Genomic DNA, 278,467 nt, shown 5'->3' with positions numbered 1-278,467 from the left:
ATGAAACAAGAAAATGAGCTCAAAAAAATGACCTTTTCAGTTTTGGTCGGAGCTCAAATATACAAGAAAGAGAGGCTAAGAAATGTTGCAAAAATGAGCTAGAAAAGAGGGAAAGTGAACTTACCCTTGAAGACTTGACTTTGGTTGCCTCTTGGCTTGAGTTTGTGGCTCCTTAGGCCTTGGAGAACACCTTCAATCTTCTGGAATGGAGGATGGAAGGGTGGGGGGTGGTGGTGTAGAAGGAATGGTGGTGTAGGACTTGGAAGTTTTTCAAGGAAATGAGAGAGATGAAGAGGGATTCTTATATTCAAGCTTGAAGAGCAAATTTTCTAACCCCTAAGAACAATGCTTGCAGCTGGTTATAAGGACCAAAAGGAGAGGGAGCATGGAAGGGAATGGTGGGGGAAAAGGACCAAGGCTTTCCCCCAATAAATATCCCCCGGATTGAGATCTTTTCTGGGGAAAACAGCTATACAGCTGTAAAGTCCCTTTTGAGAGGATCATGGCCGGCCAGTTCAAAAGGGAGAAAAAGGTCAACCACCATGTAAGTGGCCGGTCGGCCAGAAAAAGTGGCCGGCCGGCTAGGTCAAAGGGAAAAAAGTGGCCGGCCACCCCCTAGGATGAAGCCCCAGAAGTTAGCTTTCCAATGGCGCAAACCTTGCATTAAAATTCCTCCTGTAGAAAAAGTTATGCCATTTTCCGTGAAGCCGCGCAGATTCGGTCCAACCGGACTTCAACCAACCACATCTCCCCCCCCCCCCCGGACTTGGACTTGGGAGATTCTTGAGTGCAAAATGAAGCCCCGGAAGTAAGCTTTCCAATGGTGGTGGCCTCATATCTTAATTCCTCTTGTGCAAAGAGTTACGCCCGTTTCGGTGAAGCCGCGTAGATTTTTCTCCTTCCCGGATTCATGCTGAACCACTTTTGACCAAAAAGAAGTTGGCTTTTCGGCAAAATTGCTGGCCTCCCACCAACTTTTGGTGTCCTCCCATGTGTGTATATCACAAATATGTGGTTTGGGGTTGAAGGAAGTGGCCCCAAGGTGTTCAACATTGGCTCAGAAGTTAGAAAAACGGGCACTGGGGGGCGAAAATGGAATATAACTGGTTGCTAAGATAATTGCTGGCCTCCCACCCTCCAGTGACCTTCCCGATGATAAAACAGAGGTACCTGCCAAAAATGAACGAAAACCGTTGCAAAACGAATGCTCGGGGGCCAAAACATGCAGTTCGGGGTCCCAAAAATGGACTGTTAAGCACCGAAAGTGGCATTCGGCCACGAAGTGGGTTTCTCAGACCCCAGTGTCTCTCAAAAGGGAGTAAAAAGGAAGCATGCCAAAAACCGGGGCAAACGGAGATGGTTAGGCGGTCCCGAACTGAGGCACACGGCCAACAGTCCCGAAAAACCAGAACCGGGCTCCGAAATGGGCAAAATGGCCTACGGCCACAAAATGTAGCCCATGGCCACTGAGAGATGGTCTACGGGACCTCTCCCTCCCCTCAGGAGAAGAAACAGAGAAAACCGAGTCTGGTTCGCAAACCGAGGCAAGGCACAGAAGAGGGTTCAGAAGTCCGGAGGCAGGGCTCATGGCCAAGACTCTAAAACTTCTGAACGAGCACATTATGCAATATCACCAAGTGCTCAACTGGTGACGTCTGAGTCTCAAGGTCGGTCAAAAATGGGGTGTCTACATGTACTCATGAGCTCTGACTGAAACAGTACAATCCATTGTGGGATCGGAGACCAGCTCATCCGAATTTTAATCCAATCGTTGAAATTCCAATTAATTGGAGTGTCAGAGTATCAAGTGGAGAAAAACTAGGCACTACATGGAAGATGGCATAAGGAAGGATATAAGATTTGGTAATCAAAAGAAAATTAATCTATATTCACACAAGAACTTTATAATAGAAATTTCATTAACGTGACAGCTAATTTTGAAATCATGATTCAAAATGGGTAAAGAATGTTTTGGCCTAAAATAAAAGGACAACACACATTGACAACATTCTATATAGAAATTTTGTTAAAATATTGTGATTTTATAATAAGACCTACCTAAAAATGGTGTGAAACCTTGCATGCATGGGGGGAATTCAAAGTTATATACGCATATGGATTACAAATCTTAACCAAACCAAACCCATTATTAGTGATGGAGAAACTATACAGACATCAAATCCACACCCCCAAATAGATTGGACAAACTTTCATTGGCCTGTTTATCAATTCATTTCTCTCATTGTTTTCTTTGATCAATTCATTCTTTCTTCTTCTTCTTCTCTCTCTCTCTCTCATATTTCCTCTAGGGTTTTTCCAAGGCGGCAGCGGTCATTATCTTGACTGTGGAAAGAGGAGAGGTAGAGGAGAGAAAAGAAAGATTAAAAGGAAGTAGCAATGGTTAACCCACATTTCTTGAACCAGACAGATGCAACCCCATTTTGGGGTCTTAGAGCAGGTGAAACCTACCAATGTTATGATATAAAAATACTGACGGGCAACCACACGGGTATCTGGCAAGAACAAGACCCTGTATCGCATTCCCTTCCCATCTTCATCATGCAACTCATCATCATTACTTCTCTTACCCGCTTACTCATCTTCATCCTCAGACCCTTCCGTCAACCCAGGATTGTACCCGAGGTCATTGTGAGTTCACTACAAAAAAGGTTTCCATAGTTGCTACAAACTTCCCCTATATTTTTAGACCTTGCCATGCTTTGCTAATAACAATTTTGAAAAGAATTTACAGTCACATTCGATTTGTAACTAAAGACAACCTTGAGAATATCTTCCATAACCTTTTTACCAAAATATCCAAAACATATACAGTGTTGACAACATGAAAATATTGCATTATTCTAAATAGGACTCGCACTTTACCATAATGAATGCAATGTTGCTGCCACACTAGGATACTTTGTTTTTTGAAAAATTTCTAGATATTTATATTACTGTTTGATCTGAAAAAAATAGTAGGAGGAGGAGTTAAAACAGTGCATTTGCACACACTTTTGGTTATTTTATTTATTTATTTATGTTTGTAGGCTGGTGCCTTGATGAGTCCATCTATTATGGGGAGGATAAGCAGAAATTGTGCATTTTTTAAAGCTGCTTTCTCTGTATCTGGTGTGATGACCTTAGAGACAATGGGAAACATAGGTCTCATCTACTTTTTGTTCCTCCTTGGGTTGGAGATAGACTTAACCACAATTTCACAAGTCGGAAGGCAGGCCTTTATCTTTGCCCTTACTGGAACTATTGTTCCCTTCGCCATTGGTGTGGCCTTGTATTACCTTTTCCTTCCAGAGCTTGAAAACGTGTTCCAATTGGGATGCATTGTTTGGGGTGTTTCTCTGACTGTCACAGGCTTACCTGTCATTGCTCAAATCCTCACAAAGCTGAAGCTTCTCTATACTGATATTGGAAAAACAGCTATGTCCTCAGCTCTTGTCAATGAGATGTTTTCATGGATTCTTCTAACAGTGGTGGTGGCACTAGGCAATAGTGAGGACAAATACCTCTTGGTATTGCTAGGAACGATTGGTTTTGTGTTATTTTGTACTTTTGCTATCCGCCCAATCATCATATGGAAACTTAGCCAGTCCCAAAAAGGAGGATACCACAATGACGAGACTATTTGTGTCATTCTCGTCATGGTATTGGCATGTGGGTTAACCACAGATCTGTTGGGAACCAACTCTCTAGTTGGTGCATTTGTGTTCGGACTTATTATACCGAGTGGATTGCTTGGTCCGAGATTTGTGGAGGTGTTTCGGGGTTTTGTGGAGGATTTTTTGATGCCGGTGTTCTTTGCGATTAGTGGGTTCCGAACCAATTTTGATTCTATTGGGAGAAGTTCGACCTGGTACTTGGTTGGGTTAACTATGACTTTTGCTTGCCTGTGCAAGGTTGTAAGCACTCTTGCCATATCCTTCTTCTTTGGCATGCCGCTTAGGGATGGGATGGCTCTTGGAGTACTGATGAATACCAAAGGCCTTTTGGCTCTTATAGTTATCAACTATGGGCGTGACCGTATGGTAAGTACTTTATTTTTTTATTTTTTTTTCTTACCATAAGTTATCTCTGTCACTTCCTAGTAGAAACATTATGTACTCAAAAAATGTAAATGTAAGGGATTTACGTATAAGTTCTAATAAGTGTATAGTTTAACAAGTCCTATGATAATTAAAGTCACTTTTCATCAAATACCATAAAAAAACATTACTAGTTGTTACTTTTCAGTGACAGCACTACAACAAAAACATACTTTAGTGGCATTACATTAGTGGCATATTTTTAGAAAGTGTCACAAAAAATGATATTTAGTGGCACGTTTTTTAAAAATGCCACAAAACAACAAACATAAAAAGCTCTAGTGACATTTCAATGAACAAGTGTCACAAAACTACAACAAAAACATACTTTAATGCAGCTTGAAAATTTTGTCACACAAAATGTCATTAATTATAAATTTTAGCGACAATTTCGTCACAAAAAAATCACTAATTGTAAATTTTTAACTTTCAGCGACAATTTGAAACTCGTCATAGAAAAATATCACTAATTGTAAATTTTAAAAAAATTTATAAAAATCGTAACAAAAAAAGTCACACATTGTCAATTTTTAGTGACATGCAAAAGATTGTCACAAAAAATTATTTTTAACGACAATTTTTTTGGGAATTATTTTCAATAGGACTTGATGGGAATTAAGTCCAACTATTATGACTTATTAGTAGTTTACCCAAAAACGTATATATATATACATAATTTAAATTCAAATTTTGACACATTTTAAATTACATTTTATTCCTCATTACAGTTTAATATGTTATGAATTTGTTGGAGAGTTCTATATCTTTATTATGTGCATATCTGGATTGTTCTAGTTAATCAAACCAGATTAATATCCCCTTCATTAGAAGCTTGAAATGAAGTTTTATATTTCAATATATATGCAACTTATGAACACATCATTAAAATTTAAAATTCATAGTTTGTAATTAACATATCTATCACATACGTTCAGTTCAGTATGATTTATGCATATATAGATTGTACATGTGAAATTAATGTAGTTATGTTACTGAGTGAGTGCAGGTGTTGGAAGACGAAGCATTTACTGTGATGATGATTTCAATTCTGTTGATGACAATGGCGACACAACCCATCATGAGCATCCTTTACAAGCCCACAAAGCGTTTCTTGTACAACAAGCACAGGGCCATCCAAACACTCAAACCAGATGCAGAGCTCCGAATAGTAGTATGTCTCCACGAGTCTCACTCTGTTTCCGGTGTCATCAACATCCTCCAAGCTTCTAACCCTTCCAGGAGGTCCCCTATCACCGTCTTTGCCCTCCAACTCGTCCAACTCACCGGACACACCACTGCCTTGCTCATTGTCCATGGCCCAACCCGCTCCAATTCCCAAAAGAACAACAGCTATGAAAATGCTATTGCTGCTCGTATCCTTGATGGCTTCGAGAGGTTAGAGGAACAACACAGTGGTGTCTCAGTCCAGCCAATGACAGTCGTGTCCTCTTACACCACCATGCATGAAGATATCTGCAGCATCGCGAAGGACAAAGGCGCTACCCTCATCATCCTTCCTTTTCACCAACGCCTCACTATCCATAACAAAATGGAAGACATACACCATGCTTACAAAGATGTCAACGACGATGTCTTGCTCAATAGCCCTTGTTCTGTTGGTATATTGGTTGACCGCGGCTTCGGGTCTCTCACAGAGATCGATGCTGAAGCCATGACGCGACATATCGCCATGCTCTACATTGGAGGCCCCGATGATAGAGAGGCCTTATGTTATGCTCGAAAGATGGCAGGGCATCCAAACATTACCCTAACTGTTGTTAGATTTGTAGAGAGTAAACATGATGTGGGTTTAAAGCTTGCGGACTTCATAGAGGACACCGATGATGATGATGAGGACAAGGACGAGGATAATGAAAAAGATGACAATGAGGACAAGGACAAGGACAAGAAGGTTTCGATCACCGAAACCATAGATGTTGACGCTGAAATGCGGTTGGATGAAAGTTTCATCAGCGAATTCAGGCACAGGACAACAGGTGACAGATCAATTATGTATTTGGAAAAGGAAGTAAGTAATGGGTCAGAAACAGTGCAGACCATAAAATTAGTGAGTCAAGGTTATGATCTTTTTGTAGTAGGAAGAAGGGCAGGGTTCTCGTCCTGGTTGACGGAGGGGCTAGATTTATGGAGCGAGTGCCCGGAGCTAGGGACTATAGGGGATCTTTTGGTGACATCGGACTTTTCATCCAATGTTTCGGTTTTGGTGGTGAAACAATATGTCGGAGCAAGACTTGTGGAAGAAGGGTTAGGGACCTCGGGATTAATAAATCCCCAAACAAGTGTGAGTAGTTTTGAACCGATTTCCATGTACAGAGACATGGATGGAGCTCACTGAGATTAATTGTACAAGTTATTCCATGCCTCAGGTGTTGGAATCTCCGAAGTTTTAATTGGTGATTGATAAAATGGTGGCAGTCTTGATTTTTTTGTTCGGAGCACAGGAAATAGCATAGCACGGGCTATGTGTTTGGTGATTGCTTGGTAGTATGAATCACATGGTGCTCCTTAAGTACCAAATAATTTTCCTATTCGTTAATGCTCTCAAGCAAGACCATGGGTCTAATAAGTATGGATCCAGGTACAGATACACGATACGATACAGGTATGACACGGATACATCGATACGTTCATTTTAAAAAATACAGAATACGACACGTGGAAGACACGCATAAAATATAATTTTATATATTTATTATATTATATATATATATATATATGAATATATTATTCAAAAATAATAAAAAAATACAATATGAGACTAAGTCTTATAAATTTATATTGTTTTTTGTTTTATTATTATATCTTAAATTGTTTTATTCAAACTTATAATTAGTTACACTTGTCTCTAATCTGTTTTTAAACGATAAACATGTGTGTCCTTCAACTATTCAGAGTGTCCGAGTCTTTAAAAAAAAAAAAAATAAGACACATTTTGAAGAGCGTCGAACACGTGTCGGGAAAGTGTCCAAAAAGTGTTAGTGTCCGATACGGACACGATACGAATACGTCACGTTCTTATAAGTGTCCGCACTTCTTAGCCACGAGTTGTCCCCAACTTATTATTGTTATTATATTTTGGTTTTAAACCATGTGATTATCTACTTTTGTGTTACCATTTAGAGACAAATGGACTAGTATCACATATTGAATAATATAAAATATTATTCCAATACCATCAAATAATTTATTATCAAATGGGTTTACGTTTTTGCTCTTCGTTTGGGTGAACTTAATTCAAACAATTATTGCATTAATGGAGACATGATGTAGGGTTTCTACTTTGAATAAACTCATAATTGAAACAATTAACATGATTACACATTTTTAGATTAGAAACAAAATTTCTCTAAACTAGGAGGAATGTGCTTGTTTTGATTATTTAATAGTACCATCACAAAGGGAGAAGATTGTTACACATTATGGAAAATCATAAACAAATATCAAAATGATGTGATAATAGCTTTCTTCTTTTCTTTTTATTTATTTTTCATATAAGGCAAGTCTTTATTTTTAGGACAATGTTATATAGATAAAATTTGTATTCAAAATATTTTATAAAATCATGGATCCACATTCTCTGCATTTTATAGATGGAATGAAGGTTTCTATTTCATGATTGTGGGATCTCTTACCGGAAAGGGGGAGCTCCCTAAGCTCCTTCATAGTTAAAAACCCTCTCGGCCTTGCTCACAAGTGTGCAATGTGAGGCAAATGAGGGTTCGAATCTAGCAAGTCCATAGAAAAATCCACAAATCATGAGAAATGACAAATAAGGACCACGTCACCAGACTCAAGAGTCGCCACATAATCTTTTTGGGGAAATTATGTGCAACTCTTGTGGTTTATAAGTCCTTGGCATGTATTTAATTCCATTATTTTGTTAGTGAAAACCCTTGGTTGCTGTGTATTGATGTTGGTTGAGTGAAAAATCTGATCTATACTTTGATTTGGATGTTTAATTTTGTTTAGATCTATCAAAAATATGCTTTAGAACCTTCAAATATTGTTTTGGGTGTCGACACTTGCTCTCATTCCTTTCTTCTTTGACTTGTCGTTTACGGGTGCTGACACCCCCTCATTTTGGTGTCGACACTGTCTGGTCTGGAGTGATCAAGTGCACACTATATCTCTCTTACTTTTTGCCTTACTTTTTCCACTCTCTCTCTCTCTCTCTCTTTCACTGACATAGACTCTCTCTTTCATGCCTCCATTTTTCGAACTTCAAGCTTGGGTTTCATCTACTTAGGGGCAAAATCAACCCCTTGTTCTTGAGGAGAAAAGTTAGAGCACGTCAAGGACTATGTTTTTTTGGATCAATTGGATCATAATTTCATCGTCATCATAGTTTGGGTCTTCAACCCCACTCTCTATCTTGATGTAGGAATACCTTTAACCTTATATATCTATATTTTGACATAAATACGTGGTAATTTCTTAGATATAATGATGTATGAGATAAATGAGTTTGATTAAAGAGGTGTTGGTGTTTGAAAATGGGGTTTCACTCAAATACTTGAAATATTTTTCGTCTTTGTGTAAAAATAGTTAATTGCTTGAGGATTCTTCAATTATGAAAGAAATGAGGAAACCCCCAAATTTTGCTAAACCATAGTTTGTGATCTTGGTTTTAAAAGAGGGATTGCAGAATAAATTGATATTTATGAGGATGTTGAGTTGATATTAAATGGATATATTTTGAAAATCTTGAGATGACATGAATTTTGAGAATTTTGTTGTAATGATGGATGGCTATGGAAGTTCTTGAAGGCAATAAAATCGTGACTCCTTTTCTCTACAAGTATTATAATGTCTAATTCTTTTAAAGTTAAATGGAACTTTAGGCAAAGTGTTATATTTTGCACACTCATGCATCACATTGCACTTCATGGCTTTTGATTCATGTTGATTTGTTGTTTTAGATGTTGGAATATTTGAAAGGGGGTAAATGGCATAGTAATCTGGCTAGTAAGTCGGTTTTGAAAAATGTGTTGTGTATTATATTGGGAACTGTGCGGGGAGTCAAGGTGCCTAATTGCCTTACTGCGTGCTTGATGCCAGATAAATGTGAAAATTGATATTTTCTGGGTACCGAATTGCCTTTTCGTGCTTGATGCCGGTAAATGTGGAAAAATGTTTGTTTTAGGTGCCCAACTGCCCTTTCATATTTGAGTCGGTAAATGTAGGATTATTTTGATATATAAAACCTATATATTACATATTTGACTCATACTTTGGGATTCTAGTGCGCGTTTACTACCCCATATTTGATATTGGGTCGTTTTTGGAATAAAAGTGCATTGATGCATCATTCTTTTGTTAAGAAACAACGATATTGATTTTGGGCATGATATTACATTGGCATGATCATACTTCTATCAAATGTTTATATACCTTGTTAAATGTACTTCTACTAGGAAATCTTGCTCATTCCTATGATAAATAACATTTCAGGTCAAGATGATGTAATTCCACCCTGTTAACAAGAATGTAGAAAATTGGATGGAGCACAGAGGCTCGTTTTGATTGCTTACTTGTGATAGCTATAGAGCTTATATGTTTGGAAGCGTGTTCCACTTTTGTGTAATTAAGACCCTTGTCTTGAAAGTTGCAAGCCATTGAGGCACCTTTATTCGAATCTCTCTAGCTGTTTCAACTACTTATGTAATTGTTTGTAATCTGAAAACATCCTAACGTAATGGAAATTTGAAACATGTTTGGGAAGTTCAATGAGAAAGATAAGTACTTTTAGGGAAATGGGTACAAAGTCTATCCAGGTGACCGCCTGAGCGCAAGAAGTGGCGCTCGAGCGTAAAATTGTTGCTCCTAGTATCTCGCGTATTTGCAGGCGGGCCGCTCAAGTGCAAAAAGTGTCACTCGAGTGTAAAAAGTGAGATTGCCCTTGAAATTTTTATTAGTGTATTTGGAGTCTCCTTGTTTTATTTTGGGACATTGAACGAAGTGGTAACATGATGGTAAAGTAAGATTGGACCAAAAGCTTTAATTCGGATAATCTTCCTACAAGCAGCCGTCACTCTTTTGCCCTTTTCTTTTTCCATACTTTGAATTTGAATGTGTGGTTTAAACCATTGGAAAGCTTGTTTCCGGGGCTTCAATTTGGACACAAGAACGACCCTAAACGGAGTCCGGACGAGAGAGTTATACCTGTTTGAATTTTGCATTTCTGTGTTGGAAGCATGCTCACTCGAGCGAGCTTTTCTTCGCTCGAGCGAAGAGTGCATTTTTCAGAGAATCTGAGAGCTTGTTTTCTATGCTCGAGCCAAGCTTCCTTTGCTTGAGTGACCAGGTCACTAACAGACATTATAAAGTGACTTTTTGGCCCAAAAATTATATTTTTTCTCCCTCTCTCCTCCTCCCATCTTCCAAACCCAAAAACCTAACCTTCCAAACTCTTGATTTCTCTACTTTTTACCAAAGATTCACCCCAAATCTTTCAAGAAGGTTGAAGAACAAGCATGGATCAAGACTTTTACCTATTATTTTGTGATTCTATTGAAGTTTGAAGATGGGTCTTCACCCATAGCTTCCAATCTTGAAGTAGGGGTCCTAGTTTTTTTTCAATACTTGCATTAATAGATAGATTTGTGGTATTTTGATTATATAAATACAAAATCTACATTTTTGAGCATATAGTGTTATATCATGGAATTTTGGGGTTTAGGGTTTGAAGTGTTGGGGTTCAATTGCTGGGTTAAAATTGTAGATTATGAACCTTAGGTGTATAATCAATGGGAAAATTAGAATAAAAAGTAGTGCTGTGAGAAGTTTTAATTTTTCTTGAAAGTCTTGATTTTTCTTAAAAACCCTAAGTTGACTCTGTAGACACCCCATTTTTGATCGACCTTAAGACTCAAACGTCATCGTTTGAGCACTCGATGATTGTGCATGTTTGTGCTCGTTTCGAGTTTTCGAAGTTTTCGACTGAGTGCCTTGCCTCCGGGCCTCTGAACTCTTTGCGTTTTGGCTCGGTTTGAGGACCATGCCTTGTTTTCCCGTGCTTGGAGGGAGAGAGAGGTCCATAGACCACTTTTGTGGTTGTAGACCACTTTTCTCTCTTATAGGCTAGTTTTCGATTTCCGGAGCCTTTGGTCGTGCGCCTTGTCTCGGGACCGCTTAACGTTCTCCTCTTGGCTTGGTTTTCGAACCATGCCTTGTTGCCTCTGCCTAAAGGGACATTGAGGTCTGGGAGACCATGTTTTGTTGTCGTAGACCACTTTTCCCTCGTAGACCGCTTTTGGCGCCCGTAGACTAGTTTTCGAGACTTCTGGCTACGCGCCTCGACCCCCGAACTCTTGTCTTGCATCCTTTTTGGTTTGTTTTTGACACAAACGTTGTTTTCCTTGCTTGGAATGTGGAATAAGGGTGGGAGACCAGTTTCTCTCCCTGAAAACCACTTTTTCTCCCCCGCCAGCCAGTTTTCTAATCGGCCAACTAGTCTTGGTGAAAGTGGCCTCCAGCCATGCCACCACCTTGGTTTCTTGGTGGAGACCACCTCTCCCCCCTACCGACCACTTTGTTTCCTTGGAGACTACTTCCACTAGTCGGCCGACCAGTGTAAGTAGCTGGCCGACCACTTTAGTTGGTCGGTAGCTTTCCTGCATTTTCTGCAGAGTTTGTGAATGCCAGTTATGCCAACTGGAGAGCACGGATTGCATCCTCCATACACGTGTATGGAGGGATTTAATCAAGCTTCTAGCTTCTCTAAGAAGCTTAAAGTTTGGAGTTCTATAAGAGGGAGGCTCTCTCTCCCTCTTCCGGGTTCAGAAAAACTTCATTAGAGATATACATATATCTCCCTCTATATATCCCTCTCTCTCTCTATATTGGTGCCTTAAAGTGTGTTGTTTCTTCACTTTTGCACTACAACTCCTAGCCACACACCACCATCTCTGAGCTGAGATTCTTAGGGGTGGTATTTGGGTCATAAAAGCTGGTTTTGGGCTGAAGAAACAGTGCTTCAAGGGCAACCCCTTTTCCCCCTTTTAAGCTTTGTTTTGGTTACTCTCCTAGCCATCTTTGCATGCTTTGTTTGGCTTAGTTTTCAACTGTAAAAAGCTTTATTTTCCAGTGTTTCAAATGCTTGTTTAAGGCCTCTTTGGTGTTGGGGTGGTCCACTCCCTTTTGTGCCTTATTTTGCATTGTTTTGAGCTCTCTCTTTAAGCCTTTGAGATCACCTTCTCTTGGCCTTTTAACCATTGAAATCCAGTGGATTTTCAGTGGGGGAAATATGGTTTTAAGGCTTGAAATGAGAGGGGGTGGTCCCCCCTCCTCTTGTCTTGTTTGTATGCATAGAGGGCCTATCAAATGAGCATGTTTTTACACTTCTGTGTGGTTTGTTTAAGCTTGTTTTTGTGACTTTTTGGACCAAATATGACTCCATTTTTGGCTGTTTTGGTTGTCTCTTGAGTGGTTCATACACTTGTAGTGTAATTCCACATTGCTAGCCTAATATGCTCTATACTTTGGACCATCTTTCTAGCCTATTTTGACTATACTCCAGCATGATTTTATCCATGTTTTGCCATGCTTAAACTCTATTTTAAGTGTTTTGGGTCATGCATGCCTTGCTTTGTATAGCCATGGTGCAACCTTGTTCATTAGCTTTGAGTTTCAAAGTCTCTAGCATGCTTGGAATGTGATGTTTGCATGGTATAGCCTCAGTTCTCACATGATTTCAGAGCATATTTCATTGCCATACTCTCACATTTTTCACTCCTTCAATGTGTTTGAAAGTTGTGCCTTCATGCCTTGTTTGTGAGCCAATGTGCATGCATGTTTGCCTAAGCTCTTGAGGTCCATTTCAGCATGTTCTTGACCCTTAACTTGGCATGGTTAAGCTCTGTCCATAGTTGGTTTAGTGGTTTAAGCTTAGTATTGCATGCTCCTTGTGTATTGCTCTTAACTAGCCTTATGCGCTAGGCCTTCTAGCATGCCTCACTTGTGTTGTTTGGATAATTTGGCATCATTTAACACTTCATTTCAGAGCATATAGCATTGTCATATTCGCATGCATGTCACTATTTAATTACGTCTAAGAGTTGTGCCCTTATGCCTTGCTTACGAACCATGAGTTGAATGTGCATTCCATGCTCTTTGTGCCTAGGTTTTGTTGAGTTTTGGCCACTGTTTTGAAGTATCCCAGGTCTGTCCATGTTTGGTTTGACCATTTGTGCATTGTCTTGCATGCTTCATATATGATGCACTTCATTTGTCTTGAGGCCTTAGCTTTTAAGTTTGCCATGCATGCATTGTTTGCATGATAGAATCTCGAGCATGCCATTCTAGCACTCATAGAAGAGCATGTTGTTACCTTGCATTGTGGTTGCATGTTGCTACCTTGCATTGTGGTTGCATGTTGCATTGCATTGTGTTTGTATGCTCATGTTGCATTAGCATTGTTTGCTTGCCATTAGTATTGATAGGTTGAGCATATTGCATGCATTGCATTGTGTTTGGATCGGGCCTTGATCCAAACACGAGAAACGAGGGACTTTTCATACTTGAAGTGATGAAACGTGCCTCAATTCTCGGTCGCCGACCCTCTTGATCATGCATGATAGAGGTTAAGGCTCTTATGTGTCATTTGTGCATTCATTTACATTGAAATGTGCAATCTCGGCTTCTCGGCCATCGTGCATTGCGATGCTCAGTTGGTAGCCCGAGAGTCGAGAACTACACTCCCTTGAGCTCATGAAATGATAGGGAGGGTGGTCATGCAACATATCTTGCAAATACACTACTGTGCCCTTTCTTGTTCTCTGTTGCAGCAAAATGGGGCTTGGCAGGATTTTCTAGTAGGCAGACTAGAAAAAGTGGCTGGCCGACCACTTTTTTATGGTCTGCAGCAATTTTGGGTGGTCGGTAGGTGGTCTATACCACCAAAAAGTGGTCGGCCATGCTCCTGAAAGTCTCCATGATGGAATAGAAGCTATCTGGAGGCTCTTGAGGTGTTCTGAAATCAAATGCAAACAGAGACAAGTTAGGGCACATCGATGGATTTCCGAGTGAAGCGACCAAGCATGCATCCTTTATCGTTCAAGACAGAGCTGAGGCAACCTACTTCATATAGTTTACATGTTTAGTTAGTTGCTAACTCAGTTAATTTGTTAATTAATTAAAGTTGTGTAATAATTAGTTGTAACTAGTTATTCAATTTGTTGTGTAATAATTAGTTTAATTAGGTTAATTAGATTGGCTAGGTAGATTAGCTTAGATTTGGCTAGTTAGCTTATCATTCGGACCCTCCGTCGAGAGGACAAATTTTGTAATAAGTGTGCATGTGTGTGATGCATGTCTTCCAACCCCACGTCTTTCTCCTTTTTATTTACCAGCTTTTTATTGTTAGTTTTAGGGCATGTTTTAATTAGCATCCTTATGCTAGCATGTTTGCATTCATTCATTCATTTTGCATGCACCGAGCTCAGCGCATCATACTAACTGCATTGTATTTCAATACCAATTTGAATACATGTTATCTCGTCGCATTCACATGACATCTTAGAATAACCGAGCTTATTTTAGTTGCATTTTTGCATGTATTGCATTAGACATTATTGACAGAGCTAGGATCATGCATTGATTACTAACTAGCATCTTTTTTGGCTCGGAGTACACTGTGAGTGTTTATGCATAAGCATCCTTGCATGCATGTAAGTATTGCCATGATAGCATGCTTGCTATGAGGCTAACTGCTTATGTGTTTAAACTACGTGAATGCATGTGGATGGAGGCTTCATTGCTTGAATTGGAACAATTCATCAAAATGCATTTTTAAGCCCACTTGAAAGTGGCAAATCATGTTTCTGAGCCCACTTGTGGGTGGCAAAATCCGCGTCTTAGCCTACTTGCGAGCAGCACCTTCAAACCATTTTCAAACAAACAAACATGAGATGTTTTGTTCCAATTTAGGTGATCTAGTCTATACTTGTATGTTGTGCGCATCACATAGTAAATTAGGCTAATAAACCGAAATAAGAGCACATGTGTTTTCAAAAATAACATATCATGTTAGTAAAAGTCGATCCTTCGGTCAGGCGAACAGGGATGCTCATTGCATGACCTTCCCTCTCGTACCCAAGTTCCCGAGCCGAGGCAACTTTGGTGATGACGGACATGTGGCCTTAGGCACGAGTCAGGGTTTCCTAAATTTCCCCAAAACAAAATATTTAGGTGGCGACTCTGAAATTTGGCAAAGCAGTCCATGTTTGGTGTTTTTTGATTAAAATCGATTTTCCAAAACGATTTGTCAGATTTGGACTCTTTAGTGATTTATCAGTCTCAGATTGCACTTTGTGAGATTAGGTTCAGAACTGTGACATGAGTCCGAACAGTAGAAGCTAAGAACAACGATTCGCGCCCTCGCGCGCGGAGCGGAGTTCCGGGTGGTCTATAGACTCATGATGATAATTAATGATTTTACCTAAATTGAAAGTAGAATCATGAAATTGAGAGGTTGAATTATATATATACAAGTTTAATTGAATTTTGGAAGTGTTTGAAAATTATGTCAAAAATTAGCGAATGAACCTTTATTATGGATATTGTAAATCATGCTATAATATGAAATGAAATTTGGGAAAAAAGATTGGTTAATGATATGGATGACATGAGACTTGGGATGAAATGATGAAATGGGTATTTAAGAGTTCACCTTGAATTATGTTGAATTACATTTAGTGGTGTTGAATTGAATCATGTTGAATATGTTGAATTGTGTTGAATTAAGTTGAGTTATGTTGGGTTGTATTGAGTTTGGGTTGATATTTGGAAAAAAATGGAGTTTTGCTCTAATTGGATGAAATTATTATTTTGTATAAATAATTGAAATTGTTATTGTAAATGTGAAATCAGAGGATTATTAATGATGATGGTGGAGCTTGATATGTATTATCAATCCCATATGAGATTTTGAAAAAACGTATCTTTAAAGGAATTTATTTATCGGTTTAGATATATTTGTTCCCATATGAGATTTTGAAAAAACGTATCTTTAAAGGAATTTATTTATCGGTTTAGATATATTTGTTTTGGGCTATCAGTGGAGGATAGCTATGATTGTTGTAGAAATTGCATGTTGACTAGGCAAACCGGACTATTTATAAATCATGCATATCATGGAGCATGCAATGGATTTTGAGAATTTAAACTGTATGTTTTGAAAAGAGATTTTGGAAATTGTTGTGTTATGTTTTAAGTACACTTGTTTCATTTTGAAAATCATATTTTGGATCACATGTATTGTGCTAGTTGAAAAGAGTAAATAATATGATAAGTCTGAGAAATGGTTGCCATTGAATATGACCGTGTGTTTTAATACATTGTGTATGTCTGATTGTTTGGGAGAAGAAAGGGAATGTACTCCATGTGTGATTATGTGATTAAATACATTGTATATGTATGTTTGTTTGAGAGGAGAAAGTGGATGGACTCCACTGTTTGGGAGGAGAAAGGGGATGGACTCCATTATAACTAAGTTGGCTGGAGTATCCTAGGTGAAAGTCCCGAAATTTATACACGGGTGCCGATCCCGCGGACGAAATATCTGTAAAATGGCAGTTTGAAGTGTTTATGTGTGTTTTGTATAATTGGAAAACCACTGAGTTGTAGTCTCAGTTTGGTTATTGAAAGATAATGAAATTGACTCATGAATTGAGAATAATAAATGAACTGAAAATAAACTGAAGGAAAATGGATTAAAGATTGAAATTGGCATCATGTAGGTAATTGGATTAGGGGCTAGTGATGATGAACTCAATGGATTTCTTGTGACAAAAGGGAAGATTATGAGCTTTGTTTTGTAAGTAATTGGGAAATTGAATTAAAAAGGATTTGTGACTCTTGTGTTATGTTTGAACTCTAATCCTTTGGATTTTGATGTTATGGAGTATGGTAATTGGAAATGGAAATGAAATGTGTAATATTAGAATGGAAATGAAATGTGGAATATTAAAATGGAAACGAAATGAGGAATAATTTGGAATCGGGTTAATAAATTTAAGACGATGTTCTTCCTTAAGTGTACTTATTTTCAAAGAGAATTTATGGCTTCCTAGTGATGAGAGACTACATTTATGGCAGGGAGTTTTCTTAAAGGTTCATGTGAAATTTTAAGAAAAGATACTTTTCGTATAAAATTTTGAAATTACAAAATGTCACCTTACTATATGGTATCACTCTGCATGCATGATCATTTTTATCTATGTGTTAGCTATTGTTGTAGAACTATGAGATTCCTACTGGGCATTAGTGCTCACCCTTCGTTGTTTTATTCTTTTTCAGGAAGGGAATTTCGGATTCATTAGTTAAAGAGTATGGATTCCATGTACCTTTTTGTATGATTTTATCATAGATGTTAAAGGAATGAAAAATGTATCTTGTGGTTTGTAATTATTTATTTATAGCTTCGTAGTGGAAGCTCAACATTTGTTATTGTTATTATTGTATTCATTGGGAGAGACAGAGAGAGAGAGAGAACATGTATTATTGTATTTCTATTACTCAGGGGTAATAGATATAAAATTAAAAAAAAATGGACCTAAATTACAGGTTTTGGTAATGTTTCCGATTAATTAAAATGTTAGGCCATAACAACTTGGTATCAGAGCTAACCGGGTTTGAACACCTGGAGCTTGTGGGAAGTGATTTTTACCACAATGGGTTGGCTTCGCTTGGTGAGGACATTTGCATGTAGAACATTTTGTGTTACATTGTGTGAACATGGGTTGAGCTTCATGGATAGTGCTTGTGGCCGGCTAACTTGCTTTGAGATCTCATTGGAAACACGTCTGATCAACATGGTTTCCGATGAGAGTTCCTTGGAAGTTCCGGGATAAGTGACCATCCTTGTAGGCTTGACTCAATCATGTGGTTTGTTGCTTAAAATTTGTTTATGTGCTGTGTGATTATTCGTTAAGTTGGTTTGTGTCTTGGTAGGAGGAGTAAGTGTCTCGGGAAACGGTTAGAGTTCAGTTGATCGATGTTTGAGGTTGTTATTGATAGAATGTTAAGGCAAGCTAGAAGAGGTCACGTTGGGACTAAGGATGTAGGTAGGGGACATGTAATTGAACTTGGAACTTGTTTATAGTGGGATGTGTTATAAAAAGTTATACTTTTCAATTTTGTTGTGTAACAGTTCCTATTTTCCAAATGGGGTATGTATTGATTTATGAGCTTTAAAAAAAAATTAAATTAAAATGTTTGTGTAAAGTGGGAGTTGTATGGTTTGCAAGGGAGCATAGTTGGGACAAGGGGGAACCCTAGGATGGTATGAGGTTAGTTTGAGTTACTTAGCAAATCGTGAGAATGCTTGGTGGTGGTATGAAAATTGTGCTTCATGGTGATAAAAGTAGTGCTGGCATAAGGTGTTGTGAGCTAGTGGTTATGTGTGTGTAAAGGAGTTAGCAGTATTGGAGTATGGGGTTCATGAGTATGAACAAATGCTAGAAGTGGTTCTTAGGAGGAAATATGAGTCGTGTTTCCTAGTAGTGAGTGTTGTGCGGGTGGTAATTGTTTTGTGTGACTCGAAATAGGTGTTATTATATTGGCTTGAGAATGATGAAACTATTGGGACTGGTGCTAATGCAACTCATATTCGAGAAGTCCAATGAGATTCTAGAAACGTATAGGAGGGTGTATGAAGCTCCATCTCGGAGTAGACGGAGTGAAGTAACATGTAGGTATTGGTAATCCGAGTCTGGAGGTGGTGTGTTATGAACTTCTTGGCTCTGTTTGTGTGAGAATAATAGGTGTTGATGATTATGATGATAATGAATTGTGAATGTGAAATGATGTGAGTGTCGTTATTTGAACCATGAGAGTGGATAATTGGTAATTTGGACTAAGTTGTGTAGAGAAGATGGATTCTTGTAGTCACTTCCTTTTTGTGGGATTTAAGGATCGGTTTGGGTTAGTTTTTTTTTTGTTTGACTTGCAATTGGTGGTTTCAATAAATGCTATTTGAATTCAATTGATGCCTAATTATCTTGGGATTTGCTTTGTTTCAAATAAATAGAGATATGGTTGGGTAGTGCCTTAGGTGGCACATGAAGACACTGGATCTTACTCGTATATATATGTACGTTGTTGATGTGAAATTGTGAAACCACTCTAATTCTAAAAATGTTAGAATGTAAATTGTTGTAAGCGCACCTATGCCTATGTATATCTCGATTGCTAGTGTTGATATTTGCAATGATAGAGAGACTTTTAACTTGTGGGAAGCCATATATGCTATGCTACTTTTTGGATGCACTGTAATTGTTTTTATTTTTTTGTTAACACAAGTATGTATGGCCAATGTGTTGTGATGTCACCAGATGGGTGGCGGGGGTTATTTGGTGATGATTGGAATTCACCTGGATAATGTTGAGATTGATGTGGAAAATGAAATTTTCTTTTCCTTGTGTGTGGCCTGGGAAAGCACGGTTGAACTAAATGTTAAAAACTTAATCTGAACATGTTCATGAATGATTTTCACTGTTCCACTTTTAAATGCTACGTTGAATAAAGAATTGATAATGTCACTAAATGAGATGCAATTGACAATTGCGGTATTGGACCATACAATGTGATATGTCATTTGTTTTCGCTTGTGTTGACCTGGTGTTTGGTTTAACAGTAGTTTCCTTTTTGTATGAAACTGAGTTTTGGCCGTTCGATAGTCATTGTTCGTGTTGTTGTTGGTTGGGGAATTATTAAGGACTTTGGGATTATAAGTGGTTGATATTGCTCCTTACCCGTTAGATTCCGATGTACGTGTTGATTGAAAGGTATTTGTGATCTCTCCCTTGTGATTCTTCTTGTTCAGTAGTCTTTGGGGCATTGAGGTATTGAACCAAAACTTGATAATTTATCTTGAGTGGAGCCTAGCTTTTGGTTGGTGGTGATGTGTTGCCATTGGGTTTGAGTAGTTTTTGTTTCACCTCTTATTTTAAATTTGGGAAAAACATTTCAAGAGCGTTAAGTTAAGAGTTGTGCTCCATCCATGGCGGGTTGACTATTGTTTTGATTTCTCTAAATTTCGGGGACGAAATTTCCCAAGGTGGGGAGATTGTAACACTTTGTACTTTTGGGTTTAAAATTGATATGAGGTGTAATTGAATGTTGTTAAGGATTGATAGGTATATATATTGTTACTGTCATGCCTTGTTATTAGATTGGGGTTTGTTGCTATGTTTTGTTATGGTTTTGAGAACGGATGCAATTTTGGGGACGAAATTCTCTAAGGAGGAGAGATTGTGACAATCTGTCTAGGTGACCGCTAGAGCGCAAGAAGCGGCACTCGAGCGTAGAATTGTTACTCCCAGTATCTCGCGTGTTTACAAGCGGGCCGCTCTAGCGCATAAAGTGTCACTCGAGCGTAAAAAGTGAGATTGCTTTTGAAATTTTTATTAGTATATTTGGAGTCTCCTTGTTTTATTTTGGGACATTGATCGAAGTGGTAACATGATGGTAAAGTAAGATTTGACCAAAAACTTTAATTCAGATAATTTTCCTACAAACAACCGTCACTCTTTTGCCCTTTTCTTTTTCCATACTTTGAATTTGAATGTGAAGCTGGAACCATTGGAAAGCTTGTTTCCGGGGCTTCAATTTGGACACAAGAACGACCCTAAACGGAGTCCGGACAAGAGAGTTATACTTATTTGAATTTTGCATTTCTGTGCTGGAAGCATTCTCGCTCGAGCGAGATTTTCTTAGCTCGAGCGAAGAGTGCGTTTTTCAGAGACTCTGAGAGCTTGTTTTCTATGCTTGAGCCAAGCTTCCTTTGCTTGAGTGACCAGGTCACTAACAGACATTATAAAGTGACTTTTTGGCCCAAAAATTATATTTTTTCTCCCTCTCTTCTCCTCCTATCTTCCAAACCCAAAAACCTAACCTTCCAAACTCTTGATTTCTCTACTTTTTACCAAAGATTCACCCCAAATCTTTTAAGAAGGTTGAAGAACAAGCATGGATCAAGACTTTTATTGATTATTTGGTGATTCCACTGAAGTTTGAAGATGGGTCTTTATCCATAGGTTCCAATCTTGAGGTAGGGTCCTAGTTCTTCTTCAATACTTGCATTAATAGATAGATTTGCAATATTTTGATTATATAAAACAAAATCTATATTTTTGAGCATATAGTGTTATATCATGGAATTTGGGGATTTAGGGTTTGAAGTGTTGGAGTTCAATTGCTGGGTTAAGATTGTGGATTATGAACCTTAGGTGTATAATCAATGGGAAAATTGGAATAAAAAGTAGCGGTGTGAGAAGTTTTAATTTTTCTTGAAAGACTTGATTTTTTTTGAAAACCCTAAGTTGACTCATGATGATAATTAATGATTTTACCTAAATTGAAAGTAGAATCATGAAATTGAGAGGTTGAATTATATATATACAAGTTTAATTAAATTTTGGAAATGTTTGAAAATTATGTCAAAAATTAACGAATGAACCTTTATTATGGATATTGTAAATCATGCTATAATATGAAATGAAATTCGGGGAAAAAAATTGGTTAATGATATGGATGACATGAGACTTGGGATGAAATGATGAAATGGGGATTTAACAGTTCATCTTGAATTATGTTGAATTACATTTAGTGGTGTTGAATTGAATCATGTTGAATAGTGTTGATTATGTTGAATTGTATTGACTATTTTGAATTGTGTTGAATTAAGTTGAGTTGTGTTGGGTTGTATTGAGTTTGGGTTGAAATTTGGAAAAAAATGGAGTTTTGCCCTAATTGGATCAAATTGTTATTTTGTATAAATAATTGAAATTGTCATTGTAAATGTGAAATCAGAGGATTATTAATGATGATGTTGGAGCTTGATATGTATTATCACTCCCATATGAGATTTTGGAAAAGCGTATCTTTGAAGGAATTTATTTATCGGTTTGGATGTATTTGTTTTAGGCTATCGATGGAGGATAGTTATGATTGTTGTAGAAATTACATGTTGACTAGGCAAACCGGATTATTTATTAATCATGCATATCATGGAGCATGTAATGGATTTTGAGGATTTAAACTGTATGTTTTGGAAAGAGATTTTGGAAATTGTTGTGTTATGTTTTAAGTGCACTTGTTTCATTTTGAAAATCATATTTTGGATCACATGTATTGTGCTAGTTGAAAAGAGTAAATAATATGATAAGTCTGAGAAATGGTTGTCATTGAATATGACTGTGTGTTTTAATACATTGTGTATATATAATTGTTTAGGAGGAGAAAGGGGATGTACTTCATGTGTGATTATGTGATTAAATACATTGTATATGCATGTTTGTTTGGGAGGAGAAAGGAGATGGACTCCATTATAACTAAGTTGGCTAGAGTGTCCTGGGTGAAAGTCTCGAAATTTATACATGGGTGCCAATCCCACGGACGAAATATCTGTAAAATGGCTATTTGAAGTGTTTATGTGTATTTTGTATGATTGGAAAACCACTGAGTTGTAGTCTCAGTTTGGTTGTTGAAAGATAATGAAATTGACTCATGAATTGAGAAGAATAAATGAACTGAAAATAAACTAAAGGAAACCAGATTAAGGATTGAAATTGGCATCATGTAGGTAATTGGATTAGAGGCTAGTGATGATGAACTCAATGGATTGCTTGTGACAAAAGGGAAGATTATGAGTTTTGTTTCGTAAGTAATTGGGAAATTGAATTAAAAAGGGTTTGTGACTCTTGTGTTATGTTTGAACTCTAATCCTTTGGACTTTGATGTTATGGAGTATGGTAATTGGAAATGGAAATGAAATGTGTAATATTAGAATGGAAATGAAATGTGGAATATTAAAATGGAAACGAAATGAGGAATAATTTGGAATCGGGTTAATAAATTTAAGATGATGTTCTTCCTTAAGTGTACTTATTTTCAAAGAGAATTTATGGCTTCCTAATGATGAGAGACTACATTTATGGCAGGGAGTTTTCTTAAAGGTTCAAGTGAAATTTTAAGAAAAGATACTTTTCGTATAATATCTTGAACTTACAAAATGTCACCTTACTATATGATCACTTTGCATGCATGATCATTTCTATCTATGTGTTAGCTATTGTTGTAGAGTTATGAGATTCCTACTAGGCATTAGTGCTCACCCCTCATTGTTTTATTCTTTTTCAAGAAGGGAATTTTGGATTCATTAGTTGAAGAGTATGGATTCCATATACCTTTTTGTATAATTTTATCATAAATGTTAAAGGAATGAAAAATGTATCTTGTGGTTTGTAATTGTTTATTTGTAGCTCAGTAATGGAAGAGAGAGAGAGAGAGGGAGAACATGTATTATTGTATTTTTATTACTCAATGGTAATAGATATAAAATTAAAAAAAAATGGACCTAAATTACAGGCTTTGGTAATGTTTCCGATTAATTAAAATGTTGGGGCGTGACAGATAAGGTATAAGGATAAATAACATTTCAGGTCAAGATTTAATATTTCATGATACCTTTATTTTGTTGGGGAAATGGGTATAAGGATAAAGTATTGAAAATTATAATATGAATAAAAATATCAAGGTGCTACACAAGGAAACCTTGACTCGTGGCAAAGATCATAGTCCATTGTAACCATAGTATCTCAGCTCTGGAGTTTAGATATGAGAGGGGAAGGTCATGAATTGAGCACTCATTTTTACCCAATTGAAGATTGGCCTCTACTAATTCTTCATATGAGAATTATTAACATAATATTATCATTTAACCCATTTATTATTGTAACAACCCCGACATGTGATTAACTTTTCAACCATAATTAAGAATGCCTAATAAGTAATTAAGAGAAAATATTGCGTTAATGGCATGCATTATATGTTAATTGCATTTATATTTGTTCATAGTAGGAATATCTGTTTGTATTTTCGATTCGACATGCGAATTGAAGGCCTCATTGGCATCTGATCACAAAATTGACTTGGTTATGTGTTATTTAGAATTTTTATAATTTTATAATAGGTTTAATTGAAATTCTCTTTGGAACCAAATAATTAGAATAACATGTATAGTTGATTAACTTAAGCATACATTGATTAAGCTCCCTAATAAGCTTATATAAGGCCATTTCCAACACCTTTGATACATTTTACACTCTCAACCCCTCATCATTGAGGCTAAACCGAGAGAGAGAGAGAGAGAGAGAGAGAGAGATCAAACAAGGGAAATTGAAGGGAATTTGGAAGAATTAGCTTGGAAACTCAAACAATTAGTCATCTAGAGCACAATTGAGAAGCCAAGGTAAGAGTTAAACCCTTTAGTTATATAATTGAGTAAGCTAATGTGAGAATTCAAGTGAATTAAGAGATAAATCAGAAGAATTAAGCTAAAATTTAAGAATTAAAACTCCAGCCATGCATGCATGCATATTCATGGAATGTTGAAGTTGTTTTTCAAAGAATTTCCTCTTGCATGTTCTCGTTTTGGTTTTGTTCTACGAATTCAACATGTATTTGAGTTAAACACCTTATTTGATCATGTTTTGAAAGCTTAGGAGCCAAGACAATTCATGCAATGTTATCTTCATGTTATGTTTTTCAAGTTCCAAGTTTGATTTTGCACAATTGGCATACTTTTGGGCTTTGATTTTGCGAAATAATTTTGAATTCACCATGTTTTACAAGTTTATATATGTTTCCTCAAGTTTTTGGCCCAAAAGGATGTGTTTTATTGTGAGCTTTGTACTTGAATGTGCAATATGAAAATTCCAGAATTTGCACCATCTGCTCGAGTGGTGGGGTCTACGCTCGGGCAGAGAATGCGAGCTCCCAGTATATTTGCAGAGTTTGGGGGTTGGCTCGAGCGGTAGAATATGCGCTCGAGCAGCCACCCTATTTTTGACCTTCTGCTCCAGCGACTGAAGTTGCGCTCGAGTGTAAAATAAAAGCTCCCAGAAGTTTTATAGACTTTTGCAGATCGCTCGAGCGGCCGAAGTTGCGCTCAAGCGGATACCTTTTTACTCAGCTTTGCGCTCAAGCGATCGTCGAGCGTCTATTGAGCGGAAAATTCAAGCAACCAGTACTTTTGCAGACTTTACAAACCACTCGAGCGACGACAATTGCGGTCAAGCGGATTGCCCTGTTTTTGAAAGTTTTGTTAAGTGTTCTGAAGTACATTTTGGCATCCTCATTGCATCTTAGGTATTCCTAAGCCTTAATTAAGACATACTAATGAGGATAAAGGCTAGAAACACACTAAGAACGAAACAAAATAAGTCAACTGTTTTTTGAGCTTGTGTTTCAATGTGTATCCGTTATCTATTTGTGCAGGTCACGTGCCATGAGCTGTTTGATTCATTTGTTCTGTTGTAGAAGTTACCTGTGAGTAATAACTCTGTAAAGCTATGTTCAATACAGAATACTTTTTGAACATTATGATACGATATGATCAATTTCTAAAACGAATGGTACTTTTGAGATTACATGAATGATGGATCAATTCTTTGAAATGTATTTGTGGTAACCTTAGCAAAGGCCCTCGCCCAGTAGAGATAATACTGTGGCTTATGGTCATAATTCCCTCACCTGGGGGAAACAATATCGTGGCATAAGGCCCTCGCCTGGGGAAACATTACTGTAGCCTATGTATGTGATATGACACCCAGTACTAGAGGTTCTGTTATGGGACTTGATACGAGTGACCAATGTGATTTGTTAACGCTAATGGATATGCCATACATGATTTGAGTTTGAATATGTATATGACTCTGTTTCTGATACGAATATGAACGTGATTAGTTTTTGATTGTTAAGGGATTTGAAATATGATTTCTGAATTTATTATGGACATCATTCATTAAAATCTTTACTTTGTTATTATTCATTGGGCTCCATCTCACCTTATTATTATGTATATATGTGGGTGACCAGGCGCGTGACCCGGTTTAGAGTTGATGACCTGGAGTTCCTTTTTGTCAGCCAGCTATAGTGCCTCCCGAGGAGGTTCCCTTTTTGCAGTGGTCAAGCTTTTATGAATCATGATAAAGATCTTTTGTATTTATTTTGTTAAGTTGAACAAGTCTTTTGTTGATCGATATGTATGAATGGTGACGCAGGCATGACATCTTAATTATGGAAATTAAGTTTTAAATTTTTTGTCCCATGTATGTCAGCATAGCTCAATGGACTATGCATGTTTATATATCTGCTTCCACAGCCTCTTATTATGAGTTAATTTGTTCAGAGGCCTTTAGTAATCCAAGGATTACTAGCCAATTAAGACGCAAAACCTATAGGAGCGGGTTTGGGTCGTGACAATTATTGCTTTCTTTATTGTGAAATATGCAAATAAAAACCAAATCACCTCCTTTGGAATGCTCAAATCTTTTTCCATTTGAAAGGGTTTGAAAGCAAAAATCTCATGAAAAATCAAGACAACTATCATGCAAAGAGATCGACGTTATTCCAACTTAGGCAATAAGGCCTCCATACAATGAGCAATCATGGAGATATTTCACATAAGCACATAGCCTCATGGTAGTATGCTAGATATGATAAGAAGCAATCACACATAGGATGCGAAGACGAAAGAGGCTCGCGTAGTACTCCTCTGCACCATACCGTTAGCATAAAGGATTAGAAATTGATGCATGATCCTAGATGTTAGCTTAAATGATATGCAAAGGGAAAGTAAAAGAAGGCTTACTGAGAAGTTATTTGAAGTCATTCCATGTACCGAGACTCAGAAAGTTTTGTTGGCCACCTATACCTTATAAGACGAAGCCCGACGTTGGTGGATGCTTGTCCGTAAAAGTAGTGGGCCTTTGACTTAGGATCAATTCAAAGAGATTTTCTACAAGAAGTACTTTTCCCATTGTTTTCGAGACTACAAGGTGTCCGAATTCCAAGAACTCAAGCAAGGCAACATGTCTGTAGCTGAGTATGAGGCTAAATTCACTGAGTTAGCCCGATTTGCTCCTCACATGGTGGATACGGACGATAAGAAAGCTCAAAAATTTGAAGGAGGGTTGGATCTAGATGTGTTTGATCGGGTTCGTGTATTGACACTACCTAAGTACGTTGATGTGCTTAGTAGGGCTCTAATGGGTAAAGCCAACTTAGCCGCAAAGAGACAGACTAAAGGCCCAACAATTGAATGGAGAGCTAAGAGATTTAAATTCAATTTCAAAAAAGGTTGGTTATTTTCAAAGAAGCAAAACATGGGATCCTCTAGTAGCTCTAGTCAAAATAGTGGGTATACACCTATCTGTTCTGAATGTGAAAGGAAGCATAAGGGTGTATGTTACCGTACATCTGGTGCCTATTACCGGTGTGGCAAGGTTGGCCAAATGATAAAAGATTGTCTTCTTGGGTCCAAGAATGCCAATTGCTCTGTAGCAAGTTCAGCTGAATCTGCTTTTGTATAGAGGTCAAATGCATAAACTAATGCTAGAGGTAACACTGGGGATGAAACATTAAGGTAAGGGAGCGTGTTTGGACTGGTACCTGCTGACTAATGCTAGAGGTAACACCGGGGATGAAACATTAAGGTAAGGGAGAGTATTTGGACTAGTAACTGGGGATGTGTAGAACACCAAGTCTGTGGTGTCGGGGTATAATTTCCATTTGTTCCCAAAATGCATATGCTTTGATAGATTCTGGTTCTACACACTCTTTTGTGTCGCATGCCTTTTCTAAAAAATTACTAAGACTTTTAGAACCCATGAATTATTTACTGTCTGTATCTACGCCATCTAGAGGTTCTATTGTGTGTGGTTATGTGTATCCTGCATGTGACATCATGATTGAGTATGTGTTATTATATGTTAATTTGCTACCATTGGACATTACTCATTTTCACTACATACTGGGTATGGACTGGTTGACGAAGTACTGTGCAACTATTGATTGTGTGAATAAATCTGTTGTGTTTTGTCCACTTGGTTTACCTGAGTTTGTGTTTGCTGGGAATGGGGTAGTTTCTCCCCCATATTTGATTTCTACCATAAAAGCTGTTAAACTACTTAGGAAGGGATGTAGGGGTTATCTGTGTTATGTTTTGACTAAGACTTCTGATAGTACTAATGTGGAAACTATTATTGTTGTTTGTGAATTTCCTGATGTGTTTTCGAATGAATTGCCTGGGGACTTAATTGATAGGGAGATTGAATTCACTATTGATATAATATCTGGAATAAAATCAATTTCCAAAACCCATATAGAATGTCAACCTCTGAATTGAAAGAATTGAAAACTCAACTGCAGGAATTGTTAGATAAGAAATTTATTCACCCTAACACTTCACCTTGGGGTGCTCCAGTTCTGTTTGTCAAAAACAAAGATGGATCTTTAATGCTATGTATAGACTATCGGGAATTGAACAAAGTAACTATCAAGAATAAATACCATTGCCCCGAATAGACAACCTATTTAACCAACTCCAGGGAGCACAAGTGTTCTCTAAGATAGACCTTAGATTCGGGTATCACCAGCAAAAAGTTAAAGTAGAAGACATAGAGAAAACTGCATTCACAACTTGATATAGTCACTATGAGTTTTTGGTAATGCCATTTGGGGTGACTAACGCACCTGCTGCCTTCATGGACCTTATGAACAGGGTGTTTAAATCATATTGTAGACACCCCATTTTTGACCACCCTTAAGACTTGGGTGCCTCAGGTTGATCGCTCGATAATGAAAGTTACACTATATAAACATTCAATTTCTTCAGCAAGAAGAGCTTCAATCCCAACCTTACATCCCATTTTTTACCAAAACTATTTTAGACATTAAACCCTCTCTTTCAAAATATTTTTCCGAATGTTTCTACGATGTTCCGAGGCTCGCATTTCTTTAAATGTTACACTTTTCGGTAAACCGAGAGAGGACCAAGTGGAAATAAATGGAAGAGAGGTGAACTCTTTGAAAAATATTTAAAAACTTCTTATTTATAGGTTTGGAGTTGAAGAAAATTGGAAGAGAGGGAAGAAAACTAGTTAGGGAAATAGTTGGGCATCGAACCGTTAAGGAAAAACTGAGCAGCCTTCACTAAATCAGGCCTATCTCTTTGTACACTTAGAATTTAGTTGGGAGGCCACCTCCATTGGAAATTAGACTTCCGGGGCTTCATTTTAAACTCAAGAATCTCCTAAGGCCAAGTCCGGATGAGGGATATATAGCCGTTTAAAGTTACGCATCAATCTAGTTAAGATAGAAATGAGAATCCTTCATTAAAATAGGCATATCTCTTTGCACACTTAGAATTTATATGTGAGGCTAACACCATTGGAAATTATACATCCGGGGCTTCAATTTAGACTCAAGAATGACCTAAAACCAAGTCCGGATGAAAGAGATATGCCCATTTGAAGTTGGGCCTAGAAGCAGATTTTTGGTGGCCAACAGATGGCTGGCCAGCCACCAATGGTGGCTGGCAATTTACATTTCTAGCCTGCTGGCCACTGGTGAAAGACACAGATATTTTTGGCCAGCTGTTCCAGGCTTGATATTTTCGACCTAAGAGGCTATTTTTCTATATATATGGGGCCTTCCTTCATGATTTAAGGTTACAAAAAAATCCTTAAGGGCCAAAACTTAAAATTCTCTCTCTATCTCTATCTTGCAACCTATACACCCTCTCTCTACACTTCCTAAACCATTATTGAAGCTCTACTTATTGAGATTATCGAGTCCTAATTTTAGCCCTTGAAAATGAGAACTTGTTGCTTTGTGAACAAAAGTGTTATTCCTCTTGAAGAGGTATAATTTTGAGCATCTTTGCACTACTTCTTTTCTATCTTTTCTTGCTGGTTTTGAAGTGTTTTTCAACTATTTTTAAGGGCTGAAGCTTGTGGTTTAAGGTTATTAAAGGTAGAGGGGTTAATCACCCTTCTTTGAACCTTGTTCTCTAAGCCTTTACACTTGTGTTTCCCATTTTTTCATCAATTTTTTTTGAACTTTTTACCATTGATTTTCAGAGGTTAAAAAAGTGATTTTGAAGTCCCAAACATGGAGGGGTTAGCCACCCCTCCTTTGGCTTGTTTACTTGCTTAAATTGCTCCATGTTTTAGCTTATTATTTTAGCTACTTTTATCTTCATTCCAGCATATTTTTGTACTATTTTTGGGCTGTTTTTGGACTATCTAAACTCTGAAATTTTGGGCTGAAACTTATGGTTTAAGGCCAATAAAGAGGAGTGGCTCACCATTTTTTCTACCTAGCTTCCAAGGCCTTTACCCTTGTGTTTCCCACCTTGTTGTCACCTTTTTTTGAGCTTTTAAATACTAATTTTTCAGAGTCATTTCAGTGGCTAAAATCATGTTTTGAAGTCCAAAATGGGAGGGGTTAGCCTCCCCTCCTTATATCTTGCTTACTAGCCTAGCTTGGGCCATGTTTTAGCATATTAATCTAGCTATTTTTGTCTTAATTCCAGCATGTTTTAGGACTGTTTTTTAGACTATCTCAGCATTTTTTTTAAGTGTTTGTTGCATTTGAACTTTGTTTTGCATGCTTGTAGTGTAATTATCTTCATGAGTTTGGTGTTTTAGGCCTTAGACATCGTTTTATTTGAGTTGATTGTATTTATTTATGGCTTTACATACTTATGATCATTCTTAATCACCTCTACAACCTCCCTCCTTTCTTGGCTTTTTTTTTTTTTTTTTTTTAAGTGGTTTCAAACTACTTGTTTGTTTAAGCATGAGATTGAGGTGTCATGCTTAATGGTTTAATTCCTATGGGGTTTATTACCAATGGTATGATGTCTCTTTCATGACCAAAGCAACTCTTGGTTTAAGCCATCTTTCCATTAGAGGACTTAAATTCACCTTTTGGACTCAATTAAACTAAAGAATGGATGGTAATCTAAAATGAAGTAATAAAATTGAGGCTAAAATGATATAAGATAAGAATTTGGTTTTGTGTTCAATCAGACGTTAATTAAACACATGGAAGCTTGAGACATATCCTACTCATTAGTAATGAAATGACTCAAGTTTCCAAGGTTACCACTTCCCTTGATCAATTCATAAAAGGGAGGAGGTTTGAGTCTTATTTTGTTGCATTTATTGAACTTGCACATTTTGGTTCATAAGCCATCATGCAATGAAATTGCTTGAGTTGGTGGTTTGTGGACCAAGTTTTGTCTCTCCTTTAAGTTGTTTGATGAAAAGGAGGGGTGAGTTGTGCAGACAATCTTTGAGAATACCCTGTGCATGCTCTGTTTGTTCTCTGTTATAGCAAGATGAACCCTACAACAGTGGCCGGTAGGCCACTTTCCATGGCCGACAGGGCCTCCCTCCTGGCCGGCCGGCCGGCCACCAATGCAAAATCCAACAGTGTGATTTTTGAGCAGAGCAGAGCTATTCTGGAGGTGGTCAAAAGTATAAGTGTTCTATTGTGTAACAGAGACCTTCTAGAAGCAAAACAGTGGCCTTTTCGGGTGGAAATCAAACACGTGCATGAGCATTCCTCGCATATCGAGCCTGCTTAGTTTAAATATTTAGCTTAGATATTTGTTGTAATTAATTTGTTGTAGCTAGTTAATTTTGTAAAGTGATTTAATTATTTTAATTAGCTAGATTAGTTAATTAATTAGTTCATTTGTTGTTGTAATAATTAGCTTAGATTAGCTAATTAGCTGGTTAGTTTATTCGGACTCTCCTTCGTGAGAGTGAAATGTTGTAATAATGTGTATGTTTTCTAACCCCACGCCTTTCTCCCTTTTACTTACTAGTTTATGATGGTTAGTTTAGAGACATTATGTTTTGATTAGCATACTCCATATTTGCATCCATTTGTATTGCATGCATTAGGCTCGATTCATCATTCTAACTTGCATTGTTAGTTTAATATTCTTTGAATACGTGCTTAGACCGCATGCTATCAAATTCATTCATATGTCACGTTAAGTAGCCGAGCCTATTTAGATTGCATATCACATGTGTTGCATTAGTCATATTGCCTAGTTAGGATCATGCATCTTTCTAACATTATCATCTTTTTGGTTTGGAGTACTAGGTGAGCCTTTACTCGCTTTAGCATATCGCATGTGTGTGATTGTTGCCATAGTTAACATGCTAGCCACGAGACTAATTGCTTAAGTGCTATAATTGCTTGAATGCCTGTAGATGAAGGCTTATTGCTTAAACTGGAATAATTTGAGTAAATGTTCATATGAGAACTTTTTCAAGTGGTACATATTCAAAACAATTTAAAAAACAAAACATGAATCAGATGTTCCAATTCTTGCAAAGTTAGTCTATACTTGTGTGTGTGTATCACATAGTAATGCTAGCCTAATAAACCGGAACAAGAGCATATAATGTAGATAAGATTCATATCATGATTAGAAGAGGCCGATCTTTGATCAGGCGAGCAGGGGTGCTCAATTCATGACCTTTCCTTCTCATACCTAAGTTCCCGAGCCGAGATAATCTTGGTGATGACAGACACATGGCCTTTAGCACAAGTCATGGGTTTCCTAAATTTTCCAAAATATTTAGGTGGCGACACTATATCTGGGACAGCAGTCTATTTTTTGCAATTTGATTCAAAATCGATTTTTCAAAAGATTTGTCGGGTTGGGACTCTTTGGTATTTATGTATTTCACATTGCACTTGTGAGATCAAATTCAGAACCGCAGAAGTCTGATAATGTAAGGCTTATTCGACTTCCAAAAGGGAGCGCAAAGAAGTCGAGCTATAATTTCTAGCGACTCTGCTAGGGAAATTAGAGAACTTGACTCGAACTTCATGATGTGAAATTTTATCTAAAATTATATGTTTCTTTGCATTGCATTTGCATTGGTGCATTTAAGTCACTGTGTTTGTCATCTGCTATTCCTAGACAGTTTGCCGGAGGCTTGCCTAAAAGCTTGCCAAAAGGCTGACCGGTCACGGGCTCTACCATGATAGGAACACAACCCTTGGATCTAGACTACCGCTGTACCGCTTGATCCTCTTTCATTTCTCGGTGTTTGGTGTGAGAGGTATATTAGGTAGTCTTGTCGAGGCACGCTTTTTGACCATTTGGCCTAGTTGCATATAGTAAAGCCATAGAGATTGTTCCAACTTAGGACAGGATACTCTCGCATATGCAGGATGATGTGATACCGTTTGTTTGAGTAGTAAAGCTATAGATCACTCCAAAGCTAGGACAAGGAAATCCTAACCTCTCAAAGGGGTGTTTTGAGTGCTTTTGTGCAAAATGTGAAATCTTTGGAAATGCGTGATGCAATCCCGGGAGTCTTAATCTTGAGGTGATTTGTTTCAAACCTGAGGATCATATTAGAATTAGATTTGGGTCAAAATCCTGGGGTTTGTGTTTAATATGGGTGAATTTTTAGCAAAACCAGAACTAAGGCCAAAATTGTATCTTGCTTTGTTTTGACCGACATACCCGGTGTCCTGATCTGATGGGGAATTTTGTTTTTAATGCCAGGTTTGTCTGAGCCAAAGAAGGAGCAGTACCCAACTCAACAAAGGCCAAATCCACTCTAACCCAGAAAACCTTAATCAATCATAGTCCATCCAATTATAGAAAAAAAAACCCACTCAGCAAAGGCCCAGTCTACCTGATCTGCAAAAGGCCAACTCAGAAAAGATTCATCCATTGCCGAAAGACCCATTCTAAAAACCCAATCCAGTCAAACCAGCCTAGACTAATCCAGTTCAGATACATTAAGTATAACCGGGTCGAAATCCTTGTTAGTCAGCTCTCAGCTTACACCCATCCATTTCACCGATTGATAACTCAGCAGACCCATGATGGCTCAGAGTCCAGAAGAAGTCGTGACCATGATAGCAGCGTTAAACCAGGGAATTGCCACACAGGATGAGACCAATGCTAAAATGTAATGCCCATCTAGGGCATTTACTACATATCCAATCTTGGGCCCCCAGCCGAACTTTGACCCATCTCCGCCAACTGAAGATTTGCACGGCCCAAATCCTCGAGAAATGTTGGCTCAAGCTTGAGTTTTCAGACCCCTGGTGCAGCCTCATGAGGGGCTTTATCACCTTGATACTAATAATCTCAATCCAACCTTGGTAAAATTTGCTAACCTTGAGGAGCAATTCAAAAAGGCACAGGGATTTAATTCCATTCTCACATTCAGGATAGGTACATCGAGGCTGCCGTAGGACTCCCAAATAGATTCAAAATGCCACATATTGACCGTTTTGACAGGTCTGGAGATCTTATGATACATATTTGGCTTTTCTTGGACATCCTAAAACTGATGGTTCTGACTAAGCCTCAGAAACTCTCTCTGTATGGAAGAGCCCTGTCAGGCATAGTAGCCACTTGGTATGCCAAGTTGGAGGATAAAGTGAAGTAGAATTAGGAAGAATTGGCTGAGGCGTTTCTCAATCAGTATTCTTACAATACCCAAATTGAAATGACCACCCAAGACCTTGAAGAAACCAACTAGAATCCTAAAGAGTCTTTTGTGGAATTTGTTGCAAGATGGACAGCAAAGACAACACAGATGACAGATTGCCCTTCTGAGAAGGACCAAGTGTAGATAGTGGTGCAAAACCTTGAGCCTGATATGTTGCAAAAATTGATAGTTGCTCCACTATTCACTTTCAAAAGTTTGCATAAATTAGGAGTTCGAATTGAGAGTGCATTCAACAAAGGGATTATTCCTAGAATAAGCGAACCAACAAGGAGAGTGTTTTCAAGGAGTACCAATGCTAGCAATAGCACTATTCCCAAACCTACTGAAATCAACACCATCGCCAGTCCCAAAATTGCTGACCTTTTTGCCAATACCAATCCATAAACAGCTAGCCCAACCCGAGCTCAGGGCAGAACTTTCACCCCCCTCCATATGAGCTTAACCAGCGCACTAAAAATCCTGATGGAAAGAGGGTATCTCAAACCCCTCGATCCCCAACCTCTTCCAGACCCACTCCTTGCTAGACATAACCCCACCAAATAATGTGTGTATCATCAGTAACGCGATCATGGCACCGATCATTCCTACCGCCTTCGTCATGAGGTTCAGAATCTCATTGACAACTAGATAATAGCCCCACCTTAAGAACCCAATGTTACCGCCAACCCACTTCCCATCCATGAGCAAGTACCTTCTCCTCACCTTAACCTCATCCACACGCTCTTAGTTACCTTCAACCCCAGCATATACATCACCCCGACCCATTTACCCAAGCCTAAGGTGTTCTGCATGATAGATGCACCTAATCCGGTTCGAGTACATCAAGAGCGCCAAAAGGCCGAACCCACTACTGTTGAGATGTTGACAATCATTGAAGACCTTCAAGGAATGGTGGCAAATTTAACATTTGGAGCCTATTTGGCCAAGTAGGATTGCTCTTGACACCATTATTATTATACTTGGAGCCTATTTGGTTCATTTTGGGATATTGATTGAGGTGGTATCATAATGGTAAAGTAAGATTGAACCAAAAACATTGATTCGGATAATTGTCCCGTGAGTAGTCTTCACTCTTTGACCCTTTTCTCTTTCCATACTTTAAATTTGGATGTAAGGCTAGAACCATGGAAAGCTTGTCTCCAGGGCTTTGATTTGGACACAAGAACGACCTAAAACGGAGTCCGGACGAAAGAGTTATGCCTATTTGAAATTTGAGTACATGTGTTGGAAGCAAGTTTGCTCAAGCAAACTTTTGATTGCTCGAGCAGTCTGCATGAATTTCAGATATTCTGGGAGCTTCTTTGATCGCTTGAACCAAGCTTTGACCGCTCGAGCGGTCTGTTCGCTATCAAGTATTTTTAAGTGAGTTTTTTACCCAAAATCATTATTCTTTCTTCCTCTCTTCTCTCCCTCTCCTCCATACCCAAATCCCTAGAGCTCCAAACACTTGATTTCTCCAATTTTTCCCCACCGTAGATCCTTCAAGAAAATTGAAGAACAAGTCTAGTTCGATATATCTACCGATTGTTTCACATTTTCATTGAAATTTCAAGTGGATTTCCATCTTAAGCTTCCATTCTTGAGGTAGGGGTATTTTTAACTTATTATATCTTTAATTTGGGGCCCACATATGGTAATTTCATTAGATATTCACCTTTGTAGATATATATATATATATATATGTGTGTGTGTGTGTGTGTGTGTGTGTGTCTAGATTATGTTTGTTAATAAATGATTTGGAAGGATGTGGGTAATAATTCATGATTATAGATGGAAGTATGTCTATTATTGAGGATTAGTGCTGTTGATGATGGAAATTAGTCTCTAATTCATGAAAGAGAGAAAACCCCTTATTTTCTACAAACCCTAGTTTTGAAACTTGTTTAATAAAGAGGGGTTTTGCTCAATTGATTTTTAAAACATGAAATTGGGCGTGTTTATTCGGCTTTGAGGTTAAAATATGAATTATTGGATTATTTTGATACTAATGTGCATATTTACTTGACTTTGATGCTGAAAAGTTAGACTTTGAGACTTTTACATCAAAATTGGAGATGATGATAATTGTTATGAATTGAAGAATCTTCTCATTGTTGACATGTAAACTATTGAATTGTTATGCATTGAAATCATTTTAGAGGAAAATGAGAATTTACAAATTCATGCATCGTATGCATTATTGAATTTCTTTTCTAATACAATGAAGATTTGAACGGTGGAAAGTTGAAAGAGGGTGAATAGTCTATGAGTCCAAGTAGTGAGTCGGGTGGTTTTGAGTTGTGTTTTGTATTTGGTATCCGCTGTAGACTTGACTTTCTTCGCGCGCGCGCCCCTTTTGGAGAGGTGTGAATTGGTCTCCTATAGTTCGAACTCCTATCACGGTTTTGAATCTAATCTCACAAAATGCAATGTGAGACTGATAAACACCAAAGAGTCCAATCCGAAAAATCATTTTGGAAAATTGATTTTACATCAAATAATGCCAAAACTGGACTATTTTGCCAGATTACAGAGTCACCACCTAAATATTTTATTTTTGGAAAATTTAGGAAACCCTGACTCGTGCCTAACGCCATGTGTCCGTCATCATCAAAGTTGCCTCAGCTCGGGAACTTGGGTACATGAGGGGAAGGTCCTGAAATGAGCACCCCGCTCGCCCGATCAAAGGATCGGCCTCTACTACCATGATATGTTGTTTTATTGTGACAACCCTCACCATTGTTTACTGATAAACCACTGATTACTGTTAAACTGAGACTGATTATGATAATTGACTGAAATCCTGAACTGATTGATTGTCTGTATCTGTTTAAGTGCATCTCTATCTGTTCGATTGTAAAACTATCTGTTTATGTTTTATGTTTTAAACTGCAAATTGAAGGCTTTATCGGCGGCCGAATCTAAAATTGATTAGTGATATGTGTTAATCATAATTTATGTGATTTTATGGCATATTTATTTGAAATATGATTTGGTATGATTAAATAGATTAAAATAAGTTAAATTGCACAAGTTGCATTATTTACAACTTTGCCACTTAGTGGCCCACTTCATACCATATGTTGAGACTTGAATTATACATTGTTTAGCATCATTTCCTTAGCCATTCCTTGAGTCCTTAGCCAACTAGAGATAGAGAGAGTGAGGAAACTTGAGTTCAACAATTTTAGCTTGGAGAATTGGTAGAAGATTTGCAAAATTGAGCTTCTAGGCTTGGAATTGGAGACCTAAGGTAGAGAATTCAACCTCTCTTTAATGTTTTTATGTGTTGTCTTGCATGATCCACGAGAAATTAGAGATTCTAGCTAAGAGTTGGTTCATAATGTTGAATTGTAGCGTATATCATGCATGCATGTCTACATTGTTGCATTTTGAGGTTGAATACATGGAATTTGGTACATGCATGTTCATATTATTGTTATAATCCATGTTTTCATCTTGTTTTTGGAAGTTGAGGCTCATTTGAGCAAGTAATTGAAGCTTTGAGTTGGTTTAAACTCATGCATGTCATGTTTGAGTTATGTTCATGAAAATTGGTTTGAAATTGGATTTAATTGAACTACCTTTGGGTTTTGATTTCTCAAATTGATCTTTGAAACATGTTATATTATGAGTTTTGAAGTGTTTTCTAGAAAATTAGCCCAAAAGGATCGAATTTGGTACATTGAAACTTGTTTTTGAGCTTGAGGTTCAAATCTGGAAATTTCAGATTTTGGACTCATGCTCGAACGGAGTGACTGGCGCTCGAGCGTGAAATTTGTGCATCCAACACTTTACACTGTTTTATAGTTCACTCGAGCAGGGTATTGGATGCTCGAGCAATGACTTGTGTCACACGCTCAAGCGGGTATCGAGCGCCCAATCGAGCGTGATTTTCACACATCCAGTACTTTTGGCATGTTTTACAGTACGCTCAAGTGGGGTAACTCGCACTCGAGCGGAGTATTTTGTTTGCCTGTACGCTCGAGCGGGACCTCTATTTTCTGAAAATGTTTTTAAAGTGCATCTTTGCATCCTCATTCCATTCTAGGCATTCTTAGGCCTAGTTTAAGGCATCTTAATGAGGATATTGATGTAGAACCACACCGAGTCAAGATAGGGATTAAGTTATTATTTCCCAACTGTGTAGCTTAGTGTGTGTTCACTCTGTAACTGTGTAGGGTTGGCATCCGAGAACGCGTACTAGCTTATCTGTAGCCCAGAACTCTGTGAGTAACAATGTTGTAAAGATATGTTCGAAAATGAATATTTTCTGAATGATCAACTGAACTGTTTTCTGAACTGTTTACTGTTAACTGAATGAATGTTTGTCCTCTATTCTGAACTGTATTGTGGCATCCTTAACAACTATTGTTACTGTTACTGCTACTGTTACAGAGATCTCTGTCAGTTCCTATCTTGGAACTTTTGTTTACTATTACGATGGCCATCATTGACTGTTCGGTCTTTTAAGACCTACTGTTTACTGTACTATTCTGCTAATGGATATACCACATATGACTGTTATGACTGAATGACTGATATACTGATTCAATGAACTATTTTTGTTACTGTAAGGACATTCATTCTTAACCTCTTTACACATTATGTTATTCACTGGGCTTTAGCTCATTGTTTATATATATATGTAGGTGTTCAGGCACTAGACCGGAGCAAGGAGCGTGGATTAGACTCCATTTTGTCAAAGCCAACCATTGTACCTCACTGCGAGGTTCCGAGCCTGTCAAGCTACGGCTTTTGGGGTGTTTTAATTTTCCCCCATCTGTCTCTATACCAGTTTTGTAATACTGTATAGACTGGTACTGCACTGTGATGATAGGGATTAGGTCCCTGTCCTGGATGATTGTACATGTATGTATAGACTGTTCTGTTATGAATGTTCATATGAATGAAAAGTCTTTTTGCATACAGACTGTCACAACTCATTGGACATCTTTTAATTACTGTTTTGGTTTCCACCAGCCTTTGTACTCTGTAATTCTGTATTACTGTTAAGCAGGCCTTCGGCAGTCTCGGATTACTGGCCGGTTACGGTGCTAAACCCATAGGGACGGGTTTGGGTCGTGACATTTATAAACCTCATGTGTTCTTATCTGGTTATTAATCTAACTTTACTATGTGGCGCACATATACAAGTATAGACTAAGTCACGAGAATTGGAACAAATTCGACTCATGTTTGTTTTCGAAAATGGTTTAGAAGTGTCACTCGCAAGTGGGCTAAAGCGCGGATTTGCCACCCTCAAGTGGGCTTAAAATATGATTTGCCACTTCGCAAAGTGGGCTTAAAACTCACAATCATCGGATTGTTCTAATTCAGGCAACAAAGCCTTCACCCACAAGCACTCATGCAGTTTTAACAAGTAAGCGAATAGCCTCATGGCAAGCATGCTATCATGGCAACACTCACACTCATGCAAGCATGTTAAAGCATAAAAACTTATAGTGTACTCTAAGCCAAAACAAAAAGCTAGTTAGAAATATGCATGATCCTAACTATACAAGATGCCTAATGCAACACATGCAATAATGCAACTAAATAGGCTCGGCTATCTAAGGTGGTATATGAATGCGACGATTTGATACACGTATTCAAATAAGTATTGAAATACAATGCACTTTGAATGATGCGCCGAGCCTGGTGCATGCAATACAAATGAATGATGCAAACATGCAAGCATAAGGTATGCTAATCAAAACGTGCCCTAAAACTAACCATCGAAAGCGGTTAAATAAAAGGGAGAAAGACGTGGGGTTCGAAGACATGCACACACACACATACACACACACACACACACTCATTACAACATTGCGCCCTCTCGAAGGAGGGTCCGAATAAATAAGCTAAGCTACACTAAGCTAAGCTATTTATTACAAAACAACTAATTAACTATACAAAGCTAATTAATTACAACACAATTGAATAACTAGCTACACAAACTAATTATGATATTACAAAAGGAATTAAATAACTAGCTACGCTAAGATATTTAAAACAGTTTAAATAAAGCGAGTAAACGGCCTCATAGGCAAGGGAGACATGCATGCTCAATTGCGTCTTCCCGAAAATCCATCGCCATGATCTCTGTTGCCTCTGTTTGCACTCGCCTTGATCTCTGAACAACGCACCAATCTTCCAGACTACTTTTGCTCCAACACAGGGTCATTTTTGCACAAAAATGGACTGGTGGCTGCCGACCACCTTAACTGGCTGGTCGGCCACCCACACTGGCCGGTCGGCTACTGTAAGTGGTCGGTCGGCCACTCCTTTTTCCAGGCTTCTGTTTTTGCTACAACAGAGAACAACAGAGGCACAATAATGCATTTTTCAAGGAATGTGTATACTGCCACCCTCCTTATCATGTCTCAAGCTCAAAGGAGTATGGCACTTGGCTCTCAAGCCACCAATTAAGCATTTTTAATGCATGATGGCCAAAGAGTCAAGCTTGTACGAGCTTAATGAATGCACACATAGACTCAAAGGACCACCACCCTATCATGCATGATCAAGGGTGGCGGCGACCAAGAAATGTGACACGTTTCATCACTTTGAGTATGAAATGTCCCTCATTTCTTATGTTTGGATTAACGTCCGATCCAAACACATGCAATGCAACACAAATGCTTATCTTAGCCATGTTTTACTTGTCCAATTCTTGTTTACACATTTTAGCATTACCAAACCATTCTTTAGTTGGTTAAGTCCAAAGTGATTGTCCTCTAATGAGAGAGGGGTTAACCAAAGGATGGTTTAAGAAATGAGAGAGATCATGCCTTTGGCTAGGAGGAACCGTCATAAGAGGGCTAAAGTAATTGAGCACAAGCTCTATCTCAAGCTTAAACACAATCATAAGGTTAACCAACCCTCAAAACGAATAGAAAAATGAAGAAATGAGGGATGTTGCAGACTTTTTAATGCTGAAATGGTATGCTAAAGACCTTAAATCATGCAAGCAATACATGCAAGACATGTTCAAAAGCTAAAAGCATTAAAGCTAGTGAAGAGCATTACACTAGAGGCATGCAATATCAAGATTAAATGACCAAACCAGCTCTGGACAGAGCTTAAACATGCCAAAACAATGTCTAAATCATGCTAGAATTGAAGCACAAAAAGCTATAAAAAAAAAAAACATGCTCATGTATTAGCTCGCAAGCTAGGCTCAAAACACAACTCTCAAAACCAATGAAAAAGTGAAGTATGTGTGAGTGTGACAAGGCTATGTACACTGAAATCATATATAAAATGATGCTATATCATGTAATCAACACATGCACAACATGTTAGATGCCTTAAAACACAAAGCTAGTGAAGGCATATTACACTATAGCTATACAAAGCAAGCCTCATATGACCAAGAAAGCTCAAAACAGAGCTAAAGCATGCTAAATCAGTAACAAAAACATGTTGAGATAGAGCTACAAAAAAGAAGAAAAACATGCTCACATGCTAGGCCATCTACACTTGCAAACATGACACAAGGAGAGAAGGCCACCCCCTCCTATTTTGAACCTCAAAACATACTTTTTGCCACTGAAATTCCCCTGGAATTTAGTGGTTAAAAGGCCAAAAAAGAGTTGTTTGAAAAGCTTTAAAAGATGGCTCAACACTTAGCAAACAAGCTACAAAAGAGGGTGGACCACCCCTAACTCCAAAAAGGCCTTAAACTAGCATTTTTAAACCTTAAAAATAGAGGTTTTTGTAGTTGAAAACTAGGCCAAAAACAACATGCAAAGGTGGTCAAACAAGTGTGCAAAAATAAGCTTAAAAAGGGTTAAGCCTATACCTTTGAAGCACAGCAACAAACAGCCACTTTCTGAGCCAAAACCAGCCTTGACAGCTCAAATAAGACCCCTAAGAACCTCAGATACAAGGTAGTCTAATTTGGTTAAGGGGTTGTATGCAAATATGTAGAGAAAACTCACTTTCAAGCACTAAATAAGAAGATAGAGAATTCTAAAGAGAGGCAGAAATTTTGCTCACAAAATTTTGTCAACCCTCACAATGGGGGAAAGACCTCCCCTTATATAGAGATGCAAGCCAAAAGCTTGCTTCCATCCTTCCATACACGTGTATGGAGGAGGCTTTCAGTGATCAACAGTTGGCACAGCTGGCACATAAAATATCTGAAAAAGGAGAAAATTGGCCGTTGGCTACTTCAAGTGTCTGGCCGGCCACCTCCCCTAGCCGACCGACCACTTCAAGTGGCCGACAAGGAGGAAAAGTGGCCGACAAGGCCTTTCCACCCTCTAGGCAAGAGGCACCAAGGTTTGGCCCAAAAACAAGGCCAAAACACAGAGGGTTTAGAGGCTCAAAGATAAGGCACTCAGCCGAGAACTTCGGGCACTCAAAACGAGCACACAACGTGCACGATCATCGAGTGCGCAAACGATGACGTTTGAGTCTTAAGGTCGATAAAAAATGGGGTGTCTACACCCGCGCAGGGAGTCAAGGTGCCCAATTGCTCTGTCTGCACATATCACCGAACGAATGTGGAAAAATATTTTTGGGTATCCACGATCCTGCCATTTCAAGAGTCGGCCAATGTGGAAAAACATGGTTTTGGGTGTCCGCGGCCCCTCCGTTTCTGGAGTCAGCAAATGCGAAAGAGAAAATTGTTTTTGGGTGCCCATCGCCCCGCCTGGAGTCAACAAATGTAAGACTATTTTCAGTGTACAAAATCTATATATGTATGTATTTTGAATTATGACTCTTACTTGAAATCTCATAGTATATTTACCGCCCCTGAAAAATCAAGAAATGCTTATTTAACCTTAACATTTGCTCATTTCATACTCATGCATAAAGGTATTCATATGCATACATAATAAAATTTGTCAAATGTTTGCATTGCATGATCATGTGTATTTCAATTAATCATATAATTTGTTAAATATACTTCCTACTGAGCATTCGCTCACCCCAAAAACTAACCATTTTTAGGAAATGAAGTTAACGAGCCATCTAAATGATTTACTATGGAAAGCAATTTGGATGAGGCATGAATGCTCACTCGTTTGATGTTTTGTGTTGAAGCCTTGGGGCTATTTTGTGTAAGTGTGAAGGATTTTCTTTTTAAATCATGGACACTTTTGATAGAGTGTTGCATTTTTTCTTTTTCTTTTTTAATTTCTCTCTTTCGTATAACTTCATAGCTATGGAACTATTTCCTTTTGACTCTGGGTGTAAGTAGACTGTATTGAAGTTTTGGGGAATAGTTCAATAGGGAAAAAGTGCTACGAAATTGTATTATTATTTCTTTATCTGCTGGTTGTTTCCATGCGGATTGAGATAGGGGAACAGGATTTGGAAGGAGTTTTTCCAGGGCATTACACTAATTAATTAGTATTATGGTATTAAAAGTGATTCCTAAGTTACCGGGATCAATTAGGGTGTGCACGGTTCCGATTGGGACGCATTTTTTTATATTCTGGGGTTAAAATTGTAAATAAACGAGGAATCGAGAGTTTTCATTAAAATAACCCAAAAGTAAGGGCCTTAAAAGAATTTACAAAAATTAGGAGTCTCACAGGGCCGATATTGTATTGTAAGAGTATGTGTGTCGTCTCATGCCCGATCTAACTTGACATCGGGTCTAACCTAGCCATTTCAAGCCCGACCCTACATAATATTTAAATCCTAAGCCTGCCCATTTAACCCAATATATATGAATTTTTTTTTAAATCTTAAAAGGCTATTAAATTATTTAAACCTTTTTAATAATTATTTGAATTTAAAATTTTAATAAAATTTAATTATAAAATAAATATAATCTTTTAAGAAGTGTTTTAATTTAAGCCATAGAAGAAGTATATATGTATTTTTCTTTATCTTTTATTATTTTTTTTTCTAATTTATTTTGTAACTAAATAATATAAAAATTCAAATTAACATTTTTTAAATAGGTAGGCCGGGTCAAGCTAGGTTAAAACTATTTATCATAAACCTAGCCCGAAAATTAAATAGGTTCAAAAATTTTGTCCAGTCCAGCCTTATAGATTAAAGAAAAAATTACCAAGAAGTCTTTTTTGAAAAATATGTAGTCTATTTAGTCTCATAACCTTTTGTTTATACCCAAAAGTCCTATAACGTCATTCTTCTTTTCTGCCTCTCTTTTTCTCTGCCTCTTTTGCTCTTTGTGATTTCCAGTGATCGTTGACGGTTAACCATATCTTGGTTCTTCTCTTTCTCTTTCCGATATATAGTCACCGGCGACTGACGACTATTATCGATTGCGATTCACCGGCAACCACCGACCACTGACTCCTTACTTCACCATCATCAACAGTAAAGAAGATTTGTTTCCAACGAAGAAAATGAGTAGATCTACATCAGATTTGGCTATATCTAAACAAAAAAAAGTTGTCGGAGTACAATCATCTCTCTATATCCGCCTTTCTCCTTCGATCTCTTATTTTTTTCTACATTTTCTCTGCTATACAATTCTCTTTTTCTGTTCTAATGGAGAAAATTTTCAAGTTCTGAACAAGTTGTTTTCGAGCTTTAGTTACAGGCGGTGAAAATTGTAAAATTTTGCAGTTTCAAATTTTTTTGATGCTAGAAAGAATCATGGTTTAAAATTGTAAAATTTTGTAGTTTCAAATTTTTTTGGTGCTGGAATGAATCATGGTATAAAACTGTAAAATTTTGCAGTTTCATAACATTTTTTCAGTTTGATTAATAAGGATAAATGCTTAATAGATTTTTACTTTGAAACTGTAACATTTTACAGTTTCAAAACTTACTTTTCAGTTTGATCAATATTGGAGATTATTTGCTTAAATCTTACAAAAATTGAAAAATAGCGTATGTTTTTCCTATTATTGATGGTTTTTGTCGTTTCATTTTTTTTCCTTTAGCTTATCAATATTTAGCACATTTTGCTATGTTTTTTCGCTCCAATTTCTCCATTTATTCTTTTTTTTTTTCGACAATATTCTAAACATTCCGATGAGTCTCCAATAATGTTCTTAACGTCTAGTGAATGTTTTGAACAACCCGGTGACTTCCATTAACGTTCTTAACACTCCGGTGAACTTCCGGCGATACTCCGGCGACTTCCCGGTGATGTTGAACATCCCGACGAGTCTCTGGTGACCATTTGACGGAAGTCTGACGGTAGTATGATGTAACAATATTTGTAAATTAAAAAAAGAAATAGGATTTTTTTATCATAATTAAAAATGTATAAGACTAATTGGTACAAGTATTTTATTTGAGAATTAGATGGATCTTGAACTTTATTTATGAGACTTATTGATATGTTTTCCTAGATTAAATATTATTTCCAAGACTTAAAAATATCAAGCTAGGCTAGACTGGCCGGGTTGGATGGGTTAAGTGGAGCCGATAGCCACTCCTAATTAGACCTAATGGCATCTCCCATAAAAACAGACTTATGACCAATAAACCCTTTGTTTTATTATTATTTTTATTTTTAATGTACTATACTTTTTCCATACTCTAAAAAAAATGTAAAATATTTTTAATTTTTTTCTAACTGATTAAATTGATTAAACTACAAGAAAGTTTGGGATTAAGAACGTTATTCAAATCCAAATATTTTTATTTAGAAAAAATTAATACCAGATTTGATGAAGACCCAATTATAATATTTTTTTGCGACCCAATTATAATCTAAGACAATTGTTAGACTTGGGTCTCTGTGAAGACTTTGAAAAGTCAATCCTCTCAACTTTGAAAAAGCCTTGATGTCCATTTGTTAAGAAATTTATGTTGTTGTGTTGAGCTGTCGTATGATTATTCTAGTGATGTTTCATGATTCATGTTTTCTTTGTTGAACATGTCAAACATGAATATTTAATGGGAAAGAACAAAAAAAACAAATAAATAAATAAAAATCTAATTTTGTAACAAAATAAATTTTTAATTTTATCTATTGAAATTTATTTTTGATGTAAATTATTTGTTTATTTTGGTTAAGTAATATTACAAAGCTAGAATCTTGAATTTTTTTTATTTTTTATTTTTATAATTTTCTCATATCTACATAATTTCACATGTAATGTTGTATTACGGCCATGGTTTGTTTCTTAAAAAAAAAATCAATTTTTTTTTTTTTTTTGAAAACATTGAAACTAATTTAATAAAAATAAATATTAAAAAATATTTTTAAATGTTAAAAATTTATTATGTCCTCCAAAAAGATAAAAATATATAAAAATAATAAATATTTATTTATTTCAGTAAATTAACTTTTAATAATTATAAAAAATTCTAAAATAAATTTCCGAAAACAAACCAAACATTAATCACATCAATAGTTCTTAGGTTCCATTTGGCATATCAATTTAGAACTCAAAAAGCCACACACAAAAAATAATAAAATGGGCTAAAAGTCAATAAGATAAAAAATTACATTTAAATCATAATCATTTCACTTTTTTCTTAAAAAAAAAAAAAAAAAAAGGGTCAATTTCCAACCTAAATGAACTTTTTAACCTCTGATTAAAAGAGAAAAAGTTAATCCATTTCACAAATGAAGGCTTAGTAGGCTTAGGATCATAGTTATCATATAGAGGTTAAAACAAAATCGAAAAATATTAAGGAAACAACAAAATATAAAGATTCAAATGACAAACTTATTAATAAGAACCTTATTTTAGGTTTTGTTTGGGTTGTGAATTTTTTTTGACTTTTTACTTAAATTAATTACAAAAAGATAAAATAAATTAAAAAATTAATAAGACGAAAGTTTACATCTAAATCATAATTATTTTACTTTTTCTTTTACAAAAGTCAAAAAAATTAATCCAAACGAACTTTTTAATTAGAGTTAAAATAGTCAAAAAAAAATCAAAAAATTAAAAAACCAACTTGACTTCCCAAACGAAGCCTTAAATATTGTAAAACAAATGCATGTTTGTTTTCAAAGATAGAATGTAGGGGATTGATAGGAAGGGGGTTAATAGTGAAAGGATTAAGTAAAATTGTGTTTATTTTGATAATAACGGTTAGTGTGGAAATTATTAAATTATTTTATATAAAAGAAATATAAAATAATAAAATAAATAAAACTATGATTTTTACTTAATAAAAAATACAAAAATATTAAACATTAATGTTTAAAAAAATTACCTAACATGTAAAAATAAATAAATAAATAAACTAAGTCAGAAGACTAATTTTCTAATACCAAACCTTTGGCACTCATCTCAATCCCAACATCTAAGACTCATTCTGATCTGAAAACTTATAAATTCTTCTCTATTTCTCAAAAAAAAAATTAATATTAATGAATGCCACTTTTATCTCAATCAGATCTTTTTCTCCATCTCCTAAAATAAACGCACCCAAAGAGTAAAGTGGGCTTAGGATCATAGTTATCTTGACCCCGGAATCTGCCCGAATGACAAGGCCAACTCAGAACAAAAAACAAAAATATTCTGGAGCTCTGATAGAAAAATTTTAATTTCTGTGTTTGGTTTGAATTTTTTAGATTAAATTTTTTAAAAATTGAGTTTTTTAATTTTTATGTTTTTTTTATTTTTAGTGAATATTTTTAAAATTTTAAACATTTTTTTTACTTTTTTAGATGCACCTTACTTAGATGTGTCTAAAAAGTAAAAAAATTGTGAAAAAATATTTTAAAAAATTAAGAAATACATAAAAATACAAAAAATGTACTAAATTCTTGTATTTTTTTGTATTTTTGGTATTTAGTGAATTTTAAAAGATTTTTTTTACTTTTTAGGTGTATTTATGTTAGGTGTGTCTAAAAAGTAAAAAATTTGCATAAAATATTTAAAAAATTCAGTAAAAACAAAAAAATACAGAAAATAAGAGTGTAGAATTTTCTGAAAACAGTTTTTAAAAAATGGAAACCAAGCAAAGTGAATAGCTCTAATGGAAAGTGATTTCACTGTAATAATAATATTTGTATCGTGTAATTTTTTTATTTTTTTATTTTTGAACTTTTCACATTATTAGAGCTCATTAATTTAGAGGTATGTATGGAACAAAAAAGAATCCGGATCCTCGGTGGCACTTTCCTGCCGCACATACCTGTCGCCCTCCAAAACGACGTCGTTTTGGAGGGTTTTTATTTTCTCTCTCTCTTTCTCTTTCTTTCTTTCTTATCTTCAACACTCAACACTGGGCACTGTGTTGCTGATACATCAACATTGGTATGTTGCGCTCTCTCCCTCTCTCTCTCTTCCTTGTAATAAAGTTTGCAAAATTGTGTTAATATGGGTTTATTAGGTACTGTTGGTGGAGGTGGAAACGATAGAAGGACATGAGGCCGGTGGCGCCGAGGAGGAGGAGCACGGAGGCGGTGGAGATTCTAGCAGCGGCGATTTGGGGGATAGTGAGGTGAGGGGATTCGGAGATAGTGACGGCGGCGATGGATTTCATGGGTTGGACGGGCATGGGGGGTCCGAAGAGGAGGCCAGTGGAGATGTAGAGGGAGGTGAAGATGAGAGTGGTGGAGAGGTCGAGGTGGGAGACTAGGGTTAGGGCTAGGACTATGGGGATGTACGTGCCGAGGGCGCCGACGGAGCCCCGAGTTCGGACCAGATCGTGGTTTTGAGGCGGAGGTTGGTGGCACATGGGAGAGTGGTGAGGCGGTCGCATCGAGGAGATGGGTGGCTTGGGTCGATGATTGTTGCTCATCTTCCTCCTTCATGCCTCTCTCCGATTTAATTTGCAATCTGAAATGAGGAGAGAGAGAGAGAGAGTTATCAGTGAGGTCACCAAGTTGATTAACCAACGCAGTGAGGTCTCTAGGTTGATTAACCAACCCTTCTTCAGATCTGCCTCTCTGTCTCAAAGGCGAGGGTTCAAAAATGAGAAAGAGAAAGCAAAATAAGAAGAAAAAAAAAAAAACCTCAAAACGACTTTGGACGACGGCAGGGGAATACGATCGAGGATCCGGATTCAACAAAAAATTGGTCCACGCTCTCCCCCTCTCTCTCTCTCTCTCTCTCTTAAAACCATCTGAAAACAGTCCTCTCTCTCTTCTCTCTCATTTGCTCCTCTCTTTCTCTCACCACACCGCCACCGCCTATGATCCGACCACCACCACCTAAGATCAACTCTTTCTGCCTGACGTTAACCCTCATCCCCCTCACCTTCTACACCTACATCTTTCCAGATCTAATTTGGGCGCCACCGTCAGCCGCGTTTCATGTAAAGATGAAACCCATACATCATTGGCCCTCCTGCACCATACTTGCAGAATTCCACCGAAGTTTACATTTTTTGTATTTCAACTAAAAATGGGCGATGATGGGTGGTGAAACGATGATGACGAAAAGAAAAACCCAAATCAGAAATAGAAAGAGAAAAGATTGTGAATCTATCGATGGCAATTAGGTGAAAAACAGACAACTACTTGACCAATTGATGATGACCCACGACTCCATGGACAAGCACCACCATTTTGTGAATCACAACGAAAACCATCAAACAAAATGCCCAATTTTCAAAGAATTCCCTTGTAGATAATGATTTTGTAGCTTTAACTTTTTGGGTCTCTTTTTTTTTTTTTTTTTTGAAGCAATCTAAGAGAAGCACAGAAAGACAGGACCAAACAAGAAAGAGAAGCACCACATTGAGTTGCCCGCGTTCCTCAAGGTCTGGGCGATCCCTCAAGTGTGATTTGGAGGAAGCGGGCAGAGAAGAATGGGGGGAGAGAATCGGTGAAAATGGGCAGACGATGGGTGATGAAATGATGATGATGAAAAGAGCTTTGTAAATTCTCGAAGAAACACGCTGTGTTTGGGGACAACTGGGGCAAACACAGCCCCAAACTCATCCAGCTCATTCGGGCGAGTTGGGCTTGCTAATTTTTGGTGGATGTAGCGGAAAACCAATCAAAAATTTTAAAGAAACGCAGAAATGAGAAAATATCAAGAATCAAATGACAAATTTAATAAGAATCTTACTTAAACTATTGTAAAACAAAGAGTAAACCTTTAAAAACATTATTAAAAACTTCAAAAAAAAAAAGAAAAAAAAAATACTTGACCTTCTTTCCCTCTTGATCTCATGTGGCTCTGCCAAACAAAAGTATAACAAGAACAAAAAAGAAACAATAATGAAATACTAGAATGTCACTGGGAACATTTTCTACAAGTTCTAAAAATAACTTCAACTATAAATACCGAGGTAATGTAAAATAAAAATATTAGACACCTTAAATGAATTATTAAATATTTTATAGGATCTACGAGGTAATGTAAAATAAAAAATGTTAGAGACTGTAAATAAATTAGTAAATATTCTACAGAATCGCATAAATTCTGCATTCACGTAATTATTTAATAAAATATCTAGTAATTCATTTAGAGTTCCTAATATTCGTGAATGTAGAGATCCCTCTCTTGTAAGGTTGAGTAAGGAAATCGAAAAATCTGCAAATCGAACCGGTGCAAACCAATCTTGTAGGTTTGGTTTGGTTTGGTTTGGTTTTTTAATTCGTGGTTTGGTTTTTTTTACTTTGTGTCCGGTCCTGATTTGGAAAATTAGGAAACCAATCTCCTTAGATTGGTTCTGGATTTAGGTTTACAATTTCATATTTGAACCGAACCATATAACTTAAACCATATATGTTTATTTGCTAGATATTGCTTAAGTTGGGATTCTGTTCTAAATGAGTTCTTTGGATTATGGAGTGTGCTTCTACGGTGACCTTTTCCATATTTGTGAATGGGGAAAACCGTATTAGTTTCAAACCCTCTCGAGGCCTTCAACAAGGGGACCCACTCTCCCCTTATTTTTTTCTGGTTGTGATTGATATTTTATCTTGGTTGATTGAGAAAAGTGTTCAGGATCAGCTCTTGTCCGGCATTCGAGTCAGGCGAATGTGCCCTACTCTATCTCATCTTTTGTTTCCGGATGATGCCTTACTATTTGTTAAAGCACAGGAAAGCGAATGTTGTGAAGTTCTTTGTTTATTGGAATTGTGTGGGGATGCATCTGGCCAGTCTATTGACTTTCCTAAATCGGGAATTCAATTCTCAGCCAACTCGAGTTTGCTATGCCAGAAAAGAATTGGGATGTTTTGGAGGTTTCTCCAGTTAATGTTAATGCCATATATTTGGACTTGCCTTCCTGTTGGGGCAGATCTAAATCTGAGGCTTATAGTTTCTTGATTGAAAGGGTTCTCTCCAAATCAAGTGGGTGGAAGTCTCAGTTGCTTTCTCAAGCGGGTAGGGAGGTGCTTATTATGGCTTGCTTCTTGTTCCCAAAGAAGCTTTCTAATAAGCTAAACTCTTATATCCAAAACTTTTGGTGGAAAGGAGATCCAGGAGGTGGGGGAATTCATTGGGCTAAGCTGAGCAAGTTAACACTCCCGAAGAGCCGAGGAGGATTGGGCTTCAGGGATTTTCAGACTTTCAACAAAGCTCTGCTCGCTCGCCAAGGATGGAGGCTTATAAAATTTCTGGAATCCTTTTTTGCTAAGTTCATGAAAAGGATTCATTATCCTCACTCGAACTTCATGCTTGCCTCGACAGGGGCTAGAGCGTCTTGGGTCTGGTCTAGTATTATTAAAGGTCGAGAGGTATTGCATCCGGGCTCTAGATGACAGGTGCACAATGGAGCCTCAATTAATTTTTGGGAAGACAAATGGATCTCTACCGTTGACAACTTCCACATTCAATCTCTTAAAGATGTGGACAATTCGGATTGCTTTGTCAAAGATGTGATTGACCCCATTTTTAAGCTGTGGAACAAATCCAAGATCAGAGAGCTAGTAGCTAAACAGGAAAGGAAGGCGATTGAAGTCATTCCAATTGCTATAGAAAACTCTACGGATCTAGTGGTTTTGCATCATAATTCTCCAGCTTCTTATACTGTTAAATCTGGATACCATTGTGCTCTAGATCTAGATGCCCTTCCCTCCGCTGTTGTGTCTTCTTCTTCCTTTGCTTGGGCGGCTGATGATTAGAAATTCATTTGGAAGCTTAATCTTCCTCCTAAGTTAAAGCATATTCTTTGAAGGATTTGCAATAATTTCTTAGCCAGGAGACTTAATTTGCTGACTAACATGTGCCAAGTGTGCTCTCAATCCCCTGAGTCTATCGAGCACCTCTTATTTGGCTGTCCATGGAGTAAGGTTCGGTGGTCTTGTGTAATGTGGTTTAGATCTGCTGGCACATATGGAAAGGAAGGAATGAAAAGCTGTTTAATCATTCTCCGGTGGACCCTGCCATTGTTGAAAGAGCTAAGAGGGACTTGGCTGAATTTCTTGCTACTATCCAGAATATTGCGGGGGCTCACATAAAATGTAATTGGTCAAAATATGTGAATTTCATATCCATAGTGTAATGACCCATCCAAAATGGTAAATCCCATCATTCTCAACTCTACTATTTAAGCGGAACCTTTCTTTTAGTTAAAGTGTCGAAAAGTTACTAAATTAATCAAAAAGTCAATAATTCATACAAAAAAATCAAAAAATCTCTTCTCTCTTTATTTTTTACACATCTTTTTTGTAAAAAGTCAAAAAATCATCCAAAACATACTAATTTTTTTTAGCTCATATTTTAGCCAAATAGCTAAAAAATTACTAAATTAATCTGTTCCCAAACGAGGACTAAGTGTGAACAAAAATGGAACTTACATTTAACATCATTGTAGGATACATATCCTCATTTGAAATTTTAACAATAAATTAAAAATCATAATAAAAAACACAACTAAAAATATTCACAGTAGATCGAAACCAAAATACACAAAAATTTGAACATGTACTAAGTGTGTTATAGAATACATCTCAAGATCTAAAAAGTGAATTATCAAGAGACCTAAACAGGGTTGGAGACAGAGAAGTTTATAGCAAAAAATACCCATTAGGCAGTCCAGTTCCAAACCTAGAAAAATCCCCAACAGTTTGCCATTTGAATAGAGCAGTGCTAGGAATACAGAATTGATCCGAATAATATTTCTATCGCTTCTCTATCTAACCCATTCTCTCTCTCTAGAACGAAACAGTCAATACATGTTAATCCAAAACACAGACAGACACATAAGATGAGATGAGACGAGTGATCAAACGTGACAACCACAACAGAGGTAGAAGAAGCAGAGGGTTCCGAGCACAAGAATGGCTTCGAAGACAGATAGAATCTTGAAGAGAAACCCGTCGACGAACCAGTGCCGAAAGTTGAGCCCTTTCCACCGAAACCCAGAGCTCCTGAACCTCCAACACCGCCACCACGACCTTGACGAACCCTTCTTCTTCCTCACCCTCTTGAACAAGTACAAACCTGCCTTTTCCTCATCCATATCTTTCTTTCTTTTTTCTTTTTTTTTTTTTTTTGGTGCTCTCTCTCTCTAATATATGTATATTGTTTTCTCTTTCTCACTCTACAACAACGATGGCGCACACAGATAGAGACAGAAGAGGCTTTTGGGTGTTTGGTTATAAGGAGTTTGGGTTCTTGCCTAACACGGTTTCCAGAGAGAGAAGGAAGGGATCATAGTTGAGGGTATTTTCGGCATTACGTATTAGTGTGCGCGTGTGGAATAACCGTCCCGCGTTAGTTAGTGGACAACGTAGACCGGTCCAGAGAGACTCCATTCTCTAGAACAAAAAGCTGATTACATTTCCAGCTTTGTTTTTTTTTTTATTATTTATTTTTAAAGAAAGGTTCAGGCGTGGGTGACAACCTGGTAGGGGCCGGGGCTTAAGCCCTTAGGTTCTGGGTTTAATTTTTTTTTTGGCTAATTTTTTGAGCGTAGCACAATTGATTAGAAAGTTGATCTCAGAATGTCTAATCAGCAATTTGTATGGGTTTAATACTTCCCGCTGTGCGAGTTTTGATTTAAGCGGAGCTTGTCTTGGGAGGTCGGAACAAGCTTCCAGGTTATAGTCTCTTACTCGGAACGCACAATAGGACACCCTGGTGATTTCCTCAAGGGGTGCTGCCTTAGACCTGCGGGAGAGTGAGAGGATTTTCCTGTAACAAAAAAAAAAAAAAAGAGGTTCTAGATTTGTATTTTATATTTATATTTATATGGGTTAATTATATGAGTGTAAGAAAAATGATTGGAAGTTCTAATAAACGAGTTCTAATAAGGGAGTTTTAATGGGAGTGAACCTCACTATGATATTTTGGTCTTGATTTTATTTATTTTTATTTTTTTTATTCTCTGTCACATCATTAAAGCTCAATTAGAACTTCAAAACTAAAGGGATGTATCATTGCTCATGAGTGTAAAAATGGCTCATGACCCGTGGGCAGTTTAAAGTTCACTCGTGGCCTGGGATGGGTCCAGCCATTTAAGCCTATTTGGGCTCAGCCTTGAGCTCAACCCGAGACTCTAGGCCTATGCCTGGGCCATCATTTTGAAGTCCGACTTGACCCACCGACCCACTTAAAGCCCACTCAAGGTTTGGTCCGAGACTCGACCCGCCTGAGGTCTAGTGTTTTTTTTAGTGAAAAATAATAAAAATTTGGTAGAAAAAATTTAAAAAAAACAAAAATATTGTTCAAGCCCAAGTCCAAACCTAGGCCCACCAGCCCGCCCAAGGCCCGAATACCCCTGGGCCTCAGCCTAATTTTTTGGCCTGTGGACCGGCCCGCTCTAGTCCTAATTTTGGAGAGAGCCCGCAAGACCAGACATGGGCTAGGCCAGGCCAGGCCGGGCCAAATGTACACCCCTATCTAATTATACCAATTCTTCTTCAACTTGATATTTATATTTAGGGATAATGAGAAAAAAAATCTCTATAATTTTAGCATTGTAATAAAATAAATCTTAAATTTTTAATGTTGTCAATTTAAATAATAATATTTTGATTTTTTTTTTTAGTCTAAACTGTTTACTTATTTTTGTAACATAAAACTGATAAAAAAAAATATTATTTTATCGATTAAATTTAATATAAATATACATGAAACGAGTAAAATCTTTTTTTTTATTGATTTTAATGACTGAAATACTCATTTTTTTTGTCGATTTTAATTAATGAAAATAGGCAAAAAGCTTAGATTAAAAATTTAAGATTTAAATTGATAAAATTTGTAGAGGGTAAGAAATTAAACCCCAAACTAAGTATGGACCAAAGCACTAAGATCGCCCTGAGAAGGCGGCCAGGGATAAGAAAGGAGTGTGGGCCAAAGCCCAAAGGAAACGGGCCAACAACTGAGCCGAGGCAGGTCCGACCCACCAAGGCTCCTGATGGACTCAGCAAGGAGAAATGCCCAAGTCAAGTTGCAGAGGGAACATGTGCAGCGGCAGAGTTGCAGAGGCACTTTGCCTCAGTGTCGCCATTCCTATTAACTTCTGTTCCACCGCCATTTGAAGTTGCCGAGGGAACATATGCAGCGGCAGAGTTGCTGATGCACTTTGTCTCAACGCCGCCATTCTAAGTATCTTCGATGCCGCCGCCATGCCAAGTAATGTCGGTGTCACAATCATCTGGAGTTGCCGAGGGAAAGAGAAGACCGAGGCAACTAAGTTGCTGAGGCAATACTTCCAGTACTCAAGTTGTGGAGGCATTCTGTCGGCACCGCTATCTCTAATATCTTCAGTCATGCTGTCTGAACTTGCCACGAGAAATGACTAATGCAGCAACTAAGTTGCAGAGGGAATATCCTGCCAAGGTGATAGCAGTCTTTGAGAGAGGCTTCCCTCTACAAGCAGAGGCTAATGCCTGGCGCTGACAGCAGGCCCCAAGGCATTACTAGCCTAGGGCTGATAGCAGGCCCAACAGTTCATTTAACTTGGCGCTGATAGCAGGCCCAAAGACTTGCTGGTTAGAGTTGATAACAGGCCCAGAGGTACCAGTTTACCGCAGCGATCCCGCGAAGATGGGAATAGGGTAGCCCGAGCATAAGGGACTCCCTTTCCATTACCCAGGTCATGGACCTGCCTTGGTCGCATGGGCAGGACTAAGGAAGCCCCCTTGGGCTTGGTACTAAGGCACAGCATGGTTGATAACAGGCTTAGCTGTGGCCTTCGCCCTGGGAAGCTGGGAAGTTTGTGTTTAGGTGGCTAATGGTGGAGGCTTCGCTGAGGTGAACATAAATGTAGTCGATAGCTAACTAATGGAGTCCTGAGAATGCATGTACTAGGCAAATAGAACTGAGAAGGCAGGTGCAGTGGCAAGGTTCACTGCTGCAAGTCCACTTGCTAAGGTTCAAGTTGAGAAGGCAAGTGCAGAGGCAAGCACTCCCGTCGCAACTACACTTGCTGAGACTCGAAAAAGGTAGTTGTGGAGGCAAACAGATAGTACACAGTACATGTAGAGGGACACGTGACACCTTTAGCCTGGTGGCTCAAGGTAAAATATTCCCTGTGATCCTCTAGAACACATGCCTTCTCTCTATTTGGCCACTTGGTGTCTTCTTGGCACCAAGGAAAAGCCTATAAATAGAACCCATTTCCTAAGGTTCACCAGGAGGAATTTTGGGGATTTGGGGAAGATGCTGCCCAATTTGGTACTGCCATACACTTCTTCTTGAGCCACTTGTTTCGCTCTCACCCTACTACACACTCTCTAATTCCCAGATAGTTGCTGCTGTTCATTCTCAAGCCACTTCCACCATCAGTCGACCATTAGCATAGTTTTGCCTCTCTAATCACCCCTCTAATCTTGAACCCCCTTACAAAATTAAAAGTGCATACTTTATTTTGTTATAAAGCTCAAACTCTAGCATTTTTTAAATATTTATATGGGTTAATTATACCAATTCTTCTGCAAGTATCATCGAGTATAACTTTATTTTCTTTATTCTCTATCTAGGTATGTAATTATGGCCTGGCCAGGCTCAGGCTCGGCTGGCCTGTTGTGGGCCTCGCATGCTCCTGTCTCTATGGTGGGTTTGGCCGAAAAGTGAAGCCCAGGCCCACTCAAAATAGGGCTAGGGCCATGACGGCTTTTTTTTTCAAAAAATGAATGATAAATATATTATGTATATAGATTATTTATGAGGAATAAAAAATAAAAGAAAAATTGTACTTGGGTATTTTAATTAGGAAAATGAGTGAGAGCACTAATTAGTGCTATCACTAATAATGTGGCAGTGAGCCCCACCATGAATGATTTGATGTTTTGGTCTTGGTGTTGTATTTTTTTTTTTATTATTGAGTGCCATGTCATTAGTGATCTTTTTAGAGCTCCAAAATTAGTGGTCTCTATCATTGTTGTTTTAATTAAGATTAATGAGATGTTTGATTATGTTTCATGTGTGGTGGTATTTAAATTTAATTATCTTATATTTTTTTAATTATGAACTTATGGCTAAAAAAGTGTGAAATTATATAATTTTCTTCTTTTGAAACTTTCAATATTACAATCATCAAATTAAATATATAAAATTTATTGAATAAATAATTTTTATCTCAAAATGAAATAAAATATTATAAAAATTTATATCATTAAATAAAATAGATGTAAATTATTAATGATGGTAGAGCAATTACATCACTATAGGTTAAGCGCATCCTAACTAGGTTGGCACCTACTAGACTACCAATCATTTGCATTACACATCACCTCAATAATCTAATACAAATAAATAATAATAATAAACAAATAAATAAATAAATAATAATAATAAAAATATAATAATAATAATAATAATAACGAAATGAAATAATGAAAAACAAATTGTTGATCAATCATCAAAGGAGGCAGACAATTCACTCGCGTTGTTCGAGGATATGTCATCCAAATTGTTTTGAATTCTATCATTTTCATTATAATTTTATCTTCTTGTAAGTGCATGCATATGATCTCTGGATATCATCAGTGCCTCAACCATTTAGAGCGAAAGCCTACTACAGTAATTGCTCAGCACCTGTCCACCTATACTAAAAACTATTTTCAAAGCTACTGTAGAAATATGAACAGTTAGTATATCACAGGCCATTTGTGAAACCACAGGCCGCAAAGTCTCATTTTGTTTCCACTAATCCAAAATGTCAAAGTCATCGAAATGATCCACTGATGGGCTTTCCAAATAACATTGTAGTTTAGAACTACTTACGCTTCTATATTAAGATATTCTTTGACTTTTTATTACTTAAAAAACACTTAATCTCTCACCTCAAGATGAGGCTGTTAGTGTAGTGTGTGTAGGTGCATTTGCAAATGCAGCTATCCTGTTTCTTCAAATAATGTTTTGCATGTTTGCATAATAGGTACAAATTGTTTTTTGTCAGTGAAAATACGTTCTAAAAATTTTTATAAACCAATTTCTTTACACCTATAATCAATTGTTATGGCCCAACCTAAAAGAAGAGGTAATAGATCAAAATATTTAATTTTTCTTTCATTGAAGTAATAATTGTTACATAATATTCATTATCCATATATTTTACGAAAATTTTAATTATTTTTGCTAACATATGTAATGGTGAAGTAGGAATATATATTTAAGAAAATAATTTTATTACAGTATCAAAATTTTTAAAAAATCCTTATACAAGGTTATTTTGGCGCAAATTAAGTTTTGTAGGACTCAGTACTCCTCATATTGATGTTGTTGCAAAAAATAAATCAATTGCTTTTCTTTGTTTACAAGTTTTTTTAACATATTATACGTTGAATTTCACTTACTGTCTATATCTAAAATTAATTTTTTAAATGGCATACCTTTTCGTTGACAATTTTTTTTGTATTTTGAGATTGTTGGTGAAAATACTAAAAAAAATATATTTTATTAAAAATAATGCAAAGAAAATGAGATACAAATAGATCAGGCTGAGGCACAGATATCTCGTTTTCTTTGTATTATTTTTAATAAAATATATTTTTTCTAGTATTTTCACCAATAATTTTAAGGAGATCAAGCCCACTGCGGTAGAAAGAACCCAAATACCGATGCAGCAGTCACAAAATTATGACTTGTCCCCTCCAGGATACAACAGTCCGACCACTTATCATATGGTTCAAGCCAACTATGCACAAGATGGTGAACCCAAAGCTCCACTAAGAAAAACACCCTTCTTTGCTAGTAATCTCTCAAATATAGAAAATAGTTGGTGTATTGGTTTAGAAAAGAGTAGAGAGAGGAACTATTTATAAGCCACTAGGATATTACAAAATACACCAAAAAATAATAATGACCAAAGATCATTTTGAGTATGAATACGAATGTGAACATGATTATAACTATCAAAATTACCGCGGATTTGATTAGACCAAAGGTCATTTTGAGTATAAATACAAATGTAAACATGATCATGACTATAAACGTGTTCATGAATATGAATTTGGAAATGATGGACCGGAGGTCGTTTGTACATGTGTTTTGAAGGACCTGATGGTCATTTGTGTATGGATCCATTAGACCTAAGGTCAGATTATGAATGAATATTTTGGACCCAAGGTCGTTTTGATTATGAATGGATTGGATCGAAGGTCGTTGTGAATATAAATGTATTGGACCAAAGGTCATTGTGAATATGAATGCATTGGGCCAAAAGTCATTTTGAATATGAATGTACTGGACCGAAGGTCGTTTTGTATATGAATATGTTGGACTCAAGGCCATTTCATCCCCTCGATATATTCTAAGTATAATGGATTGGACCCTATGTCATTCTGTTATGATTTGCTTAAGTCTTTTATGAATGAGAATTGTGTTTCATATGTATTAAATACAAGTATGATTTATTTAATTAACGAATCTCAGTCATTAACCTCTTTACTCTGGTATTATTCACTAAGCTTTCGTCCACTCCGTTTATATATATGTATGTAGGTGAGTAGCTGGATGTCCAGCCCCAACCTTAGTGAGACTGTAAAAGGTTACCGAGATTTTGGAGTCAGCCAAGGTTGCCTCATGCAAGAAGCTTTGTTTTTAATCTTTTGTTTTGTCCTTGGTTTACTTTTGTTGGTCACGTACGACCACTTTTATATATAACATTTTGGCTTGGAAGATTATGTTATAAATGATCCTGGACATGTATAACTTGATTATGTATGTGATGTGTGAGTTATTATATGTATGTGAAAGGTTTTTATTTTGCCATATATACACAACTCATTGGACAAAATTTATTATTCTACTTCTGTTTTTGGCCCCCTATTATTAAATATGATTTGATTTTAGTCTGAGGCCATAGGTAATCTCATGATTACTGGCCAATTATGATTCTAACCTATAGGGGCAGGTTCGGGTCACGACAATTTTGGAAGGAGAATGTAACACTAGATAAATGTCCGGCCTGTAAGACATCTAGATACAAGATCAATCGTGGAAGAGGTAAAAAAATCCCCCATAAAGTATTGTGGTACTTTCCTTTGACACCAAGGTTGAAATGATTGTACATGTCAAGGAAAAGGACTAAGGACATGAGATGGTACAAAGACAAACGAGTGGACGATGAGGTATTGAGACATCCCGCTAACAGTGATGAGTGGAAGGAATTTGATGCACAACGTCCCGAGTTTGCCTTAGAGCCTCGAAATGTGAGGCTAGGCTTAGCCGTTGATGGGTTCAACCCTTTTGGGAACATGAACAACCCTTATAGTTTGTGGCCTGTTATACTCATTCCATACAACTTGCCACCTTGGTTAGCTATGAAGGATCCATTTTTCATGATGTCATTACTTATTCCTGGAGAATCATAACCAGGGATTGATATTAACGTCAACATGCAACCATTGGTAGATGAGTTGAATGAGTTGTGGAGAAATGGTGCACTAACTTACGATGCCTCTATTAATGAGACTTTTCGAATGCGCATAGCTTTGTTGTGGACAATACACGATTGGCCTGCATTTGGTGGCCTATCTGGATAGAGAACAAAGGATCATTATTCTTGTTACACTTGACATGATGAACCATATTTTGAATTTTTGAGAAGTAAGATTGGGTACATTAACCATCGATGTTACTTGCCTGAGGACCGCCCAGAAAGGCAAAAGTGTAGGGCTTATAATGGTAAGATTGAGAAACATAAGAGATCTTTGGAGTTGCCAGTGGAAAAGATACAAGAGCAATTGGACAACGTGACGGTATCATATATGGAAAGCATCCAAGTAATAGGAAAAGGCCCCGTCAAGCACCCAATTGGACAAAGGTAAGCATCTTGTATGAGCTACCCTATTGGAAGAAGCAAAAAATTTCAACACAACATTGATGTCATGTATATAGAGAAAATTTTTAGTGAAAATGTTTTCGGAACTATGTTAGGCATTGATGGGAAGAACAAGAACACAAACAAGGCACGGTTAGATTTGGAAGATATAGGTATAAGGAAAAAGCTATGGCCAACACGACGACTTTCTTTGAATCTTTTAAAACTGTCAAGTATGCAGATGGGTGTGTGGCAAACATATCCAAATCAGTGAATGCAGGAAATGGTAGATTAATAGGCCTAAAAAGCCACGACTGCCATGTACTTATACAAAGAATTCTTCCCATTAGAATGCATGATTACGCGGATAAAGAAATTAGCACAACACTTTTTGAGTTATGCAATTTCTTCCAAGACTTATGCTCTAGGACACTAAGGCAGAGTGAACTAGAGAAATTAGAGGAACACATAATACACATTTTATGCAAGTTTGAAAAGATCTTTCCTCTGACCTTATTTAATGTGATGATCCACTTGGCTATTCATTTGGAGAACCCATGCAATATTGATAGATGTACCCAATTAAAAGGTATTTTTTACAATTATACTTTGTAAATGAGATGTGCGTAATTGTGTCACATGTGTAACTATACTCTTAATTGGTTCTCTCTTTAAGGTTTCTTGGTGCATTAAAAAACTTATGACCAACCGAGCTTGACCAAAAGGTTTAATTGCCGAGACTTACATTGTCAAAGAGTGCATTACTTTTTGTTCAATGTATGTTGATGGGATTGAAACCATGCATAATAGACCAGAACGGAATGAAGATTGTGGTGAACATTAACAAGGGTTGACAATATTCACAGAAACTACACGTCCAATTGGTCTAATCACATGGGATACTGAAATATGTCAATGAGTTTGTGATATTGCTCAGTGGTTTGTGTTGTACAATAGCCCAGGGATAGAGAAGTATTTGGAGTATGTGTTTCATTGAATTATATTTATGCTGAGCTTTTTTATTAGTGGTACATAGTAATCACATTTGTTTTGAGTAGGGAACACAAAAATCTATTTCAAACTCAAGCTGGACATGACATAACCCACATACAACGACAAGAATTTTCCAAGTGGTTTAAAGAGAGGGTAAAACATTTATAATTTTTTGACATTTACAATTTAAACAAAATTAAAGTTTTATAAAATTTTGTCATTTATAAATTATTTACTTATTGTTTGTTACATGTAATTGTAGATAAAGAGTTGAAGAGTCATCAGAGGTAACCAATGAATTGTGGTCATTAGCAAATGGTCTTAATTTTTTTAGTGAAACAATACTCAAGTTGCATAATCAATAGTAGACGGTTCCATACTAAAGATCTAGACAATCATCGTAAGAATCAGAATAGTGGTGTGCTTACACAAGGGGATCACAAGGGAAAATTGCATGACTTTTACGGTCACTTGTGCAAGGTTTTGGAATTTGACTACATATGTGATAAAAAAGGTTATTTTGTTCCAGTGTGAATGGTACAACACCGGTAACACTAGTAGAAACAGAACAATTCAATTTGATACATATTGCACAAGCATTGATGTGAAAAGTCAATGGTACCAATTTGACCCGTTTATCCTACCTACTCAAGCTAAGAAAGTCTTCTATCTAAATGACACCAAATTGAGTGACCCTTGGAATGTTGTGCAAAGGGTGCAACATAAGGATGTCTTTGATGTTCCAGAAGCCAGTGATGTAGAATTATCGAATTCTTCAGAAAATAATGATGTGTTCTAACAAAAAAACATTACTAATGTTGTTCTAATTGACATTGACCCAATTGTTCTATATTGTATGGATGATGTTGAATTCAATGTTATTTCGGCAGTAGGGTCATTAGATGAGATAATGGAAGAGAATAGAGATGATGAAGGAGATGAAGAACATGACATTCCTAATGTTGATATGGATTATGATATGTAATTTTTATTTTATAAATTGTTTCTGAATAGATGCTATTAATTAATGTATTTTTTACTTTATATATTTATGTTACTTTTTTTTTCTTCTTTTATTTAATGGTGCATAATTATTTTGTCTACATTTTCCAATTAAAGTTGAATTATGTTATATAGTTGTAAAAAATAGTCAAAGGCAAAAAACAATGGCTGAAACTAGGTGATTTGAGAACTAAGAAGCTAACAGAATATGAGAAATAAAGAAATAAGCAAATCAAGAAGAACTATGTAATAATGAACAATCTTGGAGTGAAGAATATTACAAATTCTTTGGGGAGTGTCGTTCAACCCAAATTTGCAAAGGAAAAGGGAATTAAGGTTGAGGTAGATGATGATGATGAGTATAAACTGTCAGAGAGTGAGGATGACAGTGATGATGAGCTATTGGTTTCCTTTGACAGTGAGGTATTATATACATTGTTTTATATTTGTGTGTGAACATATCCTTTACTATTCAAATATCTTCTTCACATATCTTAAACATCATATATTTTTTAAAATATATTTTAACTTTGCTAAATATCTTCTTTACTATTTGATTATGTTATTTCGGGAACAAGAGATGCCACGAGGACTCCATTTGCAGTCTCATTCAAGGCTATTAACTCCTACCCCAGAGGAGGGGATGGATCCTCCATGTCAGGAGGTTGGTACCCAACCCTTACCACCTCATAATGTGCAACCTGAGCATGAGTTGACTGCCTTTAACAGTGTTGGTAAGTTTGCAAAGTTGTTTATATTCAATTTAAGGTCTAACTTGCATTTGTTTACTTACTAACTCAGTTAATATTATGTCCTTATAGCATTACGTGACAAGCGTGGTTGTGGCCTGACACGGGCATATAGGCCCAACGCATTGTCAATAAGGAGAGAAAGATGTTAGTTCCTGTACTTGAATAGTTCTGTGTGCCAATAGGAGATAAAGCCTCTAAGCTAGCCTCTAAGATTGGTATAGAGGTTCGAACGTAGTTACTAGACCTGTGGAAGAAGGTTAACGATGCTGATAATGAGTCGATGATTCAATGCTTGGCGGTAATTATTGTCGAACTTTTGGTAAAAACCTAAATATGACAAAAAAAAACCATATATTTCCTTAAAAATCGGGGCCTATAAATCACATAGTAGCCTCCTTTGTTTTGTATTTGAGGCTATGTAAGACATGATGAGAGAGATTGTAAGAAAAAATAAAAAGAAAACAAGTAAAAGAGTTATGACACATGGAAATTGAAATTGAAACCCTTCTACTATTGCCTTCTATATTTTTTGAAATTGAAATTAAGGTGATTGATGGAAAGGAGTAGAGAAGACTGGATCTTTGTTTTATTTATTTATGATTATTATTATTTGTTAGAAATGGGTCACTGTAATGCTAAGAATCTGATGTTAAATACTTCTAGTTTCAGACAATTATGGATTAGAGATTTCTCATCTCTGCCTCATTGTTTTTCTCTTCCCAAATAGAAAAGACAGAATTTTGGAAAAAATTTTATGACTCACCCTGTTCATATTGGACCTGATCTATTATATATCAGTGGTTGACGTACCAGAATTTTGGAAAAAAAAGTTTCTTCTTCTTTTTTTTTTTTTTTTTTTTTTGAAAAAACAAAAGAACTATTGTTACATTGCATGGTGGCTTACTCTTGTCTTTGAAGTTGTAGCATTGTTTGTGATAAGGCTTCAAATAATAGTGTAGTATAGTTGTTTATCTCAGTTTGTTGTTAAGCCAAGGCTTAAATATCAAGCTCTGGACCTGTATTTATTTATTTATTAGTGTTATAGTCATGTTACAGCCACGAAAGTAGGTAAGTATCATGTATGTTGTGAACTTAGATACAAGGTTTGGGCACATGATTTATCTGCTTGTTAAATTTACCTTACCTCATCCTTAAATTTCAAAAGCTATGATTGTAGTTTGTAGACGCGCCCCAGGGGCCCTCATGCTGCAGTTTGGACTCGTTTGTCACGGTTCTTAATCTGATCTCACAATGTGCGATGTGAGATTGATAAATCACCAAAGAGTCCAAATCCGGCAAATCATTTTGGAAAACTGATTTTTAAGAAAGAAGTGCCAAACATGGATTGCTTTGCCAGATACAGAGTCACCACCTAAATATTTTATTTTGGGGGAATTTAGGAAATCCTGACTTGTGCCTAAGGCCACGTATCCATCATCACCAAAGTTGTCTCGGCTCGGGAACTTGGGTACGATTGGGGAAGGTCATCTATGAGCACCCCCGCTCGCCCAATCAAAGATCGGCCTGTACTAAACATGATATTTTGTTTTGAAAACATATGTGTTCTTATTCCGATTATTATTCTAAAATTACTATGTGATGCGCACAACACACAAGTATAGACCGGATCGCCTAAGTTGGAATAAAACATTTCGTTTTTGTTTATTTGAAAGTGGTTTGATGGTGCTACTCGTAAGTAGGCTAAGACGTGGATTTGCCACCCTCAAGTGAGCTTAAGAAAACATGATTTTGCCACTCTCAAGTGGGCTTAAAACACACATTTTGATGAATTGTTCCAATTCAAGTAATCTAACCTTCACCCACAGGCATTCAGACAGTTATATCACATAAGCAGTTAGCCTCAGAGCAAGCATACTATCATGGTAACACTCACACTCATGTAAGATGCTAAAACATAAATACTTACCTAGTACTCCGAGCCAAAACAAGAAACTAATTAGAAATCATGCATGATCCTAGTTCATGTTAAGATGGCTAATGCAACACATACCAAATGCAACTAGAATAGGCTCGGCTAATCTAAGAATGGCATGTGAAATGCGACAACTCGATACACGTATTCAAGTTGAAATTGAAACACTATGCAATTAGTATGATGCGCCGAGCCCGGTGCATGCAATACGAATGAATGTATGCAAACATGCTAACATAAGTATGCTAATTGAAACATGACCTAAAACTAACCATCAAAAGCAGGTAAGTAAAAGGGAGAAAGACGTGGAGTTGGAAGACATTCACAGACGCACGCGCACTTACTACCAATTCGCCCTCTCGACGGAGGGACCAAATAAATAATACAAACCCAAATGATTAATTAACTATCCTAGCTAATTAATTATTACAAACCCTTAATTAATTAACAAATTAATTACAAAAAGGAGGCTGCTGCAGCTCCACCTCGGAATGATTGAATGATGCATGCTCGATCGCCTCGCTGGGAAACTCGTTGCCATGCCACATGTTGCCTCTGTTTGCACTATTTTGCATCTCTGAAAATTGTGAAAATCCTTGGGATGCTTCTGAAACACTCCCTGAGCACTGTGGGAGGTCACCGGCCAAGAGATGAAGTCACCGGCCATGGGAAAATGATCATCGACCAAAAGTGGAGCTCTCAGCCAGGTTAAGTTAGCTGGCCGGCACTAAAGATGGCCGACCGGCCATCCCTTCCTGCAGAATGCTATTTTTGCTACAGCAAAGGACAGACAGTGCATGGCAGAACGTTTACAAGACAATGTGTGCACGACCACCCTCCCTATCATACTATGAACTCAAGGGAGTATGGCTCTCGACCCTCGGACCACCAATCACGCATTTCAATGCATGATGGCTAAAGGTGCCAAGTGTGCAAATCAATGTGGAGTGAATGCAACAAAACACATGAATGCCTAGAACTTTATCATGCTTGATCAAGAGCGTCGGCGACCGAGGATTGAGGTATGTTTCGTCACTTCAAGTACGAACGTCTCTCATTCCTCATGTTTGGTTTGACACCCCAAACCAAACACAATGCAATGCATGCATGTCAAACACAATGTGACTCAAGTATGCACACAAAGCTTAATGTAGCAAACATGCCAAATGTAATGCAACCTAAACGTGTAAACATGCAACGTACAAGACAAGCATGCAACAACATGCGGAGATGGACTTAAACTGACATGGGAAGACCTCAGCCATACCTAAAACAGTGGCCAAAGTCGTGAATTGGGAGCATGGAAATGCAAAACGAACATGCACATGCAAATGGCCCAACACTTAGGCAACAATGCACAATCTTCAAGCATGAGAAAGATGTGATAAACATGAGAGTATGGAAATGCATTAAGCTCTGAAATCATGTGAGGAGTGATGCCAAACCATCCAAACAAAACAAATGTAGCATGCAAGGAGGCCTAAAGCTTAAGGCTAGTGAAAGGACTTGAACCAAAGCTACACAAAACAAAGGGCATATGGCAAGCATGACCCAAAACAGTCCTAAAGCATGGCAAAGTAAGCCTAAAACATGCAATGACCAAAACCAAAACAAGTTAAGACAAAGGGGCAAGAACATGAGGCATGTAAGGCTACCAAAGAGGTATTACACTACGCCTAAGACAACTGAACATAACATGTTTTAAGCCAATAAAAACAGAGTTATGGCATGCCAAAATGAGCCCAAAAACCCGCTTAGATGGCATCCCAGAGGCCTAAACATGATGGCATACACAATGACACATTCATGAGGCACAACATACCAACTCTTTAAAACATTAAATTAGTCATAAGTGCAAGCATAGGAGCATACTATATGGACTGAAATAACATGACAAGTGATGCCAAATCACTGAAATGGTCGAAATAAAGCATGCTAATGACTTGAACACTCAAAACTAACAAGCTAGATTGCATGATGGCTATACAAAGCATGGCATATGTGACCCAAGCAACCAAAATCAGACCTCAAGCATGGCAAAACAAAGCTAAAAGCTTCTCAAAGTTAAGCCAAAACATGTAAGCATGGTGGTCTAAACACAAGGTGCATGTTAAGGCAAATGAGGGGATTGCAAAGCAAGTATATGAAGCATGTAAGAGCCGACTAAACCCACCCAAAACAGAGTCATGGCATGCTAAAACAACACCAAAAACCCACTGAAATGAGGTCAACATAGGCTAGAAAGACATGCTCAAACATGAAACATATAAGACTAGTTTGTAAAATTTACACTACAAGTGTATAGACCATGCATGGAATGACCAAGATACGCAAAAACAGTGGTATATCACAGCAAAATAACCACAAATACCAACTAAGACATGGCCAACATGAACTTAACGAAGGTGCTCACATATGAGGCAAATATGACAAGTATTGAAGACAACAAGGAGAGGGGATGGCCCTCTCCTTCTTAGGACCTCGAAACACCATTCAGTGGTGAGAAAGCCAATATAAGGTGGTCCCAGAGCTCATAAAAAAAGGCACAAAAATGAGGCCAAACAAGGCTTAAGAAGGGATAAACAACCCCAAACACAAAAGTGATCTTAAACAAAGATCAAAAGTATGTAAAAATAGAACTTTTTTCAGTTGGACACTAAGCTTAAAACAGTATGCAAGTGTTGCTAAAAGCTTAAGCAAAAATGAGGAATAAAAAAATAGTTTCTCACCCTTGAAGAACACTTCAAGAACACCAACTCCAGCACCTCCTTTTGATAAAAAACAAGTCAAAAACTCTGAAAACAACTCTGAAAACAACTCCTTAGCACCTCAGTAACTAGGGGATAGTGTACCACTAGGTGCTTTAGTGCAAAAATATGAACAAAACACCCTTTAGAACACTATTACACACACAACTATATAGAGAGAGGAGATATAGATAGAGTGATATATATATATATATATATATTCTATATCAGTTGGCTGAACCCCTAAAAAGGGAAGGGAGGCTCTCCTCTTATAGGAAATCTAATTCCAAGCTTCCAAGGGAAGTTAAGTGTAAGGATGAAATCCCTCCATACATGTGTATGGAGCACAGAGTTTGTGCTCACCAACTGGCACAGCTGGTATGCACAATGCCTAAAAAAGGCAAAGAAAATGCCTCGGCCAGGAAAAGTGGCCGATCGACCAAGAAAATGGCCGGCCGACCAAATACAGTGCCGATCGACCAATACATTTGGCTAGTGGCAAGAAACAAGGCCAATGGCCTCAGGCCATGGCCGGTGGGTTGAAGGGATGGCTAACAGGCCACTTTCTACCCTCAGAAGCCAAAAACACAAGTGTTTGGCCCACAACCAAGCACAAAACAAACAAGTTGAGAGATCTTGAGACAAGGTGCGCAACCGAGACTTCCTAGAACTCAAAATGAACACAAACATGGATGATCATTGAGTGTTCAAACGATGACCTCCAAGTCTTGAGGACGGTCAAAAATAGGGTGTCTACATAGTTGAGCTATAAATGCATCCAATTTTGCTTTGAACACCTGTGCGCTATGTTACATATTTCCTCTCAAGAGGGTTGGTATGGAAGAGGCAGTTTGTTCCCTATTTGGCATTTATTGATTTGTATAAACCTTTGATGAGTCATATGACATGGTTATTGGCATGCTGAATTTGACAGACCAGATTGAAATCAATATTCTTTTTGATTTCTTTATTATTTCCATAACATGTTACTGGTTTTGCTATTGCTCTATGGACTGGTGGTTGCTCCTAGTTAGTATGTGTATGTGTTGTGCTTCATGCGTGTTATGTGGACAGCGATTGTGGAGTTACTTCTATGGCCTAGCTGTTGTGTTTCACAGTTGGTTATTGCAACGCCTAATTGTGTATGTGAACAAACTTTAGGATATTTAACTTATGAAAAAAAAAAAAGTGATTTGATTTTGCAGGATCAGTTTGATTTACAAGGCAATCCGAGTGATGTAGCAAGGACTTTAAACACACAACTTGGTCGGCGAATGAGTGGCTTCACCTATAAGTTGCACAAATAATACAAGAAACTTAAGGATGCAAGAAGGGAGGAGTACGCGAGAAGGTACCCACATGCAAGTGTTACTCTTAATCAGTGGACATCTTTAATTGACAAGAAGTGGAATAGTAAAGAATTCATGGTGAATGGTTTTATGTTAATTGTCAAAAACTAAGTTTCTTCTTCCTAATGTTAAGTTTTCTTGTTTTGATTGGTGTTTCAATTGTGTAGAAACAATCACTAACTAATGTGAATAACAGGATGCGAATGCAAACAAAACATAGATGTGGATCAAAATCAATCCCGGTTAAGGTGCACAGCTCTATGCGTTCTACTATTTTATTTTATTGGATTAGTAGGCTCTGTTATTTAAATATTTGAAATAACATTCAATAACAAATGAATCAGATAATTGCAAATGGAAAAGTGCTCGATTTGGTAGAATTTTACAAGTCCGTCAACTATAATTTAGACACGCATGAATGGATTTTGTTGTAGAGCCAAGCTAATTATGTATGTACTAGGCAATGTTTATTAATTTTGACAAAATTATTTATTTTGCTTTGTAGGGTTGAATAACTAATAATTGTTTGATTTATTTCAAATTAACATGACAACATGATACAAAAGCAAGCAGAACACCTCTCACAGATTGGTACGATCCTAGAGTTGTCGGCGGTCAAGGTGCTTAAGCCAAGGTCAGGTTATGTGAAAGGACTTGGCATGAGGCTTTCCTCTTCTATGAAGACTACTGTTGAACTTGTTGAAAATAGTGACTATGTTCAACGCCTTGAGATGCAAATAGCACATCAAAATGAAAAAATTGTAAGATTTCAAAAGTTAAAGAAGAAATAAAGCAAGAAGATACAAAGTATCATAGAATGTTGAAGGCAGAAAGGTATCAAGGGAAATTTTGAGAGTGGGGAAAGTTCAAATCTGATGGACAAACTTCTTGGTTAGTATACTATGTTTATATGTTAATTTAGTAGAAAATTTTTTCCTCAACTAGGGTAGAATAAAAAACTTTGAAATTTAGGCACAAAAGGTCCCGGGAAAATAGTGAAATATGGATGTAAAGGCCCGGGAAACATCACAAACACCTTGAGACAGAGCAACATAAGTTGTGCAAACTTACAGAACAAGCAGGTGGCTCTCAATTTCAAAGCTACTTTGCAATTTGCACTATCCCAACACTTAGGCATGAAAATAGGTCTTGGAAAAGGGGGGAGAAGCTTGAAATAGGCACGAAAAGGCTCGAGAAATGTCACAAACACCTCAAAAGGAACCAACATAAGTTGTGAACACTACGGAACAAGCACATGACTCCCATTGGAACAAGCACATGACTCTTAGTTTGAAAACTACTTTGAATTATGAATTTTTCCAACACTTAAGCTTAAAAATAGGTCATCGAGGGACAAAATAATGAAATGTGAACAACAAGGCCTTGGAAACATCATGAGCACCTCGAAAGGAACCAATGTAAATTATGAAAACTTATAGAATAAGCACGAGACTCCTAATTTAAAAACTACTTTGAAATTTGTAAATTTCCAACACTTAGGCATGAAAGTAAGCCATCGTGGGGCAAAATCGTTGAATAGGGACAAAAAGGTCTAGAAATTATCATGAACACCTTGGGAGGAATCAACATAAGTTGTGAAAACTTATAGAACAATCATAGGATTCTCAGTTGGAAAACATTTAGGCTTGAAAATAGGCTATTAGGGAGTAAAATCTTGAAATAGTCGTAAAAATGCTTGGGAAACATCATGAACACATTGGGAGGAACTAATGTAAATTGTAAAAATTTACGGAACAAGCACGGTAAATTTTGGTTTGAAATTTACTTCGAATTTTTTATTTTTTCTCTTCTAGGTTGCATGTCAACATATTTAGTGAATGGCTACTTTAACATTTTTGTTGTTGTTGTTGTTTGTTTGTTTGTTTGTTTGTGTGTGTGTGTGTTTTTTTTTTTAATTTTATTTTAAATGGCAGATTGGAGATGAACGGATTTGGTAACTTGCATAGCAAGAGTTTTTTTGTTAATATTACCAGACACGTATCCATCACAGTGTAGTTTTACTTTTTGTTGATATTACCAAACATGTATTTTGACTATGTTGTCATGGGTTATGATTATATTATGATGGATCTTATCTTTTTGTTGATACTATCAAACATGTATTTTAACTATATTGTTGCTTTATGCAAATGAACAAATTTTTGTAATGATTTGTAATGGATATTATATTGAACTGGTTATTAAAATGCACAAGTTATTTTGATTGTGTTGTTGTAGTTTTTAGAATAGATGTTATAGTATGGATGTTTTATATTAATTTCTTGATACGATCAGACGTATATTTTGCTTGTGTTGTTTTATGAAAATGAATAGCTTAATTTTATATTGATTTGCATTAGATATTTTATTGAATAGATTATTCAAATGCATAGGGATTGTTCATTGAAAAAAAAAATATAAAAATTGCAAATATCCGCGCCCCTCACACAATTTTTAAAATTTATTTATCATAGGCGACAAAAAAAAAAAATTGTTGCTAAAACTTTCTAATCCCAACAAATAATTTCGTCACATATGTTTAATATTTTGCCACTAAATTGAAATATTTCTTAACAAAAATATTCGTCACTAAAGGGTCTTTTTTTTGCATCTTTTGGTGACGAATATTTTCATCACTAAAAATTCTATCACTATTTTTAATGACGAAATATTTCGTCACCCAAAACAAGTAGAATAAAATTTTATTTAATTCTAGTGACGAAATAGACATTATAGATGACAAAATATTTAACATTTAGCAACGAAATGTTTTCTCACCAAATTCTAATAATAGGCGACAAAATAAAATTTTGTCACCAGGTACTTTTAGCAATGACCAATAGACGATGAACGTGGTGACGAAATTATTTCGTTGCAAACCAATTTAGTGACATAAATTTCACTATTGGAGACAAAGTGATTTTGTCATTAAAGAACCATTTTGTTGTAGTGTTCCTGTTCGCCGGAGCGAGACGAAGCTTTTGATGAAAGCGAAATACTTAAGCAGTCGTTGGAGATGATGATCGAAGGGAGTTCCAACAATGGAACTCGAACATACAGCAATGGAGGTTAGTGATTCTAGAGAGGGAAAGTTTGTGTGAGGAGAGAGAGTTTGGAATAAGAAGTGAAGGGGCAGAGAAAGAGAATGAAGGATTTTGGTGAGTTGAAAAGGGCGATAATCGAAATGATTTAAATTTCTTGGAAAACGTGCAACAGTTGGTGTCAGGTGACGTCAGACAGCATGGGTCAAGAGTGATGGGACACATCTGTTGATGTGACAGGTATGGACCAGTGGGGAGGCGTGACATCATTATGTTGGTTGTGGAGTTTGTTAGAAGAAACTGACTTGAAATCTTGAATTCTTGAACTAGCATGTGATTACCTCGGCTAGTAGTGTGATTTCTATTGAGATGTTAGGCATCAACAAGATAGAGCATCTTGGTTCTTGGTACTTAATGAGTGGACGGTTGTGATTCCCTATTTATTGAAGTCGATGAGTCATGATCTCGGTTAGATGAGTATCCTCTAGCATGTTGTTTAGCTGACATGTTGAGAGGATAGATGATGTAGGTTCCTGTCATGACCCAAACCCACCCCTATAGGTTTAGCATCGTTACCGGCCAGTAATCCTAGGATTACCGAAGGCTTCTGAGACAAATTAACATAATGTTAGGGGCTAGCGGAAGCAAATAACAAATATACAACATCCATTGAGCTATGCAGACTTATATGAGACAGAAAAATTTTAAACTTTTTATATACATATATACACATCATCCCTACGTCATAATATATATACAAATCAGACAAAAAGGACTTAGCCCCTTTTTCAAAATACACAAGATTTGTTAACCAAACAAGAAAACAAAACTTAAACTTTAAATCACATAGCGATAATCACTTGACATATCCGGAACCTCCACGGGAGGCACATAGGTTGGCTGACAAAAATAGATTTTAGACAGATGCCTCTAAGCCTGGTCGCGTGTCTGATCACCTACATACATAAATAATATAGTGAGCTAGAGCCCAGTGAATAATAACAGAGTAAAGGGTTTTAATGAATGAGTCCATACAGATTCATAATTCATAATTCAGTTTCGTATCAAATTCATAATTTGTCCAGATCATATACAGAAATCATAAGTCATGCGTAAGTATACGTGATACATCCATAAGCCCTAACAGAGGAGATACATAACAGATGCAGACACGTGAGGGTTACGAATAACCAGTTCCATAAAGGAACCTTCGGATTCGGGTAACAGAGAATAAACACGTTGAGCCCCATAATGGAGCCTCCGGTACGAGTAACAGAGTGCAGACAGATTAAGTTCCATGATGGAACCTCCGATACCGGGTAACAGCCAACACATATCACATGATACTAAGGATGTCATGAACATATATCAGAAATTGGAGAATCATTCATTGTACAGAACATAACATTTCAGAAAACAATTCTTATTTCATCATACAGAAAATAAATAAGGTTGAACATAGCTTTACTATGTTATTACTCACAGATAGCCACAGAAGCAAATCAGACGGACTGGACATATTAGATAAATCAAGCAGACAATGGCGCGTGACCTACACAAGCACATAACATATACACATTGAAATACAATATTACCCCCTTGATCAAACTTGACTTTTCTAGTCTTTTCCGTTTAAACAGTCCGAAGTTCTACTACGCTTATTCTTTCTCATTCAAATAAACCGGATTCTTATTTTACATATTCTTTCATTACTAAGCCCTTCTTTTCCAAATAGATTGATCTTTTACTTGGCTTCTTAAGCAATTACCACTAGATCAATGATTCATTCTTTAACTAACTAATCTATGTTGATTGGTAGCTTATTAATCTTTATTGAGTCATAAATCATGTCTAGAATGCTTTGAAAAGAGATGAGAATAAAAATGTGAACTAAATGCAACTTTCCAAAATATGTTGAGCGGACTATAAAATTTGAACAACTTCTGGGAGCTCGATTTTCACCCTCGAGCAAGACTTTCCTCGCTCGAGCGGACAGCGTAAATTTTGGAATTTCCAGAATTGCAATTGAAGTTCAAATTTGATATTCAAAGCCTCAAAACATGTATTTTTGGTACACAAAAATGGAGATCCATTGTATGATTTAGTAAACATTTTTAATTAGAAAACATTCATTCAAAATCATGTTCCAATTGCCCAATTTTAGTTTTAATTCATCTTATTAATATCAACCCACAATTCTAAAATATAAATTAGACGTCCCAACCTCTTGAAATTCCATGATGTATGTAATACAAATAGATCTAATTTTACTATTAATAACAAAATCAACTTAACTCAGTTTTTAACCAAATACTTAATTTATAATCATGGGTGTTCTAAAATGTATCTAAATTGAATAATATTCTTAAATTACATCACATGCATGGATTAAATAAAAATCTAATTATTAAATCAAAACTTTAGGATTAATTCCAAATTTCCATAAACTTGATTTTCTTAAAACATTTCCTTTGTCTCTTCAAAATATGAACTTGAATGGCTCAATTCCCTTAAAACTCATGTATTACAAGATAATACTGCAAAATTAAATAAAAAACAATTAATTTTCCAAATTAATTTCCACAACTATGAGTCTACTTAATTTCTTACTTTAGATACTGGCTGCGTTTCCGAAATCACATCAACGGTAAATTCAATCTCCCTATCAGTCAAATCCCCTAGCAGATTATCTAGAAAAACATCTGGGAATTCTCTGACTATAGGAATACTGTTCACGTTAGCATTATCATCAGTAGGTACAGTCAATACAGAACACAGATATCCCTTACACCCCTTTCTAATCAATTTAACAGCTTTCACAGATGAAATCAAGTACGGAGGAGGTACTACTCCAACCCCATTAAACACAAATTCGGGTAAACCCGGTGGACGGAAAACTACTTGTTTCGTTACACAGTCTATGGTAGCATGATATTTCGTTAACCAGTCCATTCCCAATATTACATCAAAATGATTAATGTTCAGGGACAGTAAATCAATAAACAAATGTGCATCTCCAACAATAATTTCACAAGCAGGGTACATATATGCGCAGGTCATAGATCCCCCAATGGATGATGATACAGCTAACAGATAATTCATGGGTTCTAATGACCTATTCAGTTTTCGCGAAAAAGCATGCGACACATATGAATGCGTAGACCCCGAATCAATCAGTACATAAACATTTTGAGTACAAATAAAGAGAATACCTGACACAACGGTCTCGGTATTCTGCACGTCTCCCGATACTAGGGCGAACACTCGGCTCTGCCTCATGGGCTCTTTCCTGGTAGCTTTGGGGTTCGATTTTGGTGCAACAATTGATGCTGCCACGCTTGGTGCAGCTTTACTACTGGCTTGTGGAGCAGAGGGGCAGTCTTTAACCATGTGGCCCACCTTGCCACACCTGTAACAGGCTCCAGATATTTTGTAACAGACCCCTTTGTGCTTTTTGCCACACTCAGAACAGGGTGGTATGAAACCACTCCCTTGGCTGGGGCTAGTTGTTGACCCCGTATTTTGTTTCTTGTTCAATGGGTTATGCTTGCCTTTCTTGAATTTAAAGCCCTGCCTTTTACCATGCCATTCAGATGCTGGTGTTTCAGTTTTCAGTGCTTCGATGTTCGATTTAGCCATCAAGGCTCGGTCAAGAACATTTACATAATTCGGTAATTTCAGAACATTTATTCTGTCGAGTATTGCAACATTAAGGCCGCCTTCAAACTTTCTAGCCTTCTTATAGTCAGTGTCAACCATATGTGGTGCATAACGGGCAAGTTCAGTAAATTTTGTCTCATATTCAGCAATGGACATTGTGCCCTGTCTCAGCTGTTCGAATTCAGTTACTTTTCTGTCCCTAACACACTGAGGGAAGTACTTTTCAAAGAAGGCTCCTTGGAATTGACCCCAAGTCATAACAGTATTGTCATTACGGATAAGCATCCACCACCTTCTAGCTTCTTCTTGCAAAGCAAATGTGGCCAATAGCACTTTGTGTGCTTCAGAGCACTGAAAAACCTCAAACAATTTTTCAGTCTCGAGAACCCACGCTTCAGCTTTTAATGGTTCAAGGCCTCCCTGGAAGGATGGCGGTTTCATTTTGCTGAACTTATGGGTGAGAGCAATTATGTCCCCATCATTAACATTCACATTCTGCTCCGGCTGTACCGGATGAGGAGGTGGGGGCTGTTGATTCTGTTGTTGATCTAATCTTTCAGTTATTAGTTCCATCATTCTTTCCAGTCTTGCCATTCTTGCCTCAGAGGATGAGGATTCAGATTCATTTGCAGTTCTTGCATTATCCATTTCACTATAGGCAGTTATAACAGTTATCAACATAGGCAGTCATTTGTTTAAACAGATTAACACATTAGCATACATTCAGTCATGTCATAGCCACACACTTATCATGCTCATGTAATGCCCTAATCGCTTTTCTAGGACATCTTATAGCTCATTGGGACACGTGTGTGCGGTATAACTCGTGGTAAGTATCGCTCTAATACCACTTTGTCACAACCCAAACCCGCCCCTATGGGTTTAGCACCGTTACCGGCCAGTAATCCGAGATTACCGAAGGCCTGCTTAACAGTAATACAGTAAAACAGAGTACAGGGGCCTGGCAGAAGCCAAAACAGTAAATAAACAATGTCCAATGAGCTGTGACAGTCTGTATGCCAAAAAGACTTTTCATACAAATATATATACAGTCGGACAAAACAGCATGTACATATACACTCATTCAGTTCAGGGACCTAATCCCTATTAAACAGTACAGTACAGTAAACAAAACAGTTACAGAGATAGAAGGGGGAACTAAAACACCCCTAAGCCATAGCTTGACAGGCTCGGAACCTCGTAGTGAGGCATATAGGTTGGCTTGACAAAACTGGAGCTTACCCCGACGCTTCTAGCTACAGTCTGGTGCCTGAACACCTACATATATATATATATATATATATATGAGCAGTGAGCTAAAGCCCAGTGAATAACATAATACGTAAAGGGGTTTAGAATGAATGTCCTTATAGTAATGAAAACAGTTCATTAAATCAGTATTTCAGTCGTTCAGTCAGTACAGTCATATGTGGTACATCCATTAGCATAACAATACAGTAAACATTAGGTCTTGAAAGACCGAACAGTAAATGATGGCCATCAGTCAGTAAACAGTAGTGGTTCCAACAAGGGAACCGACAGAGATCTCTATAACAGTAACAGTAAACAGTAGTTGCTAAGGATGCCACAATACAGTTCAGAATATAGGACATATATTCATTCAATTAACAGTATCAGTTCAGAAAGCAGTACAGTTCAATTGTTCAGAAGATAATCATTTTGAATATATCTTTACACAGTTGTTACTCACAGAGTTCTGAGCTACAGTAAAGTTAGAGCGCGTCCCCAGTCGCCAACCCTACACAGTTACAGATTGAACACACACTAAGCTACACAGTTAGGAAAGATAATAACTTAATCCCTAATTTGCCTCGGTATGTTCTACATCTATATCCTTCTTAAGATGCCTTAAACTAGGCCTAATAATGCCTAGGATGAGATGAGGATGCAAAGATGCACTGTAAAAGTATTTTCAGAATTTTCAGAAAACAGGGGTCACGCTCGAGTGTATGTTACTCCGCTCGAGCGGACATGCAGACAAAGGTTTCGGTTCGAGCGTAGAACTACCCGCTCGAGCGTTTAGCAAAACAGTCAAAAGTGCTGGATAGGTGAAAATCACGCTCGATTGAGCGCTCGACACCCGCTAGAGCATGAGACACAATGTCCCGCTCGAGCGTCAATTATTCCGGTCAAGCGGACTTCAAAATAGTGCAAAGTACTGGGAGCACGAATTACACGCTCGAGCGCCAGTCACCCCGCTCGAGCGTGATTTTAAAATATGGAATTCCCAGATTTGAACCTCAAGCTCAAATTCAAGTTTTAAAACATAAATTTCGATCCTCTTGGGCCAATTTTTTAGAAAACATCCCAAAACTCATAGTTTAACATGGTTCCAAAGCTCAATTGTAAAATCAAGGCCCAAGGGTGTTTCAAACAACTCAATTTCAAACCAATTTTCAAGAATATGAAAAACATGCATGAATTTAAACCATTTCAAAGCTCAATTTCATGCTCTAATGAGCCAATTCTTCCAAGGGCAAGATGAAATCATGGACTTAAACACAATATGAACATGCATATAACATTTTACCATGAAATCAACTCACAACTCAACAATTCAAACATGCATGCATGGAATGAGCTCCAATTCAACATTATCGAACCAATTCTTGACTTAACTCTTTAATCTACCATGATCCATGCTAGAAGGAACTTAAATACACAATAAGGAGGATGAAATTCATACCTAGGTTCCTCAATTACAAGTCTAGAGGCTCAATTATGCAAGAATCCTTCAAACTCTGCAAGACTCTAAGCCAAATTGTGAAGAACTCAAGCTTTCTCTACGTCTCACTCTCTCAAGTCGGTAAGAACAAGAAAGATGGGCTGATGAAGTGTTGTAATGTTAACATTAGAGATCAACTAAGAGGCTCAAGAAAGTCCACTAAGTGGCAAAATGGCAATTAAGTCCAACTCTTGCAATTTAACTCATTTTAATCCAATTTAATCATACCAAATCACATTTTAGATAAACACACCATAAAATCATATAAATTCCAATGAACACAAATCATCAATCAATTTCAGATTCAGCCGCCGATAAGGCCTTCAATTCGCAATTTAAACACAAAGACATGAACAGATAATTAAACAGTCAAACAGATAAACATGCAATTAAATAGATACAGTCAATCGATTCAGTTCCAGATTTCAGTTAGTCAGTTCAGTATTTCAATCAGGTCAATTACCAGTCATAATCAATCTCAATTTAGCAGTAAACGGTAATTAATCAGTAATTAGTGACGAGGGTTGTTACATGGTGCATTTATTATTTCCTTAACTAATTAATCTTGCTTAGAATACTTAATTGAGATTAAACTTTAATTATAATTAGTTTAATTAACCATCTCTTAATTTAATTAGTTGTGTAAAATCCTAACCCAATTAATCATGACTACGTACAAATCTCACTTAACTTAATTAGTCTAATTTGACTTCTTTTGGAGCCCAATTAATTATATTTAAATTTATCATTCTGAATCAGATTTTTAATCAAACTCTCAAAAGGCTACAATTATTAAATTAAACTCATTTTCATCCTCAATTTTGGTTTCTTAGATCATTTAATCTTTCAATTTCTGATCAGACTTAAAATTTCCGTCAATTAAATTACATATTCAAATTAGACACCCCATAAATAAATTTAATTCGTAATAATTACAATTCTCAATCTTCATAATTTAATTAACTTGATTAACTCCAATTAGGATCTAATTAATCAAATCTCAATTTTACTAAACTGAAACGAATATTTAATTAAACTCTCAAATGGGTCCATAATTAAGATTAAATTGATTCAACTTTCTTAACTTCACTTCCTTAAGCCATTTGAACGCTCAATTTCTAATTTCAAAATAAATCTTTAACAGAATCATATACGAGTCAAATCCCACAATCTTCATAAATCCCAAATTAAATTATAATACTCGGCAATTAAATTTCAAATCCTTTTAATTACTCAAGTACTAATCATTATACGTGATGGGGTTGTTACAGTTCCATCACCTCAATTTACCAAGGTAATAGAACCTAGGAGTCAGTTATGGGGAAATATTTTTGGGTTGTCCACGTGGCCTAGTTGGTTTAGCTGAGGTGCCACGTGGGTGGTCTTGGATTGTCGAGATATGGTGTAACCATATCGAAGTTTGAGTGTAGCTGGTTTTTTGTGCTCCTCGGAGGGGTTTAGTCTCCTCGGGTACGACAGCCTTACAGTTCGGACTCCCGTAGTTCTAAATCTAGTTTCACAAGTGCAATGTGAAACAGAAAACAAACGAGAGTCCAAATCCAACAAATCATAGAAAATCCATTAATCATCAAACATGCCAAAAAAGGATTGCATTGCCAGATTTCAAAGTCCCCACTTAAATATTTTTGAAAATTTTAGGAACCCGTAACTCGTGCCAAAGGCCATTTGTCCGTCATAACCAAAGTGTCTCGGCTCGAGAACTTAAGTATGAGAGGGGAAGGTCATGAATTGAGCACCCTACTTACCCGATCAAAGATCAACCTCTACTAATCATGATGTGATTCTTATCAACCCTATATGCTCTTGTTCTGATTTTATTATGCTATCTTACTATATGAGGCACATAAGTATAGGTTGTTTCGCTTGCTTTGGAAATGACTTTGATTTTATGTGATTTTTGTAAAAGAGTTTTGAGTGTACACAACTCAAAAGGAAAGAAATGAGTTCATACATACATTTTGATCAAAATCATCCGCAATGCAGGTAAAATAACCTTCATCCACCGGCATACAAACAATTCATTTTGAGTAAGCACGTAGCCTCAAGGTAGGTGCTAAGTATGGCAATAATCACACACATGAATATGCTAAAGCTAAAAATGTTCACCTAGTACTCCGAGGTAAGCCAAAGAAAAAGATACAAGAATACAACTAGAAAATAGGAAATGATATAATTAGAAAAATACATGATTCTAACAATGCATATGACTAATGCAACACATACAAGAATACAATTACTAGGTTCGGCTATTTAACATGTCATATGGATTAACTCAAAGCATGTGATAACGCACGTATTCAAGAAAATAGGAAATGACAATAATATTCAAGAATGATGAACTGAACCTTATGTATGCAAAAATAGATACAAAGCATGGCAATGATATGAAACGAAAACATAACACTACATGAAACCATGGTAAGCATATAAGTAAAGGGAGAAAGAAATGGAAGTTGGAATTCATACAAATATTACAAATATGCCCTCGCACAAGAGAGTCCAAATGAATGTCCTAATTAACTAATTATTACAAACGCAAATAAATTAATTAATTAATTAACTATTACAAATTCGAATGAAAGTAACTAATTAATTACAAATGAATCTCGAAGCTAATCTAATGGACGTGAACGGGAGGCGAGGAACCACATGTGCGCAACCGAGAACACCCCCCGAAAATCTCTCTATTTGCTGCCAGAACCTGCTCTGTTTACAGTTAGAAAATTGTTTTGTTTTGGCCTCAGGATCTGTTCTATTATGCTGTAAAATCACCACTGCCGTATAAAATGGATGACCAACCGGCCAGATCAGGTGGTCGACCGTATAGAGTAATGGTTAGTCGGCCTGATCAGATGGTCGGCCACTGTTTTTGAGGAATACCCTGCTACAACAGAGCTAGAACAGAGCAAGACGAGTGTTTCCAGGAGGTGTTTATCCTATCTGCCCTTCCCTATTATGAAGATGTTCAAGGGAGGAGTAGATTCGAATCTCAAATCATCAATCATCATCAATTTGTTGCGCGATGATCTTAGAAAAGATAGGACAAGAGTTTAATAAACACAACAAAAGATAAACAATACCTTCTCCTTATCATGAAGTTACCTCAAGTGAGGGGGTAGACTTGCCTCATGAATCATCGAACATCACTGAAATAGTATTCGATAATTCTAGAAGTAATAAATTCAATATAACGTCTGACTGAACCTAACCAAATTTTATTATCTTTTTATCCCTTTTTTACTCCAATTTTATTAGCCTTTTTTACTTTACGTTTCCATTTTCTTATCTTTTTTGCATTCTTGTCCAAAGGTGATGATTACGTCCACTAAGTCCAAAGCAATAAAGATTAGCAAGCATGACTTGACCCGAGAAATGAGCTTTTCAAGCCCTTTTCTACATGGGAAACTACAAAGGAAGAATCAAACCCATTTACGAGCGATAATGAATTCAGAGTCAAACCCGAAATGAACGATAATGACACCAAATCCAAACCCGATAATGAGTTATAATGAATCTTTCCTTTATGATTTCCAAGGGACTAAAGAGCAAGTTAGTCCCTTAGAAATAATGCACCAGGAGGTATCGAGCAAGAGATTGCGCTTAGCATAAGAAAGACGTGATGCCCTAATAATGAACCTCCAAAGAGGTTAAACCATTTAGCATGTGGAATCCCTTTCTTATGTTGTGATCAAAAATCTTTTGGTTGATGTAACCCTCAATCAAAATAAACAAAGAAATGAGTGAGGTTGCAGAGTGTGAATGAAAAGTGGATGATTACAATGATTTGAATATATACATAAAAGATATTGAAAGGAAAACTATCAACTCAAATGAATTGGTGGCTATAGCCTATACACCAAACCCATGAGGACTTACAACAGCACAAGTATGATATTCAAAGAATAAATTAAATAGACACATTAAATAGCCCCTAAACTCAAGAAAACAGTGGCCAAAATCAAAAGAAACAAAGTAGAAAATGCAAAGTAACAAGCTATGGAACAAGGCCTAAGGAAGGGTGGCTAGCGCCACCTCTTTTTGTGAGGTTTTAATCGCATTTTAAGATTAAAAGCAACTCTAAAATTAGTATGAAGTACAAGAAAAAGAGAGAGAAAAAATGGTTGAAGAGTTCAAAGATCGCCTTTTGAAAGAGTGGATGCTCTTCTTAGTTCACAAACCACAAGCTATGCACTCTCAAGGAACTAAAATTGTGTTCAAGAACCTCAGCAAAAGCTTCGAGCTTAAGCTTGTAAGGTGTATGTATGGTGTGTGTATATTACAAGAAAGGAGGGAAGTGTGTTGTGTAAGCTATAGGCTCTTGGCAAATTTTTCTAACCCTAAACCATGAAGGGGGGTGTTGTATTTATAGAAAAATAGGTTCTCACGTCAGAAATATATGTATCAACGACAGCTAGCCCAAAGCATGTACGTGGGAGCAGGTGGCAGTTGTCAAAACATCTGCTACGCTGAACATGGCCGGCCGACCAGGAAGGGGTACGGCCGGCCCATTGAAAATGGCCTACTGGCTATCTATTGGCCAGTTGTTCTCTAAGTGGTTAGGCTACAAAAAAAAAAAAAAAAAGATTTTGGTCCAAAAGGGGTGCAAGGTTTAGGTTTTAAAGCTTGAAACCGAATCATTTTGCTAGAGATTAGAATGATTACATAGGATAATATTTCATCATCGAGTGTTCAGAGTGAGACACCTAATTCTTAAGGACGGTCAAAATGGGGTGTCTACACCGAGATATGCGGATAAGAGACAAGAGTCCTATTGATGTTGGACTGCCTGTTTGGGTAAGGATGGACTCATGAGAGAGTTTGCTTTCATCTAAATAGGAGGAGTCATGGATAAGTGATATTCTTATAAGAGATAAAATCTTATGAAAACTTTTAAGTGACGATGGCACTATTCATTATAAAAGGAAGGCATCCCTGTGGGTCTAACATATGTTTTACTTTTTGAGTACTGTGATTGAGTTATTATTTTTGAGAGATAAGCTAACTGACTTGATTGTTGGAGTGCCTCTGGATGAATGAGCCACCGGTATTTGTTGTCTTTTTGTGTGTAGGTATTGAGCTTCTCTATATCTATCGCGTGCTCTTCGACTTTGTTTTCTAAATTTCGACGACAAGATTCAATTGATTGTGAGACCAAATTTCAATACCCATAGTTGAGCACCGAAACAAATACATTAATGATCACACAACTAGAGAGAAGCAGTGGAAGCACGAGCATAAAGGCAACGATGAGGAAGTACACCCTTACATCATCATTAATGTGATTGACAAAGAGCCACAAAGAGCCTTGTTTGAGGACAGTAAGGGTGTGTTTGGTTTGGTTTGGTTTTGAGAGATAAAATTTTAAAAAAAAATTTGGGAAAAGTTTAGAAATTATTTTGGTTTGTTTGGTTGTATATTTTAGAAATAGTTTTAGAGTGTTAGAGTTTGGGATGATTTGTTATTTTGGTGTAGTTGAGTAGATGTATATAAGAGAAAAAATGATTGAGAAGGAGAGAGAAGAGAGAAAAAGTGATTGATTAATGTATAAGAGATAGAAAGTGTTTTTGGAAATTTTTTTCCAAAATCACTAAATCAAATAAAATTTGAAAAAAAAAAATTTCAAAAATTATTTCTCAAAAACAAACCAAACAAACAAGACCTAAATGAAGCCATAGGGAAGATGCATAAAGTCGTTTACCTGAAACACAATGATGCACTTTATAGCAGGTTTGGAGTGAATTGGGTTTGGGACCAAGGCAGTGTAATCGAGGTGATGCATTACAACCTCTTTAGGCAACTTTGCTAATGAATAAATACTTGAAGAAGGTCATTGCACCGGATCCGGAGGTGCTGCTGCGAGGGGCTCCCAGCAGTTACTGCTGTGAGCTGAAACGACGTCGTTTCATGCATATTCAAAAAAAAAAAAAAAAAAAAAAAGAAAGGAAAGTTTGGTTTTTTGGAAGCTTGAACCCGGACAAGTTGAAAAAGCAACAGAGACCTCAACAACTATACTATTTAGGCACCGTTTGGGAAGCCAAAGCTGGGCTGTTGAAAAAAAAAATTAAAAACATTTTTTTGGTTTTTGTTAAAATATTTTATAAAAATAAATTCAAACTCTATTTATAAAAATATTTTTAAAAATTTTAATATTTTTGTTATGTATTTAGTTATGATTTGAGTGTAGAGTTTTAAAAGTAGTATGGAGTTTCAAGTTATGTATTTGGTTATGAATTGTAAAAATAATTTACTAATAAAATTTTATTTTATGTATTTGGTTGCGATTTGAGTGTAGAGTTGTTTTTAAATTAAAAATATTAACATTTTAAATTATTTAAAATTTTTGAATATTTAAATTATTTAAATCTTTTTGTTAAAATAATTTTTTGAATATTTAAATTTTTTGCAAAATAAATTTGTTAGATTATTTACATTATTTAAATATTTAAAATAACATTAAAATTAAAATTAAAATTAAAATAAAATTCAAATTCAAATTCAAATTCAAATTAAATTAAATTAAATTAAATATTTAAAAGTAAATTAAAATTAAATTATTTAAAATACACATCCTAATAAAATAAAACCTCACTTTTTATCATTTCACCGAAAATTAAAATAAAAATAAAAAACACATGAAAAAATATTTGCAAAAAAAAAAAAAAAAGAACTTAAAATACATAAATTATTAACAATAATTTATTAATTGAGTTTTATTTTACGTGTTTGTTTACGATTTGAGTGTAAAGTTGTTTTTAAATTTAAAATATTAACATTTTAAATTATTTTTATTTTTTGAATATTTAAATTATTTAAATTTGTTTGTTAAAATAATTTTTTGAATATTTAAATTAAACAAAATAAATCTTTTCCACTGTTATTATGTTTTATTTTATTTGTGTTTGATACATAATAGAGCATCAAATTATACAAATTGGATATCAATTCAAGATTTATTTAAGGAGAAATCACTGTTATTATGTTTCATTGTATTTGTGTTTTATTTTATAAGCTTTATTATGGCTGCATAATGTAATTTATTTTTTTTTTTTGCAAGAATACAGATTGTAATAATAGCAAATTGTAAATATTTTTTTAATGCTGAAACATAGATTGGAGTAATAGCAGATTGTAATTTTTTTTTTTTTTTATGCTGGAATAGAGATGGTAGTAAGAGCAGGCTGTCAATTTTTTTTTTATGCTGGAATAAAGATTGTAATAAATATAATATATAGCCACAATATCAAAGAGGAGAGTAAGTCGCACAGTGGTTGAGGTCTCTTTTGCTTTCCAACTTGTCTGGGTTCAAGCCTCTTAAAACCCAAACTTTCCTTCCTCTTTTTTTTCTCTTTTTTTTTTCTTTTTTTTTTTTTTTTTTTTTTTGGGTTGAATATGCATGAAACGACGTCGTTTCGGCTCACAGCAGTAACTGCTGTGAGCCCCTCGCAGCAGCACCCCCGGATCCCATTGCACCATTCCTCGAGTCCAGATCCTCTCCTGGAAGGATTTCTATTTGGCTCTTTATTTGGTGAACTATTGGACTCATTTTTAGGTTTAATTTTAATAATTTGAATCGTTCACATTTGAAAATTTGTCGAGTAGAGTATACCTGTAAAAAATCAAGTCAATCGGATATCAAAAATCACGTGTTCAGATTATCGAACTAAAAATCGTTTTATTAAAAAATAAAATTGTTTATTAAATTTTTTTAATAAACAATTTTTAGTTTTAATGATTCAAATATGTGGTTTCCGATATCCAATCAACTTAACTTTTTATTGATATAATATACTCGATAAATCTTAAAATGTTAATAGTTTAAAATATCAAAATTAAGCCTAAAAATAAGTCCAATAACCTAGTATGGAGCCAAGTGCACACAGACTCTCATTTCTCGACATCAAATCCAACCTACACCATTTGGAGAAAGGAAAATGATTTGTCCCCCTAAAAAAGCCCTCCCTAATCCTCCTAATTTCCAAAACGACGTCATTTGGGGCAAATTTTTTTTTTTTTTTTTTTTTGCCTTGGTTTGAAATTTAGGGGGATTAAGGGGCAAAAAATTAGGGGATGTAGCAAGGTCCTTTGGAGAAACAAGTTTACCAGTCCAAGTGGACTTCTTAGTTGTGGATGAGCCTTTCCTTATACGATGCCATTATGGGCGGATTGTACTTGCTCGAACTCAAAGGAATATTGTAAACTTATGAAAGGAAATATCATTTCGCTCTATAAATTATTATGCAGAAATTAATTTGACATTGAGATTTTGTATTATTTTAATTTGATCCTTAAATTTTTTTAATTTGATTAATTTATCTCTTGTTGTCTGTTTCAGCCTATAATCAAACAGAACTTGTTGACATGGCACCAAACTTCATTTGGAATTTTATTTTACTCTCCAAATTATACCTTAAAAATCAATTAGTCCCCTAAATATAAAAAAATTAAATTTAAATATTTAATAAATAATTTTTTTATCTCAATAATGAAAAAAATAAATTTTAAATAATATACTTTGCAAAAAAAAAAATATATATATATATAAAAATTCTCATTTAGAATTATTTATTTAAGTCTCAAATTATCTCGAGTTGATCTTGAAAAAACTAATTAAGTCGAAAAATTTCTTAACTACTCTATGTGCGTGCGTTTGCAATTCTAACTAGGTTATTTCTCAAAATAATTTCAATAGAATTGATCGACTAATAATAATTTCAATAGAATTGATCGACTAATAGTAATTTCAAAATTGAATGGGTAAAAAAAATTAAAATACAATTCACTGTGTTTGGTTTGAGTTTTTTGGATTAAGTTTTTTGAAAATTGAATTTTTTGATTTTTGTGTTTTTTTGTTTTTAGTGAATATTTTTTAAATTTTAAACATTTTTTTTTTACTTTTTTAGATACACCTTGCTTAAATGTATCTAAAAATTAAAAAAATTGTGAAAAAATATTTTAAAAAATTAATAAATACATAAAAATACAAAAAATGTACTGAATTCTTGTATTTTTTTTTTTTTGTATTTTTGATTTTTAGTGAATTTTTAAAAGATTTTTTTACAATTTTTTTACTTTTTAGGTGTATTTATGTTAGGTGTGTTTAAAAAGTAAAAAAATTGTTTAAAATATTAAAAAAATTCAGTAAAAATAAAAAAACACGGAAAATAAGAAAGTAGAATTTTTTGAAAAGTGTTTTGGAAAACTAGAAACCAAGCTAAAGAATACTTAATAGGACTAATACTCAATTTTTTTATTTCAAATTTATTTTTTTCATTTTTGAGATCAAAAATTTAATTATTATTATTATTATTATTATTATTATTGGAGGGCTCACTACAACATTTTCTTAGTTTAGTGACATTTGAAAGTGCCACAAAACTATTCTTCTAATGACATTTTTTGGTCTTGTGGCATTTTGAACAAGTGCCACTTCTATCGATGCCACGGTAGATACGAGTGCCACGGTAGATACTTGTAAGTGCCACTGCACCATCATGGCTGAAAACTTTCAATGACATTTTAATGTCATGGTAGATATTATTTGTGGCACTATCAAGCGCCATTAAAAAAAGAGTTAGTGACACTTGTAAGTGTTATTACACCATCAAGACTAAAACCTTTCAGTGACACTTTAATGTCATGGTAGGCACTATTCGTGACGCTATCAAGTGCCATTCATGATGATAATTCGTTGTAGAACAATTTGATCTGCTCTTGCGAAGACTCGAACCGCCAACCTTCCGCACCATAAACCTTATACACCACACTCTTCCCACTACACCTCTATACCACCACATGATTATGTATGCAACATATATTATTTATATAGTACATACATCCATATTAATATAAAAGTATATGTTCAAACATAATTATTTTATTGAACATAATTTATGTAAAATAAACTATTTACTACCAAAATAAAAAAAAAACCACTTTTGGCGACTAAAAATATTTTTTAGTCGCCAATTCTATACTTTTGGCTACTAATTATTTTTTAGTTGCTAAAAAACTTAACTTTTGTCGACCAAAATCGGATTTGGTCGCCGAAGATGCATTTTCAGCTACCAAAATTTTGGTCACCAAAAAATTTTATTCCCGCCTTAGGATTTTAGTTCTCCCGCGCTAAAAATGACCATTTTTGGCGACTAAACTTATTTTTTAGTCGCCAATTGTAGACTTTTGGCTACTAAAATTTTTTTTAGCACCAAAAAGCTTTACTTTTGGCTACTAAAATTTTTTTAGTTGGTAAAACCCATATAATCAGCGACCAAACTTATTTTTAGTCGCCAATTGTAGACTTTTGGCTACTAAATTTTTTTAATCGCCAAAAAGCTTTACTTTGGGCTACTAAAAATTTTTGTCACTAAAACCCATATAATCAGCGACCAAACTTAGTTTTAGTCGCCAATTGTAGACTTTTTGCTACTAAAATTGTTTAGTCGCCAAAAAGCTTTACTTTTGGCAACTAATGCTGTTTTGGTCGCTGAAAGCTATACTTTCAGCGACCAAATTTTTTTGGTCAGGAAATTTAGTCGCCGAATATGCTTTTTCCTGTAGTGTATATTGAGTTTAATTCATTTATTTTTAATCATTTACTGTATTTTAAAAATTTAGAAAATATATTGGCATTTTTGTTTTTTCAAAAATGTCATTATAAGCTTGGAAAGTTTTTGGCTTAGTGGCATTTCTCAAAATGCTATAAAATATTTGTTTATGACACTTTTCACCTAAGTGCCATAAAAAGTAATTTACACCTATCTAGTGTCCTGACATTTTTTAAAAAATGCCATTGCAACTAAAGTTTAGTGGCATCTGTTGGTAAATGTCACGAACATAATATTTTGTGTCATTATTTTATAAAATGTCATAAAATTGATGTGATATTTCTTTATTGAAATGCCACTAGAGCCTTATATGTTTTGTGGTTCTATGGCATTTTTCTAAAATATTTAATGCCAATTTTTATTTTTGTGGCATTTTCTAAAAACATGCTACTAGTGTAGTGTCACTAAAGCGTAAATTTGTTGTAGTGACATTTTTGTTGTAGTGAAGTGACACTTTTTTTAATTGAAATGCCACTAGAGCCTTATATGTTTGTGGCTCTATGACATTTTTCTAAAAAATGCCACAAAATATTCTTTTTGTGACATTTTTAAGAACATGCCACTAGTATGGTGTCACTAAAATATGTTTTTGTTGTAGTGTTGTGACACTTGTTCATTGAAATGTCACTAGAGCCTTTTATGTTTGTCGTTTTGTGGCATTTTTAAAAAACGTGCCACTAAATATCATTTTTTGTGACATTTTCTAAAAATATGCCACTAGTGTAGTGCCACTAAAATATGTTTTTGTTGTAGCGCTAATTGATTTTTAAGGTATAGTTTGGATGATACAATGAAATTCCAATGAAATTTGGTGACAGGTCAGCAAGTTCTATTTGATTGTAGATGGAAAAAACGATGAGGGGTCAATTGATCAAAATTTAAAATAAATAAAAAATTATGGGTCAAATTAAAATAATGCAAAGTCTAGGTGCCAAATTGATTTTCGCATAATAGTTTGAGGGACAAAATAATATTTTCTCAACTTAACAAATATTATCAATCAGATTAAATTGACACAATATAAAAAATAAGATAACAAATTTAATACAATTGAAATTATAAGGACAGAATACCGGAATAATTTGCTCTGGCTATTTTTTTTGCTCAATTGCAAGAAAAGGGAGTTTTCTAGACAACATCCTTAATCTGTAAAGTGAACTCAAATGTAGAACTGAAAGTATCTTTATTGCGTCTAGAAGTGATCAGTCTAAAGTTTTTGTAAATACTTGTATCTGTTTTTTCATATAAATTTATTTCCATATATATATATATATATATATATCTTCTATCTATCTATATTATTATTAAGTGAAAGCTTAAATTGATTTGATAAAACTTTATTCTCCTTATATCACGTGACAACTTTATATATATTAAAATAAAAAAATTATTATACACAGCGTAAGTAAGTTTTGAACTCAAAATCTTGAATTTCATTAAGAAACGTACATATTATGATATTAAATTATTTATTATTTATTTTTATTATTAGTTATTTTAATTATATACATATTATTGGTGTCACCCGCTAATATATATATATTGGAGTCCGTTTGTGCTTCTAATTGTAACAAGTGTTGTCAAAAATTTTGCATTTCGCACATCAAAGAATAATAAAATTTTGAAATAAATTGGGAAAGAGGCCATCTTGCGCATTTACTGTATTTACGCATGTATAATTGAACCTTAGTTGTGGTATATTATAATATGTAACATAATCATAACATTTAACTGTTTTGTAATAATGGTTCGGAACATTTCGCATGATTTGAAACATTTACACCACACTGTTCGTAAATTAACCGTGACATTCATAACAATAACCCTAATATATTGTAACAATCAGTTTGACGCTCCATTCGAATCAAGTGATTGAGTGATAAATGATTAAAAAATGAAAAAAAAAAAATAGAATTATCTTTTTAGTTTTTAGCTTTTTAATTGTTGGACACATGTGTTGCACGTGGTATGCGATTTTTCATTAACTGCTAATATTATAATTATACGTATCTCTTAAATTAGTATGTGATATGTAAACAAAGTATCGAGACTTGTATGGATAAATTGATTTGTATCCAAAATACAATTAAGTAAGAAATAAATACATATTCGACTGAAGAATTTAAATGATAAATGAAAAATTTTATAAAGATTAACATTAATTTACGACCAGTTTATTGAGATCACAATCTTATCTTAAACAATAAACAATAAACATGTCATTTAAATATATAATATTATACAAAACTTTTTCTGTCAACGTCTCACTTCAATTTTTCATAATCCGTACATGTAATGGCCCTGTTTGGTGGAACTTTTTTTAAGTTAAAAACTGATAATCAGAAAGCATAAGCTAAAAACACCCCTATCACAGCTTTCCAATAATCAATTTTTTTTTAGCTTATTTAGGTTATTTCTACCTAATAAGCTATAAGCAGAAGCTGCACCAAACAGCCTAGCACAGACTCCCAAATGAAAATAAGTCATAATCACCCTCCAAAAGCTGTAACAAACAGTCCCGATATAATTGAAAGTATGAAATTAATTGCACAATTACACAATTTTGTTTAATAGTTCATCTCATAATACAAATTCATTGAATTCAATATTGCATATTATTTGCATACCATTGGCGTAAAAATGTATTAATATCAATATGCAATATATTTTTATACATCAAGAGTTGTTGCACCTCGTTTTCTGTGCTACGAATATCTTACATGATAAAAAATATAACATTAGTCATTAGTATATAATTGCTATACAATTGTGGTGAAATATATATATATATATATATATATATATATATAAAGTGCAATTATTGTCGTGATTTAGGTATTTTGCAAAGTCCTGATTTGTTATTGAAAGTGTTTATTGTGACCATTTGTTTGTATAACATGTATGTATATGTGTATTGAACATAAGTTGATAAGAGAACAATACACCGTTCTGCAATTTTTTCCTACCAAATATAACTATATTACTAAAGCGATACATATTAGAAAATTAAAGTATCCGATGATAATATTGTACTACACATTGGCGATGTATGAATAAAGTAACATATATAAATTTGCATATATATATATATATATTATTTATATATGTAGATATTGACATATATAAGATATCACAAAAGTAATATGTGAAATCTTTTGTAAAAATGTAATACAGGTAACAATGATAAGTTAATTATTCATAAATAAATAGTTGATCATAATGTAGATGTTTAGTGTTACATGTTTGTGTGTATGCTTCATTTTTTAATTAGATTATTAAATTCATATAAAAATTGAATGGAATTTATGAATAATTTGTGTAAAATTAGAGATTAATTAAGAAAGATTTAAAAAAAAGAGAAGTTTATAGTGTGTGATTTGGTTTGATTTCTTCTCAAATTTTTATTTTGAATTTTTCGGTTTTCATTTTTTTTTTTTTAAACTTTGACACTATTTTTTGTATTAACCCTTTTTATTTTCATTTTAGATTCACTTAATTTAATACTTTTTAATTTTTTAATTTTACGTTTAGATTTAGATTCACTTAATCTAAACACACTTAGAAAATAATTTATTGTGCATTCTTTTTGAAAAAAAACTAGGGCTGAGCATGGTCTGGATTGGGATAAAACCGTTATCTACAGTTCTTGAAAAATTAGAACCAATTCAATCCGTTTAAATCATGGAACCAATCTAAACCAATTCATTTAAACACAGATTGGATCGGTTTAGGACAATGAATTCACATAATTAAATAACAAAAGTTTCACAAAAATATAAATATAGCATCATATTAGTTCTACAATAACAACACGTCTTTCCATAATAGCGATATACTATTTTAGAATTTAAACAACCATAAGAAAATTGATTCCATCATAAGTATTTAGACCATTACAAATTAAAAATAAAAATCAACAAACAAAAGCAATCAAAGAAAATACTATTCGGGTTTAGATTTGAATTTAGGTTTTATATGGAATAAGAAAAAATACTATGCGGAAGGGTGTATAATATAAGTATAGGCTATTTGTATACGATCCGGATCGGTTCTAATCTGGAACCGTGGAGTTCAATCCGGAACCGATTCGGGCACGGATTTTTACTTTTTCAATTCGGAACCAAACCACGGATTCAAAAAAGTAATCCAAACCTACCAGATTGGACTAGACCAGATCAGATTACGAATTTAATGGATTCTTTGCTCAGCCCTAAAAAAAACTAATAATAATAATAATAATAACAAAAAAATATAATAATAAAAAATCAGTACATGTTTGAAATTATAAATTTTTTTACAAATATTTTACTTTTTAATTCGATTTAAATTAGTAGATATTAGATTTTCACGTAAAAGTATAATTTAAATATAAAATATTAAGAAACTTCAGTATCTTTAATTATCAAAATTGAGAAAATATGAAAAATCAAAAGCTAAAAAACAAATTTAAAAAATAAAACTAACGAAAGTTGTTCTTATTTAGAATTTTGATATCATACATTAGTTATTAAAGTACCATATAAAATATTATAATTCATAAAACTATAATTTAAATAAAAAAAATTGTATAAATATTACTTGTGAATTTTTGAAATGCAGCACAAATCATTATTTTAAAATTGCATACGTTTTCTTCTGTCTAGATTTGAACAAATGCATACAACTTTAAGATTCAACCAAAATTACTCACAACAATTTGACCAATGATGGACAATTGTAAATATTATGTATGTCAATATAGAAGCAGTTACAGAAAATTTAAAAAGTAGTTTTTGCTCTTTAATCATCACCACTGTAAAAAAATATGAAAACTATTCTATTGTGTTTTATTTATTTATTTTATAAGAAGGGAGATAATTTGTTTAGGGCGAATTACACCAATAGTCCCTATAGTTTTGAGCTAGTGTCACTTTGATTCCTGACTTTTCAATTGTGACACATTTGACCCTACATTTTGAATCTTGTTTCAAATAAAGATAATTGAAGACAACATTTCTTAATTTCAAGGGCAAAATTGTCAATTTGATAAAATATAAATTAGTTTGACAAAAATAAATGTCAAAAAAAAATTTTAAAATTCTTAAAAATTATTTCTACCCACCAAAGATAAAATTATGTAAAATTGATAAATCTTTTAGACATTTTTTTTTTTACCAAATTAATTTTGTTATATGTTTGGATAATGATCATATGATGAGTGGTTGTTAAGATTTAATGTGTAATCGATATATTTAATATATGAAATGTTTTTAGTTTTGGATTTTTTTGATTTAATGAATTGGTTTAATAATGATATCAAAGTTGTTGCCATATTTGACTTTTGAAAAAATAGAAACTAATTTAATGAAAATAAAAACAATCACCCATTGTATGATCATCATCTAAATACACAATAAAAATTAATTTAGTAAATAAATAAATGTCTAAAAGATTTATCAATTTTTGCATAATTTATCTTTAGTGGGTAGTAATAATTTTAAAAATTTTAAAAATATTTTTTTAACATTTATTTTTGTCAGATTAGTTTATATTTTATCAAATTAACAATTTTGTCCTTGAAATTAAGTAATGAAATCTTCAATTGTCCATATTTGGAATAAGATTCAAAATTTAGGATCAAATGTGTTACAATTGAAAAGTCAGAGACCAAAGTGACACATGCCTCAAACTATAGGAACTGTTAGTGCAATTTGCCCATTTGTTTATATTTATATAAGACTTTTGAAAGTAGATATATTATTTTTGAGTGTTCAACTCTAAATATAAAGAGATGGTTGATTTGTGTAGTACTCTTCATGACTTTTAGAAAATATAATAAATTTGAGAGGGTAAAATTGATATTTTAAAAAAAAGTCAGGCTTGTCCACATTGTGGAGTGGACGGTGTTGTTGGGCCTGTGGAGCCCACCACATGTTTTGTTTCAATAATCCGAACTGTTTAATATGTAAAGCTTGTCGAATACTTTATCCCTATAAAAAATCATGTTGATCAGATATTGATGACTCCATCATCGGATTAGATTTCTGTCAACTGTAAATATAATTTTGAAAATAAATTGTTGACAAAAAATCTTATCCGATCAAATAGCTATCAACATCTGATCAACGTGATATTTTTGAGGGGTAAAATACTCAATGAGCTTTACACATTCAACGGTTCGGATCATCGAAACAGGATCCGTAGTGGGCCTCTACGAGCCTAACAACACGCTTTAATTCGATCTCGAAGTGGAGAGAAGCCTAGCCATTAAAAAAATTAAAAACATAGCAAACTCTTCACACTTTATAATAGTAGTAGATAAATTAGGTGAGAAATTGGGAGAATTAAATTACTTATATTTTGAAACTTTCATTTCTCATTTAAAAGTGATGAGATTTAATGAAAATAACCGGATTGGTTGTATAATTTTTATAATACTGAGAAGAAAAAGAAATCTCATTTATATTTTATATCACATACTTTGCTTTCTTATTCATCTAAGTATGATAATAAAAAAAATAAAATCATTTATTTTCTTTTCTCAAAGGATAAAGATACCACAAACATTTATTTTATTTTCATAAATTTGTCATTCAAAATTTTTACATCAAAATGACCCAACAAACAATTGAGACAGCTAGGTTTTTTTTTTTTTTTTCATTTTTTTTTTAAATGATGGCAGTTTGCACTCTTCTTCTAGTTTCTTTTTCTTGTTTCGCTGATAATAAGAAATAAAATATATAAATATATATATATATAAAACATCACATAAATTCGTAATTTTTATCATAAAAATCATAAGCTTTCATACGATGGATCTAGATATAACTTTCTCTGGAATCCAAATATATCAAAGATAGACATGAAAATAGATAACTAGATACATGTAGTTAGGATCGAATACACTGAAAAAGCAAAAAAGGTGAGAAACGATTTTTATTCAGATTGCTTCATTTCTCACAACCTTAACCAATCATGGGGAATAGTAGAAACATCATTGTCATTTATTTCAGTGTTTTCCACTTGTTCTTCTTCTTGTGCATGCTTGGAAGAACCCTCCGACTTCAATTCATCAACTCTCTGAGCCACGTTTTTCTTAAGCTCCTCCATAGACTTTTTTAATTGTTCAAGCTGTTGCAAATCAAGCTGATTAACATATGCATCAAACCTACAACTTAGCAAGTCATGGTTGTTGTTACTCATGTTTTGAACAATTTTCTCTTTCTTTTTCTCGGCTTCCAATCGCTTTCTCAGGTCATGGAATTGTTGGTTGAGTTGGTGCACAGTGGCATCATCGTGCCGGGTGGCATGGCTGGAGACGCCTTCACTTGGTTGCGCATTTTGGTTCAGAAAGCGGTCTACAACCGAGTCAACATTAGGTTTTCCAAAAGAGAAAGCCTTGCCTCCCATGGAGAAGAGGACAATGGCCATATCTACGCCACATAAGGTACTGAGCTCGCTTGCTTTGTTGAAAAGCCCATGTCTACGCTTCGAGAAGGTAATCCTTCTTGCGTTTTCATCGGCTATCATCTTCATTTCAATCTTCTTTCGGCCTTGGGTTTGCTTCCTCTCCATGATTAAAGAAAAAGCGAGAAACTCTTTTGTGAATAAACTTCTCAGTAAGAAGAATGAGATATATGCAAGTACACGCAAAGGGGGTTTATATAATGTTAATACTGCTATTATTACATTGATATTTTTTTGGCTCCAGAATCTGCACTTCTCCTTATGTGATTGTCTTATTAAATATGAGAGTTAGTGAATCCAACTAATAATTAATGTATAGACCCTGAATATTAGAAGAAAATCTGTTATCCTTGGTAACAAATTATTTGTCCATCTTAGAAAATTAAACTCTTTCAAGGAACATTATTAAATATATTCACATTATTAGTCAGTTGAATGGGCCATATATCAAATTTAAAAAATAAAAATTAAAAAAATTTGAAAAACTAGGTTGCGTTTGATAGAGTTTTGTAAATATGATTTGAGAATATGAGTTGTATTTTGAGTTTGCAAGTTTTAGAATTATGATTTGAGTGTAGAAAAATTTGAAGAGTTTTGAAAAGAGTTTTGAATTGAGTGGAGAATTTTTGATGTGACATATGATGTTTGATACAAAAACTTACAACTCATAACCAAACATACAACTCAAAATTCTATTAAAACACATAAAAAAATTAAAAATTCGAAAAATATTTTTTTTGAATATATAAAAATTAACCTATGTAAAAAAAAATTTGCACTGTTCCGATCAACCGGCGGGACGACCGGTTAGGCGAAATTTGAAAAAAAAAAATCCGAAAACCGCGTCTGAGATAGAGTGTTTTGTGCAGAGTTTTGGAACATGTTTTGAGAACTGCAACCAAACATGATACTTGAATGAAGGTGTAAAATCATGATTGCAAAACACAACCAAACACAGCCATAACTTCGACCACCCACACTATTGTTGATATGGAACTTGGAATTTGAAAAAATAAAACAACTACTATGGTGTTTGGCTTTTTATTTATTTATTTTTTTTATCAAAACAAAAAATAAAATAAATAAAAAAATGTGAGCATGCGAGTGAAAAATTCTTACAAATTAAATTTCAAACAAATAGCCATGTGAATGTGTTGACGGTTCTTTTGCTTCAATGAAAAAAACTATTGCTAAGTATAGTGAAAAATGAATAGAAAAAGAAGAAGAGAAAGAGATGAAGAAAAATGATTGAGTAAACAATCAAAATAACCATTAAATTATATCTTCACTCATATGCCTTCAAAACAAACTTGCGGTAAAGGAAATGTAGAAAATAAATCTGAGTTACAACTACTCCTAAAATAGAAAATGACAACAAAAAATATAATTACGTATCTTTGATTTGTGTCGAAGACCTTGTAATGTAGTCATATATCTACCCACTATTTTTATTTTCCTTTTCATTTCCATTCTTGTGTTGAACCATATTCCTCTATGTCCTCTACTTCATGCTCTTATGTTCTTTTCACTACTCAAAATCACTCCTTGATCACGTGTCATATAACTTTGCTGAGTGTTGCGGCAGTAATTTTGAAGGCTGTTGTGAGTGTTGAAATATGACCTCACAAAACGCGTGCTTGAATAGAGAAATCCAATACCTGTACACAGAAAGACAACAAGACTGGTGACTCATCCACCCGGGTACACTCTAACAATCAAGTTAGTCAACAATCTCTCTAACATCTCAGCTCAAGTAAACAACTCTCAAATAAAGCGAACCTTAGACCTACATGGATGCCTTCCTTATATAATGACTAGCGTCCACTTTCTCTTAGAAGTTTTACCGATTCTATCCCAAACAAAGATATCACTTATCTAAGACTCCTTTAATTTGGATTAAGATTAACTCTCTTATGAGTCCTCACTTAAAGAGTCTGCCATTCCCAAGGACTCTTATCCTCCATCCAAATAACTCGGATTCAATTGTGATCTAACCACACCTCAACAAATCAGAACCACCCACATAGCACCTTGACAACCACCTAGGCCACATAGACAACTCAAAATTATATCCCCACAACTGCACCTTAGCTTTTATTACCTTAACCATACTGAGGTGATCGAACCTATAGCGTTCGACCTCCCAACATGTCAGCTAAACGACATACTGGAGGATGCTCCCAATGGAGATCATGACTCGTCGACTTTCAAGAACCAAGTACTCAAGCGTTTCTTCTTGCCAAAACCTATATTTGACACCCCAACCATCATTGCCACATGGTACCTAGTGATTGGTCCTCACGTCGCTTCACTACTATGCATCCCTTTATCTAACGTCAACCATCACCATGAATCCCAAGAATTTTGAATCATTTCTTACTATCTTTTCTCTTTCCTCCAAAACCTCTCATGCCATTTCATCTCCTCACTCTTGTATTCATTCTATCCCTACCTTCAAACTTTCTCTCTGTAGACTTCCAAACCTTCATTGTTGTGCTTGTAAACCCACTGCTATAACTCACTCCAATCACCATCCCTGACACCCGCTTCATAATTTTAGCTTATTAAAAGACTTGTCTCACTCCAGTGACCTCGACTTTGGGACCTGTTCTTCATTATTCTTCAAGTTTTCCATATTTCTTTGAATTTTCCTATTGCAACCCAAATTTCTTGCACATTTGAACCTGAATCTGGGTTATAACCACTGAATCACCTTAGGAACAACGTAGAACTTCTTAAGAACTTTATTAATAACGCCAATAAATCTTCTTGAAACTCTAGAATAGAAACATGCATTCACCATGGGAATGCATAAGTGGAGAGCAGACTCTCCTGCCAAACTATAAAACTTTTGTTGAGAATTCGACATTCTGGCAGACTTGCACATATGTTTAGCTAGCGAAATCGATTCCATAATGCCTGGAGACGACTATATGCCCTTCCCCGTAGTCTCTATAGTAGAGGGGACCATTAGGTTCCCTCTAAACCCACTCTTCCAAGAAATGATGCACTTTTACAAGCTGAACCCGATGCAACTAGTCATTAACACATTCAAGATCATTAATGGTAAGGGTGAATAGCGGATATTTCGATCCGTCCAAACTGATTGAACAAAACCAATCCGTCGTATTTTGGATGGATGCATGATGACGAGCAAACAGTTGTGGATTGATTTTTTCCAATCTACCTAGTTTTAGACGGATGACGGATTAACCGCCAAATCGCAAGCACCCCTAGTAATTTGTAAGATTTTGTTTTTTCAATTTGCTTAGATATTCTGTTTGTGTTTTCAATTGAAAAAGAGGTTAGATATTCTGTTGTGTTTTCAATTTGGAAATAGTTTTGATAATGTATGGTTTTCTTATATGTATTTATTATTGGTATTTGACGATTTACTTGATAATCTTTTGGTTATGTTGAGTTAGATTGTTATTGTCATGACCCGAACCCGCCCCCATGGGTTAAGGACACAGCCGGCCAGTAATCCTGAGATTACTTACGACCTCAAACCAAACCAGACATAACTCATCAGAGTAAAGGGGCCAAACGGAAGCAAAATTTAAAACTTTGTCCATAGAGCTGTGCTCACATGGCACATCATAACAATCCATACACATACATGTTAATAACTCACATCAAAATATGTAATAACACAAGGTTCCGTACATACAGGATCATTCAAGTCTAAGTCAGCCAATCAAAACTAATACAACTGTAATCCAAAGTCCTCGCCAACATGACAATACATAACAAAAAAACAAAAGGGTGAAGACAAGTCTCGTGCGTGAGACGTATGGGCTGACTCTTCAAAACCTTGGTTGTTCCACACAAACTTCACTGAGGTTGGGTTTGGACCTCCCTTGGCTCACCTACAAACACATGAATGAACGTAAGCGAAAGCCCAGTGAATAATATCAATAAAGAAGTTACACTAATGGTACTTAGAACAATGTACAACAAACGGCCTTGGGCCCAATTCATATTTCTATCTAATATATAAATATATAGATATATACATAGGTCAAGTAACTGCGGTTCCAAACACATCGAACGGCCTCGGGCCCAATCCATTTACGTCAAACGGCCTTCGGCCCATTCGTTCTTTCATTCATTTCAGGCTGGCCTTTGGCCCATCCATTCTTTCACTCATGTCAAGCTGGCATTTGGCCCATTTATACTTTCATTCATGTCAAACTGGCCTTTGGCCCGTTCATACTTTCATTCATGTCAAACTGGCCTCTGGCCCATTCATACTTTCCTCTATGTCAAACTGGCCTTTGGCCCGTTCATACTTTCATTCATGTCAAACTGGCCTTTGGCCCATTCATACTTTCATTCATGTCAAATTGGCCTCTGGCCCATTCATACTTTCCTCCATATCAAACTGGCCTTTGGCCCATTCATATTTTCGTTCATGTCAAACTAGTCTTTGGCCCATTCATACGAATTAACGAACTTATAAGACTTACATAGAAGTAAGTAATTGGAAAAATAACATACTTTAGATATCTTTATTAAGATATTACTCACAGTGATCGGCTGGATGATTTGCCCTGGAGCTCGACCCTACACATTCCATGAACACAATGGGTCACAAACAATTCAATCCGTTCTTAATTCACATATTCCTCTTTAGGCTTCATTCTTATCCTTTTAACTCATTTACAATACTTAATGCATGCCAAAGAGTACTTAGAAGTGAAAGAGAACGGAAAATGAAACACGGAACACATTTACAAAATTTCAAAAACAGGGGTCCCCGCTCAAGCATGGATTTGCCCGCTCGAGCGGACCCATTAAGTCTGCAAAAGTACTGGATGCCTTATAGCGATTCCAGGTTTTACCTCTTGTTGTACAGTGATCTGGACTTGGTTCCGTGGATGTTAGCAGTTGTTTATATCTTGTTTACATCCTTTCGTACTTTGTATTTGAGTTATAGGAAGTGTTGGGCGTGTTCTGAACATGTGGGTTGAGTTTTGGTCTCAAGTGTAGTTGTTCAGGATTTTGGTGTTACGCTCGAACGGATAATTCTGTGCTCGAGCGGAGTTTGGTTTTTGGTTGTCCGCTCGAGCGGGCCTTCTTGCGCTCAAGCGAGGTTTACACACTCCCAGTATCTCGTGTTCCTGCAAAACTTCTGCAGGTGTGTTTTTCACGCTCGAGCGGGTTTCCTACGCTCGAGCAGGTATGTTGGCGCTCGAGCGGGTAGTGCTTTCTCTGTGAAAGTTCTGGAAAGGGGAAATCTACGCTCGAGCGGACTGGTTTTTGCACTCGAGCGGATGTATTTTATTCTTGTGTCTTGGAGCTTGAGAGGGCCTTCTTGCGCTCGAGCGTGTCCAGATTTTTGTGTTTGACGCTTGAGCATTCTATTCCCCGCTCGAGCGGAAGTGTCATGTATCAGTGGGCAGCTGGGCATTTTTGAATCACTTTTTACATTCACTCTCTCTCTCTCATACTTTCTAAAAACACTTTTCAGAGCCTCTCTCTCTAGGATTTCCCTTCTCTCTAGGGTTTGATCTAGTTAGAGTGTTCTCCTATCCTTCGGCCTTTGTAAAAAGCGTGTTGATCGTCGAGGGCTTCGTTTTGATCCGAAAAGTATAGAGTTTGGAACACTTTGGTTTTGGTCTTCTTCTCCATTTGAGCTCTAACTTCGAGGTAGGGATATCCTACTCCTCCTTATGAGCTTTGTCTTTAAATTTTAACATTTTGATATGTTGGGGATTGTTGGGTAATTTTGAGAAAGTTTGGGTCTTTGTGTAATTTTACAAAAGATGGGGTTTTATTTATATAAGCCTATTTGCATGTTTAGCATGGAGAAATGAGATAAATGTTGGGTTATTGATAGAAATGGAACCTTAGGGTTGTTTTGATAATTATGGGAATTGCCCTAATTACATTGATGAATTAATGTGTGAAATTAATTTTGAGAAATGAGAAGTCGGATTGAAAATGTTGAAATTGGGAACATATGGGATTAAAGGGTATAGTTGGATCATTTATCACTCACCTAGTTAAAATGTTGATATTTATCCATTTGGTGCATTTATTTTCTGTTTAGAAATAACTGCTTTGGGCTATCGGTGGAGGATAGTCTTGATTGTTGTAGACAATGCATGATGATTAGGCGAACTAAAACTAATCGATTGAGTATGCTATCGAGTATAGCGGTTGGAATAATACATCAACTTTATGTATTGATTGATTGTGTATATGATCTATGTTTATATACATTGTGTGTGGGATGAGATAGGGGATGTACTCCACGGTTTAGGAAAAGATAGGGGATGGACCTCTAAACCGGATTTCGTGTGACATTGATACAGCACTACAATGTGTATCAAGTGAGGATTATGGAAGTGTTTGAATTGATTTGATATAGCACTAAAATGTATATCGTTATCAATTGTGAAGTATAGAAGTGTTTCTATGTGTTATTGATATAGCACCAAAATGTGTATCCATCATGAATTTCGAAAGTGTTTAAAGATGAGTCTTAATCTCATTAAGTCATTTGGCTAGATTCTAAGCCTTGTTTTCAAACTCAAAGTTGAATAACAAATGGAAGCTGAAGTGTGCCATGGGCATGATTGTCGTGAAACAGTAATACGTCATACGTTGGAATACAAGTGTGGACCATCTATTGAATGCTATTATTTTAGTCATTGTTTATAGTTGGTTTAGTATATTTCTACTAGGCTGTGGCTCACCCTTTATGGGACATCATTTTCAGGTATAGGTAGCATGCCACCTCCAAGGACATAGCTTGGGAGGTTAGAGACAAACAGACTGTTTCTGTTGTTTTGTTTTCTTTTGATGCATTATGTGTATATCAAGCCAAGGGCTTTCTTTGTATAGAGTTAGTACTCTTTTTTTTTTTTTTTTGTAACCAAGTGTTGGCTTAGAAAGTTGTAAGCCCATAGGGCATTTACTTTCGTTGTCAACTTGTAATACATTTTGTAATGATTACTCTAATGGAATATATTTATGCTTTATTTTCTGTGTCTAAGCATGCAATTGTTGGATGATTTATGGGTTTATTTTGAGGGCGTTACAACTTGGTATCAGAGCTTACCGGGCTCGAATACTTTGGGTACGTGGAAAGTGATTAGTATCACAATGGGCTTGTCTCACTTGTTAGAGACTTATGTGTGACATTATGTGTTTATTTGATAACATATTTATGTGACTACTTGGGTATGGGATTTAGTTTCTAGGATGTTGATTGGATCCTTGGGTTTCTGTGAGTCTTGTTGGAAAAGCACTTGATCAATGCTGTTTCTAACTAGAACTCTAGTAACGCCTCGGGACTATCATTATCCGGAAATGAAATTCGTAAGTGCTTATGTGTTTATGTGCTTACGTGGAGTGAATTACAGTTGTCCATGTATTAGGACGCGAGTGTTTAGTTTTGGCACACTTATGAATGTGCTAATGTTCTTCGTTACCTTTATTAGGATGTCTAGATGAGGAAGAGATGGTAGACGTGGCAGATGTGGTAGGCAGGAGATGCCTTTATCGGATGATATTCCGGCACAGCAGGAGGGGGTTGGCCAGGCCAATGTGGCCGAGCCAGCAGGTCAGGAGGCTATGGGCATTTTAGCCCGAGGGATAGCCAATGCTTTGAGGGAGTCTATGGGTATTCTCAGAGCTGAGAATCCAGTTCAGGCTCTAGTGCAGGCCCAGGTTGTTGAGGCAGGGCCTTCCTTCTTGAAGAGGGAGTTCTTCCGGTCTAACCCGGACGAGTTTATTGGGGATCCAAAGGAGCCACTTAAGGCTGACAAGTGGTTGGTGCAGATGAGTAAGACGTTCGAGATGCTTGGCATCGAGGACGGGGCGTTGAAAGTGACCTTGGCATCCTTCCAGCTTAAAGGGGGTGCGGGTCAGTGGTGGAAATACATGAGGGGCCGTATTGCTGGCACATGGGAGGCTTTTGTGGAGGCTTTTCAGGAGAAGTACTTATCTCCAACAGTCAGGGAGAAGCTGAGAGACCAGTTCTGCTAGCTTTTGCAGTTGAGTTCTTCAGTGGCCGAGTATGAGGCTGCTTTTACTAGCTTGTCCAGGTTCGCATCTGAACTTGTGGCGTCCGAGGAACGCCGCTGTGTTGAGTTTGAGAAGAGGTTGAGGCGCAGCCTCAAGATGAGAGTTGGGGGTTCTATGATCCGAGACTATGGGCGCTTGGTTGATGCTGCAGCCCATATGGAGATCATGATGCAGGAGGAGGAGGGACAGAGAGGCTCCAAGAGGAGCCAGGATGGTCAGGGTGATGGTAGGAGGCAGAGGGGTACTAACCCTCAGCAGTCTGAAAGGATTGTTGCTAGATCGACCTTTCTAGTGCCGAGTGCAGGCTCAGGAAGAGGCAATCAATGAGATTTCACCTGTTACAAGTGTGGTCAGCTGGGCCAAAAGGCTTCGATTTTCCCACAGAGGGGAGGAGGCCAGAGAGTTGCTTCATCTTCAGCTAGACCGCAGAGCTAGAGTCAGGGCAGGGGCCAGCCCTTGTCTTGTTATCAGTGTGGTCAGCCTGGGCACCTGAAGAGGTTTTGCCCACAGTTGAGTGCCACTTCGGGCGCGTCTGGTTCTAGGCAGACGCAGGGTTTTCAGCTAGCTCAGTCTGTGCAGGCCTTGAGGGCCAATTCGGGAGCTTCGTCGTCCCAGTCTGTGTAGCAGTCGTATGCTCCGAGGGGTGAGCATGTGGATCAGGGCCCTACTGGGCGTGTGTACGCTGTTACCGCGCAGGATCTTGTACCTACTCCATCAGTTGTGAGGGGTACCTTCTTGTTTTACAACTCGGTTGCTAGTGTATTGATTGATATGGGTACATCTCATTCTTTTGTATCTGCTGCATTTGCATCTGTTTTGGGATTGGAGTTGGCACAGTTAGCATCTCCTATTTGTGTAGTGTCACCTATTGGGGGTGAGTTGATTTTGAAACAAGGATGTAGGGGCAGTGATATAGAGGTCGCCGATCACTGGCTTTCGTTTCCTTTTGTAGTGATGCCCATGTCGGAATTTGATGTTATTTTGGGTATGGACTGGCTATCGTCATACCGGGCTGTTATTGATTGCTACCGCTAAAGGGTCACAGTTTGTACCTTGAGCGGGGAGTGTTTCCATTTCTTGGGGGATCGGGTTGGTAGTGTGTTGCCACCGGTGTATGATCTGCGAGGGCGGAGTGAGCTTAGTGGTCTACTTGCTAGTTTTTTTAGTAGTGAGTGCGGTGAGACCCAAACTGTGTTACTGAGAGTGGTTTGTGAGTACTCGGACGTCTTTCCCGAGGATCTCGTTAGTTTGCCACCTCATCGAGAGATCGAGTTCTCTATTGATTCAGTGCCCGGTACGACATCGATTTCTATGGCACCTTATCGTTTTGCCCCAACCGAGTTGAGTGAGTTGAAGATTCAGCTCCAGGAATTGCTAGATAAGGGCTTCATTCGCCCTAGTGTTTCGCCGTGGGGAGCACCGGCCCTCTTTGCTAAAAAGAAAGATGGTGCCTTGAGACTGTATATCGACTACCGGAAGTTGAATCGGGCTACGATCAAGAATAAGTACCCTATGCCCCGTATAGATGATCTGTTTGACCAGTTGAAGGGGTCCCGTTGTTTCTCTAAGATAGACTTGAGATCGGGTTACCACCAGTTGAGGGTAAGGGAGGAGGATATCCCGAAGATGGCATTCCCTACGCGGTATAGCCACTATGAGTTTCTGGTGATGCCGTTTGGGCTCACCAATGCACCAGCAGTCTTTATAGACTTGATAACTGGATCTTCCGGGAATCCTTAGATCACTTTGTGGTCATTTTCGTGGACGACATTCTGATTTATTCGCCTTCTAAGGAGGAGCACGAGGAACACTTGAGAGTGGTGCTTGAGTTACTTAGAGCCTATAGGCTATATGTCAAGTTTGGGAAGTGTGAGTTCTGGCTGGGGGAAGTCAAGTTCTTAGACCATGTGGTTTCCAGGAAAAGGGTGTCTGTTGATACATCCAAGATTGAGGCAGTGCAAGATTGGGCACAGCCTAAGAGTGTGTTTGAGATCCGCAATTTTCTGGGATTTGCTGGGTATTACGGCCGGTTTGTGAAGGATTTCTCCAGGCTAGCTTCGCCATTGACTAGATTAACTCGGAAGGGAGTCAAATTTGTATGGAGTAAGACTTGTGAAAAGTCGTTCCAAGAGCTGAAAGTTAGATTGACTACCGCTCCGATCTTAATTATTCCGGAGAGAGGGTTGGGTTATGCAGTTTATTGTAATGCCTCACGAGAGGGTTTGGGTTGTGTGTTAATGCAGGAGGGGAAAGTGGTGGCCTATGGCTCACGTCAGTTGAAAATACACGAGAAGAATTACCCTACACATGACCTAGAGTTAGCAGCAGTGATATTTGCCTTGAAGATCTGGAGGCATTACCTTTATGGTGAGAGGTTCGAGGTGTTCTCGGACCATAAGAGTTTGAAGTACTTGTTTACACAGAGAGACTTGAATTTGAGACAGAGAATGTGGATGGAGTTCATTGAGGACTATGACTTTGAGTTGTACTATCACCCGGGGAAGGCCAATGTAGTGGCCGATGCCCTTAGCAGGAAATCCATTAGTGATGTAGCTTGTATAGCCATCCGGGAGTGGGAGATGTTGGGTGCACTTGGCGAGTTTGATTTGCTTTTAGGCGAATCCGTTGAGGCTGCGGCCTTATTTTCGGTTGTTGCGCAGCCTACACTTGTGACTTGAGTGTTAGAGGCACAGGGAGGTGACCTTGAGGTAGAGTCTTTCCGAGAGAAGATTTCCAGTGGAAAGGTTGAGAAGGGTTTGACGGTGTATCCTGACCAGAGAGTGACATACCGAGACCGTTTGTTTGTGCCGGAGTCTTGCCGAGAGGAGGTACTCCGAGAGTTTCATCATTCACGCCTTGCGGTGCATCCGGGAGGCACTAAGATGTATCGGGATTTGGATCGCCAGTTTTGGTGGCGGGGTATGAAGAAGGATGTGGCGGTTTTCGTGTCTAAGTGCCTTACTTGTCAGCAAGTGAAGGCCGAGCATCAGAGGCCAGCGGGTTTGTTGCAACCCTTGCCTATTGCCGAGTGGAAGTGGGAGCATGTCACTATGGACTTCGTTGTAGGTCTTCCGAGGACTCAGCGGGGTAGTGATGCTATTTGGGTGGTTGTAGACCAGTTGACTAAGTCGGCGCACTTTATCCCTATACGCGTGAGAGATTCGGTAGATCATCTTGCCGACTTGTATATTCGAAACATAGTGAGGTTGCACGGGGTCCCAGTGACGATCGTCTCAAATAGAGACCCTCGTTTTACTGCGAGGTTATGGTAGAGTTTGCAGAGTGCCTTGGGCACTAAGTTGACCTTTAGTACGGCTTATCATCCTCAGACTGACGGGCAGTCCGAGCGTACTATTCAGATCCTTGTGGATATGCTTTGAGGTTGTGTCCTTGACTTTAGTGGGACGTGGGAGAGGCACTTGCCCTTGGTGAGTTTTCCTACAATAACAACTTTCAGTCTAGTATCGGTATGACACCGTTTGAGGCCTTGTATGGCCGACCTTGTAGGTCTCCAATTTGTTGGACCGAGGTGGGTGATGCACCTTTGTTAGGCCCGGAGTTGGTGAGGGAAACGACGGAGAAAGTCGAGCTTATCCGTAGGAGGCTTGTTACAGCCCAGAGTCGTCAAAAGAGTTATGCCGACCATAGGAGGAGGCCTTTATCTTTTGAGACGGGTAATCATGTTTTTTCTGAAAATATCACCTAGGCGAGGTTTGATGAGGTTTGGGAAGAGTGGGAAGTTATCCTCTCGGTTTATCGGTCCCTTTGAGATCCTCGAGAGGATTGGGGAGGTTGCTTATCGTTTGGCTTTGCCGCCGCAGTTGTCCGGAGTGCATGACGTGCTTCATGTGAGTATGCTTCGGAAGTATGAGCTGGATCCATCGCATGTATTGGATTGGACCGACTTAGAAGTAGATGAGGATACCTCGTATGAGGAGAGACCGGTTCGGGTTTTGGATAGACGGGATCAAGTCTTGCGAGGCAAGACCATTCCCTTGGTAAAGGTTTTGTGGAAACATCACGGAGTGGAGGAAGCCACTTGGGAACGTGAGTTGGAGGTTCAAGAGAAATATCCGGATCTATTTGTGGATGTTTGAGTATATGTTGTATATTTTGTTGTATTGTTAAACCTTAAGAGTATTGAAAATATCTTAGGTTGTAAAACATTGTGTATGTTTTGGTTTAATGGAAGTATTTTTGAACTTGCCTTGAAATGGAAGTTTGATATAACATTGTATATGTTGAATGTGTTATAGAAATGGAAATCATATCATGAATATTGAATATGATGTGAAATAGGAATCATGTGCATTTTAAATTGTTGAAATGGCAAGGAAATGCATGTCGAAATGTATATGTTGTGAAATGCCTCTTGACAAGAGATGGAATGACCGGGAAGGGTCGAGTTATTTAATGTTGAATGTAACATTGTTTAAAATGGAGAAAAATTTGTTCTTTTGAAAACTTGCATTTAATTTCGGAGACGAAATTCTTTAAGGGGGGAAGGTTATAACGATTCCGGGTTTTACCCCTTGTTGTACAGTGATCTGGACTTGGTTCCGTGGATGTTGGCAGTTGTTTATATCTTGTTTACATCCTTTCGTACTTTATATTTGAGTTATAGGATGTGTTGGGCATGTTCTGAACATGTGGGTTGAGTTTTGGTCTCAAGTGTAGTTGCCCAGGTTTTTGGTGTTACGCTCGAACGGATAATTCTGCGCTCGAGCGGAGTTTGGTTTTTGGTTGTCTGCTCGAGCGGGATTTACACACTCCCAGTATCTCGTGTCCCTGCAAAACTTCTGCAGGTGTGTTTTTCACGCTCGAGAGGGTTTCCTACGCTCGAGCGGGTCGCGCTCGAGCGGGTAGTGCTTTGTCTGTGAAAGTTCTGGGAGGGTGAAATCTACGCTCAAGTGGATTGATTTTTGCGCTCGAGCGGATGTATTTTATTCTTGTGTCTTGGAGCTCGAGAGGGCCTTCTTGCGCTCGAGCGTGTCCAGATTTTTGTGTTTAACGCTCGAGCGTTCTATTCCCCACTCGAGCGGAAGTGTCGTATATCAGTGGGCAGCTGGGCATTTTTGAATCACTTTTTACATTCACTCTCTCTCTCTCTCATACTTTCTAAAAACACTTTTCAGAGCCTCTCTCTCTAGGATTTCCCTTCTCTCTAGGGGTTTGATCTAGTTAGAGTGTTCTCCTATCCTTCGGCCTTTGTAAAAAGCGTGTTGATCGTCGAGGGCTTCGTTTTGATCCGAAAAGTATGGAGTTTGGAACACTTTGGTTTTGGTCTTCTTCTCCATTTGAGCTCTAACTTCGAGGTAGGGATATCCTACTCCTCCTTATGAGCTTTGTCTTTAAATTTTAACATTTTGATATGTTGGGGATTGTTGGGTAATTTTGAGAAAGTTTGGGTCTTTGTGCAATTTTATAAAAGATGGGGTTTTATTTATATAAGCCTATTTGCATGTTTAGCATGGAGAAATGAGATAAATGTTGGGTTATTGATAGAAATGGAATCTTAGGGTTGTTTTGATAATTATGGGAATTGCCCTAATTACATTGATGAATTAATGTGTGAAATTAATTTTGAGAAATGAGAAGTCGGATTGAAAATGTTGAAATTGGGAACGTATGGGATTAAAGGGTATAGTTGGATCATTTATCACTCACCTAGTTGAAATGTTGATATTTATCCATTTTGTGCATCTATTTTCTGTTTAGAAATAACTGCTTTGGGCTATCGGTGGAGGATAGTCTTGATTGTTGTAGACAATGCATGATGATTAGGCGAACTAAAACTAATCGATTAAGTATGCTATCGAGTATAGCGGTTGGAATAATACATCAACTTTATGTATTGATTGATTGTGTATATGATCTATGTTTATATACATTGTGTGTGGGATGAGATAGATGATGTACTCCACGGTTTAGGGGAAGATAGGGGATGGACCTCTAAACTGGATTTCGTGTGACATTGATACAGCACTACAATGTGTATCAAGTGTGGATTATGGAAGTGTTTGAATTGATTTGATATAGCACTAAAATGTATATCGTTATCAATTGTGAAGTATAGAAGTGTTTCTATGTGTTATTGATACAGCACCAAAATGTGTATCCATCATGAATTTCGAAAGTGTTTAAAGATGAGTCTTAATCTCATTAATTCATTTGGCTAGATTTTAAGCCTTGTTTTCAAACTCAAAGTTGAATAAGAAATGGAAACTGAAGTGTGCCATGGGCATGATTGCCGTGAAACGGTAATACGTCATACGTTGGAATACAAGTGTGAACCATCTATTTAATGCTATTATTTTAGTCATTGTTTATAGTTAGTTTAGTATATTTCTACTGGGCTATGGCTCACCCTTTATGGGACATCATTTTCACGTACAGGTAGCATGCCACCTCCAAGGACATAGCTTGGGAGGCTAGAGACAAACAGACTGTTTCTGTTGTTTTGTTTTCTTTTGATGTATTATGTGTATATCAAGCCAAGGGTTTTCTTTGTATAGAGTTAGTACTCTTTTTTTTTTTTTTTTGTAACCAAGTGTTGGCTTGGAAAGTTGTAAGCCCATATGGCATTTACTTTCGTTGTCAACATGTAATACATTTTGTAATGATTACTCTGATGGAATATATTTATGTTTTATTTTCTCGTGTCTAAGCATGCTATTGTTGGATTATTTATGGGTTTATTTTGAGGGCGTTACATGCCTCGTTTCTACGCTTGAGCGTGAATTCGGGCGCTCGAGCTGAAGGTCATTCTACATAGCTCCCCACTCGAGCATGAACTTCCTCGCTTGAGCGGACATCAATGACTGCAAAATATTCTGGGAGCTCGTATTTCCCGCTCGAGCGGCGCCTTCCCCGCTCGAGCGAAGAACATCCCAAATTCTGGAAAATCCAGAATTGTTCTTGAGCTCAATTTCAACATTCAAAAGGTTTTAAGCTCAAATTAATGCACCAAAAACATGCAAATACATCATATAGCATATGGATGTAAACAACATTAAGCTAATTATTCAAAACCATGGTCCAATCTTCAAAGTTAATCAATATTTCTTGGTATAATCAAGGCTCATGCATCCAAACTTCATATAATCTCCATATCTCCAATATTCAAACATGCATGCCAATTTTTTACTTCAATTCCATTTCAAATTATGCAAATGATGTCCATCCATTCTCATGAAACTCAGCAAAACCATGCTTGCATGTATGATCAAACTCCCAATCTTGCATAATTTGCTTGCTACATGTTAGATTATGTAAATTCATGGCAATTCATAGTAATTCTATGCATGCATGAACATATCAACTTTAATTTCATTTCAATTTTTGCTCTTGATTACCCAACTAGCTTGAATATACAAATTTACAAACTTATACTCATGAATTCGTGCTTAATTACTCACCTAGAGGTTCAATTCTTCCAATCTACAGCTAATTCTTGAGTAATCTTCAAGATTTCCAAGCTTCAAGATCAAAACTTGAATTTGAGCTCCCTCTCTCTATCTGACCCTCACCCTCTCTTTCTAGAGTGATTTTCGGTTTTGAGCTCAAACATGTGAATAAAGGTATACTAGAGCCCCTTATAAGCCCTATCTCTCAACCACATTTCATTAATATAAAATAATAAAGCTTAATCAATCGTTCTGAATCAATTTTCAATTAAATTTCACCGTCGGCTCTAAAAATTACGTTAATCACAATTGCGTAATCAATTTCGGGTTTCGTGGCCGATAAGGCCTTCAATTTAATTTTCAAAGCAGAAACTCAAATAGATTTTCCTACGGTGAACAGATAGAAATTCAAAACTATATATTTTCACATAAATGGCACGCAAATTCATATCAGACACATAATCACATTCATAATAAAGACCAATTAGCATAATACGGAATATGGATATCACAGTTATCCAAAAAAAATGTTGACAAATTGTTTTATTATGTTCAAAATTTGTAAAGTTTACACCGCCAAACTGATTCGCATCCATCCGCCAATCTGCTCAATCCGTATCTGTCAATCTGACAGACGGATGTGGATTGATTTTTTCAATCTGCCAATCTGGTGAATGGATGGCGGATTGGAGGTTCTCACGTGCAACTTAACCACCAAAATTGGTACCACCTACTGTCTTCCAACAAGGGTGCTGGGGATGACTATATCATCGTCTCAGGCAAGTGGGAGTTTGCTCTAAACGACACCCTTCGCCTCTATCCTCTGCCCAAAAGGCTCCTAGAGAAAGGTGAGAGTAAGTGACCAAACCCTTAAATCCTTCACTATTTGATTCGTTTAGACTACCAACTTACATTTATCATTTTTCTAATGTCTATTTCTTTTGTTTTGCAAAACCACCTCAGCCCAACACAGTTAAGAGGTTCGGCGTAGACAGATTTCTCGGCTTGCCTCTAAAATGCAGGGTTCTTTGATGCTCAATTACATCGCCACTTACCAGTCCCCACTTCTGGACGTATCATCTCGGAGCCCAACTTCTCTGTCAATAAACACACCAAGCTCTCCTCCACGACAAGACCAAGCCTCTATCTCTGACCCAAATCAGCCTTCCACTTCAGCACCTTCTCAACAAGTTCCCTCTGCTTAAGGTCAGCACAGACACTGAGAAAACAACAACCCGACTGCTAGAACGTGAAGCAAATGATGTTGAGGTCCTGAATTACCTTCGTCTAACCTTGACAACCCTTTTCTCGTCCTACCAGCAACGTACCGACGAGTTACCGTGGCCCCATAGTCGACAACGTGTCTCGCCAAGCTCCAATTGATGAAGACCTTCTTGCTAACATCCTCGACATCATGTTAATTCAATCAACTCCATCTCTATCAAAGAATCCCCCAAAATCCAAAACCAAAAAGTACAAGTCTAAGGCCAAGCAAACAGCAATGCTAACATCCATGGCCAAAGATCTAGAGGATAGCATGCCCATCTCCCAAATGGCTGCTGGAAAATGCCCAGCCTCTAACTTCGCCGGCATCTAGAGTGGCAAAAATCTCTAAGTTCTAGAGACCAAAGAGTTGTGGGATGTCGTTCCTGACAACACTTGTATCCTAAGTTGGGTCAGCGAATGACCACTTAAAGTTGGGGACAGCGACTTTAAGGACACTGAAGTCATTGGTGTTCTCAGTACCAGTTTACTCTTGTCATCCGACATAGATACAATTAGTGTAGAGACACTAATTTTTGTAATTACTTTTAAATTCCTAATCTTGAGGTTCTTTTAATAAAGTCTTTGAATTTTTATTTAATTGCTTTTTAAACTCTAGAATCGGAAAGAATCGTGGATTAATCCGAGTAAATCCTAATTAATTTTGGTAGATTAATAATCACCTTTAAAACCCTAGTATTAATTTAGACCCTATAATTATAGATTAATCACTTTAAAATCTTAATTTCCAGTAACGCCGTTTTCGTTCGGTTTCTTGCCTTTCTTTGCGCTTTAATTTAACAAGACCCAGATTTATTATTTTAAATTTTTTAATAATAGCATATTAATAATAAATATCAAGGTTTCATAAATTTATATTTGGTCCCTATACACTTCTATTTTATTTCATTTCAAACCTTAATTGTAATATTTTATTAATTAATGCATTTGTACCTATTATTTTATATATATAAATACAAATATCTTATATATATATATATATATATATATATTTCTTGGAGCCCAAGTAGTTGACCATGTGATGGATGAAAGGGCTTTGATGGCTTTGATGGACAACTTTGACAAATTTGCACTTATAAAACTTAGTCCCTAAGAAACCTCCCAATCCTTTCTCTATATATATGCACACTTCTCCCCCTCATTTTACTCATTTTCAGCCATGCATTAGAGGAGTGAGAGATAGTGACCTTGGAAAGAGAGAGAGAGAGAGAGAAGAAGAAGAAGAAGAAGAAGAAGAATTGTGTTGAGTCTTATACAATAAAGGTAAACCTACATCACCTCTTCTCTCAAGTTCTTTTACCACTTGTTTTTCCCTTCCTAATACATGCTATTTGTATATATATGTTGTAGTCTAGGCCTACACTTTTATATAAATGTGTATTAATCAAGAAATGGTGTGCTTATCTTTTTCTTAAATTTCTAGCAGCAATTCTTTTCCCTCTTTTGAATTTATTTTCCTATCAAAACTCCATAAACTCAAAATTTGTTTTTATGGGGTAATATTTGGTATGTCTAGAGTATGTGATAATTTTGGTAGGACCTAAGGATGTATTTTATAACCTAAACAATTTTTCTAATTTTGTTACTCACAAAATTAGAAAAACAGTCAACTTTCTCTACTTTTAGAAAATTCCAGAAAAATAATCTTGAGTCCACTTTTATGTCAAAATCTTAATCTTGGTGTTATATTTCAACTAAAATTTGTTTGAACTCAAGAGAGTGAGAGGTTTGAGAGAAAAATCGATTTGTGTAACAGTCAACAAATCTGGATAGATCTTGATAATTCTGAATTATCGTAAAATCTAAAATATCTATCCTACTTTTGTAGATTCGGTTTGAAACTAGACTCATTTATCTACAAACTCACATGAGGCTAGGTACTTAGGGCCAATAAAAGTTTTTTTTTTTCATAATTATTTTCTAACTAGTTCAAATATGAAATTCTAGAAATTTGTGTTAATGTGCTCTTAATTGATTTTCAATTCTTATGTGCTATGTTTCTTGAATGTTTAAGTCTTGATATGGAAACTACGATAAATTGTGAATTTGTTTTACCACTCATAAATTACTTTATGTTTGGATTCATAATTATCTTGACCATGCTTTACTATAACCGAGAACATAATACACTTAATAAAGGGAAGATCAAATGGGATGGTAAAGGGTTACGATCATTGTGGTAAATTTTATAAGATAATCAACGGTAGATTCAAGAGTATAATATAGTGGAATGTGTTCCATTTTTGTGAAGTCTTGTGCAAGTGTGTTCTCGAATCCTAACATGACACGGGAGGTATTCTGGCTGCTTAATGGAATTGGGAGACATAAGGGTGACAGTGAGGCTCTCACACAGGGAGAGTATCCCTAGAAGCCTGTTCCCTTGGAGAAGACCGTGATGTCACCACTCGGATATGTAACCTAGGTGCGTGGGCATCATTGGTAACTGTGCGGTAAGCGACACACTGGTGGTTATGTGGTAAATGACACATTGGTATTGTATTAACCAAGGAAGAGTCAGAATTGCATGTGGCCAGTGTTAGTGGTCAGGTATGAACAACATTTCGCGGGGAGTTACCCAGAACTAACTTAATTGACTATTATTCTCGAGAATTGAAATTTAATTATATGCTCTCTTAATTATTGCTTTTGTTGTATGTTATGATCGTGCCGTTATTTTACTTGTGTATTTGGAATGGGAAAAGAAACGGGGTGTGTGTGTCCACTGGGCATTCCAATCGCATGGCGTTTTATGCCAGGTGAAGGCAAATTTTACACTAAGAACGGAATCCCTAAAAGCTTTCAGGAACCATAGCTGCCCTAGAGATTAGATTTTATATTTTCTGTATTTTGAATAATCTTTTTTTGTATCAAGAAACTGATATGTATTTAATGACTTGAAGAATTTTATCTGTAACTATTATTAATATTTTTTTTTAGTGTAATTATTTATATTCTGTGCTTAATTATTTGTATAATGTTGTGCATCCACTAGTTAAACCCCGATATATTGTTGTATTATATTACCGATGTTTCCAAAATTTGGGGCGTCACAATTAGTGATCACAATGAGTGCCAACACTTTGCCAAGATAATGCAATACTCAATCTTTGTAAAACTTCTCAATTTCTTCTTCCATACAGTTTTTACTTAGAAACTTTTCTTATTATTGATCTATTTCTTTTTGTGGTCTATCCAACGTGCTCATGCCTTCACACAAAAGGCCAAGATGATGAATGGTGTGTGGGTGATTTTCCGACCACACTGCCCGCTTAGTAACCAGCTAGAGAGCACTGGCAGAATAGATGGCACCTGACTGACATGCAACAGAAATATAAGAATCCCGCGGTGGTTTCGACCACCCGGGGGCACTCCGACGATCAAGTCAGTATATCTCTCAAAAATAAATCAAGTACTAAATTCACAAGCTTGAGTATCAAAAGCATACCTTAGACCCATGGGGGTGCCTCTCTTTTATAGCCAATACAATCCTAGTCCCAAAAGGAGCCTGGCCCTAATGGACTTAGGATTACTGCTAATCTGGGACTCCCAGTGGGATTAGGATAAACTCTCTAAGAGTCTTATCTTTACCCAAACTGAAGTCTTCTTCCAATCTAGGACTCTTGTCCATATCCAAGTTGAGTTCCCTCTTTATTTTAGGACTCTTGTCCCTTATCCACTTATCTCGGATTCCGATATCTTCGGAGATAACCTCGGCCTTGCCGAGATCACCTCGGCGTCACGACCAGGACACGTGGCACCTCGGCTGACACGTCGGCGTCACCTTGCCACGTGTTGGTACTCAGAAAATATATCCCCACAACTGCCCCCTAGGTTCTATTACCTCGGCATTCTGAGGTGATGGAACCTACACTGTTTCGTTCATCTGTGCCCCTCTGTCCGAGATCAAACTCGCCGACCTCAAAGTTCCCTGGACTTCGCTGTCACTGATGTCAAGAATCAAGTTTCATGCTTTCCAAGCTGCTTGAAATCGCACCTCCTAGCCGAGGTTCTGGTTCCATTAATTCGAAAATTCCAAGAGTTTTTTACAACTGCTCCACTCACACTCTCTGGTGAGTTCCCGATTTCCAGTCACTTATTTGACTCCGGCGATTTTCATATCGGCGTTCATTTCACTTTTGTAGGTTCATAAACTCTTTTATTAAGCTCAATCTTTCATAACTCTTTTGAATCCGTTTACTTGCCCTCTGTTGTCTTCTATTTTCGTCTGTCTTCAAGTTTTTGATTTATTGCTAAAATGCCTGGAACTGTTCTTGTCATATCCGCTTTCTATTGCTAGCATCATGTCTGGTTCATTACTTTCTTGTTCTTCACATACTTACTTAGTGCCTGTGCACTTGGCTTTATTCTTTGAACTTTGTCATCTTCTTGACTTCTGTTTTTCTCTTTTTTCATTTAATCCTCTGGCTTCTTTGCTTTCTAGCTCTTTTGCTTGAATCCGCCATTTGTTCCAAGCTTTCAAGCTTCTGCAACTGTCTTCGTTTCTCTCTTCCGGTGAAGCTTTACGTCATTCTGTCATTGTCGTCAAACTTTGGCAAATCTCATTCCGACTTCCCTCTTTCTGGTAAGCCACTGTTCCTCCTGGTTTTATTTCTTGTTGCTTTCCAAGAAGCTCTGCTTCATTGTTTAATCACCATTGTTGTTTTACCCGTTATTTCCAAATCATCTTCTTGAATACACACTATTCACACATCCGTTGATTTCTACCACTATTCTTGGCTTGATACACTTATGCAATCTTTTTGTCTTGATTTCTTGATAGCTTCATCACCATTCTTGATTACGAATTACATTCTTGTTTCTGTTTTCTGTGTTTTTTTCCAGATTCTTGCTTTCAATCTTTGCCTTCAAACTCCAAGGTGCCAATCGCCAAGAAGAGTTTTGATCAAACTCTTCAGGAGGTTGATGCTGAGTTCGTGGCTGAGAAGGCTGCTGAGAAGTTCTTTCCAACTGTCTTCTGGGGGTGAGACACAACCTACCGCTGATGCCGAGTAGTTTGCTTCCTTCTTGAAATTGATGCCGAAGTAGCGGTAGAGAAGCTCCTCCAACTGACTGCCGAGGCTTGAACCATTGTCGTCCGTCGAAACAGATTAGTCCGACGTTCTTGCTTTCAGTCCCTAGTTCTTTAAGGTCTTCATTTTTGTACTTGCCAACCTTCTCAGCTCTTAACAAGCTAGTTGGTCATCTCGGTTGATCATATCTCAGAAACGTCTTTCAGTGTTTATCTCGGCTATACCAAATTTGTAAATTGCTACAAATTTCAACAAGTGGTAGACTTCATAATCTTCGGTTAACTCATCTTGTAATTTGCTCAAGAATTTCAACAAGTGTTAACATTCCTTGCTCCTTAATTATCATTCCTTCCCCCTACACCTTCTCTCTGCCCCCTAATGTGAACGTAAGTTGTACTTAGGATCACATTAGGGAAGTTGGCTTCGTGCCGTAGTCACAGACCTGATGTGTTCTTCTTTCGCCGATGTATTAAAACTTCTGGTATTTAATTCACCCCCTTTAGACCCTCTTTCTCTTGGCTTTTGCAAATTATCATCGCTGTTTCTTGAAGCATTTATTCCTTTCACAATTCTGGTCACCACTTCTGGCGTGCATTTAGTGGTTCTAATCAAAACGACGTTTGACTCTGGCAAATCTTTTTCCAACATTTAACTTTGTGCACTCTTGTAAATTCTCTCAAAATTTCAACAAGTGTAAAACATCATTTCGGTTTAACTTCGGTTAAGTATCATCTCAATTTAACTTCAGTTAAACATCACCTCAGTTTAACTTCGGTTAAACATCATCTTGGCTTAACTTCGGTTAAGCATCATCTCAGTTTTTGAAGTTTTTCCTTCTTTTTGTCGCTTGTACTCTTGTACCTTTTTGTTCTTTAGATAATGTAAGCTCTGTATATGGCCGATGTGCCTCATTGTTCTTGAAATTCAATTTTCCTTCTCTGAATGGAGCGCTCTTCGTCGCCCTCCTGGACGAGTATTTTCTTCAGTGTCTCTTCACTTTTTTTGGCTGGCTCCTTGCCGACATCATCTAGGACCTCCATGTCCTCGTCTTCAATCTCTGCCTTCCCTGGTTCCTGAATGTTTGCAGGTAGTTTTCATTGCTGCCATGGAGCAATTCTTTGCCTGCAGTTGGTCTCTTCTGACTTCTTCAATCCCATGTTCTGTGGGGAATCGCAATAGTTGATGCAACGTTGAGGGAACTACCCCCATTGCATGCAACCATAGCCTTCCCGAGATGATGTTGTAAGGTGAAGGCGTGTCAATCATGATGAATTCTGTCTTGATCTTCTTCTAACTGCTCTTGCATGATTCTATACTTAGAATATTTTGCATGTCTTTCATACTTTGCCTCCTTTGTGCAATCTTCTCGGGGTTACATACCTCGGGTATAATAGCTACAAAACTTTTACTTCGGCAAGATACTGACCTGCAAACTTTTCATAAATTCTAACAAGTGTGGAACATATACTACTCAATGTTAACTTTTGCAAACTTTTTCTCAAGTTTCAACAAGTGTTTAAACAAGGATTAACATATACTGTAACAGGGATCAACAAGGATTAACATAACAAGTGTTAAATGGTAATCTATTTGTAAATTGCTACGAATTTCAACAAGTATTTAAACAACATACTTAGCTCTTTCCTCAACCTGTAAATTGCTGCAAATTTCAACAGATGATTACATGTCGGCTTAACATTATCTTGTAAATTGCTACAAATTTCAACAAGTGTTAAGCATCTTCTTTGGTTGGACCAACCTGTAGATTGCTACAAGTGTGCAAACTATAACCTCGGCTTCATTTCGACTTGTAAATTGCTACAAATTTCAACAAGTGAAGAGAAACAGTAATCTCGGCTTAACTTCAACTTGTAAATTGCTACAAATTTCAACAAGTGAAGATAAGGAATCAGCTTAACTCCAACTTGTAAATTGCTACAAATTTCAACAAGTGAAGATAAGGAATCAGCTTAATTCCGACTTGTAAATTGCTACAAATTTCAACAAGTGAATTAAGGAATCAGCTTAATTCCAACTTGTAAATTGCTACAAATTTCAACAAGTGAATTAAGGAATAATCTCGGCTTAACTTCGACTTGTAAATTGCTACAAATTTCAACAAGTGAAGATAAGGAACCATCTCGGCTTAACTTCGGTTAAGCATCGTCTCGGTTTCACTTCGGTTAAACATCATCTGGGCTTAACTTCAGTTAAGCATCATCTCGGCTTAACTTCGGTTAAGCATCGTCTCGGTTTAACTTCGGTTAAACATCATCTGGGCTTAACTTCGGTTAAGCATCATCTCGGCTTAACTTCGGTTAAGCATCGTCTCGGTTTCACTTCGGTTAAACATCATGTGGGCTTAACTTCAGTTAAGCATCATCTCGGCTTAACTTCGGTTAAGCATCATCTTGGTTTAACTTCGGTTAAACATCATCTGGGCTTAACTTCGGTTAAGCATCGTCTTGGTTTAACTTCGGTTAAACATCATCTGGGCCTAACTTCAGTTAAGCATCATCTCGGCTTAACTTCGGTTAAGCATCGTCTCGGTTTAACTTCGGTTAAACATCATCTGGGCTTAACTTCGGTTAAGCATCATCTCGGCTTAACTTCGGTTAAGCATTATCTCGGCTTAACTTCTGTTAAGCATCATATTGGTTTAACCAACTTGTAAATTGCTACAAATTTCAACAAGTGGTAAACGCATTCTTCTTTTCTCTGCCCCCCAGTGTGAACTTAAAATTCACTTGGGTTCTCATCATACATGTAGCTTCGACCTTGTCGCCGAGGTTTAATTCAAGCCGAGGTTGCCGGCCTTGGTTTCTCTATTGATCTTACTTGGCTCCAACCTGAGTTTGATTTTCGGCCTCGCATCGGCGAGCCGTTTCTCTTTTCTTGTTCCGACGCCTTTGTTCCCGACATGTCCTCCTCGGCCCTAACATACTTCTCAATTCTGACCAACTTTAGTCTGATCTTGTGTGTTTCCTTTTTATCTTCTGGGATCTGAGATCTGCTCATTGTGCTCTTCTCTTCTCGGAGTCAGGTGCCGAGATCTTATCTTCTGGAATCTTGGATCTGCTCACTCAGGTTGAGCTCTTCTTTTCTCGGACCTACTCATCTAGGCCGAGATCATGTCTTCTGGGATCCGGGATCTGGAATTCGGGGTCTGCTCACTTAGGTTGAGCTCTCGTCTTCTCGGGCCTACTTGTCTAGGCTGAGATCATGTCTTCTCGGATTCGGGATCCAGGATCTGAAATCCGGGATCTGCTCACTCAGGATGAGTTCTTCTATACTTGAATGTTATCTCCTTGGGAGCGCTCATGCCCCCTGTCTTTGCATCCCTTCTGGAAGGGTCTTCGTTCCTCCGCAGGTATCTATCCTTCCATACCTGGAGGTCTTCTTCGTTGCTTTGATCTGTTGTCTTTGGTGCGTCACCTTCCTGGTCGGCTTCTTTCACTCCGTGACTCTGGTCACGAGTTTCTGTGTTGCGGTTGTCCCCTTCAACGTCGAGATCGATAGGTCTCCGACTCCCAGCAGGAGCGTTGTCTCCAGTCTGATCTTTCTATCCGTCATTGGTCATCTATTCTTCTTTCTTTCCCACAGACGGCGCCAAATTGTGTGGGTGATTTTCGAACCACACTGCCCGCTTAGTAACCAGCTAGAGAGCACTGGCAGAATAGATGGCACCTGACTGACATGCAACAGAAATATAAGAATCCCGCGGTGGTTTCGACCACCCGGGGGCACTCCGACGATCAAGTCAGTATATCTCTCAAAAATAAATCAAGTACTAAATTCACAAGCTTGAGTATCAAAAGCATACCTTAGACCCATGGGGGTGCCTCTCTTTTATAGCCAATACAATCCTAGTCCCAAAAGGAGCCTGGCCCTAATGGACTTAGGATTACTGCTAATCTGGGACTCCCAGTGGGATTAGGATAAACTCTCTAAGAGTCTTATCTTTACCCAAACTGAAGTCTTCTTCCAATCTAGGACTCTTGTCCATATCCAAGTTGAGTTCCCTCTTTATTTTAGGACTCTTGTCCCTTATCCACTTATCTCGGATTCCGATATCTTCGGAGATAACCTCGGCCTTGCCGAGATCACCTCGGCGTCACGACCAGGACACGTGGCACCTCGGCTGACACGTCGGCGTCACCTTGCCACGTGTTGGTACTCAGAAAATATATCCCCACAAATGGAGACTTGACAAAGAACATGATGAAATCAGCTGACTATCTCCACAAGCTCAATGACTTCGATGCCCAAGTGTAAACAACATAAGGATGCAGTCAATGTTGCCAAGGCCAAGGCCTAGAAAGCTAAGGCCTTTGCAAGAGGAAATGGCTATTAAAGCCAAGAAGAAACTGGCCGAGGCACTAGCTAGCAAGGAGCAAGAGATTAAGAAGGTTGATGCCAAAGCCTATAAGCAAGGGCAGGACTTAGTCTGTGACCTTTACAAAGCTCAAGTCAATATGGCCAGCAACAGAGGCTTCACTCTTCAATGGACTCCTGCCTTGGATGCTACTACTGTTACCAAGGACTCACCTCATTAGGATTTGATCAAATTATCGCTTCCATTCCCTTTATCTCCTAGTCTAGTTGACCCTCCAACCGATGACTTTGACGACTTTGAGGAAGACAAAGATCCTCTAGCTGATGTTACATCCCCGACGCTCAATTACAACGCCTTAGATCTCACTTGGGATGACAATGAGGTTAATCAAACTAACTCCACTGTTTCTAAAGAAGCCAAGAACACTGTGGCTGAGGACACTAAGAAAAAAGCTGCTGAAGAAACGGCCAAGGACATTAAGGATAGTGAGGCCCATACAACTGCTGCTACCACTACCACCTAAGTAACCATGGCCGAAGTCCTCAAAGACGCTCTAGAAGCATAGACTTCTTTACTTATTGTCTTTAGTTTTTTGTTTCTGAACAATGACTCTACTCTTGTTGGCCGACGTGCCTTTTGATGTAATCACACTAAGTTTTTTAATGTAATTTCTGTATTTTTGTCTAAGTGTTGGCTCTATGATTTGCTTCTGTTGTTGCATGTCTTCTTTACATTTGCATCTTCAATACTTCATAGACTTGAATCAATCCAGATCTGTGTTGGATTTGAAACCCAAACCTGTGTTGAAAACCAAAGTTGAATTTGAACATATTTGGATATCAACAGATAAACATATAGGAAAAATAAATAAACATATAGCAAAAAAATAGGCTTGTGAAATCAACAGATAGGGAAAAAATTGAACAGATAAGGGGAAAAAAATTCAACAAATAGATATAAATTTGAACATAGGGAAAAATTAAATAGATAAGGAAAAAAATTCAACAGATAGATATAAATTTGAATGGATAGTCAAGAAAATTTGAATAGATAAAAAATAATTTGAACAAATAGTCAAAAAAAAAGTCAACTAGAAAAAAAATCAACAGATAAATTATGGGATAAAATTGGAAACAAAATATCATTCAAAACAAACAAAATGACTTTTCACCAAATTATTTTACAAATGATGGATTTCTCACCAACCAAAAATATCCATTGAAATCAAAAAATTCTATTTCCACACACCTGATAAACTCAGGGCACACACTTAATGAAAAATTAACTTAATGGCAATTATATCCTAATTAAAAATTACTATAATAGGCATCTATCAACACCCCTAATATTATATACAAAAATTCTCTGTACACATCTTTTAGGAACAAAAATATCTCAATATACATCTTTTGAATCAAAACAATTAAACTCTAATTTTTCCATTGTGGTCACTTTGCTTGTTACACACTCTGTATTCCTTTGTTACTTGCAAAGAGCAATACTCTCAAAACATCTCTCATATTGCCTTAATATCTAGGTTTATATTTGATTATTTACATCGTTTAATTATTAATTCCACAATTTTTACTTGATTTTGATATGGAAGAGTTGCAAACTATGGAAGTTCAAACTCAAGCAATGGTGACAGCAAAATCAGTGATGAAAAGGTAAAATCGTATAGTAATTTTTTGTTTTTTTGCGTTTTGTAGTTGGAGACTCAGTGCTGAATTTTATCAATTAATTTGAAAAGCAACTGCCGAAATAACATTAATATTTCGATAAGAAAGTTCTGAATTTATTTATATATTTCGACACCTAAATTCTGAGTTTTTAATTTATTTTGGTACTTAAGTGCTGAATATAATTAATTTTTTCGGCTATATAGTGCCGAAATTTTTTGTTATTTTCATTTTTTTAGTGCCGAATTTTTGTTTTATTTTTAGCCCTGTAGTGCCAATTTTTTTTATTTATTTCGGCTCTGTAAAGCTTAATGAAATTTTTTCCCTCTCCTTTTTGAATGGCATGCACTGGAGAAATTGAGGTTCGATCAGATATTATGGTGGATTATACTAGGCATTTTATAGCTAAACATGTAACTTTTAACATAAAATTCGTAAGTTCATAATTTGTATTTGTTAGTTTGTTTAGTTTGTTCTTATGAAAGTTGTGTGACATTATATATAGGTTTTCGACAACAAAGATGAATTGCTCACTTAGGTACATGACATTGGAAGGATAAATGGCTTTGTTATTATTATAAGGACGTCGAACTATGGCGGCGGTCATAAGAGAGAAAGAATTTATTTTGCTTGTGAGCGGAGTGGGAAGTATAGATTGCGTAAAAAGTTGAAAGACGGCTCAAAAGACTTATTAAGGCAAACTGGTACGAAGAAGTGCGAATGTCCATTTGATTTGAGGGCATTTAAGTTGAAAACAAATGATAAATGGACATTGAATATAGTTTGCAGGTTGCATAATCATCCAGCTGTGGAGCATCTCCAAGGACATTCATATGCAGGGAGATTGTCAGCTAATGAAAAGTCGCTGTTAGTAGATATGTCAAAAAGCCTAGAAAGACCAAAACAGATACTCATTACACTCAAATAGAGGGATGCCCTTAATATGAGCACAAGACAGTTTACAATGTACGACATCAATGTAGGATTCTACAGAAAGCTAGTAGATCCCAGATGCAACAACTGCTGGGTGAATTAGTAAAACATAAGTACATTAAGCATTATCGATGTGAGGAAGGCTCTATAACTGTCACGGACTTGTTTTGGGCACATCCAGTGAGTTTGGATTTGCTTCGTACATTCCCTCGTGTGTTGATTATGGATTGCACATATAAGACGAATAGATATCGGCTTCCTCTTCTTGAACTTGTGGGAGTGACATCAACTCATATGACATTCTCCGTGGCTATCGCATACTTGCAAATTGAGCGGGTTGATAATTATGCATGGCCATTACAAACATTGCGTGATCTTATGAACGACAGTGTTTTACCTGAAGTCATTGTCACAAACAGAGAGCCTGCATTGATGAATGCCATTGACAACACCTTTCCGAATGCTTGACATTTGTTATGTCGTTGGCATATTAATAAGAATGTATTGACAAAATGCAAGAAAATGTTTGAGACAAAAGAAAAATAGGACAAGTTTAACACTGCATGGAGCTATTTGTCATCGACTGAGGAGGAATACAATGATCACCTTGCAATACTACATAAGGATTTCAGTAACTATTTGGAGGCAATCAAGTATGTTATTGTGAGTTGGTTGAATCCGTATCAAGAAAAATTCATTGCGGTACATATAGACATGTGCATGCATTTTGGCAATATTACAACCAATCGGTAAGATTTGTTTTTTTTTTTAATTTATTAGAAATCATATAGCTATTTTTAATTATTATGCTGGACTATTTTGGTTTACATCCATATGAACAAGGTTAAGAGTGCTCATGCTAGATTGAAGAGGCAATTAGGTTCAAGTCAAACGACATTTGAGATTTCATTTGAAAAAATACATTGTTTACTTGAGTTGCAACACATTCAAGTTAAAGTATCATTCGAGAAAAGTTTGACAACTGTGCAACATCAATTCAAACCTTCTCAATTAAGAGAGCTTCGGGGTAATGTGTCTATTTGTGCATTGGAGTACGTGTTGGCAGAGAGTAAGAGAGCAAATTCAGTTGGAATTGGTATAGCAGCATGTGGGTGTGTTCTTAGGCACACGCATGGTTTACCTTGTGCTCACGAGATTGCAGATTACATAAGACAAGGCCGTCCTATTCCACTCAGTAGCATATATGTACATTGGACGCGACTTACTGTATGTGTGCATAATTCGAAGGTTGAGAAGTTGGAATTGACTTGTATCCCAGAACTTGAGATGATTTTGAAGCGGTTCTATGAGTTTGATATTGCCACGCAATTGGATATGTTGAAGAAGTTGAGGGAAATTGAAAATCCAGCGAGCACTTTTCTTATTGAGCCTGATGTGAAACCTAATCCACGTCGAGGACATAAGAAAAATGATATATCTTTTCATTGTGACCTGTGTGCATTTGAGTTGGTTGACGATGGCCATGATAGCCAGAGCACATTAGCTTCCAGTCAGTCAAAGAAAAAGAGAGCTTCAAAAGTGGGTGAGAATAAGTGAAATGTGAAGACAAAGACATATCATACAAGAACAAGTTTACCGAGTGCATATGCTGGTGACTTCCCGCCTATGTTAATACCATTCATAAAGTTGATGAAGGATGTAGATGGTGATGGGAATTGTGGTTTTAGAGCTATTGCAGGTTTACTTGGTCTTAGAGAGAATGACTGGGTGCAAGTTAGGTGTGATCTGCTACTTGAATTGAATAATCACAGAGATGAATACGTCGTACTATACAGGTCACATGAGAGGGTTAAGGAGCTGACACACATCCTTTCATATTTTGAAGATAGCCCAGGCTTTGATCGTTGGATGACTATGCCTGACATGGGGCATCTTATTGCATCATTTTATAATGTAGTTTTGTACCACTTGTCATTGCAACAATGTCTCACTTTCTTACCTTTGAGATCACTGCCGATAATCCTAGCTGATCGTCGCGAGATTGCCATTGGATTTGTCAATGGAAATCATTTTGTGCTGGTATAAGATATGAAAATAACGGTACATTGTTGTTTAATACTTGTGTAATTGCAAATTTGATGGATTTGGTAAAGATATGTAAATTTTTGGATGTATGTGCAGGTATTTTTGAAGGCCGGTCATCCAGTTCCTCCTATTGTTGTGCTTTGGCGAGTTCACCATCACCCTTGTGCATCAGAATGGGAGAATGCATATGTTAGCCGCATTCAAAAATTCAAAGATAGCATAGGACCTAATGTAGCTACTCGAAAGACATTTGATGTAGTTGACATAGATTGATATATTAGAGAGCAGTCATAGGAGGTTTAAGACATTAGTTTTTATGATTTACTAGCATGAAGTAACGAGATGGATATCATTTTGCCATTGAATTTTGTAATGGTCATTTTTTTTTAATGCAATATCATATGAGTTATAGTTCTCTTATTTATGGAATAGATGTCATATTATTTTTACAGTGTCTGAACACAAAACGTAATGAAAATAATATTAACCAAGTGAAACTATTGTTAAAGATTATTCATATTAAACAGCAAGTATGTAACAATAACTAGTAATATTAACTAGTAGTTTAATCCATCCACATTATCACAAAATACATGTCTCCTTATACATAATCCAAGAAGTACATAATCCAAAGATAATAATAATATTTGTCTTCTTATAAATCCACTAACACCATCAGAAACAACTTGTGCTAACATTATGAACTACTATCACCTACCTGACCGGCGAGTATAATGTGCTCCAAAATGATGTATAGTAGAAGAGCTGGGTGCTGACCGACCCTGAGCGGATGTGTTGGGCGCAGCTTCACTAATGTGCTGGTCTTGAAGAAGCTGTTCAATTGCATCAATTGCGTAGTAAAGTCTATCAGGATGTTGAACACTGTCCTCATAGCCAGCCTCAACGACAGGATGAGTAATCTGATATATCTGTGACATATGCTACATTACGAGAACAAATACAACATTATATACAAACTTATAATAGTTTACATAAATAATTTGTAATGGTGCCCTTAAAAAAAATGGTACCTATGCATCTTGGCTAAGATATTGATAATGATGAATATTTGGGTCCACCTAAGAACGACGCGTTGGGTTTTGAACATACATATGGGTAATGGTTTGATACCAATCCATGTAACCAGGAACACAATCCCAAGGCTGTCGTACCGGTGTACTCCTCCTCCGATCAGATAACACATGGTTGTCTCATGCCTCCCAAATGATGTCCAAGTATGCATACATAACATTGTAGTGTGGAGCTGTGGCTCCTCGAGAGGCACACATAGGGCCAAGTGGTGGATTAGGGATTGTCTGCACTCTGTCAAACTGTCTCAAAACTCTATCAGGGAGATATGGTTCAAATACTTCCAAACACTTTAGGCAACCGTGGTAGAACATAATTGGGTGACACAGATGGACATCTCTGCAACTCTGGTAGGGGTCCCAAATAACCTACAAACAATAACAACTGTAAGATATGACAACTGTAAATTTTGTATGATTTAGAGTTTCAAATTTTGAAGGACTTTCTAACTTACATCATGTACACCCAACCTATCAAGCTCTTCTCGAAAAGCCTGCAACTATGTCTCTTCACCAGACTCTCTCCGAGAAGTCCAACAGTAAACATGTGGCATGTCTCGAGTGTAATTCATATTCAAGTGTGGTCGAAATCCACGAAAGTACTCATAAATTCATCCCTTAAGAAGTGTCATGAAACCGGCTATTTGTTTCATGCCGGACTTGCTAGCGTACCCCATCTGTCTATATAAGTATGCCAATGCAGCAGCACCCCAAGCATATGAAGATATAGTCATCAAATTGGACAACAAACTCAAATAAACAACGAGGACCCTAGTATCAGTCTTGTCACAGAAAAGTGTACAACCCAACAAAAATAGCAAGTATGCTCTACCTACACATGCAATTTTTTCCATTGAATCATTGTTTGTGACATTATGAAAGTGTGTCCTCAACCACTCAAGCCTCACTGAATTGCCTCTAGCACTAGACATCTCATGTCTGACCTCTTGCTCCTCAATTTCCAAGGTATTAACTACTAATGCAATGGCCCGCCTTTCTGACAACTTACGCACACTAATAGATTTGCCTACAATGGAAAGCCCTAGGATAGTGGCGACATCGTCCAATGTGATAGTCATCTCTCCAACAGTCAAATAGAAGGTGATTGTCTCCGGTTGCCATCTCTCAACAAAACTAGACACTACAATTTTGTTCACAAAATGGTACGTGCAACGAGCTAATTGTGCAAGTCCTGACATCTCCACAATGTTTACAAATGTAGCATTGTTTCCTTGTTCCCACCATGGCCACGAACGAATCTTAGACGAGTGATTATGACACTTCAAGGGCCCCCTTTCATCAGCACCATTCCAAATAGCTGTGGCAACATGAATTTTAAAACTTTTAAGGATTGATGAATCAATTGGCCCTCTCGGAAATGGCTGAGTAAGTATGGGCTTGTTTGGTTTGTTTTTGGGAGAGTTGTTTTTGAAAAAAAAATTGGGGAGAGAGTTTAGAAATTTTTTTGGTTTGTTTGGTTGTATATTTTGAGAGAGTTGTTTTTTTGGGAGTTTGGGATGATTTGATATTTTGGGAGAATTTGAGTAGATGTGTGTGAGAGAAAAAGTGATTGAGAAGGAGAAAGGAGAGAGAAAAAGTGATTGATTGATGTGTAAGAGAGAGAAAGTGATTTTAGAAATTTTTTGAGAAAAACTCAAACCAAACAATTTTTTAGAAATTTTTTTCTAAAACTCATCTTCCAAATGCAAACCAAATATACCCTATATCTTCATCAACAACGTCAGTGTCATCACCGGTAGGGTCATCATCCATAGCAATATCATCCATAACCGGTGCATCATGTATAGGATCATCATCCATAGCAATGTGCGTGTCATCATCATGCACTCGAGTACGTCCACGTCCACGACCACGTCCACGTCTCTCTAATTCACAGAGTCTTCTGTTCAAAGCTGTTACTGATCGACGTTGATTGGGACCGACATCCATCTGCATAAGGAAAATTGTTCTCATCAACCCAATATAATGAAACAGAATAAACACTCCCAGAAAAGGATCACATCAATGCGGGTAATAAGTAGCCTAACCATGCCACCTTAATGAAATCTAAGTTACAGTTATAGACCATTAAATTGACAATTTGGATGATGTGAAATTAACAAAATAAGTTAAGGACGTAACCCTAGTACTAATGAAAGAGTGAGACTAGGATTTGTTGAAAAATTACAACGTAAACATGGATATAGCAAAACTATTTGCATTCTATACAGACCATTCACCAATTAGTTTGGTAATGTTCACAACATGCCAAAAACAAATTAACTTCACTTCAACCAATTTACCAAGGTAACAGGGTCATTAATCAATACCAACATCATTTTTCAAACAATCAAAGGATTGCTCATCACTTGTCTTGTACATTCTATTGATTGTAAATACAACCAAAGACCAAATTTGGCCCCAATTTCAATGTTTTGAAAGAACAAACCCCTAATATTCTATATAATGCAATTGTTTTGTTAAGCTATTTAGCTAACAGTATTTTTGAAGACCTATGTTTAACAACTACTTAAGCTAACAATATAATGTGAAAATACAAATACTGCACAGATTTTTGTTTCTATTGTTATGCATTGAATTTTCCAAAAATAAATAAATAAATAAATACTTAAACATACCCATAAAATAAAATTGTTAGAAAAAAACCTAAAGTAAAACCAATCTTGGCAGCCTATATAATTTGGTGTAAATTTGTATAAATAAAAATTTAAAAAAAAAAACCATTCGGAACTTTAATGCCGAATACACACAAATATTTCAGAAATCGATTGCCGAAATTAAAGAATTAATTCGGAACTATTGAACCGAAAAAATACTATAATCGGCAGAAAAAATTCAAAATTTTGTATCTTTGTTCGGATTTAATTGGTCGATATTATATACATTATTCGGTGATTAGGTTCCGAATTACAGAAACAAATTTGGACACCCAGTGCCGAGAGCTCCAACCCGTCCCCAACCATGGAAAAATTGATGTTTTATATGCCAGGGGAGTGTAGAGATATCCGAAAGTGGTAAACGTAATAACAAAATGATAAATGTAATAAGAAAATGAAAAGATTTCTTACCTTAAACAAAGGATTCAATAGTTTTTAGTGGAGATTCAATGGAGCTCTTCAAGTTCTTCAATGGAGGTGAGGAAAGTTGTAAACTTTTTCTTCTTTTTTTTTCTCTATTTCAACGAAGTCAAAGTCTCACAAAATCGGTGGAGCTAGAAATGCCAATTAAGGTCAATTAAAGTGTGTGCATTTGAGGGTAAAGTGTGTATACCATTTATGAGTGAAGGATGTAATTGTAATTTTAAGGGTGTGGATTGAAAAAATTTGTTCATAATCAAATTAACAGGAGTGTGTATTGAGAAAAGATTTGCCCTGAGTTTATTAGGTGGGTGGAAATAAAATTTCCCACTGAAACCCTTATGCTCTTCTTAGTTTGGATTTATTACAAATTTACTCTTTTAATTCCTATTCCCTAACAATTTTTAATAGAAAAAAAACTAACATATTCTCTTTCCTTAAATTGTCAAGTTATTTTCTTCAATAGTTAATCATGAGTTATTTTCCTTAAATTGTTAAGTAGACTCAATTTAGTTAATGTTCCAGAGTTTTGAATCCTGGTGGTTAGCAAAGTGGGAGGATTAGATTTTGAATCCTGGTGGCTAAGTCCTAGTGAATCACTATGGATTGGTTTGCAAACCAGGAGGATTAGATTTTTCAAAGTTACTATAAAATTGAAAGATCTTGCTAAATAATTTTGACAAGAGACTAGGAGGATGTGAATGTGTTTAGATAAGCAAATCATTTTATGTGATGAAACAAGACAAATAAATACGTGCCTTGTTTCTACATATATAACAATTTTATCGTCAAATGGTGTGACCTTACACAACAAACATCAATCTAGTGTCTTTGATTATTTTAAGCAAATCAAATATTTTGAGAAAAGAAATGTGACCCCTGCCTTGGGGGTGGTATAGGGTGGTGACAACTTGACAAGTGAGGATTAGATAGGTCCCGTTTGGTGTAACTGTTAAAACAGCTTATACATTATAACTTAACAGATTATAGATTATGACTTTAATCAAAAGTTGTTAATCTGTTTAGTATAACTGTTGGATTATAAATTTAAGTTGCTAAGTAATTTTTGTTAAATAAGCTGTGAAATAACTTTTTCAATTAATTTTTATTTTTTGTTTGTCTACATTTCTCATAAAAAATAATAATAATAATTTATAATCCATTTGGGTCTTTCTATTTTTAAAAAAATAAAAAATAAAAAAATTTAAAAGTACAACCATAAATTAACATGTCCACAACAAAAACTGATAATCAGAAGTAAGGGGTGAACAACTTCTCAGAATCAGCTTTTTTGAGTTAAAATAAACTGTTAGAATCTAAAATAAGTTTAACCAAACAATCCAAAATAACTTTTTCAAAGCTAAAAATCAGAAATTAACTCTGAAAAGCTAAAACAAACACCCCCATAGAAGGGGGGAACTGAACAAAAGAAAGGCCCTGCGTAATCAATGACCTAACCAAAACACCCCGTCCTCCCAATTTGCTGGGCATACTTACAAGGCATCTAGGCCCGTCAAGGATTGGAATGGATGCAGATTGGAATGGATGCAGAGGAGTGGAATGAATCCCTTCCATTTTACCTCTGAAAACAAATGAGCCCTCTAAGGAGCGGAATAGATGCAGTACTCTCTCTATTCTTAAAGATGTAAATTAAATAAATACACAAAATGGATAAGATGCTGCTCTCAAGGTGAGAGAAAACCAACAAGAAAACAATTCTAAAAAATGACAAGTGACTGGTTACTCAATAGAAAATAAAATAAAAAAAAGAAAATCCAATATCGTATTAATGCAAAATCCAACGAGAAACGGAACTAACACTACAATGGAAGAACAGAAAATAAAAACTGCAAATGCTGTAGGAATTGATTTTATCAGATTTCCGTTTCTACTATTGCCTTTTGTCAAATGATGTAACTTCTTCACCAATTGTCCTACTAGAGTTTCTTCTCGTCTGTCTTGTGTCTTGTCTTTCCGCATGGAACTTCAGGATCAACGAAACTGTTGTCAATCTACTTGTGGATCGAAACTCTTCTCAGCTAAATTTTGGCTCCAAGATGTTCCGTTCCTGCATACCACCACCATTTACATAAATGAGGCAACAAAATGGATAAACAGACTAAAGTTTGCTATTTATGCTTCCTCATCTACTTATATACTATGACTACTCCAAAAACCAAACTTAAGATCAGTCTCCCTGCAACCATGTATTGTGCCAACAGCTAACTTTTTTTTTTATCATCCCTTGCAACAATATCTTTGGCTTAAATCTCCATAATTCAACCATTCCCAATCCCTTATCCACACACTTTGATCTCCATGCCTCACATCATCCTTTTAATCCATGAAGAAAGAGAATTGGTAATTATGTTGGCTGAATTCACCAAGTAAATATACAACCTGCTTGTATCATAATTTTGAAATAATTCTATGAGGTGTTGATTTCATGTCCAATATCATTTGGGAAACAAATTTGATGCAACAATGTGCTACTCGAAAGGTAGAAACAATATGTTACTCGTTTATTTTCATCGAAAAATTACAAAAAAATGAAGTTCAGCGAAATTTTTTATATAAAGCATGATTTAGATGAAAAAATTACAAAAAACATTGGGGACTTCTAGTCAAAGCTCCCTCTAACAAAACTTTCATATATTAAAGACAAGTATAAAAAAATTTCCTTAAAAAAGCTAACACATACCACTATTACCAAAATATCCTTAGTGACTAATTTCATATTTCAAACTTTAAAATGATATAACTTTTTATCTAAATGTCAACTTTTAAATAAAATTGTATTTTTAGAATTCTCTTATCGAGATCTATCAAATAAGATCTATGCTGACCATGAAATTCTTTAATAATAAAAAAAAATAGTAAAATTGTTATTGTCAAAATTAACATCAACAGTAAAATTTTATTCTAATTCACAATAAATTTTAATGTGAAGTTTTAGCATAATAGTGAAATACCATAATCATTACTAAAAACCATAGTTAATGTAACTGTTACTGCTTGAAGTATAAATATTAAGCAAAAAATTTATTGAAACAATGAAACGATAATATTAACAGAGTAAATTTTACTGTTAATTTAAAACAGATTATCAACCAACAAACACAGATTACCAAATCAGAGTAGAATTTTATTGTCACTTTTAAACAGAGCTTCAGCAAATAAAACATAAGCCACATATTACCAAAACAAATCAAAGTAAAGTTAATCTAACAACAAACAAAAACAAAATTATTCAATTAGATTCAATTAAAAAAATCATAACAAATGAAATACACATTATTCAATCTTAATCTTATTTGAAAAAACCTTGAACAAATTATTCACTTTTTCATCCAAAGAAATAAACAAAATATATCTCTTGTATGCTCAATTGCAATTTTCGATCCAAACAATCATCGAAATACAGCAAACAACATTCGAAATATAGAGTCATTGAAGTTCTACGACTTGATTGTGGAACCATCTCTTGTAATCTTGTAGAAATTTTCAACTTGGAACGCTGAAGATGATATATATATAGATTTAAGTGTATATACATATATAGAAGAGAGAGAGAGAGAGAGAGAGAGAGAGAGAGAGAGAGAGAGAGAGAGACTTTATCACATTGATGATTGGAATGGGGGGAAAAAAAAAGTAATAGAAGATAAAGAGGGCAAAATCCTCTAAAATAAAAAGGCATATGTTTTTTTACGTCCTTAATCCATGAGGAATAAATTTAAAGGATTTTATACATTAAAAAATATTCAGTTGTCCTTTAAATACTACACAATTATGTCAAGGGACTTTTGACTAAATTTCCCAAAAACATTAGGAATCAATTTTAATTACACTACGGGTAGGAAGTCAAAAAATAATTGCAAAAGATCTGTGTTTTTCACTCTTGCCCCTTTCCCTCCTCTCTCCTCTCTCCTCTCTCTTCGCCTTCCCCTTCTCCTCAGCCCACTCCCTCACCAGCCACCCCTTCCCTGCAAATCCCACCCACTCATGAACCACTTGCAAATCCCACCCCCTCAGCCCCCCTCCACTCCCCATGCCCCAGAATCACAACAATCTTCTCCATAATTGAATCCTCCACAAAGCACCGAAACTCCCAAATCATTTTGATCATTTTGAAAATTGTGTCACGGTGTAGGATGGAGGTTAGGGTGCCATGATGATGTAGATAAGGGGGCTTGGGGTGTCATAGTGGTGGCAGCAGAGGGGAGGGATGGCAAATCTGGAATGGGGGTGAGTTCGTGATTGCAGACACCAAAGGGGAGCAGCGGATGTTGGAAAGGGGATAATAGGTTGGTGCTCGGGGGTGAAGGTCTGGGGTGGCACGGACGGTGGGGAAGCATTGGGGCATGGTGGGAGGAGTTAGGAAAGGATGGCTAGAACTGAAAGGTCCTGGTGGTGAAGACGGATAGAGGTAGGGTACAGACGTCACTAGCTGGCAGTGATGGTGTGGTTGGTGTGTAGGTATGACCTGAGATATTTAGGCTTTTGACTTTTTGTCCAAAACGGTAATTTAGTTTGAGGGACACAAATGTAATAAAAAAAATTTAAGAGATGGTGTGTACTAAAAGAGATTGTGGTGTGAAAATAGTAATCATGAATTCCACCTCATAGTATTACCTTTTAATCCCTATGTTTTTTTTTTAATTTTTTTCCCTTCTTCCTACTTTTTTATAATTGTTTTCTTTTTTTATTTTTATTGGCACTAGGATGTCCGGATCAAAACCGGACTAATCTTTAGGGGTGCATAAGCCCTCAGCAAGGAGTTTTTCGCAAGTACACTACGGTTAATTCAAGGGTTTTCCCCTAGTCCGATGGCCCCATGTAATTGTTAGCACCTAAGAGGTTTCGATCCTTGAACCTTAGAGGGAGCACACCCCCAAGACCTTGCTACCAGGCCAACCCCATGGGGTTTCCCACTTTTCTATAATTTAACTTAAAGTTACAAAGAAAGTCTTAAATAAAATATTAAATTCCTCTCTTATATTATAGCTTTTAAGTTTTAACCAAGTCAACAGTTGCATATAAATGAATTACTTAAAGTTTCATAAACTAGCTAAACATCCCATACATATCAATTTTAAAAGTTCATGTCCTATTCAATATCATACTCAAGTCCCACCATTTCCAGAATATACAATCTTATTTTCAATGTGAAATGCATTAAACAAAAATCAGCCAGATTTTCCCTCACCACTTCAACTAGTGGTAATTTACCAAATTGTGTATGTATACATAGCTGAACCTATACTATGTATATTTACAATCGAGAAATTTTGATGTTTTCTTTGCCATTATTGGGGTTATTCTGATTTGACTTTTGTGAACCATTCATTTTGGTTCAGTTATTGACTTCCCGCCCCTAGAAATCCTTATGGATCTTCTTCCCCTTTCTCTCTCTCTCTCTGTCTGTCTCTCTCTCTCTCTCTCTCTCTCTCATGCTTTCTCTTTCTCACTCACTCTCTCCCTCATAGATCACAATCTCCCCCCCTCCTTCACAGATCACGATCTCCCTCTATTTCTCTCAGATTACAATCATGAAACCATGAACAATGATCTCAGATCAAGATCGAAACCCCATGAACTCGACCTCAATTTGTTTATCATACAACTCTCTCTCTCTCTCTCTCTCTCTCTCTCTCTATATATATATATATATATGTATATATATATCAAGTCATGATCTTCAAAACCCACTGTGAAACCATTTTATGACAAGATGAAGGATCTGATGATCACAATCTGATGATGAAGTTACCATCACAATTTTCACTAGATCGACATCGAAAAACTGAATCTGCAACTGGATGAAATTTTTTTAAGATATGATACATATATATATTCCTTTATTTGTTTGTGTTAATTTTATGATAATATTTTGTTAAAATTGGTAGTTTTATTTCATGTTGATTTTGTTAATCAGTGTTGTTCAAATTTCTATGTTGTTCAAATTGTGTTCTTTATTGGATTTCTGATTGATTGTTTGTTTGTTGTTGGGAAACTTGGAGCAAAAATTAGTTACTCTGCTGATGTGGCAAGGTTTGGCAATGCCAAACTTGCTAATTTGGCAGATGTTATAGTAGCCCACTGGGTGGGACAATGTATTTGGAGACTCTTGCCAAATTTTGGCAATGGCACGTGATATAACAGACCATTGGGGATGCTCTTACACCACCTTTTGCAAGATAGCTAATTCAGAAGTTTACCTAGCGCACAAGACACTCACATACAACATGGCCTAGGAGCGGTAACAGGCAGAGAGTCTTCCTTCCACTTTTTTGTGGAGAAGCTAATTCTCATTACTTGAACTCGTGCTACGAGTGTATAGCACTTGTCATCGCTCCAAGTCACGGCTTCCAATTGAGAAATTATTAATTATCAATAATTCAACCATTCCATAATGCCTCCAATATATCCTTCATTTTCAAGACCCCAATACATTAGTATTTCCCACATTATTTAATAGTTTTACTGAGTTCTCCAATTTATTTGAAACAATACTCATATTTTGAGATATGTTCATCAATATATCCATGTTTCCAGAGTGAGATACATCTTTTTATATATAATTTATTCCATTGGTTCAGCTAGCTTTAGTAATAGGAAGGAAGAATTTAGCGTTCGCTTTGTTGGAGAGATGATTATTGAAGATGGCATACTATCCAAGAAAGATGTTGCAATATTAAAGGAGGATTTTGCGATAATTAAGGAGGATGTTGCAAGAATAAAGAGTGATGTGCCTACTATCTAGACAACTTTGAATAGATTGAAAACTTCCATGGAAAGATTGTTGGCTACTGTTTTAGAGAAGACTAATATCCAAGAGCAAAAGGACGATAGTGTTGAAGATTTTGAAGAAACTACGAAAGAGCAAGATGAACATATTGGTAATATTGAGAATATTAAAGAAACGAAGGCAAAAATTAATTTGCTTACTAAAGAAAGTATGAAAGACCATCATCATTAAGTTTCTAAAGCCAAGGAAGCCAAATAAAATTATGAGAATGCCATTGAACTTTCTGCTCTTCGTAAGAAAAATGAAGTTCACATTGAGTTTATTATTCCTAATAAATTCGATATGGTCAATGGAGTGATGACAAGATTGAACTTTTTAATTTTCTCATCATTCGTTCAAGATGGTTGCAAGTGCAAGGTTCCATAATCCTTATACTTCAACATTATAAAACTCTAGGTCGAGTGTTTTCGAATGCAGGGGAGAATGATGAAGATTATGGAATGAAGAAAAAGAGCAAATCTGAAATTTCACGTGAAGCACATTTAAGGCATCAAGAATTAAAGATTTTGAATACTTTTGAGTCTTCATGTCATTATAGTAGGTTTTAGTAATTAAGGGTATAACGGTAATTTCAATAATTATTGGACATGGGTTGTACAGGTTACCCATGGATTTTATTTGGGATCAAGTTATTAAACGAGTCATTATATATGGGCTTTATTATGTCTAAAATAATCTTAATGGTCAAATGTCCAACTTTCTTATTTTAATATTGAAGTAGAATTAGAGGTCATCAAAATTTCCTAATATGATTGAAGTAGAATGGGAAGTCATAGTTGGTCTAGAATATTAATAGTTGCTAAATATTTTTAGTTTCTAAATTTGAGCTATAGTCCTAATAGAATTAGGAGAGTCTTTAGCCTAAAAATAGATGTGTAATCTCAATAATTCAAAGAAGAGTTAATATTATGAAAAATTGGCCTATCCCTTGTGAGGGTGAAGCATCTCGCTCCCTCCCTCTCCCCTCCCTCTCTCTCTCTCTCTTCTTCTATCTAACAAGGTTATTGTTCACAGTACTCAGAACAGCCACCCAACATTCCCTAAATACTTGTGTTTTTATTCCCAAAACCCTACCCTTTTACAAAGTCTTAAACTTCTATTTTTTAAATACTTTTGTAGCGACAAAATCTCACCAAATCCAATCCTATAAGTCTATTGTTGTTGCTGCCTGTATACTTAACCAAGTTCACTACTTGTAGGAAAGTAATCCCTACTCATCCTACATCAAAACTCTTACAAATTGGTTTCAGTTAAAGGCACGTCTCACTTTGGAATTGGGAACATGCATAATCAAATTTAAGGTAAATTGGTGGTTAAATTTTGTATATTCTTTTGGAAGCTTCTACGAGTTAAAAGTACTTCAGTTTTATTTTTGTTCATAATCTAATTTCCCCAACCATAAGTAGTTGATGTGATGGCCAAGAACCTACCTCAAGAAGCAGAGGTCCCAACTTCAAAGCATCCTCCTAGAGGCCACCCCCAGGGATTTATCCTGATAATTAACTAGTGTGTGTTACAAGGGATGACACGTGCCCGGGGACAAGTTGATCGCTAACATTGACAATAGTGGTGGTCCCGAGGTCTTACTTTTGGTGTGATTCTATTAACACATATGGTCTTCAGTGGATTTAAATGGTTTTCTCCCGTCAAGGTTTGAAAAGTTTCGAATGTTAGAATTGTGGTCTAGTAGAATATTATTAGTCATCATCACAAGGGTCTTAGTAGACATTGTCAGCCTATGTATATATGTGCATATATATATGTACTATTTCAGTGGACATCAGTTGGAAGAATTCTCAAAATCTATTACAACTCTCTTAAGACTCTTGCAATGCAACCCTAAACTTGAAGGTGACAACCCACAGAAGGCATCCCTGGGATCTTCATCTCTTTCCTTAACTTTTTACACACTAAATAAAACCAAGTCTTAATAAACTTTTTCTTACATTTAAAGTCCTACTTTACATTGTCAGGCCCCTCAAAAAAATCCTATTTTCATAGATGCACTCCTGGTCTCCATCAAATATTCAAACTTATGAAACACTTCTCCTAAAATTTTAACTTATACAAACAAAAACCAAGGTTACGTTACATCGAAAAAAAACAGCCCTCTTCTTCTTGACAGTTTTGTAAGCCCTATACTAACAAACCAACAAGCCAATCTCACCATAAAACAAATTGTAGGCAGTATCATTCCACAGTTCTGTCCTACATCAACTTTTTATGGAGCTCAAGGTAGATGAACTAAAGTGAAGCAAGTTTGCCTTGCCAAAATTACTTCCTTCAGATAACGGCAAACTGAGAAAATCAACTGCTGAAAGATACATCGCCATGATAAATTCCAGACACTGACGATCCAATCAGCCATGATATAGCAAACTGAGAAAATCAACTGTTGAAAAAGCTACATCACCAATTTTTTTATAGGATTTTCAAGAAAAAAATAGCACAGCAAGAGAACTTCACTTATGGTTACTAAAAAGAACAATCTGATTTATGCTCTTTTTATCCCTTCTGCAAACAATAGTAGTTGCTTTACAACAATGTCTCACATTATGGAATGTTAGCAAAAAATGAAAATCAGTATTGCAAAGATCTCAAATGGAAATTTGACAGAATGAAGAGCTTAATATTGTACCTTACGAAACAGAATCATTTTACTCTCCCTTTCATCCCACTGATCCAAAATCTTTAGGTGGCCATACCTATAGACAAAATGAATTAACTTCAGAAAATATGTGGAATTTTAAATAAATAAAAAATGAAGATGAAAATATGTGAAACTAAAACATGTCCTCACTGTGTCTCCACAACTATGACAAATAATTTTGGACACTTTTTCAGATGTCAAAGTGTGTCCATGTTCCAAACATGTCTAACATCTAACATGTAGGTCTGAGAGAGCTATCCAAGCTTCCTAGTCATGCAGGATTGGACTATTATTTCACTAGGTTATTTAGAATTGGTATGGGGTTTTCTATTTAAAGTTTTCTCAAAAGTCCAACTATGAGATAATAAAGAGAAAGGATATAAAGGCAAACTACAACACTATACCAGAAACAGTTATGTCATTTGCAATCACATTTTCAACAACTTGACTCAACAGCAACTAAACAATTTCGAAGAAAGAAAACAAGCTTTACATATAAAGTTTTGGACTTGGGCTCAAATAAGCAATTAAAATGAAGTTGAAAAGGAAGGTTGCGGAATCATTTGTTAGGTTCATGGGTGAAAGAACTTGTACATCGTAGAAATCTTGAAGCATGTCAAACAATAGGGCTTCAGTTCAATAATGGAAAGTTTTAGCTCACAGTCAAAAGTTTCTCAAATGATTTCACAACTAAACCAAGTGGAGCACAGTTCAAATATATAAAATCTCCTCTCAAATCAAGTCGCAATAATAATGTCTTCAATTAAAATCTCTTCTAGAACCCAACTTAAATTTAAATGCTTTAGAGAAAGCTTGGTAGTTTCAGTTATCAACCACGATGAACACGGAGATTGAATTATGACATGAACAATAAAGAGAGCATTTTTGGTGTCACAAACAGTATTTATTTAATATTACATGAGCTTCAAAATGCTTGTCGTTAACGAAAACAAATTAGTTTCAGCCTTATGAGCTTCAGAGGAGATGAAATAAAGAGGAACCACTCACTCTCCAAAACACTCTGCTTTGAATCAGACCATAAGGAACAGCTCCAAACTTTCTGGAATCATTAGAAGCATATATATTATCTCCCTCTATCCAAACGTGCCCTTTTGGAACCTACAGAGAGAGAGAGAGAGAGAGAGAGAGAGAGATTTAGTGATTCTGGGCTGGGATTGGTAGTAGAAAAGCAAAATAAAACAATCTCATAAATACCCATTAAACAGAAGATTAACAATCAAATAGACAGAGATTAATCAAAAATCAGACTAGCAAAAACCCTTAAACCCATTGACAAAGGAAAACTAAACTGACGAACAAAGAAAGCGAAAAACCCTGAAACCCCTTTGAATCAAAAACCAAAAAATGAAGATGAAAATGAAAAAATCAGATAGATCATACAACAAAAGTATCGCGTCTATCACTGTTATTTGGGTCGACAACGTAGGTGACAGAATCACCCTCCATGCCCTTCACACGCTTGGCGACAATCTTCCTCGGGTTCTCCGATGAGCGAACAAGGACGATATCGCCGGGAACCACCTTGCCAAAACGGGTCGAGATTCGCTCGGCCAAGATCAGATCACCCGTCAGACTGAATGTCGGCAGCATACTAGGACCCTGCGTCTGCAACCACCCAGTTCATTACATTCGCTAAACCACTTGACCTTATTTTGTTTTTTTGTTTTTTTTTTGGGGGGTAATTTGTTTCAAGGATTTGAAGGAAGGGTTGTCTCTTACCAGAGCAGGAGTGCAGAGGTAAGCGTTGATGACGTGAAGGGCACAGAAGAACCTTGCAACCATGAAGGATTTATCGAGTCCTTCTTTGGCTATGCTCATCAATTCTTTCAGTTTTCTCAACCCCATCTCGCCCTTCACTCTCTAGAAAGAGTAGGTATATGATGAGTGTGATGATAAACAAAATTGCTTATGCTTCGATTGGAGGCCCCGTTTTTGTTTTAGGAGGCAGATGGAAATGGATGGATATCTAAAATTATATTTATTTTGATAATAATTATTAGCGTGGAATTGTTAAATTATTTTTTATATAAAATAAATATATAATAATAAAATAAATAAAATTATGGTTTTAGCTTAATAAAAAATATAAAAATATTAAACATTAATGTTCAAAATGTGCTGTCCAACATGTAAAAGAAAGAAAGAAAGATATAAATAAAGCACTTGGTTGATTGATCGACCTAATGTCCCCAAATGTTTGGTAACACCCTAAGCTGAATGGACTACTTTCTAATACTACCTTCTCACCTATACTCATAATCTGCTCTGCTGAAGCCTTTTATAATTCGAAGGGACTACTAATTCGGACCTCCATTTCCAAAACAAACATAATATTGTTTCACTGTTCATCATTCACTGTCCACTCCAGACTGTTATGAAGGAAAACAAATGGACCCATAGAGATTAAGTGGCAAAAAAGTAATTTTCTATAAATTTTTTGAGTAAATTACACCAAAACCTCCCGAGGTTTAGGTTTAATATATATCACTCCTGACATTTGGAAAATTATATTGACCCCCTGTTAGTGTAATTATTATTTAGACGGAATTAATGTCAGTATCAAAAAGACACTTTTGCCCCTAAACCTTTACATTTAGAAATTTATAAAATAATGTTGATATTTTGTTGTTAGGGTTTCAGAGAAAATGACAATATTATCCTTATGTGGTTTTTACCCAACACAACCCAGTATTGGCAAATAGATGAGCTGGTGGGAGAAGAGAAGACACATAAGTCTATAGAGAAGAGAGAGGAGTTTGGCTATTCCAATTGAAGACAAAGAAGAAGGTATACGTCGTGGTTTTCTTCTCCATTTACTTCGCGAAGAGGCTTCACATGGTCCGATTTTTTCCTGGAACAATCGGTCTAGGTAAGATGCTATGTTCTTGTCACTAAGTTTCGTGGTTAGGGAAGTTGAAAATGGCTTTTTTACTTGGTTTTATGTATGGAATGTCTTTTATTGCATTTTTCTATCCATGATTTTTTATTAGGGTTTTTGTACACATGTTAGCAATTTTGATAGTATTTGGTGTTTTTATGTTCATATATGGTTTTGTGTGTTTTGGTTTGAGAAGTTAAAGATAATGAAATGGGTTATTTTCTAGTTTGATTTGTACAATACAATTTGTATAGAAACATCGTTTTCCTTAAATTTGGTTGACTAGGGTTTGTACAACCCTTACCCACGTACTTCTAAGGGATGATTTTTTTTGTTTGAAGTTATAAATGTTGAGTTTCAGTATGTATAAAGTTTATAATGTCATGAATGTTTTAGGGTTTATTATTGTTTTCAGTAATTTTATTTAGGGTTTTTAAACTGATTTTGCGCTATGGGGTTATTATTGTGTTCTTAAATTGTGCACATTATTTTCCATTATTTGCTTTGTTATATCAGGAAATGGATACAGAAATGAGGCATGATATTGTGGTTCATTATCAAGGGTCTGTTGCTCACATTCTAAATGTAGACCCAGACAAGTACATCCATATGGATTTAATTGATTATAGTTGTGAGGTTGCATTAAGTAATGTCCCTGCAATTCATGCAACTACAGTGGACTTATATGGTTTGGTTCCCAGGTCAAAAGTGAAAATTGAACTAAGATCTGACGAAGATCTCTTTAGGATGTTTGGATTATATATAGGAATTAAGGAGATTCCAATTTATTTTGAAGTTGAACAAACTTCAGGTCCTATAGGCTTGATGGCATAACTATTATGGGCTTGGATGAGACCCATGAGACTAACAAGCCTATGCAACATGAGAGTAGTAGTAGGTCTACTATGGGTTTTCAGTCTGGGTCTACTATAGTTGATGAATTGTTTAGAGGCTTGGATATTTATACTAATGTGGATCGGAATGAGTAGGGTTGTTCACAGGTCGAATCGAGTCAATTTTCTAGTCAATCTGGCAACTGACCCGACCCATGGCGGGTTAATGAAGTAATCAACCACTTTTGACCGACGCAGTGTTTGAAATCAACCGTGAAAGAGATTCGATTTTGCAGTCGGTCTCGGTCAAGTCGACGGGTTGCTGAAAAACATAAAAGAAAAAAAAAAAACCAGAAAGGTTTCAAGGAATGCTTCTTGAGGGAGGAAGAAACCATAGAATAACAAAGGTAATGAAATAGGAAGACTCACCAAGAATCATTAAATTGTTCAACCGTTTTGTTGAGCGATTTTTGAATGGTTGCTATTTAATATCAACTTTCACCAAGAATAACACAGTTTAGGCTTTGTCCCTTTACCTTCGAGTTATGGATGACTTCTGGAAATTGAAATAATCAAAATAGATAAAGGATTTTTTATTTATTTTTTGGGAGGGAGAGAGGGAGTGTGGGAGGAGGAGAGAGAGAGAAATACTTGAAGAGACATGAGGGAGTAAGATTCAATGATGGGTTTTGAAAATCAAAATAATCATTTTTTTTTTGAGGAGATAGGAGAGAGAGAGAGTAAAAGAACTAAAGAGATATGAATAATTATTTTATTTTGGGAGGAGAGAAACAGATAGGTGAATGCATGGAAAAGAGAGAAAATTGAAGAGGTATGAGAACAGAAGATACATAAGGAGAGAGAGGGAGACAACTCATTGTTAGGATATATGTTAAAATCAAATGCTAAAAAGTCATTGTCCACTGTCAGGTTATAATTGCTTGTAGATAATGGGAATATGGATAGCCAATATTATCAACACGCGAGTGATAAATATCGGTCGGGTCGATTTTTATCGGTTTCAATATATACTGAACCGTAGCCCGTCCTAAAAGTTGAATTTTTTTATTAAAATCACCCGCAGTCGATCGTTTCTCACTATGAAACTATCCGTGAATTGATTTTTCGGTTTGGATTGGTCGGTTTCGTCCAGTGATTCGGGTCTTTGTACACCCCTAGGAATGAGCTAGGTGATGATGAGATTGTTAATTGTGAGGATATGAAGAAGAAGTTTATGTATTTTCTAATTCTAAAGAAGATGAAGAATGGAATGGTGAAGAAGGTAGGAATGGCAATGGGGGGCAATGGGGTGGATATTAATTCCCCATCCCCATTCTCCTATAATAAATTTTCCCCATTCCTCATTCCTCATTCCCCATTGGTACCACCCTCCCCATTTTTTAATAGGTATGGATTTTCCCCAACCCACTTTAATCCCCATTTTTATTTTTTATATTTAATGTTAACAACCACTTTTTTTTCTTTTTTTTTCTTTTTTTTTTAAGGTTAACAACAAAAACTAAATATACCTTCAATCCTTTTTCTTTCTTTTTTTAATATATTTACTGTTAACAATTTTTTTTTTTATAAGGTTCACAACAAAAGTTAAATATACCTTCAATCTTTTTTCTTTCTTTTTTAATATATTTAATGTTAACAACCTTTTTTTTTCTTTTTTCTTTTTTATAAAGGTTTTAGCTAAATATACCTTCAATCTTTTTTCTTTCTTTTTTAATATATTTAATGTTAACAAATCTGAACCACTCATTTTAAGATATCTATGCATTACCACACTCAATCCATCCTCCATCTTCTTCCTTTAGTCCCCCACGAATTTTGTTGTTTGTTACTTTTAAAAAACAAAAAAAAAATTTCAATTAAATTTTTACTAATTTCACAACACCATCACCACTATTCTCATTTTCACTGTCACACTACCTTCACCATAGCCACTACCATCATCACTGCCGCCATCACCCCACCACTATGTAACAATCTCTACTTTTACCTTCGTTCCATCACCACCACCACCAAATATAAAAAAATATTTTTTTAATTTTTTTATAAAAAATATTTTTCATTAAAAAATATTTTCTATCTAAATAAATGAAGCATAACATTGGGAAACAAGCTGATTTCAGTTAAATCTGTTCATAACTAAGAAAAATTCTTTTAATTTAAAAAAAATTATTCAGTAAGACTTTGTATCCCCTTTTTGTTTTTCTAGCAAATAAATCTTTGTACCCATCATTTCTAACCAATCACGACTCATGCTTATTTTGATTCTCTACAATTTCCTTATTTTCAAATACATTCATATATATATATATATATATATATGTTGTATAAATTGTGTGATAACATAAAACAAATAGATTCATACTCGTTAATTGAAATTTCAGAACAAGTAAACCATTCTGAAAATTACAATACACAACAAAATAAAATAACATAGAAAAGCAAACCGAAACCTACACTAGACAGTGTCCTTAATTTTTTTAAATAAATTTAAAAAATTCTAGATATGCATAAAATTTGACAAGAATAATGTGACAATGTTAATTAATGTGTATTTGATTTTATTGTTGAGCCAAATAAAATAAAATAAGATTGAATGTATATTTAGTTTTGGTTGTGAATCTTATAAAAAAAAAAATGGTTGTGAACCTTAAAAAAAATTAAAAAAAAAAACAAAAGAAAAAAGATTAAATGTATATTTAGCTTTGGTTGTGAATCTTAAAAATTTTAAAAAAAAATGGTTGTGAACCTTTAAAAAAAAAAAAAGATTGGAGGTATATTTAGCTTTGGTTGTGGATCTTAAAAAAAAATAAATTGGTTGTGAACCTGAAAAAATAAATAAATAAATAAAGAAAAAAGATTGAATGTATATTTAGTTTTGGTTGTGAATCTTAAAAAAAAAAATGGAGAAATTAGTGGGTACCCATCCCCAACCCATCCCCTGTGGATATTTAAAGAATATCACTTACCCTACCCAATGGATAAGAAAAAGAGGGGAAAACCCATGTATTTGGGTTGGGTTTTCATGAATACCTACATGATAGGTTATCCATTGCCATCCCTAGAAGAAGGTGAGGATGATGACAGCAGTAGTTCCGAGCAAGAAGTTAGAGATGATGATGGGAACCTTGCTGATGTTGGCGGACTATTAGACTATGAGTCAGACGATGGGGTAGGGAACTATTCTAGTGGTGAGGAAGATGTACAAGCTATAAATGTTGATAGGTTTATGAAGGGAAAAATGTGTAAGATTAAAGGAGAAAAAATAAATTGGAGAACAGTATGTTGTTTGAAGATGTCTCCCACTTTAGGGCTGTTTTGAGGGAATATGCCATTGAGAGGGGGTTTACATTGGTAAAAGTGAAGAATGAGAGAGTTAGAGTGACAGCACATTGTGGTACTTTGGGGTGCAACTTTGGAATCCATGCATCACCCTTTCCTGATGGAATAACTTTCAAAATTAAGTCATCAGGGCCTAACTGTGATAAACCATCACGTAATATACTTATAACTATTTAATTTTGAATGCTAATTATGTGCTTAATGTGTAATTGTATGCATATATGTTCGTTGATGAAGTATATGTTGTGATTTCTACTTTAAATCTGAAATTGAAAGCCTTAATGATTTCAGAAACCAAAATTGATGAGTATAATTAGGTTACCATAATTTTTAGAACCTATTGAGAAGTTTGATTAAAATTTAATTCAGTTTAGAAAAATTAAGTTTTGATTAATTAACTTAAGTTGCAATTAGTAAGCCTAATCCTTAATTAGCATCCTAAGCTAATCACATGTGTGTATATATATATATATATATATATATATATATGTTAGGTTAGAAGCTAAACACATTGATGAGCTCAAAATTCTATTGAGATACATTCTAGAGTGAGAGCGTGTTTAAATTTAGAGAGAGAAAGGCTTAAACTTGAAGAGTTGCTTAGAGGATTGAAGATTTGAGAAGAGAGGTGCAAGATTTTACAAGTATAAGCTTAACTCACGACCCTAGGTAAGTGTTTAATTCTTGATTCATGAATTAAAGCCACCTAGCATGTGAATTCAAGAAGATAATGAACTTAAGCACAAGAATTGAGTTAGAAGTTGATGAATTTGAAAGCTAGTATACATGCATGCATGATTTTGAGGAGTTTCATCATTTTCTAGCATGATTTTGTTATCTAAGTTTAAATTGAGAGATTTAACATTCATGCATCCATGATTCACAATGTTTTAAAGCTTAATTTCATATTTTGAGAATTGTGGAAAAGAGTTTTGGACAAATTCATACAAGCATAAAATTTTAAGCTTCAATTTTGTAGAATTTATGAAGATTTTAGCTAAGGGTTTGGAATTGACTTTGTGTTCATGTTTTGGAGATGTATTCATGGTTTAGAACATGTCATGCAAGAGTTTTTGGCTTTGAAATCAAGTTTGGAGCATTTTTCTTCATGTTTGAAAACCCAAAATTCGACCTCATCGCTCAAGCGCATAATGAGACCTCCCAGTATTTTTGCAGAACATTACACATAGCTCGAGCAACCAAGTTACTGCTTGAGCAACCTCAGTTCATTTTGCACATGGCTTGAGCGACCGTCAAGCCTAGATTATGAGCATTCATTACTTTTTTTAGACCATGTGGTCTGCTCGAGCGACCACTAGTGCACTCGAGCAAGGTGTCCTGTTTTAGCATGTTTAAAAAGGTTGTAATATGATCATATCTTCATTCTCATTCCTTTCTGAGCATTCTTAGGCATCAATTGAGCCTCCAAATGAATTAATAAGTTAGAATTGAACTTGAAAGAATTGGATAAGTTAAGAATGACTCATTAAGAAATGTGTTCCAATGTGTGTATGTGTTTATGTGTTATGTAGGTTGATCCACGGAGACGTGATAACAACTTAATCGCTGTGATCTTCATAAAGATATTTTCTTATATTCTATTTTGTGATTGTTTCAATGTAGTAAGTTTTTCTGTACTTGTGATTTTGAAAGTATGAATGAGCCTTCTATATGTCCGATCAACATGATATTTGTAAATGTGATTGACGAAGTATGAATGTATGTGATGGACCCAAGGTCGTTCTGATTATTTGATGAGTCTAAAATATCTATTATGTGTTGACCAAATGGTCAATATACAGCTGTAATTGATTGGACCCAAGGTCATTCCGCCAAGTATGATCCGTTATGTTCTTTACTTCTGTAATATGTTGGACTAGAGGTTGTTCTGTCAAGTTTTGGGCCCGAGGTCATTCTGCTATGACCATAATTTGAATATGAGAATAATTATATTAAATAATAGAACTCATTCGCGTAACATCTTTACTCTGATGTTATTCACTGAGCTTTTGCTCACTCTATTATATATGTATGTAGGTGAGCAGTGGGATGTCAAGCCTTAGTGAACAATGTGGAAGATTACCCAAGTTTTTGTGATGTCAGCCATAAAACACCTCTCATAAGAGGCTTTTGTCTTTTGTTTTCTTTTATTGGTCATGTTTGACCATCTTTTGTTTTTAAGAAGTTTAAGTTTGTAAGTTCTTGAATGATACCTTTTTGTTTAAGCTTTGTACATGAAGTCTGAAATGAATGTATAATCAGAGTGTGTTTGTATGAATGTGAGTTATTAACGTATAAATCTTTTTGTTTATATCATATATGCATAGCTCATTGGACAAATTTATTATTCTGCTTCCGCTTCTGGCCCCATATATTTAATTATGTTTTGAATTTCTATTTGAAGTCATAGGTAATCTCATGATTATTAGCCGGTTATGATCCAAATCTCTAGGGGCAGGTTCGGATCGCGACGCTGACCAATACTTGTGTGAGAGTTGAGAGAAATTCTGAAGCAACATCAGTATGGATAGCTAAAAAATCAGAAAACTCTTAAGGGTAATCTAGGGATGACTCTTGAAGCTATGCACACTGAGTTGATTGAGACTTATGGTGTGGAGGTATGACAACCAAACCATTTATGCATTGTGTATATTCTATTATTTATGCATTCATGTTATATGTTATGTACTTGTGTGAATTAGGGGTTACTAACAATAGGATGAGAAGAAGAAAAAGCTTGAAAAGTTATGAATAGGACTTGCTTGTTATGTGCTTTGAGTTAGGAGGTGTGCCTATGCCTTAAGTGAGGAGTTTAAAGATCTTACTCTAATGAACTTGACCATTTCATGCTATGTGTTATTTTGCTAATTAGGATTAGTGATAATTAAGTATGATTAGTGAACCTTAATTAGGATTAATTAACTTAAGTATGATTAAGTATAAACCTTGATTAATTAGTTCTAACCTAGATTAGCTAAACTAAGTAAACAAGATTAGCAAACTAATGAAGTTGCAACCTTTGCCATACCACACCAAATAAAAGCTCATGTACAAATCAAACAAATAACTAGGAAATTTGCAAAGTTGAAGAGAAGGAGAAAAAAAAAAGGAGAAGAAAGAAAGGAAGGAGAAAAAGAAAGAACTCAAGGGAACCAAGCTCAAATCCATCAAAGAAGTGTTCCAAGGTAAGATTTTACCCTTAATTCTTGTAATAAATCCTTCTAACATTAGGAAGAAACTAGGATCAATTTGGTTTAGCAATGGAGAATTGAGAGGAAGAATGAAGAAGATGAAGTTAAAATGAAGAACAAGACTATAGCTTAGGAATTCCAACCTTTCGATGTAGGTTTTGATGTTTTTAATGCATATAAATCTTTATTTCCATATCTTCTTTGGATTTTCAAGGAGTTTGCACATTTGAAATCATGTTCTAAAAAGAAAGGAAATGAAGTTTTGAAGGTAAGTTTGAAGAAAATCATGTTCAAGGATTTCTTAACTTGAACAACAATTTTGATGTATAAATCTTGGGATTTCATTATGTTTTTTTGATGTTTTGATTTGGAAAACAATTATAATTCTATGTTTTCTATTAATTTTATATATTTTTAGGTCAAGGTACGTAAGCCCTAGCCTAAGAAGATGGAAGAAACAAGCTTTAAGGTTGCTAAATTTCGAACTGTCAAAGGAACCCAGAATCACACGTGTGGCGGGTCATCCCGCACGTGCGGAAGTTTTTCCCTTGCAAACATTTTGCTTCTAAAATAATTGCAAGTGCAGGCATTTCAACACAAAGCTCATATCATCCATACCATTAGTAATTTCCTTTCCCCCAAGTTTGGTTCACATTATAACATAATTTAAGACATCAACATTATGAGTTCAATTGCAACATTTACATACATTTCTCAAATTCTTTAAAATTTTAATTAAACTTGTACATGTGTAATTTAACACCTCAATTTCTTGATTCTACTATTAATTGAAGCAAAATCATTAGCCATCTTCATAAGCCAAACTAGGGTTTTTAAGAGAAATTAGAGCTTTTCACAAAACACATTTTGTTCCAACCCTTCTATTACTTTTACACCCAAACTCATGACCCAAGATCATAACCCAACAAATAAACCTAACTCCCTTCAGGCCCTAACCCCCAATCTTGTTATTCATCACAATATGCATAAAAATATAAACTTTTGTGTTTATATAAAGAAAATACCACAAATCTATCCATAAACGAGGGTATTGAAAGAGAACTAGAGACCCTTTCCTCTTGAAGCCAAGAGATAACGACCCAAACATCAATGGCAACGAAACCACGAACTCTTCGGACCAAAAGGATGCCCTGTACGAGATCTACACTTTTTCTCAAAGGACCATGGTGAGAAGATCACTCTAGGTGAGTAGATCTAGGCATTTTAGTGCCAAAAGCTTGAGTTTAGAGAGAGAGAAAAGAACTCACGATTTTAGAGAGAGGAAAGGGAAGAAAAAGTGAAATAAAATATGTTTGCAACCTATTTATTGAAGCAAGGTAATAATAGAATAATAGTCTCAAAGTCAAATGAAAGGAACAAATCAAAACTCCCAAAAAAGTAGGGCCCAAACCAGCCCAAAAATCTGGAAAAAAAACACACAGGGGTCGACCCTTTATGTAGAAAATGCAATCTGGTACAAGCAAGGGGGTCGACCCTTAGACAGGAGGGGGTCGACCCTATTTTCCAGCAACTAACACAAAAATTCTACAATATAAGAGGGTTGACCCTCCCCAGACTGGTGTCTACCTTATTTTCCAGCAATACTTCCAGAAACTCCACCAACATATAAGGGTCGACCCTTATGAAGGCTGGTGTTTACCCTATTTTCCAACAACACTGCCAGAAACATGACAACATGCAAGGGTCGACCCTTAGGAAGGCTAGTGTCGACCCCAAGTGTAGACACCCCATTTTTTACCGTCCTCAAGACTTGAACGTCATCATTTGAACACTCGATGATCATCTATGCTCATGTTCGTTTTGAGTTCCCGGAGGTCTTGGCCACGCACCTTGCCTCAAGATCTCTCAACTTGACTATTTTAACCAAGCACTTGTGTTTTTGCTTTTGAAGGAAGAGGGTGGCTTGTTAGCCATCCCCTCAACCTATTGGCCAAGGCTTGAAGCCGTCACCCCCTTTTTCTTTCCATCGGCCAAGAGTGTTGGCCGATCGGCACTATATTTGGTCGGTCGGCCACCTTTGTTGGTCAATCGGCCATATTTTCCGGCCGACCCCTTTCCATCTACTTTTGGCAAATATTTTGTGCCAGTTGGCACGCACAATTTCCCCCTCCATACACGTGTATGGAGGGATTTGAGCCTTGCTTAGCTTCTCCAAGAAGCTTTGCAAAATTGGTTTTCTATAAAAGGAGAGCCTCCTCTCCCTTTCCAGGGGTTCTAGAAAATCTGATATACAAGTTAGATATATATCTCTCTCTATCTCTCTCTCTCTCTCTACATTTGTGTGTCCATTTTATCCATACTTTTGAACTAGAACACCTAGAGTTACACCATCCTTGTGTGCTGAGGTACTAAGAGGTTGGTTTTAAGGTTCTTGAGCTGGTTTTGATCAGAGAGAGTTGCTGGTCTTGTGTTCTTGAAGTTGTTCTTCAAAGTTGAGATTCTAAACTTTAGATACCCCATTCTTGCATAAGCTTTTACACATACTTCTATATTGTTTCAAGCTTGACTCTAAACTACAAAAAGTTCTGATTTTGTATGCTTGTTATGGTTGCTTAAGGTCACTTTTTGGTTGGGGGTTGGCTACCCCCTCTTAGGCCTTGTTTGGCCTTGTTTTGTGCCTTTACTTTTGAGCTTTGGGATCATCTTATTTTGACCTTCCTACCACTGAAACCCAGAGGATTTTCAGTGGTAGAGAAGTGGTTTTGGAGTCTTGTATAGGAGGGGGACACCCCTCTCTCCTTATGTCTCATATGCTTGTGTTGGCTTATAAGAGTAGCATGTTTACTTAGCATGTCTTGGTTCTATTTCAGCACTTTTCAGTGGCTTTTAGGACCTGCCTTAACTCTATTCCATGTTGGTTTGATGGCATCTTGCATGCTTCACATACTTGTAGAGTAATCTTGCATGTTTGCATAACATGCATCTTGTATTTGGATCACTATTCTTGCATGTTTTGGCTCGACTCAAAGGAGCTTTCCCTCATGTTTTACCATGATTAAACTCTGTTTTGTATTCTCTTGGTCATGCATGTATTGTTTTTCATAGCCTTGGTTCATTCTAGCTTGTAAGTTTTGTGCCTTGAGTTCATTAGCATGTGTTACTTGAAGTATTTTCATGATTTGGCATCATGTGAAATGTAATTTCAGTGCATGTTTCATGGTCACACACTTGCATTTATCACCTATTCCATGCTTTGGATAGTTTATGTTTCATGCCTTAAGAATAGGTCATTGTGCATGCCATCATACTTAGGCCTTTGGGATGCCATCTCATTGAGTTTTGGGGCTTATTTTGACATATTATAACTCTGATTTTATTGGCCTAAGTCATGCCATGTTTGGTTGTAATAGGTGTAGTGCAATTGCCCCTTTTGGCCTTGTATGCGTCTTGTTTTGTGCTCACCTTTCTAACATGTTTTGGCCTCATCCCATGCATGTTCTAGCCTTGTTTTGGACTGCCTTGGGACTGTTTTGGGTCACCTTGGTCCTTTGGGGCTTGGTTGATATGGCCATGGTTCAAGTACCTTGGCTAGCTTTGAACTTGAAGTCCATTAGCATGCCTTGCTTGTGTTATGTGTTTGATTTGGCATCACTCTTAACATAATTTCAGAGCTTATGGTGTCACCATACTACCATGATTGTCACCCCTCGCTCATGTTTGGGTGTTGTGACTTTATGCCTTAACTCTTGGACCATTGCATGTGCATGCTCATTGTGCATTTCATTCTATCACTTCATCATTTTGGCCACTATTTTGGTATGGCTGAGGCTTATCCATCTTCAGTGTAAGTCCATGGATCATGCGGTTTGTGTATTGTTGTATGCCTATCCATTGCATGTTGTTGCATACTTATTATTGATATCATTGTTTCATGCTTATCACATTGTATGTTTGCATATCTAGGATGCATAGTAGTATTACATATTTACTGCATACCATGTTGTTTACATGTTAGGTTGCATTGCATGGCATTTGTTATGCTCATGTTACATCGCCTTGCATTTCCATGTTGCATTGTACTTGGTTACATACATTGCATTGTGTTTGGTTTGGGGTGTCAAACCAAACACAAGGAGCAAGGAACGTTCGTACTTGAAGTGACAAAACGTGCCTCAATTCTTAGTCGCCGGCGCTTTTGATCCAACATGATAGAGTGTGAGGCCTTCATGTGTTTTGTGCATTCATTCCATATTGATTTGCACACTTGGCTCCTTCGGCCATCATGCATTGAAATGCGTGATTGATGGCCCGAGGGTCGAGAACCATACTCCCTTGAGTTCATGACATGATAGGGAGGGTGTTTGTGCACACATTGCCTTGAAAATGCATTGCCATGCTCTGTTTGTCCTCTGCTGCAGCAAACAGCATTCTGCAGGGAGAGATGGCTGGTCGGCCATCTTCAGTGCCGGCCGGCTGCCAATTTATGGCCGAGAGCTCTATTATTGGTCGATGACTAGTTCCCCTTGGCCGGTGTCCTTTCTACTTGGCCGATGGCCTCTCAAAGCACCAGAAGGTGATTCAGAAGCATCCTTGAGACTTGCACAGTTTTCAGAGGTGCAGAGCAGTATAAACAGAGGCAACATGAGCATGGCGATAGATTTCCGAGCGGAGCCGAGCATGCATGCATTTGTCCCTCTTTCTGAGGCCTCTTTACCGCTTTAGTAGCTTAATTAATTTGTTTAATTAGTTAAGTATTGTGTAATAATTAATTAGCTAGTTAGTTAGTTAATTAGTCAATTTGTATTATTCTTTCGGACCCTCCGTCGAGAGGGCGAATTTGTAATAAGTGTGCGTGCGTGTGTGAATGTCTTCCAACCCCACGTCTTTCTCCATTTTACTTACCTGCTTTTGATGGTTAGTTTTAGGTCATGTTTCAATTAGCATACTTAAGTTAGCATGTTTGCATACATTCATTCGTATTGCACGCACCGGGCTCGGCACATCATACTAATTGCATAGTATTTCAATTCCAACTTGAATACGTGTATCAAGTGTTGCATTTCACATGACATTTTAGAATAGCCGAGCCTATCTCTATTTGTATTTTGCATGTGTTGCATTAGCCATCTTAACATGAGCTAGGATTATGCATTGATTACTAACCAGCTTTTGTTTTGGCTCGGAGTACGAGGTAAGCTTTTATGCTTTAGCATCCTGCATGAGTTTGAATGCTGCCATGAAAGCATGCTTGCCATGAGTCTAATTGCTTATATGATATAACTGCCTGAATGCCTGTGGGTGAAGGTTAGATTACTTGAATTGGAACAATTCATCGAAATGCGAGTTTTAAGCCCACTTGAGAGTGGCAAAATCATGTTTTCTTAAGCCCACTTGAGGGTGGCAAATCCACGTCTTAGCCTACTTTCGAGTAGCACCTTCAAACCATTTTCAAACAAACAAACATGAAATGTTTTGTTCTAATTTAGGCGATCCAGTATATACTTGTGTGTTGTGCGCATCACATAGTAATTCTAGGCTAATAAATCGGAATAAGAACACATGTATTTTCAAAAACAAGATATCATGTTTAGTACAGGCCGATCTTTGATCGGGCAAGCGGGGGTGCTCATAGATGACCTTCCCCAATCGTACCCAAGTTCCTGAGCCGAGGCAACTTTGGTGATGATGGACACGTGGCCTTAGGCACGAGTCAGGGTTTCCTAAATTCTCCAAAATAAAACATTTAGGTGGCAACTCTGTATCTGGCAAAGCAGTCCATGTTTGGCACTTCTTTTTTAAAAATCAGTTTTTCAAAACGATTTGTCGGATTTGGACTCTTTGGTGATTTATCGGTCTCGCATTGCACTTTGCGGGATTAGATTCAGAACCGTGACATTTGAGTCCGAACTGTAGCATGAAGCCCCCGGGGCCCGTCTACAGTTTCTTGCGACTCTGCTGGGAAGATAGAGAACTTGACTCGAACTCATGATATCGTGTTTTGTTCACACTTATGTGTTTCTTTGCATTGGTGCGCCTAGGACACCGTGCCGTATGCTATTCCTGAACGGTTTGTCGGAGGCTCGCTTTGAGAAGTGTGCCATAAGGCTGACCGGTTGCGGGCTCTGCCACGACGGGAACACAAACCTCAGTTTTTGCCGAGGTACCCTTTTTGACCATTCGACCTAGTGCATATCGGAATCCATAGTGACTATTCCAAGCTAGGACAAGTTGCTTACTCGATTTCAGGTTGTTTGAAACCGCTGTGTGCGTAGTGAAATCCTAGCTCCTGACAAAATAGGACAGGGAAACCCTACCCCAACATAGGGGTGGTTTGGCTCTCATTTGCTTGTTATGTGCTTTTAGAGTGTGCCCCTACGGGAATGCACGTATCAGTTTGCAAGTCTGGGTATCAGGCCTGCGGGCATCAGTATTTTGAGAATCAGTTATATCTGTGAGTATCAGATTCAGATTTGGGGCAGTAATTTGGGGAGCAGTGATCAGTGGTCGAATACAGTTATTCAGCTATGCTTATGAAATTGGACTGAGATGCTACATGTTTTCTCTTTCAGTTCAAAGATTCGGTTCTGGGCAACCAGTGTTCTTCTTCGCTGAGGCAAGGCAGAAAAAGGCCAGTTGAGGCTCACCGGTTCATCAGATCTGTCAGCCACCAGTCACATCCCCTCTGTTCAGTTAGGCAGACTCGCAATGACATAGAATTCAGAAGAAATTGTGGATATGGCAGTGGCACTAAACCAAGGAATCACCATACAGGGTGAGACCGATGTTGAAGTACAACACCCACCTAGGTCACCGGTCGCGCGTCCAATCTGGAAACCCCAGTTATTTCAAACCCGTGAGCCCACCACTTTTGAGTTGATGGGAATGATCGGCGATCTCCAGAGATCTGTGGCTGATTTAGCCTACGGAATGTCGGCTTCACCACCGACTGCATCGTATGCTGAGAATTTCATGCCGAAAGAGCCCCCGCTATTAGGGCGAATTGTGATTGAGCTCAGCCAACCTGAAGCCATCCCAAGTTCCAGCAATGGCATGACGACAACAACAGGGCTCCGCTCTGATGCAGCGACCCAAACCTTCCACCAAGCTAAGGCGAGTGGTAAGGACAAGGTGAAGGTGGACACCGATCCCTATGAACAACTCCTGTGGGTTGTTGAGGCTTTGAAAGCCGGAGGACTGAATAAACAGCAGGTGCTCGCTGTTGCTGTAAAAACTGTGGATGACTCTTTCCCCACTTAGGGTGAGAGTAGTGCAAGCCAAGGGGAAAATCAGGACAAGGACTGTCGTACCAAAACCATTCCTTCCAACCCTAACCCTGCACCCGGAAAAGATCAGAAACCAAGTCAGCACCTGCCGACCCTTTTGCCAGTGCGTCCGGTAAAGGTCCGTAAACCTCGAAGTATCTACCCCGAGGTCGTAGGGTCTTCCATGTCCTCTACATGCCTTTGTCCAAGGCTCTCCAGATCCTTGCTGAAAAGGGGCATCTTAAACCCCTCGAGCCTCGGCCTCTCCCTAGTCATCTTCCATCCAGTCATGACGTTACCTAGTACTGTGCATACCATCAACAGACCGGTCACAGCACCGACGATTGCTTCCGTCTTCGCCACGAAGTATAGGATTTGATTGACAAAAAGGTCATCCTCCCACCTAGCTCAGCAAAGTCCATCGTCACTGGGTCAGTGAACTTCGAGGATAATATAAGTATGTGATCAGTTGATGAACCACCTACGAGCGGCACTCAGTTTACTCCAGATGTGGCGTATGGCACGCACTATTTTGAGCATTTGCGATTGCTACCTTTTTTACTGTCTGACTTGGGTATTCAGTCACTTTTGTTGGCTTGTATATAGTCAATCTCTTTTTACTATGTCAGTCGGGTCTGCCTTGTTGTATCGAGTCAGTCCTGTTGTACAGGAGTCGAGTGATTCCGGGGGTGTTATCTCGGATATCACTGTTTTGTTTTGTATTTTCCTTTTTGCTTTCTTTTGGGTCTGTTTCTGTCGTTGAGCCAGTTACACCAAAAGATCTGAGTGGAACAGCTGTTAATTTTCGCACTCTTGTGTTGGCTTTGGCCCTGCGCCAGTTATGCCGGAAGCTTGAATGAAACGGTAGTTCTTTTCACCTACTCTTCCGTACCTTGAAATTATTGCATTGACTCAAGTTTTTCAAAACCTTTTGAACATTATGATGAAAACGAAGAGGAAGGAATTCCTCTGGATTTGCAAAATTTGATCAATTGAGAGAAAGAGAGGCATGCTAAGCCCTTAATGAATGAGATCATGCTTGTTAACGTGAGTACTGAGAAGGATCCTGGCTTGATCTAGATTGGTTCTACACTGTCTTCAGTGCGAGCGATTTGTCGCTTTCTTAAAAGATTTCAAAAAAATGTTTTGCGCCGTCTTGTGAAGACCTGTGTGGAATCGCTCTTGAGATTGTGCAGCCTAGGATCGCTCTCAGCCTCGAGACTCGACCCCTGGCTTTCAAACCTTGAACTTGGATTCAGAATGTTCAAAGGTCAATCATGATGAGAGGCATGTGTGGCCAGATTTGAAGCAGCCCATGAACTAAGGGTAAGGAAGTCAAAACAAGAAGATCAGATGTCATCAAAAGGGGCTTACGAAGCTTGATAAGAAGCAGCTCTTGAACTAGGGGCACAAAAAATGACAGATGTGCTCGAAGCAGCTCTTGAACCTATATTTGACACCCCAACCACCATTGCCACATGGTACCTAGTGATTGGTCCTCACGTCGCTTCACTACTATGCATCCCTTTATCTAACGTCAACCATCACCATGAATCCCAAGAATTTTGAATCATTTCTTACTATCTTTTCTCTTTCCTCCAAAACCTCTCATGCCATTTCATCTCCTCACTCTTGTATTCATTCTATCCCTACCTTCAAACTTTCTCTCTCTAGACTTCCAAACCTTCATTGTTGTGCTTGTAAACCCACTGCTATAACTCACTCCAATCACCATCTCTGACACCCGCTTCATAATTTTAGCTTATTAAAAGACTTGTCTCACTCCAGTGACCTCGACTTTGGGACCTGTTCTTCATTATTCTTCAAGTTTTCCATATTTCTTTGAATTTTCCTATTGCAACCCAAATTTCTTGCACATTTGAACCTGAATCTGGGTTATAACCACTGAATCACCTTAGGAAAAACGTAGAACTTCTTAAGAACTTTATTGATAACGCCAATAAATCTTCTTGAAACTCTAGAATAGAAACATACATTCACCATGGGAATGCATAAGTGGAGAGCAGACTCTCCTGCCAAACTATAAAACTTTTGTTGAGAATTCGACATTCTGGCAGACTTGCACATATGTTTAGCTAGCGAAATCGATTCCATAATGCCTGGAGACGACTATATGCCCTTCCCCGTAGTCTCTATAGTAGAGGGGACCATTAGGTTCCCTCTAAACCCACTCTTCCAAGAAATGATGCACTTTTACAAGCTGAACCCGATGCAACTAGTCATTAACACATTCAAGATCATTAATGGTAAGGGTGTAGCGGATATTTCGATCCGTCCAAACTGATTGAACAAAACCAATCCGTCGTATTTTGGATGGATGCATGATGACGAGCAAACAGTTGTGGATTGATTTTTTCCAATCTACCTAGTTTTAGACGGATGACGGATTAACCGCCAAATCGCAAGCACCCCTAGTAATTTGTAAGATTTTGTTTTTTCAATTTGCTTAGATATTCTGTTTGTGTTTTCAATTAAAAAAGAGGTTAGATATTCTGTTGTGTTTTCAATTTGGAAATAGTTTTGATAATGTATGGTTTTCTTATATGTATTTATTATTGGTATTTGACGATTTACTTGATAATCTTTTGGTTATGTTGAGTTAGATTGTTATTGTCATGACCCGAACCCGCCCCCATGGGTTAAGGACACAGCCGGCCAGTAATCCTGAGATTACTTACGACCTCAAACCAAACCAGACATAACTCATCAGAGTAAAGGGGCCAAACGGAAGCAAAATTTAAAACTTTGTCCATAGAGCTGTGCTCACATGGCACATCATAACAATCCATACACATACATGTTAATAACTCACATCAAAATATGTAATAACACAAGGTTCCGTACATACAGGATCATTCAAGTCTAAGTCAGCCAATCAAAACTATATACAACTGTAATCCAAAGTCCTCGCCAACATGACAATACATAACAAAAAAACAAAAGGGTGAAGACAAGTCTCGTGCGTGAGACGTATGGGCTGACTCTTCAAAACCTTGGTTGTTCCACACAAACTTCACTGAGGTTGGGTTTGGACCTCCCTTGGCTCACCTACAAACACATGAATGAACGTAAGCGAAAGCCCAGTGAATAATATCAATAAAGAAGTTACACTAATGGTACTTAGAACAATGTACAGCAAACGGCCTTGGGCCCAATTCATATTTCTATCTAATATATAAATATATAAATATATACATAGGTCAAGTAACTGCGGTTCCAAACACATCGAACGGCCTCGGGCCCAATCCATTTACGTCAAACGGCCTTCGGCCCATTCGTTCTTTCATTCATGTCAGGCTGGCCTTTGGCCCATCCATTCTTTCACTCATGTCAAACTGGCATTTGGCCCATTTATACTTTCATTCATGTCAAACTGGCCTTTGGCCCGTTCATACTTTCATTCATGTCAAACTGGCCTCTGGCCCATTCATACTTTCCTCCATGTCAAACTGGCCTTTGGCCCGTTCATACTTTCATTCATGTCAAATTGGCCTTTGGCCCATTCATACTTTCATTCATGTCAAATTGGCCTCTGGCCCATTCATACTTTCCTCCATATCAAACTGGCCTTTGGCCCATTCATATTTTCGTTCATGTCAAACTAGCCTTTGGCCCATTCATACGAATTAACGAACTTATAAGACTTACATAGAAGTAAGTAATTGGAAAAATAACATACTTCAGATATCTTTATTAAGATATTACTAACAGTGATCGGCTGGATGATTTGCCCTGGAGCTCGACCCTACACATTCCATGAACACAATGGGTCACAAACAATTCAATCCGTTCTTAATTCACATATTCCTCTTTAGGCTTCATTCTTATCCTTTTAACTCATTTACAATGCTTAATGCATGCCAAAGAGTACTTAGAAGTGAAAGAGAACGGAAAATGAAACACGGAACACATTTACAAAATTTCAAAAACAGGGGTCCCCGCTCAAGCATGGATTTACCCGCTCGAGCGGACCCATTAAGTCTGCAAAAGTACTGGATGCCTTATAGCGATTCCGGGTTTTACCCCTTGTTGTACAGTGATCTGGACTTGGTTCCGTGGATGTTAGCAGTTGTTTATATCTTGTTTACATCCTTTCGTACTTTGTATTTGAGTTATAGGATGTGTTGGGCGTGTTCTGAACATGTGGGTTGAGTTTTGGTCTCAAGTGTAGTTGCTCAGGATTTTGGTGTTACGCTCGAACGGATAATTCTGCGCTCGAGCGGAGTTTGGTTTTTGGTTGTCCGCTCGAGCGGGCCTTCTTGCGCTCAAGCGAGGTTTACACACTCCCAGTATCTCGTGTCCCTGTAAAACTTCTGCAGGTGTGTTTTTCACGCTCGAGCGGGTTTCCTACGCTCGAGCGGGTATGTTGGCGCTCGAGCGGGTAGTGCTTTCTCTGTGAAAGTTCTGGAAAGGGGAAATCTACGCTCGAGCGGACTGGTTTTTGCACTCGAGCAGATGTATTTTATTCTTGTGTCTTGGAGCTCGAGAGGGCCTTCTTGCGCTCGAGCGTGTCCAGATTTTTGTGTTTGACGCTTGAGCATTCTATTCCCCGCTCGAGCGGAAGTGTCATTATCAGTGGGCAGCTGGGCATTTTTGAATCACTTTTTATATTCACTCTCTCTCTCTTACTTTCTAAAAACACTTTTCAGAGCCTCTCTCTCTAGGATTTCCCTTCTCTCTAGGGTTTGATCTAGTTAGAGTGTTCTCCTATCCTTCGGCCTTTGTAAAAAGCGTGTTGATCGTCGAGGGCTTCGTTTTGATCCGAAAAGTATGGAGTTTGGAACACTTTGGTTTTGGTCTTCTTCTCCATTTGAGCTCTAACTTCGAGGTAGGGATATCCTACTCCTCCTTATGAGCTTTGTCTTTAAATTTTAACATTTTGATATGTTAGGGATTGTTGGGTAATTTTGAGAAAGTTTGGGTCTTTGTGTAATTTTACAAAAGATGGGGTTTTATTTATATAAGCCTATTTGCATGTTTAGCATGGAGAAATGAGATAAATGTTGGGTTATTGATAGAAATGGAACCTTAGGGTTGTTTTGATAATTATGGGAATTGCCCTAATTACATTGATGAATTAATGTGTGAAATTAATTTTGAGAAATGAGAAGTCGGATTGAAAATGTTGAAATTGGGAACATATGGGATTAAAGGGTATAGTTGGATCATTTATCACTCACCTAGTTGAAATGTTGATATTTATCCATTTGGTGCATTTATTTTCTGTTTAGAAATAACTGCTTTGGGCTATCGGTGGAGAATAGTCTTGATTGTTGTAGACAATGCATGATGATTAGGCGAACTAAAACTAATCGATTGAGTATGCTATCGAGTATAGCGGTTGGAATAATACATCAACTTTATGTATTGATTGATTGTGTATATGATCTATGTTTATATACATTGTGTGTGGGATGAGATAGGGGATGTACTCCACGGTTTAGGAAAAGATAGGGGATGGACCTCTAAACCGGATTTCGTGTGACATTGATACAATACTACAATGTGTATCAAGTGAGGATTATGGAAGTGTTTGAATTGATTTGATATAGCACTAAAATGTATATCGTTATCAATTGTGAAGTATTCTATGTGTTATTGATATAGCACCAAAATGTGTATCCATCATGAATTTCGAAAGTGTTTAAAGATGAGTCTTAATCTCATTAAGTCATTTGGCTAGATTCTAAGCCTTGTTTTCAAACTCAAAGTTGAATAACAAATGGAAGCTGAAGTGTGCCATGGGCATGATTGCCGTGAAACAGTAATACGTCATACGTTGGAATACAAGTGTGGACCATCTATTGAATGCTATTATTTTAGTCATTGTTTATAGTTGGTTTAGTATATTTCTACTAGGCTGTGGCTCACCCTTTATGGGACATCATTTTCAGGTATAGGTAGCATGCCACCTCCAAGGACATAGCTTGGGAGGTTAGAGACAAACAGACTGTTTCTGTTGTTTTGTTTTCTTTTGATGCATTACGTGTATATCAAGCCAAGGGCTTTCTTTGTATAGAGTTAGTACTCTTTTTTTTTTGTAACCAAGTGTTGGCTTGGAAAGTTGTAAGCCCATAGGGCATTTACTTTCGTTGTCAACTTGTAATACATTTTGTAATGATTACTCTAATGGAATATATTTATGCTTTATTTTCTGTGTCTAAGCATGCAATTGTTAGATGATTTATGGGTTTATTTTGAGGGCGTTACAACTTGGTATCAGAGCTTACCGGGCTCGAATACTTTGGGTACGTAGAAAGTGATTAGTATCACAATGGGTTTGTCTCACTTGTTAGAGACTTATGTGTGACATTATGTGTTTATTTGATAACATATTTATGTGACTACTTGGGTATGGGATTTAGTTTCTAGGATGTTGATTGGATCCTTGGGTTTCTGTGAGTCTTGTTGGAAAAGCACTTGATCAATGCTGTTTCTAACTGGAACTCTAGTAACGCCTCGGGACTATCATTATCCGGAAATGAAATTCGTAAGTGCTTATGTGTTTATGTGCTTTCGTGGAGTGAATTACAGTTGTCCATGTATTAGGATGCGAGTGTTTAGTTTTGTCACACTTATGAATGTGCTAATGTTCTTCGTTACCTTTATTAGGATGTCTAGATGAGGAAGAGATGGTAGACGTGGCAGATGTGGTAGGCAGGAGATGCCTTTATCGGATGATATTCCGACACAGCAGGAGGGGGTTGGCCAGGCCAATGTGGCCGAGCCAGCAGGTCAGGAGGCTATGGGCATTTTAGCCCGAGGGATAGCCGATGCTTTGAGGGAGTCTATGGGTATTCTCAGAGCTGAGAATCCAGTTCAGGCTCTAGTGCAGGCCCAGGTTGTTGAGGCAGGGCTTTCCTTCTTGAAGAGGGAGTTCTTCCGGTCTAACCCGGACGCGTTTATTGGGGATCCAAAGGAGCCACTTAAGGCTGACGAGTGGTTGGAGCAGATGAGTAAGACGTTCGAGATGCTTGGCATCGAGGACGGGGCGTTGAAAGTGACCTTGGCATCCTTCCAGCTTAAAGGGGGTGCGGGTCAGTGGTGGAAATACATGAGGGGCCGTATTGCTGGCACATGGGAGGCTTTTGTGGAGGCTTTTCAGGAGAAGTACTTATCTCCAACAGTCAAGGAAAAGTTGAGAGACCAGTTCTGCTAGCTTTTGCAGTTGAGTTCTTCAGTGGCCGAGTATGAGGCTGCTTTTACTAGCTTGTCCAGGTTCACATCTGAACTTGTGGCATCCGAGGAACGCCGCTGTGTTGAGTTTGAGAAGAGGTTGAGGCGCAGCCTCAAGATGAGAGTTGGGGGTTCTATGATCCGAGACTATGGGCGCTTGGTTGATGCTGCAGCCCATATGGAGATCATGATGCAGGAGGAGGAGGGACAGAGAGGCTCCAAGAGGAGCCAGGATGGTCAGGGTGATGGTAGAAGGCAGAGGGGTACTAACCCTCAGCAGTCTGAAAGGAGTGTTGCTAGATCGACCTTTCCAGTGCCGAGTGCAGGCTTAGGAAGAGGCAATCAATGAGATTTCACCTGTTACAAGTGTGGTCAGCTGGGCTAAAAGGCTTCGATTTGCCCACAGAGGGGAGGAGGCCAGAGAGCTGCTTCATCTTCAGCTAGACCGCAGAGCTAGAGTCAGGGCAGGGGCCAGCCCTTGTCTTGTTATCAGTGTGGTCAGCCTGGGCATCTAAAGAGGTTTTGCCCACAGTTGAGTGCCACTTCGGGCGCGTCTGGTTCTAGGCAGACGCAGGGTTTTCAGCTAGCTCAGTCTGTGCAGGCCTTGAGGGCCAATTCGGGAGCTTCGTCGTCCCAGTCTGTGTAGCAGTCGTATGCTCTGAGGGGTGAGCATGTGGATCAGGGCCCTACTGGGCGTGTGTATGCTGTTACCGCGCAGGATCTTGTACTTACTCCATCAGTTGTGAGGGGTACCTTCTTGTTTTACAACTCGGTTGCTAGTGTATTGATTGATATGGGTACATCTCATTCTTTTGTATCTGCTGCATTTGCATCTGTTTTGGGATTGGAGTTGGCACAGTTAGCATCTCCTATTTGTGTAGTGTCACCTATTGGGGGTGAGTTGATTTTGAAACAAGGATGTAGGGGCAGTGATATAGAGGTCGCCGATCACTGGCTTTCGTTTCCTTTTGTAGTGATGCCCATGTCGGAATTTGATGTTATTTTGGGTATGGACTGGCTATCGTCATACCGGGCTGTTATTGATTGCTACCGCTAAAGGGTCACAGTTTGTACCTTGAGCGGGGAGTGTTTCCATTTCTTGGGGGATCGGGTTGGTAGTGTGTTGCCACCGGTGTATGATCTGCGAGGGCGGAGTGAGCTTAGTGGTCTACTTGCTAGCTTTTTTAGTAGTGAGTGCGGTGAGACCCAAACTGTGTTACTGAGAGTGGTTTGTGAGTACTCGGACGTCTTTCCCGAGGATCTCGTTAGTTTGCCACCTCATCGAGAGATCGAGTTCTCTATTGATTCAGTGCCCGGTACGACGCCGATTTCTATGGCACCTTATCGTTTTGCCCCAACCGAGTTGAGTGAGTTGAAGATTCAGCTCCAGGAATTGCTAGATAAGGGCTTCATTCGCCCTAGTGTTTCGCCGTGGGGAGCACCGGCCCTCTTTGCTAAAAAGAAAGATGGTGCCTTGAGACTGTATATCGACTACCGGAAGTTGAATCGGGCTACGATCAAGAATAAGTACCCTATGCCCCGTATAGATGATCTGTTTGACCAGTTGAAGGGGTCCCGTTGTTTCTCTAAGATAGACTTGAGACCGAGTTACCACCAGTTGAGGGTAAGGGAGGAGGATATCCCGAAGATGGCATTCCCTACGCGGTATAGCCACTATGAGTTTCTGGTGATGCCGTTTGGGCTCACCAATGCACCAGCAGTCTTTATAGACTTGATAACTGAATCTTCCGGGAATTCTTAGATCGCTTTGTGGTCATTTTCGTGGACGACATTCTGATTTATTCGCCTTCTAAGGAGGAGCACGAGGAACACTTGAGAGTGGTGCTTGAGTTACTTAGAGCCTATAGGCTATATGCCAAGTTTGGGAAGTGTGAGTTCTGGCTGGGGGAAGTCAAGTTCTTAGACCATGTGGTTTCCAGGAAAAGGGTGTCTGTTGATACATCCAAGATTGAGGCAGTGCAAGATTGGGCACAGCCTGAGAGTGTGTTTGAGATCCGCAATTTTCTGGGATTTGCTGGGTATTACCGCCGGTTTGTGAAGGATTTCTCCAGGCTAGCTTCACCATTGACTAGATTAACTCGGAAGGGAGTCAAATTTGTATGGAGTAAGACTTGTGAAAAGTCGTTCCAAGAGCTGAAAGTTAGATTGACTACCGCTCCGATCTTAATTATTCCGGAGAGAGGGTTGGGTTATGCAGTTTATTGTAATGCCTCACGAGAGGGTTTGGGTTGTGTGTTAATGCAGGAGGGGAAAGTGGTGGCCTATTGCTCACGTCAGTTGAAAATACACGAGAAGAATTACCCTACACATGACCTAGAGTTAGCAGCAGTGATATTTGCCTTGAAGATCTGGAGGCATTACCTTTATGGTGAGAGGTTCGAGATGTTCTCGGACCATAAGAGTTTGAAGTACTTGTTTACACAGAGAGACTTGAATTTGAGACAGAGAATGTGGATGGAGTTCATTGAGGACTACGACTTTGAGTTGTACTATCACCCGGGGAAGGCCAATGTAGTGGCCGATGCCCTTAGCAGGAAATCCATTAGTGATGTAGCTTGTATAGCCATCCGGGAGTGGGAGATGTTGGGTGCACTTGGCAAGTTTGATTTGCTTTTAGGCGAATCCGTTGAGGCTGCGGCCTTATTTTCGGTTGTTGCGCAGCATACACTTGTGACTTGAGTGTTAGAGGCACAGGGAGGTGACCTTGAGGTAGAGTCTTTCCGAGAGAAGATTTCCAGTGGAAAGGTTGAGAAGGGTTTGACGGTGTATCCCAACCAGAGAGTGACATACCGAGACCGTTTGTTTGTGCCGGAGTCTTGCCGAGAGGAGGTACTCAGAGAGTTTCATCATTCACGCCTTGCGGTGCATCCGGAAGGCACTAAGATGTATCGGGATTTGGGTCGCCAGTTTTGGTGGCGGGGTATGAAGAAGGATGTGGCGGTTTTCGTGTCTAAGTGCCTTACTTGTCAGCAAGTGAAGGCCGAGCATCAGAGGCCAGCGGGTTTGTTGCAACCCTTGCCTATTGCCGAGTGGAAGTGGAAGCATGTCACTATGGACTTTGTTGTAGGTCTTCCGAGGACTCAGCGGGGTAGTGATGCTATTTGGGTGGTTATAGACCAGTTGACTAAGTCGGCGCACTTTATCCCTATACGCGTGAGAGATTCGGTAGATCATCTTGCCGACTTGTATATTCGAAACATAGTGAGGTTGCACGGGGTCCCAGTGACGATCGTCTCAAATAGAGACCCTCGTTTTACTGCGAGGTTATGGTAGAGTTGGCAGAGTGCCTTGGGCACTAAGTTGACCTTTAGTACGGCTTATCATCCTCAGACTGACGGGCAGTCCGAGCGTACTATTCAGATCCTTGAGGATATGCTTTGAGGTTGTGTCCTTGACTTTAGTGGGACGTGGGAGAGGCACTTGCCCTTGGTGAGTTTGCCTACAATAACAACTTTCAGTCTAGTATCGGTATGACACCGTTTGAGGCCTTGTATGGCCGACCTTGTAGGTCTCCAATTTGTTGGGCCGAGGTGGGTGATGCACCTTTGTTAGGCCCGGAGTTGGTGAGGGAAACGACGGAGAAAGTCGAGCTTATCCGTAGGAGGCTTGTTACAGCCCAGAGTCGTCAAAAGAGTTATGCCAACCATAGGAGGAGGCCTTTATCTTTTGAGACGGGTAATCATGTTTTTTCTGAAAATATCACCTAGGCGAGGTTTGATGAGGTTTGGGAAGAGTGGGAAGTTATCCTCTCGGTTTATCGGTCCCTTTGAGATCCTCGAGAGGATTGGGGAGGTTGCTTATCGTTTGGCTTTGCCGCCGCAGTTGTCCGGAGTGCATGACGTGCTTCATGTGAGTATGCTTCGGAAGTATGAGCCGGATCCATCGCATGTATTGGATTGGACCGACTTAGAAGTAGATGAGGATACCTCGTATGAGGAGAGACCGGTTCGGGTTTTGGATAGGCGGGATCAAGTCTTGCGAGGCAAGACCATTCCCTTGGTAAAGGTTTTGTGGAAACATCACGGAGTGGAGGAAGCCACTGGGGAACGTGAGTTGGAGGTTCAAGAGAAATATCCGGATCTATTTGTGGATGTTTGAGTATATGTTGTATATTTTGTTGTATTGTTAAACCTTAAGAGTATTGAAAATATCTTAGGTTGTAAAACATTGTGTATGTTTTGGTTTAATGGAAGTATTTTTGAACTTGCCTTGAAATGGAAGTTTGATATAACATTGTATATGTTGAATGTGTTATAGAAATGGAAATCATATCATGAATATTGAATATGATGTGAAATAGGAATCATGTGCATTTTAAATTGTTGAAATGGCAAGGAAATGCATGTCGAAATGTATATGTTGTGAAATGCCTCTTGACAAGAGATGGAATGACCGGGAAGGGTCGAGTTATTTAATGTTGAATGTAACATTGTTTAAAATGGAGAAAAATTTGTTCTTTTGAAAACTTGCATTTAATTTCGGAGACGAAATTCTTTAAGGGGGGAAGGTTATAACGATTCCGGGTTTTACCCCTTGTTGTACAGTGATCTGGACTTGGTTCCGTGGATGTTGGCAGTTGTTTATATCTTGTTTACATCCTTTCGTACTTTATATTTGAGTTATAGGATGTGTTGGGCGTGTTCTGAACATGTGGGTTGAGTTTTGGTCTCAAGTGTAGTTGCCCAGGTTTTTGGTGTTACGCTCGAACGGATAATTCTGCGCTCGAGCGGAGTTTGGTTTTTGGTTGTCTGCTCGAGCGGGATTTACACACTCCCAGTATCTCGTGTCCCTGCAAGACTTCTGCAGGTGTGTTTTTCACGCTCAAGAGGGTTTCCTACGCTCGAGCGGGTCGCGCTCGAGCGGGTAGTGCTTTGTCTGTGAAAGTTCTGGAAGGGTGAAATCTACGCTCAAGTGGACTGATTTTTGCGCTCGAGCGGATGTATTTTATTCTTGTGTTTTGGAGCTCGAGAGGGCCTTCTTGCGCTCGAGCGTGTCCAGATTTTTGTGTTTAACGCTCGAGCGTTCTATTCTCCACTCGAGCGGAAGTGTCGTATATCAGTGGGCAGCTGGGCATTTTTGAATCACTTTTTACATTCACTCTCTCTCTCTCATACTTTCTAAAAACACTTTTCAGAGCCTCTCTCTCTAGGATTTCCCTTCTCTCTAGGGTTTGATCTAGTTAGAGTGTTCTCCTATCCTTCGGCCTTTGTAAAAAGCGTGTTGATCGTCGAGGGCTTCGTTTTGAAAGTATGGAGTTTGGAACACTTTGGTTTTGGTCTTCTTCTCCATTTGAGCTCTAACTTCGAGGTAGGGATATCCTACTCCTCCTTATGAGCTTTGTCTTTAAATTTTAACATTTTGATATGTTGGGGATTGTTGGGTAATTTTGAGAAAGTTTGGGTCTTTGTGCAATTTTATAAAAGATGGGGTTTTATTTATATAAGCCTATTTGCATGTTTAGCATGGAGAAATGAGATAAATGTTGGGTTATTGATAGAAATGGAATCTTAGGGTTGTTTTGATAATTATGGGAATTGCCCTAATTACATTGATGAATTAATGTGTGAAATTAATTTTGAGAAATGAGAAGTCGGATTGAAAATGTTGAAATTGGGAACATATGGGATTAAAGGGTATAGTTGGATCATTTATCACTCACCTAGTTGAAATGTTGATATTTATCCATTTTGTACATTTATTTTCTGTTTAGAAATAACTGCTTTGGGCTATCGGTGGAGGATAGTCTTGATTGTTGTAGACAATGCATGATGATTAGGCGAACTAAAACTAATCGATTAAGTATGCTATCGAGTATAGCGGTTGGAATAATACATCAACTTTATGTATTGATTGATTGTGTATATGATCTATGTTTATATACATTGTGTGTGGGATGAGATAGATGATGTACTCCACGGTTTAGGAGAAGATAGGGGATGGACCTCTAAACTGGATTTCGTGTGACATTGATACAGCACTACAATGTGTATCAAGTGTGGATTATGGAAGTGTTTGAATTGATTTGATATAGCACTAAAGTGTATATCGTTATCAATTGTGAAGTATAGAAGTGTTTCTATGTGTTATTGATACAGCACCAAAATGTGTATCCATCATGAATTTCGAAAGTGTTTAAAGATGAGTCTTAATCTCATTAATTCATTTGGCTAGATTTTAAGCCTTGTTTTCAAACTCAAAGTTGAATAAGAAATGGAAACTGAAGTGTGCCATGGGCATGATTGCCGTGAAACGGTAATACGTCATACGTTGGAATACAAGTGTGAACCATCTATTGAATGCTATTATTTTAGTCATTGTTTATAGTTAGTTTAGTATATTTCTACTGGGCTATGGCTCACCCTTTATGGGACATCATTTTCACGTACAGGTAGCATGCCACCTCCAAGGACATAGCTTGGGAGGCTAGAGACAAACAGACTGTTTCTGTTGTTTTGTTTTCTTTTGATGTATTATGTGTATATCAAGCCAAGGGCTTTCTTTGTATAGAGTTAGTACTCTTTTTTTTTTTTTTTGTAACCAAGTGTTGGCTTGGAAAGCCATAGGGCATTTACTTTCGTTGTCAACATGTAATACATTTTGTAATGATTACTCTGATGGAATATATTTATGTTTTATTTTCTCGTGTCTAAGCATGCTATTGTTGGATTATTTATGGGTTTATTTTGAGGGCGTTACATGCCTCGTTTCTACGCTTGAGCGTGAATTCGGGCGCTCGAGCTGAAGGTCATTCTACATAGCTCCCCACTCGAGCATGAACTTCCTCGCTTGAGCGGACATCAATGACTGCAAAATATTCTGGGAGCTCGTATTTCCCGCTCGAGCGGCGCCTTCCCCGCTCGAGCGAAGAACATCCCAAATTCTGGAAAATCCAGAATTGTTCTTGAGCTCAATTTCAACATTCAAAAGGTTTTAAGCTCAAATTAATGCACCAAAAACATGCAAATACATCATATAGCATATGGATGTAAACAACATTAAGCTAATTATTCAAAACCATGGTCCAATCTTCAAAGTTAATCAATATTTCTTGGTATAATCAAGGCTCATGCATCCAAACTTCATATAATCTCCATATCTCCAATATTCAAACATGCATGCCAATTTTTGACTTCAATTCCATTTCAAATTATGCAAATGATGTCCATCCATTCTCATGAAACTCAGCAAAACCATGCTTGCATGTATGATCAAAACTCCCAATCTTGCATAATTTGCATGCTACATGTTAGATTATGTAAATTCATGGCAATTCATAGTAATTCTATGCATGCATGAACATATCAACTTTAATTTCATTTCAATTCTTGCTCTTGATTACCCTACTAGCTTGAATATACAAATTTACAAACTTATACTCATGAATTCGTGCTTAATTGCTCACCTAGAGGTTCAATTCTTCCAATCTACAGCTAATTCTTGAGTAATCTTCAAGATTTCCAAGCTTCAAGATCAAAACTTGAATTTGAGCTCCCTCTCTCTATCTGACCCTCACCCTCTCTTTCTAGAGTGATTTTCGGTTTTGAGCTCAAACAAGTGAATAAAGGTATACTAGAGCCCCTTATAAGCCCTATCTCTCAACCACATTTCATTAATATAAAATAATAAAGCTTAATCAATCGTTCTGAATCTAATTATTTTGATCTGAATCAATTTTCAATTAAATTTCACCGTCGGCTCTAAAAATTACGTTAATCACAATTGCGTAATCAATTTCGGGTTTCGTGGCCGATAAGGCCTTCAATTTAATTTTCAAAGCAGAAACTCAAATAGATTTTCCTACGGTGAACAGATAGAAATTCAAAACTATATATTTTCACATAAATGGCACGCAAATTCATATCAGACACATAATCACATTCATAATAAAGACCAATTAGCATAATACGGAATATGGATATCACAGTTATCCAAAAAAAATGTTGACAAATTGTTTTATTATGTTCAAAATTTGTAAAGTTTACACCGCCAAACTGATTCGCATCCATCCGCCAATCTGCTCAATCCGTATCTGTCAATCTGACAGACGGATGCGGATTGATTTTTTCAATCTGCCAATCTGGTGAATGGATGGCGGATTGGAGGTTCTCACGTGCAACTTAACCACCAAAATTGGTACCACCTACTGTCTTCCAACAAGGGTGCTGGGGATGACTATATCATCGTCTCAGGCAAGTGGGAGTTTGCTCTAAACGACACCCTTCGCCTCTATCCTCTGCCCAAAAGGCTCCTAGAGAAAGGTGAGAGTAAGTGACCAAACCCTTAAATCCTTCACTATTTGATTCGTTTAGACTACCAACTTACATTTATCATTTTTCTAATGTCTATTTCTTTTGTTTTGCAAAACCACCTCAGCCCAACACAGTTAAGAGGTTCGGCGTAGACAGATTTCTCGGCTTGCCTCTAAAATGCAGAGTTCTTTGATGCTCAATTACATCGCCACTTACCAGTCCCCACTTCTGGACGTATCATCTCGGAGCCCAACTTCTCTGTCAATAAACACACCAAGCTCTCCTCCACGACAAGACCAAGCCTCTATCTCTGACCCAAATCAGCCTTCCACTTCAGCACCTTCTCAACAAGTTCCCTCTGCTTAAGGTCAGCACAGACACTGAGAAAACAACAACCCGACTGCTAGAACGTGAAGCAAATGATGTTGAGGTCCTGAATTACCTTCGTCTAACCTTGACAACCCTTTTCTCGTCCTACCAGCAACGTACCGACGAGTTACCGTGGCCCCATAGTCGACAACGTGTCTCGCCAAGCTCCAATTGATGAAGACCTTCTTGCTAACATCCTCGACTTCATGTTAATTCAATCAACTCCATCTCTATCAAAGAATCCCCCAAAATCCAAAACCAAAAAGTACAAGTCTAAGGCCAAGCAAACAGCAATGCTAACATCCATGGCCAAAGATCTAGAGGATAGCATGCCCATCTCCCAAATGGCTGCTGGAAAATGCCCAGCCTCTAACTTCGCCGGCATCTAGAGTGGCAAAAATCTCTAAGTTTTAGAGACCAAAGAGTTGTGGGATGTCGTTCCTGACAACACTTGTATCCTAAGTTGGGTCAGCGAATGACCACTTAAAGTTGGGGACAGCGACTTTAAGGACACTGAAGTCATTGGTGTTCTCAGTACCAGTTTACTCTTGGCATCCGACATAGATACAATTAGCGTAGAGGCACTAATTTTTGTAATTACTTTTAAATCCCTAATCTTGAGGTTCTTTTAATAAAGTCTTTAAATTTTTACTTAATTGCTTTTTAAATCCTAGAATCGGAAAGAATCGTGGATTAATCCGAGTAAACCCTAATTGATTTTGGTAGATTAATAATCACCTTTAAAACCCTAGTATTAATTTAGACCCTATAATTATAGATTAATCACTTTAAAATCTTAATTTCCAGTAACGCCGTTTTCGTTCGGTTTCTTGCCTTTCTTTGCGCTTTAATTTAACAAGACCCAGATTTATTATTTTAAATTTTTTAATAATAGCATATTAATAATAAATATCAAGGTTTCATAAATTTATATTTGGTCCCTATACACTTCTATTTTATTTCATTTCAAACCTTAATTGTAATATTTTATTAATTAATGCATTTGTACCTATTATTTTATATATATAAATACAAATATCTTATATATATATATATATATATATATATTTCTTGGAGCCCAAGTAGTTGACCATGTGATGGATGAAAGGGCTTTGATGGCTTTGATGGACAACTTTGACAAATTTGCACTTATAAAACTTAGTCCCTAAGAAACCTCCCAATCCTTTCTCTATATATATGCACACTTCTCCCCCTCATTTTACTCATTTTCAGCCATGCATTAGAGGAGTGAGAGATAGTGACCTTGGAAAGAGAGAGAGAGAGAGAGAGAAGAAGAAGAAGAAAAAGAAGAAGAAGAAGAAGAATTGTGTTGAGTCTTATACAATAAAGGTAAACCTACATCACCTCTTCTCTCAAGTTCTTTTACCACTTGTTTTTCCCTTCCTAATACATGCTATTTGTATATATAAGTTGTAGTTTAGGCCTACACTTTTATATAAATGTGTATTAATCAAGAAATGGTGTGCTTATCTTTTTCTTAAATTTCCAACAGCAATTCTTTTCCCTCTTTTGAATTTATTTTCCTATCAAAACTCCATAAACTCAAAATTTGTTTTTATGGGGTAATATTTGGTATGTCTAGAGTATGTGATAATTTTGGTAGGACCTAAGGATGTATTTTATAACCTAAACAATTTTTCTAATTTTGTTACTCACAAAATTAGAAAAACAGTCAACTTTCTCTACTTTTAGAAAATTCCAGAAAAATAATCTTGAGTCCACTTTTATGTCAAAATCTTAATCTTGGTGTTATATTTCAACTAAAATTTGTTTGAACTCAAGAGAGTGAGAGGTTTGAGAGAAAAATCGATTTGTGTAACAGTCAACAAATCTGGATAGATCTTGATAATTCTGAATTATCGTAAAATCTAAAATATCTATCCTACTTTTGTAGATTCGGTTTGAAACTAGACTCATTTATCTACAAACTCACATGAGGCTAGGTATTTAGGGCCAATAAAAGTTTTTTTTTTCATAATTATTTTCTAACTAGTTCAAATATGAAATTCTAGAAATTTGTGTTAATGTGCTCTTAATTGGTTTTCAATTCTTATGTGCTATGTTTCTTGAATGTTTAAGTCTTGATATGGAAACTACGATAAATTGTGAATTTGTTTTACCACTCATAAATTACTTTATGTTTGGATTCATAATTATCTTGACCATGCTTTACTATAACCGAGAACATAATACACTTAATAAAGGGAAGATCAAATGGGATGGTAAAGGGTTACGATCATTGTGGTAAATTTTATAAGATAATCAACGGTAGATTCAAGAGTATAATATAGTGGAATGTGTTCCATTTTTGTGAAGTCTTGTGCAAGTGTGTTCTCGAATCCTAACATGACACGGGAGGTATTCTGGCTGCTTAATGGAATTGGGAGACATAAGGGTGACAGTGAGGCTCTCACACAGGGAGAGTATCCCTAGAAGCCTGTTCCCTTGGAGAAGACCGTGATGTCACCACTCGGATATGTAACCTAGGTGCGTGGGCATCATTGGTAACTGTGCGGTAAGCGACACACTGGTGGCTATGTGGTAAATGACACATTGGTATTGTATTAACCAAGGAAGAGTCAGAATTGCATGTGGCCAGTGTTAGTGGTCAGGTATGAACAACATTTCGCGGGGAGTTGCCCAGAACTAACTTAATTGACTATTATTCTCGAGAACTGAAATTTAATTATACGCTCTCTTAATTATTGCTTTTGTTGTATGTTATGATCGTGCCGTTATTTTACTTGTGTATTTGGAATGGGAAAAGAAACGGGGTGTGTGTGTCCACTGTGCATTCCAATCGCATGGCGTTTTATGCCAGGTGAAGGCAAATTTTACACTAAGAACGGAATCCCTAAAAGCTTTCAGGAACCATAGCTGCCCTAGAGATTAGATTTTATATTTTCTGTATTTTGAATAATCTTTTTTTGTATCAAGAAACTGATATGTATTTAATGACTTGAAGAATTTTATCTGTAACTATTATTAATATTTTCTTTTAGTGTAATTATTTATATTTTGTGCTTAATTATTTGTATAATGTTGTGCATCCACTAGTTAAACCCCGATGTATTGTTGTATTATATTACCGATGTTTCCAAAATTTGGGGCGTCACAATTAGTGATCACAATGAGTGCCAGCACTTTGCCAAGATAATGCAATACTCAATCTTTGTAAAACTTCTCAATTTCTTCTTCCATACAGTTTTTACTTAGAAACTTTTCTTATTATTGATCTATTTCTTTTTGTGGTCTATCCAACGTGCTCATGCCTTCACACAAAAGGCCAAGATGATGAATGGAGACTTGACAAAGAACATGATGAAATCAGCTGACTATCTCCACAAGCTCAATGACTTCGATGCCCAAGTGTAAACAACATAAGGATACAGTCAATGTTGCCAAGGCCAAGGCCTAGAAAGCTAAGGCCTTTGCAAGAGGAAATGGCTGTTAAAGCCAAGAAGAAACTGGCCGAGGCACTAGCTAGCAAGGAGCAAGAGATTAAGAAGGTTGATGCCAAAGCCTATAAGCAAGGGCAGGACTTAGTCTGTGACCTTTACAAAGCTCAAGTTAATATGGCCAGCAACAGAGGCTTCACTCTTCAATGGACTCCTGCCTTGGATGCTACTACTGTTACCAAGGACTCACCTCATTAGGATTTGATCAAATTATCACTTCCATTCCCTTTATCTCCTAGTCTAGTTGACCCTCCAACCGATGACTTTGACGACTTTGAGGAAGACAAAGATCCTCTAGCTGATGTTACGTCCCCGACGCTCAATTACAACGCCTTAGATCTCACTTGGGATGACAATGAGGTTAATCAAACTAACTCCACTGTTTCTAAAGAAGCCAAGAACACTGTGGCCGAGGACACTAAGAAAAAAGCTGCTGAAGAAACGGCCAAGGACATTAAGGATAGTGAGGCCCATACAACTGCTGCTACCACTACCACCTAAGTAACCATGGCCGAAGTCCTCAAAGACGCTCTAGAAGCATAGACTTCTTTACTTATTGTCTTTAGTTTTTGTTTCTGAACAATGACTCTACTCTTGTTGGCCGACGTGCCTTTTGATGTAATCACACTAAGTTTTTTAATGTAATTTCTGTATTTTTGTCTAAGTGTTGGCTCTATGATTTGCTTCTGTTGTTGCATGTCTTCTTTACCTTTACATCTTCAATACTTCATAGACTTGAATCAATCCAGATCTATGTTGGATTTGAAACCCAAACCTGTGTTGAAAACCAAAGTTGAATTTGAACATATTTGGATATCAACAGATAAACATATAGGAAAAAAAAATAAACATATAGCAAAAAAATAGGCTTGTGAAATCAACAGATAGGGAAAAAATTGAACAGATAAGGGGAAAAAAATTCAACAAATAGATATAAATTTGAACATAGGGAAAAATTAAATAGATAAGGAAAAAAATTCAACAGATAGATATAAATTTGAACGGATAGTCAAGAAAATTTGAATAGATAAAAAATAATTAGAACAAATAGTCAAAAAAAAAGTCAACCAGAAAAAAAATCAACAGATAAATTATGGGATAAAATTGGAAACAAAATATCGTTCAAAACAAACAAAATGACTTTTCGCCAAATTATTTCACAAATGATGGATTTCTCACCAACAAAAAATATCCATTGAAATCGAAAAATTCTATTTCCACACACCTGATAAACTCAGGGCACACACTTAATGAAAAATTAACTTAATGGCAATTATATCCTAATTAAAAATTACTATAATAGGCATCTATCAACGCCCCTAATATTATATACAAAAATTCTCTGTACACATCTTTTAGGAACAAAAATATCTCAATATACATCTTTTGAATCAAAACAATTAAACTCTAATTTTTCCATTGTGGTCACTTTGCTTGTTACACACTCTGTATTCCTTTGTTACTTGCAAAGAGCAATACTCTCAAAACATCTCTCATATTGCCTTAATATCTAGGTTTATATTTGATTATTTACATCGTTTAATTATTAATTCCACAATTTTTACTTGATTTTGATATCGAAGAGTTGCAAACTATGGAAGTTCAAACTCAAGCAATGGTGACAGCAAAATCAGTGATGAAAAGGTAAAATCGTATAGTAATTTTTTGTTTTTTTGCGTTTTGTAGTCAGAGACTCAGTGCTGAATTTTATCAATTAATTTGAAAAGCAACTGCCGAAATAACATTAATATTTCGATAAGAAAGTTCTGAATTTATTTATATATTTCGACACCTAAATGCTAAGTTTTTAATTTATTTTGGTACTTAAGTGCTGAATATAATTAATTTTTTCGGCTATATGGTGCCGAAATTTTTTGTTATTTTCGTTTTTTTAGTGCCGAATTTTTGTTTTATTTTTGGCCCTGTAGTGCCAATTTTTTTTATTTATTTCGGCTCTGTAAAGCTTAATGAAATTTTTTCCCTCTCCTTTTTGGATGGCATGCACTGGAGAAATTGAGGTTTGATCAGATATTATGGTGGAATGTACTAGTCATTTTACAGCTAAACAGGTAACTTTTAACATAAAATTCGTAAGTTCATAATTTGTATTTGTCAGTTTGTTTAGTTTGTTCTTATGAAAGTTGTGTGACATTATATATAGGTTTTTGACAACGAAAATGAATTGCTCACTTAGGTACGTGACATTGAAAGGATAAATGGCTTTGTTATTATTATAAGGACGTCGAACTATGGTGGCGGTCGTAAGAGAGAAAGAATTTATTCTGCTTGTGAGCGGAGTGGGAAGTATAGATCGTGTAAAAAGTTGAAAGACGGCTCAAAATACTTATTAAGACAAACTGGTACGAAGAAGTGCGAATGTCCATTTGATTTGAGGGCATTTAAGTTGAAAACAAATGATAAATGGACATTGAATGTACTTTGCAGGTTGCATAATCATCCAGCTGTGGAGTATCTCCAAGGACATTCATATGCAGGGAGATTGTCAGCTAATGAAAAGTCATTGTTAGTAGATATATCAAAAAGCCTAGAAAGACCAAAACAGATACTCATTACACTCAAACAGAGGGATGCCCTTAATATGAGCACAATGAAGACAGTTTACAATGTACGACATCGATGTAGGATTCTACAGAAAGCTGGTAGATCCCAAATGCAACAACTGCTGGGTGAATTAGTAAAACATAAGTACATTGAGCATTATCGATGTGAGGAAGGCTCTATAACTGTCACGGACTTGTTTTGGGTACATCTAGTGAGTTTGGATTTGCGTCGTACATTCCCTCGTGTGTTGATTATGGATTGCACATATAAGACGAATAGATATCAGCTTCCTCTTCTTGAACTTGTGGGAGTGACATCAACTCATATGACATTCTCCGTGGCTATCGCATACTTGCAAATTGAGCGGGTTGATAATTATGCATGGTTGTTACAAACATTGCGTGATCTTATGGACGACAGTGTTTTACCTGAAGTCATTGTCACAAATAGAGAGCTTGCATTGATGAATGCCATTGGCAACACCTTTCCGAATGCTTGACATTTGTTATGTCGTTGGCATATTAATAAGAATGTATTGACAAAATGCAAGAAAATGTTTGAGACAAAAGAAAAATGGGACAAGTTTAACACTGCATGGAGCTATTTGTCATCGACTGAGGAGGAATACAATGATCACCTTGCAATACTACATAAGGATTTCAGTAACTATTTGGAGGCAATCAAGTATGTTATTGTGAGTTGGTTGAATCCGTATCAAGAAAAATTCATTGCGGTACATATAGACATGTATATGCATTTTGGCAATATTACAACCAATCAGTAAGATTTGTTTTTTTTTTTTAATTTATTATAAATCATATAGCTATTTTTAATTATTATGCTTGACTATTTTGGTTTACATCCATATGAACAAGGTTAAGAGTGCTCATGCTAGATTGAAGAGGCAATTAGGTTCAAGTCAAACGACATTTGAGATTTCATTTGAAAAAATACATTGTTTACTTGAGTTGCAGCACATTCAAGTTAAAGTATCATTCGAGAAAAGTTTGACAACTGTGCAACATCAATTCAAACCTTCTCAATTCAGAGAGCTTCGGGGTAATGTGTCTATTTGTGCATTGGAGTACGTGTTGGCAGAGAGTAAGAGGGCAAATTCAACTGGAATTGATGTTGCAGCATGTGGGTGTGTTCTTAGGCACACGCATGGTTTACCTTGTGCTCATGAGATTGCAGATTACATAAGACAAGGCCGTCCTATTCCACTCAGTAGCATACATGTACATTGGACGCGACTTACTATATGTGTGCATAATTCGAAGGTTGAGAAGTTGGAATTGACTTGTATCCCAGAACTTGAGATGATTTTGAAGCGGTTCAATGAGTTTGATATTGCCACGCAATTGGATATGTTGAAGAAGTTGAGGGAAATTGCAAATCCAGCGAGCACTTTTCTTATTGAGCCAGATGTGAAACCTAATCCACGTTGAGGACATAAGAAAATTGATATATCTTTTCATTGTGACCTGTGTGCATTTAAGTTGGTTGACGATGGCCATGATAGCCAGAGCACATTAGCTTCCAGTCGGTCAAAGAAAAAGAGAGCTTCAAAAGTAGGTGAGAAGAAGTGAAATGTGAAGACAAAGACATATCATACAAGAACAAGTTTACCGAGTGCATATGTTGGTGACTTCCCGCCTATGTTAATACCATTCATAAAGTTGATGAAGGATGTAGATGGTGATGGGAATTGTGGTTTTAGAGCTATTGCAGGTTTACTTGGTCTTAGAGAGAATGACTGGGTGCAAGTTAGGTGTGATCTGCTACTTGAATTGAATAATCACAGAGATGAATACGTCGTACTATACAGGTCACATGAGAGGGTTAAGGAGCTGACACACATCCTTTCATATTTTGAAGATAGCCCAGGCTTTGATCGTTAGATGACTATGCCTAACATGGGGCATCTTATTGCATCATTTTATAATGTAGTCTTGTACCACTTGTCATTGCAACAATGTCTCACTTTCTTACCTTTGAGATCACTGCCGGTAATCCTAGCTGATCGTCGCGAGATTGCCATTGGATTTGTCAATGGAAATCATTTTGTGCTGGTATAAGATATGAAAATAACGGTACATTGTTGTTTAATACTTGTGTAATTGCAAATTTGATGGATTTGGTAAAGATATGTAAATTTTTGGATGTATGTGCAGGTATTTTTGAAGGCCGGTCATCCAGTTCCTCCCATTGTTGTGCTTTGGCGAGTTCACCATCACCCTTGTGCATCAGAATGGGAGAATGCATATGTTAGCCGCATTCAAAAATTCAAAGATAGCATAGGACCTAATGTAGCTACTCGAAAGACATTTGATGTAGTTGACATAGATTGATGTATTAGAGAGCAGTCATAGGAGGTTTAAGACATTAGTTTTTATGATTTACTAGCATGGGGTAACGAGATGGATATCATTTTGCCATTGAATTTTGTAATGGTCATTTTTTTTAATACAATATCATATGAGTTATAGTTCTCTTATTTATGGAATAGATGTCATATTATTTTTACATTGTCTGAACACAAAACGCAATGAAAATAATATTAACAAAGTGAAACTACTGTTAAAGATTATTCATATTAAACAACAAGTATGTAACAATAACTAGTAATATTAACTAGTAGTTTAATCCATCCACATTATCACAAAATACATGTCTCCTTATACATAATCCAAGAAGTATATAATCCAAAGATAATAATAATATTTGTCTTCTTATACATCCACTAACACCATCAGAAACTACTTGTGCTAACATTATGAACTACTATCACCTACCTGATCGGCGAGTATAATGTGCTCCAAAACGATGTGTAGTAGAAGAGTTGGGTGCCGACCGACCCTGAGCGGATGTGTTGGGCACAGCTTCACTAATGTGCTGATCTTGAAGAAGCTGTTCAATTGCATCAATTGCGTAGTAAAGTCTATCAGGATGTTGAACACTATCCTCATAGCCAGCCTCAACGACAGGATAAGTAATCTGATATATCTGTTATATATGCTACATTACGAGAACAAATACAACAATATATACAAACTTATAATAGTTTGCATAAATAATTTGTAATGGTGCCCTTAAAAAAAATGGTACCTGTGCATCTTGGCTAAGATATTGATAATGATCAATATTTGGGTCCACCTAAGAACGACGCGTTGGGTTTTGAACATACATATGGGTAATGGTTTGGTACCAATCCATGTAACCAAGAACACAATCCCAAGGCTGTCGTACCGGTGTCCTCCTCCTCCGATCAGATAACACATGGTTATTTCATGCCTCCCAAATGATATCCAAGTATGCATACATAACATTGTAGTGTGGAGCTGTGGCTCCTCAAGAGGCACACATAGGGCCAAGTGGTGGATTAGGGATTGTCTGCACTCTGCCAAACTGTCTCAAAACTTTATCAGGGTGATATGGTTCAACTACTTCCAAACACTTTAGGCAACCGTGGTAGAACGTAATTGGGTGACACGGATGGACATCTCTGCAACTCTGGTAGGGGTCCCAAATAACCTACAAACAATAACAACTGTAAGATATGACAACTGTAAATTTTGTATGATATAGAGTTTCAAATTTTGAAGGACTTTCTAACTTACATCATGTACACCCAACCTATCAAGCTCCTCTCGAAAAGCCTGCAACTATGTCTCTTCACCAGACTCTCTCCGAGAAGTCCAACGGTAAACATGTGGCATGTCTCGAGTGTAATTCATATTCAAGTGTGGTCGGAATCCACGAAAGTACTCATAAACTCATCCCTTAAGAAGTGTCATGAAACCGGCTATTTGTTTCATGCCGGACTTGCTAGCGTACCCCATCTGTCTATATAAGTATGCCAATGCAGCAGCACCCGAAGCATATGAAGATACAGTCGTCAAATTGGACAACAAACTCAAATAAACAACGAGGACCCTAGTATCAGTCTTGTCACTGAAAAGTGTACAACCCAACAAAAATAGCAAGTATGCTCTACCTGCACATGCAATTTTTTCCATTGAATCATTGTCTGTGACATTATGAAAGTGTGCCCTCAACCACTCAAGCCTCACTGAATTGCTTCCAGCACTAGACATCTCATGTCTGACCTCTTGCTCCTCAATTTCCAAGGTATTAACTACTAATGCAATGGCCAGCCTTTCTGACAACTTACGCACACTAATAGATTTGCCTACAATGGGAAGCCCTAGGATAGTGGCGACATCGTCCAATGTGATAGTCATCTCTCTAACAGTCAAATGGAAGGTGATTGTCTCAAGTTGCCATCTCTCAACAAAACTAGACACTACAATTTTGTTCACAAAATGGTGCGTGCAACGAGCTAATTGTGCAAGTCCTGACATCTCCACAATGTTTACAAATGTAGCATTGTTTCCTTGTTCCCACCATGGCCATGAACGAATCTTAGACGAGTGATTATGACACTTCAAGGGCCCCCTTTCATCAGCACCATTCCAAATAGCTGCGGCAACGTGAATTTTAATACTTTTAAGGATTGATGAATCAATTGGCCCTCCCGGAAATGGCTGAGTAAGTATGGGCTTGTTTGGTTTGTTTTTGGGAGAGCTGTTTTTGAAAAAAAAAATTGGGGAGAGAGTTTAGAAATTTTTTTGGTTTGTTTGGTTGTATATTTTGGGAGAGTTGTTTTTTTGGGAGTTTGGGATGATTTGATATTTTGGGAGAATTTGAGTAGATGTGTGTGAGAGAAAAAGTGATTGAGAATGAGAGATGAGAGAGAAAAAGTGATTGATTGATGTGTAAGAGAGAGAAAGTGATTTTGGAAATTTTTTGAGAAAAACTCGAACCAAACAATTTTTTAGAAATTTTTTTCTAAAACTCATCTCCCAAATGCAAACCAAACATACCCTATATCTTCATCAACAATATCAGTGTCATCACCGGTAGGGTCATCATCCATGGCAATATCATCCATAACCGGTGCATCATGTATAGGATCATCATCCATGGCAATGTGCGTGTCATCATCATGCACTTGAGTACGTCCACGTCCACGACCACGTCCACGTCCACATCCACGTCCACGTCTCTCTAATTCACAGAGTCTTCTGTTCAAAGCTGTTACAGATCGACGTTGATTGGGACCGGCATCCATCTGCATAAGGAAAATTGTTCTCATCAACCCAATATAATGAAACAGAATAAACACTCCCAGAAAAGGATCACATCAATGCGGGTAATAAGTAGCCTAACCATGCCACCTTGATGAAATCTAAGTTGTAGTTATAGACCATTAAATTGACAATTTGGATGATGTGAAATTAACAAAATAAGTTAAGGACATAACCCTACTACTGATGAAAGAGTAAGACTAGGATTTGTTGAAAAATTACAATATAAACATGGATATAGCAAAACTATTTGTATTCTATACAGACCATTCACCAATTAGTTTGGTAATGTTCACAACATGCCAAAAACAAATTAACTTCACTTCAACCAATTTACCAAGGTAGCAGGGTCATTAATCAATACCAACATCATTTTTCAAACAATCAAAGGATTGCTCATCACTTGTCTTTGTACATTCTATTGATTGTAAATACAACCAAAGACCAAATTTGGCCCAAATTTCAATGTTTTGAAAGAACAAACCCCTAATATTCTATATAATGCAATTGTTTTGTTCAGCTATTTAGCTAACAGTATTTTTGAAGACTTATGTTTAACAACTACTTAAGCTAACAATATAATGTGAAAATACAAATACTGCACAGATTTTTGTTTCTATTGTTATGCATTGAATTTTCCAAAAATAAATAAATAAATAAATACTTAAACATACCCATAAAATAAAATTGTTGGAAAAAAACCTAAAGTAAAACCAATCTTGGCAGCCTATATAACTTGGTGTAAATTTGTATAAAAAAAATTTAAAAAAAAAACCATTCGGAACTTCAATGCCGAATACACACAAATATTTCAGAAATCAATTGCCGAAATTAAAGAATTAATTCGGAACTATTGAACCGAAAAAATACTATAATCGGCAGAAAAAATTCAAAATTTTGTATCTTTGTTCGGATATAATTGGTCGAAATTATACACATTATTCGGTGATTAGGTTCCGAATTACAGAAACAAATTTGGACACCCAGTGCCGAGAGCTCCAACTCGTCCCCAACCATGGAAAAATTGATGTTTTATATGCCAATGGAGTGTAGAGATATCCGAAAGTGATAAATGTAATAACAAAATGATAAATGTAATAACAAAATGAAAAGATTTCTTACCTTAAACAAAGGATTCAATAGTTTTTAGTGAAGATTCAATGGAGCTCTTCAAGTTCTTCAATGGAGGTGAGGAAAGTTGTAAACTTTTTTTTTTTTTTTTTTTCTCTATTTCAACGAAGTCAAAGTCTCACAAAATCGGTGGAGCTAGAAATGCCAATTAAGGTCAATTAAAGTGTGTGCATTTGAGGGTAAAGTGTGTATACCATATATGAGTGAAGGATGTAATTGTAATTTTAAGGGTGTGGATTGAAAAAATTTGTTCATAATCAAATTAACAGGAGTGTGTATAGAGAAAAGATTTGCCCTGAGTTTATTAGGTGGGTGGAAATAAAATTTCCCACTGAAACCCTTATGCTCTCCTTAGTTTGGATTTATTACAAATTTACTCTTTTAATTCCTATTCCCTAACAATTTTTAATAGAAAAAAAACTAACATATTCTCTTTCCTTAAATTGTCAAGTTATTTTCTTCAATAGTTAATCATGAGTTATTTTCCTTAAATTGTTAAGTAGACTCAATTTAGTTAATGTTCCAGAGTTTTGAATCCTGGTGGTTAGCAAAGTGGGAGGATTAGATTTTGAATCCTGGTGGCTAAGTCCTAGTGAATCACTATGGATTGGTTTGCAAACCAGGAGGATTAGATTTTTCAAAGTTAAATTGCACAGAACTTGTCACTATAAAATTGAAAGATCTTGCTAAATAATTTTGACAAGAGACTAGGAGGATGTGAATGTGTTTAGATAAGCAAATCATTTTATGTGATGAAACAAGACAAATAAATACGAGCCTTGTTTCTACATATATAACAATTTTATCGTCAAATGGTGTGGCCTTACACAACAAACATCAATCTAGTGTCTTTGATTATTTTAAGCAAATCAAATATTTTGAGAAAAGAAATGTGTCCCCTGCCTTGGGGGTGGTATAGGGTGGTGACAACTTGACAAGTGAGGATTAGATAGGCTTCATTTGGTGTAACTGTTAAAACAGCTTATAGATTATAACTTAACCGCTTATAAATTATGACTTTAATCAGAAGTTGTTAATCTGTTTGGTGTAACTGTTGAATTATAAATTTAAGTTGCTAAGTAGTGTTTGTTAAATAAGCTGTGAAATAACTTTTTCAATTAATTTTTATTTTTTGTTTGTCTACATTTCTCATAAAAAATAATAATAATAATCTATAGTCCATTTGAGTCTTTTTCTAGTTTTAAAAAAATAAAAAATAAAAAATAAAAAAATTTAAAAATATAACCATAAATTAACATATCTACAACAGAAGCTAATAATCAGAAGCAAGGGATGAGCAGCTTCTCAGAATCAGCTTTTTTGAGTTAAAATAAACTGTTAGAATCAGAAGTTATTTGAAATAAATTTAACCAAACAGTCCAAAATAACTTTTTCAAAGCTAAAAGTCAAAAATTGCCTCTGAAAAGCTGAAACAAACACCCCCATAGAAGGGGGGAACTGCACAGAAGAAAGGCCTTGCGTAATCAATGACCTAACCAAAACACCCTGTCCTACCAGTTTGCTGGGCATACTTACAAGGCATCTAGGCCCGTTAAGGATTGGAATAGATGCAGAGGAGTGGAATGAATCCCTTCCATTTTATCTCTGAAAACAAATGAGCCCTTAGAGGAGCGGAATAGATGCAGTACTCTCTCTATTCTTAAAGATGTAAATTAAATAAAAACACAAAATGGATAAGATGCTGCTCTCAAGGTGAGAGAAAACCAACAAGAAAACAATTCTAAAAAATGACAAGTGACTGGTTACTCAATAGAAAATAAAATAAAAAAAAGAAAATCCAATATCGTATTAATGCAAAATCCAACGAGAAACGGAACTAACACTACAATGGAAGAACAGAAAATAAAAACTGCAAATGCTGTAGGAATTGATTTTATCAGATTTCCGTTTCTACTATTGCCTTTTGTCAAATGATGTAACTTCTTCACCAATTGTCCTACTAGAGTTTCTTCTCGTCTGTCTTGTGTCTTGTCTTTCCGCATGGAACTTCAGGATCAACGAAACTGTTGTCAATCTACTTCTGGATCGAAACTCTTCTCAGCTAAATTTTGGCTCCAAGATGTTCCGTTCCTGCATACCACCACCATTTACATTAATGAGGCAACAAAATGGATAAACAGACTAAAGTTTGCTATTTATGCTTCCTCATCTACTTATATACTATGACTACTCCAAAAACCAAACTTAAGATCAGTCTCCCTGCAACCATGTATTGTGCCAACAGCTAACTTTTTTTTTTATCATCCCTTGCAACAATATCTTTGGCTTAAATCTCCATAATTCAACCATTCCCAATCCCTTATCCACACACTTTGATCTCCATGCCTCACATCATCCTTTTAATCCATGAAGAAAGAGAATTGGTAATTATGTTGGCTGAATTCACCAAGTAAATATACAACCTGCTTGTATCATAATTTTGAAATAATTCTATGAGGTGTTGATTTCATGTCCAATATCATTTGGGAAACAAATTTGATGCAACAATGTGCTACTCGAAAGGTAGAAACAATATGTTACTCGTTTATTTTCATCGAAAAATTACAAAAAAATGAAGTTCAGCGAAATTTTTTATAAAAAGCATGATTTAGATGAAAAAATTACAAAAAACATTGGGGACTTCTAGTCAAAGCTCCCTCTAACAAAACTTTCATATATTAAAGACAAGTATAAAAAAATTTCCTTGAAAAGGCTAACATATACCACTATTACCAAAATATCCTTAGTGACTAATTTCATATTTCAAACTTTAAAATGATACAACTTTTTATCTAAATGTCAACTTTTAAATAAATTTGTATTTTTAGAATTCTCTTATCGAGATCTATCAAATAAGATCTATGCTGACCATGAAATTCTTTAATAATAAAAAAAAAATTGTAAAATTGTTATTGTCAAAATTAACATCAACAGTAAAATTTTATTCTAATTCACAGTAAATTTTAATGTGAAGTTTTAGCATTTAAATAGTGAAATACCATAATCATTACTAAAAACCATAGTCAATGTAACTGTTACTGCTTGAAGTATAAATATTAAGTAAAAAATTTATTGAAACAATGAAACGATAATATTAACAGAGTAAATTTTACTGTTAATTTAAAACAGATTATCAACCAACAAAACACAGATTACCAAATCAGAGTAGAATTTTATTGTCACTTTTAAACAGAGCTTCAGCAAATAAAACATAAGCCACATAATACCAAAACAAATCAAAGTAAAGTTAATCTAACAACAAACAAAAACAAAATTAAAATTATTCAATTAGATTCAATTAAAAAAATCATAACAAATGAAATACACATTATTCAATCTTAATCTTATTTGAAAAAACCTTGAACAAATTATTCACTTTTTCATCCAAAGAAATAAACAAAATATATGTCTCTTGTATGACTCAATTGCAATTTTCGATCCAAACAATCATCGAAATACAGCAGACAACATTCGAAATATAGAGTCATCGAAGTTCTACGACTTGATTGTGGAACCATCTCTTGTAATCTTGTAGAAATTTTCAACTTGGACCGTTGAAGACGATATATATATATAGATTTAAGTATATATACATATATAGGAGAGAGAGAGAGAGAGAGAGAGAGAGAGAGAGAGACTTTATCACATTGATGATTGGAATGGGGGGGAAAAAAAAGTAATAGAAGATAAAGAGGGCAAAATCCTCTAAAATAAAAAGGCATATGTTTTTTTACGTCCTCAATCCATGAGAAATAAATTTAAAGGATTTTATACATTAAAAAATATTCAATTGTCCTTTAAGTACTACACAATTATGTCAAGGGACTTTCGACTAAATTTCCCAAAAACATTAGGAATCAATTTTAATTACACTAGGGGTAGGAAGTCAAAAAATAATTGCAAAAGATCTGTGTTTTTCACTCTTGCCCCTTTCCCTCTCTCCTCTCTCTTTGCCTTCCCCTTCTCCTCACCCCACCCCCTCACCAGCCACCCCTTCCCTGCAAATCCCACCCACTCATGAACCACTTGCAAATCCCACCCCCTCAGCCCCCCTCCACTCCCCATGCCCCAGAATCACAACAATCTTCTCCATAATTGAATGTCCGGATCTTAGATCAAGATCGAAACCCCATGAACTCGACCTCAATTTGTTTATCATACAACTCTCTCTCTCTCTCTCTCTCTCTCTCTATGTATATATATATATCAAGTCATGATCTTCAAAACCCACTGTGAAACCATTTTATGACAAGATGAAGGATCTGATGATCACAATCTGATGATGAAGTTACCATCACAATTTTCACTAGATCAACGTCGAAAAACTGAATCTGCAACTGGATGAAATTTTTTTAAGATATGATACATATATATATATTCCTTTATTTGTTTGTGTTAATTTTATGATAATATTTTGTTAAAATCAATAGTTTTATTTCATGTTGATTTTGTTAATCAGTGTTGTTCAAATTTCTATGTTGTTCAAATTGTGTTCTTTATTGGATTTCTGATTGATTGTTTGTTTGTAGTTGGGAAACTTGGAGCAAAAATTAGTTACTCTGCTGATGTGGCAAGGTTTGGCAATGCCAAACTTGCTGCCAAATTTGGCAGAAGAAATGGCATTGCCAAAATTCGGCAGATGTTATAGTAGCCCACTGGGTGGGACAATGTATTTGGAGACTCTTGCCAAATTTTGGCAATGGCACGTGATATAACAGACCATTGGGGATGCTCTTACACCACCTTTTGCAAGATAGCTAATTCAGAAGTTTACCTAGCACACAAGACACTCACATACAACATGGCCTAGGAGCGGTAACAGGCAGAGAGTCTTCCTTCCACTTTTTTGTGGAGAAGCTAATTCTCATTACTTGAACTTGTGCTACGAGTGTATAGCACTTGTCATCGCTCCAAGTCACGGCTTCCAATTGAGAAATTATTAATTATCAATAATTCAAGCATTCCATAATGCCTCCAATATATCCTTCATTTTCAAGACCCCAATACATTAGTATTTCCCACAGTATTTAATAGTTTTACTGAGTTCTCCAATTTATTTGAAACAATACTCATATTTTGAGATATGTTCATCAATATATCCATGTTTCCAGAGTGAGATACATCTTTTTATATATAATTTATTCCATTGGTTCAACTAGCTTTGGTAATAGGAAGGAAGAATTTAGCGTTCGCTTTGTTGGAGAGATGATTATTGAAGATGGCATACTATCCAAGAAAGATGTTGCGATATTAAAGGAGGATTTTGCGATAATTAAGGAGGATGTTGCAAGAATAAAGAGTGATGCGCATACTATCTAGACAACTTTGAATGGATTGAAAACTTCCATGGAAAGATTGTTGGCTACTGTTTTAGAGAAGACTAATATCCAAGAGCAAAAGGATGATAGTGTTAAAGATTTTGAAGAAACTACGAAAGAGCAAGATGAACATATCGGTAATATTGACAATATTAAAGAAACGAAGGCAAAAATTAATTTGCTTACTAAAGAAAGTATGAAAGACCATCATTAAGTTTCTAAAGCCAAGGAAGCCAAAGAAAATTATGAGAATGCCATTGAACTTTCTGCTCTTCACAAGAACAATGAAGTTCACATTGAGTTTATTATTCCTAATAAATTCGATACGGTCAATGGAGTGATGACAAGATTGAACTTTTTGATTTTCTCATCATTCGTTCAAGATGGTTGCAAGTGCAAGGTTCCATAATCCATATACTTCAACATTATAAAACTCTAGGTCGAGTGTTTTCGAATGCAGGGGAGAATGATGAAGATTATGGAAAGAAGGAAAAGAGCAAATCTGGAATTTCATGTGAAGCACATTTAAGGCATCAAGAATTAAAGATTTTGAATACTTTTGAGTCTTCATGTCATTATAGTAGGTTTTAGTAATTAAGGGTATAATGGTAATTCCAATAATTATTGGACATGGGTTGTACGGGTTACCCATGGATTTTATTTGGGATCAAGTTATTAAACGAGTCATTATATATGGGCTTTATTATGTCTAAAATAATCTTAATGGTCAAAAGTCCAACTTTCTTATTTTAATATTGAAGTAGAATTAGAAGTCATCAAAATTTCCTATTATGATTGAAGTAGAATGGGAAGTCATAGTTGGCCTAGAATATTAATAGTTGCTAAATATTTTTAGTTTCTAAATTTGAGCTATAGTCCTAATAGAATTAGGAGAGTCTTTAGCCTAAAAATAGATGTGTAATCTCAATAATTCAAAGAAGAGTTAATATTATGAAAAATTGGCCTATCCCTTGCGAGGGTGAAACATCTCGCTCCCTCCCTCTCCCCCCCTTCTCTCTCTCTCTCTCTCTCTCTCTCTCTCTTTCTATCTAACAAGGTTATTGTTCACAGTGCTCAGAACAGCCACCCAACATTCCCTAAATACTTGTGTTTTTATTCCCAAAACCCTACCCTTTTACAAAGTCTTAAACTCCTATTTTTTAAATACTTTTGTAGCGACAAAATCTCACCAAATCCAATCCTATAAGTCTATTGTTGTTGCTGCCTGTATACTTAACCAAGTTCACTACTTGTAGGAAAGTAATCCCTACTCATCCTACATCAAAACTCTTACAAATTGGTTTCAATTAAAGGCACGTCTCACTTTCGAATTGGGAACATGCATAATCAAATTTAAGGTAAATTGGTGGTTAAATTTTGTATATTCTTTTGGAAGCTTCTACGAGTTAAAAATACTTTAGTTTTATTTTTGTTCATAATCTAATTTCCCCAACCATAAGTAGTTGATGTGATGGCCAAGAACCTACCTCAAGAAGCAGAGGTCCTAACTTCAAAGCATCCTCCTAGAGGCCACCCCCGGGATTTATCCTGATAATTAACCAGTGTGTGTTACAGGGGACGACACGTGCCCGGGGACAAGTTGATCGCTAACATAGACAATAGTGGTGGTCTCGAGGTCTTACTTTTGGTATGATTCTATTAACAAGTCTTTACATATGGTCTTCAGTGGATTTAAATGGTTTTCTCCCGTCAAGGTTTGAAAAGTTTCGAATGTTAGAATTGTGGTCTAGTAGAATATTATTAGTCATCATCACAAGGGTCTTAGTAGACATTGTCAGCCTATGTATATATGTGCATATATATATGTACTATTTCAGTGGACATCAGTTGGAAGAATTCTCAAAATCTATTACAACTCTCTTAAGACTCTTGCAATGCAACCCTAAACTTGAAGGTGACAACCCACAGAAGGCATCCCTGGGATCTTCATCTCTTTCCTTAACTTTTTACACACTAAATAAAACCAAGTCTTAATAAACTTTTTCTTACATTTAAAGTCCTACTTTACATTGTCAGGCCCCACAAAAAAATCCTACTTTCATAGATGCACTCCTGGTCTCCATCAAATATTCAAACTTATGAAACACTTCTACTAAAATTTTAACTTATACAAACAAAAACCAAGGTTACGTTACATCGAAAAAAAACAGCCCTCTTCTTCTTGACAGTTTTGTAAGCCCTATACTAACAAACCAACAAGCCAATCTCACCATAAAACAAATTGTAGGCAGTATCATTCCACAGTTCTGTCCTACATCAACTTTTTATGGAGCTCAAGGTAGGTGAACTAAAGTGAAGCAAGTTTGCCTTGCCAAAATTACTTCCTTCAGATAACGGCAAACTGAGAAAATCAACTGCTGAAAGATACATCGCCATGATAAATTCCAGACACTGACGATCCAATCAGCCATGATATAGCAAACTGAGAAAATCAACTGTTGAAAAAGCTACATCACCAATTTTTTTATAGGATTTTCAAGAAAAAAATAGCACAGCAAGAGAACTTCACTTATAGTTACTAAAAGGAACAATCTGATTTATGCTCTTTTTATCCCTTCTGCAAACAATAGTAGTTGCTTTACAACAATGTCTCACATTATGGAATGTTAGCAAAAACTGAAAATCAGTATTGCAAAGATCTCAAATGGAAATTTGACAGAATGAAGAGCTTAATATTGTACCTTACGAAACAGAATCATTTTACTCTCCCTTTCATCCCACTGATCCAAAATCTTTAGGTGGCCATACCTATAGACAAAATGGATTAACTTCAGAAAATATGTGGAATTTTAAATAAATAAAAAATGAAGATGAAAATATGTGAAACTAAAACATGTCCTCACTGTGTCTCCACAACTATGACAAATAATTTTGGACACTTTTTCAGATGTCAAAGTGTGTCCATGTTCCAAACATGTCTAACATCTAACATGTAGGTCTGACAGAGCTATCCAAGCTTCCTAGTTATGCAGGATTGGACTATTATTTCACTAGGTTATTTAGAATTGGTATGGGGTTTTCTATTTAAAGTTTTCTCAAAAGTCCAACTATGAGATAATAAAGAGAAAGGATATAAAGGCAAACTACAACACTATACCAGAAACAATTATGTCATTTGCAATCACATTTTCAACAAGTTGACTCAACAGCAACTAAACAATTTCGAAGAAAGAAAACACGCTTTACATATAAAGTTTTCAACTTGGGCTCAAATAAGCAATTAAAATGAAGTTGAAAAGGAAGGTTGCGGAATCATTTGTTAGGTTCATGGGTGAAAGAACTTGTACATCGTAGAAATCTTGAAGAATGTCAAACAATAGGGCTTCGGTTCAATAATGGAAAGTTTTAGCTCACAGTCAAAAGTTTCTCAAATGATTTCACAACTAAACCAAGTGGAGCACAGTTCAAATACATAAAATCTCCTCTCAAATCAAGTCACTATAATAATGTCTTCAATTAAAATCTCTTCTAGAACCCAACTTAAATTTAAATGCTTTAGAGAAAGCTTGGTAGTTTCAGTTATCAACCACGATGAACACGGAGATTGAATTATGACATGAACAATAAAGAGAGCATTTTTGGTGTCACAAACAGTATTTATTTAATATTACATGAGCTTCAAAATGTTTGTCGAAAACAAATTAGTTTCAGCCTTATGAGCTTCAGAGGAGATGAAATAAAGAGGAACCACTCACTCTCCAAAACACTCTGCTTTGAATCAGACCATAAGGAACAGCTCCAAACTTTCTGGAATCATTAGAAGCATATATATTATCTCCCTCTATCCAAACATGCCCTTTTGGAACCTACAGAGAGAGAGAGAGAGAGAGAGAGAGAGAGAGATTTAGTGATTCAGGGCTGGGATTGGTAGTAGAAAAGCAAAATAAAACAATCTCATAAATACCCATTAAACAGAAGATTAACAATCAAATAGACAGAGATTAATAAAAAATCAGACTAGCAAAAACCCTTAAACCCATTGACAAAGGAAAACTAAACTGACGAACAAAGAAAGCGAAAAACCCTGAAACCCCTTTGAATCAAAAACCAAAAAATGAAGATGAAAATGAAAAAATCAGATAGATCATACAACAAAAGTATCGCGTCTATCACTGTTATTTGGGTCGACAACGTAGGTGACAGAATCACCCTCCATGCCCTTCACACGCTTGGCGACAATCTTCCTCGGGTTCTCCGATGAGCGAACAAGGACGATATCGCCGGGAACCACCTTGCCAAAACGGGTCGAGATTCGCTCGGCCAAGATCAGATCACCCGTCAGACTGAATGTCGGCAGCATACTAGGACCCTGCGTCTGCAACCACCCAGTTCATTACATTCGCTAAACCTCTTGACCTTATTTTGTTTTTTTGTTTTTTTTTTTTTTGGGTGATTTGTTTCAAGGATTTGAAGGAAGGGTTGTCTCTTACCAGAGCAGGAGTGCAGAGGTAAGCGTTGATGACGTGAAGGGCACAGAAGAACCTTGCAACCATGAAGGATTTATCGAGTCCTTCTTTGGCTATGCTCATCAATTCTTTCAGTTTTCTCAACCCCATCCCTTCACTCTCTAAAGAGAGTAGCTATATGATGAGTGTGATGATAAACAATTACTTATGCTTCGATTGGAGGCCCCGTTTTTGTTTTAGGAGGCAGATGGAAATGGATGGATATCTAAAATTATATTTATTTTGATAATAATTATTAGCGTGGGATTTTTAAATTATTTTTTTATGTAAAATAAATATATAATAATAAAATAAATAAAATTATGGTTTTAGCTTAATAAAAAATATAAAAATATTAAACATTAATGTTCAAAATGTGCTGTCCAACATGTAAAAGAAATAAATAAATAAATAAAGCACTTGGTCGATTGACCGACCAAATGTCCCCGAATGTTTGGTAACACCCTAAGCTGAATGGACTACTTTCTAATACTACCTTCTTACATATACTCATAATCTGCTCTGTTGAAGCCTTTTATAATTCGAAGGGACTACTAATTCGGACCTCCATTTCCAAAACAAACATAATATTGTTTCACTGTTCATCATTCACTATCCACTCCAGACTGTTATGAACGAAAACAAACGGACCCATAGAGATTAAGTGGCAAAAAAGTAATTTTCTATAAATTTTTTGAGTAAATTACACCAAAACCTCATGAGGTTTAGGTTTAATATGTATCACCCCTGACATTTGAAAAATTATATTGACCCCCTGTTAGTGTAATTATTATTTAGACGGAATTAATGTCAGTATCAAAAAGACATTTTTGCCCCTAAACCTTTACATTTAGAAATTTATAAAATAATGTTGATATTTTGTTGTTAGGGTTTCAGAGAAAATGACAATATTATCCTTATGTGGTTTTTACCCAACACAACCCAGTATTGGCAAATAGATGAGCTGGCGGGAGAAGAGAAGACACATAAGTCTATAGAGAAGAGAGAGAAGTTTGGCTATTCCAATTAAAGACAAAGAAGAAGGTATACGTCGTGGTTAGGGGTGTGCATAATACCACCGAAACCGCCAAAACCGCACCGAGCCGCACCGCCAAGGCAAATTCGTTATTATTTGACAATCGAACCGCCGGTTTTTGGTAAGAAAAATGGCAAATTTTAGTGACACTTTTATCAATCCGCCGGTTTCTATTTTTCTTCCAAACCGCACCGACCCGCACCGCTATTAAATCATGTTTTATAAGATTCTAAAAATTCTTTTTTACTTAAGTTTGCTTGTTGTTCTATACCTTAGAATATAGTATTACATTACTGCTCGAGGGGAATTCAAGATGTCAGTAATCCAAAATGAAGTTGGATTCCAATTCACTTTTCAATCTCTTTTTTTTTTTTTTTTTTTCTGACCATGTTGCAAACTTGCATCAGCTCACTTTTCAATCTAAATACGTTTCAACAGTAAACATTTTCAATATATTGTAAACCCTGAATGATATTAATTTTATGTATTGTATTTGATCATTGTAGCTTCCACAGATGCTTGTAATGAACTGATAGCATAGTCGTTGATATTATCATGTTGTTGCTACACTTGCTGCATCAGAAGAAAGCTTCACAAGATGCTTAACATCACGGTATCTCTTGTCTTTTTTTTACTCTTTTATTTAAGTTTTGTAATTTGAATTATATTTTTTATAAACCGCCAATCCGCCCGAACCGCCAAGGCAAATCCGTCATTATTTGCCAACCGAACCGCCGATTTTTGATAAGGAAAATGGCAAATTCTAGTGACACTTTTATCAATCCGCCACCCGCTATACGATTTTTATTCTTCTCTCAAACCGCACCGACCCGCACCGCGCACACCCCTAGTCGTGGTTTTCTTCTCCATTTACTTCGCGAAGGGGCTTCACTTGGTCCGGTTTTTTCCTGGAACAATCGGTCTAGGTAAGATGCTATGTTCTTGTCACTAAGTTTCGTGGTTAGGGAAATTGAAATGGCTTTTTTACTTGGTTTTATGTATGGAATGTCTTTTATTGCATTTTTCTATCCATGATTTTTTATTAGGGTTTTTGTACACACGTTAACAATTTTGATAGTATTTGGTGTTTTTATGTTCATATATGGTTTTGTGTGTTTTGATTTGAGAAGTTAAAGATAATGAAATGGGTTATTTTCTAGTTTGATTTGTACAATACAATTTGTATAGAAACATCGTTTTCCTTAAATTTGGTTGACTAGGGTTTGTACAACCCTTACCTACGTACTTCTAAGGGATGATTTTTTTTGTTTGAAGTTATAAATGTTGAGTTTCAGTATGTATAAAGTTTATAATGTCATGAATGTTTTAGGGTTTATTATTGTTTTCAGTAATTTTATTTAGGGTTTTTAAACTGATTTTGCACTATGGGGTTATTATTGTGTTCTTAAATTGTGCACATTATTTTCCATTATTTGCTTTGTTATATTAGGAAATGGATACAGAAATGAGGCATGATATTGTGGTTCATTATCAAGGGTCTGTTGCTCACATTCTAAATGTAGACCCAGACAAGTACATCCATATGGATTTAATTGATTATAGTTGTGAGGTTGATTAAGTAATGTCCCTGCAATTCATGCAACTACATTGGACTTATATGGTTTGGTTCCCAGGTCAGAAGTGAAAATTGAACTAAGATCTGACAAAGATCTCTTTAGGATGTTTGGATTATATATAGGAATTAAGGAGATTCCAATTTATTTTGAAGTTGAACAAACTTCAGGTCCTATGGGCTTGATAGCATAGCTACTATGGGCTTGGATGAGACCCATGAGACTAACAGGCCTATGCAACATGAGAGTAGTAGTATGTCTACTATGGGTTTTCAGTCTAGGTCTACTATAGTTGATGAATTGTTTAGAGGCTTGGATATTTATACTAATGTAGATCGGAATGAGTAGGGTTGTTCACGAGTCGGATCGAGTCAGTTTTCTAGTCAATCTGGCAACTAACCCGACCCATGGCGGGTTAATGAAGTAATCAACCACTTTTGACCGATGCAGTGTTCAAAATCAACCGTGAGAGAGATTCGATTTTGCAATCGGTCTCGGTCAAGTCGACGGGTCGTTGAAAAACATAAACACCAAAACTTAGAAGAAAAAAAAAAACCAGAAAGGTTTCAAGGAATGCTTCTTGAGGGAGGAAGAAATCATAGAATAACAAAGGTAATGAAATAGGAAGACTCACCAAGAATCATTAAATTGTTCAACCGTTTTGTTGAGCGATTTTTGAATGGTCGCTATTTAATATCAACTTTCACCAAGAATAACACAGTTTAGGATTTGTCCCTTTACCTTCGAGTTATGGATGACTTCTGGAAATAGAAATAATCAAAATAGATAAAGGATTTTTTATTTATATTTTGGGAGGGAGAGAGTGAGTGTGGGAGGGGGAGAGAGAAAGAGAAATACTTGAAGAGACATGAGGGAGTAAGATTCAATGATGGGTTTTGAAAATCAAAATAATCATTTTTTTTTTTTGAGGAGATAGAAGAGAGAGAGAGTAAAAGAACTAAAGAGATATGAATAATTATTTTATTTTGGGAGGAGAGAAACAGAGAGGTGAATGCATGGAAAAGAGAGAAAATTGAAGAGGTATGAGAACAGAAGATACATAAGGAGAGAGAGGGAGACAACTCATTGTTAGGATATATGTTAAAATCAAATGCTAAAAAGTCATTGTCCACTGTCAGGTTATAATTGCTTGTAGATAATGGGAATATGGATAGCCAATATTATCAACACACAAGTGATAAATATCGGTCGGGTCGGTTTTTATCGGTTTCAATATATACTGAATCGTAGCCCGTCCTAAAAGTTGAATTTTTTTATTAAAATCACCCGCAGTCGACCGTTTCTCACTATGAAATCGTCCGTGAATTGATTTTTCGGTTCGGATTGGTCGGTTTCGTCCAGTGATTCGGGTCTTTGTACACCCCTGGGAATGAGCTAGGTGATAATGAGATTGTTAATTATGAGGATATGAAGAAGAAGTTTATGTATTTTCTAATTCTAAAGAAGATGAAGAATGGAATGGTGAAGAAGGTGAGGATGATGACAGCAGTAGTTCCGAGCAAGAAGTTAGGGATGATGATGGGAACCTTGCTGATGTTGGCGGACTATTAGACTATGAGTCAGATGATGGAGTAGGGAACTATTCTAGTGGTGAGGAAGATGTACAAGCTATAAATGTTGATAGGTTTATGAAGGGAAAAATGTGTAAGATTAAAGGAGAAAAAATTAATTGGAGAACAGTATGTTGTTTGAAGATGTCTCCCACTTTAGGACTGTTTTGAGGGAATATGCCATTGAGAGGGGGTTTACATTGGTAAAAGTGAAGAATGAGAGAGTTAGAGTGACAGCACATTGTGGTACTTTGGGGTGCAACTAGGGAATCCATGCATCACCCTTCCCTGATGGAATAACTTTCAAAATTAAGTCATCAGGGCCTAACTGTGATAAACCATCACGTAATATACTTATAACTATTTAATTTTGAATGCTAATTATGTGCTTAATGTGTAATTGTATGCATATATGTTCGTTGATGAAGTATATGTTGTGATTTCTACTTTAAATTTGAAATTGAAAGCCTTAATGATTTCAGAAACCAAAATTGATGAGTATAATTAGGTTACCATAATTTTTAGAACCTATTGAGAAGTTTGATTAAAATTTAATTCAATTTAGAAAAATTAAGTTTTGATTAATTAACTTAAGTTGCAATTAGTAAGCCTAATCCTTAATTAGCATCCTAAGCTAATCACATGTGTGTATATATATATATATGTTAGGTTAGAAGCTAAACACATTGATGAGCTCAAAATTCTATTGAGATACATTCTAGAGTGAGATCGTGTTTAAATTTAGAGAGAGAAAGGCTTAAACTTGAAGAATTGCTTAGAGGATTGAAGATTTGAGAAGAGAGGTGCAAGATTTTACAAGTATAAGCTTAACTCACGACCCTAGGTAAGTGTTTAATTCTTAATTCATGAATTAAAGCCACCTAGCATGTGAATTCAAGAAGATAATGAACTTAAGCACAAGAATTGAGTTAGAAGTTGATGAATTTGAAAGCTAGTATACATGCATGCATGATTTTGAGGAGTTTCATTATTTTTTAGCATGATTTTGTTATCTAAGTTTAAATTGAGAGATTTAACATTCATGCATCCATGATTCACAATGTTTTAAAGCTTAATTTCATATTTTGAGAGTTGTGGAAAAGAGTTTTGGACAAATTCATACAAGCATAAAATTTTAAGCTTCAATTTTGTAGAATTTATGAAGATTTGAGCTAAGGGTTTGGAATTGACTTTGTGTTCATGTGTTTGGAGATGTATTCATGGTTTAGAACATGTCATGCAAGAGTTTTTGGCTTTGAAATCAAGTTTGGAGCATTTTTCTTCATGTTTGAAAACCCAGAATTCGACTTCATCGCTCAAGCGCATAATGAGACCTCCCAGTATTTTTGCAGAACATTACACATAGCTCGAGCAACCAAGTTACTGCTTGAGCAACCTCAGTTCATTTTGCACATGGCTTGAGCGACCGTCAAGCCTAGATTTTGAGCATTCATTACTTTTTTAAGACCATGTGGTCTGCTCGAGCGACCACTAGTGCACTCGAGCAAGGTGTCCTGTTTTAGCATGCTCAAAAAGGTTGTAATATGTTCATATCTTCATTCTCATTCCTTTCTGAGCATTCTTAGGCATCAATTGAGCCTCCAAATGAATTAATAAGTTAGAATTGAACTTGAAAGAATTGGATAAGTTAAGAATGACTCATTAAGAAATGTGTTCCAATGTGTGTATTGTTTATGTGTTATGTAGGTTGATCCACGGAGACGTGATAACAACTTAATCGCTGTGATCTTCATAAAGATATTTTCTTATATCCTATTTTGTGATTGTTTCAATATAGTAAGTTTTTCTGTACTTGTGATTTTGAAAGTATGAATGAGCCTTCTATATGTCCGATCAACATGACATTTGTAAATGTGATTGACGAAGTATGAATGTATGTGATGGACCCAAGGTCGTTCTGATTATTTGATGAGTCTAAAATATCTATTATGTGTTGACCAAATGGTCAATATACAGCTGTAATTGATTGGACCCAAGGTCATTCCGCCAAGTATGATATCTTCTGTTCTTTACTTCTGTAATATGTTGGACTAGAGGTTGTTCTGTCAAGTTTTGGGCCCGAGGTCATTCTGCTATGACCATAATTTGAATATGAGAATAATTATATTAAATAATAGAACTCATTCGCGTAACATCTTTACTCTGATGTTATTCACTGAGCTTTTGCTCACTCTATTATATATGTATATAGGTGAGTAGTGGGATGTCAAGCCTTAGTGAACAATGTGGAAGATTACCCAAGTTTTTGTGATGTCAGGCATAAAACACCTCTCATAAGAGGCTTTTGTCTTTTGTTTTCTTTTATTGGTCATGTTTGACCATCTTTTGTTTTTAAAAAGTTTAAGTTTGTAAGTTCTTGAACGATACCTTTTTGTTTAAGCTTTGTACATGAAGTCTGAAATGAATGTATAATCAGAGTGTGTTTGTATGAATGTGAGTTATTAACGTATAAATCTTTTTGTTTATATCATATATGCATAGCTCATTGGACAAATTTATTATTCTACTTCCGCTTCTGGCCCCATATATTTAATTATGTTTTGAATTTCTATCTAAAGTCATAGGTAATCTCATGATTATTAGCCGGTTATGATCCAAATCTCTAAGGGCAGGTTCGGATCGTGACACTGACCAATACTTGTGTGAGAGTTGAGAGAAATTATGAAGCAACATCAGTATGGGTAGCTAAAAAATCAAAAAACTCTTAAGGGTAATCTAGGGATGACTCTTGAAGCTATGCACACGGAGTTGATTGAGACTTATGGTGTGGAGGTATGACAACCAAACCATTTATGCATTGTGTATATTCTATTATTTATGCATTCATGTTATATGTTATTTACTTGTGTGAATTAGGGGTTACTAACAATAGGATGAGAAGAAGAAAAAGCTTGAAAAGTTATGAATAGGACTTGTTTGTTATGTGCTTTGAGTTAGGAGGTGTGTGTAGACACCTCATTTTTGACCGTCCTCAAGGCTTGGACGTCACCGTTTGAACACTCGGTGATCATCCATGTTTGTGTTCGTCTTGAGTTCTCGGAGGTTTCGGCCGCGTGCCTTGCCTCAAGACCTCTCGACTTGTGTTTTTGCTTCTAAGGGCAGGGAATGGCTTGATTGGACATCCCCACACCTCACCGGCCTTGGCTTGAGGCCACCGGCCTTGTTTCCTTGCCACCGGCCACTGACGATGGTCGGTCGGCACATTTAGTGGTCGGCCGGCCAACTTTGTTGGCCGATTGGCCCCTTTTTCTGGCCGAGACCTTTTCTTGAGGGGAGGTTTGAACCTTTTGAACCCCCTGTTTTAGCTTCTTGAGGAAGCTTGAACCTTTTGACATTTTTTAACTTCTTGAGGAAGCTTGACCCTTTTTTTAACTTCTCCAAGAGGCTTGAACCTTTTTTAGCTTCTTAAGGAAGCTTGAACCTTTTTAGCTTCTTGAGGAAGCTTGACCCTTTTTTAGCTTCTCCAAGAAGCTTGAACCTTTTTAGCTTCTCCAAGAAGCTTGAACCTTTTTAGCTTCTTGAGGAAGTTTGAATCTTTTTAGCTTCTCCAAGAAGCTTGGCCCTTTTTAGCTTCTTGAAGAAGCTTGAACCTTGTTAGCTTCTCTTAGAAGCTTGGCACCTTGCCTTGGCCTATATAAGGAGAGCCTCTCCTTCCAACTTAAGGGTTAGAAAATTCGATATATATCATATATATATCACTCTCTCTCTATATGTCCCTCTCTCTCTACATTTGTGTAGGTTAGAGGGTGCAAAAAGGTCTAGTTCTTGGCCATTTGAACTACACCTCCTAGCACAACACCTCCATCATCAACCTAAGGAGCTTGGAGGCCAATTTCAGAGGCTAAGGGACTGTTTTTTTGGACCAAGAGGCTGGTGACCCCTTTTGGTTACAAAGGTATCTCCTTTTCCCTCTTTGTTCCTCGTTTTTGCACACACTTTTAGCCTGTTTTCTTGCTGATTTGAGCTTTATGTATAACATAAAAAAGTTCTGTTTTTTTGTGTTTAAGATACTTCATTGAGGTCACTTTTGTGTTTGGGGTCGTTTACCCCCTCTTAGGCCTTGTTTGGCCCCATTTTGTGCTATTTTTGGTGAGCTCCGGGACCACCTTGTTTGGGCCTCCTCACCACTGAAATCTTGAGTAATTTCAGTGGTGAGGATGGTGTCTTAAGGTCCTAAGAAGGAGAGGGTCATCCTCTCTCCTTGTTGCCTTCAATATTGGTCATTTTAGCCTCATGTGTGAGCACCATTTTTAAGTTCATGTTGGCCATGTCTTAAGTGTTATTTGTGCTTATTTTGTCATGATAAAGCACTATTTTAACTTGGTTTAGACACACCATGCTTGCTATGCATACTTGTCTTGTAATGCCATGAATTGCCTTAACATGTGCCTAGCATTTAGACCACTATGCTTACTTGTTTTGGCTTAGCTTTGTGAAGTTTTTATGCTTGTTTTAGTATGCTAAGGGACTGTTTTTGGTCATATGAGTCATCCATGCTTTGCTTTGTATAGCTACCATGCAAACTCTCTTGTATGCCTTGAGCATTGACCCCTCTAGCATGCCATCCTTGCATCATTTCAGTGGTTTGGAACCACTTGTCATGTTATTTCAGTCCTTGTGGCGTGCCTATATGCTTGCATTTGATACCCCTTTAATGTGTTAAAAGGTTGTTGTCTTATGCTCCTTGTTTGGGCCCTTGTGCATGCTTCCATACTTAAGCCATTTAGATGCCATTTAGGTGGGTTTTGAGGCTCATTTTAGCATGTCACATCTCTGTTTTCAGTCACTTAATTCATGCCATGTGTGGTTGCACTAAGTGTAGTTCAATGCTTCTTTGGTGAGCCTTAGGCTTTAGATCATTTGTTGTATTCTATGCTTGTCTTGTTTGCTTGTTTTGGCTCCATCATTAACATGATTTTCAGAGCTTACATTGCATGCCATATGCCCATGTTGTTCCTCTTTTAAGTGTGCTTAAAAGTTGTCTCTATGAGCCTAAGTGTTGGACCTTGCATGCATGCCTATTTGTATGTGTTTTGGCTTCCATTCTTGAGCATGTTGGCCACTGATTTGGGCCTATTTGAGAGCTACCCACTTTGGTTTAAGACCATTTCCACATGTCGTTGCATGCTCATCCATCTTGCATGCTTGTTAGTTTGCATAACTTGCATGCTTGCATGTTTACATTGCTTGTTCACATGCTCATATTGCATGCTTAGCTTCTATGCCTAGGTTGCATAACATTAAGCATGCATCTCTTGCCTCTTGAATTGATTATGATGGAGGTTGGGGGCCATTGTTTGTTTTGTGCATTTCATTCCATATTGAAATTGCACACTTTGACTCTTTGGGCCATCATGCATCGAAATGCGCGATTGGTGGTCCGAGAATCGAATACCATGCCCCTTTGAGTCATGAACATGATAAGGAGGGTGGTGGTGCAAACATTGCTTTGAAAATGCATTGCCATGCCTTGTCTGCCCTCTGCTGCTGTCAAACAGGTTTCTGCAGGAAGTTTTGGCCGGCCGGCCATATATACTGCCGACCGACCAAATATATTTGGCCGAGAGCTCAATGGATGGTCGATGACCACTTCAAAATGGTCGGTGATGATCCCACTTGGTCGGTGATGCTCCCCAATATCCATAGAGTGCTCCTTGGGAGTTGTGAAATTTTTAGAAGAGCAGAGCAGGGTAAACAGAGGCAGTTTGTGCATGGCGATGGATTTCTGAGCAAACCCGAGCACACGTGCATTGGACCCTCTTCCTGAGGCCTTTACTGCTTTCTTAGCTTAGTTAATTTGCTTAACTAGTTAAGTGGTCTGTAATATTTAATTAGCTTGTAGGTTAATTGATTTGTATTATTCTTTTGGTCCCTCCGAGCGAGGGCGAATTTGTAATAAGTGTGGGTGCGTGCGTGCATGTCTTCCAACCCCCACTTCTTTCTCCCTTTTACTTACCTGCTTTCAATGGTTAGTGTTAGGGCATATTTAAATTAGCATACCTTATGCTATGCATGCGTGCATCCATACATTTGTCTTGCATGCACCGGGCTCGGCGCATCATACTAACTGCATTGTATTTCAATTCTAAGTTGAATACGTGTTAGTTGTAGCATCATCATATGCCATCTTAGAATAGCCGAGCCTATTGTAGTTGCATCTTGCATGTGTTGTATTAGCCATCTTAACATGAACTAGGATCATGCATATGATTACTAACTAGTTTCTGTTTTGGCTCGGAGTACTAGGTGAGCATTTATGCTTTAGCATCTCGCATTAGTGTGAATGTTAACATGACAGCATGCTTACCATGTGGCTAAATGCTTATGTGATATAACTGCTTGAGTGCCTGTGGATGGAGGTTGAATTACCTAAATTGGAATAATACATTAAAACTATGAGTTTTAAGCCCACTAGATAGTGGCAAAACCATCATTTCTAAAGCCCACTTGAGGGTGGCAAAACCTGCATTTTAGCCTACTTACGAGTAGCAAATCATTTTTCAAAACAAACATGCAATGTTTTGTTCCAATTTAGGCGATTTGGTCTATACTTGTTTGCTGTGCGCATAACATAGTAATTCTAGGCTAATAATCGGATTAAGAACACATAATGCTTTCAAAACAAGATATCATGGTTAGTAGAGGCCGATCTTTGATCAGGCGAGCGGGGGTGCTCATAGCTGACCTTCCCCAATCGTACCCAAGTTCCCGAGCCGAGGCAACTTTGGTGATGACGAACACGTGGGCTTAGGCAAACGAGTCAGGGTTTTTTAAATTCCCCCAAAATAAAATATTTAGGTGACGACTCTGTATCTGGCAAGGCAGTCCATGTTTGACACTTCTTTTCTAAAAATCTATTTTTTCTCAAAACAATTTGCCGGATTTGGACTCTTTGGTTCAGATTAAGAACCGTGACAAATTCGAGAGTCCTGAACTGTAGTGAACCCAAAACGAACAGAACGGGACTCATCCTCCCGGGGCGTTCGGGGACGTCTACAGTTTCTGGCGACTCTGCTGGGGATTTAGAGAGCTTGACTCAAACTCGTGATATACTGTTTTGATTTCACTTATGTGTTTCTTTGCATTGCATGTGCATTGGTGCACCTAGGACACCATGTTTGCCAGCTGCCATTCCTGAACGGTTTGCCGGAGGCTTGACTTTGTCAAAGCATGCCATAAGGCTGACCGGTTGTGGGCTCTGACAGTATGGGAACACAAACCCCGGTTTTACCGGGGCACCCTTTTCGACCATTCGACCTAGTGCATATCGAAATCCATAGTGACTATTCCAAACTAGGACAGGTTGCTTACCCGATGTTAGGTTGTTTGAAAACTGCTGCGTGCATAGTGAAACCCTAGCTGCTGACAAAAATAGGACAGGGAAACCCTACCCCTCCATAAGGGTGTTTTGGCTCTCACTTGCTTGTTATGTGCTTTTAGAGTGCGTCTCTATAGGGAATGCATGTATCAGTTTACAAGTTTGAGTATCAGGCCTGTGGGCATCGAGATCAGTAATTGGGAAATCAGTTTTACCTGAGGGTATCAGTTTACAGGCAGAATTTTGGGGCAGAATTTTGTAGGGGGACACAGTCATTCAGCTTTGCTCATACGGGTTATGGTGAAATCAGGCTGAGATGCTCTCTGTTTTCCCCTTTTGCTAGGTAGTCCTGGAACCATAGCTTCAGAAGGCTCCGATATCCCCCGAGGTTCATCGGACTTGTGCTGATCGACTTTGTCAGGTCAGAGATTCAGTTCAAAGGCAATCAGTGTTCCTTTGCCAGAAGCAGGGTAAAAGGACCAGTCAGGCACAGATCATCAGTTCAACAGTCTTCGGATCAACAGTCATTATCCATCTCACCTGTGTGCGGTTGGGTTGAGATATCTGCTTTTACCACAGAGACAGATATACCGATAGATCAGTTAGATCAGGGCAGTATGGTGGGAATGGAAGAGATGGTGCGCCAACTCTAGGATAGTATGAAAGCCATGCAGCAAGACGCTGTCCGTCAAGCAGAATTCGCCAAGCAACAGGTTGTGGTCATAGCCCAACAGGCAGAGACAATTGCCAGAGTATCTACTTCACACCAAGCTCCTCCCCCACCAAGAGTTCCAACACTCGGGGAGACAGCTAATGTCCAGGAAGATACGGACATTCCGACAGGGCCAGCTCCACCCCCAGTTCTACCCCAGCTATCTAAAACACCCACCAACCTACCAGACCTCCCCTTTGATGTCGAGACAAACCCCACAGCATTGAAAGTGAGCAAACTTGAGAAATTGTTCAAGAAATCTCAAGGGGCCCACTCCATTCCTGACATTGAAGATGGGTATACAGACTCGGCTGTGACGCTACCGAACAGATTCAAGATGCCACATATTGACCGTTTCGATGGGTCCGGGGATCCCATGGTGCACTTGTGGCTGTTTTCAGACATTCTAAGGCTGATAGGCCGCACCAGATTACAGAAGCTATCATTGTTTGGCCGGACCCTATCTGGCATAGCCGCAATCTGGTATGCAAAATTGGAGAACTCTGTGAAACAGAATTGGGAAGAGATGGCGGAGGCCTTCAGTGATCAATACTCCTACAACGCACAGATTGAGGTCACAACTTGTGATCTTGAAGTCACCCGCCAAGAGCCAAAGAAGAGCTTCTCAGAATTCGTGGCCCGTTGGAGGGCCAAGGCCTCAATGATGACCATTAGGCCAACGGATAAGGATCAAATACGGATGGTTGTGCGCAACCTCCAGCCCAAACTAATGCAGAAAATGATCGTGCTCCCCTTCCCTACCTTTTTAGATTTGCATGAGATGGGAATACAGATCGAGGACGCTGTGAAGTTGGGCCTCATTGACCAGGAGAAGGAGCAGCCTAGGAGGGTGTTTTCCTGCAGTTCGAATGCAACCACTAGTGGTGATGCAGCTGCAAGATCTTCTGAAGTTGGAATGGTCACCACCACCACACCAAGAATAGCCACCCCCTTTGTTGGTACATCCACTTCAAACCCCCGAACTTCAGACTATCTACCCCGAGGCAAGAGGGTTTTCACCCCACTCTATATGCCTTTGTCTAAAGCCCTAGGGGTCTTACTCAGGAAAGGACATCTGAAACCATTAGAACAACGGCCTCTACCCAACCCTCTCCCTACAAAGCATGACCCGGATAAGTACTGTGCTTTCTATCAACAAACCGGTCATGACACTAACAGTTGCGTCCGTCTTCATCACGAGATACAAAATCTGATTGACAACAAAGTCATCCCCGCACTAAGTCCTACAAAGTCTATCGACACTTGATCAGTGAACTTGTAGGGGATAATGTGATGTGATCGAGGGATGAACCACCTGCGGGCGGCGCTCAGTTTACTCCGGATGTGGCGTATGGCATGCGCTATTTTGAGCATCTGAGAATGCTAGTTTTGTACTCTCTAACTTGGGTATTGGGTCAGTCTTGTCGTTTTGTATTGAGTCAGTCTTTTCATATTGAGTTAGTCGGGTTTGTCTTGTTGTATCGAGTCAGTCCTGTTTTGTTAGAGTCAGGTGATTTCGGGGGTGTTACCTCAGACATCACTTGCTTGTTTTGTGTTTGTCTTTTTGCTTTCTTTTGAGTATGTTTCTACCTTGGAGCCAGTTACGCCAACAGATCTGAATGGAACAGCGGTGATTTTCACACTCTTGTGTTTGCTTTTGCCGTGTGCCAGTTGTGCCAGAAATTCTAAATGAGATGGCAATATTTGACCAGAAGCTGTGTCTTTTCTATGCCTTGAATTCATTGCATCGACCTAAGTTTTTCAAAACTTTTTTCAAAACATTGTGATAAAAAATGAAGAGGAAGGAATTCCTCGGGTTTTGCAAAATTTGATCAATTGAGAGAAAGAGAGGCATGCTAAGCCCTTAATGAATGAAATCATGTTTGTTAACGTAAGTACTGAGAAGGATCCTGGCTTGATCCAGATTGGTCCAACATTGTCTTCAGCGCGAGCGATTAGTCGTTTTCTTAAAAGATTTCAAGAAATGTTTTGCGCGGTCCTGCGAAGACCTGTGTGGAATCGCTCTTGAGATTGTGCAGCTTAGGATCGCTCTTAGCCTCGAGACTCGACCGCTCATTTTCAAACCTTGGACTAGAACTCAGAAAATTCAAAGGTCAACTACAATGTGAGGCTTGTGTGGCCAGATTCGAAGCAGCCCGTGAATCAACGGCAAGAAAAGTCAGATCTAGAAGATCAAATGTCATCAAAAGAAACTTGCAAAGCTAGATCAGAAGCACCCCTGGAACTAAGGGCAAAGAATTTCAAATGTGCTCAAAGAGCCGAAGATGGATCATTCCACAAATCAAAGAAGGTCGGCAAGAATGCCAAATCCCAGAGTAAGGAAGAAGAAAGTATTGCTGAAGAAAAAACTAAGTTTCGATCCACAACACTAGGGGCAAATTCAGCCCTCCATTGGATGGACTCCTGCATCGTCAGCGAACAGCAGCCATTCTCCTGGATTCAGATGACTTCGGGATCTCAAAACCATTTGACATGGACAAAGCTACACTTTTACCCTTGAGAGGCTTGCTGGGCTGAAAGCCTGGAAGGGCGACCTAGGCAAAAGTTAGAGCAAGAAAAAGAAAAAAAATTTCAAAAAAAGAAAAATGCAAATAATGAAAGAAAAAAAAATGCAAAGAATGAAAAAAAAAATTGAAAAAATTATGAAAAGAAATGAAAAAAAAGAAGATGAAAAGAATTGAAAAGAAAAGAAGAAAAACATAGCTCGCAAGGTTGAAAACCCGGAAGGGCGGCCTTGGCAAAAGTTAGAGCGCAAAAGGAGAGGTTAAATACCCGAGTGTACCTTAACCTGAACTACGTGAGGCTTGATTCCCATGTTTGGGATACGTAGGCAACTTCATCTTGAAGTCCAGCCCCCAACGCTTTCAAAGCGACTGTGTCCATATATTGGTTTTGACCATCTTCGTCTTCTCTGTATCCGAGAACTCGGTTGTGATCATCACTAAGGAGGACTGTTTACAACATGCCGCGGCGTTATCTAGACAAGGAGAAACTTTCCGTTGCTATGAGTCGCCGTTCAAACCAGGGGCAACTTTCCGTTGCCATGCAGTGCCTTCCAAACAATGGGCAATTTTCCATTGCCTCCGATCCGAGGTTGCGCATCTCAAAAGTAGGTTTCGTGCTCGTTGAGCATTGACCGTTTGCAAAAATAGTTTTTGAGAATTTTTACTGAGGTTGACTAATTCTCTTGAAAATTATTCCATCTTTTCCAAAACTGGACCATTTCTTGGACCCAAAAAAAAAAAAAAAATTTCAGTGCTCATAACCTAACTTGCATGATTTTAAATCAGAAAATCGAACAAGTATGCTAATCTGACTCTCATATTGGTCAAAATTGTTTTAGTAGAAAAATAAAACAAAAAATGGTCAAAATGATGAACTAGGGGCACAGTTGAGTCAGGTGTTCTATCTTTTCCCCATCGTCAACATACTTGCCAAGAAGGGCACTCTACCCGCCAAAGAGAGCACAACTGAAGTCAACAACAAAGGGCTGAAAGCTCTCTCACCCTCCAAGCAACGAGGTATCAAGTCAAGTGCGAAGCACGAATTGGAATAGATCGAGATGTTCCACTTCCTCATCTGGACAGATCTAACCATGTCCAAACTCCCTAGCAGAGCATCGTCAACTGATGTCAGCTGCAGATTTGTTACACACCTAGTTGTAGTGCAACCCCTCCATGGGAGAGTTCACTGTTGTAAGCAGAAGAAAGAGAATCTAGTTGAGTACTAGGGGCAAGAGCCCGCAACTTCTTGTTTATCCATCAACCACCCAGGGGAGGGATAAAAAATGAGAGATTGAAGAATAGAGAGATGTGCGTTGAGAGAAAAGGTGAGAAAAGGACTTTTTCAGAAAAACAAAGCCTAAGGGCCGAGTGATGTGAGAATCACAAATGAGAAAGGGTGGGAAACCTTACCCGGAGAAACAGGCTCCCCTGTTCACATTTGAGTCTTGTGTTTTTGTCTGTCTCGATTCTTGTCTTGAGTCGTTTTGAGTGTCGATAGATGTGTTTAGGTTGTTTACCTTTATTTTCTGTTGTTGGGTCATCTTTGCTGTGTTCAGTTGTAGGCTCAATACCCGGTCGAGAACTCATTTTCTCAATTTCAAAAATGATTTATTGTGTGCTCAGAGTGCTGTGCCATTCTCCACATTTGTGCAAAAAAGGAATTTGTTCTTTTGAAGACTGCAGGGTTCAACCCAGGTCATGTGAGAACAGTAAAATCAGGATCTATCTGAAGCTATACAGGTTCCGGACTGCAAAGCAAAAGAAAAGAGGAAAAATCGAAGCATCTGAGTGTGTTTCACCTTCATCAAATTCCGTGATTGTACTCCGGATGTACCTTTTCAGGTCTTGTCACTACTCCGAAGTATGGGTGTGCTTCTACCTCAAGCTCAAGATTAGGTCTACTTCAAGCCAGAATGGCAATCAAAGTGCTCCCTCAGAAAACCAGTCCCTGCCAGAGGCATCTTGGTTGTGTTTGCAATGAGTTCTTAGGAGACCAACTGCGACGGTGGAAACTAGAGTTCGAACGGCTATTGCCTAGAACACAAAGGTTCGGGATTTCTGAGACTAAAGTCTGGTTTAAATACCCAGGGGTGTATCCCCGGCTTGAAATCTGTATGGCAGTCCCATAGATTGAGATAGCGTGTATGCACCTCAATTCTGGATACTGAACCAACCTAGTCTGTCACCCTGTTGGAGAATAGGGAAAGTTGTGAACATGGCCAGGAAGGAAAGGTAGTAACTGCGGTTTGGAAGTATAAGCAAGAAAGTGCAAGAGAAACCCACTTTTTAGATCAATTTGTTTCTGCGGAATTTTCATCTCATGTCTTCGATACGTAACTCATCGTCAGTTGGCATGCACGAGGTGTATCCTTTTGAAATGTATTGTGACCCCTCCGAGAGGTAAATCGGAGGTTGTGTTGGAATTGGTCTCGTTAAGACTTGTATTCCCTTATTCGGCATTTTGTTTCAAATATGCGTTGTCACGCACATTCCACTTGCATTGTCTTGTGCACCTCTTTAACCTGTGTTGTTACGCGCGTTACTTGCATTGTTATGCACACTCTTCCTTTCGAAACACCAGGATACGTCCCTATGTTTCTCATTCCTTGCGGAACACCGGGATACGTCCCTACGTTTCTCTCTCTCTGAAACACCGGGATACGTCCCTATGTTTCTTCTTTTCCGAAACATCGGGATACGTCCCTATGTTTCTCATTCCTTGCGGAACACCGGGATGCGTCCCTATATTTCTCATTCCTTGCGGAACACCAGGATATGCCCCTAGGCTTCTCCCCTTTGGTTACGAGCATTTGGAATACGTTCCAATGCTTATACCTTTTCGAAACACCGGGATACGTCCCTACGTTTCTCTCTCTCCGAAACACCGGGATACGTCCCTATGTTTCTTCTTTTCCGAAACACCGGGATACGTCCCTATGTTTCTCATTTCTTGCGGAACACCGGGATGCGTCCCTATGTTTCTCATTCCTTGCGGAACACCGGGATACGTCCCTAGGCTTCTCCCCTTTGGTTAAGAGCATTTGGAATACGTTCCAATGCTTATACCTTTTCGAAACACCGAGATACGTCCCTACGTTTCTGTCTCTCCGAAACACCGAGATACGTCCCTATGTTTCTCCTTCTTTCCGAAACACCGGGATACGTCCCTATGTTTCTTATTCCTTCCGAAACACCAGGATACGTCCCTATGTTTCTTCTTCTTTTTCGAAACACCGGGATACGTCCCTATGTTTCTCATTCCTTTCGAAACACCGGGATACGTCCCTATGTTTCTCATTCCTTCCGAAACACTGGGATACGTCCCTATGTTTCTTCTCCCTTCTTTCCGAAACACCAGGATACGTCCCTATGTTTCTCTCTCTTTTCGAAACACCGGTATACGTCCCTACGTTTCTCTCTCTTTCCGGAACACCGGGATACGTCCCTACGTTTCTCCACATTTTCGAAACACCGGGATACGTCCCTATGTTTCTTTCTTCACTTTTTCGAAACACTGGGATACATCCCTATGTTTCTTCCACTCTTCCGAAACACAGGGATACGTCCCTATGTTCCTCCCTCTTTGGTTAAGAGCATTTGGAATACGTTCCAATGCTTATACCTTTCCGAAATACCGGGATACGTCCCTATGTTTCTTTGCATGATCATAAATTATGTTCGGCTTCTTGCATTGTCAGTTGCATTTTGCCCCTGCCTTCGGGCGCATATCTTTATCTGTAGCTTGTATGCTTTGTCTAAGTCTTCGGCCTTGTCAAAAATGGGTCGTCTCTAGGCTTTGACACTCACTCCCGTCATTGTTATGACTTTCGAGTTCTGTCAAAGAGGGGCAACTGTAGACAGCCCATTTTTTACCGTCCTCAAGGCTTGGACGTCATCGTTTGAACACTCGGTGATCATCCATGTTTGTGTTCGTCTTGAGTTCTCGGAGGTTTCGGTCGCATGCCTTGCCTCAAGACCTCTCGACTTGTGTTTTTGCTTCTGAGGGCAAGGAATGGCTTGATTGGACATCCCCACACCTCACCAGCCTTGGCTTGAGGCCACCGGCCTTGTTTCCTTGCCACCGGCCACTGATGATGGTCGGTCGGCACATTTAGTGGTCGGCCGGCCAACTTTGTTGGCCGATTGGCCCCTTTTTCTGGCCGAGACCTTTTCTTGAGTGGAGGTTTGAACCTTTTGAACCCCCTGTTTTAGCTTCTTGAGGAAGCTTGAACCTTTTGACATTTTTTAGCTTCTTGAGGAAGCTTGACCCTTTTTTTAACTTCTCCAAGAGGCTTGAACCTTTTTTAGCTTCTTAAGGAAGCTTGAACCTTTTTAACTTCTTGAGGAAGCTTGACCCTTTTTTAGCTTCTCCAAGAAGCTTGACCCTTTTTAGCTTCTCCAAGAAGCTTGAACCTTTTTAGCTTCTCCAAGAAGCTTGAACCTTTTTAGCTTCTTGAGGAAGCTTGAATCTTTTTAGCTTCTCCAAGAAGCTTGGCCCTTTTTAGCTTCTTGAAGAAGCTTGAACCTTGTTAGCTTCTCTTAGAAGCTTGGCACCTTGCCTTGGCCTATATAAGGAGAGCCTCTCCTTCCATCTTAAGGGTTAGAAAATCTGATATATATCATATATATATATATATCACTCTCTCTCTATATCTCCCTCTCTCTCTACATTTGTGTGGGTTAGAGGGTGCAAAAAGGTCTAGTTCTTGGCCATTTGAACTACACCTCCTAGCACAACACCTCCATCATCAACCTAAGGAGCTTGGAGGCCATTTTCAGAGGCTAAGGGACTGTTTTCTTGGACCAAGAGGCTGCTGACCCCTTTTGGCTACAAAGGTAACTCCTTTTCCCTCTTTGTTTCCCGTTTTTGCACACACTTTTAGCTTGTTTTCTTGTTGATTTGAGCTTTGTGTATAACATAAAAAAGTTCTATTTTTTTGTGTTTAAGATACTTCATTGAGGTCACTTTTGTGTTTGGGGTCGTTTACCCCCTCTTAGGCCTTGTTTGGCCCCATTTTGTGCTATTTTTGGTGAGCTCCGGGACCACCTTGTTTGGGCCTCCTCACCACTAAAATCTTGAGGGATTTCAGTGGTGAGGATGGTGTCTTAAGGTCCTAAGAAGGAGAGGGTCATCCCCTCTCCTTGTTGCCTTCAATATTGGTCATTTTAGCCTCATGTGTGAGCACCATTTTTAAGTTCATGTTGGCCATGTCTTAAGTGTTATTTGTGCTTATTTTGTCATGATAAAGCACTATTTTAACTTGGTTTAGACACACCATGCTTGCTATGCATACTTGTCTTGTAATGCCATGAATTGCCTTAACATGTGCCTAGCATTTAGACCACTATGCTTACTTGTTTTGGCTTAGCTTTGTGAAGTTTTTATGCTTGTTTTAGTATGCTAAGGGACTGTTTTTGGTCATATGAGTCATCCATGCTTTGCTTTGTATAGCTACCATGCAAACTCTCTTGTATGCCTTGAGCATTGACCCCTCTAGCATGCCATCCTTGCATCATTTCAGTGGTTTGGAACCACTTGCCATGTTATTTCAGTCCTTGTGGCGTTCCTATATGCTTGCATTTGATACCCCTTTAATGTGTTAAAAAGTTGTTGTCTTATGCTCCTTGTTTGGGCCCTTGTGCATGCTTCCATACTTAAGCCATTTAGATGCCATTTAGGTGGGTTTTGAGGCTCATTTTAGCATGTCACATCTCTGTTTTCAGTCACTTAATTCATGCCATGTGTGGTTGCACTAAGTGTAGTTCAATGCTTCTTTGGTGAGCCTTAGGCTTTAGATCATTTGTTGTATGCTATGCTTGTCTTGTTTACTTGTTTTGGCACCATCATTAACATGATTTTCAGAGCTTACATTGCATGCCATATGCCTATGTTGTTCCTCTTTTAAGTGTGCTTAAAAGTTGTCTCTATGAGCCTAAGTGTTGGACCTTGCATGCATGCCTATTTGTATGTGTTTTGGCTTCCATTCTTGAGCATGTTGGCCACTGATTTGGGCCTATTTGAGAGCTACCCACTTTGGTTTAAGACCATTTCCACATGTCGTTGCATGCTCATCCATCTTGCATGCTTGTTAGTTTGCATAACTTGCATGCTTACATGTTTACATTGCTTGTTTACATGCTCATATTGCATGCTTAGCTTCTATGCCTAGGTTGCATAACATTAAGCATGCATCTCTTGCCTCTTGAATTGATTATGATGGAGGTTGGGGGCCATTGTTTGTTTTCTGCATTTCATTCCATATTGAAATTGCACACTTTGACTCTTTGGGCCATCATGCATCGAAATGCGCGATTGGTGGTCCGAGAATCGAATACCATGCCCCTTTGAGTCATGAACATGATAAGGAGGGTGGTGGTGCAAACATTGCTTTGAAAATGCATTGCCATGCCTTGTCTGCCCTCTGCTGCTGTCAAATAGGTTTCTGCAGGAAGTTTTGGCCGGCCGGCCATATATACTGCCGACCGACCAAATATATTTGGCCGAGAGCTCAATGGATGGTCGATGACCACTTCAAAATGGCCGGTGATGATCCCACTTGGTCGGTGATGCTCCCCAATATCCATAGAGTGCTCCTTGGGAGTTGTGAAATTTTCAGAAGAGCAGAGCAGGGTAAACAGAGGCAGTTTGTGCATGGCGATGGATTTCTGAGCAAACCCGAGCACACGTGCATTGGACCCTCTTCCTGAGGCCTTTACTGCTTTCGTAGCTTAGTTAATTTGCTTAACTAGTTAAGTGGTCTGTAATATTTAATTAGCTTGTAGGTTAATTGATTTGTATTATTCTTTTGGTCCCTCCGAGCGAGGGCGAATTTGTAATAAGTGTGGGTGCGTGCGTGCATGTCTTCCAACCCCCACTTCTTTCTCCCTTTTACTTACCTGCTTTCAATGGTTAGTATTAGGGCATATTTAAATTAGCATACCTTATGCTATGCATGCGTGCATCCATACATTTGTCTTGCATGCACCGGGCTCGGCGCATCATACTAACTGCATTGTATTTCAATTCTAAGTTGAATACGTGTTAGTTGTAGCATCATCATATGCCATCTTAGAATAGCCGAGCCTATTATAGTTGCATCTTGCATGTGTTGTATTAGCCATCTTAACATGAACTAGGATCATGCATATGATTACTAACTAGTTTCTGTTTCAGTTCGGAGTACTAGGTGAGCATTTATGCTTTAGCATCTCGCATGAGTGTGAATGTTAACATGACAGCATGCTTACCGTGTGGCTAAATGCTTATGTGATATAACTGCTTGAGTGCCTGTGGATGGAGGTTGAATTACCTAAATTGGAATAATGCATTAAAACTGTGAGTTTTAAGCCCACTAGATAGTGGCAAAACCATCTTTTCTAAAGCCCACTAGTTTTAAGCCCACTAGTTTTAAGCCCACTAGATAGTGGCAAAACCATCTTTTCTAAAGCCCACTTGAGGGTGGCAAAACTTGCATTTTAGCCTACTTACGAGTAGCAAACCATTTTTCAAAACAAACATGCAATATTTTGTTCCAATTTAGGCGATTTGGTCTATACTTGTTTGCTGTGCACATAACATAGTAATTCTAGGCTAATAACCGGATTAAGAACACATAATGCTTTCAAAACAAGATATCATGGTTAGTAGAGGCCGATCTTTGATCAGGCGAGCGGGGGTGCTCATAGCTGACCTTCCCCAATCGTACCCAAGTTCCCGAGCCGAGGCAACTTTGGTGATGACGAACACGTGGGCTTAGGCAAACGAGTCAGGGTTTTTTAAATTCCCCCAAAATAAAATATTTAGGTGGCGACTCTGTATCTGGCAAGGCAGTCCATGTTTGACACTTCTTTTCTAAAAATCTATTTTTTCTCAAAACAATTTGCCGGATTTGGACTCTTTGGTTCAGATTAAGAACCGTGACAAATTCGAGAGTCCTGAACTGTAGTGAACTCAAAACGAACAGAACGGGACTCATCCTCCCGGGGCGTTCGGGGACGTCTACAGTGTGCCTATGCCTTAAGTGAGGAGTTTAAAGACCTTACTCTAATGAACTTGACTATTTCATGCTATGTGTTATTTGGCTAATTAGGATTAGTGATAATTAAGTATGATTAGTGAACCTTAATTAGGATTAATTAACTTAAGTATGATTAAGTATAAACCTTGATTAATTAGTTCTAACCTAGATTAGCTAAACTAAGTAAACAAGATTAGCAAACTAATGAAGTTGCAACCTTTGCCATACCACACCAAATAAAAGCTCATGTACAAATCAAACAAATAACTAGGAAATCTGCAAAGTTGAAGAGAAGGAGAAAAAAAAAAGGAGAAGAAAGAAAGGAAGGAGAAAAACAAAGAACTCAAGGGAACCAAGCTCAAATCCATCAAAGAAGTGTTCCAAGGTAAGATTTTACCCTTAATTCTTGTAATAAATCCTTCTAACATTAGGAAGAAACTAGGATCAATTTGGTTTAGCAATGGAGAATTGAGAGGAAGAATGAAGAAGATGAAGTTAAAATGAAGAACAAGACTAGAGCTTAGGAATTCCAACCTTTCGATGTAGGTTTTGATGTTTTTAATGCATATAAATCTTTATTTCCATGTCTTCTTTGGATTTTCAAGGAGTTTGCACATTTGAAATCATGTTCTAAAAAGAAAGGAAATGAAGTTTTGAAGGTAAGTTTGAAGAAAATCATGTTCAAGGATTTCTTAACTTGAACAACAATTTTGATGTATAAATCTTGGGATTTCATTATTTTTTTTGATGTTTTGATTTGGAAAACAATTATAATTCTATGTTTTCTATTAATTTTATATATTTTTAGGTCAAGGTACGTAAGCCCTAGCCTAAGAAGATGGAAGAAACAAGCTTTAAGGTTGCTAAATTTCGAACTGTCAAAGGAACCCAGAATCACACGTGTGGCGGGTCATCCCGCACGTGCGAAAGTTTTTCCCTTGCAAACATTTTGCTTCTAAAATAATTGCAAGTGTAGGCATTTCAACACAAAGCTCATATCATCCATACCATTAGTAATTTCCTTTCCCCCAAGTTTGGTTCACATTATAACATAATTTAAGACATCAACATTATGAGTTCAATTGCAACATTTACATACATTTCCCAAATTCTTTAAAATTTTAATTAAACTTGTACATGTGTAATTTAACACCTCAATTTCTTGATTCTACTATTAATTGAAGCAAAATCATTAACCATCTTCGTAAGCCAAACTAGGGTTTTTAAGAGAAATTAGAGCTTTTCACAAAACACATTTTGTTCCAACCCTTCTATTACTTTTACACCCAAACTCATGACCCAAGATCATAACCCAACAAATAAACCCAACTCCCTTCAGGCCCTAACCCCCAATCTCGTTATTCATCACAATATGCATAAAAATATAAACTTTTGTGTTTATATAAAGAAAATACCATAAATATATCCATAAACGAGGGTATTGAAAGAGAACTAGAGACCCCTTCCTCTTGAAGCCAAGAGATAACGACCCAAACATCAATGACAACGAAACCACAAACTCTTTGGACCAAAAGGATGCCCTGTACGAGATCTACACTTTTTCTTAAAGGACCATGGTGAGAAGATCACTCTAGGTGAGTAGATCTAGGCATCTTAGTGCCAAAAGCTTGAGTTTAGAGATAGAGAAAAGAACTCACAATTTTAGAGAGAGGAAAGGGAAGAAAAAGTGAAATAAAATATGTTTGAAACCTATTTATAGAAGCAAGGTAATAATAGAATAATAGTCTCAAAGTCAAATGAAAGGAACAAATCAAAACTCCCAAAAAGTAGGGCCCAAACCAGCCCAAAAATCTGAAAAAAAAACACACACACAGGGGTCGACCCTTTGGGCAAGGGAGGTCAACCTTTTATGTAGAAAATGCAATCTGGTACAAGCAAGGGGGTCGACCCTTAGACAGGAGGGGGTCGACCCTATTTTCCAGCAACTAACACAAAAATTCTGCAATATAAGAGGGTTGACCCTCCCCAGACTGGTGTCTACCTTATTTTCCAGCAATACTTCCAGAAACTCCACCAACATGCAAGGGTCGACCCTTAGGAAGGCTGGTGTCTACCCTATTTTCCAACAATACTTCCAGAAACATGACAACATGCAAGGGTCGACCCTTAGGAAGGCTAGTGTCGACCCCAAGTGTAGACACCCCATTTTTTATCGTCCTCAAGACTTGGACATCATCGTTTGAACACTCGATGATCATCTATGCTCATGTTCATTTTGAGTTCCCGGAGGTCTTAGCCACGCACCTTGCCTCAAGATCTCTCAACTTGACTATTTTGTGCTTGGTTGTGGACCAAGCACTTGTGTTTTTGCTTTTGAGGGAAGGGGGTGGCTTGTTAGCCATCCCCTCAACCCATCGGCCAAGGCTTGAAGCCGTCGGCCCCTTTTTCTTGCCATCGGCCAAGAGTGTTGGCCGATCGGCACTATATTTGGTCGGTCGGCCACCTTTGTTGGTCAATCGGCCATATTTTCCGGCCAACCCCTTTCCATCTACTTTTGGCAGATATTTTGTGCCAGCTAGCACGCACAATTTCCCCCTCCATACATGTGTATGGAGGGATTTGAGCCTTGCTTAGCTACTCAAAGAAGCTTTGCAAAATTGGTTTTCTATAAAAGGAGAGCCTCCTCTCCCTTTCCAGGGGTTCTAGAAAATCTGATATACAAGTTAGATATATATCTCTCTCTATATCTCCCTCTCTCTACATTTGTGTGTGCATTTGTGTTCTAAAGTGCATTTTGTCCATACTTTTGCACTAGAACACCTAGAGTTACACCATCCTTGTGTGCTGAGGTACTAGGAGGTTGGTTTTAAGGTTCTTGAGCTGGTTTTGATCAAAGAGAGTTGCTGGTCTTGTGTTCTTGAAGTTGTTCTTCAAATGTGAGATTCTAAACTTTAGATACCCCATTCTTGCATAAGCTTTTACACATACTTCTATATTGTTTCAAGCTTGACTCTAAACTACAAAAAGTTTTGATTTTGTATGCTTGTTATGTTTGCTTAAGGTCACTTTTTGGTTGGGGGTTGGCTACCCCCTCTTAGGCCTTGTTTGGCCTTGTTTTGTGCCTTTACTTTTGAGCTTTGGGATCATCTTATTTTGACCTTCCCACCACTGAAATCCAGAGGATTTTTAGTGGTAGAGAAGTGGTTTTGGAGTCTTGTATAGGAGGGGGACACCCCTCTCTCCTTATGTCTCATATGCTTGTGGTGTTGGCTTATAAGAGTAGCATGTTTACTTAGCATGTCTTGGTTCTATTTCAGCACTTTTCAGTGGCTTTTAGGACCTGCCTTAACTCTATTCCATGTTGGTTTGATGGCAGATTGCATGCTTCACATACTTGTAGAGTAATCTTGCATGTTTGCATAACATGTATCATGTATTTGGACCACTATTCTTGCATGTTTTGGCTCGACTCCAAGGAGCTTTCCCTCATGTTTTACCATGATTAAACTCTATTCGGTGTTCTCTTGGTCATGCATGCATTGTTTTTCATAGCCTTGGTTCATTCTAGCTTGTAAGCTTTGTGCCTTGAGTTCTTTAGCATGTGTTACTTGAAGTATTTTCATGATTTGGCATCATGTGAAATGTAATTTCAGTCCATGTTTCATGGTCACACACTTGCATTTATCACATATTCCATGCTTTGGATAGTTTATGTTTCATGCCTTAAGAATAGGTCATTGTGCATGCCATCATACTTAGGCCTTTGGGATGCCATCTCATTGAGTTTTGGGGCTTATTTTGACATATTATAACTCTAATTTTATTGGCCTAAATCATGCCATGTTTGGTTGTAATAGGTGTAGTGCAATTGCCCCTTTTGGCCTTGTATGCGTCTTGTTTTGTGCTCACCTTTCTAACATGTTTTGGCCTCATCCCATGCATGTTCTAGCCTTGTTTTGGACTACCTTGGGACTGTTTTGGGTCACCTTGGTCCTTTGGGGCTTGGTTGATATGGCCATGGTTCAAGTACCTTGGCTAGCTTTGAACTTGAAGTCCATTAGCATGCCGTGCTTGTGTTATGTGTTTGATTTGGCATCACTCTTAACATAATTCCAGAGCTTATGGTGTCACCATACTACCATGATTGTCACCCCTCGCTCATGTTTGGGTGTTGTGACTTTATGTCTTAACTTTTAGACCATTGCATGTGCATGCTCATTGTGCGTTTCATTCTATCACTTCATCATTTTGGCCACTGTTTTGGTATGGCTGAGGCTTATCCATCTTCAGTGTAAGTCCATGGATCATACGGTCTATGTATTGTTGTATGCCTATCGCATTGCATGTTGTTGCATACTTATTGTTGGTATCATTGTTGCATGCTTATCACATTGTATGTTTGCATATCTAGGATGCAAAGTAGTATTACATATTTACTGCATACCATGTTGTTTACATGTTAGGTTGCATTGCATGGCATTTGTCATGCTCATGTTACATCGCCTTGCATTTCCATGTTGCATTGTACTTGGTTGCATGCATTGCATTGTGTTTGGTTTGGGGTGTCAAACCAAACACGAGGAGCGAGGAACGTTCGTACTTGAAGTGACAAAATGTGCCTCAATTCTTAGTCGCCGACGCTCTTGATCCAACATGATAGAGTGTGAGGCCTTCATGTGTTTTGTGCATTCATTCCATATTGATTTGCATACTTGGCTCCTTCGGCCATCATGCATTGAAATGCGTGATTGATGGCCCGAGGGTCGAGAACCATACTCCCTTGAGTTCATGATATGATAGGGAGGGTATTTGTGCACATATTGCCTTGAAAATGCATTGTCATGCTCTGTTTGTCCTCTGCTGCAGCAAACGGCATTGTGCAGGGAGAGATGGCCGGTCAGCCATCTTCAGTGCCGGCCGGCTACCAATTTATGGCCGAGAGCTCTATTATTGGTCGATGACTAGTTCTCCTTGGCCGGTGTCCTTTCCACTTGGCCGATGGCCTCTCAAAGCACATAGAAGGTGATTCAGAAGCATCCTTGAGACTTGCACAGTTTTCAGAGGTGCAGAGCAGTGCAAACAGAGGCAGCATGAGCATGGCGATAGATTTTCGAGCGGAGCCGAGCATGCATGCATTTGTCCCTCTTTCCGAGGCCTCTTTACCGCTTTAGTAGCTTAATTAATTTGTTTAATTAGTTAAGTGTTGTGTAATAATTAATTAGCTAGTTAGTTAGTTAATTAGTCAATTTGTGTTATTCTTTCGGACCCTTCGTTGAGAGGGCAAATTTGTAATAAGTGTGCGTGCGTGTGTGAATGTCTTCCAAACCCGCGCCTTTCTCCATTTTACTTATCTGCTTTTGATGGTTAGTTTTAGGTCATGTTTCAATTAGCATACTTAAGTTAGCATGTTTGCATACATTCATTCGTATTGCATGCACCGGGCTCGGCGCATCATACTAATTGCATAGTATTTCAATTCCAACTTGAATACGTGTATCAAGTGTTGCATTTCACGTGACATTTTAGAATAGCCGAGCCTATCTCTATTTGCATTTTGCATGTGTTGCATTAGCCATCTTAACATGTGTTGCATTAGCCATCTTAACATGAGCTAGGATCATGCATTGATTACTAACTAGCTTTTGTTTTGACTCGGAGTACGAGGTAAGCTTTTATGCTTTAGCATCCTACATGAGTATGAATGCCGCCATGAAAGCATGCTTGCCATGAGGCTAACTGCTTATATGATATAACTGCCTGAATGCCTGTGGGTGAAGGTTAGATTACTTGAATTGGAACAATTCATCGAAATGCGAGTTTTAAACCCACTTGAGAGTGGCAAAATCATGTTTTCTTAAGCCCACTTGAGGGTGGCAAATCCACGTCTTAGCCTACTTGCGAGTAGCACCTTCAAACTATTTTCAAACAAACAAACACGAAATGTTTTGTTCTAATTTAGGCAATCCAGTCTATACTTGTGTGTTGTGCGCATCACATAATAATTCTAGGCTAATAAACCGAAATAAGAACACATGTGTTTTCAAAAACAAGATATCATGTTTAGTACAGGCCGATCTTTGATCGGGCGAGCGGGGGTGCTCATAGATGACCTTCTCCAATCGTACCCAAGTTCCCGAGCCAAGGCAACTTTGATGATGACGGACACCTAGCCTTAGGCACGAGTCAGGGTTTCCTAAATTTTCCAAAATAAAACATTTAGGTGGCGACTCTGTATCTGGCAAAGCAGTCCATGTTTGGCACTTCTTTCTTAAAAATCAGTTTTTCAAAATGATTTTCCGGATTTAGACTCTTTGGTGATTTATCGGTCTCGCATTGCACTTTGCGGGATTAGATTCAGAACCGTGACATTTGAGTCCGAACTGTAGCATGAAGCCCCCGGGGCGCGTCTACAGTTTCTTGCGACTCTGCTGGGGAGATAAAGAACTTGACTCGAGCTCATGATATCGTGTTTTGTTCACACTTATGTGTTTCTTTGCATTGCATTTGCATTGGTGCGCCTAGGACACCGTGTTTGCCGTATGCTATTCCTGAATGGTTTTCCGGAGGCTCGCTTTGAGAAGTGTGCCATAAGGCTAACCGGTTGCGGGCTCTGCCACGACGGGAACACAAACCTCAGTTTTTGCCGAGGCTCCCTTTTTGACCATTCGACCTAGTGCATATCGGAATCCATAGTGACTATTCTAAGCTAGGACAAGTTGCTTACTCAATTACAGGTTGTTTGAAATCGTTGTGTGCGTAATGAAACCCTAGCTCCTGACAAAATAGGACAGGGAAACCCTACCCCAACATAGAGGTGTTTTGGCTCTCATTTGCTTGTTATGTGCTTTTAGAGTGTGCCTCTACGGGAATGCATGTATCAGTTTGCAAGTCTGGGTATCAGGCCTGCGGGCATCAGTATTTTGAGAATCAGTTATATTTGCGAGTATCAGATTCAGATTTGGGGCAGTAATTTGGGGAACAGTGATCAGTGGTCGAATACAGGTATTCAGCTATGCTTATGAAATTGGACTGAGATGCTACATGTTTTCTCTTTCAGTTCAAAGATCCGGTTCTGGGCAACCAGTGTTCTCCTTCGCTGAGGCAAGGCAGAAAAAGGCCAGTTGTGGTTCACCGGTTCATCAGATCCGTCAGCCACCAGTCACATCCCCTCTATTCAATTAAGCAAACTCGCGATGACACAGAAATCAGAAGAAATTGTGGATATGGCAGCAGCACTAAACCAAGGAATCACCATACAGGGTGAGACCGATGCTGAAGTACAACACCCACCCAGGTCACCGGCCGAGCGTCCAATCTGGGAACCCCAGTTATTTTAAACCTGTGAGCCCATCACTTTTGAGTTGATGGGAATGATCGGCGATCTCCAAGGATCTGTGGCTGATTTAGCCTACGGAATGTCAGCTTCGCCACCGACTACATCGTATGCCGAGAATTTCATGCCGAAAGAGCCCCCGCTATTAGGGCGAATTGTGATTGAGCTCAGCCAACCTCCATCCCAAGTTCCGGCAATGGCATGACGACAACAACGGGGCTCCGCTCTGATGCAGCGACCCAAACCTTCCACCAAGCTGAAGTGAGTGGTAAGGACAAGCTGAAGGTGGACACCGATCCCTATGAACAACTCCTGTGGGCTGTTGAGGCTTTGTAAGCCGGAGGACTGAATAAACAGCAGGTGCTCGCTGTTGCTGTAAAAACTGTGGATGACTCTTTCCCCACTTAGGGTGAGAGTAGTGCAAGCCAAGGGGAAAATCGGGACAAGGACCGTCGTACCAAAACCGTTTCTTCCAACCCTGACCCTGCACCCGGAAAAGATCAGAAAACCAAGTCAGCACCTGCCGACCCTTTTGCCAGTGCGTCCGGCAAACGTTCGCAAACCTCGAAGTATCTACCCTGAGGTCGTAGGGTCTTCCATGCCCTCTACATGCCTTTGTCCAAGGCTCTCCAGATCCTTGCTGAAAAGGGGCATCTTAAACCCCTCGAGCCTCGGCCTCTCCCTGGTCATCTTTCATCCAGTCATGACGCTACCCAGTACTATGCGTACCATCAACAGACCGGTCACAGCACCGACAATTGCTTCCGTCTTTGCCACGAAGTATAGGATTTGATTGACAATGAGGTCATCCTCCCACCTAGCTCAGCAAAGTCCATCGTCACTGGGTCAGTGAACTTTGGGGATAATACAAGTATGTGATCAGGGGATGAACCACCTACGAGCGGCACTCAGTTTACTCCAGATGTGGCGTATGACACGCACTATTTTGAGCATTTGCGATTGCTAGCTTTTGTACTGTCTGACTTGGGTATTCAGTCAGTTTTGTTGTCTTGTATATAGTCAGTCTCTTTTTACTATGTCAGTCGGGTCTGCCTTGTTATATCGAGTCAGTCCTGTTTTATAGGAGTCGAGTGATTCCGGGGGTGTTATCTCGGATATCACTGTTTTGTTTTGTATTTGCCTTTTTGCTTTCTTTTGGGTCTGTTTCTGTCGTTGAGCCAGTTACACCAGAAGATCTGAGTGGAACAACAGTTAATTTTCGCACTCTTGTGTTGGCTTTGGCCCTGCGCCAGTTGTGCTGGAAGTTTGAATGAAACGACAGTTCTTTTCACCTACTCTTCCGTGCCTTGAAATTATTGCATTGACCCAAGTTTTTCAAAACCTTTTGAACATTATGATGAAAATGAAGAGGAAGGAATTCCTCTGGATTTGCAAAATTTGATCAATTGAGAGAAAGAGAGGCATGCTAAGCCCTTAATGAATGAGATCATGCTTGTTAACGTGAGTACTGAGAAGGATCCTAGCTTGATCTAGATTGGTTCTACACTGTCTTCAGCGCAAGCAATTTGTCACTTTCTTAAAAGATTTCAAAAAAATATTTTGCGTCGTCTTGTGAAAACCTGCGTGGAATCGCTCTTGAGATTATGCAGCCTAGGATCGCTCTCAACCTCGAGACTCGACCCCTGGCTTTCAAACCTTGAACTTGGATTCAGAATGTTCAAAGGTCAATCATGATGAGAGGCCTGTGTGGCCAGATTTGAAGCAGCCCATGAACTAAGGGCAAGGAAGTCAAAACAAGAAGATCAGATGTCATCAAAAGGGGCTTGCGAAGCTTGATAAGAAGCAGCCCTTGAACTAGGGGCACAAAAAATGTCAGATGTGCTCGAAGAGTAAAAAATTGGGACATTTCTCAAGCTAATGAAGATCGGTAAGAATACCAAATCCCAGAAGGGAGGAAAAGAATGAAGTATTGCTGAAGGACAACCGAGTTCCTATCCACAACACTGGGGGCAATTCAGCCCCCCATTGGATGGACTCACATCATCAGTGAACAACAGCCACTCTCCTGGATTCATATGGCTTCGAGATCTCAAGACCATTTGACATGGACAAAGCTATACTTTTACCCTTGAGAGGCTCGCTAGGCCGAAAACCCGGAAGGGTGACCCAAGCAAAAGTTAGAGCAAGAAAAAGAACCAAAAAAAATGCAAAGAATGAAAAAAAATGAAAATGAAAAATGAAAAAAAAGAAGAAGAAAAGAAATGAAAATGAATTGAAAAGAAAAGAAAAACAAAGCTCGCAAGGTTGAAAACCCGGAAGGGCGGCCTTGGCAAAAGTTAGAACGCAAAAGGAGAGGTTAATACCCGAGTGTACCTTAATCTGGAACTACGTAAGGCTTGATTCCCATGTTTGAGATACGTAGGCAACTTCATCCTGAAGTCCAGCCACAAACATTTCCAAATCAATTGTGTCCATGTAATGGTTCAGATCATCTTTGTCATTTCTGTATCCGAGAGTTCGGTTATAATCGTCACTTTGAGGACCGATTACAGTGTGCTGCGACGCTATCCAAACAAGGGGCAACTTTCCGTTGCCATGCAGTACCGTTCAGACAAGAGGCAATTTCTCATTGCTTCCAATTCCAGGCTGTGCATCTCAAGAGTAGGTTTCGTGCTCGTTGAGCAATGGCCGTTTGCAAAAACAGTTTTTGAGAGATTTTACTGAGGTTGACTAATTTTCTTAAAAATTATTCCATTTTTCTAAAACTAGACCTTTTCTTAGACCCAAAAAGGAAAATTTTCAGTGCCCACAATCCAACTTGCATGATTTTGAATCAGAAAAATCGAACAAGCGTGTTAACCTAACTTTCATTTTGGTTAAAATTGTTTTAGCAGAAGCAGAAAATAAAAAATGGTCAAAATGATGAACTAGGGGCATAGTTGAGTCACGTGTTCTGTCTTTTCCCCATTGTTAACATACTTGCCAGAAAGGGTACCGTATTTGCCAGAAAGGGCACAACTGAAGCTAAAAACAAAGGGCAGAAACCTCTCACATCCTCCAAGCAACGAGGTATCAAGCCAAGCACGAAGCGCGAACTGGAATAGGGCAAGATATTCCACTCCCTCACCAGGACAGATCTAATCACGTCCAAACTCCCCAGCAGAGCATCGTCAACCGACGTCCACTGCAGACCTGCTGCACACCCAGTTGCGGCGTAACCCCTCTTTGGGAGAAAATTCACTAGTTTTTTTTGGGTAAGTAAGTCATAAAATAAAGACAGTGAAATATACAAGTTTACAAGGGGCATACCCCAGGTACGCCCAACAACAAATAACTAAAAGATTACATAACCAACATAAACTACTAAAGTATCCTCGTAAGATAGGGGGGAAAACACAAGAACAATAGAATAACAAAATAACCCAACTTTGCCCATATATCCTTTTGCCCCCAAGTAACCCCTACCATCAGAGATAATAGATGGAAACTTGGGGTGGATATATGGGCAAAGGTACAAACAAACACCACAAAGCTATTTAAACATAACAATCAAACACACAAGGCTGCAACCCACAAGCCTGATCCAAAAGGATAGCCACCCTCACAAGCCGCCAGTCACTACTGAAGATGAGCACATGGAGTCTAGTAAGCCTTCCACTCCTCACAGCCGTAACATCCTAGCCGCTTAACCAAAGTCATAACAGAGGAAAAAATCTACCCCACGACACATCCCGACAGAGTGACATGACGCTAGCACAAGCGGGAACCATAATCAACGGTCTTGGGATTTGTAGCGAAAAAATAATAGCCCCACAGCAACAGCCCAACATAGTCAAAAATCGCATAAGATCAAACATCACATCCCCCAGTCCCTTCCTTGGTAGATCGCAAGCCTCAAACCCCACGGCAGTATGCCCTTCACTCCATGTCAGGCGTGGCAATACAATCAATTAGAATGGGTCACATGAAGACAAGAAGCAACCATAAACCAGTAGCTATCCTCCCGCTCATCTCCCAGTCTCTAACTCAGCAAGTCATCGAACCACTATTCCCCATAGCAGTGACCCCTCAATCACTCTTGGCGGAGATGGCTCAAAACTCACCTTGTATCGAGTCACATGAGGATCACACGATCAATCAAAATGAAAAAATCAACTATGAATAGTCCGCTATAATGTGGCTAAACAGAAATAAAGGAGCACACCAAAAACCCACTTAATCAAACCCAATACTGCATAGCCCAATCTGCTGAGAAAAATATGGGCCACTAATGAAAACATACAAAAATAGTGAGCCCAAGAATAAGCCCACTTTCTTCACCAATAAACCAGCCCACGGATATTCACACTGATAGATATATAATTGCACCATGGGCCCAAAGAAGTCCCCACGTGGCCATAAAAGGAAGTTGAGCCCTAACGTGGTCAACAAAACCCTTAATCAAAATGCCAGGCTGATAGAAGAACGGCAACATCACGTGGGCCACTGTAAATTCCTGATAGATTTACAATAATAAATTGAACCCACATATGGCCCACCAATGACGTCTCTAAGTCCCAAACTGGCGGGGACAGCACAAATCAACCAAAAAATATATAAAAATATATATTAAGCTGATATAGATTTACCTTCCCAACACACATCATGCTCGGCCTACAAACCGTGGGCTAGGAACCCACGTGCCAAAAAAAAAAGTAGCGCCCATACGCACCAGGAGCGCGTCACCACCACTCCATCTTCTTCCTTGAGTTAACTCCAAAGCAAACATAGCCGAAGCTGCAAAAAAAAAAAAACCCATCGGCCTAGCATCACCACTAACGACAATCTAGTAGCTACACTGCAGATCAAAAACCCGTAGCCCGATGCGTGATCCATGCAGTTTGTCAACATACCAACGGCATTATCACCAAGTCCATACTGCCGAAGGGCACACCTCCGCCCAATACTACAAAAACCAAGCCGTCACCGGAGAAACCAGCGACGACTCAACCCGGACCAGTGATCACTGTCATAACGAACACCATTTTCACCTAACAGCTCCTAGGCATAGAGAGCACCGTTGCCGGAGACCCAAACTAGTCCACCGCTAGAGAGGAAAAACATACAGCACCGGTCCACCAGAAGAGAGACCAGCGACCTTACAGGTAGGCCACTGGAACAATGATCACTGTAGCTCTGGCGCCAGAAATCCGACAGCCAAAAGTCTACGGTGATAATGCAACCACTCCCGATGTCATTACTTGGACAAACCCATCAAACACCATCCACTAGCATTTATCTCAACGGACACTCCGGCATCGAAACACCACTGTATGGAGATGAACTTTGATACAAAAGATGGACAGTAAAAACACCACCCCTCCAATGAAGCTTAAAGCAGACCTGACACATGCTCCCTTACCCACAGATTTTTGGATAGAGGAGCTAACCCAACTGGCCGGAACCCACAAATAAAGCGAGCCACCAGAATGTGATAACCACTGTTTGTAATAACAAGGAGGATCAAACCATAACTCACACAGAATCCATTCTCCCTCATGGATGAGGAGGATAAACGGAAAAGTACACCATTGATACCACCGGGGGGAGCTTTCTCTCTCTAGATTCTAGAGAGAGAGGCTCTACTTTCTTCCCCTTGAAAATTCACTAGTTGTGCGTAAAAGAATGAGAATCTAGCAAAATGCTAGGGGCATGAGCCCACAACCTCCTGTTTATCCATCAACCACCCAGGGGAGGGATAAAAATGAGAGATTGAAGAATAGAGAGCTGTGCGTTGAGAGAAAAAGTGAGGAAAAGGGCTTTTTTAGAAAAACAAAGCCTGAGGGCTGAGTGATGTGAGAATCACAAATGAGAAAGGGTGGGAACCAATACCCGAAGGAACTGGCTCCTCACAAACTGAGAGGTCTCTCGCCTTTGGAACACGTCTGAGTGTCGTGTTTGTTGTTTTGTTTGTTTCGATTCTTATTTTGAGCCGTTTCAAGTGTTTCTCGATGTGTTTAGGTTGTTTACCTTTTGTTTTTCTTTGTTGAGTCGTTTTGACTGTGGTTAGTCGTAGGCTCAATTCCCGGTTGAGAACACTTTTCTCATTACAATTTCAAAAAAGAATCGTTTTGTGCTCAGAGTGCTGTGCCATTCTCCATATTTGCACAAAACAGAATTTGGTCTTTCATAAACTGCAGGGTTCAACCCAGGACACATCAGAACCGTAAAACCAGGACCTATCTGAAGCTATATGGGTTCCAAACTGCGAAGCAAAAAAAAAGAGGGAAAATTTGGAGCATCCTAGTATGTCTCAACTCTAGCAAATTCCGAGGTTGCATTTTAGGTGCACCTTCTTAGGCCTTGCCTTTCTTGAGAGTATGAGTGTATCTCGACCCCAAGTGTAAGCCTGCTTCAAGTCAGAATGGTAGTCCAAGCAGCACCTATGGTTTTCACATACAGATGTTATCTCTTGCCAATAGAAACAGGGTGTATCTTTTTTGAGCTGAGTGTGTTGAAAAGCCCTCTGAGAGATAAATCAGAGGCACCAGAGTACATGTTTGATGCCCCTCTACTGCATAGAATGTGCACTTCTGTCTACACTTCTGTTGCACGCATGTCACGCATCGTTATGATTCATACATAGAATATTCTTTCAATATTGCATATGATATACCTGTTTATTGTGTAAAATGTGCTTGCTTTCAATTTTGCATAGAATATGTTTTGCTTGTCTCATGCATAAAAAAAAAAAAAGTATTTGCTTATTGAGTTGTTGCTCATTTGTCTATCGAGCTGTTGCTCATTCGTTTATCGAGTTGTTGTCCGTTTGTTTATCAAGTTGTCGCGATTTTGTTTATCGAGTTGTTGCTCTTTACTTATCGAGTTGTAAATTTGTCAAGGTCTTATTGTTGTTTATCGAGTTGTTTTTGTCGTTACTTGGTTCACTACCTGATTATTACGATGCAAATGCTTAATTTTCAAACAAAAATTCAAATCTCATTTACATTGTTGTGTAATGCGATGCGATGCGATGCATAAAATGTACAAATGTAACACAAAATAGCTATTTCATTTCATCATGTCTTTTGCAAAGAGTACATAGTTTTGAGAAAGTAAAACTTGCCCGAGGCAGTACAATGTGCTCAAACTACTAATAAAAAGAAAAATAAAGCAAAGTAAAAAGAGGAGAAAAGCAACAAAGCGTCTGAACAGAGCAAAAAAAGAAGAAAAGCAGCAGAATGTCTGGATCAATATCAGTCATCTCAAGTGCGGGAGTCAGTCCTGGTCCTCTTCCTGGACGAGGGTCCAGGGTCACCACCACCATCTCCATAGTCAGAATCTAAGCTGTCCCCGGCCTCGCCCTGGGACGATGTCGCCTCCTCATCGGAATCATCGGGGGAGGGCTCTCTCGAACTGCTCTCAGCACGGGTGCGCCTGTGTCTACCTCGGCTGTGGATAATCATCCTCCGCCTGACTCCTCCTCCTCCTCCTCGAGCAGGAACAGATGGTCCAGCTGGAGCACCTCCCGCGGCCGGAATCTGGAACGGGGCCTGAAAAGGGCAAATGGAAAATGCATCAGTTATGCTACGCAAAGCAGAGTATGAATACCGAATACAGTGTATGAGTATAGAGTATGAATGCTGTGAGCAGTGTATGAGTATAGTAGATGAATGCCGTGAGCAACGCTGTGAGCAGTATGTGGGTTACAGGGTATCAATGTTGTGAGTGCTGTGTATCAAATGTCGTGTTGATAGTGTGATGCATCAGATTATGTATGAAACAGATTAAACAGGGTTTGAGACTGCGGTTGAAAGAACTTACCGCGATATTGTAAATGGTCAACAAGTCGATGCACCGCTGCAGCATCCCTACCGCTGAGGCTGTCAACTCCAGGGACTAGCGAGTGTACTCGACAGAAGCCTGCAAAAGTGTTGAAGTCATTAGTATTCTGCGGGATATCAAATAAATCGAAATGACTGTACAGAATGCAAAGTCTAGTAGTACATACCGGGGTCGAGCCATAGACTCCGACAAGCTTATAAACAGCAGGAGAAGGAGCGAAAGGGATCTGATAAGTCTCCCCACCCTGCCCTTGGCATGTGATCGTTGTGGGCAGTGCTGGCCACTCAGCACCGCGTCCCCTCCGAGATCCACTCCTACCACGGGCCTGAGTCGCCCTCGGTGCCCCTGCTCCTACTGCCGGCACCGCTGCTCTCTCTCTCGAGACTCGACGAGCACCGGTCAGAGGCCGCATGAGATAGGCTTGAATAAACTCGGCATAATCGCCCTCATCTCTAAAGCGCTCCGAGTCCTAGCCGATCATATAATCCATCATCTCCTCAAAGGTATACCTCTCAATATGCCTCATATGGGTGGGAGGCGGCCTCGGGACTACCTGCTCCGGTAAGCCGAGGGTTTGCTGCAAGAAGCGCTTACCCAAGTACCACGCCCGGCAGACTGGACCCTCCAGCAAGACCCTAAACCAGGCAGTCTCTCGAGCACCAGCATACCACTCCCGAACTGCGTCAGGCAACAGGGCCCAAGGCTGCCAAGTGATCTGCAAATAATACACAGTATGTTATCTACTGTTATTAAGAGTATGATATAAAGTGAAGCTTAAATAAACTGTAATGTTTGACATACCTTGGCTGCGGTGATGGTGTCAAAATAGTGACAGAAGAACATGAAGGACTCCCGTGGCCTCCGCTCGCATCTCACATCAAAGCGGTGGGAAAACGAAACCATGGGGGGCATTTCCTCATCCGGCACTGGAGCAAGCCTAGAAAAGTAGGCATACACCCACAACTACAGAATGTAACAGAGCAGATATGAGTATGCTTATCAGATAAAGTAGTATACAGATGAAGCAGAGTGTAGTATGTGCAGTGTATTGTGCAGTGTGTGCAGTGTACAACCAGTGTAAAGTAGATTGCATGTGTGCAGTGTGTGTGGTATACAGATGATGTAAAGAAGAATTGTAAAACAGAAAAGGGAACATATGCCTCCTAGGCTCGCCAGTAGCCTCCAAGCAACTGCCCGCTGAGGCGGGAGGATAAGCTCATATATCCGTAAAGGGTGGCCAAACCCGCGCCACCCCAGTCGTAGCCGTGGATCCGCGTCACATCCACAAGTGCGCTCAGTAGGTAGAGGGCGACAGTGTTCGCCCAGTCAGAGAAAAGCGTGGTCCCCAGCAGGAACATGATGAAGCCACGAGCATACTGTTCCTCCTCCTCCCGAGTAGTAGGCGCCTGGATCCAGAAGTGATCCTTGAACCATGAGTACCTCACAAACCCTGACTAGGCAAGAGGTGGCTGAGTGCCGAGCAAGTATAGCTGAACGGCGTCCCACTCGTCTATATCTATGTCAAAGGGGATCGGATCACCCCCCACTCTGATGCCTGTGAGCATGGAGAAGTCAAAGGGACTCATCGTCATCTCCTCGGTGGCAGAAATGTGGAGAGAGTCGGTGGTGTCCCACCACCTCTCCACCAAAACAGCAAGAAGGGACCTGCTCACAGTGAGGCGCGAGAGTCCCATGCAGAAAGTCCCAAAACCGGACTGGTCGATAATATAACAGACCGCGTCGAGCAGCTCTATATACCAACCTCGGGCGACAGTGTTCCCATTCCCCCAGAAGGCATGGGAATCTCCCTGTGTTCAAAATAAACAGTTGCGAAGCAGTGTTAGAAATACAGTGTTGAATGCACTCAGAATTGTTCAGTTGAGAATGCAGCGTGTGTGCATGTGTTCAGATTTAAACAGATATCGGGTGTGGGTGTGCTCACAGTGAACTACAACATGTGATGTATCAGTGTATCTGAGTTAAGCAGTTAAAGAACAAAATCGACTATCGCAGTTGTATGTTCTACATTGCAGAAAATGAAACAGGGAAAGAATATACCTCAGTGGCACCGTAAGACAGATGTGACTCTGGCTCGCGCAACAAAAGTTCCAGTGGCACGCCCCGCGCATAGCTCCTGAAGTGGCGGATGCCATCGGAAGGCAACACGTGTATCGTCGGCCTATAAGTCGCCGGATCGAACGGCCGGATGCGAAAAGGTAGGAGCTCAACCTCGGGGTCCACGTCCATCCCCGGGGGAGTCCCACCACGTGGAATGTCGTCTGCCATCTCAAAAGGAGCGTGAAAATGGCCGAGAATGTGAAAAACAGGCAAGAATGCGAAAGGTCAACCCAAAAGTCAACCCTGAGAGGATGAAAAATGGGAGAAAAGGTCGAAGTGTGGAAAAGGCACAAAAACCAAGTAAACTCAAGGGGGAAACAAACCCCAAGTAGTGGAAATCGAGAAGGAAACACCAAAAACCGTGTTTTGTTCGGTTTAAAGTGTGCGAAACGGGAAGGGTTTCGCGAATCGAACGACAAAAAAGGCTCGAAAACTTGGCAAAAACTCGGATCGAAGGTTGGGAAATCGTCTAGAGGGAGAGAGGAGTGTTTTTTGAGCTAGGGTGAAGTGGAAATATAAGGTTTGGAACCTTATATTTAAAGACCCGTGGCCAAAGGACAAAACTGCCCCGACATTGCCATTTTTGGCCGGTCGACCAAATTGTTAGCCGATCGGCTAAATAGTTGGCCGATGAGCTCCTTTTGTGGCCAATGTATGGCCGGTGGCCTCCCCTTGTGGTCGATGCACCTCCCACACCCTTGTTTGGGTCAGTTATGTGGTTTGGGACCTTCATTACTCAAGATAGTGCAAGAAAGTGCACTTTTGAACCTTAACCGGCCTTCGTGTTGACCTCGAGCCGTGTCTTCTGTGTGCGATGCTCGGTGCACGCAAGGAGTATCCTTTCTCGTATCCTTTTGTATCTTGTGAGTTTCGCAAATCGCTTTAAATATGTTGTATTACAATGCTCTGTTATGACTGTAATAAGCACGCTCGTTACGCATCTTGCATTGAACAATGCCTCGTCTTGTTTTGAAGTTGCATTTCAACATCGCGAGTGACGTGCCTTCACCATACTTATGCTGAACATGGGTCTTTCTTGTTATACACATTGTTATATGTTGTCGCGTATGCTTTACTTACATGTGTTCATGCTTTTCCTGCTATACACATTGCTATACGTTGTCGCGTATGCTTTACTTACATGTGTTCATGCTTTCCTTGCTTCACACATTGCTATACGTTGTCGCGTATGCTTTACTTACATGTGTTCATGCTTTTCTTGCTTCATACATTGCATGCGTTGTCACGTATGCTTTACTTACATGTGTTCATGTTTTTCCTGTTATACACATTGCTATACGTTGTCGCGTATGCTTTACTTACGTGTGTTCATGCTTTCCTTGCTTCACACATTGCTATACGTTGTCGCGTATGCTTTACTTACATGTGTTTATACACCCCGTTCTCACATTGTTACACATATTGCTTGCGTTGTTGCGCATGCTTTACTTACATGTGTTTATGCACCCGTTCTCGCATTGTTACACACATTGCTTGCGTTGTTACGCATGCTTTACTTACATGTGTTTATGCACCCTTTCGCATTGTTACACACATTGCTTGCATTGTCGCGTACGCTTTACTTACATGTGTTATCCTGCTTATTTCACTCGCATTGTTATGCGTACACTTAGGTTGCATTGTTATGTACCGCTTGCTTGCGTCGTCGCGCATGCCCCTACTTACATTGTTATGCTCATTCTACTGGCATTTTTATGCCCTACTTGCATTATTATACTCGTGTTTATCTCATATTGAAATGATTTCTTGATCTAACGTTGAACGTAACTTTCTACTATATTGTACCTGTTGAATTTCTTTCTTTTCCAGGCATGATATTGTATGTACGGTTCATTCAAGAGAAGTTCCAGTTCAGTCTGGCTATACCCTTTCTCTACTCGCGTGCCGTGTTTGGACGTACTCTTTCTCCACTCGCGTGCCGCGTTTGGACGTACCCTTTCTCCACTCACGTGCCGCGTTTGGACGTACCCTTTCTCCACTCACGTGCCGCGTTTGGACGTACCCTTTCTCCACTCGCGTGCCACGTTTGGATGTAACCTTTTTCCACTCGCATGCCGCGTTTGGACGCAACCTTTCTCCACTCGCGTGCCGCGTTTGGACGTACCCTTCTCCTCTCGCGTTTGACATGCGTTTGGATGATTGCACTTTCTTGCACAGTCCTTTCCTCTCATGCGTGTGCCATGCTGAGAGATGCTCCCTTTCCTCTCATGCGTGTGCCACGCTGAGAGATGCTCTCTTCCCTTTCATGTGTGTGCCACGCTGAAAGATGCTCTTTTGCCTCTCTTGCGTGTGATACGCTGAGAGATGTTGTGTTTGAGACTCCGGGTGTCCTCGGTAGTCGCTTTTAATCTTCTCCGCGTGAGGAGCAGTGAGAATTACATAATTTTCTTATATCCTTTCTGTTGGAATGTGTATGATCATCATCTCTTATTTGCTTGTTTAAATTGTTGTATTTATTTTGCATAAATGCTTCATTACAGCTCCCTTTGCATGATCATAAGTTATGTTCGGCATCTTGCATGTCATTTGCATCTTGCCCCTGCCTGCGGGCACATATCTTCGTTTCTTATATGCTTGTCTAAGTCTTCGGCCTTGTCAAAAATGGGTCATCTCTGGGCTCTGACATTCACTCGCGTCATTGTTATGACTTTCGAGTTCTGTCAAAGAGGGGCAATTGTAGACACCCCCTTTTTGACCGTCCTCAAGACTTGGACGTCATCGTTTGAACACTCGATGATCATCTATGCTCATGTTCGTTTTGAGTTCCCGGAGGTCTCGGCCACGCGCCTTGCCTCAAGATCTCTCAACTTGACTATTTTGTGCTCGGTTGTGGACCAAGCACTTGTGTTTTTGCTTTTAAGGGAAGAGGGTAGCTTGTTAGCCATCCCCTCAAGCGTCGGCCCCTTTTTCTTGCCATTGGCCAAGAGTGTTAGCCGATCGGAACTATATTTGATCGATTAGCCACCTTTGTTGGTCAATCGGCCATATTTTCCAGCCAATCCCTTTCCATCTGCTTTTAGCAGATATTTTGTGCCAGCTGGCACGCGCAATTCCCTCCCTCCATACACGTGTATGGAGGGATTTGAGCCTTGCTTAGCTACTCCATGAAGCTTTGCAAAATTGGTTTTCTATAAAAGGAGAGCCTCCTCTCCCTTTCCAGGGGTTCTAGAAAATCTGATATACAAGTTAGATATATCTCTCTCTCTATATCTCCCTCTCTCTACATTTGTGTGTGCATTTGTGTTCTAAAGTGCATTTTGTCCATACTTTTGAACTAGAACACCTAGAGTTACACCATCCTTGTGTGCTGAGGTACTAGGAGGTTGGTTTTAAGGTTCTTGAGCTGGTTTTGATCAAAGAGAGTTGCTGGTCTTGTGTTCTTGAAGTTGTTCTTCAAAGGTGAGATTCTAAACTTTAGATACCCCATTCTTGCATAAGCTTTTACACATACTTCTATATTGTTTCAAGCTTGACTCTAAACTACAAAAAATTCTGATTTTGTATGCTTGTTATGGTTGCTTAAGGTCACTTTTTGGTTGGGGGTTGGCTACCCCCTCTTAGGCCTTGTTTGGCCTTGTTTTGTGCCTTTACTTTTGAGCTTTGGGATCATCTTATTTTAACCTTCCTACCACTGAAATCCAGAGGATTTTTAGTGGTGGAGAAGTGGTTTTGGAGTCTTGTATAGGAGGGAGACACCCCTATCTCCTTATGTCTCATATGCTTGTGTTATTGGCTTATAAGAGTGGCATGTTTACTTAGCATGTCTTGGTTCTATTTCAGCACTTTTCAGTAGCTTTTAGGACCTGCCTTAACTCTATTCCATGTTGGTTTGATGGCATCTTGCATGCTTCACATACTTGTAGAGTAATCTTGCATGTTTGCATAGCATGCATCTTGTATTTGGACCACTATTCTTGCATGTTTTGGCTCGACTCCAAGGAGCTTTCCCTCATGTTTTACCATGATTAAACTCTGTTCGGTGTTCTCTTGGTCATGCATGCATTGTTTTGCATAGCCTTGGTTCATTCTAGCTTGTAAGCTTTGTGCCTTGAGTTCATTAGCATGTGTTGAAGTATTTTCATGATTTGGCATCATGTGAAATGTAATTTCAGTCCATGTTTCATGGTCACACACTTGCATTTATCACCTATTCCTTGCTTTGGATAGTTTATGTTTCATGCCTTAAGAATAGGTCATTGTGCATGCCATCATACTTAGGCCTTTGGGATGCCATCTCATTGGGTTTTGGGGCTTATTTTCACATATTATAACTCTGATTTTATTGGCCTAAGTCATGCCATGTTTGGTTGTAATAAGTGTAGTGCAATTGCCCCTTTTGGCCTTGTATGCGTCTTGTTTTGTGCTCACCTTTCTAACATGTTTTGGCCTCATCCCATGCATGTTCTAGCCTTGTTTTCGACTGCCTTGGGACTGTTTTGCGTCACCTTGGTCCTTTGGGGCTTGGTTGATATGGCCATGGTTCAAGTACCTTGGCTAGCTTTGAACTTGAAGTCCATTAGCATGCCTTGCTTGTGTTATGTGTTTGATTTGGCATCACTCTTAACATAATTTCAGAGCTTATGGTGTCACCATACTACCATGATTGTCACCCCTCGCTCATGTTTGGGTGTTGTGACCTTATGCCTTAACTCTTGGACCATTGCATGTGCAAGCTCATTGTGCGTTTCATTCTATCACTTCATCATTTTGGCCACTGTTTTGGTATGGCTGAGGCTTATCCATCTTCAGTGTAAGTCCATGGATCATGCGGTTTGTGTATTGTTGTATGCCTATCGCATTGCATGTTGTTGCATACTTATTGTTGGTATCATTGTTGCATGCTTATCACATTGTATGTTTGCATATCTAGGATGCAAAGTAGTATTACATATTTACTGCATACCATGTTGTTTACATGTTAGGTTGCATTGCATGGCATTTGTCATGCTCATGTTCCATCGCCTTGCATTTCCATGTTGCATTGTACTTGGTTCCATGCATTGCATTGTGTTTGGTTTGGGGTGTCAAACCAAACACGAGGAGCGAGGAACGTTCGTACTTGAAGTGACAAAACGTGCCTCAATCCTTAGTCGCCGACGCTCTTGATCCAACATGATAGAGTGTGAGGCTTTCATGTGTTTTGTGCATTCATTCCATATTGATTTGACACTTGGCTCCTTCGGCCATCATGCATTGAAATACGTAATTGATGGCCTGAGGGTCGAGAACCATACTCCCTTGAGTTCATGACATGATAGGGAGGGTGTTTGTGCACACATTGCCTTGAAAATGCATTGCCATGCTCTGTTTGTCCTCTGTTGCAGCAAACGGCATTCTGCAGGGAGAGATGGCCGGTCGGCCATCTTCAGTGCCGGCCGGCTACCAATTTATGGCCGAGAGCTCTATTATTGGTCGATGACTAGTTCCCCTTGGCCGGTGTCCTTTCCACTTGGCCGATGGCCTCTCAAAGCACCTAGAAGGTGATTCAGAAGCATCCTTGAGACTTGCACAGTTTTCAGAGGTGCAGAGCAGTGTAAACAGAGGCAGCATGAGCATGGCGATAGATTTTCGAGCGGAGCCGAGCATGCATGCATTTGTCCCTCTTTCCGAGGCCTCTTTACCGCTTTAGTAGCTTAATTAATTTGTTTAATTAGTTAAGTGTTGTGTAATAATTAATTAGCTAGTTAGTTAGTTAATTAGTCAATTTGTGTTATTCTTTCGAACCCTCCGTTGAGAGGGCAAATTTGTAATAAGTGTGCGTGCGTGTGTGAATGTCTTCCAAACCCATGCCTTTCTCCATTTTACTTACCTGCTTTTGATGGTTAGTTTTAGGTCATGTTTCAATTAGCATACTTAAGTTAGCATGTTTGCATACATTCATTCGTATTGCACGCACCGGGTTTGGCGCATCATACTAATTGCATAGTATTTCAATTCCAACTTGAATACGTGTATCAAGTGTTACATTTCACATGACATTTTAGAATAGCCAGGCCTATCTCTATTTGCATTTTGCATGTGTTACATTAGCCATCTTAACATGAGCTAGGATCATGCATTGATTACTAACTAGCTTTTGTTTTGGCTCGGAGTACTAGGTAAGCTATTATGCTTTAGCATCCTGCATGAGTGTGAATGCCACCATGAAAGCATGCTTGCCATGAGGCTAACTGCTTATATGATATAACTGTATGAATGCCTGTGGGTGAAGGTTAGATTACTTGAATTGGAAGAATTCATCGAAATACGAGTTTTAAGCCCACTTGAGAGTGGCAAAATCATGATTTCTTAAGCCCACTTGAGGGTGGCAAATCCACGTCTTAGCCTACTTGCGAGTAGCACCTTCAAACCATTTTCAAACAAATAAACATGAAATGTTTTGTTCCAATTTAGGCGATCCAGTCTATACTTGTGTGTTGTGCGCATCACATAGTAATTCTAGGCTAATAAACCAGAATAAGAACACATGTGTTTTCAAAAACAAGATATCATGTTTAGTACAAGCCGATCTTTGATCGGGCGAGGGGGAGTGCTCATAGATGACCTTCCCCAATCGTACCCAAGTTCCCGAGCCGAAGCAACTTTGGTGATGACGGACACGTGGCCTTAGGCACGAGTCAGGGTTTCCTAAATTCCCCAAAATAAAACATTTAGGTGGCGACTCTGTATCTGGCAAAGCAGTCCATGTTTGGCACTTCTTTCTTAAAAATCAGTTTTCCAAAACGATTTGCCGGATTTGGACTCTTTGGTGATTTATCGGTCTCGCATTGCACTTTGCAGGATTAGATTCAGAACTGTGACATTTGAGTCCGAACTATAGCATGAAGCCCTCGGGGTGCGTCTACACCAAGGCAAAACTTCTAAGTTTCCAAGGAACTTTGGACAAGAACAAGCGTGAACGAACAAACCCAACGAGTTTAAATCGGATTGTACTCCTTCAAAACCAATAGACAACAACTCCAAAGACTCCCAAGATAAAAATAAGGATATTAAACACACTCTCCAAAGGATTAAAGGATGCGGGCGTTACATATATAATTTTAGAGAGAGAAAAAAACGAGACCCAAGATTCCACTCATTCAAAACCTATCTTCACAACAAGATTAAAAGATAGGATTTCAAATCTGATTTTTTTTTTTTTTTAATAAGTAGTTAGAACAAAAGATGATGTGATAGTTCCAGATCACTGAATAATGAGCTAGTCTGGAAAAAAAAAAAAGCACAAGCTTCATTTGATATATGTTTACACACCTTCCAACTCTTTGGAATTATGTAACCAGCATATGTGAAGTCAGTTAAGACTTCTTTGAAGGTTCCTTGTTGAGGTCGAACAAGTCTCATCACTTCATACATTACATTCCATGAGTACTTCATTTTCGACATGCCATTCCAATCTAACAATTCTCCTGTCTTTTTATCTTTTGAGATCTCCAATTTCTCTACATTTCAAATATGTAAAAACACATAAATTAGTTATAAGTTAACATGAAACTCTAACAACATGAGTATAGTCAAAATTTTTGGAGAATGAACAATATTATTTTTAATTTGATCAATGTTTGGTTTTAAATTTGTTAACCCAAATTTCATTATTTATAATAAATATGATATATATATATATATATATATATATATATAATATTGTTGGTTCACTCTATTCACAAATTTATTATTAAAAAAATAATTTTATATGTATGTATACACATAAATAATTTAACAAAAATTTAGGAAATATTATGATTAGAAAAAAAAAATTCTTTTATCCTGTGTATCGCACATGTCAACTGCTAACTACCTGAATTACAATCCAAGAGAATTTTATTATACAAACAAAAAAATGTTCACAAAAAAAAATTTAATAACAATAATAACAATAATAATAATAATAATAATAATAATAATAGTAACTTATAATTTTAAAATACCACAATCACTTAATTCTTCATAGAAAATTATGTTACAAAGTCATTACCTGATAGGACCTTATTGTAGATGTATGGACTTTCTCCCACAAATTTCATGAAGAAAGAAATGGTGACAGCCACATTCGCATAACCAGCCACCAACAAACCCGTCATTTTATCAGCAATCTCAGCCTCACCCATACCCTTTCCAGTTGGATCACTCACAACAATCATATGAGATAGTATATCTTGCTTCATAGCTCCTCCACCGCCTACCATGGCAGCTCTCCACTCCCTCACCACTGCCATTAGCTCCCTCCGAATAGCATCAGCAGCTTTGTCAGCGCGATAAAAGTTAGTGCCAGGAAAATTCACCATGATCGAATGCAACCCTAAGGTGACATCATCGAAATAGCGAACTAGCCTCATGATACGAAATGGATTTTCCATCCCTAGAAAGATCTGACAAGCGATCGACAAGGTCAGAGTCTTGACTAGAGGGTAGACCCGTTACAAAAATATTGTGGAACAATTCAATATTATTCAACAAAATTATTAAGACATACATGACATATGAAATTCGAATGCATTTAAAATAACATAGTAAGAAAGTTGTCTATAAAAATATTTGTAAAAACTCAATATATATCTCATGTACATGATTTTCTTGTGTGTTTTGTGAGTCTCACACTCTTGGAAATTATATTTTCTTCTTGGTTTCATTTTTAAAAAAAAAAATATTTTTAGACCAATTTATGTTTGTCTAAATTTTGTTTTCTTATTTTAGTCAAATTTTTTTATATGCACCTAATCTAGATGTATCTAAAAATAAAATAAATTTACTAGAATAGAAAAATAAAATAAAATAAGTTCATTAAAAACAAACAAAAATCCAAACAAAATATTGTTACATTTTTATTCAGATTTTTATTTGTTTCTAATGAACCTTTTCATATTTTTAGTCATTTAATTTTTTTAGATGAATCTAATTTTGATATATCTAAAAAGTACAAAAATTAAATGATTAAAATATTAAAAAATAAAAATAAAAATTTGTCCAAAATAACTTGTGAAAAATTAAACCAAACTATATAGTTGTAACAAATTTGTTGAGGATCCTATCTCAGATAGCTCAACTATCACAGCTAGCTTAAGCTACAGAAGCAGTTTCAACTACAGCTCCAAGAACCAGCTCCAACCACAACTTCAAGCTCGGATTTGCTGAGTCATCAGCTCAGATATTTTAATTAGATATATTACTTAGATATTTGTAGAATCAGTTACGAATTAGTTGTTGTGTTTGTTAGATTGTTAGTTAGATTCATTGTCTATAAGTATGGGTGATGTATGAACATTTGATATTGAATGAAAGAGGATGAAATTCGAAACTTCTTTATGGTATCAGAGCCTTTGAGCTCTAACGAGCAATTGATCCATGGCAACTTCACTTTCTTCGTCTCGTCCTTCGAATCTGACTTTACTAATCTCTAATCTGTCATCCTTTGTAACAGTCAAGCTTGATGAAACAAATTTCATCATCTGGCAGTCTCAGCTCTCCAATATTCTTCGAGCAACCAATCTCCTTCTTATACGATCATTGATTCAACAGGTAGTTCGGTTCCTAATCCAGAATTTCTTCAATGGACTATGATTGATGCACATCTGCTAAGTTGCATCATTGCAACTCTTACACCATTGATCTACGCATCTGTTCTTCAATTTCATCACTGTTTTAAGGTATGGACATCTCTGCAAAAATGGTTTACGACTCTATCTTGTTCGCTTGTATATCAACTAAAAAATAAATTTAATAGTGTTGCTAAGCAGTCAGATACAATGGAAGAGTATTTGTCCAAAATCAAGGCAATAGTCAGTCAGTTAGCTTTGGCTTCTGTTATCATTGATGATGAAGATCTGGTCCTCATTACTCTGAATGGTCTTCCTTCTGAGTATGATGCTTTTTCCACTACAATTCATGCTCGACCAAAAGTGATTACTAGGGTAATCTCTTTTCCTTACTATGTTCTGAGGCTCTTCATTAGAATCTAAGAATAAAAAATCTGTCGAACCAACTGTAGCCTTTTCTATAGTTAAAGGACCTGACAATTCCAAATCTCAGTCTTTTAATCAATCTTGAGGTCAATTTTATTCTAGAGGAGGCAGAGGTGGCCATAGTCAAGGATCTTACAGAGGATCTGGATATAGAGGATATGGTGGATCTTACAGAGGTTTTGGTAGATGATTTTGTAACGCCCCCAAAATGTATGCAACTAATCCCACTAATAAGAGAAGTGAATATGATAGAATTCATATGCTTTCATTCATCAGAGTTCATATTATAAAAGATAACACATGCAATATACATTCATAAATGTTCATCTTGAATCTATAGCATGTAATACCAGTCAATAATCAACAAAATAAATTCCCTACAGGCTTACATTTTCCAAGACATTGCTTGGTTACAGCAAAAGGAAGAGTCTAACTCAATACAACTTAGCCCTTGGCTATACAAAATAAATAAACTAAAAGGAAGCTCTTGTTCCAAGTCTCCCCAAACTACTGTCCCGGTGGAGGCATGTCTCCAACACCTGAAAATGGTTTCCAAGTAGGGTAAGCCAAAGCCCAGTGGAAACATACTAACACAATATATAAGAATTAACAAGATATAAGTATGATGCACATGTTCATTGTCCTACGACAAAATCTTGAGAATTCTTTCCAAAACTATGTTATGCCAAACTCGTATCTCAATTCATTCATTTTGGTTCAATAGACATCTCTACTGCATTTAACCCATCAACAAAGGTTACACCTCACAAGTTTCCAACAAATAAAATCATTATACAAATACATTCACTTCTATTTGCCATTTTACGAAAATTTCATCCACGGGAATCGGTACCCATGTATTCAAATGGTTTTCGGGACTTTCACCCTAGACACACAGGCCAACTTAGTTCAATGGAGTCCATCCCCTTTCTTCTCCTCAAAACATGGAGTATATCCCTTTTCTCTTCCCAAATATCATACATATACATTGTATATCATTCATAATCATATTCAATGATAATGGTTAAGGAGTTAGTTTCAATTCGCCTAATCCACATGCGGTGTCTACAACAATCATGACTATCCTCCACCAATAGCCCAAAGAAAATATTTCTAAATAGATATACAATCTCTATAACAGATAAATCATCAAATTTCCATAAGTGAGTGATTAAACAAATCCAACAACACCATTCATGTATACATTCTCCCAATTTCAAATTTTCCATACCAATTTCATTATTTATACAAAATAATTATTCAAGACATTTCAGGACGAAGCTCCTCATTTTCCAAATATTAACCCAAAGACCAAAATCAAGTATTTTAACACAAGATGACTTCATATACACACCCCATAATCATTTATGTAACACCTACATAGAAACCCCTCTTTTCAAACTTGAACCCAAACTTGTTGAGGCCAAGGAAGAGGTTCTAATAAGTTTTGCCAAATTTATGGTGGTTCTAGTCATTCTGCTTTAGGCTGTTGGCATCGTATGGATCCACAATTTCAGTCTCAGTCTCAACCATAAACACAATTTCAGTCTCAATCTATGCCTCATTTACACCTTAAGAATTCTACTTCAATTCATCTTCAAGACTGTGTTGATTGTTGTGTTGCAAATGGGATCCCTTTTCTTCCACTTCTGGTTACAAATATTATGTTCACTTTGTGGATGATTTTAGTAGATTCACTTGGTTGTATCCTTTAGCTTACTAGAGTGAAGTGTATGATAAGTTTCTTGAATTCAAAGCTTATGTAGAAAAATAATTTTCTACCTCTCTTCAAATCCTTAGAACTGTTGGTGGCACAGAGTTTTTTAATAATAAAATGAAGCAATTCCCCATGGCTCAAGGTATTGTTCATCAACCCTCCTGTCCCTATACACCATCTCAGAATGGTGTGGCTGAAAGGAAGCACAGACATCTCACTGAAGTGGCCATTGCTTTACTCCATCACTCTTGTGTTCCTCTCCATTACTGGTTTGATGCCATTGTTTGTGCAATTTATCTTATTAATCGATTACCTTCTTCCAAATTAGCATACAAGACTCCTTTTGAAATTCTCTTTCAAAGCGTCCTTGATTTTTCTATTCTTAAGGTGTTTGGATGTCAGTGTTTTCCTTGGCTTAAACCTTACATTTCTACCAAATTGCAACCTAAATCTATTGAGTGTGTGTTCTTAGGCTATCATTCATTTGCTAAAGGTTATCGGTGTCTTGATCCCAAAACTAGCACCATCTATCTTTCCAGACATATGGTGTTCAATGAGCAAATATTTCCTTTTGCTCACTTGTCTTCTTCTTCCTCTTCCTCATCTCAAGTGCCTTGTCTTTAATCTTTTTTCTGGGCTTCTCCATCTCCTTATCCGTCTTCTTCTTTATCTCCATCTTCTTCTCCTCCTCTCAGCAATACTCCTACTGCCTTTGTTAGTCCTTTTTCATCTCAGCCTTCTCTGCCTTTTATTACTTCTCCACTTCAGCCTTTTGTTCTTATTCACTCTATCTCTATTCAATTACCTATTTCTGCTCCCTCTAGTTCTATTTCCTTTTTTCCTTCTATCACTAACTATCATCCTATGGTTACTAGGTCCGAAACTGCTTTGGCCTCTGTTAAGACTGTTGCCTCTTTTTTCTATTATGATATTGAGCCTTCCACTCATTAGGAAGCATTATTTGCACCTCTTTGGAAACAAACTATGGTAGAAGAGTTCCAAGCCTTACAAAACCAAAAGTCTTGGTCTCTAGTTTCCCTTCCTCTTGGCAAGACTGCCATAGGTTGTAAGTGGGTATTCAAAATCAAACGACATTCTGATGGAACCATTGCTAGGCATAAAGCCCGATTGGTGGCCAAAGGATATCTCCAACAAGAGGGAATTGATTTCAAAGAAACTTTTAGCCCAGTTGCTAAATTACCAACCATTCGAATTCTTTTATGTCTTGTTCTTCATCACCACTGGCCTATTAAGCAATTAGATATCTCTAATGCTTTCCTTTATGGGATCTTAGAGGAGAGGTATACATGCTATAACCACTAGGGTTTGAACTGACCACTACTTCCAATTCCCAGTCTATTTGTAAGCTTCATAAGGCTTTGTATGGCCTCAAACAAGCACCGAGGGCATAGTACTCCACCTTATCTTCTTTTTTCTTGTCTCAAGGGTTCAAGAACAGCAAATGTGACTCCTCTCTTTTTATTAAAAAACTGGTTCTGTCTTTCTTGCCTTATTAGTCTATGTTAATGATATATTGGTCACTGGCAATGCTGCTCATCATATTCAAGCTCCTGTTACTCAAATGCATTAAGCTTTTTCTATGAAAAAGGTTGGTTCTATGTCATATTTTCTTGGCAACCTCTGGTTCCACCACTATTCTATCTCAACAGAAGTATGAAAAAGCTTGGTTCTATGTCATATTTTCTTGGCAACCTCTGGTTCCACCACTATTCTATCTCAACAGAAGTATGCTCAAGACATACTTACTAAAGCTAATATGTTGGATTGCAAGGCTTGCTCCTCTCTTATCTCTGCCAAGCCTGGTCTACCACCTGATTCAGATATGCCATTTGACAATCCATCTGTCTATTGAAGCATAGTTGGAGCATTACATTATTTGACCATTACCAGGCTTGACCTCTCATTTGCAGTGAATCAATTGTGTCAACATATGCATAATCCCACTGTTGGTCACTATGCTAGTGTTAAAAGATTACTTCGATTCATTAAAGGAACCATCTCTCATGGTCTTACCTACACACTCAGCTCCTTTGATCTTCATGCCTACTCAGATTCCAATTGGGCTGGAGATGCAGTTGATAGAAAATCTACCTCAAGCTATTGTGTATTTTTAGGTTCAAACCTCATCTGAAGCAGAGTATATATCTTTAGCTCATACAGTTGCAGAGCTTGCTTGGATTAGTATGTTACTTCAGGATTTTTGCATTGTTCCTCCTACAGTTCCTCTTCTTTTACTGTGACAATGTTTCTGCCATTACTCTGGCTTCTAATCCAATGTTCCATTCCAAATCTAAACATATTGAAGTCGATTGTCACTTTGTTCGAGATCAAGTGCTTGCTAAACGACTGGTGTTGCACTATATTCCAACCATTAATCAGTTGGCTGACATCTTCACTAAGCCTTTATCTGTCTCCAGATTCTCCTCTCTTAAAGACCAACTCATGTCAGGTTCTTCCTCCATCAGCTTGCGGGGGAATGTTGAGGATCCTATCTCAGATAGCTTAGATATCACAGCTAGCTTAAGCTGTAGAAGCAGTTTCAACTACAGCTCTGAGAACCAGCTCCAACCACAGCTTCAAGCTCGGCTTTGCTGAGTCATCAGCTCAGATATTTTAGTTAGATATTTTACTTAGATATTTGTAGAATCAATTACGAATTAGTTATTGTGTTTGTTAGTTTGTTAGTTAGATTCATTGTATATAAGTATGGGTGATGTATGAACATTTGATATTGAATGAAAGAGGATGAAATTCAAAACTTCTTTAGAATTAAATCTAATAAATATCGTAATATTAATATAATAGTAAAATTTAATTTTGTAACTTACGAAGGTTTTAAAAACTAATAAATTTGTACCATCTAAAAAAAAAACTAATAAATATAGACCCAATAATAAAATGATCAAAGGAAAAAGGTAGAGACCCTATTTTCCCTTGACCCCCACCACCCCCAATGTATTGGGATTGGATAACTTTTTGCTTTTTGCTTTTTGTTTTTTTTTTTTTTTTTTTTTTCCTCTTATCACTCACTGACATGTGTCTGTGGGGGTTGTAGGGGTCAAGGAAAAATGAGGTACCTATCATTTCTGATGATTAAATATGGAAAATTTTATTTTATTTTTTTAAATTTCTAACAAGACCTTCAATTCATCTTTGCCTTCCCAATGAGTCTTCAAGTGTTACTGTGAAATTGAATCAATTATCCCCAAGTAACTCGACAATGCCTCAAGCATTAAAAACCCAAGTGTCCTTATCACTTCTTTTATATCATCCACTGCCACCGCGTGCGGTGGTGGAATCGATGGAGCCACCGCTAGTTCGGGTTTTGATGAGAGGAAAAGCTTCTGCTTTGAGTGAGGCAAGAAACTAGTGAAGATCTTTCTCTCATTGGAGAAGAGAAACTTGTTTCCATTTGGGCGAAAGTGGAAAAATGATGGGATTTCATGGCAATGTATGTGATGTGTTAATAAATTTGGGGATTTCATTGGCTTAAACCTTTACTACATATATCTAAGCTCTTGTTTTACAATTTGTTTGAAAATCCTCAATTTTCTTCTCTAATCACTGATGTAATGTTGTTAAAACCTAGATTGTTGACAAGAGAGAGAACACCCCCAAAATTTATAACACCCTAAGTTTTATTTGGATAGGAATTACTTGATATAATGGACTTTTCCTTGATTCATGGAAATTGAGGAAGAATGAAGAGAAGAAATGTGGGGATTGATGTAGTTAAAGAAATGGTTACTGAAAGGTTGTTGTTTGTTAGGTTTTGTGTGATGGTTATTTATGATAATGTTGAATGTTGTACTGTGGGATTGGAATGTGATTGAGTTGTTAAGAATGCATGAGTCCATGTATGGGTTGGTGATGTCTAAGAGTGGTGTTATGTTGGTACCCATGCAGGGAGTTTAAAAAGGTGCCCAAATGCCATGTCTAGGCTTATCGCTGGACGAATGTGGGAAAAAGTTTTTGGGTGTCCACACAATCCCACCGTATAGTAGCCAGCGAAAGTGGAAAAATGGATGATTTTCTAGGGTGCCCACTTCCCGCCGTATAGTAGCCGGCGAATGTGGGGGTTGTCATAAAAAATAATAGGGTTATTTTCAGTTGGACTCAAGTAGAAAATGCGTGGTTTGATTTCTATAGTTGTAGATACTAAATTTTGTACATGATGATGTTAGTAGCACTTGTCATATTACATTATAGTGTTCTTTTATGATTCATTGATGGCTTCTTGTGACAATAAACCTTATTGTGATGTTATATCTCATAGATGCCATAATCTTGTTCAAAGGATTAGATACGTGGATAAATGTATTTCTACTGGGCATATGGCTCAACCCTAATTTGTTTTTCAGGAATCGAAGAAGGTCAACCTCGTTAAAGGATTGACGTAAGCACCAACCTTGTTTTCTTTTGGGGAGCTAATTGAAGTCTAGGGCTTTTAGTTGTTTTGCATTTATTTTGGGAATTATGTAACAGAACTATCTTTTGTATTTGTAAGGTTGTACACCCAAAGGGTTTATGTTTTGTTAAGTTATCTAGCTCACTGAACTGAAATAAGACTTTGAACATCATGGAAATGTACCATATGAAGTGTAGACACTCAACTTTTAGTTCAATAGGAAATATGACCTTTTTGGGATTTTATGATCATGTTAATAGTGTGTATAACAAGGTGAATTTACAGGGCGTTACAAGTTGGTATCAGAGCCATAGGCTAGAATACTTTGGGCTCGTGGGAAATGACGTCAGTCGCAATAGGGTCCTTATATTATATGGATTAAGTCAGGGTGTTATGTGTTTCTATGTGATTAGATGGATATAGGGTTAGAATCCTAGGATATGGCTTTGTCCGTTGCATTCTTCGAAATCCTCTTGGAAAGACACTTGATCACTGTTCTTTCCACTTGGATTGCCATGGAATTAGCTAACATCTAGGGAGGATAACTCAAGTGTGTTTTTATGTGCATGTTGAGTATTTATTTGATTATGATGCTTTCAAGAGGAGTGAGTAAGGGGCACTTAGGTGCTGAAAAATTATTATTAAATTTAATCCTTGTCCCTATATCTTATAGATGTCTGGGCACGCTAGAGCACAAGGTAGGCCCCAACGGGGTGGCCGGAACATCCCAACTCAACCTAAGATTCCTCCGCCAGAGGAGGGAGTGGGTCAAAACAACATACCCACTCCACCGGCCCAAGGAGCTGTGAGGGTATTAGCTAGGGAGATGGCAAGGGTTTTGCGGGAGTCCATGGAAATGTTGAGAGCCGAGCAAGCGGCTAGAACCATTGAAGGGTAAACGAGAGCTTCATTTTGGAAAAAGGAGTTCTTTCGTTCCAACACTACCGAGTATAGTAGCGAGCCTGATCCAATGAAAGCCGATGAGTGGCTGGAACAGATAATCAAGTCCTTTGAGATCTTAGACATCAGGGCGAATGAGTTGCGAGTGGCGTTGGTGGCTTATCAACTGAAGAGGGAGGCCGGGCAATGGTGAAAGTCCGTTAACCATAGGGTTGATCATACTTGGGAAGCATTTGTGCAAGCTTTTCAGGACAAATTCCTCCCTTCCACGGCTAGAGAACGATTAAGGAAACAGTTTGAGCAACTATTACAGTTAGATACACCGGTGGCGGAATATGAAGCGAAATTCACTAGCCTATCTCGTTTTACACCCAAATTGGTAGCTACGAAAAAAAGGAAGTGTCTTGAATTTGAGAAAAGGTTGAGACCAAAGATCTTGATGAAGGTGGTTGGTAACATGATCCGTGACTATGACCATTTAGTCGAAGCTGTAGCTCATGTAGAAATCACAGTAGAGGCCGAGGAGGCAAGACAAAGATCAAAGAGAATAAGACAGTCTGACACTAGAAGTGACACGGGTTCTTCCAAGAGGTGTAGGGGTTCGTCATCATCTTAACAATCATCCATGTAACAAACTAAATCTTCAAGCCATGTGTCGGGTGGGAGTTCAGGAAACATGCCCCGAGTTACCGATGCATGTTATAGGTGTGGCCAGATGGGTCACAAGGCTACAGAGTGTGGGCAGATAGGTGGGGCACGGTCTTAGCCGGTGCGCTCACAAGGTCAACCTCAAAGTAGGAACCAGCAACAATCTTGTTATCAATGTGGCCAACCTAGACATTTAAAGAAGTTTTGTCCACAGAAAGTAGGGGTTCTGGAGATGGCGGGGTCTAGGCAGTCTGAAGGCCCATCGATGAGTCAGGGATAGAGACAATCATATCAGTCGACTCAATCAGGACAAGCATCCAAGACAGTTCAGGGAGCCTCATATGCTCAGTCTACACAACAAACTTATGTTCAGAGGGGTGATGTAGGGGAGCTGAGGTCTTAGGGAAGGGTGTATGCGGGTACTGCTTCTGAACAAGCTACAGGGTCATTAGTTGTGCGAGGTACATTTCTCATCTTCAATACATGGGCTAAGGTGTTGATCAATACTGGGGCTTTGCATTCTTTTATTGCCACGTCATTTGCATCATTGTTGGGATTAGAGAGTAGACAACTACAAGCTTCACTCACAGTAGAATCACCAGTAAGGGGAAAGGTCAATCTGACCCGGGAATGTCAGGGGTGTGTAATCGAGGTAGCAAGTCGACAACTTCTTTTTAATTTTGTAATGTTGGAAATGGCGGGTTTTGATGTTATTCTCGGAATGGATTGGTTGTTCGCGTACCGGGCGACAATAGATTGTTACCGGTGGAGGGTCACAGTGTGTACTATAAGTGGTGATCGTTTTACATTATTGTGGGATAGGTATGATAGATCCTTACCCTCATCATATTATCCTTGTGGCCGAGATCAAATTAATTTCCTTTTAGCAAGCCTTTGGGAAGATGGAAGTGATGTAGTCCGGGATGAATTCCCAAAAGTAGTGCGTGAATATCTCGATGTCTTTCCTAAATATCTCATAGAGTTACCACCTCATAGGGAGGTAGAGTTCACTATAGACTTGTTTTCGGGTACGGCACATATCTCGTTGTCACCGTATAGGTTTGCTCCAACTGAATTAGTTGTTCTGAAAGAACAGTTGCAAGAGTTACTTAGTAAGCACTTTGTACGCGATAGCACGTCACCTTAGGAAGTCTCGGCATTGTTCGCAAAAAAGAATGATGGGTCCTTAAGATTGTGAATAGATTACCGGAAATTGAACCAAGCTATGGTTAAGAATAAATACCCCTTACCAAGAATAGATGGCCTTTTTGACCAACTTAAGGGCTCTTGTTGTTTCTCTAAAATAGATTTGAGGTCGGGTTGCCACCAAATTTGAGTTAGAGAAGAGGACATTCCCAAAACCGCCTTTCGTACCTGATATGGTTATTATGAGTTCTTGGTTATGCCTTTTAGGCTAACCAATGCCCCAGCTACATTCATGGACCTAATGAACCAAATCTTTAGAGAATTCCTTGATACATTTGTAGTGGTCTTTGTAGATGATATTCTTATCTATTCACCTTCTGAAGAAGAGCATGAAGGGCATCTTCGTACAATCTTGCAGCTTCTTAAGGAGCACCGGCTTTATGCTAAGTATGAAAAATGTGAATTTTGGCTTACGGAAGTAAAGTTCTTGGGTCACGTAGTTTTAGGGGATGAAGTTATGGTGGATTCTTCAAAAATAGAAGTTGTGTTAAATTGGGAGCAGCCTAAGAATGTCTTCGAAATTCGAAGCTTTTTGGGCTTGGCTGGTTACTATCGCCGTTTTGTGAAGAACTTTTCTTCTTTAGCATCACCGTTGACCAGATTAACCCGTAAGGGAATAAAGTTTGTTTGGAGCGAAGCATGTGAAAACTCTTTCCAAGAATTAAAGTTTAGATTAACCACCGCACCCATCCCTATCATTCCGAAATGGGGATTAGGTTATACGGTGTATTGTGATGCCTCTAGGGAGGGATTGGGGTGTGTCCTTGTCACGCCCCAAACTCGCCCCTAAAAGTTCGGGCATAACCTAAGCAGAAACGGACACTTAACCTGATATACATAACATATGGGGCTTGAACGGAAGCATTTAACAATATAAATTATCATAAATAAAAGAACTATATCCATTGAGCGACCACTATCATGCCAGGATCACAAACGGAACATAAGGCAAACAAACATACAGTGGCATGCATCTGAGAATTTAGCTATGGACATATACATATACAGACCCAGTCCTTATAATTGGGCGTAACAAAAACAATAAGAAGTAAAAAGATTATATACACTACAACCTTAGACAAACAATCAGGGTACAAAACCAAAAGCTTAGCAGAACTCCATAAAATGGTTGCCTTCACTTAAGTGCCTGGACACTCCGGGGTTGACAAAAGAGGAACGGATGCCACGGGTTTTGACTGACCTCCAGATGGAGTGCCTACAGAATAAACATAACACAGGGTGAGTCAAGCTCAGTGAATAGTAGTACGTAAACAATTTAATGATTAACTTGAATTATAATGTACAAACATAAGTGCAGAGAACACATAGTTAACTTAATCTTGTAATTATTTCCAGAATGGTCTTAGGCTTAAACTTTAAACATAATGGCTTGAAACATAACATCTTGAGGCATAATGGTTGTAAGCCCTTGAATAGAGTGGCGTAAAGCCCTTGAACATTGTGGCGCGAAGCCCTTAAACATAGTGGCATCAAGCCCTTGGATAATTTGGCGTTAAGCCCTTGAACATACTGGTATGAATTCAAGAGGTGTCTCACACGGATTCTAGAGGTGACTCACAACGTAGCACTTAGTTCTGCGTAGCACTTTGCTTCATATCATAACAACTTATACAGAATGGCCATAGGCCTTATAACTTTCACATGTGTATGGATTCAAGAGGTGGCTCGTACGAATTCTAGAAGTGGCTCGCCTTGCAGTACTTAGTTTCGTACAGCACTTTGTTCCATATTAGAAATACAGAATGGCCTTTGGCCCAGATTGGCTTTAAGCCTAGTTCATGTATGTATGGACTCAAGAGGTGACTCGCACGGATTCTAGAGGTGACTCGCATTGCAGCACTTAGTTCCGTACAGCACTTTGTTCCATACCCAAAATAGGTCGTGAAGACCAAATAATTCATATTATGTCAGTGCATAACATAAACAGAACGGATAAACAAAAACAAGGTCATACATGTTCTTAATTAAGCTTGAATCATAACAGAAATCAGAATTCATGTTTGACTATACATGGTACATTCAATAGCGCTAATAAATCAATATAATACCTTTTAGTTCCGCAGAGGGACTTCCAGTAATACCTGAACCACGGTATTATTACCCTCGGGCAAGGGCCTTGTGCTAAAGATGCCCTGAATACTTTGATATATAAGGACAGTCATTTACTGGTTCAAAACATACATATCAGAAAATAAAGCATTTATTGTTATATCGTTATCATCGTCATCACAGTACGCTTAACAGAGACAGAGCAATATACTTTCTAACGTGGTTTACATAATGATGATAAACCTTTACATTCATGTCGTAGATTATAAACGACTTCAGGTCTCTTAGTAGCAAAATAGCATGCTCTCATATTCATACCGTAAGGTGAATCAATATTATTGATACTCAATTCCTGACATTTAAGGCAACCCATGGTTCTATCTGATTTTTATTTCGTTCCTTTCTAAGCAAATTTCTATGTCATGAAACATGTGTCGAACCAAATAAGATTATAAGAGTCCCTGATAGGACGTTCAAATATCATATCTCCATTAAGCGGAGTTTATAGTCATAATTTCTTCCCGTTAACTACTTGCATAGTTTTAATACTTCTTGTACGGAGTCTTAGGTAATTTACAGGCTATAGCACATTAATAATAACCATTAACCATAAACAGAATGCAGAGGAATTCCAGAGTCATACCGAGGTACACATCATCTTTCAATGTTCTCACCGATCTTCAAACAACGTAAATGTTAACGTAATTGCTTATGTAAAACAGAACGTTAAGAATAGAATGGTTAACGGTAAGTAAACGTACGATTACAGTACTACTACTCACAGTGTTGAGGCGGAGCACTACTTCCCCCTGAAGCGTGTCCTATACACATACAAAGTTCACAAATTAACTTCCTTCTTTCCTTGTTAAATTACTTCCTGACTCATTACGTTTCGAATGAATTTACTGCCATCTTAAGATCATCAGAAAAATATTTTAAAAATATCAGAGGGTCGAGCACGTGAAATGGAGCCGAACATTTTTTTCAGCTTGGGCCGCACGTGCGGCTGTGAGCCCCGCACGTGCGGCAATCTGGACAGAAAGTAGTTCGAAATTCAGACAAAATCCCATTTTTTGGTGAGTATTCTTAAGGCTCAAATAGGTCCTTTAATTGATGAAGTATGGTTCAAAAATCATGTACATAAACATCATAACACATAACAATCTCAACATAACTTGGGTCTTGATCTTCACTACTACACTATAATTCATTTTCTATAACATCTAAACACACACATAGATCCATTACACACATAATTGGATGCAAATATGTAGAACTAAGAATAGAATGCAATTTCCTTTACATGGTTCCAATTAACACCATTAATTAAATGATGAAAACACCTATTCAAACCCCAACTTATGTGAATACCCAAGAAATTCTTACCCATATTCGAGAGAGGAGTTAATTAAAGTATAATCAACATACCTTGAGCTTTTAAATCCCTCAAACCTTCTCAATCTTTTCCTTGGAAGACTTCTCTTCTTTCTTCCTCATTCTCCTCTCCTAACCCTCTCAGGAGATATTTTAGTTTTTAGGTTCAAAGTCAAATGACTTAAGCATACATATCTATTATGTCAAATGGCTAAAGCATTCATTATATATATAAGAATTGAATAGGACAAAACTGATTCAGTTTAATCACTCCGAATTGAAATTTCACAAAAATGCTTATCATGGCTTAAAAATCATGCTGATCTCAAATATAAAATTAATTTCGAATTATTGATCTCCTAAGGCTTTCAATTCCTGATCCAACCATTTTAATTGTGACAGATATGTTTTCTTATTAAACAGATATAAATCTATAAACATAAAGTTTACTTAATTACACCTAATTCTACATGGAGTTTCACAATAAGCATATAAAGGCACAAATTCAGGGACTGGAAGTATACCAGAATCATAAACAAAGGTCGGGTTATTACAGTCCTTATGCAAGAAAGAAGGGTAGTAACATATGGGTCGCGTCAACTAAAGACTCATGAAGGAAACTACCTTACTCACGATCTAGAACTCGTCGCCGTTGTTTTCGCCTTGAAGTTGTGGAGACACTACCTCTACGGTGAGAAATTTGAAGTCTTTTCTGACCACAAAAGCCTCAAATACCTATTTTCCCAAAAGGACTTAAACCTACAGCAGCGGAGGTGGATGGAGTTCCTGGAAGACTATGATTTTGAGATACACTACCATCCCGATAAGGCCAATGTGGCAGCAGATGCTTTGAGTAGAAAGTCGATGAGTACAATAGCCAACTTGGCAATGAATGAATGGAAGATGTTGGGAGATGTCAATGAGTATTCTCTGTGGCTCGGTGAATCTTCAAAACAAGCAACCCTCTTTACCACCATCGTACAACCGACTCTTGTTGCAAGAGTAATTGAAGCTCAACTGGGTGATCCAGAAGTGGAGACCATTAAACGGAGAATTCAACTAGAAAAGGAAGAAAAGGGTTTAAATGTTCATAAAGACTCTAGTGTTCGTTACGTTTACCGGTTGTTCGTGCCCGAATCCATGAGAAATGAAGTTTTGAAAGACTTTCGTCATTCTCGTCTCGCAGTGCACCCGGGGGGCACCAAAATGTATCATGATCTAAGCTGCCAATTTTGGTGGAAGGGTATGAAAAAGGACGTAGCCTCTTTTGTGTCCAAGTGTTTAACCTGTCAACAAGTTAGGCGGAATACCAAAGACCGGCTGGACTATTGCAACCCCTTCTAGTTGCCAAATGAAAGTGGGAATACGTCAACATGGATTTTGTTGCTGGTCTCCCTATGACTCAGAGAAGTAACGATGCAGTGTGGGTGATTGTTGATAAACTTACTAAATCAGCTCATTTTCTCGCCATGAGTATGGGGGACTCCGTAGAATTTTTAGCCGAACTCTAAATTCATGAGATTGTCCGCCTCCACGGAGTACCAATCAGTATAGTATCTGATACAGACCCTCGTTTTACAGCCAGGTTGTGGCAGAGTCTTCAAAGCGCCTTGGGAACTCAACTGAACTTTAGTACTACATATCACCCCCAAACTGACAAGCAATCCGAATGTGTTATTCAGATTTTACAAGATATGTTGAGGGCTTGCACGTTAGATTTTAAAGGGTCATGGGAGAAGCATTTACCCCTGGTTAAATTTGCGTATAATAACAGCTTCCAAGCAAGTATTGGAATGGCACCCTTTGAGGCATTGTATTGGCGTCCATGTAGGTCACCGGTATGTTGGACTGAAGTGGGAGATTCACCTTTGTTAGGCCCAGATCTAGTCCGTGAAACCACCGAGAAAATAGCCCTTATTCAGAAAAGGTTAGTCACTGCTCAAGATTGACAAAAGAATTATGCAGACAGGAGGAGACGACCCTTATCCTTTGAGATCGGCGATCATGTGTTTCTGAAGATCTCCCCTAGCAAAGGGTTGATGAGGTTTGGCCGAAGTGGAAAATTATCACCAAGGTTTATTGGTCCCTTTGACGTCATCGAACGAGTTGGGGAAGTGGCGTACCGTCTTGCATTACCTCCTCAGCTCTCAAGAGTCCATAATGTATTTCATGTGTCTATGCTCCGTAAGTATGAACCTGACCCCTCTCATGTGTTAGATTGGACAGAAATTGAAGTAAACGATGATGTATCATATGAGGAGAAGCCAATCCAAATTCTTAATACACGAGAACAAGTGTTGAGAGGTAAGGTGATTCCACTAGTGAAAGTATTGTGGTATCATCATGGCGTGGAGGAAGCGACATGGGAACGAGAAGCCGAAGTCCGTGAAAAATACCCTGAATTATTCTCAAACCTATGATGTATTAATTTTCTTACTTTTCTTGGGTATTTAGTGGGGTTAAACGTGGGCTATAAGTTTTATTCTCGACCTTGGGTTGAACTAACCTCATGTTTAAATTAGAGACAATGGTGGAACTATAAATGTATTAGCATTGCCTTGATTAGTGAATGTATGGAAAGTAAGCAAATTCTTGTGGGTATTTTTCTACTATTATTTATGTGTCCAAGTGGAGGTGTATGTATATGTTCATGCGTGCTGAAAGCCTGAATATGTGCACTTTTATCTGTTTAGTTGATATTGCCTTTTGTTGCATCAGGTGGGAGGTAGAAAATAATTTTGAGGGCGAAATTTCCTAAGAGGGAGAGATTGTGACATTTTTTTTTTAGGTTCGCTCGAGCGGGGAATCCGCCGCTCAAGCATGGATTTGTTGCTCCCAGAACATCGTTACATTTCAGGCATGTCCACTCGAGCGTAGGATGTCACGCTCAAGCGTGAAATGCTAGCATCCAATAATTATACTGTAGCTCTACAGAAACCTTTGAGACTCTTCTTTCTCCGCTCGAGCGGGGAAGTCGTCGCTTGAGCGGGCCTTCTTGATCGTGTCTGGACACTCAAGCGTGGGAAGTCATGCTCGAGCGGGGAACACGATGACAGCTTTTTAAACACAGCAATTCTATATCATTTTCACACCTTCCTTTTTCTGTTCTTGATCTCATCTCCCTTCCTCTCTTGGAAACCCTAAATTCCTATCATCCAACACCTCTCCTACCATAGAAATCCACCCGAAACCACTTGCTAGGAGCGAAATACACTTAAGGATCATCATTTTCTATCGATTAGATCGTGCGTTTGCAGTAGAACCATGAAGAAGCTTGGATTTTGGCCTGTCATTTGAGGTAGGGATACCTTTATCTTTGTATTTCCTCTTTATTGATGGGATTTCATGGCAATGTATGTGATGTGTTAATAAATTTGGGGATTTCATTGGCTTAAACCTTTACTACATATATCTAAGCTCTTGTTTTACAATTTGTTTGAAATTTCTCAATTTTCTTCTCTAATCACTAATGTAATGTTGTTAAAACCTAGATTGTTGACAAGAGAGAGAAAACCCCCAAAATTTATAAAACTCCAAGTTTTATTTGGATAGGAATTACATGATATAATGGACTTTTCCTTGATTCATGGAAATTGAGGAAGAATGAAGAGAAGAAATGTGGGAATTGATGTAGTTAAAGAAATGGCTACTGAAAGGTTATTGTTTGTTAGGTTTTGTGTGATGGTTATTTATGATAATGTTGAATGTTGTACTGTGGAATTGGAATGTGATTGAATTATTAAAAATGCATGAGTCCATGTGTGGGTTGGTGATGTCTAAGAGTGGTGTTATGTTGGTACCCGCGAGGGGAGTTTAAAAAGGTGCCCAAATGCCATGTCTAGGCTTATCGCTGGACGAATGAGGGAAAAAGTTGTTGGGTGTCCACACAATCCCGCCATATAGTAGCCGACGAATGTGGAAAAACGGATGATTTTCTAGGGTGCCACTTCCCGCCGTATAGTAGCCAGCGAACGTGGGGGTTGTCATCGGAAATAATAGGGTTATTTTCAGTTGGACTCAAGTAGAAAATGCGTGGTTTGATTTCTATAGTTGTAGATACTAAATTGTGTACATGATGATGTTAGTAGCACTTGTCATATTACATTATAGTGTTCCTTTATGATTCATTGATGGCTTCTTGTGACAATAAACCTTATTGTGATGTTATGTCTCATAGATGCCATAATCTTGTTCAAAGGATTAGATACGTGGATAAATGTATTCCTACTGGGCATATGGCTCAACCCTAATTTGTTTTTTAGGAATCGAAGAAGGTCAACCTCGTTGAAGGATTGGCGCAAGCACCAACCTTGTTTTCTTTTGGGGAGCTAATTGAAGTCTAGGGCTTTTAGTTGTTTTGCATTTATTTTGGGAATTATGTAACAGAACTATCTTTTGTATTTGTAATGTTGTACGCCCAAGGGGTTTATATTTTGTTAAGTTATCTAGCTCACCGAACTGAGAGAAGACTTTGAACATCATGGAAATGTACCATATGAAGTGTAGACACTCAACTTTTAGTTCAATGGGAAAGATATGACCTTTTTGGGATTTTATGATCATGTTAATAGTGTGTATAACAGGGTGAATTTACAGGGCGTTACATTTTGGGTGTTTTCAAAACCTTATTTTCCTTTGGAAAGTTTGAAATAAGTTTGGAGACTTTCTCCCGCATTGGAAAGAGAGGAAAACATGGAGCATTTAATAAAGTGCTACATGGAATATTGCTTTGAATATGGAATTGTGGAATGGATGCTAGTGTGCATGCACTCACACCACTAGGATGTCCGCACACGCACACGCACGCGCGCGCGCGTGCCTTTGGTAGTGTGGCGTTTGATAGTGCACTTTGCACTTGCTAGGCACCATGAGGGCGCCTTCCAATTTGCATCGGACAAGTTAGAACGATGATGTGGATTCAATGTGGCATGGGTGACGTGGAAGACGGTCAGCTCCGCATGGCAGTGATGTGGCGTCCGTTGGCGATGAGTCAACCAATCAATCAAACGGTTGCGTATCCGATCTAGAGCAGTTTGATCATAACCGTTGATTGGAGATGTGCGCGATCGTATGAATGAAATGGCACTCGATCATGATTAGGTATGAGCAATCAAGGCATCTATTCGGTGTGAGAGAGATCTGCACAATAGATCATTGATCCAACAGTCATATCTGATTGGATGCGATCAAGGGACATGATCATTCGATCAAATGCATCAAGGCCTATAAATAGGCTGCGAAATCAACCATTTTAATCCATCGAAAAATCCATAAAAAATTCTTGCAATACTTGTTCTCTCTCCGTCTTGATTTAGAGTTTTCGATCAAGAGCTACTTAAACAAGTTTCTGTTTTTCTTACTAGTAATCAAATTCTACAGAGTTGATTATCAGTTTCTTGGTTTTCTTGATAATGTCAAGAGTATTTTGATCTATTGTCGTTAGTGCAGACGCCAATAGATTTGATCTTTAGATCATACTTCATTGTATCCTGTAGGTGAATTTGCTGTAATCCCCTACACACCTTTTGGTGGGTACAAATATTATCTTTAGGAAAGCGACTAAGTAACGTAACTTGAAGCACCAAATTTCTATTCTACGTAGACAAGATTATCGCCAAGTTTTGAAGACTTGAAGACCGCCAACTGAAGAATTCAAGACGAATTGTTCCAATATAAGGTAGATTATTTTGTTATGATTGGTGGATACCAACATAAAAGCCGTAGTAAATTTTTTTTTAATCAGCAAAAAAATATTATATTAATGAAATTGAAAAGGTGCAAAGAGACAAAGCCAAGGTGTTAAAGCTGCATCATAACTTAAAAAAGGGTCGATACGAGTGCTTTTTAGGTTGGTGGCAAGGGTCAAGGTTGCTGAAGAAAGAAATGGTGATTCGGGAGGTTATTCATTTTGTGATAATGTGGACCATATGGACTCTGAGAAATGAATGCTTATTCAATGGTGCATAACCTGATTGGGAAGCTACAATGGATTTAATCAAGATTCGAGTCACTTTGTGGGTCAAGTTCAAGAATAATTTCTCAGAATTCAGCATCGATGACATTTTTTTTTTTTTTGCTTGCAACTTGTGCTTAACAGGGGCTTATGGTGGGGAATTTGATTTCTGCAACTTCATCAATGTGTTCAAATGGTTTAGGTGAGTTTGTCTCCCCATTGCTGCTAAGATAGCTTTGGATCCACCAATGATTGTTTCAAGATGTGGATGCTGTTAGAGTTTTCTACAATGGTTGTGGCCGCTTTTTGTGTTATTCTGTGATTTTTTCTTTGGTTTGGTTTATCTTGTAAAATTTGACTTTGATGCTGGATGCACTTACCTTTCTTTTTATTGATGCTGGTTTTTAGAGTTTTTCTATGTACATTAAATTTTCATCAGCAAAAAAAAAAAAAAAATCATCAGTAAATTTTTTTGCTGCTTTAAAAAAAACAACTTTAGGAACATATCTTAACTAGATCATTACACTAACTCAAAGCAAAATCACATGCAAACACGTAGGAAAACACCCAACCGTTGACGAGAAACCAACTAAAAGCAAAAAATAAATAAATAAACCGACCATAACAACCAAATTATGATTGCCAAGCATCGGCACAATTATGTACGCCCACTAATTAATCATAGTTTAACATCAACACTAGAACAACACCCATACAACCAATAATTTAACAAACACTTAACACAAAATTGAATCTAACTTTTATCAGTTTTTCTTTTTTTTAACAAACATTTTTTACACATCTTGTACTGTGATGCTCAAGATAGTGAATTAATTACATGAGAACACAAATTTTGAATAAATAAATCAAAGAATACAACTCTATTGGAGCACCCACAGACTAAAAGATTTAATACAAATCTCACTTTTATACCTTTTTGTCATATAACACACTTTAACAAATAATTTTTTAGCACATACAATGTTAATGGTCTAAGAGACAAATTTTGAATTTTATGACTTTTTGTTATATAACACACTTTAACAAATATTTTTAACACATCCAGTGTGAATGCTTCAAGAGTCCAGGAGATTGAGGTTTGGAGTGTCGTTTGCTTTGTTGCTTTTACTTGGATGCTTAGCTTGAATTCAAAGCCATCCAAATTCTTCGTCCATTTGCCTCTTTTCAGATTGGAGCCTTGCTAGTCAACCCGGAATTGTTATGATACATAAAAATGAAAAATAAAATATTTGAGAAAAAAGACAATTAAATATAAATGGAGAGGCAAATGGAATTACCAGCCTAGTAGAACAATTGGATGTGCAGCTTCATTGATGGGCTTATGAAACAAATCACAAGCAAGACCATCAATCTCGGTCATCTTTAAGTGATCAATCCTTAGAATGATCTAGTTCAATTTCAGCAACAAAAAAAGTATCAAAAATCAATCACAATCAAAGAAATATATGTAGAGATCCATACCAACATTCTGGTAAAATCGCTTATTCGCTAATTTCATTGATGGAATTTTTGAGACTCTATATTCATCTTCATCTTCATATTTCCCTCTGTTGATGATGCTACTCGTCATCTTAGCAACCTCGGTTAGGTTGGGTTGGGTTTGGTTGGAATGACTATTCTTGCATTGTATAGAAACACATTCGTCGGTATTTCTCTGCCTTGCTTTTTTCACAAAAAAGGTAGCCATTTAAGATTTAGTAAATACTCATAAATGTCAGTAAAGACTCATTAATATTGTGAGCTTATCATAATAATAAAATATATATTTAAATAAAATGATTTTAAATTTAGTAAAATTCCTTGGAAAAATGTTTTGAAAAGTGCCTCATGGATTTTTCTTTTTTGTTAAGTTATGTACAAAATTAGTTTTTATTGTCTAATTGGGACAGAGATGGTATGTTTTAAATCACATCAGAACAAGGACGTAATATGCATGCTTAACATGCATTAAGTTTGAGATGATGATAAGATTTGGTCATCGGGCAAAAAATAAAGATTTTTAAAAAAATTCAATTTAGATTATTTATTTTTACACTTTTTTATGCCGGTAATGATAATGGATCGAAGTTAGTTGTATAATTTAACAACATTTGTAAAAACATCAGTTATAAGTGACAACAATTGTTTGTTAAACGTTATAAAAATAATATGACATTTATTAACATAGAAACACATATAGGTGTTTAATATAATAATTTTTAAATTTTGAGATACAAAATCACAACTATACATTTGCATAGACACGTCACCTTCACCCACCCAATTTAAGTTTTTGGCAACTAGTCATAAAGACTCATAATCTTAGGCAAGCATTAATTATATATAATTAACTAAATATCACATTAAATTCTCATGTAACCGCACAATTAATGAAATCTCAAAATAAAATAAAATAATAATAAATAAATGATGACTTACGAAAAATCAAGGTCGCTACAGAACCGCTCAGTGAACTTATCCACCCACTGTTTCTAGCTATCGATCGATCCCACCGAAAGTTTGTCATACCAAGTACAAGCCATTCTACCCAGACTGGAAGCAAAAATTCTATACATTAGTGCTTTGTTTTTGTTCCAGAGGGCCATGGCATGGCGATAATGACACAAGTGGTCCAGGGCTGACCTCCTGTCATGTAACTTAAATTTTTCGATACTAAACTTTTTCAGCTGATCTGCTGAGGAGATCCTCTTTGTGAATGGTGATATTAGCAGGACATGCCTCCTATCGATTGCTTTGAAGGCAATCCCCTCAGAGGACCTCCGACCAGGATTCTAGGCTTTTGGATCTAGCTGGGTACCTTCCTTAATTTGCTGCATAGCTATCCTCTGCAGGTCCCTACTGCTAGTGGCCTTGTAACTCGCAGTCTTGTGGTTTAGTTTGCAGCGCGTGGATTGGTCTGTCCAGCTATTTCCACAATCGATCTAGAATGTGGTTTGCCCTCTCTTGTCTTATGATGTTGATAAATGCCCTCATGTTTTCTATAGAAAAGTCACAGCTCTGGGCTGGCCCCAACCTCCTAGGGTGTTTCCCTTATGTAACTTCCTTTCTACAGAGAAAAGACCTCACATCATCTGAACAAGCGTAGTCCTCCGATTGGACGCCTTCTCGTTTAGAGGATGACAAGTGGTGCTCTTCAAAGCAAGGTAGACTACTCGCCACATAGATAATTTTGCCCATTTTATGAGTTAGCACAAGCCTTGGATTTACCTCAGTGCACGATCTCCCCTTAGAACGTTGAGGGAACCTTTTCTAGGAGGCATGAGCCTCCCTCACCCAGCTCTTGGTGTACTGGTGGTTGGCTTTGGGCCTACTTCAAGGTTCTGACCTGGTCCGTAAGTTCCTTAAGCTGTTGGTTCATGATGTTTATAGTTTGGTCACAGCTAGCCAACTCTTGTACCCAGTTATTGCTTTTGGAATTTTCAATAGCGAGTGTAAATCATAAAGCATTATAAATTAACGCAACGGATAAAAATAATTCAAATCATACCTTAATGACTCAACCTCGTGGGTAAATCATGTGCTTCTAAAAACTGATCAGTCAACGAACCCAGTAGTGAAGTGATACTACAAAACGAGTATCACCCACACAAGTCACAGTGCAAAATGGCTTGATCGTTGTTTTCTGGGAGAGAGTCAGAGAGAGAGTTTGGGAAAAAAGGTTATGGGTAAAAACCACATAACGTATATCTGATATACGTATATCTTTAGATTAACCATATAATCTGATATATAACCAATATCTATCTATCCATCTATCCATATCTATTGATATGATAGATATAGATATCCTGAATGGTTATCCAAATAAGTTTTGAATTCAAATTCAAACTTACATGGATAAGGTTCAAAAGGTTCAGGTTCAAAAGGTTCTAAGGGTCATGCCACATGGGCGCCCAATTTCTAACATCTCTCACTCGGACATGAGTTGGCATGACATTGCCACATCTCTATCTCAATCTCTCCAAAAAATAAACAATCTCATACTAGCCACTGCACCGTGCGACTGTTGAGAACACCTGCATGTGAGAGCTCTATACTAGAAACTCAAAATGAGCCAACATAGAGACATCAACCCAAAAAGAAGAGAAAGAGTGTCTCATATACCCCAGACCCATCTAATTACACCGGTCCAAAAAACATCTCTAATCCCTCAAAAGAGCATGTTTGACCCTCTCAATTCTTGCAATATATTCACACTCAATCCGCTTCTCATACAGAGCGATGTGAGTTGCCGGCAGTGAATATACAACAGTGGTTTAATACTAGATGATCTTCCCTTTCCCCTCATGTCATTTAGTTTAGGATTGACCACTTTCCCAGTGATGTCCCTTAAGGCCGAATCATACATGACCGCAGGCAACATACCAAAGTAGCAGAACATCAACCCCTTACCTTATGACATAGTCAAAAGTCACAAAAGGGTACATAAATGAAAGTCATATCAATAATGACACTAAGACTCACACGGTGAGGAAACAGGGATCCATTCTCTCACCTCATTACTCAGTCGCCAAGCACATATAGTATGAATACATGTTACGGTAGAGTAACTCTTCCAAAAGAGTGATGTCATCCTCGATACACCGTACAGATATAAGTCTAGTCGCTTTCTAGCGCCTAACTCGAATTCTCTATTTGCTCGCCTTCTAGGTGCCAAATGAGATCTCGCATCTGGCTAATCATAACAGGCACAACATGGAAAGTGGGTACTAATATCTATGTTTGATCCTTAACACGACCTCATCTTGGTTGTAACCAAGGCGACATATATAGTGGATTATTTAAGCCTCTCTTGGCTCCAAATAAAAATAAACCACTAGTCTCATCCTTGCTCACTCCCAAGCGCCAAGGGCGATTGCTCGTGTGAGTGAGCCAATCTTGCCTGCTGACATCATCATCTGCTAATCATTATGACACTAACCATAATAGTGTCAACATCCCATCATCTCATAACAAATAAGTGATCGATTAAGAAAAATTTGACCACAGCTTGCGCAATTCTAAATTCCAAGCATAACCCTTATCAGCACCTCTTGCGATAAGCATATTCAACATAATCCACCATTTGCGCCTCATATGAAGTGGTTCAAGATCACTACCTCTTGCGCAATTACCTCTCTAAAGATATTTTGGTGACCAATTTGCATTCATTCTGGATGCGCCCAACTAGCGCATTGAATCTTACAAGAAGCAAATTAATATACTACTAGTAAAGCATGTTATCCACAATCTAATGAGCATGGTCAATGTCTAAATAACTCAGTTGACCATTTACCAAAGATAACACTTATCATGTCAAATATTCCCACATAGCGTACGTCAAGCTCCCACAACAAAAAAGATCAAGGAATATAGGTCATCTGTTTCTCCCAAAGACAATCCGACGATTCACTCAATAGCTAAGGCTCTGGCTTTTACCGATAGGTAAGTCAATGGATTTGCAATTTTACATCTAGAATCATTCTAGGATATTCTCTATGTAAGTCATCGAAGACAAACCGAGAATTTTCCTAAAACAATTCCTAAGGATCGTACATCCGAGCATATAAATTACATCACCCATGTCCATCATATCTAAAATAGAGGACTGCCCACCCTAGGTGGCGACAACCTTATAAATTCCTAGCTCATAATGACTAAGTAAGGAAAAACTTCTTTTGGACCATTGATCATGCCTCAGTGGTCTTCATCGATCATCATTGGCCTATCATGGCTTGACGAAATCTAAGAACCACTATTTGGATAATTGTTTTAGGCTGTAAAAGATTTATTGGAATTAGCAACCTTTTTGCGCTTCTAACTTTTCACCATAAAAGCAGAAGGTAAATCCCTACGGATCTACTTATCCAATTCTCTAACGAGAAAGTTAGGTCACAATGTCCACAAATCAATGTTCCGAACTTATGTCAATCATAGCCTAAGTCAAAATAACCTCACTCCCCAGGAGGAAGTCTTCTCATGGTCTACACTTTCCTCAATGGTGCGACTTTTTGGTATCTAGCAAGCCTTATGCCTCAACAATGACTATCTAAATTACGCATAACTTTATAACAGTTTTGCGTCATAATGGAAAGTCAACCAAATTATAAAAATGGTTAATTCTCAAAGACTTTGTCTTAAACTGCACAACATTGATCCACTTTCTAAAAATAGAGGACTAGAGCCTTAGGCATTATCCTAGGCTCTTTATCATCTTGCGGAGCAATCATGAATGTTTCCCTCTCAATCACCCAATGATGACATGAAAAATTTTCACATTCGCTACCACACAACTAAGAATGTAGAGTATTCTTCTCTAATAGAGTAATCCATTAGTAGGCACATCGCTCCCACTGTTCCTAGGATATTGGAAATTTATTTCCATTCTCAACTAGGCTACATAGAGCGCTATGCTTAGAATTCTCTATCTTATAGAGTTCCAAAAACTCTATTCACGTCACTTTTACTAATAAAACTTTATGCGACTTAGTTACACTACCAAAAAGCTGCTTACCTATATGCACATGACCCGGAGGGTTTACATTATCGCATACAATAATGCGCCACACGACCCTTTGTGTTTACAAGACAGCATACAATAATGCACTATAGAACCCTAGGTCTTAACTTCGCAATCTTATGAGAAGTAAAATAAAGATAAGCTGCTTAACGGTTACAGATCGCCCATAGATGGCTCTCCGCTAACCCATTACTCAAATGGAGTGTAAAATCTGATATGGAGGGCACTTAGTTAGGGATATAGGCAACAAACTAGTGCAATTCCCAATTGGGAAACATTTTGCGCCATTATCCACCTAACATTAACAATATTTAATTCATTATCTCTACTACACCATTGTGTTGTTGAGTACTAGGAATAATCAATTTTCTAAGCATCTATCTCTCTTCACAGAGTTTTCTAAAATAACTCAAATAGATACTCGTCACCTTGGTCAAAACTAAAGGCACAAAAGCTATTATCTCATTGATCTCAACCTCATATGTGCTATGTCAAAAATCATCTCAAAACTTTTGACTCATGGGAGATCAAATAGTCTTGACTCAGATGCGTATCGTAATCTATAAATGTGTCGAGATTGAGGCTTAGCTATCATACCCTTACACATATCTAGTCACAAATATCATAGTGGACTAAATGCACCAATACAAATGACCTTCTATGGCTTTCCTACTTACTCGTGCGCAACCATTGCGAACAAAGTTACACATTCACATGAGAGCAGGATGTCATAAGCGAGTGGGCCCGAGAAGGCCTACTCAAACCATCGTGTCATCATCTCATTAATGTGATTAAGTATAATAAGCCACTGGTTCATGACCAATGTCATAAACTAATTCCAATCATCTTAATGTGTGAGTTCCCGAAGACAAGTTTAAAAGGTTTAGGCCCAACTAGGTAATGACTCACAACTAATTCATATTCACTAGATCATAAAAGGATGTCATGGAGATATCAAGTGCGCCTAAGTCGCAAATTCAACTAGTAAGTGCTAATCCTCTGCACCTTCAAGTCAATTTTATTCTCCATACACTTTACTGTATCTAGTTGAAAGATGACGATACTCTTCTTGCCATATCTATTTCTCCCTTTATAGTTACTTGCAATTAATTCTACCATCCACAAGAAGGAGAGAATAAGCTATCAACTATGACAGCTCCTGAAGTAACTTAAGCGCGAATTAGGCTAAAGAGTCTAATTCAACACAATACTCTCACGAGCCATGCGTCAAGTTCTTAGAGTCATAACAACCTTGTCAGCCTTGACCTTTTCATTATTATGCTGCAACGTTTGCGCTTAGTGGTAAACGTCATTCAAAAACGTTAGCCTAGCTAAGGAATCATACAAAGAAGCCCCTTATCATGTCTCACACTCAAGTGTGAAAACAGTAAGTGTCCAAACTTAGACAAGTTGGCAATGCTAATAGATTTTGCAGCCACTAAGCGCTAATCTTTTCACTTAGTGTTAATAGATTTTGCAGCTTCTAAGTGCTAATCTTTTCACATAATGTTAATAGATTTTGCAGCTTCTAAGCGCTAATCTTTTCACTTAGTGTTAATAGATTTTACAGCCACTAAGCGCTAATCTTTTCACTTCACGTGATATTTCAACGCACACTATTATAGTGCATGAAATTTTGCTCCATCTACTCCCAATAATTGGGTAGAGAGCAAAACACTGCTCATACTGGCTACTTGTCTTACACTTAATGACTAATTTATTTAAGCTCGCATTTCTTGGATGACGTGACTCTTGAATGTTACTTCATCCAATGATGTAACATTATTTACAAGTCAAATTACAAAGTTAATCCGCGCAGCTCAATAGTCAAGATCATATACAGATCTATTGAGGGCTTACTAATTTCATAACTTCAAAACTCGCCAACCAAAACTACGTAGCGTGCCGCTAACCATAGCGCACACATTAATTTTTATTATGCCAAACAAGGCAACAAAACTACGACGACTTTGAGTCATGTTTCCTTACTTTGGCTCAATTAAGGCTTGACCTAAATTCTCCAAGACTTTTGCTCATCTAAAGAATGGGATTAAATTGTTCACATTTGAACATCTTTACTAAGTTTAGGTCAACCAATTAACTTCCATAAGCTAAGTCAATTTAGAGAGAAATTCGCATTGGGATTAATTTGATTAGCATAATATAATTTTGCCACAAAAATCTAAATTAAATAGTGACAATATTACACAAGTCGTAAGATCGAAAATTCGCTATGCTCGTAATCATCTCTTGCGCCACAAGTGAAAATTATCCAAAATTTAATTTAATTTATGTGCAAAATATTGGTTTTCGGGAGTTAATCTACAAAGATTTCTCTCAACCGAATAACCTCCCACTTACTATGGCATGTCTAAAAGCATGATAAAAAATTCTAATTCCATACAATAGCATCATAATGTAGATTCATAACCAACTCATGCTATGTCACATTTAATAATGGAATTAAAATAAACAACAATTAATCATGCTATTCTAATCACAACATATTACAAACCCTAAAAAAAATAATATGCTGTATTTAATATTCAAATTATGCCATAACAAAAACTGTATCACTTCTGAAATTTTTTGGAATTTTTCTGAAATTTTTTGGAATTCTAAATAACTAATAAACACACATTAAATTAGAAATAAAAAAATTTCAGAATCTAATAAACTGAAAAAATTATTCCAGTAAATAATAAAAAACATTTCAGAAGTCTACAATAAAAAATTCAACCCCAGAAAATAATTTATGCAATACCAAAAGTATTTTAAAGCATAAATAATGAATTATAATCATAGGAAAAATACTTTTTATTTTCATAAAATTTTCAAAATTTTACAAAAGATAGAAAATAAAATTCTGAGTCTAACGGTACTAACCACGCTTAAAACAAAGTTATAACGAATTAATTATGATCATTTAACGCAATTCAGAATTTAAAAACAAAACAAACAGACCCTTAACTTCAACAGCCAAGCCGGTGGAGGAAAAACGGCGCAACTCAACGCACGCGGCTCGGCGCACGGCCTGGTAAGCGACTCGGCAAGCGGCTCAGCACGCGGCGCGCGTGTGTGGCGCGGATGGCGTGCGCGTGGACAGCGCCGCTGATGCGCACGTGGAGGTGCATGAGAGCGCGTGAAAGCGCACAGGGGCGCGTGAGGCCCACGCTCCGCCTTCCAGGGTGTTTTCTGGTTCGATTTTTGTACTGCCGGACTCCATTTTTCACAACAAAAACATTTATGGCATTAAAAATAACATTTAATGAACATAAAAATGAAGTGTATCACATTCTCAATCAATGAGAGTTGAAGTGCAAAAAACCGTGCACTTCATCTTCCACCTCCATTAATTTTCATGCATATAATGTGTATATATTTATATAAAAAAAAATACCCTTATTTTTATGCATAAAAAATAAAAACCCATATAGGCTCTGATACCAATGTAAATCATAAAGCATTATAAATTAACGCAACGGATAAAAATAATTCGGATCATACCTTAATGACACAACCTCGTGGGTAAATCACGTGCTTCCAAAAACTGATCAGTCAACAAACCCAGTAGTGGAGTGATACTACAAAATGAGTATCACTCACACAAATCACAGTGCAAAATGGCTTGATCGTTGTTTTCTGGAAGAGAGTCGGAGAGAGAGCCTGGGAAAAAAGGTTATGGGTAAAAACCACATAATGTATATCTGATATACGTATATCTTTAGATTAACCATATAATCTGATATATAACCAATATCTATCTATCCATCTATCCATATCTATTGATATGATAGATATAGATATCCTGAATGGTTATCCAAATAAGTTTTGAATTCAAATTCAAACTTACATGGATAAGGTTCAAAAGGTTCAAGTTCAAAAGGTTCAAAAAGTTCTAAGGGTCATGCCACATGGGCTCCCAATTTCTAACAGTGAGCAAATCCCATTCTGCATGCTCACGACATTCTTGTGATGTTCTGACGTTCAAGGGATGCCTTTGTTGGCTTGAGGAAAGGTTTTGGTCATGTTCTTCTTCGGTAAGTATGTTAACATCTTCCATCGCCATGTATGGACTGAAGTCTTAGCAGACGAAGCAAAGTTTTTCACTGCAGATTTCCCACAAACGATGCCAAATTGTGGTGGGTAATAATCAAACCACTTGGCTGCGGCGGCAATGTGGTGGTATGGCCTTACTCCAAACCTGAAAAACACTCACAAAAAAAGGTAAATGGGCTAGTTGGAGCAGTCTGGGGTTACTCCGATACCTAAGTTAGTGACAAGATAGACAAAGACGTAGAATAATTAAACGAGGTTCGAGTTGAAGTGGTTGTCTACTGCCATTGTGCTGATTACCTCCCTTTTATAGCATACTCTCACTGGCCATTGAGGATTGTTAGCCTTCCTGCCATTCCTCACGTCAACCCCTTTTTCTTAGGGATTGTGTTCCACTTAGCACGGATGTTTAGGAAATAGTTAGGCCTAAGATTCAAAGGCACGTTTTTTACTAAGTCTGTGCCTCCCCAAGGTGTGCCTCTGCTCTCCTGATCCTGTCCTTAACATCTGGTTGTCATTCTGGTCCTAGACCTTTATGCTAGATTCAGCCCATCAAGGCCTAAATTTTTGTCTCCTTGGGTGGTAGGTCCATCACTGTCCCAGAGAGTCGTTTTAACCAGAAATTCTGGCCCTGCTCAGGCGTAGTTTGTTTTAGCCTCCCACACAAACCTATCAGCCGAGTTAATTCAATGTATAAAATATTAGCTAAAGTGTTGTCTAGAAGAGTAAAGAAGGCATTGCCAACCGTCATTAGTGAAGTCCAAACAGCATTTCTGAGGGGGAGATTCATTCTTGATGGAGTATTGATTGCTAATGAAATGGTGGATTGGTGAAAATCATCAAAGAATAAAGGAATCATTCTCAAGTTGAGTTTTGAAAGGCATATATTTCAGTAAATTGGGAGTTCCTTTTTTCAATGGTGAAGAATTTTGGTTTCGGGGATAAATGGGTGAGTTGGATTAAAACATGCATATCTTCAACTAAGGTTTCTGTTTTGGTTAATGGATCACCATCAGCAGAATTCACACCTCAAAAATGGCTTAGGCAGGGAGATCCATTATCACTATTCCTATTCAATATTGTTGCTAAAGGATACTACGTGAACGGACAAAAGAGTTGGGCTATATAAGAGGTGCGTATGTGGGGCCTAATGAACTGAAATTCTCTCATCTGCAATATGCAGATGATACTATTATTTTTTGTAAGGCTGATAAGGTGGAAATGGTGAATATCAAGAGAATCTTAAGATATTTTGAGGTAATGTCTAGACTAAAAATCAATTTTCATAAGAGTGTGGTGTGTTGGGTTGGTGTGAATGATGATGTGATCGTTGAATTTGCCTCAATTCTTAACTACCATAGTCAAAAGCTTCCCATCAATTATCTGGGCCTACCTCTTTGGGCAAACCCAAAAAGGAAAATCACTTAGCAACCAGTGATTGAGAAAGTGAAAAAGAAACTGGCTTCATGGATTTGCCTGTAGACTAACACTCATCAGGTCAATTCTCTCGAATTTACCATCCTATTTTTTATCAACTTTTAAACTACCTGTGGCTAAGCAGATTGATAAGCTTCAAGAAGCATTTCTGTGGGGAGATTCTGATATTAAGAAGAAAGTTCATATGGTGAATTGGATGGAGATATCAGTAAACAAAAATCAAGGGGGTTTGGGGGTTAGAAACATGAGAGAAGTCAATGATTGTCTTTTACTCAAATGATGGTGGAGATTTGGGAAAGGGGATAAAGCTCTTTGGAAACAAATTTTGTATAGTACGTTCGGTGTGGTTGGTGGTAGTTGGGTTCCAAATGTACCAGATCTTAATTCAGTATCCAGAATTTGGGTTGAAGTTCTTAAGCTTGTTGCACACAAACCAGCTCTGGTTGATTTTTACTTACCAAATCTCAGATTAGTAGCAGGGAATGAGGAAGCAAATTCATTGTGCTTATTTTGCAAAACAGAGGAGTCAGTCAATCATTTGTTATTGTTTTGTCCTTTGGTTTGGAAAGTATGGACTAACATGATGAAGTGGTGAGT

At 37.7% G+C, this 278,467-nt stretch overlaps 5 protein-coding genes, 1 long non-coding RNA gene and 1 pseudogene across 13 annotated transcripts; 4 read left to right on the top strand and 3 right to left on the bottom strand.

The window, feature by feature from the left end:
• The first annotated feature begins 2,397 nt into the window (after positions 1-2,397).
• LOC114257578 (cation/H(+) antiporter 15 pseudogene) lies at positions 2,398-6,453 on the top strand (annotated as a pseudogene).
• Positions 6,454-51,470: 45,017 nt separating this feature from the next.
• LOC145799671 (uncharacterized) lies at positions 51,471-52,382 on the top strand. Its single transcript, XM_082889281.1, has 2 exons — positions 51,471-51,975; positions 52,105-52,382. The coding sequence occupies exons 1-2, from the start codon at positions 51,471-51,473 to the stop codon at positions 52,380-52,382; spliced, it is 783 nt and encodes a 260-aa protein (XP_082745407.1).
• A 44,876-nt stretch (positions 52,383-97,258) lies between these two features.
• On the bottom strand, positions 97,259-97,876 carry LOC114309079 (agamous-like MADS-box protein AGL29). Its single transcript, XM_028254780.2, has one exon. It carries the CDS (start codon positions 97,874-97,876, stop codon positions 97,259-97,261), a length of 618 nt encoding a protein of 205 aa, XP_028110581.2.
• Positions 97,877-128,099: 30,223 nt separating this feature from the next.
• LOC145799670 (uncharacterized) lies at positions 128,100-128,792 on the top strand. The gene is made up of 2 exons (XM_082889280.1): positions 128,100-128,513; positions 128,616-128,792. The coding sequence occupies exons 1-2, from the start codon at positions 128,100-128,102 to the stop codon at positions 128,790-128,792; spliced, it is 591 nt and encodes a 196-aa protein (XP_082745406.1).
• A 5,563-nt stretch (positions 128,793-134,355) lies between these two features.
• On the bottom strand, positions 134,356-144,169 carry LOC145788785 (mitochondrial ATP-independent inner membrane protease subunit 1a-like). 4 transcript variants are annotated; one of them, XM_082887392.1, is made up of 5 exons: positions 143,904-144,169; positions 143,565-143,789; positions 143,172-143,282; positions 142,152-142,218; positions 134,356-134,773 (listed from the first exon to the last, which is right to left on the bottom strand). In XM_082887392.1, the coding sequence occupies exons 1-4, from the start codon at positions 144,027-144,029 to the stop codon at positions 142,183-142,185; spliced, it is 498 nt and encodes a 165-aa protein (XP_082743518.1). In that variant the 5' UTR covers positions 144,030-144,169; the 3' UTR covers positions 134,356-134,773; positions 142,152-142,182. The 4 variants fall into 4 exon arrangements, with proteins under 4 accessions (XP_082743518.1, XP_082743520.1, XP_082743519.1 ...); XM_082887394.1 differs by lacking the exon at positions 134,356-134,773 and adding an exon at positions 141,441-142,027 and having other exon boundaries at positions 143,904-144,144; XM_082887393.1 differs by lacking the exon at positions 134,356-134,773 and adding an exon at positions 141,441-141,905 and having other exon boundaries at positions 143,904-144,144.
• A 706-nt stretch (positions 144,170-144,875) lies between these two features.
• Positions 144,876-264,460, top strand: LOC114265290 (uncharacterized). Of its 2 annotated transcripts, none has more exons than XR_014341165.1 (3): positions 144,876-145,053; positions 151,708-151,873; positions 264,167-264,460. It is a non-coding gene; the product is annotated as an uncharacterized LOC114265290 (long non-coding RNA). The 2 variants fall into 2 exon arrangements; XR_014341164.1 differs by lacking the exon at positions 264,167-264,460 and adding an exon at positions 152,865-153,875.
• LOC114265272 (mitochondrial ATP-independent inner membrane protease subunit 1a) lies at positions 189,567-197,831 on the bottom strand. 4 transcript variants are annotated; one of them, XM_028206036.2, is made up of 5 exons: positions 197,597-197,831; positions 197,257-197,481; positions 196,862-196,972; positions 195,848-195,914; positions 189,567-189,918 (listed from the first exon to the last, which is right to left on the bottom strand). In XM_028206036.2, the coding sequence occupies exons 1-4, from the start codon at positions 197,720-197,722 to the stop codon at positions 195,879-195,881; spliced, it is 498 nt and encodes a 165-aa protein (XP_028061837.2). In that variant the 5' UTR covers positions 197,723-197,831; the 3' UTR covers positions 189,567-189,918; positions 195,848-195,878. The 4 variants fall into 4 exon arrangements, with proteins under 4 accessions (XP_028061837.2, XP_082743517.1, XP_028061839.2 ...); XM_082887391.1 differs by lacking the exon at positions 189,567-189,918 and adding an exon at positions 195,234-195,723; XM_028206038.2 differs by lacking the exon at positions 189,567-189,918 and adding an exon at positions 195,234-195,601.
• Positions 264,461-278,467: the final 14,007 nt, after the last annotated feature.

The sequence above is a fragment of the Camellia sinensis genome, chromosome 9 (assembly GCF_055761805.1).
Source record: "Camellia sinensis isolate YWXY chromosome 9, ASM5576180v1, whole genome shotgun sequence".
NCBI lineage: Eukaryota > Viridiplantae > Streptophyta > Magnoliopsida > Ericales > Theaceae > Camellia > Camellia sinensis.
The sequence above is the reverse complement of the archived record's forward strand: the minus strand, read 5'-3'. Positions and strand labels throughout refer to the sequence as shown.

Excerpts from the sequence above, each read along its gene's own strand:
- LOC145799671 (XM_082889281.1), top strand. The coding sequence starts at position 51,471 with ATGCCAGAAAAGAATTGGGATGTTTTGGAGGTTTCTCCAGTTAATGTT. Across the intron at positions 51,976-52,104 it reads AGCGTCTTGGGTCTGGTCTA|ATGTGGACAATTCGGATTGC; the intron begins GTATTATTAAAG and ends AATCTCTTAAAG.
- LOC114309079 (XM_028254780.2), bottom strand. The coding sequence starts at position 97,876 with ATGGAGAGGAAGCAAACCCAAGGCCGAAAGAAGATTGAAATGAAGATG.
- LOC145799670 (XM_082889280.1), top strand. The coding sequence starts at position 128,100 with ATGTTAATACCATTCATAAAGTTGATGAAGGATGTAGATGGTGATGGG. Across the intron at positions 128,514-128,615 it reads ATGGAAATCATTTTGTGCTG|GTATTTTTGAAGGCCGGTCA; the intron begins GTATAAGATATG and ends ATGTATGTGCAG.
- LOC145788785 (XM_082887392.1), bottom strand. The coding sequence starts at position 144,029 with ATGGGGTTGAGAAAACTGAAAGAATTGATGAGCATAGCCAAAGAAGGA. Across the intron at positions 143,283-143,564 it reads ATAGACGCGATACTTTTGTT|GTTCCAAAAGGGCACGTTTG; the intron begins GTATGATCTATC and ends CTCTCTCTGTAG. Across the intron at positions 142,219-143,171 it reads AAAGCAGAGTGTTTTGGAGA|GTATGGCCACCTAAAGATTT; the intron begins GTGAGTGGTTCC and ends TTTTGTCTATAG.
- LOC114265272 (XM_028206036.2), bottom strand. The coding sequence starts at position 197,722 with ATGGGGTTGAGAAAACTGAAAGAATTGATGAGCATAGCCAAAGAAGGA. Across the intron at positions 197,482-197,596 it reads ACCTCTGCACTCCTGCTCTG|ACGCAGGGTCCTAGTATGCT; the intron begins GTAAGAGACAAC and ends GGGTGGTTGCAG. Across the intron at positions 196,973-197,256 it reads ATAGACGCGATACTTTTGTT|GTTCCAAAAGGGCATGTTTG; the intron begins GTATGATCTATC and ends CTCTCTCTGTAG.